The 285,664-nt window shown below is 41.9% G+C and overlaps 14 protein-coding genes, 1 long non-coding RNA gene and 6 other non-coding genes across 38 annotated transcripts; 7 read left to right on the top strand and 14 right to left on the bottom strand.

Moving 5' to 3' along the window:
* Positions 1 to 16,056: 16,056 nt before the first annotated feature.
* On the bottom strand, positions 16,057 to 22,619 carry tmem275a (transmembrane protein 275a). Its single transcript, XM_049599359.1, has 2 exons — positions 22,118 to 22,619; positions 16,057 to 20,027 (listed from the first exon to the last, which is right to left on the bottom strand). Exon 2 carries the CDS (start codon positions 19,909 to 19,911, stop codon positions 19,291 to 19,293), a length of 621 nt encoding a protein of 206 aa, XP_049455316.1. The 5' UTR covers positions 19,912 to 20,027; positions 22,118 to 22,619; the 3' UTR covers positions 16,057 to 19,290.
* Positions 22,620 to 24,137: 1,518 nt separating this feature from the next.
* kncn (kinocilin) lies at positions 24,138 to 32,545 on the bottom strand. The gene is made up of 5 exons (XM_049597488.1): positions 32,308 to 32,545; positions 30,025 to 30,093; positions 29,196 to 29,267; positions 28,166 to 28,259; positions 24,138 to 24,823 (listed from the first exon to the last, which is right to left on the bottom strand). The coding sequence occupies exons 1-5, from the start codon at positions 32,453 to 32,455 to the stop codon at positions 24,751 to 24,753; spliced, it is 456 nt and encodes a 151-aa protein (XP_049453445.1). The 5' UTR covers positions 32,456 to 32,545; the 3' UTR covers positions 24,138 to 24,750.
* Positions 32,546 to 34,631: 2,086 nt separating this feature from the next.
* trnag-ucc (transfer RNA glycine (anticodon UCC)) lies at positions 34,632 to 34,703 on the bottom strand. Its single transcript has one exon. It is a non-coding gene; the product is annotated as a tRNA-Gly (tRNA).
* A 735-nt stretch (positions 34,704 to 35,438) lies between these two features.
* On the bottom strand, positions 35,439 to 35,512 carry trnai-aau (transfer RNA isoleucine (anticodon AAU)). The gene has a single exon. It is a non-coding gene; the product is annotated as a tRNA-Ile (tRNA).
* A 237-nt stretch (positions 35,513 to 35,749) lies between these two features.
* Positions 35,750 to 35,821, top strand: trnaw-cca (transfer RNA tryptophan (anticodon CCA)). Its single transcript has one exon. It is a non-coding gene; the product is annotated as a tRNA-Trp (tRNA).
* Positions 35,822 to 36,795: 974 nt separating this feature from the next.
* Positions 36,796 to 36,867, bottom strand: trnap-agg (transfer RNA proline (anticodon AGG)). The gene has a single exon. It is a non-coding gene; the product is annotated as a tRNA-Pro (tRNA).
* Positions 36,868 to 40,067: 3,200 nt separating this feature from the next.
* On the top strand, positions 40,068 to 58,753 carry gigyf2 (GRB10 interacting GYF protein 2). 5 transcript variants are annotated; one of them, XM_049597479.1, is made up of 29 exons: positions 40,068 to 40,203; positions 42,271 to 42,322; positions 42,514 to 42,673; positions 42,826 to 42,921; positions 43,185 to 43,293; positions 44,857 to 44,962; positions 45,062 to 45,102; positions 45,201 to 45,233; positions 45,426 to 45,593; positions 46,127 to 46,338; positions 46,507 to 46,654; positions 47,577 to 47,828; positions 47,927 to 48,096; positions 48,367 to 48,523; positions 48,633 to 48,799; positions 50,332 to 50,423; positions 50,977 to 51,105; positions 51,225 to 51,355; positions 51,473 to 51,573; positions 51,885 to 52,025; positions 52,123 to 52,281; positions 52,369 to 52,620; positions 53,086 to 53,208; positions 53,368 to 53,619; positions 54,226 to 54,431; positions 54,572 to 54,723; positions 54,830 to 55,035; positions 57,688 to 57,829; positions 57,937 to 58,753. In XM_049597479.1, the coding sequence occupies exons 2-29, from the start codon at positions 42,285 to 42,287 to the stop codon at positions 58,002 to 58,004; spliced, it is 4,011 nt and encodes a 1,336-aa protein (XP_049453436.1). In that variant the 5' UTR covers positions 40,068 to 40,203; positions 42,271 to 42,284; the 3' UTR covers positions 58,005 to 58,753. The 5 variants fall into 5 exon arrangements, with proteins under 5 accessions (XP_049453436.1, XP_049453434.1, XP_049453435.1 ...); XM_049597477.1 differs by having other exon boundaries at positions 57,685 to 57,829; XM_049597478.1 differs by having other exon boundaries at positions 45,198 to 45,233; positions 45,426 to 45,518; positions 57,685 to 57,829.
* A 1,104-nt stretch (positions 58,754 to 59,857) lies between these two features.
* On the top strand, positions 59,858 to 71,564 carry snorc (secondary ossification center associated regulator of chondrocyte maturation). Of its 2 annotated transcripts, none has more exons than XM_049597487.1 (4): positions 59,858 to 62,240; positions 62,420 to 63,124; positions 70,309 to 70,470; positions 70,561 to 71,564. In XM_049597487.1, the coding sequence occupies exons 2-4, from the start codon at positions 62,797 to 62,799 to the stop codon at positions 70,668 to 70,670; spliced, it is 600 nt and encodes a 199-aa protein (XP_049453444.1). In that variant the 5' UTR covers positions 59,858 to 62,240; positions 62,420 to 62,796; the 3' UTR covers positions 70,671 to 71,564. The 2 variants fall into 2 exon arrangements, with proteins under 2 accessions (XP_049453444.1, XP_049453443.1); XM_049597486.1 differs by lacking the exon at positions 59,858 to 62,240 and having other exon boundaries at positions 62,329 to 62,529; positions 62,703 to 63,124.
* Positions 71,565 to 74,724: 3,160 nt separating this feature from the next.
* LOC125901670 (G-protein coupled receptor 55) lies at positions 74,725 to 79,447 on the top strand. Of its 3 annotated transcripts, none has more exons than XM_049597480.1 (3): positions 74,725 to 74,895; positions 75,875 to 76,619; positions 78,499 to 79,447. In XM_049597480.1, exons 2-3 carry the CDS (start codon positions 75,891 to 75,893, stop codon positions 78,697 to 78,699), a joined length of 930 nt encoding a protein of 309 aa, XP_049453437.1. In that variant the 5' UTR covers positions 74,725 to 74,895; positions 75,875 to 75,890; the 3' UTR covers positions 78,700 to 79,447. The 3 variants fall into 3 exon arrangements, with proteins under 3 accessions (XP_049453437.1, XP_049453440.1, XP_049453439.1); XM_049597483.1 differs by having other exon boundaries at positions 74,794 to 74,895; positions 75,872 to 76,619; XM_049597482.1 differs by having other exon boundaries at positions 74,857 to 74,895; positions 75,878 to 76,619.
* A 1,454-nt stretch (positions 79,448 to 80,901) lies between these two features.
* itm2cb (integral membrane protein 2Cb) lies at positions 80,902 to 85,995 on the bottom strand. Its single transcript, XM_049597484.1, has 6 exons — positions 85,764 to 85,995; positions 83,449 to 83,586; positions 83,142 to 83,333; positions 82,929 to 83,039; positions 82,603 to 82,753; positions 80,902 to 82,090 (listed from the first exon to the last, which is right to left on the bottom strand). Exons 1-6 carry the CDS (start codon positions 85,848 to 85,850, stop codon positions 81,999 to 82,001), a joined length of 771 nt encoding a protein of 256 aa, XP_049453441.1. The 5' UTR covers positions 85,851 to 85,995; the 3' UTR covers positions 80,902 to 81,998.
* A 179-nt stretch (positions 85,996 to 86,174) lies between these two features.
* On the top strand, positions 86,175 to 89,719 carry hes6 (hes family bHLH transcription factor 6). Its single transcript, XM_049597485.1, has 4 exons — positions 86,175 to 88,032; positions 88,128 to 88,214; positions 88,342 to 88,423; positions 88,749 to 89,719. Exons 1-4 carry the CDS (start codon positions 87,958 to 87,960, stop codon positions 89,180 to 89,182), a joined length of 678 nt encoding a protein of 225 aa, XP_049453442.1. The 5' UTR covers positions 86,175 to 87,957; the 3' UTR covers positions 89,183 to 89,719.
* A 2,688-nt stretch (positions 89,720 to 92,407) lies between these two features.
* per2 (period circadian clock 2) lies at positions 92,408 to 130,738 on the bottom strand. Of its 4 annotated transcripts, none has more exons than XM_049597682.1 (24): positions 130,583 to 130,738; positions 119,592 to 120,137; positions 112,626 to 112,718; positions 111,672 to 111,826; positions 111,021 to 111,142; positions 110,689 to 110,890; positions 108,889 to 108,940; positions 108,219 to 108,361; positions 107,520 to 107,598; positions 107,306 to 107,412; positions 107,052 to 107,205; positions 106,820 to 106,934; positions 106,447 to 106,596; positions 106,082 to 106,172; positions 105,773 to 105,953; positions 105,359 to 105,483; positions 103,896 to 104,102; positions 102,064 to 102,327; positions 100,993 to 101,876; positions 100,502 to 100,618; positions 98,449 to 98,674; positions 97,890 to 98,097; positions 95,950 to 96,100; positions 92,408 to 95,746 (listed from the first exon to the last, which is right to left on the bottom strand). In XM_049597682.1, the coding sequence occupies exons 2-24, from the start codon at positions 120,017 to 120,019 to the stop codon at positions 95,609 to 95,611; spliced, it is 4,392 nt and encodes a 1,463-aa protein (XP_049453639.1). In that variant the 5' UTR covers positions 120,020 to 120,137; positions 130,583 to 130,738; the 3' UTR covers positions 92,408 to 95,608. The 4 variants fall into 4 exon arrangements, with proteins under 4 accessions (XP_049453639.1, XP_049453642.1, XP_049453641.1 ...); XM_049597685.1 differs by having other exon boundaries at positions 97,971 to 98,097; XM_049597684.1 differs by having other exon boundaries at positions 105,773 to 105,950.
* A 13,581-nt stretch (positions 130,739 to 144,319) lies between these two features.
* LOC125901859 (solute carrier family 12 member 9-like) lies at positions 144,320 to 155,199 on the bottom strand. The gene is made up of 14 exons (XM_049597820.1): positions 154,963 to 155,199; positions 153,581 to 153,715; positions 153,244 to 153,381; positions 153,067 to 153,164; positions 152,560 to 152,761; positions 152,215 to 152,322; positions 150,676 to 150,787; positions 150,335 to 150,492; positions 149,709 to 149,791; positions 147,356 to 147,480; positions 147,051 to 147,243; positions 146,788 to 146,962; positions 145,712 to 145,858; positions 144,320 to 145,613 (listed from the first exon to the last, which is right to left on the bottom strand). The coding sequence occupies exons 1-14, from the start codon at positions 155,168 to 155,170 to the stop codon at positions 144,673 to 144,675; spliced, it is 2,823 nt and encodes a 940-aa protein (XP_049453777.1). The 5' UTR covers positions 155,171 to 155,199; the 3' UTR covers positions 144,320 to 144,672.
* A 47-nt stretch (positions 155,200 to 155,246) lies between these two features.
* Positions 155,247 to 223,872, top strand: LOC125901858 (chloride channel protein 2-like). 4 transcript variants are annotated; one of them, XM_049597815.1, is made up of 28 exons: positions 155,247 to 155,385; positions 157,099 to 157,314; positions 158,085 to 158,200; positions 158,324 to 158,412; positions 183,898 to 184,066; positions 194,812 to 194,943; positions 197,618 to 197,746; positions 198,120 to 198,253; positions 198,617 to 198,697; positions 201,366 to 201,389; positions 201,883 to 201,961; positions 204,012 to 204,137; positions 204,437 to 204,521; positions 204,978 to 205,079; positions 207,534 to 207,636; positions 210,262 to 210,417; positions 210,501 to 210,570; positions 210,661 to 210,771; positions 211,278 to 211,491; positions 211,711 to 211,844; positions 213,274 to 213,518; positions 213,889 to 214,000; positions 214,112 to 214,158; positions 216,292 to 216,360; positions 217,044 to 217,082; positions 217,174 to 217,278; positions 217,552 to 217,638; positions 218,955 to 223,872. In XM_049597815.1, the coding sequence occupies exons 3-28, from the start codon at positions 158,173 to 158,175 to the stop codon at positions 219,471 to 219,473; spliced, it is 3,189 nt and encodes a 1,062-aa protein (XP_049453772.1). In that variant the 5' UTR covers positions 155,247 to 155,385; positions 157,099 to 157,314; positions 158,085 to 158,172; the 3' UTR covers positions 219,474 to 223,872. The 4 variants fall into 4 exon arrangements, with proteins under 4 accessions (XP_049453772.1, XP_049453774.1, XP_049453773.1 ...); XM_049597817.1 differs by lacking the exons at positions 155,247 to 155,385; positions 157,099 to 157,314; positions 158,085 to 158,200; positions 158,324 to 158,412 and adding an exon at positions 159,742 to 160,729; XM_049597816.1 differs by lacking the exons at positions 155,247 to 155,385; positions 157,099 to 157,314; positions 158,085 to 158,200; positions 158,324 to 158,412 and adding an exon at positions 165,087 to 165,442.
* On the bottom strand, positions 180,554 to 183,464 carry LOC125901860 (zona pellucida sperm-binding protein 4-like). Its single transcript, XM_049597821.1, has 8 exons — positions 183,153 to 183,464; positions 182,856 to 183,043; positions 182,543 to 182,640; positions 182,301 to 182,458; positions 182,033 to 182,225; positions 181,312 to 181,459; positions 181,147 to 181,222; positions 180,554 to 180,717 (listed from the first exon to the last, which is right to left on the bottom strand). The coding sequence occupies exons 1-8, from the start codon at positions 183,436 to 183,438 to the stop codon at positions 180,599 to 180,601; spliced, it is 1,266 nt and encodes a 421-aa protein (XP_049453778.1). The 5' UTR covers positions 183,439 to 183,464; the 3' UTR covers positions 180,554 to 180,598.
* An 89-nt stretch (positions 223,873 to 223,961) lies between the features above and the next one.
* On the bottom strand, positions 223,962 to 231,906 carry fam131aa (family with sequence similarity 131 member Aa). The gene is made up of 5 exons (XM_049597822.1): positions 231,635 to 231,906; positions 228,024 to 228,135; positions 227,764 to 227,940; positions 225,256 to 225,387; positions 223,962 to 225,095 (listed from the first exon to the last, which is right to left on the bottom strand). Exons 2-5 carry the CDS (start codon positions 228,112 to 228,114, stop codon positions 224,545 to 224,547), a joined length of 951 nt encoding a protein of 316 aa, XP_049453779.1. The 5' UTR covers positions 228,115 to 228,135; positions 231,635 to 231,906; the 3' UTR covers positions 223,962 to 224,544.
* Positions 231,907 to 233,131: 1,225 nt separating this feature from the next.
* LOC125902399 (uncharacterized) lies at positions 233,132 to 233,806 on the top strand. Its single transcript, XR_007451092.1, has 3 exons — positions 233,132 to 233,163; positions 233,444 to 233,604; positions 233,701 to 233,806. It is a non-coding gene; the product is annotated as an uncharacterized LOC125902399 (long non-coding RNA).
* A 1,619-nt stretch (positions 233,807 to 235,425) lies between these two features.
* On the bottom strand, positions 235,426 to 260,198 carry eif4g1a (eukaryotic translation initiation factor 4 gamma, 1a). Of its 5 annotated transcripts, none has more exons than XM_049597677.1 (32): positions 259,753 to 260,198; positions 257,723 to 257,849; positions 257,548 to 257,631; positions 257,251 to 257,283; positions 256,031 to 256,210; positions 254,115 to 254,214; positions 253,138 to 253,248; positions 250,651 to 250,802; positions 250,305 to 250,397; positions 249,165 to 249,240; positions 248,066 to 248,995; positions 247,888 to 247,976; positions 247,511 to 247,691; positions 246,979 to 247,112; positions 246,681 to 246,800; positions 246,160 to 246,549; positions 245,359 to 245,505; positions 245,012 to 245,248; positions 244,720 to 244,824; positions 244,222 to 244,503; positions 242,453 to 242,570; positions 242,260 to 242,362; positions 241,676 to 242,028; positions 241,423 to 241,544; positions 241,056 to 241,228; positions 240,839 to 240,964; positions 240,339 to 240,420; positions 240,106 to 240,204; positions 239,251 to 239,394; positions 239,030 to 239,111; positions 238,706 to 238,846; positions 235,426 to 236,882 (listed from the first exon to the last, which is right to left on the bottom strand). In XM_049597677.1, exons 2-32 carry the CDS (start codon positions 257,795 to 257,797, stop codon positions 236,701 to 236,703), a joined length of 5,244 nt encoding a protein of 1,747 aa, XP_049453634.1. In that variant the 5' UTR covers positions 257,798 to 257,849; positions 259,753 to 260,198; the 3' UTR covers positions 235,426 to 236,700. The 5 variants fall into 5 exon arrangements, with proteins under 5 accessions (XP_049453634.1, XP_049453635.1, XP_049453637.1 ...); XM_049597678.1 differs by having other exon boundaries at positions 257,723 to 257,845; XM_049597680.1 differs by lacking the exon at positions 253,138 to 253,248.
* On the bottom strand, positions 244,932 to 244,978 carry LOC125902946 (small nucleolar RNA SNORD66). Its single transcript, XR_007451221.1, has one exon. It is a non-coding gene; the product is annotated as a small nucleolar RNA SNORD66 (small nucleolar RNA).
* On the bottom strand, positions 246,021 to 246,093 carry LOC125902945 (small nucleolar RNA SNORD66). Its single transcript, XR_007451220.1, has one exon. It is a non-coding gene; the product is annotated as a small nucleolar RNA SNORD66 (small nucleolar RNA).
* A 3,120-nt stretch (positions 260,199 to 263,318) lies between the features above and the next one.
* tfa (transferrin-a) lies at positions 263,319 to 273,862 on the bottom strand. Its single transcript, XM_049597854.1, has 17 exons — positions 273,725 to 273,862; positions 273,475 to 273,623; positions 272,223 to 272,325; positions 271,912 to 272,103; positions 270,784 to 270,913; positions 270,524 to 270,579; positions 268,782 to 268,945; positions 268,429 to 268,582; positions 268,165 to 268,325; positions 267,974 to 268,070; positions 267,856 to 267,876; positions 267,042 to 267,206; positions 266,433 to 266,583; positions 265,401 to 265,468; positions 265,124 to 265,308; positions 264,655 to 264,847; positions 263,319 to 263,685 (listed from the first exon to the last, which is right to left on the bottom strand). The coding sequence occupies exons 1-17, from the start codon at positions 273,762 to 273,764 to the stop codon at positions 263,639 to 263,641; spliced, it is 2,076 nt and encodes a 691-aa protein (XP_049453811.1). The 5' UTR covers positions 273,765 to 273,862; the 3' UTR covers positions 263,319 to 263,638.
* Between the last annotated feature and the right edge of the window lie 11,802 nt (positions 273,863 to 285,664).

Here is a 285,664-nt window from a genome sequence, read left to right as displayed (position 1 = left end):
AGTAGCATGTAGCTACATGCAGCAGAGTAGATAGCAGTGATTACTTTTACATATCCTAAGTTTACCTCATTGTTTAACACTTTGGCCACATTAAACTTTAACATCATGACAGAAAATAAGGAAAAGTATAATAGGTCCCCTTTAAAGGACCACTTAATGACAATACATCCATTAGTTGTCCAGAAATTTCACCTAAAAACCACAAATATCAACTTCACGGTGGCTCGACAGGAAAAGTCAGAAGATCACCTGAGTCAGTGTTCTTCAACCTCATGCTTGAAAGATCACAAGTCACTAGTGGGGGTATAAAAATACAGAAACATTCATTATTGTTTAGTTATATATATATATATATATATACTGGCTATTGGTTTTCAATTTTTTCCCACGATTAAGAACAACAAGAAAGCAAACATATTCATATGGTAGATACATAAACTGGGTTATTTTCCAACATGCATTAGGAAAATATCAGGGCAATGTCCTAGACAGGTCAGCTGTCAATCACACAGGCTTTTAGATAACAGAAGAAGATCATAAGATTAAATGACCCACTTACTGCAGCAGCAAAACTAAAGGGACATTTGATTCCTAAGTTGTCAGTATTACTTTACAGTCATGTGACACCGGTGTTTGAAAGGAAATCTTAGACAGAGCACATACTTAACATACATGCCATAATGACTGGTGATAATACACACACACACACACACACACACACACACACACACACACACAGAGCAGGCTCAGTGGGGATTTACAGCTACAGTGGGGATTATATTTTATTACACATGCCATCCCTGGCTGTAATCCACTTTAACAGGGCCTTGTTTGCTGACACCTCATGGAAGAACGTACAGCTGAAAGAGAGAGCTATTCACTCAAAGTCACGGCTAAAATTAGCATCGTTAACTCCGAAAACTTTGACCCTCGTGTCAGTTATGACGACACGTCAATTGCAGGAGATGTGGATTTTAAAGCTGACTCGCCACATGTCCATCATCATGCCTCAAAGCGGGAGTTTAACAGTTAAACGAAGTTGACAAAAGCTGCTGACATCCTGCTTGCATCTGATGTGCTTTGCAGAATGATTTAATCACTTATTAACTGATAACTTTGCATGATTTAAAGGAAATGTGGAACATTTTCAGATCAGAGAAAATACTGTCCACAAACTCAAGATATTCTAATGATTTCAAAATACCTATTTATGGCAGCAGAGCGGTAATCTATCTTCATAAAAAATTCCAGGAGATTAAAGTTGGAGACAGAAACCAACTCTGCACAGCACTCTCTGCCTCATACATCTGAGTGGTTGCGTAACTGGGTTTGAAGTCAACATTTACCATGTGGAGCTGACATGCGGATTGTGTGTTTGGAACAACTATTGTTGACATTTCTTTCCTGTTTCCATCAAGTAAACGTGAGTATCGGTCCAGTGTCATACTTTGGTGATGGGACAATTTGTTCTTCTGTCAACAGGGAACTCCAACAACACTGATAATCCTCCACAAAAAGATTTTTTGGAAGGAGACAGCGGCCACGTGATCATTGTCAGCCACTTAAATCACAGCTCTGGGTATTTACTTTTATAAACCTGCCAACAGAAGAACTAAACAAGAACAAGAGAACAAGTACCTGGAAAAAGACTGTTATTAAAAAAGACATGAGAGAACACATTGCCTCATCTGTTTGCTTTAAACGGGACGACGACTGGCTGATGGGTCAGGGTCTGTTGGTGGATGTAGGAGCACAAACCCTAGTTTGGGTTTGTGTGGGTTTTGCAATGTGACCATGTGTTGGATGCAGAGGAACAATCAAACCGGGATAAGAGAGGGGGCTGAGGGGACAATACCCAGGCTGTCCCCTGCAGGCCCCATGCCACATAAAGACCTGATTATCCCCCCCCTCCTCCTGTTGGCTGGCCTTGCCGAGTGGACAGACAGTGGACTCAGTATTTCCTTTCCTCTGTTGAGCAGTGGGGACTCTCCTCCAGTCTCTGCCCGGGCAGAGCAATTTAAGGGGAGCTGTTGTTTTGGAGAGCCACTGTGGGAAAGTCATTAAAGTGTAAAGCATCTCTCTTTTATTTAATTCTAAAAGACTCCTGGAAGAGACATCCACCAAGGCGGAGGATGGTAATGAGTGCTGACACAGACCGGCCACCCCCACAGTGCCGTGTGTGCCGATGGCCGCTGCCATGGCAAACCGATTCTCTGCTATGAAACCTGCCTGTGGGACGCACAGTGAGAAGGGCTTCCTCTCTTCCACAGGTGGCCAGTGTCTACCAGCAAACTACTAAATCAGAGCTTTTCTTCCAACCGGAAAAGGACTTTCTGTCACTTTGGTGGCCTTTGGTTGTGTTTTGCGGGGTGGGCATTCTGTCATGTGCTCCCAAGATCAGTCTGTCATTATTTATTTAAAGGGGACTTAGTGAATACCTGATACGCAACCACAGAAACAGAGTAAGAGTAGAACAGACATTTCCATTCCAATCAATGTAGCAGGATGGCCAGAGCAGCGGCCATTTTTATGTTAACCATTGCCAGGTGTTTTTATGTTAACCGTTGCAGCAGGCTAACTTCTGTATGACCATTCATGTAAACACACCCACTTTCTGCAAGAACACAGTGATGTAAGATTTTGCAGCAATGACCATACAACCAGTGAAGTGGTACTAAAATATCACCGTAAGTGCTGTTTCCGTGTTTCCTTTGTTGCCATTAATGGCATGTTTGTTGAAACACTGTAACTGCTTCCGAAGAGTGAGTGAGAGCTGGTGCACGGCAGACATACGAGACGGAGAGCATATTTTCACATCTAACTCTGTGAATGAGGGGTTTACTTTGACCAAACCAGAGATGGTGATCGGTGAAACAGTGGAATAAGTAACTCATGTCTCACAAGTATAACAAAGACAGTTTTGGTGAGGTTATTGGAGACTGCCTGTTGTTCTGACCAAAGTCTCGAAGCCGTATTACTCCAAAAAAAAATGTCCTTCATTCTGGGGCCGCCTCTCTGCCTTTCCTAGGCCTATGCAGAAAGCCTAAGGCGGAGACAGCACACCTCCCTGCCCTTCCATGCGCCTACATGGAAAGCCGAAGGTAGAGCAGCAGCAAATAACAGAGCACCATCAGTGACAAACAGATATGACACTGATAAGTCAGACCCAACATGAAAAGGAGGAGCTGGGGTGGAGGTGGGTTGCAATGCAGCTTGCAGAGGAAGCAGCAACAGTAGGCAGGCCAGAGCAGTTTAAGTAGGGCGCCCTAAATGAGATTCACCAATTGGTTACATAGAAAGGAATTATGTGATCTATCAACTGACTCCCTTTCATCAATCCAGCTGCTCCATCAGTTGATTGGGCTGTTTGAGATCAGCTGATGTAGCTGGGATGTGAACTGAGCTTGACATCTTGTCCTGCCTGAACTGTCGCTATGCTGTGATTAGGAAAGTTAATGGTTTGACTTAGAACACCCATGTTTAGTGGCTCAAAAACTGCAAGCAAAAAGCAGGGATGGTTCGGTGGCTAAAGTGCCACCAGGAAACTGAAACTAACTGCAGGAAGTGTGTATTTTTAAAGCAAGGAACTTAAAAGCAATGAGCATTTGTTTTTGGGATCACAGGCTGTTGGCGAAATGGGTTTTCTGTCTAGTGGGACATTTTTCAGACTAATGGTGCTTCTGAAATTTGGGATGTCAGGACAATAGCATGGCACTGTTTAATTTTCTTTCTGTCAAGTTTGAATAAAACTGTGCTTTCCGATGAGTTATGATTCTGATACCCGATGTGCCTGCCAAACTCCTCCCCTCTGTAATATTTTGCTCTGGACTTTGCCTCAGGTACGTTAAAAACATTTAACTTCTGCGGTGGATTTCGGAGAGACTGTATGACAGTGTGCAAGCTTAGCGAACATGATGCTAACTCGCTAACGTCTTTTTAAATAAATATTTCACAGAAAATGCCACGTGTCTGGCAGGTCCTGTCTTTGTTCCAAGCACATATTCCAAACAACTGAATGGTGAAAAACAGACAAAATTAGCCTCTTCCCTATGGCTACAGGTAGTTTCTATCAGGTTTCTATCCATTCGTAAAGAAATGCACTTCCTTGCATTGGACACTAGAGGCATCATCTGTATATTTACAGATCTACGGACACCAGTCACATAGTTAAGTGGAAACGAGGTGTTAAGATAACGTTAGCATTAGTTTAGTGACAGAGAGAAACTTGGATTGGTGTACAGTTACATTTCTCTGTTTCATACGGAAGAAGAATAGGCCTCAAACTTGTGTCATGCTCTATGAACCCACTGATATGTGTTGTCACTGTAACAACTACCAAAACAATCACCCTTTTCATTTGTGCTACTCAAATGACCTCGGCAAACAGTTCAATGTCCTCTCTATCCGTTCTGTTTCACTGTACGCAACACATGGCTCATAGGGCTGCTGAGACGAGGCCTTTAATGTAATCTAGGGTCATTTCTCAGCCGTCTCCTCTTACCATACCTTGATCATATCATTATTATTCCATGTAATATATATTTAAGTGGTGAACTGAACAGAGCTCAGGTACAAAACTACCTATCATCCTTTCTCCAGTGAGATGACCCACATTGCAGGCTATTATCATAGCATTACAAAACCCACAAAAGGAGACGTAGCAGCACGCGGGGACACAATAAGTAGCTATCTGCACTGTGTTGTAATGACAGAAGATTGCTCGTACTGCAAAAACACATCACGGGAGCTCCCTTTGGTTTGACTGCTGCATATAAAACAATCCAGAGGTGCTTCACTCGCCAGTTCATATATGATAAGGAGGTAAGAAGTCACAGTGGTGCGGTGAGGCACACAAAGAGCTGACAGCTGAGTCTAATGTTGAATTTCCGAGTATGACTACCTCCCCTAAATGTAGAGCACACAAACCGGTCTGAAGCAGTCTGTTGTGGACAAGCGTTATTCATCCATTGCCCCCGTGTTTCTTTGAAAAATGGGGGCCTCTGCTGGAATCTGCTGGTACCACATGTTGTTTACGAGCGCTTTCGCACTCTCGGACATCCCAGTACAATATTTATTTGTCTTATTTTGTTCTGTCACCTTAGCATGCAGCTGTCTCTTCAAACATTATCCATAAAAACACAGCACTGTAAACAATCCTGACCCCACACCATGGATGTACCATTAACAAATCCTTGGAACTCAGTAATGTTATATTTATTTGTCCAGTGGTCACATTTAAATATTGGCACACCACCGCTGGTCTATTTTCAGTCCGACTATCGATTTGCTTGGATAAACAGTGAGCTGCATGCAGAGGGATAACATGCCAAGACCTTAGCCATGGAGTCAACATTGAAGGGGGGACCAAAATCTGTCGAGGCAGGGGAGGAATCAAAATTTGAAAACTCATTTCCTTTTATATTATATGATCATAAGCAAGTGCAGCTTTATAGTATACTACATGAATATCTGATAAATGAAAGCTACCACTGTTTACAGAAATTACACGTGAAGTGCAGCATAAATGATTGACACTTACCTCACAGTTCACATGGGCTATGGGACAAAGGCTTAAAATACAAAGTAAGGCACACCAAGAATTATAATGAGGTGCTGATCACTGGCAATAGACTTGATTGTAGAAAATAAGTGTCACACACTCTGGCTCCATATGCATTTCTTTTATTTTGATGACATTGTTTGTTGATCTTGAAGACAGCCTACGTGACAAAGATAACATAATAAAGACATTAACGTTAGTTGAATACGCTCATGAGCACCATTCAGTGGTCGCCGGGTGAATATGTGGCTAATTGACTGCAGGCAACCTAATTATGATAGCTAACATTAGTGATGGTGGATTGATTAGCACTCGGAAATCGACCCGTTTTCACAAAAAATGATTATGCAATTAAAGATACTCATTTATTCATTCAATCTCCGTAACCAGTTGTCCTACTGGGGGTCGCAGGGAGGGTGGAGCCTTTCCCAGCTGACACTGGGTAAGAGGCAGGGTACACCCTGGACAATTTAGAGTCGCCAATTAACCTGCATGTCTTTGGACTGTGGGAGGAAGCTGGAGTACCTGGAGAAAACCCACGCTGACACAGGGAGAACATGCAAACTCTGCACAGAAATGCTCCCCCACTTGGGGTTTGAAACCGCCGCCCTGGTTTCAAACCAGGAACCCTCTTGCTGTGAGGCAACAATGCTAACCACTGCTCACCATGCCGCCATTAAAGATACCATTTAGCAAGACACCGAAGTGAAGTGCTATTATTGGTATGGTGTCACAATAATAAGTTACCCATCAACAGCTGATAGAAACATTAACGGAGCCAAACTGCGTGCAGAGCTAGCGAGGGGAATGTGCTCAGAATGTACAAGCTGTTTGGTGGCTAATGGGCAGAGTTCATTCTAGTTTGCTAGTGTTCTGACTGGAATTTAGCACAACATTGTGAGAAGATATATAAATTATCATTTTCATAACACTTTACAAAAACTGCCATAGTTGACAGTGATATAGCCAAAGTAACACTAATATTACACACTACACTTTTTATGACATTTAAAAATAATGAAGAAGAGAGACAGTAAAGTGTTTGACTTTTCTTGTACCACAGCAGACGAGCAACAGCTTCTGTTGTTACGGCAACACAGCTTGGACAAACTCATAATGCAGTCCCTTTAGGATGTTGCAATGGCAACAATTAAGGTCAAGCTGTTTCAGTGTCTGTGTGAGATTGTTGGGGCTGTAAAACAGCCTGGTAAATGGACTGCATTTGTATATTTTCTAGTCTTCCAACCACTCAAAGGGCTTTTATACAACGCCACATTTACCCATTCATGTAGAGACTACTGTACATGGTGCCACCTGCTACTCAGTAACCACTCACACGCTCTCGCAGACCGATGAAACAGCCATCAGGAGCAATTTGGGGTTCAGTGTCTTGTCCAAGGATGCTTCGACATGCGGACTGGAGCAGCCGGGGATCAAGCCGCCAATCTTCTGATTGGTGGACGACCCGCTCTACCTTTGAGCCAGAGCTGCCCGGTGTTGGATGTTAGCCACTGCTGTGAAGAACTGCCCATTGGTCCGACAGCCCATTGGTTCGACATCCCATTGTTAAACCCATTGTTCCGAAGTCTGTTCCGAAATCATCATGATGCCCTGTGGTTAAGGTCTGGTTAGGTTTAGGCACAAAAACCACTTGGTTAGGGTCCGGAAAAGATCATGGTGTGGGTTAAAATGAAAAACAAAGTGGCAAACACATAAGCCGTGAGCCTGCTCCGCCTCAAGCCTTTCCCAGCTGACCCAGAGCTGGTCGCGGCGCACCATACGCCCGCCGGGAGCCGTTCAGCACTGCGGACCGTCGGACTAATGGGATGTCGGACCAATGACATGGACCCCTACTGTGTTAGCTTGTGCTACCTGAGCAGAGAGAGCAGGAGGAGAGCAGCTCACTGGGACGGTCCTTCAGTGCTGCGTTTAACAGCAGCAACAGCTGATTGTTGGTGGTCAGCTGTCAGCCACCCTCCACAAATAGATTCTAATTCTGCCGTAACCACTGAATGTTCATAATTACAGGCTCTGAATCCATGAGTGCATCACAGCTTTTGAATTTTTTTCTTTCAGGCCACGCTATCCCAAAAACATCCTATGAAATCCTGGAAGGACTGATAATACTAGAACTGGTGGTGATAATAATGGCTAATGATGCTAATGCTAATGATTATTTCAGGTGGCTGTGCATGCATAGTTGCCTGTCTTAGCATAGCAATTTATATATATATATGTATATGAATATATTATAATTGATCCTTTGTAGCATTCACAGAACAGGTTAAACAGGTCAAAGACAACCAATCACGGTAAAGACAAACAGGCCTGACTGTCCACACAGTGTGCACGCTAGCTGAGCATTACTGCTGCAACTGAAAGCTGATTAGCTTTGCAGGATGTAAGAAAGCGTGATTGATTTGGGCGCCCCTGCATTAATGCTACTCACATCAAGCTACGTCCTGGTGGTCACACTGTTTACATGCAACGTTTTTCTTGTGCTTTTATATTTTCCCGGAACTGCACTGGGATCCTCTCTGTGCACTACTGTGTATGTTTCCTTCTCACAGGGCCCACATATAGACGTGTGAAAGGCGAGGTTATGCAACAGCCCGGCCACTTGAACAAACTGCCATTTACTGAGGGTGAATGGAGGGAGTTAAGAATGGTGAGGGACCCATTGTCAGCGGTCATTGGTATGCGGGGCACTGCAGCATTACTATTAGGACCCTCGTTGGTTTCAATCAAAATCTGCAGTATCTTTACCCCCTGATCTGTGGGGAGCCTTCTTCTCCATGTCGCCCTCAAACTGTTTCCGTCATAGAGACCAACTGGAAGAGCCCAGAAGTCACGAGGCCGCCCATGCATGGCACATGGAGGACCAAACACCCTAATCAACACTAAAGAATTTTGTCAAATCGTGTGTTCAAAGGTACTCAGAGACCAATCTTGAGTAAACACTTGCAGGGTTGCAGACGGAGCCTTAAGTATGTACTCACCAGTGCAATGAAGCAATTAAGGTGGACACTTAGCCTGCAACAGCAAAATCATTAAATAAGGTCAGTGCTTTTATTCTGAGAAAACAATCAGCAACCTTTTTGTCGACTTGATGAAACAGAGTTTGCGTAAGACTTTAACACCTATTGTCATCTGAACCGACAGTGCGTGCAGATAACTGATGGTCGCGCTCATTTTGGTCTAAACACAAGGATTCACCCCAGTTCAGTACACCTCCTCGCCTCCTCCCTCCCAGTCTGTCTTTGGAAGCGGAGTGAACTGGGTTAGGGTTATATAACCAGTGTCTGCTCCCATAGATCCTCAGCAGCTCGTCTTCCCCTAATCTTTTCAGCTTGATTACACCCTCCATCCCCCTCCTCTGCCGACTCATTCAACTGAGAGTGTTCTCACACACAAGCACATGCACACATGAACAGTGCGTCGGGATCCGCCACACTCCGGTTTAGAGCGGATGGGATTCGTGTGATTGCAGGTGTGTGTGTGTGTGTGTGTGTGTGTGTGTGTGTGTGTGTGTGCGTTGCAGCAGCAGTGTTTTGTGCATCATCTTGTCATGATAAACAAAAGGACAGGAGGTTAGCTGTGTATGTTTACCTCTAATCTCCGGACCTTTCCAGTTATTTATCTTAGCTTCCCTAACATCGGTGTCAGTCATCACTGCAGCTTGATATCTGTGTGAACAACAGTGATGTTACAATCTGCTCAAAGATATCAACAAAGAGAGACTGTACACTGATAGTATTTGACATACCAGCCGCCTGTCTGGTTTTTCTAACACTGTGCTGCTGAGAAAAACCTGCTGATACTGGAGATGTTCCTACAATTCATCAATATGGAAGCGCCGCGCAAATAGAGTGTGATGACAGAGACAAACAATGGTAGTGTCAACATTTACTACTTGTTTACAGCACGTCTGCGCCCCCTTAAATGTTTTTCTCTGATAGAAATCAAACAGTGTGCTGATTCTATGGTAAAGCAAACAGTTTGCAGTCACAGAGTACGTCTGATAGCTGCTGTGATAAAAGAGAAATCCAGGTCAGAGGCTTAGACAATGTGTCTGTTGCAATTTCATTACCCATAATTTGGCATGAAACAGTTGCGTGAACAGAACAAGCTATCAGAGAGCTAGAATTTTATTCTAAGCAATAAGGAAGTTTATTGTGCTGTGTACTCTTGCACCACATGGTCACTGCTAAAAGGGATGGACAGGCCATGGTAAAGTGCTGTTTTGACAGTTTCCTCAGTGTATGGACAGTGCTGTCAGTGGTACATCGTCCTATAGGCAACATTTAAAAAATCTAGCATAAAATTGTTCGAATATTGGTGATGGTCGGTGTGCAGTAGGGTCACCATCTCTAGTCCTGGGAGTGCAGTTCACCTTATGCCTCATTTCTACAGCTCTGTGCTTATATGGCTCCCAGGAACAAGACAAAAATCCTATGTGACCCAAAAAAACATTTTCCCCAAAGGCTGCCATTGTAAAAGATGTCTGTAAACTGCTGACATGACGCCTCAAACTGCAAACAAGTTCATTTATGACTCCTTCTACTGTCAGTGTTCGATCCATAGCGGTTATCTTCATCTTCTAACTGCTTCATCCTCTTGGGGGTTGCGGGGGGGCTGGAGCCTATCCCAGCTGACATCAGGCGAGGGGCAGGATTCACCCTGGACAGGTCACAGGACTATTGCAGGGCTGACACATAGAGACAGACAACCATTCATGCTCACATTCACACCTATGGACAATTTAGAGTCACCAATTAACCTAGTCCCCAACCTGCATGTCTTTGGACTGGGATTGAACTGGCAACCCTCTTGCTGTGAGGCGAGAGTGCTAACCACCACACCACCGTGCCACCCCCTCCATAGTGGTTATTTATTTGTAAAACTTTCCTCAAGCCGAGAAAAGCAGTTTAAAAATCTGCCACATCGTCACAACTGAAAGATTATGAAACGAGCAGGAACTCGCAGGCGGGGCCAGCAGGAGAAACACTACTGTGCATATTCTGTGGGCTGCATAACGTGAAGGTAAACCCAGAAGCAAGGCCAGCAGTTCCATTGGAATAAATAGGCACCATCTTGATATCTGGTATACATATAATAAATCTATGGAACCTACGAAAAGATTTATAGACAGACCGTATGTGCCACATGTTAGCTAGCTAAACATGTCATCAAACTTTACTTCGAAAAAATGCATGTCGCTGTCCGATGAAAAACGCGTATATACCCTTTTGACGATTTTGACTTTCTACAGTGCATGGAGTGTCCATAATATTCCCTAGTAACCTTTAGCGTGGGTATCCAAATGACCAATGGAAAGATATTTTATTACATCATCTTTTCAACATGTATCTCTATTGGGTGTCAGAAGTGTCCATCAAAGCGTGTAGAAAGTCAAAATCGTCAAAAGCGGAGATACGTGTTTTTCATTGGACAGCGATGATAAGTAGAGCTGTATTTATTTCATCCAACTGTTAAACTAATTTGTTTCTTGCTAACATTAGTAGCATGCTAGCTGTATAAGAAATAGAGTGCATGGATTATCCGGCTTTTAACAAAATATTTCACAGAACTTCCAATTCCAATGTTCAGTTCCAAACCATGGGCCCTAGCTGCATGTCCTTCCCACTCTCCTTCCTCTTTCATGCTAAATTTGTCCTATCAAAGGCAAAAATATCCAAAAATATCTTTAGAAAAAACACTTGATGAACATTTCTCCCATTTCTGCAGTGAGGTGTCCATCAATCTGTAAAGAGATGCATTTCCTTGCGTTGAACACTAGAGGCGTACTCCATTAACTATATGGGCACGAAACAAAATGGTGTGGTAACAAGGTGTTAATGCGTTCATCAGTGACTCAGTACCACAGTCAGAACATGCTGGAGCACTGATGGGACTAAATTTGCACATATTGCATTATTTTATTGTTTGTTAATTATTATCATTGTTTGTCTGTGTCAGTGTTTGTGAGCTCGCCTTGGGTGCTGAGTGTGCTAGGTCCAGCACTGGGTACGTTTTGTGGAAATCTCAGCTTTTTCCACCTAAACTGCTCATAAAATGGATTTTAAAAGAGGTCCAAAGACACAATGGAGACATGGGGGTTCAAAGGGCAAAGGGGCGACTTTGATTTGGGCCCTTTTTTTTTGTCACAAGTAAGCTTAACTGCAGCAATACAGCATGACCCTGCTCTCTGACCTTTGCTCACAGAGAGCACAAACATGTGAATACTCTCCTCAGGCTGCAGCTCACCTACAGACCTGTGCACCTCGGGAGAGGCAATAAATCTTGCAACCTCCACCTGGCTAAACATTTAATATGTTTTATGAGCCTCTTTGGTGAAGGCCAACAGGCAGGAGATGCAGGAAGTGGGCATGTTTCACGCTCTTAACGCAACATAAAGCTGGAAGCAGTTGAAAGGTGGGGAGGGAGGGGGTCTGAGTGGAGTAGTGGTTCAGTAGTTTTCATGTGTAAATGTTCTGGTGCAGCTCTAATCACAGAAAATCACATTATATGCTGCAGATGTATGACAGGCTGTGTTTTGGCTCTAACTGCGACCAGGGACAGAGTCTTACCTCGTCATTACTGTATGTAAAAATGCATCAGGCATCATTAGGAGCAGAGCGGAGAAATGGGTCAGGCACAGTCTTGTTTTATATGTATTATAAAACCAAAGTAAACTGTGCTTCTATATCATCCAAACGTTAATGTCTCTAAATCTCTATAGTCTTTAATCGTCTGTACTGTCAGTGGATGTAAAGGTCACACTAGTCACACTGTAAAACTTTTATCAAACACTCAACTGTGAAATTGAAATTTCGGAGCCTCTCTGACAGAAGAAGACCCTGAGTCCATTTTGTGATTCTGTGGGCTGCCTCAGAAACTAGGCCACCCCAGATCTGTGCCGTCATCATCTTCATGAGCACAAGGGGAGCTTTATCAGCATCATGGACACTCAAAACTCTCATTACATGGGTGTCATTAATGCTGTCAGCTGAGACTGCCAAAAACAGGCAACTCTTATGTTATCACACAGCAATAAGAGACACTCTATATGTAGACTATCGACACTTCAGGCTGGTTAACGTTGCAAACTTCAATGCTGCACAATGCTTTGTGAAAACATCAATCGCTATCTATCTATCATTTTGCAGACCAGTAATCAATGCGCAGTTTACAGTGTCACCAAATTCACTTAAATATAATTTATGACACATTTGTTCTCTTGACAGCCTCGACAGTTGGCCCCAGAGGTTTATTATGATCTACTGACATCTACTGTCTTGATGTAAAATGACACTTTATATAATGTCACTGACACCCATACATGTGGCTCTGCCACCCTCCAGTGTTCAAACCTTTAAACGCACACACACACTTGTAGAGGGGCCAGATGGAGCTCATATCAAGTTCTTTACTCAAGGGCATCTTGATGTGATGTGATAAGGGACAGAGAACATTTCTTGTTTGCCTCTTCTCCTCACTGGTACCAGAAAAAGAGACCGTATGTCATCTGTACCGGGCTCTCTTCACCAGTGAGGGACAGAATTGATTTTAAAATTCTTTCATTTGTTTTTAGAGCACAGCACGGACAGGCACTTGGTTATATTTATGAACTGCTCATATCGTATTCCATCTCCTGAACCCTCACATCTGGGGACCAATCACTACTCTCCATTACCTGCACCCAGTCAGGAACAAAAAGTAATCAAGCATTTTTAGTTGTTGGCCTCAAACTATGGAATAATCTCCCACTAACAATTAAACCTTCTTTCCACTGATGCATTTTAGACCCACATCTTTTCATTAACCTCTTAATTATTATCATGACTACAGGCCTTATATTATCTTGCCTGTATTCTGGTTTTGCTTAGTCTATTATTTATGACTGTTTTTTTATTTATCATGCCTCTGTTTGATTCAGTCTCTTTGTAAAGCACTTTCGCCAACTTGTTTTTAAATATGCTCTGATTTGACTTCTTCAGAACAAATTTTTAACCAGCCAGGGGCACCGAATAGCTCACCTGGTAGAGTTCCTGTTTGCACTGTCCCTCTGCTGCTGTGGGACGAATAGAGGATTATCTTATCTTATGGACAAAGGCTGAGTCCTTGCCATAGCAGCTGCAGGTTTGATTCCATCCTGCAATGCATATCGTCCACTCTCTCTCCCTGTTTAACTCTTAACACTGTCCTCTCAAATAAAGGCTACAAAGGCCCAAAAAAGAGGCAAAAACAACAAATTGATCAGTTGACTGACAAGAAATTTATCTGCAGTGTTTTTGTTTGTTTGTTTGAATATGATTTTTTAGGGCTTAATTGTCTTTATTACAGAGCAGCTGGAGAGTGACAGGAAAGGGAGGAGAAAGAGAGGGCACGACACACAGCAAGAAGCTGCAAGTTGGATTGGAACCTGTGCTGCTGCAAAGGACTCGACCTACATGGGATCTACACTCTGCCAGGTGGACTAGAGGTCACACCTAAAGATTTTGTTATTATTAAAGGGGAACACCGCCTAAATTAAGAATTCCAATATGATATTCCCATGGTCTAGGAAAGTTTAATCAATATTTGTTAACATGAGCTGCTCTCTGTCAGAGCCAGACCCCCAGGGGTTAGCTCAAACTTGTGATGTCATAAGGTGTAAAGTCTGGAGCTGCTCCATAGACAATGAATGGGAGACCGCTTTTGTGGACTCACATGATGTTTGTTTTCTTTTTTTATACTCGAATTAGCTGTGTTTTATTTTAGTCTTCTCAGTTATGAAACAGAAAATGTCCCCATATACTCAGAACATTCCCCTGGGTGCTCTCAGTGTCATCTAGAATATCTTTCCCAGTTCAGTGTCTGTGAAGCAGCTCCACACTTTATACTTGACGACATCACACATTTGAGTTTTTGCACATTAGTTGTTGGATTTGTGAGAGAGCTGGTCGTGTTTACTTATGTTTCAGACTGTCTTGAAGGACAGGAATAATGTGTGAAAATTTTTAAAATGGGCAGAGTTCCCCTTTAAAAGATTTTAGGGAGCATTTTATACCTTGATTTGACAGTGATAGTATAGAGAGACAACATGTTGGAAAGAGAGGAGGGGAGTGGCATGCAGGAAACAGTCCAGCCAGCTGGGACTCACTGCTCAGGGCTCATCAGCAGTATTTATAGTAAACAGTTAACCAAAAGAATTAGTCGAGCAACAAAGCAAGAAGTTCAAGGTTTTTACATGAGAAGATTTGCAGATTTTTTTTTCATATGGCTGTAAATTGATTATCTTTGCAGGGTGTCTGCAGGTCCTTAAAAAGTGATAAATTATAAATATCAGACCTTAAACATCAATAAATAGTCTTACAAACATTTCATCTCATTTTAATTTAACCATCTTTTAATTTCTTTTTGTCAAAATGCATCAAGCTCTTCTATGTGAAAGTCCAAATTTCTGATGTTATCTTTAAACCTACCACTGAACCTCATACTGTCTTTTTATTTTATATGTGCACTTACCTGTTGGCAAAATGTGGCTTATCCTCACTCATTTTAATAACCATATTCCTACTGGTGCATGGAATCACATATATACACCTGCCTTTATACTTACCTGCAATGACTGAATAAGAAAAAAGATGATATGTCTAAAAATCTGTCTTAAATTAGATTTGAAATGATCTTAAAACATCTTAAAGACATTAAATTTAAGTGTCTGATACATGTAGACACCCAGGATTGTTGTTTTACCGAGTTAAATGAGCCTATTGTTCAAGAGAATAATCAACAGAGTACTCAATAATAAAAAATAATCCTTAGTTGCATGTCCAGATGTGACACTGAGGTGCTTGAGGTGAACAGGAGGCTGGTTTGGCATGGACAGATAAACTGAGGCATAAAGTCACCAGCTGTTTTGCACCTTCTTTCTGACACATCTGGGGAATCATTTCTGCTTTATGTCTTGTTGTTTTGCTACAAACTGCTGTTAAAGAATCTTTATAGACTCTCGTGGAATAAACATCAGGGCTCCCACCCTTTCTTCAACATCAAATTCAAGGGCTTCTCAAGGAGTATCCAGCCCTAGTTTCCTCAAATTCAAGGACCCAACACACTGTTACAGCAGTGAGAATTTCTATGATGAGAAATGGCAGTAAAAAGAGAGATTCTTGAATGTGTGATGGCAGACAACATCAAAAAATATATAAATTCAAGCACTTTCAAGGTCTTGATTTTCTCCTAAAATTCAGAAACTTTTTGAGGATTTTTTGGACCTGTGGGAACCCTGAAATTATGCTTGTAAAGATAATAAAACAGGTGTTATCCTGCAAGATTACACTGAATGTATCAGAAATTTAAACATATAGCAAATCCAGTTGTACATTTTTATTCACTTCACTTCATGATGTCACAAAACGCAGCATCATGCCACACATACATACTGAGCGACCTCACGTTCTACTGAAAGAGCCTTTTTATTTATATCTTCTGAAGGATTCACATTTGGATGGTTACTTCTTTTTTTAAATGAACAAATTATGATCTTCACAAAAATACTCTATCCTTTACATTTTCCAGACTTCTGCAGAGGTGCTACACAAATTAAAACACACAGATAACACCACGAGTTCACAACAGGGTGTTTGCATTTCCATGACTCAGTTCTCTTAACATGCAAAAAAATAAGCTCAGCACGAGAGGGAGTGAGCTTTGACAGAGAAACTGGTCCTTCTGAGGAGCTGTGTCACAAATAATGAAGGTTAACACCGTATAAAGGAACACTCTGGTCACTGCACTGTGTGTCTGTATGTAGGTGTTCACTCTCCTGCTTCTCCAGATCGTTTCTGCCGAGATGGAATACTGAAGCCGTTTGCATGCATTTATTATACCCACAGAAATAAAAACAGACACTAGTTGAGGCTTTCCTAACAATATGGAATAGAAATCCAGAGCCGAACAAAGGCTTTCTGAGGAAAAATGCTATTGTGCCCTTTTGTTATAGCCCTCATTAGTTTGATCCTGATATCTCAGTCTAAGGCAACTTTCCTTTCAAAGGAAATCAGGGTTTAATGTCTCTTTTGACCAGTCGAGTTCATAGCTGACAAGACGACATCACAGTGATGGGGAACAGATACTTTTTTTATGCAATCTGAAAATCTTAACTCTGTCAGACTTCTTGGCTTGCCGATATTGTATATACAAGGTCCAGAGAAGGTTAAAGGTTCAGTGTGTAGCATTTAGTGGCATCTAGCTGTGAGGTTGCACATTGCAACCAAATGAAACTTCTCCCCTGTGCGTAGCATGTAGAACATTCATCATCAACTGACGGCGCACTGGCCACATACGGCCTGCCAAAGCTTCCCAACTGGCCTTACTATTTTGAGGCAACCCCAAAAACAATTGAGATAGCAGCGTTCAGAGTAAGTTGTTAATAACCTAACTTACAGACTTACAGAAACATTCAAATAGTCAACCTCTCTCTCTGTAAACTCACATGCACACACTGCGATGCTCAGTCCAAGTCAACTTTGTGGAGTGGATGAATTCAAAGGTCTAGATCTGTCCAAATATCTTCATGCAAGAATGGGGACAAACTCATATCTCTTTTCTTATCTGGTTTTTTGAGTAATACCTGGTGGGGGACTATGGTGGTCGACACTAAAACACAAATGGCCCTATCTGGAGCCAGTGTTTGATTTGTCCATTCCAGACTACTGTGAGGTCCAGACACACCAAAACGACATCACAGAACTAGTAGCGACGAAGGCCCGCCGTTGCATTGACTCAAGTGTCTCTGCCACCAAATGACAAGTAAACACACCACAATGACTACAGAGACGGCGAACTAGCATGTATGTTCTGTGTCTGTGAGAGGAAATGACTATATTTATCATGCGCCAGCAAACAATAACTCAAACAATTACAAACTGTTTCTGTTAAAGAGCTCAATGACTAAAAAAATAATCTTACCTCATATAACAAGTTTGTTTGGATCTCACTCCCTTTGGACTTTAGCTGTGTATTTGCTTTCCTTACTTGTGTCTTTTCTTGTGCGCTGAGCTGAACTGCCAATTGAGCCTGGTCTCACTCTGAAGTCATCGAAATCCAATTTGTGTACCGATATAGTGCGTTTATTTTGAAAGAGACTGTATGTAAACGTTAAATTTCCTGTGAAAACAGAAGTGTTTTTTGAAAGAAGACAATGCATGTACCAGGCAGAACTTGACACGGTGTACCAGATCAACAACCAACACACCCAGGGTACCTTGCACGTTCTATGTGGACATGGAAAGTCCATGACCAAACGTCAGTATGTAACGACTGAGAATGTTTTGGCCAATCACAGTGATTTTACTCACCGCCGGGCTCCACCATCTCATATTCAACATGCTGAGTCAACTGAACAAAAGCTGAAAAGGGCCGACAAGTGCCAACAGTGCAGGACACACAGAACTACGGTGACAGATGCTCACAGATAGCTCAGCATTGACCTACAGCTAACTGTCGGCTTGGTGTGTCACAAACTCCTTGGGAGAGGACCTGCTCTGTAAAGATTTGAATGGCTCATTCTAAGGTAACAAAACCACAAGGATTCTTAGGTTCAGGTGATTATAAACTAATGAAAACATAGCTATGAATATTACATTCAATTTCTGCCAATATATCCCCCTAAATCCGACACACTGGACCTTTAACTTCTGCTGAATATGAAGTGAAAGTCTGTCATATCAGACATTGAGAACAAGAATTCCATACTGTGAAATTCACGTTCACGTTTGTAAAACATTCCTGCGTGGAGTTTCCACTGTTAATTCAAATTCCTGACAACAAAAATCGTCATTATGACACACTGTTATGCCTTACAGTGAGGTAAGTCCCTGCTCCACCTGGATCATGACCTAAACTGCATTACACTGTATATAAATTACTGAAAATATCAACATGACCGTGACCTTAAAACTGTGATTTGAGTTGCGACTACTGTCAATGAAAATGAAATCAGAAAACAACGTGGTGAGAAACATAATATTCACAGCACTGATGCTGGTGTGACCCAACATCGTACACATGTTCGGCTCTATATGCACCGTTGTTCATTAGAAATGTATTGGCTGTAGACAAGTAGTGTGTGACCACTTACTTGTGAAAAGAACTGTAAATACAGAGAATTTAATCTCAGGTGATAGGATATTGCTTTGGGACCCCTTTGACCTATAATATCTGACGCCCCCAAAACAAGTTCAGCACTGAGAATGGCAGACAAAATGCCAAATGTCTCTATGAACGTACCTGCACGGTTCACCGTTGACCTTTCACATCTCATCTTTAAGTTTTCAGAACAAATCAACAATCATATTTTTTCATTCCAGCCCTCTGAAATCACTGCCGACAGCTGAGGTTAGCAGTGTAAGAGAAATGTTTATGGTTTCGCACACTTTGATTTTTACACTAAAACTGTTCATAATGCCCCACGTTAAAAACATAGACCTGTAGGAAAAAACAGCACAAGAGAGGTAGGAATTTGAATTCCAAAACCTTTGATCCACAAACACTTGGATGTTTCATTAACTTTGCATGCTAATTACCAGTTGGCTGCACAGCAAGAAAATCAAAAGCATACTGTTCACAACCAGAAGTATGGCACTACGTTAAATAGAGGACACAATCACACTCAGCAAGCCCTCGACCCAGAAGGATATTTACACTGGCAGCGCTCCGGCCTTGGAAGAGTTTTTGCTCTGCTAGGTGACCACTTCCTCACGTGGTAGGTTGAGCCTCACCTCCCCTCCTGCTGCTGTGGAGGCTGAATAGACTGCGGTGGCGGAAACAGAAGAAGGGCCGTTGGTCTCCATGGTGAAGAGCTTGCAGGACCCTGGCAGGGCCGCGTCGGGAGCCTCCTTTTCTGGGCTGGACGCCCGGGACGATCCCGGGGAGGATGTGGGGCTGAGCTGCACAGCTGTGGTATCCTGCAGTGTGTGCTCACTGGTCTCTATTTCAAACGCTGCCCCACCAGCCAGCCCGCCATGTCCCATCAGCCCGGCGCCCCTGCCGCCCACCTTAGACCTCCGCGAGCTGTGGGGAGGGGGGAGGCGGCTGCACACGCAACAGGCCCCGAAAAAGGAGAAGGCCACCAGCAGTAGGATAGGTCCAATGATGATCGGGGGATTGGCAGAAGGCACCAGTGTGGTGAAGGCGAACGCTCCCACCAGGGTGATGTTGAGTCCAGCCAGCATGATGCATAGGCCGCAGGCACAGCAGAGTGCCGGAGAGGGCAGGCCATGAGGGCGAGACTTCCTCCTCGTCTTATTCTGGGGCTCCTTCTTGGGTACAGGGGTGCCGGTGTTTCTATCAGTGATGACCATGTCTTCGCCTCCAGGCTCTGTCTCTTCTACTGTGTTATCAAATCTCCCCGTGTCTCAGCCCGAACTCGTCCCCATGGCGAGGTTTAAATAAAGTCACAGCCAGGAAACATCTTTGTCTGTAAATGACAATACATGACAGCTGTGAGAGTTTTTAGATACACACAGTGAAAGAAACTCTGACTCTGATAAGTGCACTGATTACCCTGCTCTTGTTCTGTGCAGTGTCACTGGACAGGCATCTAATGATCACTGTGGACACAGTGAAGTATCCTCAAACAATGAGCTCTGGACATGCATCACTGCCCTGCTACTCCTGTAAATTACACCTATCATGATAAATACCTGATAACCTAAAAGTAGAACACACTAGGCAGCATGTAGGTGAGTTGGCTCTCACAGTATACTTGTATAGACTATACTGGTGACCAAGGGCGTAGGTTTTGTTTCAGCACTGGGGGGGCACATATGAAACAGGCAGCCCAGTCTCACTTCCAACTCCTCAAATACCATCGCAGTTTCTGACACTGTGGGCAACTACTGTATAAAAAGAGCGAGAAAGTCGGCATCAGTCAACCCAGTCTCCCTCTGAAGTCGTCAAAATCAAGCGCTTGGGCAGTGACTTGCAGCGTCAGAGACTGACGAGAAAAGCCGTCCTTTCATGTCGTCACGTTACGCAGCCAATCGCTGTTGGGGGAGCGGTGTTCACGTCCCGTAAGATTCTAAAGCCAAACCCTGTTCTTTTTTCCTGAACCTAACCACGTGCTTTTGTTGCCTAAACCCAACCACGTGCGTTAGTTGTTGGAGGAAAAAAAAACATAGTCGCAATGTTTTACCGTCGTAGTGCGTTTATTTTGAAAGAGATTGTATGTAAACGTTAAATTTCCTGTGAAAACGGAAGTGTATTTTGAAAGAAGACAATGCATGTAACAGGCAGACGTTGACACGGCCTCCCAGAATGTCAACAGCCAACGCAACCAGGGTACGTGGAAGGTCCATGACCGAACGTCCATATGTGACGAGGTCGGAGTCAGAATGTGTTGGGATGGGTGCGAAGGGAGGTGGATGGGTCAAACAAACTCTGGACTTTTACCCAGGAGCCCACTGTTTGTTTCCAGTATGAAACCAGAAGTCAGTCATGTAGCATGCTACACTAATGACATATGTCACATGACGTTTCATTATGTTGGTAACAACCTTATGCATTTTGAGCCAAACCATGTGCTTCTATTGCCTAAACCAAGGAAAACAAACCTAAAAAATGTGTGTTATACTAACGTTGTAAGTGTATTTTGAAAAAGACTGTATGCATATAACAAGCGTACATAGACATGTTGATCCTAAACGTCCAAAACTGACACAGGAGGGAGCCTAGCGCCTCATATTTTGATGCGTAGGGCCACTGACCAAGCGTCGGCATTTGATGAGTTGGGATGAGAATGTGTTTTGAGGGGAGTTTTGATCGTCAAACCCTTAATTTTCTGCATTCTGGTTAATTTTCATTCACTGATTTGTGTCCTTTCTGAGTTCATTTATGGTGGAAATATCTGTCATTTGGTCAAAAGCCCTCTGCTGCTTTCATGTTTAACTGTGGAGGACAAATGAACATGTTAAAATATTAATCCCCCCAAGTCTACGCCTATGTTGGTGACACTGGAAGCAGACTAGTGAGAACACTGTACATTGAAATCTTACAAAAATGAGTACACTATATTTTACAAAACAGTTGAGAGGTATTGGTGGGATCATTAATGGGAGATTTGATCCACATTGTGGCATTAATCACAGTATTAATAAAACCCTGTGACTCCTGCGCCACCGTTTTTAAGAAGTCACAAGTGCTGCTTAATAATTCAACATGTGTGCCATGTATTTGATCATGTTGTATGAAGCACAATGTGTGCAACAGCACTGCAGCTGCTTCATTTGTGCCCGCTAGGCCACTGTGTGAATGGCATTCAGTATTTAGTTGCAATCAAATCAGCCCTTTCATTCCAGTGTGCATCCAGTCAAGAGCTCACAGTGCAAATGAAGAGATGTGGGATATTATGTTTTATAAATATGTCTAACAGAAAATCTGTGACCCTGAATAGCCTGTATTACGAACACGTTTGATTATGAACCAGGCTGAGAACATTCAAATGCATGCTCACTGCACTGATGTGTTGCATTCCTGTGAGAAAACAACCCGTTAAAAAAATGATCTTACCCTTTATGTGGATACACAGAAGGTCCTTCCATTGTTGATTCAGTAAATTTTCACCGAGGCTCCAGTCTAATTACCGGCTGTAATTACCGAGAGGTTAAAAGGACGCATAAACACCAAACGGGGGGTTTTCATCCTCCTTTCGTAGCTTCACAGTCCTGAGGGCACAAGTCATGACAGCCATTCAATCAGTGGCCACGGGGACATCAAAAGCAAAGCGATCCGACCTGCTGAGGAAAAAATGATCCGAGCGGTAGAGACGGAAGATCACTTAGGTGAGATGGCATTTCTTCTGAGTTGACACACAGACGCAACACCGCGCGCGGCTCCTGATGTGGACCGAGACGGACGTAGCACCTGACAGGTCATCCTGCAACGGAAATAGAGGGAAACGGCGCGAGGCATCTGTTCGGTGGTCGCTGTGAAGTCGTCATATCATTTCATAATCACACGTGTGTGTGATGTGCCGCGCGGAGCATCTTCTCTCCTCTGTGATGGACCTCTGGATGCGACTCTCCTGCCTCCTCCTTCTCCTCACTGATCCATCCTTTACCAACCTGGGGTGTGTGTGTGTCTGTGTGTGTGTGTGTGTGTGTGTGTGAGGGGATGATGAAGGTGAAGACTGTTGCACCTTGCCTGCATCTCACCAGCTCACCTTTATTTACTTGTTGCTGATTTTTAAAGAGGAACTTGATAATATACACATACATATTTTTAATTTCACCATTTCCTTTGAAATGTAATTAACAATCAAGTGTCCTCATTATAGTGTTTTAAGTCACACCCTTAAATAACGTCATTTACCTTTTCATACAAGGTTCACGGGTTGAAAAAAAGGGTAATAAATCAATTATGAATCATTAATTAGAAAAATCTGTGGGTTGCCAGGTGTTGAAAAATCTCTTTGACTGTCGAGTCATTAATAAATAAATAAGCCAAAAGGTGTACAGTTATAAAGTATGAAAGACAAAAAAGACTCATGAAGCAATCAATCAATAAATACAGGGATAAATAAATTACTATGGAAATAAATGAATAGATAAATAAATTCAGTATTAAATAAATAAATACGGAAATAAATAAAAAAAATAATAAATTAATGCATTAAATAAATGCATACATGAATAAATACATGGAAATAAATAAATGCAATAAATAAATACAGTATTTAATAAATAGATAAATACAGAAATAAATGCAAACATAAATAAAAAATAAATAATAGTGAAATGTATTTTTTATACTTGTGTCATTTTTCATCCTCCATATGTCCATAAGTCATTAATAAATGGTCAAAAGTAAATGCTAATAAATAATTAATAAAGGATTCTGGAGGTCAGAGGTCACAGTGAACATTGGAGGGTTTATTCTCATGATTTAAAAAGCTAAAAGATATGGATCTCATTACTGGAGGAGGATAAAAAGACCTACCTGGCAACCCAAAAGCTGCTCTAATTAAGGGCTGGTAAATGTTAATAAAGCATCAGTACATGATGAAACAAGCTCTAACTTATAAATCCTTCAGAGAGGTTGCTGTATTAGAAACTGGTACCAATAATACCTTAAAACCTGCAAGTAAAAAACAAAAACTCAAGGTACTCTTACGTATTGTTTGTATATTTAAAATGTCAATTTATTTGTTAAGCAGAGAAGGGATGTCCTGCACAACTTCACCTGCTTTCAAGGTGCGCTGAGAAGGGAAAAGTCTAAAGAGGTCAAACTCTCTGTGGATTATCTTGAATAATCGGGTCATGATTTCTAGAAAGAGACAGCCGAGTCCAGTAATAATATTTGAGAGAGGGCAGACATCTCTACAGCTGATATCTCCAACACTCTGCACCTCACACCAAAACAATCCAGACTGATACACAGCACTACAGTTAAGAGGAAAATATGACTTTTTGATTTTGGGGTGAACTGTCCCTTTAATTCATCCTGGGTAATGTGCAATTAAGCATTTGTTATGTGTCCCTCCGTTGTTAATCTTCACACAGACACAGAGGGACTGTGATTTGAGGCCTGACAATCAAACTGCTGGTTGTCATCAAGGCACTGCAGACTCCTCGGGCTCCCGTTGTCGACATTATTCAGCCTCACAGCACGCCACGGTTTTTGTCAGAGCACGGCGTTCTTCCCCACGCCACTTCCCATGCAGCAGCCATTCTGCCTGTGCTGTCCTGAATATCAATGTATTATGTTTCACTGCGGGGGTGCAGTTCACTGTGTGCATGCAATGGATGTAGCTGTTTGTGTGTGTGTCTCTGCCTGTACACATGTATTCCAATTTGTTTCGCTCATGACAACTGCGAGCAGGGGAACCTGAGCTGAATCTTGTACGAGTCCCATCATCACCTAACGACTATAATCATTTCTTAATTGGCGGCTGAGAACATCGTGAGATGATGAGATGAGCTGCACACAAGTGGGACTACTGGGCTTAATTTGCTTCACTCATTGGCAGGAAGTATGGAAATACCTCTCTGACAATCATCATCTTTGGAGAGGTTTATTAGACCACAGAAGCACAATATCATGAGGTGATCTCAACAAACAGGACGAGGAGAAAGAAACCTAATGAAGAAGATTTAGCAGGGAAGTTGAGCAACATTTGTCAGTGGTCAGGTCGTGTGATGACATCATGGCAGGTCTTGATCAGAAGGTAGTTGCTTAAGTTTCCGTAGAGATAAGACGTCTGGCATGTCTGATGTCCTGAAACACACCAGAGCATGACTCACGTAAACAAGGGATGTTGTATTGTGTCTGTCTGTGTGATGAAGCTGAACTAAAACATTAGATTAGAGGCATTGCTTCCTTCGTCATCATCGGTCTTCCCGCAGTTTATGACAGTCATCCAAAACTGAAGGGGAGACACTACAGGTGAGATTTTGGGCTAATTTGCTTCCATGTGGTCTTTCAGTCGTCCAAAATACACATTTAGGTGTTTGTTTTAGTTCAGATTACTGTATCGGAAATTTATGCAAAAAACCAGGCTGCTTTCAACAAAAAATGGTCACACAGGTCAACTGTGCGAGCAGCTCATTACGACATAGACTTACTTTTATTGTAAGGCAGCGCCCTCTACTGGCCATAGTAATTATTTTGGGAGCAGGAGAGGAAGGGAGGTAACAGTTTTAACAGTATAAAAGGCGACAAAGTCCGTGTAATGTGGTATAAAGATGGGAGAAGTGGTGGATCATGGCATAAACAAGTGTTTGTGGCCCACAGTCAACACGGACTTCTTTTAATTAAAACATAGTGTATGCTAGTATGTGTAGCATATAACACAACATACATTATGTTACCTAAGTAATTTAAGTATTTATTTCATGCCAAACTATGATGGTTTTCTAAACCTAACCACCTATTTTTTGCCTAACTCAACCCACTAAGATGTAATAGCGACTGTTTCACAACGTTAAGGAAGTGTTTAAAATTGCGACCATTTAAACATTAGCATGTGTCGTTTTGGGTACGATCATATATGTCGTTTTGGAAGTCTGTGTAAACTGAGCTATTCTAGCATTTAGGTATGAGTGTGCAGAGTGACAACTTCAAAGTGCAGATTTGATTGGATAATGCCTCATTCGCATATTTAAACATACATTTTCAGAAAACTTGACATATAAATAATTAACGTCTTAATGTAAATAATCATCTGGAGAAATTTCATGGTGATATTTATTAGTAAAAATGTTCAAGCTGTTCTACTGTCGTATCTTATTTTTTGTGTCAAGATGTATGGAATTTTACAGTACACATCTTTAAAGGCCATTTTCACAAACTGAGTTTTTCCTCGTACTCTGTGCCAGAAATCTCCACTTCAGCTGAACTATCAAACGCCAAACTTTCCAGTTTAATTCCTCTGATCTTTGTACAGAAAGGTTTATTCTTATTTCACCCATAGCTGCATTTATAGAACATTTTATTCCCAAAACATGGCGATTTTCTTTTCTTTTTTTATGGCTGTTGTCAGTATTTTCAGATTTATGGAGTGATTAAAGGAGATATCCAAAATTGTTGAGTCCAATATGTCAACAAAATGAAGCATGAATTTTGTACCTGGCTCTATCCAATGTTCATATTTCAGTTCTGTAGTTCTGTAGTGCATATTTAACTATATAGTGTCTCATTTAAAATTTCATTCATTCATTATCTGTAACCACTTATCCTTTTAAGGGTCATGAGGGGGTTGGGGCCTATCCCAGCTGACGTTAAGTGAGAGGCGGGGTACAACCTGGACAGGTCGCCAGACTATCACAGGGCTGACACATAGAGACAGACAACCATCGCACTTAGAGGCAATTTAGAGTCACTAATTAACCTGACCTGCATTGGACTGTGGGAGAAACCCCACACTGACATGGGGAGAACACGCAAATTCCAAGCAGAAAGGCGCCGGCTGGCGAGTTCCAACCCTGAACCCTCTTGCTGTGAGGCGACAGTCTTAACCACCCGTATGAAATATAGAAAACTCCAAATACAAAGATGTACTGTAAGTAATTAACGGGGGATCAAATGATATTGATTAGTTTAAAGTTTCACCCTGTTCACCTAGTGTCTCCCCTTAAAATGAGTTTTAACATGACTGTACTACATAATATGTGTAATGATATGAGCATAACGTATTAAAATGAACCTCAGTGGATGAATCGTTTACTCTTTAAAGAGTGAGGGTGAATCTCAGTGGATTTTTTCCAGTATTGCCAGTTAACATGCTACCTTATAGCTACATGGACCTTAACTGTCTAGATTTAATCATATCAAGCATTGAAAAATGATTAATGTTCATATATTTCACTCATGGGTTTGAAAAAATGCTTGTTTTTGAAGGAAAAAATATATATCCAAAAATCAAAATTGACTGTTTGACAGTGAAAGGGGGTTATAACTTGTAATATTCACCTTTTGAAAGTCTCATTTTCTCCTCTAAGTTGGTTCTACAGGCTACAAAAAAGCACATGATTTTATGCAAGTTGGCTTTTCTACTGGCATTTATCTATGATAAATTAACGCATTAGATACAAAAATAATTAGATGAGAGATTTCTGCGTATAGCATGACTTAATCAACACCATGCCTTTTATATTTAGTGATTAGTCATTTGGTCCATGAATCAGTGTCAAAATAATTTAAATGTTTAGCACATCATCACATCTCTTTTTAACGATGGCATTAAAAAGTGTTAACTGATCATACCACAAAAAGACCAATATGGAATAAGATTAATTAGTCGTCAAATCACGTAGATCGAATCCATATCGACTCGTGCCTCATAGTGACGGCCTCAAACCCAAAATTGACTCTCTGAGATGAAAGCTGACGCACATCTGAACAGTGAAGGAGGTCAAATCATTGCACTGCTTTGAAGTCTGCCATCTGGCAGGGCGTCGTAATCCAATAACAGTGAAGTAAAAGCATGATTGCATTCCTACTGAACATTATCCTAGAAAATCTCTGTTATGTAGTACGGAAGTTAAAGTGACTTTATGGATTAGAAAATGTGTCACTAAGAGTTTTTGAAGTTTCAGTTAATTAATTTTTGGGTATCTACATGAGACTTTGTGATGCATCCAAAAACACTACCGCAGCAATTGTTGACAGATAACATAGTTTGATTAAAAAAAAAAAACAGTGTGAGAATAGAACAACAATAATCAAGGGCAAATCAATGATGTTGAAAGACGAACTACTTGATTAAAGTGAGGCAAAGATCTCTGACATGGTTTAAAGAAAACAATGTTGACTCTGCAATAAACAGAAAACAAACAGCAGTTTTCTGCCAGACAATTGACAAGGTCGCTAGAAGTTCTTATCAAGCGTTAAACATGGCGAACAAACGAACAATGATGGCCCGATCACTGATCTCTTTTTGGATCGCAGCTCAAATATTTGTGAATTCTGCATCAATCGAAAACTGATGTTGGGACTGATGTTGGATGTTCCTTACCTCTCTTGAACTCTAACGTCACATCACTTTCTTGTAAATCACTAATCCACATTAAGTGCACATGAACATAATTCACAGGATATAATAATGGCCATGTACAGTACCCCTCATCTGGATTGGTCTCAGCCATCGGTCCACCATCCACAAAGGTTCCCATTCGACTCTTACAACGCTCCAAGTTCAGTTGACTCTGAGTCCCTGCCGAGAGCACAGGAGAGCAGATCACAGTGTTTGATAATATTAATACATGTGCTTTCTATGAAAAGAAGAAAGAGTGAAGTTCTACATGGAGTTTTAGAAACAAAACAAAAACAGTAGATTTAAAGGATTTCAGAAGTATAACACTGTCACATCTGTGACCTCGGGGAAAAACAGTGCCAAACATAAAGGTTTTAAGCCTCAATTTAAAAGAACAAAGGGTTGGGCGGACCTCAAGTGTTCAGAAAGTGTGTTCCAGATTTCGGTGGCAGATAACCGAAAGCTGCATGTTTGGCTCTGACCCTGGGGGCGGTGAGCAGGCCTGTCCCAGATGATAAAAGCTCTGAATGGCTCACAAGAGAGCAGCATATCAGACGTGTATTTTGGCCCCAAACGATTCAGTGCTTTGTAGGTTAATGTTAATATAATCAAACATGCAGGTCTTCTTTGTTTATCTATTTTCATATTTATATAGTTGGCTGCTCTGCACTAAAACTGTGTCTTATAATAGAGTTTGTCCTTGATTTTTTTGATAAACTAGCACTTAGAGTGTTATGTCAATGCCATTTTGGCCTGTTTCTCTCAGCACAGTGGCTCTCTTTCATCTTTCCCTAATCTCATAATGTTCTCCATCTAGGTCAAGAAAAAGTGGTTATGAAAGAAGAAAGCATTTCGTCTTTATTATTCAGCTGCGCCCTGAGATATTACAGATACCAGTGATGCTCTGCAATAAAGAACCTAGACACAGCACCTCTCTCGCTGTTGTTAACGATTAGCTCTCCAGGTGTCAGATTTGCTATCAGCAAACGGCAGACATGATCTTGACAGATCACTATCAAGTAGCAAACTGAACAGCATATCCTTGAATGTTATATGATACCTGTGTATGGTTGGCTGCCCTTCTGTTAAAGCATTGTTGCTCACATTCTCACTCACCTTCTCTTCTCAGTGTCTCGACAGGTTGATCAGGAGCAGGATTGGCAGGTGTGGGGTGCACTCTGAAGTTTCCTGAGAAGTTAAGATATTTTCAGAGCCATAATTATGTTTTACTTGAAATAGTCTTCAAGTATTTAAATCAAATGTCCAAATTAGGGCTGCACAATGTATAGTATTGTAAGTATCCTCATGCAATGGTTTGTATGGTAGCCTATGAATCAGTGTCCCACGAATGACACCATGTACTGTTACAGTGGCAGTTCAGAGAAGGACCCAAATGCAGATCGACAGACAGTTTGAGTCTTTAACAAAAGGCAAGCTTTAATGAAGCTGGTCGAAAACATCCATTAAAGACAGGCAACTCAAAATCCAAATGAAAGCAGAACAAAAAAAACCCAAACTGAAAACCAACCCAGAAAAACACGATGAACAGGGATGAATGTAGGATGAACGCAGACGAACTGACAAAGGGAAAAACACAGGTATATATATATACACAGAAAACTATTCACAAGGACGAGACACAGCTGGAGTAGGAAGACATGGGCAAAAGGAGTGAAACAGGGATTGGCTAACAACACAGGACTAATACAAAACAGGTGTGAAGGGAAGACTCTGGGAACAGGGAAGGACTAAGGAGACAGGTGTGACAGAAAACAAGCAAGAAAACACACAAAGACAGGAAGTAAAACCAGACACGACACACAAGGAAAGAATCTACAGAATAAAACAGGAAGCAGATTAAACATGAATGAATAACATGAAACAAGGAACACAAACAGAAAACTCAAACAACTCAAACAACAACAGAAAATATCAAACAACTTACCAAAGGATGGAAGAATGTGGTTGATGTTGAGCCAGGCTTTTATAAAGGGGTAGATAGATATGAGCAGGCCTGGGAAGCGGATAGCATAATTAATTTGATGAGTGATATAGAATTACTGCTTTTAATGTCCTGATTGCTATTGGTTGAATTACTAAGAAATGAGAACACATTACTGAAACAAAACCAGGAGAGGAGGAAAATACTGTGTATGCAGGCAATAAGATAAATCTCATTATAGAGGGATATATCTGCTAATCAATCTGCTTATCTCATTCGCCATAGACTGCATGTGAGCCACACCGGAAGTTAGAAAAACTCTCTTCTCTTTTTCTATAGATGTTCCCATACTTGCAGATATCACGATCAACAATAAGGCTGTTTGATGAAACAGCCTTCAGATTATTTTTAGTGTACTGTGTGATGTTTCTTCCTGTTCAACACAAAGTATAAAGTAATATCTGAACCGGAGGGCTTGTGTGCCTCTCAGTGGCACTCTGCTCCAATTCAACACAGTTATTGATTTCCTTTATAAGCCACAAGAGTTGGCATTAAACCTTGGCAGGTCCTGCGGGTGCCTGTGATGCATGCATGTGCTTAAAATGTCACGAAACTGCAGAAGGAGTGAAAAGAATCTGCCGAGAACACTCCGTTCATACTCATTAGTCAGCCTATGTGTCGGAAGAGGCATCGAGGCACATAAGCCCCAAAACACATAATTAGATGCTACTTAGCTGCACAAGTGCTGCCCGAGTGAGTGTCTCCCTCAAGCTGCTGTGTACAGTTTTGATTTGCCAAATTTTGATACGTGTTAGGAACACAAATTAATTGTTGAAAGCTGATCAAATCATCAGTGAGAATACATTGCCCATTAACAATGCATGCTGATGTTGTCGTCCTCAGATCAAAAGCCCTGCCCTTTGCTCTTTAGCTTTCTCACTCTTCTTATCTTGGCGGTGCAACTGCTCAGGCTGTCAGCTGGTTCCAGTTACACTGTTGTATCAAATGATCACATGGTGTGTTTTTCAAGAGTGGATGGAAAATGTCACAGGCCACAGATCTGTGGCTTTAATTTGGGATTTTTATTCTTTTTTTAAACAACAAATACTCCTCAGTCTACCTGTCAGATATAAGCGCTTCTTCCTCAAACCAGACAACCCTCTGAGGATTTTTTTTTTTTTTAATAAAATGTTTTCTTCCTTATTGTTTGGGGTCTCACACATCCCACACCTATATATGTTAAAAATACGAATATTGTTGTTATATATATACAATCGTTTATTAATTTTCTTCTGACCTTATTAAACCCAATACGTAGAAAAGTACCTAGTATTTTCCTTTTAACTTAAGCCAGTGTATTTGGTGAAGGTGACAAAATATGGAGATGACTATAAAGCATTGTTACACAGAATAGGGAAACATTTAATATGTTATTAGCTATGCATGAAAAATTATGTATTCCTTTTGTTTTCCAATAATTCAGACATAAAGACATGAAGAGTTAATATTAAAAAAAACAGATAAAAGCCATTTTAAGCCTCTGAAACCTGGAGTAACGTCACTTTTCTCTGCTTTCAGACTCAAGTATTTAAATGGAATAAACCCCCACAAAAAAATGACTTGTTAAAATAATTAAAAACGAAGTTATCTGCTTATGCAAATTAATCTTTCATAGGTGTCACTCTGACATAACTTAAAGTTGTCCTATGCAGGCATTATCGGTTACTGTTTGTTAACAGTATCACCAGAGAAAGTGAAAGCCAACCCATGATTCAATCTCCTTCAGTGTACTGTGTGCACGAATTTCCTAGCTTCCTCTTGGACACCTACTGCTTACGGTCTTGCACGTGATCAGTACCTTTTTAGAAAGTTCACCTGCATGCTGTGCCCAGGAACGTACCGAACCCAGTGAAATAAGGAGAAAATTTAGAAAATATAGAGTCTCCGTAGCCAAACACCTCTAGTGGGTCATAAGTAATGATTGATCTATGCATTGCTTTTAAGGCAAATCCTGCACAATGTGACATGCTTTCTACTAGTTAAAAAGTAAGAAAAGTAACAAAGTATAAAGGTGATAAAAGAATGTTAATTAAGTTTTTAAGATGTTTACACTAACAAATCTTCCATCAGTATTCAGTCACACTTCAGGAAGAGATTAATGTATGAGTTTAAAGGTTCAAAGCAAAAAGCAATCAAGACAACCAATGACTTGTAACAGCAGCTAAATACCTTCCCACAACTGCGTCAGTAGTTCCTAAAAAGTTCCACACACACACACACACTCACCGAGGCCTCCCGCTCCCAGAAAGATCCCTCCTACAGCATCAGCGTCACACTCCCTCGACACCCCAATGATGATGCAGCCCGCCACAATGCTGAGCAAGGCTGAGCCCACCCGAAGCCCATGGTACTCCCCAACGCTGACGGGGTTCATTCAGCAGGTGGAGGCCCCCCACCTGCCCCTCACACACACACTCACACTCACGCACACAGCGAGCAGTCTTGACACTGCACTCTGCTTGGGGCCCTCACTGCCACTGGCCACTTCACTGTCATCTGCACAAGCCTCTGCCCTCCTTTTCTTTCACTCTCTCTGACACAGAAACACTTTCTCCGGCAGTTCCCTATCCTCCATAGCTCAAGACGTCTCATGCATCTTTAAAGATGGAGCTCTGGTTTCCATTGACACCGAAAATTAGAAAGCTTAGAGCACTGACTCTTATGACAGCGATACGTGTGCTACAAATCTGATCACAGCCCTCTTCCTACCAGCGCTGGCATCTAGTGTCACGAGCGCAGTGAGTGGCTGGAGTGTAATTTCGGAAATATGAACACCAAAACGACAAACAGCTGTGCTGCTGTCTTGAACACGTGCAGTGTATCAAGGACTTAAAAGTAAGGGCAAAGCAGCAGAGAGAGAGAGAGACACAGAGAGATGGCACGATGGAGGGGAGAAAGAAAGAAAGGGCAACAGTTAGAGAGACGGAGTTAGAGTATGTGCTACTTGTGTGATTTGTCTGCGAGCTTGAAGGGAATGTGTAATGAAAGGTTCAGAGAGTCCTCTACGGTGGGGGCCCGAGGCCATCCGCAAAGGCCTGCAGTTGCCATAGGAATAGCATATCCATGGCAACAGAGGGAAAAAGAGGGTAAGCAGGATTAACACCGGTGACTAGGATAACAAATGAACTTAGTGGGGAGAGGAGAAACTGTGACACATTTACTCTGCAGCAAGTAAACTCCCTCCATCTTTATCTACAGCCACATGTCTCCATCTATTATCAATCAGTGCTGCTGATGTGGCGTGTCTGTGTGTGCGTGAGAGACATACACCGCCTTTGTGACCCTTTAAGCAACACATTGTCACAGGATATTTTTATGTGACAGCACTTGGAGACATGACAAAGAAGAGACAAGTGTTTTTTTACCTTCTCAAAGATTATTAGACTAAGTTTTATATGCCCAAGGAGGTAAAACTATCCAGTGCTTCAAAAGAAAATAGCAAAGATGAGAGAAATGTTTGACGCATAAACAAATTTTAAATGTTTTGTTAATTATTTCATGACCCGGCTAGATCTATCTTATCTTTCTGAAGAAGTCACGGTGTTGTCAGCTGATGGAATAAAGTCTGAACTGCATATCCAATGGTCCCCCCTTTTTTAATTAAGTTATTACACTTGCTATGTTCAACTCCCTTTAGGTATAAGCCATATGAGACGGGAGATGTTATCATCTTGAAGCTAAATTGGTGTTAGGAGAATTTCAGGGCGACTAAAAAGAAGTCTGTTGCCCTGGAACACAATGATATGACATGGGCATTAAATCCATCCATCTCTAGTGTTCACATAATGAACACTCTAAATCACCACACCTTGAGCTGTAACTGTGGGACGCTGAGCACACTCATTACATGTGAAGCAATAACCACAAATGTTAGTGAATAACATGTCGGAGGTTGCTAGCACTGTGCCCTTTCAGGAAGAGTAAGGTTTGCCCAAAGAAATAAACATGTGGATTTACAAAAAATAAAGATAAAAGACAATAATCAACTTAAATAAATGTACATAAAATTAACAAACCTAATAAAATTGCTGTGTAATTTTGTTGCAATCTCTCTGCAAAACTTTGATTATGAAGGATCGAACTTGGCTCCCAAATTTAACTATTCTCGCAGAAATAATTGTATTTTTTCTTTTCAAATTAAGACTCTGCCGTGCTATAACAATCATGTAACTGAAAAAACATTAGCAGAGATGATTTATATTTTTTTAAACAATTGTCGTTGATTGCCAACCTCACATTTATTAATATTAAAGGCATTTTCAATTAGCTTTGTGTTGCATTAAAATCTATGCACATGGGAAAGATCAGCTGTATGCAACCTAAAATTGTGCTGACCTATAAGAAGAATGATACATAGATGTATAGATATTTAATAGATATGTAAATAGATAGCATGGGCTAAATAAATGTGTGTATATATATATATATATATATCTATATCTCAATACAGCAACACATTATTTTCCTCCTCCACAGGTATGTACTAGTTCTTGTGGCCTTATTTGTAAATGGAAGTGAGCTTCTAAGGGCATTCAAATAGGAAAAACGTATGCGTTGGCCGGGAATCGAACCCGGGTCAACTGCTTGGAAGGCAGCTATGCTAACCACTATACCACCAACGCCTTGTTTCGTCTTCTCGGAACACCCCTAATTCTGTCGAACTCAGACGGCTTGCTGTAGAACAGTTTGTATGTGATGCAGTGTTAGGCGCATTTATATGCAAAAAGACCATATTTTTATTTAAAAACGGAATTTCATGTCGCCGTGCACCACGTTTCCGTCTTCCCGCTGCAAGACCAGCATGCGGAGGACAGCCTAGATACATATTCCGGTGGCTGGTTATCATAAAGTTTGGAGAAAACTGTGTGTGAGTTTTTTTGACAAATGCACTAAACGCAGTATTTTGTGTCAGCTACAGGAAATGCCATACCAAATATCAGACAGTAAAAGCCCAAAATATTACAGGTAATTCCGGGTGTAGTCCACTCGGTGGCGGTGTATACTGTAACTGTACCACGGTTGGAGACTGGTGAAACGGCCGACATTGTGTTTGCCCGTGGTGGTAGCAGGGTATCTGCTACAGACGCCGAGGTATCTGAAGTACATGTGAAATGAAGTAGTTGATGCTCGGGTGAATAAATGTTCTATATTTATTTATGTCGTTAGACTTTTCACTCACCCTGTTTGTTGTTATGCACCAGTATACCAAAGCAAAAACTATATATATGAAACTTACAGGGGAATGACCTGGATTCTGAAAACTATTTTAACAATTGATTTGTATAGCGTGATGGATCATATTCCGTTAAGTGGGAAAGAAAATAATACAATATATGATTCCATTTCACAAAACGTAGTGGCCCGTACGGGGATCGAACCCGCGACCTTGGCGTTATTAGCACCACGCTCTAACCAACTGAGCTAACCGGCCATTGACAATCGCACACTCCTCATATTGCAATATTACGGTAAACATAATAGAGTTCATGAACGGTATGTATGAACGGCGACAACAGACTACTAATACTGACCCCCACTTTTCACGGTTTATATGTAAATCCATTATACGACAGCACATTTTCGTGTTATGACAATTCTCTCAACAGTCTCTATGAATATTAGTTTTATTGATATGTTTATCTTATGTACGTACAACTTCAAGACAACAGACCTCGTGGCGCAACGGTAGCGCGTCTGACTCCAGATCAGAAGGTTGCGTGTTCAAATCACGTCGGGGTCATAACTTTTGATATTTTAACATTCATTTTCTCGTACAAATAGTCTTTACTGCCTCTAAAGTACCCTCTGTCATCTCACTGAACAGTGAAGACTCAGTCTATTTCCTAGATGTTCTTTAACCCTCACCTCTCCCACATATTTAACACACAGGACCCTGGGGACCCCAAGAAATGCAAAATGTTAACCTATTTCTTCTCTGAAATTCCCTGAACTTTCGGGTAGTTCCAGTAAAATTAGAGTTACAGTTGACTGTAAATATCATCTAATCTTATGAGCAGCCCAACCCCAACACATCAGTATTTTAAAAAGTGCTAATTAAAAAAAGAATCAGAAAACAATGATAGAAACTATCTGACAAAGTCATGAAAAAGGAATTACAGAACAAAGCACCTATGAGAAATGAAAAAGTATACCTCTGGGGTCTGTTGTAGTCTGGTGATATTAAAACACTTTCTATTTTTATTACAATATGTTCCCATTAGCTGTCATGCTTTTTATTAAGAAGCCATTTTCTTAAATTAACATCATTTCCTTTTTAACACTGACAGTGTTTGTTAAACTATCTTAAATGTTAATCTTTTGGACTGTCTGTTGCTTTTACTTCACAAAGTTTTACTGCGTTGCATCTATTGTATTTTTATTTCTATATGTCAAGCACAAAAGTGGAGGTGGCAACAAGGCTATTCACTGCTCACTGTAGAGAAATGTTGAGTATGTGACAAATTAAAAACCTTGAGACCTTAAATTAGACCAGCACTCCCCAAAAAATAAACCCGAGGGCAGTAATATTATTCACAAGTGTCATGGGAAAAGTAAGCGTGAAATTCTTCACTTGGCTCTTTAGACACTAACCTGAAGGACAGTGCCAGTTCATATCTCAACACTGTGGGACTGACTGAGGTTAAACGACATAGAGAGCTAAAGATGAAGGACAAATGTACAATTAACAAGATTGACACCACTGTTGAAAAAGCAGGGCTCGTCCGGGATTTGAACCCGGGACCTCTCGCACCCTAAGCGAGAATCATACCCCTAGACCAACGAGCCGACATGCAAAACGACTGTAAAGTACGCTTGACAAAACTCCCAAATGTACGAGTCACTTATTTCCTAGTAGATTTTTATTTATTTACAGCCCTCGTATTTCAAAGTAGCCTCGGACACAGAAGTCAAACCAATGTCACCATGCAGCCACATCAGTTTCGCAACAAGGTGGACTGACTGAACATTATTACCTCACATTACTAACGTTACAACAGTGACAACCATTAACATTGTATTTTAATTCGCACCACTAGAAAACAACCACAGCCATTTTGTTTTTCATACAGTCCGTGCCTGGTGCCTCCTCCTTCTTTCAGACTGGTTTAAAAAATTCCAATTAGTGAAATACCATTAACTTATGTTTTAATAAATGACTGTAACGTTATATCTTTGTTATATAGGTTTTTTTTACACAGTCTATGGTTTTTACTATCAACGTTAAAGTCACCACAAGCTAATGTAAAGTAACTTTGAACTTGCAGTCGTTTCAGTCGCAAAACTTCCCTGTTATAATTTGTTTTGCGTGTTTAATTAACGTTTGTTTGAAATGTATATTGTGTTTGTTGTACATTTAAAGATAAGAGTCTAATTAATGTTTCCCCTCAATTAACAGTCCCCAAGAAGTTCACTTTCACACCGGACACTGTTAGCTAACGTTAATTGTTAGCATGTTAGCTAGCTAACGCTAGCAACATTTTGACTCGTAACGGAGATTGTAAACATGACGTAATGTATTTATTATTAGCTAACTGATTGCACAGTGGTTGTAGCTGTTAGCAAACTCACTTACCTGTGTCCAAAACATTAGTTTATTCCGTCGGGTCGAGTTGTGATGAAGCCATGGCCAGTTGATGTGCAGAGCGGACCGGCGCGCCCATTAGCTGGTTAACGTCAATTTAACCGGTTTGAGCCTCAACTAGCTCCGTAGTCACACTGGTATTGGTATGGTGGTGTGGCCATAGTTTTGGCTGCATCTTTGCCGGATCAACCTGTTAAAGGGCCTCAGAGCAGAAATTTGCCTTTGGGCTTCTCACCCCCAGCTCTGTCTAACAATGTATTTGCATTGTGGCTGCAGTCACACCATCTACACTTCTCTGTGCAGTAGGCTACACCACCACCTCCATGTTCCCATTGAGGGGAGCACACAACAGACTGCATTGTAGCTTCACTATTTGACTAGTAAACTAGCAGCCTATTCCTGTGAGAATAATTCTGATGAGAAATAGCAGTGTGCACATCTCCAAAAATATTAGACGATGTTAAAAAAAAAGCAGCACAGTTCTGGAGAATATCAGAAAACAGATAGAACACTGGCCATAGTGAACTTTAATTATTTAATCATAAGCTCAAATGCGTCTGTGACAATATGTTTCTGCCCATATTAAATGAGTGAAGCTCACTATGGGTGCCTGTATTCTATCTGTTTTTGGTAATAAAACTACCATGCTCCACGTTAACTGTGTATGACTGAGGTTATGGGAATTTCAGCACATTTTTTAAGGAATATGGATGATGTGAGCACAATATAAATGATAAAAGTGTGTGATTTTGTCATGAAATTAGCTCATAATGCAGGACCCACCTTCGCTGATATTGTGCTGTGTGGTGCAAAGTCAAATTTGCAAGTTTTTGAAGCAAAGAATGTACCCAACATAAAGCCAAATATAGCCAACCAAAGAAAAGAGTTTCACTTGAAAAATAATAATAATATAGACAGTGGGGACACTCTCTCTGACTTTATTATCATTTATCATTATTAAATTCTATTTGTTTTTTTTATTGGTAGGTAGGATTAGTTTTAATGTGCTTTCTTCCCCTTTTTATTATGATTTTTATCTCTTACCCCATTCTTTTACCTGTCAAACCGGTATAGACACAGAGACACAGACACATACACACACACACACACACACACACATACACGACAGCCAACACAAACTTGTCCCCTTATTCGCTGACAGTGCTTAATTTACTGGCCTGTTTTGTATTGTCTTGCAATAAAAATAAAAACAAATCATCTTTAACTGTTTATTGTGCATTTCTCGTCTCTTTTTTGGCAAATGAATTACACTCCTAATACATTTCTACAGTAGGGAGTAAGAGAGAGAGTCTGCAAGCGTACAAAAAGAGCAATTACACTTAATGGATGGTGAATAAGCAACCAGATGGATTTGGGTAGGGGGACAAAACAAGAATGGAAACAAACAGAAATTATTTATGAAGAGCTGGAGTAATTACCTGACATTATCACGTGTGTATTATTTACATATCTATATTTTATTTTTAAATATTAGCCTACCTTGTTGTCAATATGGGTTCATTGTAAAACCCTTATTTTCCTATCCCTGCATCAGGGACAGTGTTTGGATAAAAGCAATGGAACTGTAAATAATACTATCGTCTGCTGAAATTAGAAAAAAAGGATAGCACAAGACATCATACTGCCTATTTTCTATTTTTTCTCCCTTGTATGTGTTTTTTAAAATACTAACTTTAGTGTATTATTGACCTTTGAGTGAATCAGTAAATAAAGCAGCCCAGTCTGAGCATTTTCCAGTTCACCTGTATAAATACAGGTCTGTCATAAAGTCCTTTCTGGGAAAAATCTATCCATTTGAACTCAAACCAAGATTTTTTCCTTACATTAACCAAGAAATATATTTCTGGCAGACAGCCCTGAAGGCAAATTTCTCCCAAAGGTGGTTTTTGGTGAAACAGTAAGTCATCATTTATTATGGGGGGCAGAAAATGAAGAGCTAAAAGAAATGCTTGGATACAGAAATAGCAATAAAAGGTATCTACTGACTAGAAAAAAATAATGATAAAATTATTTTTTTAAAACTAGAATTGCAAAATGGTGATTTAACTTTGTCAGACACCTGTAGTGACTAATTTATTGCAGTAATATATAGCCTAGTTATTATTATATAAACTTTAAAAGCACATTCAAGGGGGTGTGAATGAGACACATACATTACATTACATTACATTACATTGTGTACATTGGCTTCTTGGGGGTGGGTGAGTTTGGCACATAAGGCCTGTCCCTTCTTGAATACTTTTGATGTTTAGAAACAAATACATGCTCCTTTTAAACGTATTTTTGTGAGACATCGTTGATATGACTGAATAACATAAGAGTTGAAATTACAGTGGTAATAATAACTTCGTTGTTTTTGAATACGCACCAGTCAGCAAATCTGTCCACGGCATACGGGTTTTATCAGCTGTCATGTGACCCACACTCAGCCATCTTGTGGAAAACGAAGAGAGAGAGAGAGAGCCCAGAGAGAGCCACACAACTCGCATACAAACCTTGTGCTGTCAGATCAAGCAGAGGTAAGACAGCCAAAGTTTAATACACTAGCAGAGAAAAATCGTACATTTAAGTAAAGTGCCATGTCAGAGAGTCATATTCTGACGAGCTGGGGGTGCTAGGAACTGTTGTTAAACCACCATGTTTACTTGGCCTTGCAGCACCGGGCCCCAGTGACTCTGTGTCCGTGTCCGGGCCGTGTGAAGTGCGGGACGGTTTGACAAGGAAATGTTGTTGTGGATCCAGGATGCTCGAAGGCCGCGTGTAGCTAGCTAGCATGCTAGCCACAAGTCTTGAGGATAGGGATTAACTCGTGTGTCAGATCAGTGTTATATTTGCCATATAACGTTAGAGTATATAACAAGACGTCTTCTTGTCTGGTTAAACAAAGTGGTGTCAAAATATAAGTGTATGTTCACGTATGACATGCATACATGAGCTACGTAGGGTTAAAACGATGCTAGCTAGCTAGTTGGCCAACTGCAGGTAGCTAACGCGCTAGCATAACCACAGTTGGCTAACGTTTGCGAAAATACCCTGGTGTGGCACCAGCATGTAACGTTAGCAAGTTGCATTTTAACTACAACTCCGTCGCCACCTTTCAACATTACTATAACTCAACCGTGAACTTTTAACCATTAGAAAATGTGTCGGCGAATGTCAGTTACTTGTTTCATGTGTTCAGCTCAACTGTCCATGTTAGTTGTTTATTCGACAGGTTAGCTTGCTACGTTAGCTAGCGTAATGTTGGAAACGTTAACCGAGGATGATTTCCACTTTAACCTTCCCGAGTGACCATCACGGATCTAGCCAACTTTTAATATTCAATAGTAACGTACGTAACGTTAGCTTCAGTGCCATCAACAGTAAGCGGGGTGGGTCGGTATGACTAACGTTGGGTTGCTCCAGGCTTTGCGGTTTGATTAGCGTTGACGTTATATAGTAGACTAAGCTAACAATCCTGACAACTAACGATATGGGAGAACGTAGTAGTGTTTCCGCTGACTCAAGCCGTCTCCCTCTTATCATTATCAAAGTCTGACACAATCAAACCGATAAAAGTTGTTGTTGTGAGCAGATTGGGCAGTTGGCGAGCTTTGGCTCTTTGATGATTTCACCCAAGTCATAACGTTATGTAAACCCAGCCAGTCGTCCGGGTTGTACTTTATGTTAACACTGACAAATGTGCGAGGCGAGCAGCAGAGTTGCCACTAACGTTGCGATCTCCCGTTGAGTTGGTGTATTTATTGCTTTAACCACAAACTTACACGTGGCTTATCCTGGCGTCCATATGGTCAGTTGTACTGAGTGTCTACTGTCCCTGTTGGTGCCTGATATTTGAGGAAGCCTGGCTGTGTAATAAATCTTAGCTATCAGGCCTGAGTGTACGGGAAAGTCTTGGCAGTGGGCACACATGCGTAAACACATCTAATAATCTTGTTGGAGAAATATGGTTAGTAGTACATGTAGTTTATTTAGTCTAGTAAAGGCAACCCCCGTTGTCAATTACAGGTGTCTCACATACCCACTTGGACTTTGAGACCTCCTAAAATAGCTTTAGCAGATTGAAATTGTACACTGCTTAACTGCTAGTGGGATGGGCTGCACATCCCGAGGAGTTGTAAGACAGTAAAGCAGGGAATTTTTCCAAAATCTGCTGAGCAGAATGTTGCAATGGTGAATGAGTTGTGAAATAAAACATTTGCTTTAACTGGTTTAGTAAAACAACATAGGTTTGATAATATTTGTGTAGATTTGATGCTGATTGAACTGTATTTGGGATGTTAAAAAAAGATATCGATTTTAGTTATCCTGATTTAAGGAATAGTAATTGGTGACCAGTGTGCTCAATCTCATGAAAACATACATGTAATTTTCCCACCAATGGGTACAATTAATACAGCCAGTTGTTGCTAGTAGGCTATATAAACAAAACAAAAATCACAGACTGCTAAACTATCACTAAATATTTGCTAAACAAAGCAGGCTATGCAAGTAAATATAATTTGCTTTTCATCAGTACTACTGCTATACCATAATTGTATATACTGAGTGGTATTAATCCTTTTCCTCCCTTTTCATATTTGTAGAACTTCCAGGAAGAATGGCCGAAACCCAGACACTTAACTTTGGACCAGAATGGTAAATGAACTGGCATGCAGTCATGATAAGTGAAAGAGAAATTATTTGTAGGTTGTGAAACTGGTTTTCTGTTAAGGCCCAATGTAGCTTTTCCATAGATGTTCAGACATGTCAAGTGCCACCTCATCTTAAGTGTTGTCTCCCCTTCCTCTGTCCCCTCTGCTTCTACTACCCTATCTGTCTCTCTGCAGGCTCCGTGCCTTGTCTGGCGGTGGTGGCAGCGGCGGCAGTGGTGGAGGTGGCTGTGCAGTTGCCTCTCCACCCCTCTCACCTGCTTTGCCAAAGTATAAACTTGCAGACTATCGCTACGGGAGAGAAGAAATGTTAGCACTTTATGTAAAGGATAACAAGGTTTGTAGGCTGGTAACATCTGCATCTTAGCAGACCTAGCAGTTGATACAGGCTTGCAGTTGACATGATTTGCATATGAATTATGTCCCTGCCTTTCAAACCCTTGTGCACCTTAACAGTGAAACCTGTGACTGTTTATTTATCCCCTCCAGATCCCTATAGACCTACACGACAAGGAGTTCCTGCCCATATTGCAAGAGGAGCCCTTGCCGCCTCTGGCACTTGTGTCTTTTACAGAGGAGGAACAGGTAGGAGGACTTTTATCAGGTCTCTGTATTGGTGAGAAATGGTAATATCAGAAACGGTTTCTGACTTATCGCCCAGGCTAAAATAAATATCACATTGGCCTCAGGCCAGTTGGCTTCTTAATGTAATTTCTTGGATTATACAGACCCTATGGATTATACAGTACTCTTGGCAGTTCGGCTTCCAAATACAGAGCAGGTGCAAAGAAGAGAGCAGAGAGCTTACTTTTTGTCCCCTTGCTCCCCTCCCCCATTTGTGTTTGCAGAGAAATTTTTCCATGTCTGTAAACAGTGCAGCTGTACTTCGGCTGACAGGGCGAGGAGGCGGTCCGATAGCAGGGGCACCAAGAGGCCGAAGTACCTCAAGGGGTAGAGGTAAGAATTTAATTAAGATCATCCACGGATGTGTCATATTTTCTTTCTCATTTCAAAGATAAATTGCTGCAGGTGGAGATTTTGTTGTGGAAGCACTATGTTGGATTTCTGTTATCAAATGAGCCTTTATTTTAGCTATTGAGCTATTTTGTCTGTGCCGTTTCTGAAGTCACAACAACTCCAGATAGTTAAGATGGCTTTGAGGAATCCCACCAACTGAGACAAGGGGTGTAATATTAGCGCTCTGTAGGTGTTGTGCTTACTCAGCATACTCTCCTGCAGCTGCTTGAACTACTGATGTGTCTCAGACATGGAAAACCCTGTTTGAAATCAGGCTGCTAGTAACACACACACACACACTCAGGCACCCATATACACCCTTCCAATCAGTTAAAGCTGCATATCCCTGTATTTTACAGTGCAGTTTAAACTGCACAAGCTACTGTTGCTTAGCCTGAAGTGTTAAGAGAAGTTCTGTGTTTAGTAACACTGTTGTCAGCTGGTGCGTTTGTTGTGTTACCACTACATAAATTAATCTCTTGTTTTGGTACAATGGCATCTCTCCTGTTCCTCACTGTGGAGTTTGCAACAGTTTGGAGATGCAGTTCTGGGAAGGCAGAAGGACAATAGCCACTCAAAACTTAGAAGTGATAAATGGAATATACCACTGATTGCCAAAACTGTCGGCTGTAACTTACTGACCAACTCTTAAGAGCTGAAACATGATCTTGCAAAGTCATTGGCCACACCTTTACCAATCTGCTTTTATTCTGAGCATATAACCCATTTACACTCATATTTCCTCCCTGCTTAATGTCCTGTCCTCTGTACTGTAGACTGCTCAGTGTTTGATTCACACAACCGAAGTTCACATTGCCAGCTTTAGGTCCTGACAATGGGTAGAGTTCAAATTTAATCAGTAGCAGCTCTTCATACCTAGGCTTCTGTGTACATTAGATGAGCTGTGTTAGATCGTTCATAGAACTTTCTCTGAATTGAAGGTCGGTTGAGAGGTCATGCCATACAGGCGGGTTTATTATAAGCAGTATGTTACCATAGGTACATAAATTAGATGTTGACAGTAGTGTACAGTAATGTAGTTTGTCTGACAGATACTGAGAGAAATTGGAGGAAGATGCAACAGTATACTACAGCCTAACTCCCATATCATGGTTAGAGGATGTCCATGAATCATGGATTGGACAGATGAATTAAAAAGCACAACAGCTGGTTTATTGCACATCCTCTAATGGAAAAGCAGAGTACAGCATCATGATTCAGCAGATTTTGTGCAGTAGATGATGGTAGTTCAGTCGTGTGTATGTGAGTGTGTGGGTGACTATTGGCTGCAGAAGGTGGGTATAGGCTTTCTGATCATCTGTTATGGAATATCGCAAATGTTTCACGCAGCCCTCCGCTGATGTTATAACCACATTTGGTCCTTTTGATCATGATGTTAAATATCCTACCTGAAAGCAAGTTAATGCCAAGCCAGTGCACACAGTCAAGAGCGACTTGACCTCTTCAGGTCATTAGGTCACATCAACCTGTGATTGTTTTCAGGCCGGGGAAGAGGAGATGGAGGGTTTTACCAAAGAAGTTTTGACGATGTGGAAGGTTTTGGTCGTGGAGGGAGGGAGATGCATCGCTCCCAAAGCTGGGAAGAAAGGTATTACAATGCCAATTTAATTTGCCAACATTTTATTGAATTTTGAACTTTATTTATTTTTGCAGTGACTTAACATAATGTATTTTTTTTTCTCACCAGGGGAGAACGGAGGTTTGAAAAGCCAGGTCGAAAAGACCCAGGTTGGTGTTAAAATTTGTTGCTCAAATAATCAATACCTGATGTACTCATTGGCAAATGCACTGGCTTATCTACTTGTTGCTCTCTGTCACCCCAGCAGAAGTTGTTCCAGGACATTTTCAGATGAATCACAGTAAGTGTGCCTTTGTAGTTTAATAAATGACCACTCAAGACCTCCCCCGCAAACTACATCCCTTTAAGGGCTTTTTCTTGATTGCATTTGTATTTTAACCGATTAAGAAAGTTTGATAATCTGTCTTTAAACTTTCACTATAATGATGATGGCTTCACCTTTAACCATGTGCCTACCCACCTCTCTCTGCAGTCCGAGGCAACTATGAGGATGGTGTAACAGGTCTACCGAGGAAGCATGACTTCACACGTTCAGAGAGTGAGAACTGGCGTTCTGCTCAGAACGGTGAGGATGATGAGGGGGGCTGGCGCCTCGCGGGGTCTCGACGGGACAGTGACCGGTGGTGCCCCCCGAGCCCAGGTGGGCACAGCACTGACCATATCGCTAATACGTCTGTTTGTGGTTAATGTATTTGTGGTGTGCTGCCATGTTAGTTGTACGACTTCAAAATAAGATACATGTGTGTGTTGCAGCTTGAAAAATGTTATGTGGTCTGTTAGTTTCATTGCCGGCCAGAGGAAATATAGTAATGACATTAACAACCTGCTTTACGGACGAGATATTCTCCAGCCCCAGTTTGTCAGTATGTATAGTGGCTGTCTTTGTCAGCTTTGCTATCAGAATGATACATCATATAACAGGAACCCATTAAGGGCACATCATAATGTTTTATGTCAGAGGGACAATTCAGAGGTTCACTGGTGTCTCCTTTATTAACTTCCCCATACTTCTGAACTTCTCATCTTAATGCACATGCTCATAAATCATACTCTTATCATGTGTTATTTTATGTGGATGCACTTCAATAGCGCTACTAGTGGCCAAATCTTTTGCTGAAGCCAAGGTAGATCATGAGATTAAAGTTTGTTGTAAATGTGAACTGTTTTCCCCAGATGGGCCTCGGTCAGCAGGGTGGCGGGAACACCCAGATCAGCGCCGTCGTTTCCCATTTGATGCGAGAGAAGATGAGCGTGGTTACCGGAGGCCACGGTCAGGCAGCGGCAGCCTGGAGGACGAGAGGGACAGCCTACCAGAGTGGTGTTTGGAGGATGCAGACGAGGAGGCGGGCACCTTTGACTCATCGGGAGCCTTTCTCTCACTCAAGGTAAGAGGAGAGTTATGAATAAATCAGTGAATGACAGAGACTTTTAAATGATGTATTGATATGCTGCACTATATTTTATGGAGCAGGTCATTCTTTTGCCGCAAGGACTGAAATGGGATGAGAATAGTATCAGAGTTACTGTAAATGTGTTCTTTATTGTGTATTCAGAAAGCCTCCAAGGAGCCAATCTTGGAGGAGGCAGAGCTTGAATTCAAACCCTTGGAAGAGTGTGAAGAGGGCCTGGAGGAGGAGGACAGTCCGCCTAGGGAGACCAAAGATTTGGAAACAGAGGCCATCAGGCAGGCTGAACGAAAAGGTCAGATAGCTAAAGTGCTTATTTTTTTAAAATGCATTTTTAATGTTGTAGGATGAGCAAAGACATGAAGTCAAATGAACTTTTGTCTTAAAAATATTTCTACCTTGCTACGTCGTTTTAAGTCACCTACAGAAAAGAACGAATGAAATTGTCTCGGTATCTGAGTGTACTGACGCTGGGTTTTGAACTTGGGGGCCCTTTTGACCAATTTTGCAATATTCAAGCTTTGACTTGCAACATGAGAAAATTTCCTTTCACATTACTTTTGACATATTTAACTAATGAAAAGAAACTCTACACTTGCATGCATGAGCACGCAAGAAAACGTTGGGACCGACAGTTTTATCTAAAAAAAAAAAAAAATTCCAGTCATCTGTGACATGGAACAAGCAGTACTCAGAATTTGATTCTGTGAAACGGGCCCTTAGGTCTTGCAGCTGACTGGTGTTCTCTTTGCGGATTATGCCATTATGTTGCTTTGACACCACAGTTTGGCCCAAATTTTCTTTTAGAAACTGTACAGTAGTGGTGCAGTCTCAGTCATTAGTGGAAAAAGATTTAAAAGCCACACAGCATTCAGATATATTTTGAGGCCAAATCTTTTTGAAAGAGAAATGTTTTTGTTGTTAAGGACACAAAAAGGCGCGATCGATTGCTTTGGAGACGGTGGCTGCTTTATCCAGCAACCACTGTAATAAAATAGGAATTTACTGACGGCAATTACAAAGCAATCAAAGCTACTTGATGTGAGCATGAGCAAAGAAAAGGAAAATTGTTGATGTGGAAGGTGTTTTCATGTTTAGTTTATCTTCAATTACTGCAGCAGAAACCATAATGAAAACTGTCCTTTTTTCAGTGGATGATCATAGTTATATTGGTTATGATTCCATCTCATGTCTCTACTGTTATTATGATTTTTTAGAGTTGTCGAGAGCATCAGAGGAGGCTTTACCTGTGGCTCCACCTGTTGCTCCCCCAGTCTCAGAGCCCCAGCTTCCTGCCCAGTCTCTGTCGCTGAGCCAGCCCAACAGAACAGAAGAGTGTGAGAGGCCCGCTGAACGGCAGCCACCCATGGAGCTCCCACCAGAGCCCTGCAAAGTCCCCCTGCACGTCCCCATGTCTAACAGCATGCTCGAGTCCCTACCCATCAACCACATTTCCACCACCCTCGCAGGTTAGATTTGGGTCTTCAGTTTGACTGTACATAGGACTTTTTTACCAGTTGGTTCCACATCCTAATATCTGTTTTTTCCCTCGTGCTGTTTTATACAGAAGTATCTGCTCCATCGCCTAGCATCCAGCTACCCCAAAAACCCATGGAGGTTCCTGTGGCGATGAACAATCCTTTGCCCTTCTCTTCAAATTTAATGGCACCTATTGGCAGGCCCACTGCTGTGCCACACGACACAGATGAAGACGAGGGACTGAAACACTTTGAGCAGGTAAGTTAGTTAACTGTCATGAGATGAGTGGGCTATCCTAACAATCGTAAAATATCTTATATTGATGTTAAGGATCTCTTAAAATCTTGTACTTACTGACACGAAAGCTTAAACGAGTCATAAACTTCCACAACAGCCGGTTCGTTGACTCATCGGCTACGAGGGAACAGCCCTGTTATTTTAGGTTGTATTGATTTTAAACAGGGTTATGAGTAATGTAATATCCTCCTGAGATTCTCTCTCTGTGTCCTGGCTCCCATTCGTCCCCAGGAGGCAGAAAAGATGGTAGCATACCTACAGGATGGTGTGGTGGATGACGACAGACTTACAGCAAAGACTTCAGAGAAGCCCAAACCTGCAGGCCTGCCACTCACCCACGAGGCTGCTCTCAAGTGGTTCTACAAAGACCCCCAAGGAGAGATACAGGGTGAGACTGGGAGAAATTTTAATCTGGTCAAACTACTGTTCATTTAGCTTAAAAGTTGTTCTAGTATCTCTCCCTGAACCTCATCTGCTCCCTTCTTGTGCCCTCTCAGGTCCATTCAGTAACCAGGAGATGGCTGAGTGGTTCCAGGCTGGTTACTTCACAATGTCTCTCTTAGTTAAAAGAGGGTGTGATGAAGTATTTCAAGCGCTTGGAGAGATTATGAAGATATGGGGGAGAGTACCGTTCACTCCAGGACCTGCACCACCTCCTCTGCAGGTATGTGTTTGCTCAGTGTGGCCTGTTTCATTCCTTATGTCTACAGGTTTGCTTTGTGATCAGCTCTAGTTGCCAGTACAAGCCATGACCTGCAGGTGGTGGTGTATTCCACTCTTTTTTACCAGAAAGATGTGTCAGAGGAGTCCTTCATATACTTGACTGTTTTAAGACCCTTGTTCTTCCAGCTGACGTGATGGATGTTGTGAAGGTTTTTCATGTACTTATTGAGATATTGCAAAAAAAAATGTAAATGCATTTAAGAAGCGATCTTGGTGGATTGAAATCCACATTCTGGCTAGATGTTGAAAAGGTCTCAAAGACAAATTCATAAACTTTACTCCTCTGTCAGCAGTCTGGGGAAATAGCCACTTCCTGCTTGATTTTCTTAATACATCCATGGCTGCCCTTTTACAATAATGGCAGCTAAAGTTACACTGAAATTAAATAAAGTTAGCCCTTGTTCTCTGTATCTTTAAAGCAACAAGGAAAATCAGCTCCAGCCTTTTCTAAACCAGTTACGTGTAAATGTGGATATGTTTTGGTGTCTGATCTCCAAGTGAAAATGAAATTTAAACTGGTTGATCTATGTTGAGTACAAATGAGTAGACAATTGAATAAGTATTCACAACTCTTAAAGGTGATATTTAGTTGAAGCACCTTTAGTGACAGTTGCAGCTTTGGTTGAATCAGGAAAGGTCTCTGGCTACATCCAAACTAAAACCTTTTCATTTTTAAATGGCGTTTTAAAATGAAAACAGTCCCTGTACACATGAACACAATTTTTTTAAAAAAAATTCATCTCCATCTATACTAACATGCCTGAAAAGGCATATCACAAGACCATTAACATTCACTGGGCATGCCAGTGCTGATATAAACAGGAAGCAGATTGTCTTCTCTGTGGTGGTTTACTTGTTACAGAGAAGTACTTAGAAGGAAGGACAGCAATAATGAAACAAAAGAACAAGGATTTCTTTGCTTGGACCAACAACAAGGCAGAACTATGTCACAACTAAAAGGCGGTCAAGGCAGCAGAAAACATTAATTGGGAGTCGTTGCAAAGCAAATATGCCATCACATTAGAGCTGAACAGGGGGCATTATCCATCACTAGAGGAAGCCATGGTAATGGGAAAGGAGTGTTCACACGAGGCTGATAAAATCACAAAATATATGTAGACCTAACTGTTATGTTTTGGCTTGGCACATCATGACTGATAAGACCCTGACAGGAAGCAAACGTAGATATCTACGCCATGTTTCTGCCTGTCCAGACTAAGACACAACTCAGGGGTTTTCAATCTAAAACGGGGTCAGCAGTCTTCTCAAAGTCCCTGGAAAATGAAGAGTAGTAGTGTGGCTGGATGCTAGGTGTAAATGTAGCAGCTTTTGGACAACAGGATGCTGCCTCAAGCTCAGTCAAACTGCTCAAAGACCTTGACTAAACAGCAGTTTTTATAGCTTGTTTTTTTGCTACCTTTTGTTGTCTGAATGCTATGATTTATTCTGACGGTGTCTTCTTATGTAATGCAGGGGGACGATCAAGAGAGGCTGAAGAGGCAGCAAGAGCTCACTGCTCTCAACCTGTACCAGTTACAGCAGCTCCAATATCAATATCTCCTCAGGTACACAAAGCTCACATCTGGCACACAAATCTTCAAATACACACATTTGGGGCGGCAGTGGCTCAGTCCATAGGGACTTGGGTTGGGAACCGGAGGGTCGCCTGTTCAAGTCCCTGTCCGGACCAAAAATATGGAGCGTGGACTGGTAGCTGGAGAGGTGCCAGTTCACCTCCTGGGCACTGCCGAGGTGCCCCTGAGCAAGGCACCGAACCCCCCAACCACTCAGAGTGCCTGTCATGGGCAGCCCACTCTGACATCTCTCCACTTAGTGCATGTATAGGTCCAGTTTGTGCATGTGTGTGTTCGGACCTGTGTGTAATTGACAACAGAGTGAAAAATTGAATTTCCCCTCGGGGATTAATAAAGTATATAAAATTAAAATTAAATTAAAAATTTATAAACCGCTCACTTCCTGGACTTAATACAGGAGTAGGTCACAGAGTTAATGACAGAGTTTAAAAAAATGTACATAAATATAAAGATAGTGATTCAGATGTTAACTTTTTATTGCTCCTGTCTCATTCTTGCCGTCCATTTGTCTTCCACCATTCAGGCAGCAGTATGCTCAGGCCCTGGCCCAGCAGAAAGCTGCAGCTCTCAGCTCAGCTCCTCTTCAACAGCAGCAGCAACACCAACAGCAGATCAACCTGCTTCTACAGCAATACCAGGCTCTCAAGCTAAGGTACACTGTCACACAGTCACATCCCTCACCCAGCCCTCTAAATACATCTGCACATGTGCTATAGTCGACTCGAAGAGAGGATTGCATTTATTGATATGTGTATTTTCTAATTCTTTTAGAGCATCTGAGAGCCTCCTACCTCCCGTTACCCGGTCCCTGTCTGTACCAGACTCTGGTTCTGTGTGGGAAATGCAGAACCCGTCCTCTCAGGCTTCTTGCACGCCAAACGTTCAACAAGCTGCTCAAAACAGTGAGTTTCTATCTTCAGTAATCTGCAGTGTTGGCTTATTTTTGAATCACAAGCGAGAAAAAGAAAAGGTCTGTTTCATGTCATAGCAGGTCTAATACATTATGTCTCACTCAACAGCGTGGGATGGTAGCAGCGTGTGGGATTTGCCTATAGACTCCATGGCACAGGCTCCAACCATCGAGCAGATGCAACAGTTAGAGAAGACAAAGTCTGCAAAGGTAAAAGTATTTCTGCTCACTTTTCCATCAGTGGGAAATGGTTCTGAAAAAGTCTCATCCAATGTCAGGACCTCTAATACTCTTGAATACAGCAGCATCTTATGTCTGAGTGTTTTCAAAAGCTGAAAATGTCGTTAGTAAGATGAAATTGATTGCATTTAAAATATTCAAATCTTAAAATGAAGGCTGATGAATCAGTGATTTTTAACATGTGGGATTTGTCAGATATGATATAATCTCACATCTCTGCATGAGATCCAGATGGTGATGATAACACAAAGAGGAACTATCATGGTTTTCTCATGCAACAGTTGGAGTTGGAGAGGCGTGAGGCAGAAATGAGAGCCAAAAGGGAGGAAGAGGAGAGGAAACGACTGGAGGAGGCCCTGAGGGCTCGACAGGAGGAGGAACGCAAACGTTTGGAAGAAGAGGAGCTGGCACGACAAAAACAGGTCGAGCATTTGGACAATGTCAATCTGAAGCACTTAAACAATGCGAGCCACTTTTCTCTGATTGCATCGAGACTGACTCAGTGTTGTAAATCTTTAGGAGGAGGCATTAAGACGACAGCGAGAGCAAGAGGAGGCACAGCGCAGACAAAAAGAGGAAGAGGAGAGACTGGCACAAGAGGAAGCTCTGCGCAGATTAGAGGAGAGGCGGAGGGAAGAGGAGGAGAGAAAGAAACGGGAAGAGTTCCTTCGCAAACAGGTAACCAAATGAAAACATGTCACATATTTCTGCCTTCTATGATTTGTGAAATGTCTCCCTAAATTGTGATGATTTCTACCTCACTAGGAAGAGGAGCGCAGAAAGCAGGAGGAACTCGAAGTATTGAGGAGGCGTGAGGAGGAGAAGCGAGCGGAGGAAGAAGCTGCAGCTGCTGCAGCAGCAGCTGCGCTGGCCCAACAGCAACTGGAGGAGCAGAAGAGGAGAGAGCAGGAGGCCCAAAGACAGCAGGAGCTGCAGAGACAGAGGCAGCAGCAACAAGAGGCTCTCAGGAGACTTCAGCAACAGCAGCAACAGCAGCAGCAGCTCGCACAGATGAAGGTGTGTCAGCTTGTCTTTGTTAAAAGCTGCGGCCTCTGAATATGTAGCACTTCCCCCCCATAGCTTCCTGTCACTTCAAAAATACATTCATGTTCCACGCATTGTTCTGAATTAACTTCATACAGAAACCATATGAAAAATCCATTGATGCCATAAAAAAGAGTGGTCAAACATAGCCGTCCTTCAATAGCTACAGGTGGGGCTATACCTGACGTGCACTGAGTCTCTATAAGACACATTCATTCAGACACATAAAACAAAAAAGCTTTAATAAAACAAAATTATATTAAACTTGGTTAAAATACCAAAATATGTGCTCAAACTATTTGACATTGAAGCAAAGTTGAACCTTTTTTTTTTTTTTAACCGCTACGTCACAGGGTAAGGGCACAGAGGAGCAGTCAGCAAAAATAGACGGTACAAAATATATTTAAAGTTGCTAAAACACTGTGTCCTGTTCTGCAGCTTCCATCCTCCTCAAAGTGGGGCCAGCAGTCGGTCAACGCTATAAACCAGCCTCAGAGCGCCCTGTCACTGGCGGAGATCCAGAAACTGGAAGAGGAGAGAGAACGACAGACGCGGGAGGAGGTAAAAACAGCAAGCAGCCTGGTTGTGTTCGTTGGCTCCATCGCCAGCAATGTTTTAGTGCTTCTCTTGAGTTATCCTTTTTGACTGATTATTGTCGTTGAGCCAAATGTCATTTTTATGCACTCTGATTCCTGTCCTTCTCCCTCCTCGCCCCCGCAGCAGCGACGTCAGCAGCAGGAGCTCCTAAAGCTGCAGCAGCAGCAGGCCTTGCAATTAGCTCAGCAGCCCCAGGCTAAGCTGTCTGGTTGGGGCAGTGTGGCCAAACAGCCAGCTGCTACCAAATCTTTGCTGGAGATTCAAAGGGAAGAAGCGCAGCAGATGAAGCAGCGGAAGGAGCAGCATCAGCAGCAGCAACAGCAGCAGCAAACACACCCTATTGTCACCCAACAGATCCGCACTCAAAACAGAACTGTACGTGCCCTACGTGATACCGTGTCTTATCAGCTAGAGGAGGATAAAATCTACGTAGAGCTGCAGGGCTGGGTGTGGATATGACAATATTCTGGCATACAATATTTAAATGCAATGTTCACAATATCTCTTTAATGCAGTTTCAATTTTGACATGAAGGCTCAGTTACTTTGGGTAGTTTATACGTCTTAGGAACAGCTGCTTGAATATGACAGAAAGTTCTGGCTCAGTTTTCATGGCTCTAAACAGTGACAAGGACCGACTTGTGCGGACACTGACAGTGCGAGACTGTCTGCAAAAACTAGGTCGACAGAAGTTCACTGACAGCCAGACATTAACCAACTGCCAACTGCCAGCTTGTGGTGTCGGGGCCCTAAAATGTCAACAAGGCCATTTTGTTTTTCACATAACCTTTAATTCTAATAACATCAGGTTACCTTTTGCAAAAGTGTTGTACCGTTTGTTGGCTAAAAAAAGCAACTTGTTGACATTGATGGCCATTTTCTGACATTTTACTGACCAGACAACAGAGAAATGTAATGAACTGTGGCTTGCAGCCCTAGAAACAAGTGCTATGCCAGTAACAGTATTTCTGTCTCTACACAGACGCCATCTCTGAGTAACTCAGTGTGGGGATCTGTGAACACCAGCACCTGCACCAACTGGGGCTCAGACTCCAGCAGTATCTGGGGTGACACCCACAACTCCAACATGGGCTTCTGGGATGAGGCTGTGAAGGAAGCTGTCCAGCAGCCTCCTCCAACCAAGAAAGGCAACACGCAGAAGAACAACAAAGGCAACGCCAACCTCAGGTATTTATTAAGAGTACTAAAATGGCTTAGTCATGACCTCCTGATGAAAAGCATGACTTACCATATGACGGATATGAGTAATGCACAGATCTTAATGACTTCTTTTTGTCTTCCTGCTGCATTTCTCTTCACATGTAAAGTAATTCTGTGAGTGGGCGGGCCAATAAGAAAGTAGAAGAGGAGGAGAAGCTGCTGAAGTTGTTTCAAGGGGTCAATAAGAGCCAGCAGGACACCTTCATGCAATGGTGTGAGCAAACCCTGCACACCCTCAACACGGCCAACAATCTGGATGGTAAGACTTCAAAAATATTCTTTGCAAAGGCCTTCCACCCACAACTATTGATCAACCATTTCTGGAAGCCAAACTCACAAATGTTCTCCATCTGTCTCCCTGCCAGTTCCAACGTTTGCATCCTTCCTGAAAGAAGTGGACTCTCCGTACGAGGTGCACGACTATGTCAGAGCCTATCTGGGGGACACTCCCGAGGCTAAGGATTTTGCCAAGCAGTTCCTGGAACGTCGTGCCAAACAGAACGCTAACCAACAAAAACCGGCTCCGCAGAACCAACAGCAAGTCCTCAAGCAGCAGCAGCAGCAGCAGCAGGTGAGCGATACTGAAATAGTTCAGCACGTTGAAGAAATAGCAGATGAGGTACCGTATGTTTTGGTCCCATTTTTGCCTTGTAAAGCCATGTGAGTCAAAAAGAGAGACATGAGTCCCTATTGCTCCCTAAAATTAGTTTTTGCTCTGAGGCATTTTTTGCCAGGCATGTTCTGACCAATCAGAGCAAGTCATCTGACAGTACATGCCGTCATACTCCACAGTCACAACTGTTATTTACATTTCTGGTGTGACTCTCTTTCTCGCGTCACCCCTTTGGATCGGCCCCAAAAGATGTCACTGCACTGCTGATTCCTTGTTTCCTAATGGGGATAGAGACCAAACGTGATTCTCCTGCAAAGCTGGTCTGGTTTGTTAAAGCTTTGCATCAGATAGTTATATATTTGATGACAGATTTTTCAGGTCTGTCGCTCATGTAATATTGTTGGTTGTGTTAGGCCATGGTGGGTCGTGTATCGCATTACTGAGCAGAGCCGTTTACTCATCGGAACACAGAACAGTGTCCAGATAGTAAGGCCTGGACACTGTCCAGAGTTTCTCTTTCACACATGTAACACACAGCTTGAGATTGTCTGCGTCAGAGGTGTTCTCATCTACTGGAAAAACTCTGTTTGATGTCGGCGAGGGGCAGCACCTGGGTATAGAGCGCAGGAAGCAGGACTTGACATGAATTACACTATGGTCGCATAGCTAGTTCGTAATTTGGTCATAAACTGCCGTTTCTTTTATTTGGCTGATGATTTCAGGTTCGGCCGCAGTCTCATCTTCTCTTCAATTACACATCGTCATTGCTGTTTTCGTGTAAATGACGCGTCCTCTTCTTCTTGTTTGTTTTTCTTCCAGTTTCATGCAAGCCTCATGATAGAAACATCATCAACACACCTACTCGCTCACTGTGAATTCTCTGGATAGTTACCTGCTCTATTCACACATGAGCTAAATCAGACATTACAAGGACTTTGTACTGGGGAACGAGCAGGATAAAGTTTAATGTCCGATCCAACTTATTTGGACATTTGCGTTCTCACATACAGCTCCCCCGCGTAATGACTAGATCATTTCAGGTTTGCAGTGCCTATCTGAAAGCAGCTCAGGGCGGCTTTATGGCAACATTAGATTTTTATATGATTTTTGCATCATCATGGATATTCTTTACTTTCCAGGTTTTGCGATGTAGCAATAAATTAAACTTACACATACTGTTATGGAGGATTGTAATGTGTACACTGCAACTTTTGAAGGCAGCATTGTTTTAAATATTTCCACTGTCTTCTTGAGGGAGCTTCTTTGCTTCTGTTCAACCATCAACACTTTCTCTTTTGTTTGGCACAGGAGCTACTTTGACTCATTGAACTTACGTAATCACCACGCTGAGAACATTCTCTCCTGCTGGAAAAGTTGCTTTGTCTAAATACCGTTCATTGGCAAAAGAATTAAGCGGTAAAGACACATCTGCCACTAATATTGGTGACAAAAGTCATGTTTCCATTCAAATTGTCAGGCCAGTTTTAAGTAAACTTTTGAAATGTTGCAAAAGAGAAATGAGAATTAGGTGCACAGTCACACATGAGCTAATGCAAGCTAGTTACTATCACCTGCTGAATGTGGGCGGTGCCTGATGTGACAGATTCAGAAAGCTAGCTCACTAGCTAATGTTTGCTAGCTTGCTAATAAATACAGCAAAATATGATATTGTTACATTTTCCATTTTCTTAAGTTCCATGCCTGTCAGGTAGCGCCTCACAGGGCAGTTTGTGTTTTTCATGGCCAATACCATACAAGGTTAAGCATGGCAACAATCTATGACTCCTCCACGCATAGTTCTTTGCTATTGGTTGAGGCTACGACTTCACCTGTCAAAGTTCACTAAAGTTTAATTTCATGCGGTACAAAGTTCTGTATTTGCTTCGTCACTGGAAGTGAATGTTTTATTTGTTTCTCTGCCCACACTGAATAGAAGTGAATGGAAGATGAATATTTGCCAATGTTACATCCCTCATTTGTGACTGCACCCGTTATTATTATTTCATGTGAGCAAGTATTGGCCATGTTTCCTGCTGTCTGCAGACAAAGAAAAATTAAGTCAATGATTCTAAAGCACTGGAAGATGCTGAAAGCAGAAACGGCTTATTAGTCATGTGGGTTGAATGTTCGCTATGTCAGACCTTTTTTGGCAGAGGTGTTTCCATTTCCCATTTCGTGCGGCCACCCTTTTCGACAAAGGCAGAACCACCTCCAGTGAGTGTAAAAGGTTTTTATGATAGCGCATAAAAATACATTAAAGGAAACAGAGCTAAAATCTGGTGGTTAATACCTAAAACACACTACAATACATGTTTTTTTGTGGCAGCCTGTCTCAGTCTGACACATTGAAGTCATACAAAACTCTGACTCTGACAAAACGTTGGATAATCATGAACCTAGCTCATACTTTGTACAGTTTTGAAAAAGAAAACTGTGAAACATTAATAGTTTTGGTTTCCCCCTCATCCACATCTCATCATGATCGTCAAAATGTAATGGGATCAAATCAAGTCAAGTAGTAACATTTTGACTTTGCTGGCATCTCAGACCAACAGCTTTTTCTCCAGCAGTTGATTCAGTCTTTTAAATCCACATTTCTCTACTGCCCAGGATTCTGTATGGGGTGGAACAGGATCTTCGCCACTCTACCAGTCCAACCATACGAGCGGCCAGCAGCAGCGCTTTGAGACCGTCACCTCAGGGAAGAAGAAAAAGAAGCAAAAGATGGTCCGTGCAGACCCCAGCCTTCTAGGTGAGAGCAAACAGCCATCTGTGACTAAATCTAAAATATCTGCAGTGATGTGTCACCACTTTAAATATCCCATCTGCTAATTGGATCTTTCTTTTTTTACTTCTCAGGTTTTTCTGTGAATGCGTCATCTGAGAGATTGAACATGGGAGAGATTGAGACTTTGGAGGACTTTTAAGGGACTGCAGCCAAGCAAACCCCACTGACTGTATCCGATTTGAACAGCAGCTGATTTACCCGACCCCCCTGCCACAGCCCCTCCGACTGCTTCCACAACTTTCACTTTTATTTTCAGTTTCCCATTTATCAGACATACTCTGGTAATCCCTCATGAGCTCCAAATTGTGAACAAACAGCGATCTCTGAGGCAGGGTGTGTTTTCCTGTTGCTTATGGACCCATAATCTGCTGAAAACTTTGCGAGGAATGGACTGGACCAAACTGGCCAGTGAAACATCCGACCAGCCAAGAGAGCTATCGCCATACGAACTCAAGTTTGGAGAAAGTCTGCAGAGATGTCGATGCTGCTCGGTCCCGATCGTGTCCTATTGTAGAAATTTGCAGTGACAACAAATTTCAAATTTGGCCTCCATTGTATGGGTTTCTTTTAAGTGTGGATATATGGGTGGGGTGGTGGGGGTATAATGGGAAAGGTTAGAGAGATTATATCCATTGTTTTTGTTTTATTTATTGAAAGTTTTCCCCTTACACTTTACCCCCTCCCCCCCTTCTCTATTCCCTCCCTGTTTTCTGCTGGGTGTTCATGGATAATGACGGCAAAGTAGAGCCCAAGGATTCGTGCCCACTTATGTCCTGTTTTAAGGACATGTTCAAAAGTTCCAAGTAGTTATCTATTTCTTGTAAAATACTAGGCTGTTTAAAGAATAAACTTTCAATTCTGCATCTGTATTATAATATATGAAAATGATCTTCTGGAGTCATACTTTTTTTATTGCGGTATGGAATAATAAAACAGTCTGATGTGTGGGCTGTTCACACCTGTGTCTGAACTATTCAGAAAAACCACAAATGTGCAGAATTTATTTGATTCACACACATTCATCTGCTCACACGACGATAAAAGCATTTCACACAGATCCTGATTAAAAAGTTCCTCTTGGCATCGATTAAACCCCTAAAAACTTATCTCTGTTCATCAAAATTAGATATTTAGGCGCTTATTTTCCTTTTATAAAATCTCTTAAAATGGATTAGATGTAACTACACATTTGCGTCATTTAATGTATGTGGATCTATACGTAATTGTCCCACCCCCCCAGCCGCGCGCCTGGAGCTCAAACGTACCGGTTCACTTTGACTCTGCTCATCTAATGTACATAAACAGATTATGCATATTTATGCAGACTCTGTAGGTGACAGGGCAACATTTTCGTATCAAAGTGTTCTGGTTTCAGTCTGAGTACTATCAGCCAATCACAGGGGCGTAATGCATCACCTATGTCTGACGACGATTAGGCTTTACATTAGGGTTGTTTGTTTGTTTGTTTGTTTTTTTAAATGTATCTGTGTTCATTATGTAGATGTTAGTAAAGATTAGCCGAAAGGACCGGTGCACAGATGAGGAGGTGTTGCCGCAGGTCTCTGCTGGCTACACCAGATCAGCCCGAAATGTTGGCCCTCGCCCCCAGAGGCTTATTATCATCAGACCAATAGGCTTCAGAGATAGCTGCCCATCAAACACCTAAACTTCTGCTTGTAGACATTGATGGACATCACTTTAGCCTTGACTACGTCACCACACAGCTCATTATGTGATGCTAATGTTTGATAAACCTTGTTCCTGGTAGCCGGCTCTGACAAGTTGAAGTGAAAGTGAAACTTGGTCAGCAAGATACCGACACCTGCTTCTTGGTTGATGGTCCAGAGGGACGAGGGAGGGATGCTCTGCTGTTTGCTCTGTTGTTACTGGTTGATGTCATCAGTTGCCTCATGATGATATGACTTGCGGACTGATATCCAGTGAATTAATCAACTTCAGTGCTCCATATTGCCTTGAAGTACATGATGACAAAACAACCACAGCATAACGCACGGCAGAGTGTCCCTCCTATGTTCCTCCATTCTACTATCAGCCCCACTTCTCCTCTGGCCTTTGTTTCGTAAGATGAAGGGACTGGTTTTTTAGGTTTGTGACGCAACCCTTAATCCATGTTCTTAGGAACATCCGCCAAGGCAGAAATACTCAGCCTTGGCGGTGACTGCTTATTTCGCTCATACATTGTCTTGTAGCATATAAGCTCAAGAATTTGTCACAATGTTAAATAATGAGTAATCATCCCGGTGATTTGCTAAATATATTCTGATGACTGTTGCTCCCATCTTGAGATTTATAGTTTGTGTACAGCAGCTGCAATCCATTTTTCCCCACAGGGAATTGGACGGTTGGTCAGATTAGAAACTGACACTGAAAACTTTTCAGGAACTAAAATTGCTCCTGTCACCACTCAGTTGTAGTGCATATGACATTGAATTAGTCATGGTATTCAAATCCACAAAGAGGAAATGAAAGCCACCAATGCCCTCATGAAAAGCAACGGCATATTTCTAAGCACGCACACTAATCGTCACCGTAGTGAAGTAAAAGGCCTTCACTGCTATTACTCACTGGGTCAAGGCTTCAAACCATGAACTCACGCATTGTACTGTACTGCTTGTACTTCATCTGAATACATCATTTTATACTTCTGTATATGCAGATGTACTTTTTACTCCACCACTTTTATTTTATTGCTATAGTTAATACTTCCTTCACAAACAAAAATCTGACATACAAAACTCCATCTTCATCTCAACCTGCTACATCAGATAGGACTTGAACAGATTTGACATAAGGCTCAGTTTACTAATAATGACGTGACACGCAGCCTGTAAATGATTAAGAATAGTGACGTCATCTTCCTACACAGGTAGCTGCCTACATCCATGAAAAACGACATCAGAAAGATGGCGACAAGTGTGGATGAGTTACAAGTTATGAGTGTCCGACAGTCTGTCTTTGACTCTGACCTAATTTGCTCAATGTTACAAACGTTAACTGCTCTCAGCAACTGCTGTGGCAGCATTATGTCGACGGGTCGTCACTTGCTACAGAGCAAAATGCATGACTCTTGTCCAAACAAGAAATCAGCCAACATTTTCAGGCCAGTTACATCATGGGAAATGTAGGACCAGACCTTGTTGGAGCATGACCCACACTGGGGACTAAAAGTCAGGATATCTCTGCACCCACAAGTTCAACTTAAACCATTTTTATTCTTGTCTGCCTGCTGTGAGTCCCCAAACTTTTTGCAAGTGCAGTATCAAATTTCAGGATTACCCCTTCAAAATTCTGTTTACGTATTGATGCATTAGTGACAATAATCCTGTAATATAATACAGTATAACATGTCACTGTATCATGAGGTATATGAAGACATGGTGGAGTAATGCTGCCCAGAGTAGAAAAGTAATCCAGGGGTCTCTATGCCTGATTACAGTGGACAGTCCAGCTGCATACATGTTAGTGCATGTGTATTACTCTTGAGTGTGTCCAACTGGGTATCTAAATGTCGGTTACCATTTAAAATCTACGTCCTGGCCTGTGGTGCGGGATGGTGTTGTCAGGGAAGCATAGCCCCCACCCTCCAGTCTCACCAGGTTAACACTACCCCCTTTTACATTGCCTGTTTAAGGCGGGAATATCTCACCATTATACCGCCTTGTCGTACTGTGTATAAGGTATGATCAGGGAGATCATAACAGCGCCGAAACGATGTCTGTATAAACGGGACACTCTGCAGGACAGGCTCACTGGCGGTCATTTGATGTGTCAGGCATGTTACCCACTGTGGGAGATTCAAAAAGTAGCTGTTAGCAGTTAGCAGCTACTCAAAGAAGAAGAACAGCAGCTGTAAATGTCCACAAATTGGGAAAGAATGAGGTCCAGGAGCTCATTACCTCCGAGCAGAGGACCAGATAAGCCGCCATGTAACAGGGACAGTAAATGATTGTTATTGCCACATTAGTGCCATTGTAGTTGTTCAAAAAGCACTGCTGACGTGTATGTTATATTTCACACCAGAGGCCAACGCTGATGGTTTATATGTACGCCTGTCACACCTCTTTTGATTCCGCTAAGCCGTGATGCAGTGTGTAATCACAAACTGGAGCGAAACGATGCTGCCGTCATTTGGTTCTGTGTAAAAATGCAAAGGAGGTAAAAAGAAGGGACTTCGTAGCAAATCTATAGCACAATCTCTGCGTAAAAAGGGCTAATGTAAGCTCTGTCAGCACTGTTGCCGTTGTGAACACCATTTATGGAGTTTGCACCATTAGCTGCTGACTGTGGGCTCAGCCACCTCCATGTTGAGTGCCGTGTGCAGACAATCCCGATCTTCTGACAAATGAAGCTCAGCGTAAGTTCAATCAAGAAGACTTTCTTCGTGCTCCCTCCCACTCCCACTGCTTCCTCGAATCAGCTGACTATGGGTGTTCACCCTTCTAGTTATCCAGTCAATCTTCGCCTTGATCTCTATCAGCCAATCAGGATGCTACTGCAAAACTTTAAATCTGTTCTCTGCTCTGCTGCTGTCAGCTGTCATTTTAGGCAGAATTGTCACACCCTGCTCCACCCCGTTCACCTCCAGTTATCGTATCCACAGTCCAGGACGAGTTCAACAAAGGCTCATTCCTCTACTCACCCAGGTCATCAGCATTTATCCATCTTCCTCTCATCTCATCTTAGCATACAGCCCCTGTCAGACTAAAAGTGTGATTATTTTTTACACTGAGATATCGATACTTTCATTGTTCCAGTTTGAATCCTTCCTACACCACTTCCATTTTTAGATTCTGAAAATTAATTTCTTTCCTTTCAGCTTCAAGAATAACGGTGTGAAACGTCCAGAGACCTTCATGATGTGACCTGGCCAAGGTCAGCGGCTACCGCGTGTTTACCCCTCACACCCAGCTATGTGGCCGGAGGAGTTTGGAGTGGGTGGGCCCTGCGATGATGTGCTCACAAAGTCCACACTGTCCAGACAGTCCTGTGCACACCTAGTCCCACCCCTTCCCTCACCCCTCAGCTGCCTACCTCTCCCGCTCCTGTGCTCCCCTGTACTCTTCTCCTGCTCCTCTCCCAGGGTCTGCTACTCGTTTGAAGTTCGAGGAGTTCTGGAGACGCTTTCTCTCGCTCTGTCTGACATCTCATCGCTCTCGGCCACCATGGTTCACAGCAGCAACTTCTGCAGGTTCCTCCTCCTGATCTTCCTGGGCCTCTTGGTTGCCTTTGTACACACAGGTAAACCTTCGTTTGAGTGGGATTGATATGTTTATGAAGAGTATGCAACCTCTAAGAAATATTGCAAGAAACAGAAGATAAAACATGTAATACCTGAGTCTAATTTATAGAGATAATCTGGCTTTCATTCTTGAGATGAAAAGTGTGATGTGAGGAAAATCGTTCAAGAAATTCCAAATTAATAGATACTGGCCTCTTGTTATAGAAAAAAAACTGGCTCATTTTAAATTATTGCTTCTCTTTTTTTTGCACCCTAGAGCTGTTTCCTTAAACAAGAGCAACACTTTAGAAAAGGTATATTATATTCCCTTCTTATAGCTGTTTGTTTATCTGCTGTCAGTGATTCATGGGCTGATGTTTGGTCCTCTGTAGGTATCAAATCAAAGATGTGTGTGTACGTGTCATTTTTACCCTCTTTTTTCCACACACACTCACAGGCTGGGATGTGTGAGTCTGCAGCCTGGTGTAAATGATGCAGTTGTTGAGCGTCTGAGAGCTGTGAAAGCTGCTCTTTGACAAACAGGATGACTCAGTGGCTTTCATGATGCCCGATGTTCGAATGAAACTGAATACCTGCTGCCCTCTGACTCCTCCAGCTATAAAGTTGAAGTGATTCCTTTTAGTAGTATTGGTTTGAGGTAGTGAAAGGTCCGCAGCTGTGGAGCTTATTTAGAGGTGGTAGTCAGACGCAGGTACAGATTCAATGTTGTCATCTGTGGATGTTTTTTTTTTTAGTGATGCAGGGTGCGAACCACTCAACTGGTTCTCACCGTGAGTGCTATTTTAGATTGTACAGATCAGCACACTCACTTATCTTTCTTTCACTTTTACTTTCTGAATTTCTTTGTTCCTCTTTGCCACGTCTCTAAAAACAACCTGAAAACAAGCTCTGAACACAGCAGAGCAGCTCTCAGGCCCAGAGGTCGCAGCAGAGGTCAAGAGGGCAGCGGGACGATAGGGGTGTAGCAAGTCGGCGATGTCCGCCTTGTCCTGTGCGAAACAAACCAAACATAGCTGTCAACTTTTACATACAGAGCACAAAACCTACTGTTAGAAAAAACGGCTCTGTGCCAACACAATGTCAGGGTTTATTTAACATCGAAGTGCCTACGCTTTTTTAAAAAATACCTTGCGGCTTCTTCCTGCTTTGCACAATTTTAAGGTGGAAACTTATTTTCAATGCCTCACAACACTCGGCAAACACAGCCGAGGGAAATGTTATGAAAGACGACTGTGTTCTGCTTCACACTGCTTCTCCATTTTGCAGCCGCCTCTTATCTATCTGTGGTTGGCACATACAGTCTGTGATGTTTTCAAGTAATGCCACCAATCTTGACCACATCGCCAAACCAACCCGGTGGCTGAAACATCGTGACATGCTGCCCTGATAACTGACTCAGCATGGGAAACAAACCGAGATGCGTCAAATAACAAGCTCAAGAAACAAAGCGTGATAATTACTCACACACTCTCCGTGATCTTCCTTAAAAGTGCTGATCTGATAAAGTGTGAGAGCCTTGTACAGAGAGAACTAGTTTTGAAACCCAATTCCAATGTTCAGAATAAAATCCGAAACACGCTGGTCATCTGTCAGATATTTTACTATGGAAAATGTGACCACCACCTGGTGAAAGTTAAGAGGGTGAAGCAAGGACACACGACATCATCTATGTCATGTTTCGGCTGCGTCGTTTGCGGTATCGATGCTCGGCCAGGTTGCTTTTCACACACACCCGTCTGCGCGTTTTGTCATCTCTCCAGCTGGTGTGAAATCCTGACTGAGGAGGCCTGAGGTACCAACAAATGGCCTGCTGTGTTTCCAGTGTCTGAAATCAACCCTCCTTACAGTCTGCACGACTTTTATGAGTCTGAAGGAGGGTTCTTGATTGACAGGTGGAGTCATGTTAGTGCAGTGATTCCCATCCAGAGGTATTCGCACATTAGGGTGTAGTTACCAGGTGATTCATGGAAAGCTAAACTAATTAAAACTTACCTCAACTAAAAAAAATGTAAAGTCCACTCCAGACACGTTTTACAGTGTGTAAAAATACTCTGCTATGATTAATATTTTGCTCATCATGGTTTTCCAACATAAGAAGTAGACAAACAAAAAACTCTAAAATGGGTTAGAGGCAGATCTTTCCCCCACTGAGGAATTCTGGATCTGGTCTCCTCCTTGCCTACCACTGCTGCGTGCGCAAGGTTTCGCTCTCAATTTCTGCTTTCCCCAGCGCTCCGCTTGTGGAGATAGGTCTGGTGAGGCGAGACAAGCGCTAAGTTGACCAGCGAAAAAGCAGTGTGCACCAAGATGGTTGGTGATAGCATGAGGGGAAACATCGCAGAGATTTGTTTGAGCCTCAGTCAGACCCAGACCCAGACCCAGACTCAAACGAGTTGCGCACCAAAGTCAGTGACTAGCAAACGTATCAGAATAATAAGTGTACTTAGCACCTTTCATATATTTAGGTTGTTTGTTAGCTTGTTAGCTTTTAGATGTCAGTGGCTGACACAGCGTTTGTGTTTGTCGATCATACGATAGTATCTGCTATGATGGGGTTTTTGGTTGATATAGGAAGGATGCTCCAGGGTTGGTTTATATCCAAAAACTGCACACTCTGCCATGTTTGCTATCAAAACTTTAAATTATGCTAACACAAGCCCTCACCCCATTTGGACAAGTCAACTCTGCGCTAGAGGTTTCAGGTTTCTTTGCCGTCAAAGTCTGTTACCCTGTCAGAATGTGTTATCGCTGTATTCAACAGCGATTGGCTTTCGTGTTGGTGTACCTAATCTGGCTTGCCCACAGTGCATTTGGATCTCAGATTTTAGGGAAAAACACAGACATTACCTTAGTGACAAACTTTGCGCCAAACTCCCAGGAAGTGCAATGGGCTTTGGAGCCAATTTTATATAGTAGCCAAACTGTGTAACTGCAGGTTCCTCTGTCATGTGATGCTCAATAACAGGCCCAAAAATACTTTTTCTTCTAGACTTTTTTTTTTTTTTAAAGAGTATTTTTGTAGGCTTTTTGCCTTTAATGGACAGGACAGTAAGTGAGATGGGGAGACAGAGGGAGAGTGGGGACTGACACGCAGTAAAGAGCCGCAAGCCGGAACCGAGCCCACGGCCACTGCAGCGAGGCAGAGCCTCTGTACATGGGGCGCTGGCACTATCCACTACGCTACCGATGTCCCTCTCTTATAGACTTACATTGAAAAAGAGGCATCTGCAAATCGGTGGATACATTTTTTAAGCATCACAGCCCCCAAGAAATGATTGATTTCACTGTCTAAATGTGATCTATTTGGTCTGAAACATTTGAAAAGTCTAGAAGAGCTGCATGATTAAATCTTTTTATCCACATTCAAATTAGCAAAGGGCTAAATTGAAGTTTTCTGCTAAACTGGCGAAGCCCTCATACGCTTGCTCTCTGGGTCCAATGATACAGAAGATATTGGTATTTTTATACCCAGGAAGTCAAACTTGTTTGGCTTCATACACCACTAAGCAACTTTCATAGAAATGAACAGGGCCCTGACTCCAATGCTGTATCCAGTTCTCTTTATATGTCCAGGCTTTGCAGATACAAGTCAGTACAGTCAAGGTCGGACATTTTTGGGGACATAAATATAAGAACATCTTTGAGAGAGAGGATCTTAAAATTGTGATTTAAATAAATACCCACATATTTGTTAAGACAGAAATTAAACAGCCACATAGGATAACAAATTTGATGTAACACTAGTCTTGCACAAATGCACAAAAAGTGAGCAGCCATACCGAGACTGTTTCAAGACATTAGCATTATGTGTTGCAGTTGAGAGTGTATGAAAACATTATTTTAGCTAACAAGAAGAGAAGTTTGAAATCGTTAGCTAAAAATAATGGAAGCATATAGATAGTTAGCTAAAAGAAAAACAGTTGAAACAGTTAGCTAAAATTAACAAACAAGTAAGTAAACAGAAGTAATTGGTAAACAGTTAAAGGTCCAGTGTCAGGGATTTAGGGGCAACTATAGGCGGAAATGGTAGCCTTTATAATATTCATAACTATGTATTCATTAGTTTATAGTCACCCGAAATTAAGAATTGTTGAGTTTTCGTTACCTTTGAGCAAGTCGTTTACATCTACATACGGAGCAGGTCCTCTCCCACAGGGTCTGCCATGTTTCTACAGTAGCCCAGAACGGACAAATCAAATACTGGCTCTAAATAGGACCATCTGCGTTTTCGTGTTTTTCGCGTCAGCCACTGTAGTTCGTCCTACATGCTTGGCAAACAGGAGAAGTTTAAGTTCTGCAACCTCACTGCTAGATGCCATGAAATCTTACAAACTAGATCTTAAAGTTTAAAGGATCACACAGCATTATTGGCTTTGCTGAAGGAGTACTTGAGCTCATCTCACAGGGCTGTGGGGTACATCAGACAATAAAAGTTGCCATTGACTGAGTCACTAGCTGTCAGCTGAGAATAATCGTTTATTTTTTTTCTCAAGGCTTCAGTCGTGTTAATTCCATTAAACAGAAATGACATGCCGACTCCACGTGGAAACAAACACCAACAGAAAACATCATGTTATTATTTTTTGCCTTCTTATTAAATCAAGCTGTCCAGAAGGCACAGCCTTTTACACACACGGACTATTTAATAAACAAGTTTGTTTGACATCTAGTGCCCAGCCGGTGCCTGGTTTGGGCCTGGCCGGTTGTTACTGGTTGCAGCCCGCCGCCCTGCGTGACCGCACAAGCTGCCTTTTGTGCCCTCGGCTGAAGGCCTCATTGATGGCTGAGCTGGCCAGAGGCCCGGCCCTCCAAACCTCCAGCCAGCTACAGGACAGGAAGCTGCACACGACTCAGAGTCAACACAGCAGCATCAAAATACTCACATCAGAGGTGCATATCAGAGTTTAGAAGACAACGCAGCTAACATGCTGATATTAAAGACATGAGATTATATCATACGTGCTAGTTTCTGTGTAATGGTGTAATGTTTCCACTCTATCAGAGAGAGTAGTTAAAGGCTTCTTTGATAATGACAGCAGAAAGACAGCAGAGGAAAGATGTAGAGCAGGGTGAAGGAGTTTACCGAGGGCGTCAGAGGCTACAAAGTAAATATGTAGCGTTAAATAAACTGAGTGTAAATATGTTTGGATTATGGTTTTCTTGGTATGTGTAGAGTTGAGGATAGGAGTGAATCAGTAAGTGGGTGGGCTTGTGTGTGAAGTGTCTTTTTCTGAAGAGATGATCGAAATTTTCCCCCTGTATGTCTGAATTTCAAAAGAAAAGCTGTACAGCTGTTCAGTTACCATCAAGATGTCGGCAACCACAATCATCATTTTGGTGGTTTATTTTCATCTGAGACTCTGCATGTCGTGCAAGGAAACAGAAATGTGGCCTAAAAAGAGAGCTTGTTTCTCTGGCTGTGGTAGAGGTGTGAAAAGTCTCAGGTTAACTTCATGCTCAGTTTGGAGGAATGTCAGAGGACAATTTGTGGTGGAAAGAGAACAGACGATTGATTGGCAGAGAGAGTCGTACACAACCTGAGCTTCATGCGCAGTCAGCAGACCACTGCCTCTCCCGACAAGATGTTTGTGCTAAAGCATAAAATATCCCCCGCTCTACGGAAATAATAAACCAAACATTGGTTGGAGGAGTTTTTTTAGACAATAGACAAACTTGGTTGGACCTTTGAAACATGTCAAGAGGCTACCTGTAGCTCAAACGGACGAAATGTTCATCCTCTACAAAGACATCCTTATGCCCAGGCCTGAGCCGTTAACCCAGTGAGACAGAGAGAGGCTGTTGGGGTCATTACAGACGGGGCCATGTGTGCAGCTCTGCGTCCTGAGGCCTCCACATCCAGAGAAAAGTCAAACAGAGCCATTAGCAAAGCTGTGCACCTCGTCAGTGAAATTATTACCTTAAAGGGACAGTTCACCCCAAAATCAAAAATACATATTTTTCTTCTTACCTGTACTGCTACTTATCGATCGAGGTTGTTTTGCTGTGTGTGTTGGAGATGTCTAACTTCTCTCCAATATAATGGAACTAGATGGCACTCAGCTTGTGGTGCTCAAAGCACCAAAAAACATTTGAGAAACTTAGCAGCAATGTCTCTTTCTAGAAATCATGACCCAGATACTCAAGATAATCCACAGACCTTGTTGTGAGCAGTTTCATGTAGGAACTATTTTCTTTGTACCGAACTACACCCACCAACTGTATGATCCCACAGAAGGAAGCGGGCATCTACTCATGAACGAGAGGCTCGTGTTCATGCCAGTGCGAGATATAAAAATAAATGGTGTCCTCCTCAGCTAAGTTGTAACGTTAGCTAGCTTGATGGTGCTAGGTGAGCTAGCAGTAGATGCACTCTTCCTTTTGCACGGTGATTCGGTTGGTGGGTTTGGCTTGGTAAAAATTGTTCCTACATGAAACTGCTCACAACAAGGTCTGTGGATTATCTTGAGTAACCAGGTCATGATTTCTGGAAAGTGACATTGCTGTTGAGCTTTTCTGAAGTATTTTTTTAGACTAGCACCACAAGCAGAGTGCCATCTAGTTCCATTAAATATTCCATTAGATTCCTTTTTGTGAACAGTTTCATGAAGGAACTATTTTCTTTCTATGGAACTACACCCGCCAACTGTATCACTGCATAGAAGGAAGCAGGCATCTACTGCTAGCTCACCTGGCACCTAACGTTACAGCCCAGCCAAGGAGGACGGCATCAAGTTGAAATCTCTCACTGTCACAAGCATGAGCCTCTCGTCCATGAGTGGGTGCACACTTCCTTCTGTGCAGTGATGGGGGTGGGCGGGTGTTGTTCACAAGAAATAAAATAGTTCCTACGTGAAACTTAAAACAAAAAAGTCTGTGGATTATCTTGAGTAACCGGATCATGATTTCTGGAAAGAGACGTTGCTGTTGAGTTTTTCAGAGGTATTTTTTGGGGCACTTCAGGCACCACAAGCTGAGTGCCATTTAGTTCCATTACATGGGAGATAAGGCAGACATCTCTATGGCCAGTATCTCCAACACTTGGCAACTCACACCAAAACAATCTAGACTGATTAGTAGCACTCCAGGTAAGAGGAGAAATATGTATTTTGATTACTGGATGAACTGTCACCTTATGAAAACACACAGTGAGTCAATTTGTAATTGTTTTCTTTCTGGTCTGCAGAGACAGTCGCAGACTCAACAATCAGAGACAGCCAGGACACCATGTCTGGAGAGCCACCCAGTGACGTCACCACCAAAGACCCTTTCCAGGACATGACGGAGCAATCCTTCACTTTCGACTATGAGGAGACCACACACTCTCAGGCCCTGGACGAGGAGGAAGGTAAAACTGACTCTATATACATCACGACTGTGCCAAACTTATGTGTTTAAATGATTGAAATTCTGTATGTATGTGTATGTGTGTGTGCAGGGGTGCTGGGGCCAGGGGCCATCACAGCCATCGTTATAGCAGTCTTCCTGGGAGCATCTGTCCTCCTCGCCCTCATCGTCATCACACTCAGGAAGTTCACCGCCTCTTAGAGTGAACACATCTTGTGTGCATGTGTTTGAGTGTGTGTGTGTGTGTGTGTGTGTGTGTGTTTTTATGTCGATGTTCCTCTTTCACCTCCGTCTTTATCTTTCAACTCTTTCTTGCAAAGATGAGTTGTGTCTTTTGCTTCGCTGTAGATGCTGAAAATTGTGGCAGGTCCCTTGACTGACTATTTACAGATTTACACAGTCTGATTGTTGCTCAACATGTCCACGTGTTACTGAAGGTTTAATGTTAGAAACTGGCTGGCTCTTCCAGTGGAAATCATAGCATGTCATTCACTTTTTTTTCTTAATCTTGCATGCTTTAAGGGATTTTTTTTTAAGTTTGTGGGCTGTTTATTTCCTGATGTGAAGTATCCTGCATGTGTTTGCTTTATTTGTACATGAGGTGTGTTTGCTTTTGTCAGTCTGTGTCTTTTTCCATTCTATAACAAAGATATTTCAGATTTGTGTCTAAACATGAGTTGTTGTTTTTTTTTTATTAGTCTTTCACAATGATTTTAAAGTTTGCCAGATTCATGTCTAAAATATTCCCCTGGAGTCACGGTGCACAAGTTTGTATTGCACCATTTACAAACATTTGTAGAGTCAAAATAAGGAGAAAACATTTTAGAAAGGCTTCTTCGATGAATGTAAACAGGGAGTTGGGTTGTTTTTACCTGCAGAGCAAATACAAAGTTAGAGCGTGGATGAATTTGTGTTTGCACTCAAGTGAGTGTTTTTTGTCGTTGTTATATTTGCAGGGGGGTTGGAAATTATTTTAGTAACATTATTTTGTCTTTTTCTATACGCCTCAGAGTCGTCAGCCATCCAGCTGGATGTTGCCATGGTAATGTCACTGCCAGATTATCTTGTGAGATTTAAGATGAATAAATAAATACAATAAATCAGATGCCAAATGTCTGACTACTGTGTGGGTTTTTTAACATATGACCACTGAATCAACACAGTCAACAGAGCAAAACTTACAGATTTTTGTGAAATATAAATATAACCATTTCTTTTTTTGGTATTGTATGAAAAACAATTTGTAATGCCAGCCCTCGAGATACAAATAACCATGCATCATTACCAGTATGTAAAATGAAACAGCACAGGGAAAACACTGCCTAAATGATTTAGTTTGTAGAAAAAAAAATAAAAAAAATAAGTGTACACAATATTTTAAAATATTTTCACCACGCTTTACTTTGCCGTCAGACTTCCCTTTCAGACGGGGAACTGAAACCGTAATCTCAAAGCCACCAGACTCTATTGACAAAAGCAGTAATTTTACTTCGCAGAACACGGGACTTGCTGGTCTGCCTTGTGTGGTTAGCATCTATGGTAAATCGAAGAAAATATTTCAAATGTAATGTACGCTTTAAACTGATACCGACTTCTTTAGGTGGCACAGCAGTACATTGCTTAGCTTCCATGTTGGTAGATTCGATTTATCAGAGACACTGGCAAAGCAGCACAGTATATAAAATAAGCACAGCAGAAATGGCAGTAAGTCATGGCTGGTTACAGTTATGGCTGAAAATGACAACAGGAATAAACAAGTTTGCAGATTTAACACATCTTCCCTATTTAAATCAATTGGTGCACGTTCAATCTGAAAGCAGTGTGCACTGTTTTGCCACGGTATCCAGGTTGAACAACACGTTGCCTTAAAACAATGTGCAACGAGCTTTGAGGTGCATTGTCTCTCATTTGTTGGGTGTGTCAGAGGTGTTACCCAACCAGCAGCAACGTTTATGTAAACCAGGGCTGCGTTCAGCTCCGACAAAAAACATTTATTTAAACAGGAACCGTGGTGCGTTGGACACCCTGTTGTGCAAACACAGGCACACTGCCTTTTAATACAGCAGGGTTTAGCTTAGTTAAATTAAAAGGGACTTTATTTGTATCCAGGTTGAACAACGTGTTAACTCAAAACAACACGAAACAAAGTGCAACACGCTTTGAGGTACATTTTCTCTAGTTTGTTGTGTGTGTCAGAGGTGTTACTCAATCAGCAGTGACGCACCACCATTTCTGATAAACATTTTGCTATGTTTTGCTGGGTTTGAACACTGCCCGGTTGTCTACTCAGAAGTGATCGTTGTCATGGTGATTCCGTCCATAGTCATATCGTAACCACATCATTACTACTGTATATACTCATAGTTTACTATTGGTGTTCGTGTTCTGTTAAAATGTACTTAAATAAATTAATCAATGTAAAAATAAAATCTGCAGCATGTGTATCTCAAATGACGACATAAAATAAGCTCTATACCAGAGGACAATGTGATGTGCATTAATCTATAGAAGCCACCAGCCTCACTTCAGTCACAACAGTAGGTGGCAATGTGGCTGCCAGCTTCATTTGCATTTCCAGAAAAAAGGCAATGGTTTTCCCCAAAATGAGTCTTCACACACTGATGTGCCCTCAATCTTTCTGATTTACTCCACATCAAAAACATGTCTCTGCTGACTGATGAGAACTCAAGTTCAAACTGTCCTCCACAAGCTTCACCGATACAGTCTTACATTTCTTTTCTGAACAAAAGGGTCAGAGATGAACTTCTCGCACACTAAATACAGTTAAATCATCTCAGCACCTGAAACCAGGAAACCCTCAAACATAATCACAGTCTAAATCTGCTCTGCAGCTTCTCACCGACCTGAAACACTCGGCGCTTTGAATGCTCTGGCTTTCAGTCTCTCTTTGAGACAGGAAGACTGATTTCCACGCACACACTCAGACTAATACCACTACTAATACCAGTATAGAAATCACAGCGTTGGAGTAATCATGCATTATGAGTGATCACTGTTACATTTATAGTTTGATGAGGAGACAGAAACTATAAACAAACCAGTGTTTGGCCTGAAAAGTAAAACATCAGGATGTAAAGTCACTGCTCCTGGCCTTTTCTTCATACACACAGCGGCTGTTTGTCACCATGTCAACATCACAACACTAAGTTTAGTAAACACACAAATCCACGAGATGCAGTGAACAGTCACAACAATATGACCTCGTTTTTTTTAAGTGATGGAAACTCCAGACTGAGGAAATAAAATACCGCAGTTTTGACATGTGGTAGATAGACATGACAGACATGTATCAGCAAATACAGCTTCCTCGATTTATATCTCATCTTATCCTGTTTGAGTTTGTGTCCTTTTGATATTTGGCTCATGTCTTTTCAGATGATTTTTAATTGCACTATTCACAACTTAAATCCAGACAGAAATACCTCAACAACTATTGGATGGATTGAGATTATATATACAGACATTTGTGGTCGTCTAGGAAGATTCCTACTAACTTTGGTGATCGTCTGACTTTTCAACCAGCGTCAACATTTCAATTAATTGAATACTGACTCCCAGTCAGGCTCAGCTGTACTTTGCTTAGTGCTAATTAGCAAATGTTAGCATGCTAACACGCTAAACTAACATGGTGAACATTGTAAACAAGTTAGCATCGTCATTGTGAGCATGTTAGCGTGCTGATGGCGTCTTGTCTTGTTTCTCCAATTATTCTCGTTGACTGTGCAGATTTTATATGTTGTTTTTAATATTTTGTTTTGATATTATTATTAGAGCTGCAACCAATGATTATTTTAATTACCCGTTAGTTTGAGGATTATGTTTTGATTGATCAAGTAATCCTTTTTTTCAATGTAATGCCACAATTTCTCAGAACCCAAAATTATGTCTTTGAATTTTGCGTTTTGTCCAAGGAGCAGTTCAAGTCAAATAATACTCAGTTTATAATAATATAAAACAGAGAAAGGCAGGTGATCATCACCTTTTAGAATTAATCAATTCATTGTTTTAGCTCTAATTATTTTTGTATATTTATTTTGTGTGAAACACCGCTCACTATTCCTTACATTACAAATACAAATGAAATCTTCCCTTCTAGCAGTCGGCAGCGATCATGCATGCATGTGTAAATATGTAAAAAGTAAGTACACATGTATAAGAGTAGGTATAAAAGTGGTGAGTAGATTAGACCTGCTGGACGAGTTCACCTTTGCTTTTATTTTAAAACGGCTATAATGCACATCTGAAATCACACATACGATGTGTGCCATGACTCAGGAAGTGGTGATGAAACAACAAAGGTAGAGAAAGCAGAAGTGCGTCTGGCACAGCACAGACTGTCAGACAGACAGACACACAAACACACGCACACTGAACGTTCGACTGAGATACTGCTGGAATCTGTGAGGTAAGAGTGCAACTAGATTTTCCGCTGTGCAAGATACCTAAGAAAGCACAGGGTTCAACTTTTAAAGTGTTGCAGTTAAATGTTTGTGATGGACCAAATGTTTGTTTATCACCTGTTGTTTGAGTTTCTCAATTGCAAGTCAGACTTTCACAGTTAATACTCTAAAATTAGACGTTAAAAGTACAGAATAAGTGTAAAGGAACTGCAGAAATATTTTTGTATTTTAAGTGAAACAGGAACGACATTGATCTAATTAGAAAGGGCAGCAGTGTCGATCACTTGAATGAGCCAACAGCATGGTATAGACATGTCTACCAACGATTGCCTACGTGACTTTTAACGTGCAGTTGGTCTGGTGGGAGATTTTTTAAAAATTTTCTTTAAGATAAATAGCTGCAGAAATATGTTTTCAGTTTCTCTCGGTAGTGTCATTTTTGACTCAAAGTGGTAATAGTTTGAGGTTTTCTCTGCCACGCACTGACATTTTCCTCTAATGACGACTGCATACCAACTCCAGCTTCTTCTGGAGGCTCTTTGTATTTAACTGTAATTAAATCACTAAACTCCCACATCATTTCAGTACTCTTTATTAGTGTTTGATTATAGACAGGTGAACTGAAAAGGTCAAACACCAGAGTCAAGATCATGCTTCTTTCATATCTAAATTAACTGTCAAAATAATTTACCAATTTACTTGAACCTGTACCAGACAACCTCTAATTGTAACACTGAATATAAGGCATGTGATTGAAAGTAATGTATGTTCTCTTGGTGCTGTTGGCCTTTACATCACAAAGCAGTTACAAAAACAAGTTCACAGAAATTGAACCCACACAACTGAGGGCTTTCACATGGTACAGTTGTGTATGTTGCATATGTGTCTGTGTGGGAACAAAGAGTAATGACAGGAAAGAGTGATTTGCCTTGAATTCACTTTAGCACAGCTGTTGAAATTAATTCACTCTTTCCCCCGCAGCAGCAGCAGCAGCGAGACCATGACAAGCAACTGCTCCTTTCAAGAGGTGGACCACCTGATGAAATATTTGGAGCTGACAATCTACATACCTATCTTCCCCTTTGGTCTGATTCTTAATGTCGTGGCGCTCTTAGTGTTCTGCCTCTTTCTGCGGAAATGGACGGAGTCAACAATCTACATGACCAGTTTGGCCCTGATGGACCTGCTCCTCCTCTTCCCACTTCCCTTCAAAATGCACGCCACCAATCACCGCTGGCCTGCCAACCTCCAGCCTCTCTGTTCGGTCTTGGAAGGCCTGTATTTTATTGGGATATACGGCAGCATCTACACCATCATGTGTATAGCTGTGGACCGATGGGTGGCAATCTGTCACCCGTTCAGAGCCAAGCAACTGCGTTCACCCAAAGTGGCTCTGGGGACTTGCGTTGGGGTGTGGCTGCTGGTGCTGACAGCGATCTCTCCAACCATCCATCGCTTTAGGGAGGACAAGCGGGAGGAGTTCCACTGCTTCCATGAGTTTTCACAGAACGGCTGGAGCCCTCTGGTGATCATCTGCCTGCAGGTGTTTGGGTTCCTGCTGCCGGCGATGGTGCTGATCTACTGTTCGGTCCAGACCATCTGGGCACTTCAGCAGTCTGGCCAGCGCAGCCCCCAGAGCCGGGCCTGTGTGAAGATCATCTACAGCAGTCTGAGTGCCTTCCTGCTGCCTTTCACCCCCAGCCACCTGGGCATCCTCCTGCAGTTCCTGGTGAGAGAAACTGCAAGTTCATTTTGAGTAAACTGAACTTTAAAGTGAAAAGAGTGAAACAGGTTTAAGTAGATAACATATAAAGATGAAAACAGTCTCACCTGCTGTTATGGAGCTCTCAATCACAAATCTTCATCAGCAGGTGGGGTTTAGGCCAGTTAAATCATAGATGTTTAAATTTCATTTTATGGGATCACTTTAAAGCCCTTGTTACCCATATACAGATATTTTTGAAAACACATATTTTCCCCCTCCGTTGAGAAAATAATTCTGTCCACACAACCTTTGTTTTACAAAAGATCTCCCTCCACACTAGGACGCACAAATGACCCCAAACCCTTGCAAGCATTAGCTGACTTCAGCTACTTTTTTTTTTTTTTTTTAAATACCTGCTCTTCAATACAAGGATGAAGGAGCTCACTCAACATACAAATGATGCTCTGGGTATGCGAAAGTTTTCCTTTCATTCCTCATCAACAACAATCCCACTCTGGGAATTGTCACACCATCTACTCGTATGACCGGATTCAAAACCCTCGTTTCTGGCAGACTTTAAGACAGCTGCTCATCGCATCATTCTCACAGCCACATATACACACACATTCATATCTTTATTTCTATATTACAACCATTCTTTTGCTCGTGTTCTAATTCTGCTAAAGCAGGGAGAGCTCCGGGTCGCTGCATCTTTGCGTGCCGCCATCTTGCATTGGTTAAAAGCACTATGGGTAAGTTGTCATTCGACCAAGCAGTGCTAACAAACCATTAGCAAACTGGCAGTCTGCCATTTTAGCATATGCTCATTGCACAAAGCAACAATGTGCATGCGCAAACTGAGGACGCGACATTAGCGTTTCCCAAACACTCCATTTTACATGTACACATGAATACACAGTAACTAGAGCTTTAAAAAATCTGCACCTTGAAAGATGTTTCAAAAAATCTCCATTTTAATGATCTACAATTCTGCGTGTGGACGAGAGGCCAAAACATAGAGATTATATCCTTTTACAGAATTATTTGTACACATGTAAACAGGGCCTGAGGACTCAGCAAGTAAAGGATTTCATCCCAAAATGTAATATATACATAAAAAAGTATAATGTCTACAATGCATATGCCTAATTAATTTTCTAATTAACAAACAATATACATGGAGTCAGAAGTTCCTCCGTTTTTATACCAAACCACACAGACATTAGCTACAAGCATACAGAGCAGCACTGTAACCAGGTTTTCAGAAATACTGACATCCTTTTGTGGTTTTTTTTTTTTTTTTTTTTTGGCCTGGTTTTGGTTAGAGAAATGACAAACCAGTAGCTCAAAGTTTACTACATGATCTTCGTCAGAGAATCTTCTCAGGTGACTCAAGGTCTTATTTTTCCACATTTAAATGCTAAAGAAATACGTGCACTGAAGCAAAGAAAGGAGCCAATTTAACCAGTGCTGAAGCACATTGTGCCCTGTTCTTTGTGCTTTTTATTTTAGTATTAAATACAGCATCTGTGACCATTCTAGAAAAGTGACTGTAAAAAGATCCTGGAGCTGAGACGTTAAAAAAAAAAAGTCAAACTCGTCACTGCTGCTGATCTGGCAGGTGGTTTTAGTAAGTGCAGCAAATATACAGAGATCAGTTTCAAAAAGCCTGATAAGAACATGCAAAACCGCAGCAGAGTTCACACTGCTGGGTGAGCTCTGCTGTTTGTTTTAATACATCATGTTTGTTTGATGTATTTTAATATGATTTTGTACGGCTGCTACCTTGGCAGGGTCTCTGTTGTGAAATAGATTTTTTATCTTTATCTTTATCATACATGCAGGCAGGATGGTTGACTAATGTTTCTCTGTCCTCCATGTGTGACTCTTCACATAACTCCAGGTACGCCAAGGAATAATTCAGGACTGCAGCAACATGACCAGGATCAGCTTGTTCATACAGATCGCCATGTGCCTGTCCAACATCACCTGCTGTCTGGACGCTCTGTGCTACTACTTCATCGCTCATGAGGTGAGGAGCACCAAACACACCTTCAGGATGTCGGTCCAAAGAAGAGCCACCTTCAGCACTTCAGAGGTCTGAACACAAAGACAGTTCTAATATGTACTTGTCCTCAGAGGACGGCTGGTGGTGAATACGAGATCTGGCTTCTTGAGTTTTAGCAGGGCAGTGAAACTGAAGAGCACGTAGCTGACAGTGTGCCATGCACTAAGAGAGACAGGTCAAAGTGCAATCTCAATTAACCACAGTGCTTGAGAGTGAGGCGAAAATGTAGTGTGGGGAGAGGATCTGATGAGCTGTGATACATGATTTGGTCCAGTGACAGGAAGTCTGTTGACGCCTCTGTAACCTCAGACAGCTCCGAAAATGTAGGCTGCAGAAAGAAAATCCGCCAACAAGCCACAATGTGACTTCTTTCTATCATGATTTATGGATGAGCTTGTGATTTGGCTCGAGGCACTTTGAGGTCATCCAGTCCTACACGATGAGAAACTGGTGTGGGCTACCGTGCATTTCAAAGTAGTCAAAGCCGGCAGCAGCAGCTCATTGCAGAGCTTTGTAGCCTACTGTGTATTACGCTCAATAAGTCAAGTCAAAGCTGCTCTGAATGTTCTGAAGACCAATCATTTAAGATCAGCGCTGATGCTCTTCAAACCAATTTCATTTAATAGAAAGTGAGTAAATTGCGAAACTAACTGTGATACCAATTAGAGGCGTTATCTATGTAGCTTCTCTCATATTTAAAGTGCAGATTTACATAAAAAAAGTCAACTTCAAACAATTCAATCTGAAGCAAGTAAATAAATTAAACCAACATATTCATTCAAATGTTAATTTAATTTAAATATCACTTACCTTGTATGTGAATAAATCAAGACTCCAAGCAGTTGAGATCTGAAAAACACATGAATGCGATTGATTATTATTAATTGATAATTATTTATAATTACCAGCTTAGTGACAACAGATTTTAATCAACTTAAAGTGATACTGAAAACATTTTATTATTGTCTTAATTTTTGAAGTTTTCTTAGGTTGTTTCTTCAGCAAGTTGTGACTTGTTTTTTATAAAGAAAAATTATTTACTTGTAATTCAAGTAACTTTATCTATCAGTGATTGATAGAGATTGAAATATGGCATTGTATATATTTCAAATTGATCTCCGACCTTATTGATGCAAACTCAGATAAGGGTTGTCACACTTCAGTTGCCGTGATACAAATGAGGAAGCAAATAAGTGTAAAGGTCCGTTGAACATTTCAACTGACTGACTAACTTCCTTAAAATCACCACAGTGTATATACATATATATATATATGACAAATGTTAATGTAATCAATGTAATGATTTTTACAATGTAGCTTTAAAACGTGCAATAATGTTGTTAAGATTGTTAGAGGCCAGTTGTTAATGGCAGTCGGCCTGACTGTTGATGAAACTGTTTTGATATTAGTATGTCTACAGGAGGACATTTGCTTTATATGAAGGTGCACATGCAGTACATGAAGCCGCTCTCTGACTTATTTTGCTCATGCTGAAGGTGTCTCCATTAGGGGGGTTACTGTGTATTAATGCTGTTTTAATTTTGTAAAATAATCTCTTCTAAAACCAGAAACAAATGTGAAACTGTCACGTTTTGGTTTATTTGCATTACTTGTGTCTTGATACTTTCATTTTGCACACGCCTCCTCTTTCAGTGTTACATTTATTTGTGTTCAGTTTTGTTTCTGTTTTAATTTCTGTTTCTGTTGTTTTTTGTAAAGTAAAAACTTTTTTTTCATGAAGTCCTTTTGTTTAATGAAGATTCTTAATCTTTAAAATTAGTATTCATCAAAGCATTTTTATACCATATGCTTTGCTTCTATGGCCAAAAATTACAGGAATTATTACTTTCCTCAACTTTTCTTATTAATTTACCACCACATCAATTTTGAAACCAAACTTCATCTTCCATTTCAAAGTGAAGCAAAGCTAACCACAAGATACGCATCTTGTGATGTCACATTCATCACAGATGCTGTAGTTTTATGTTCTTTAGAAAACTAAGATTGCAACTAGCACATGAAAATATGTGAAGCACATCCCACAGATAAACTGATCAGGACTTTGTGATTGTCTCAGTTACATCCTGTTGCACTGGCTGTGAGAGTCTTTATAAAGACCAGCTTCCTTTTTACTGTGTCTACACACTGGAATACTGTTAGCTCAGTCTCCAGTTACTCTACCCCTTAATTTGCAGGTTCATGATTGTTAATGATGGACATTCAGAAGACAAAAAAAGTTTGATAATTTATTTTTAAAGCAGCAAGATATTACAAGAAAAATTGACTGTACAACGAAATGAAATATGAGCACATACCACGGGTCTCTCTCAACAGAGACTTATTTGCTCCAGGTTGTACATTAGAAGGACACCCCAAATCTTGTTTTAAATTGGGACAAATTAACATTGTAGAGATTATAATGCCAAGAAAGAAAGGACTGGGTGCTGGCGAGAGCTAAAGACAACAGGCAAAATCCAAATGAAGAGGAGGAAGAGCAAGACAAAATGAGTTTTAGCCTTTGATATCATCTACAGTAAGTGATCTAAACCAAAAAGCATTCTCTCTAAAGTATTTCATATACTTGACACTAAGCACAGCATACTGCAGACTTTGGTTCCTTCATGTCCTTCTAAAACACTGCTACTAATTACAGTCTAAAGCCATTATATCCAAGGAGTAGGAAAGTGTGATACCAAAGGAAATTAACAGACAAACCATAATGAAATCAAAATGGTTTCAGATAAAAATCTATGCATGTAACAATATGAAATCCAGAGGAAAATCAATTTACAGTATATATTGCTTAGGAACAATCAAAATTATATACACCATTCATTAATGATACAAACCAGCAAAGAAACGTCTAAACTACATGAGGTATGTTTTGCCATTTTCTGACATTCAAAACAAAAGAGCCAATAAACGAATATTGACACAAGTGCACCATGCAAGCAGCTTCCAAGTATCCGTACCATCACCCCCGGTGCACTGTGTCATTAAATAACAATAACGACAAGTCATAAATAAAATAAAATCAAGTCTTCTGATGTAAATGTCACAAACTGACACACAGTAACATCTTATGCACAGCTCGACAAGCTACAGATATATCCATACACATTTAAAACATCCAGATATACAGACTGAATAAAAAAGACATTAACATCGTACATTGACAATAAAAGAGCATTTCCAACTTGAGAAAAATAACAAACATTGAAACTGAAAGTGTTGGACAACACTTGCTCTTAAAGTGCAGTTAAAAGCCTAAAGAATTCAAGAGGTATGGTTTGAAATTGGCTTCAGTGTTGGATGGCTGTGGATTCCGCCCCAGTTTAGACCCTGTCACAGATGACAGTCTCGACCACAAAAGTGTTCTCGAAGTGACGAATGCTGTGGCATCTTTTTGTCTCACGCCTGTCGATACCTGGAAGAGAAAAAGAACATGCGTTTAGTAAATCTGTTCAGTACTTAAAGCTGAGTGATTCTGCAGGTGTTCATTTTGAATGAGCAATGGGGGATTCCTGCACATCACATCCATATATGTACTCAGGGGAAGTTTGTTGCATCATTAGCTCTCACGCCAATCAAAGTCAGCAACGACAGAGATATCACCGGAGCGCATCACTGCCTCCTCCGTAGTGTGTGGATGCGTCCACTACCAGTGACTCACTAAGCAGGAAGCTCCCAGGCTGCGCCCACATACAAACACTGACATGATGATCAGGCTGCCAGGCTGTTAGGAGGATTTTACACTGCAGACACAATGTCTGAAATGTTCACTAGGAAGCCCCTATTTGGTTCGGGTTGAATTTGTTTTCTCAACATCACACAAGGGTTGGTGTGACAAAGGGTGATAACTAAGCGGAAGTCACCCATCGCTCATTATTTAGCATCTCGTATTGCATGATTAGATTGGAAAAGGATGTGTGGACTCACGTCTGCGCTGGCTGCGGCGTCTGAGGCGGTAGGTTTCTTTGCCGTAGCAGAGCCTGTGGATGAACGGGCCCAGCTGCCTCATGTTCCTCACCCTCCCTGTCACCATCATCTCCTCCTGGACGATGTAAGTCTGAGGAAGGTACGTCCCTCTCTGTGACAAGAAAACACACAAATGAATCACTCAGCTGTCTGTGGGAGGAATGCTTCAGTACGGAAGACGGTAACACGCTGTCCTTCACTCTCTCAGACAGCCATTCATCCCTCTAACAATGCTTTTACAACAGCTTCACCAGTGACATCAGCAGCGAATGTAGGGAGTGTCTCACCTTGACATTGATGAGCAGTTCCCACAGGCTCCGTGGGGGCATCACCAAGGTTGTGTTCAGCTCAGTGATGTAGCATTTGTCCAAAGCAATGTCGTGATAAGCTGTGAGGCCCTGGAATCATAAAGAAACATTAGTACTCAACCTATGATGAAACACTTTAACAATACAATGTAATAAGAACAAACCAGTGAGCACATGGATGCATTAACCTACCCTCTGAAAGTCGTGGATGATATCGGCAGGGTCGCTGCCTCCAAAGTGCGGCACAGGTACGCTGATCTGCTCGTAGTTGTCCTCAAGGTAGATGCCGACGTTCTCCTCGAGTTCATGCCGTCCCCTCAGAGGAGCATATATGGAGTCCTCGTAGAAAATTTTGCAGTGGAACAAGCTGTCTTCTGGGATCTGCTAATGGGGCGCAACAGAACTGAGTTAGCATGTGACAGTTACTTCAGGTCGTCTCTTTTTTAAGCATTCTGGGTTCAGGTTGTAATGTAAAAAAAGGGAGGCAGAGTGAACTGACCTGAGGTATAAAGTAGTAGCGATAAACGTAGACAGAGGCCAGCACCAGTCCTGACATGAAAACCACCAGGCCAAAGGTGAGGCAGCACAGGCCGGTTGGAAAGGGCTTCTTGGGCCTGACAGGAAGAACCAGCTGCTCCTGTGAAGAGAAAAGCAGTTTGGTCAGAGGACAAGTCAACAGGGAAAAGCCAGATAGTTAGATGAGAGATTTTGGTATTTTGTAGAACCCAACGTTTTCTAATATCACAAAATATGTGCAAAATGATGCAAAGAACAGGAAGTGCTGTCCTTTAGATGCAATGGTGCAGCCTTTCTTAGGTTGATGAAGCCCCTTATAATATTTTTTTAACATAAGGAGAAGATATGGTTGAATTATTGTGAGCACAGCTTAGCAGTTAACTTGAAATTAATCATATCCAGTTCAATGATGGCGTATCAATGGACACTCTCACTTTGCCACGCTTTCCTGTACAAGTCCAATCGTAACAGAGTTAATTTTGACGGCTTGCAAAGTCGTCAGTCAGGCGAGGAGATCTGGTAGACGTAGGACGGACTGGAATGAGGCATGCCAGATGCCCGCCCACAGTCTCTCAGTCAATCTGCTGCTGCCTCTCCCTACTACAGTTGCTATGGAGAGCGGAAGCAGGGAGAACAGATTGTGCCAGGCTCTGACGAAGATGCTGGCACGTGGCCGTCTGGGTCTATTCTTGGAGGCCTACTTCCACGCTCCATATTTGTTAGTTCCCTCGCACCCTCGGTGGGAGTCGAAGCTAGAAGAATTGCGTGGAGGAGTCCCTCAGCAGAGGCGGACATATTAATAGATCTACACACATTGGCTCTGACGCCTAGCCGACTGTTGCAGCCAACCAGAATCCACACAGCCCTTTAGATCATGACTTGTTCTTACAGAAGCAATGCGTTTGCGTCATCAAGTGGTACTCATTGTGTACAGTCTGATGGGGGAAAAAGATGAGGCTTAGGCAGACTTATATCCACGAGTGCAAGATTTCTAAATATGTTTAACTCCTGGGAGGTAGTCCAGAAAGGAGGCTAAGAAAAACTGGACTTATTGTGACAAGCCTAATACAGGCTTAAGCCATTATACAATCCCAACTCAGAGATAACATGATCAGGCTAATTTAAGACTTCAAGAAATCACAATGAAGAAATCAAGCTATCATCACGTGCACAATTAATTACTTTATCTATCTATCTATCTATCTATGTTTAAAATGTTGTAACACAGCCGGTTGAGCCCTGTGTTTGAGATTTGAAGCCTAAAACCTGAGGACTTCGGATATGCCATGTTGCAAATACATTTCAGGGAATTATATGCCCATCATGACACAGTGAGATGCTCACTTCCTGTCTGCACTGCCTTCGATTTAACTCAAATCAACTGAGTCGCCCCTTCAGATCCTACTCATAGGATACAGGAGAGGCTACAACTACAAACAAACTAAAGTATTTGTCAATATTTTTTGCTAATTTTCACCCCTGATTTTTTTTTTTTATAATGTCAAATTTGAGAAATAAATGGCTCAGCTGCCATTAGATTATTCCCACTGTTTAAATACAGCACACATTAATCCTGGATTCTCAATTAATTACATATCAATTCACTCTCAGGCGCTACCTGCAGGACCCACGTGGTAAAACACCTCGTGACATCACTGACTGGTGCAGTGACCGCAGCTAACAGCCCTGCTGTTTTCTCATATCGACAAAACGGGTGGGAAACTGGGGCTATTTGCACCCCAACGCCTATACTTAAAAATGGAAGCTTTTACTTTTATAAATGCACACTTATATACACTTACATTACATATACATATGAACCATTTAGAGTCATCCATATAATGCTGAAGGCACAATTACAGGTCAGTCATCTGCAGTGTGTCCTCGCGGTGGCCAAACACGGTGACGTAATGTCAACATCCCCAGGCTGGGACGGCCTGCAGTGATGGGTCATTTCCCTTTCTACTATAACATTATAGCTTTATAATGTCCTACAATAACTGTACCAGCAAAACAAGTTGTAGTTGCATTAAAAATAATAATTGCAATAATTATTTTAAGCATATCATGGCTTTTGTTTATATATCTGACTGCCTAATCAAATAGATAACGGATTATCAGTATTAAAATAATCCCATGAAGTGACATGATGATGCATGGACAGACAAATCAAACATTAACAATAAAAATAAACAGATTAATCTACTTTGCTAAAATAACCAATTCAAAAGGAGCACTGATGCTAAGACAAATGCCACATCATGAAACAATAGACAACAACAAAGTGTGCAAACTCACGTGAGCCTGAGGTATAATGATCTTGTCTCCATCGATCTCTTTGTCGGGCTTCTGCGCCGAAACTGGCTGGAAGGTGATCTTCACCATGTTTGTTTGTTCGGTGTTTGTTTGCTTTGTCTCGTTAGCTGATGTTAGTGAGCTGGTTTCATGCACCGAGCCGGGAAGATTATATAGCGGCGGAGCAGTCTCGCCCCCGGGACTCAGTGACCTCAGAAGAGCGTCTTCTCTGACGAACAAGCACTGTGTGGGTCTGAAGGAAAAGCCGCCTCGCCGCTGTCAAAATAAGAGTCCAGGTCCGGCTGCGACGTTTAAAATTAACTCATAATACACTGTTTGTGGGCTTTTGAGTAAACAGATAAACGCACTTAAATGTCCAAATCTCTTAGGGATAAAAAGACAGATTATTTATCCCCCTTTTGTTAACGTTAAACTACATTATGCCATGATTTTGAAGGCGAGTGCCCGATATGGTAGTGCTTTCCGTGTTTTATTTAAAGCTGCATCTCCTCTCCTCAACCATGTTCAGAATACTATCATCCGGAAATGTAGGGATGCTTCAAACTCTCAGCCAGCTACTATACTGCGATAAAGCCGGCTTTAGGTCACTACTACTGATATTAATTATGATCATAATGACGATCATGAAATAAAAGCAGTCACACCTTGCACGTGGGCATCAGCAAGGCATGTATCCACAAAGCACTGTACAGCACAGTACACTGTGTACTGTACAAAGTGTGCTACAGTACAAAGTGCATCTTGGTTTGAGTATTTAATGTATAGTTTGATATGTTTCATAATGTAATGCAATGTTATATGGGCATTTAATGTAGTATAAACCTGTAACAGGACCATAAAGCAAATTTTTTTATTATTAAAATAGCTCACTGCATGTGTTACAAAGTGGGCTCTAGTGCTTAACATGATGTTTACATACTATACACCAAGTCAAATTTCATAAACAAGACTTTAAATGCCATGGTCAAATGATCAGACATAATTATTCTTTTTTCCCAAATAATAATAAATGACTAAAATCTTTCAGCCACCTTCTTAACACCCAGCAGCCAGATAGTCAGCAGTGTGCTGAAACATTAAAGCTGTAACATTGCGTCAAACCAAACTACATGTAGCAGTGCATATCAACAGTCAAAATGCAAATTACACAACACATGCAAATTTTGCAGACATACATAGCACATAGCTCATGTCACCTTTGGGAACAGCCATAGTAGTGTGCCCACATGAGTCACTACAGACAAAATCCACACACAGCGCTCAAATTTGACAATATAGGAAATTGAGATGCCGATACAATCATAAAACACACTTGTCACAAAGTATACTAAAACAGGCAACATGTCCTGAAACCTCTCAAATACAGGGATGATCTCTTCTCCTGCCCACACTGTTTCAGGCTGCTTCTTTTTGAGAGGGCTACGGGCACTTTACACTCTCTGCACCTGAGAGTAATGTACTTGACAAATGGCTCATATAGTCCAATTCACATTAGGTTTTTTACAGAGGGAGTGGAGCACTAGCCTGGTCCTTATAGGTGGATTGATGGCTCACAATCAAGCATGAAATAAGCCCAGTCGACTAATGATGCAATGTGAGAATTAGCTGATATATGGCTTATAGTGGATGATTAAAAGAGGATGATTAAAGGGTAAATATTGGAGGGTGATGTTTTTGCAAGATGAGCTTGATTTACTAATTAAATCACTAACTAGATTTTGTTTTGAGTTGTTGTTATGAATTTATATCCAAGATAAATGCTTTAATATTAACTTAGTTGTATCTTGTCTGTTTGAGATGTTGCTACAGAAGTTGCAGATGACTTTTGAACCTCAGTTATCTTAGGTGATTTAAACTGTATGAGGATTCAGACTGAATTTGGGGACAAAAGCTAACATGACCACTGGTGATTGGCGGGTACGAGCGTTGCGCGTCCTGGATGTGTCTTGCTCTCGTAGCCAGTTCATCCATTCACATGTAAATGAACCGTCATATATACCTAGTCCATGCCCCCTCGGAGCAGCACTAAGGAGCCCAGCCTCTCTGTGAGCTTTGTCGGCCGCTGGGATCACCCGGCCATCTGTCCCATTGACGAGCTGTAACGGCTCTTTGGATTTTACACGCCAACCTCCAGTCCACTGGCTTTCTGGCAGCGCCTGGGTTAAACTTTACCAACATGGCCCCCATCCGTAACAACACAAACGGCACGGACAGAGGTGATAACTGCAGTGGAATTCAGTCTGACAGAAAGGTGAGGGCCTGTGTGAGCACTTTAAACCAACATGTCTGCTTTAACTTGGCTGGTAACTGTCAAGAGTAACTCCATTGTCCTTACTGTTGTGGCAGATGAGGAAACCTCTGGTCGAGAAGAAACGAAGGGCTCGCATCAATGAAAGTTTACAAGAACTCAGAGTTCTCATGGCGGATGCAGACGTAAGATATTATATATTTACACACCCCTGCTTTGTAGAGTGTTGTTTCTCTAAATAATGTGGTGTTGTGTTTCAGCTAGCTTGTGCTGCCAGCGCTTGTTGCTTACGTTTTTTGTCACCCGCTGCAGTTACAATCAAAGATGGAGAATGCTGAAGTGCTGGAGATGACAGTGAAACGGGTGGAGAGCATCCTACAAAACCGGGCTCAAGGTAAATATTGTACATTTAGTTAAAAGTACGCCATACTTTACTAAATATTTAATATTAAGTCATTTTTAGCTGAAAGTATTAACTCTAAATTAGCACATTACTTACATGTCAGCCTTCCGCCGAGTAATATAGTTCTTTAAAACTAACCTGTGAATTAATTTGTAACGGTCAGCGCATTAATATTCTAATTAACAGTGCTGCGGCCACAGGTGCGCGTGTGCAGATTCAACCGTGGCTCAGCCAATCAGAGCGCAGAGTCCATCTGTCCGTTGGTAGCTAAGTTTGCTAACTTTTAAGCTAACTGTTTTATATCATCTCTCCGCAGAAGTGGACGCCGTGAACCGGGAGGCCTGTGAGCGGTTCGCCGCGGGCTACATCCAGTGTATGCACGACGTGCACACGTTTGTGTCCAGCTGCCCCGGGATCGACCCAACGGTGGCTGCGGAGCTGCTGAACCACCTCCTGGAGAGCATGCCCCTGAACGACGAGGACCGGCTTCGGGTGATGCTCCCGGACACGGAGGCAGAGGAGTGCCCCGGCAGCAACAGCACTTGGCCCGTGTCTGAGAGCATGTACACGGCCCTGGTGTCCCCGGCCCCGTCCTCCACCACCTCCACCTCCACCGATGACCTCTGCTCTGACCTGGATGAGACGGACTCAGAGCAAAGTCATGTCTCCTCCTCAGAGGAGGCTGACAGCCAGGATGTGTTGAGCTTGCCTTCCTTGACTTACTCCAAGTCAATGTGGAGGCCTTGGTAGATTAAATAAAAGAATAGCATGTTTTAAACCACAGTAGATGATTTAATGCTTTGTGTTAGGCTGCTTGTGGGGTAGGCCTCAGTACAGGGCAACAACACTGCTGAAATAACTTGTTGGAAGGCATCTGAGAAGCTCTTTGTGTAATTATTGGGGAACTAAAATGTATTTAATAAATAAAGTATGTAATTAAATCTGTGTTGCAGAGGACATAGACTCATAGGGTCTTCATTTGGATGTGTATTGGCCTGCCTTCAGTGAAGGGGTAAATGCATATGTAAATATTTACTTGTTGAATATGACTGAGCTGTATAGACCATAGCTGTCCCTAGAGATGCATTGTTAGTCGTATGTAAATTATTTTGTATTTAGGAAGTCTTTAACTTTGTATTTATAAGTGTCCATGACTTTTAGTAGGCTACCTCATCTGATTTGCCTAAGTTTTAACTTTTCAATAAATACCTTTTGACTTTTAAATTCTGATTGTGCAGCTTCTTCTTTCTTCAGAGAACGCCACATTTCACACACCAGGATCCCACCATCCACCCACCGGCGGCTGTTTTCAAGATATTAGTTAGTACTCTGCAATTGTGGGCCATTTGTGTGCACTCTCTTTCTCTCCAAGATCCCTTAGCACATCGTAGGCATTCGTGAGGTGTGAAATGAGTAATCCACTCACTCCTTATATAGGCCTAGTTGAGGAGTTGGCAAATGGGTTTTATAACTCCGCTTGACTCCAGCTTTTTTATAATGCTACAGTTTTAAAATAGCACGGGAACAAATAACCTGCTCAGTCATGGAAATGGATTCTTAACAAACAAGGTCACGACTTCATCAGTTTCCCATTATACTGTATATGGGCTTTCATGCAGCGCAATAAAAATGTAGTGTTATGACTTATAACTGTAAACTCATGTCCCCTTCTGATTCACAGACACTTTGAAATCTTGTGTCTGCAGCCTGAGACACGACCTCTGTGGTCCCGGTGGGAGCCACAGACACTTTTCTGCCTCTGCACCATCAGCTACTACAACTACAAATGAATAAGAAAAGACAAGCAATCCTGAACTCACTCTTAATCCTTCTCTAGTCAGATGGCTCCACTGCTGTTCCTGTGATGTCCAAGTGTCATTTCTAACACTCTCTTCCCCATTCTGAGGGAGGGATCTTTGTTGAAATGACAAGGGGAAAGATTAATACAGTGAGCATGGGATTATAGTAGAGCATTATTCCTATTTAGCATTTGATATATCCAGTGGTGGAAATTAACTAAGTACTCAAGTGCTATTGTCTATGTCTATTTTATGCTTCAGAGGGACATAGTGTACTACATCAATTTGATCAGCTACTTTGCAGATTGTTCAAACAAAACATGATTAATTACTATACTTGTATATTAAACTGCAACAATAGAGCTGGTGTTAGCTCTACCTCGACCAGCTACCTGTTCTCTACTTAAGTATTTCCATTTTATGCTACTTTATACTTGTACTTCACATTTCAGAGGGGAATATCACACATTTTACTCCACTACATTTATCTGATGGCTTTAATTTATGGTTACTTTGAAGAGACTTTCAGATACAAATGCTGCTTACACTTAACAACATTATCAACAATACTAATTACGCCCCAAAGTTATGGAACACACTACCCACAGATATCAGGGAAGCTCGCTTGCTAAATATTTTTTAAAGATAGCTAAACACGTATCTGTTCACTTTAGCCTTTAACTAGCTCTGGCTTTCCTGACACAGGTCTGACACTCTTTCTTTTCATGCTTCACGCTGCTGCAACCCTTAAAATCTTAACTTGATTTTATGATTTTTAGTTTTACAACCCTATGATTTTATGAATCAGTTAATCCATGTTTTCATTTTTTTTAAATAACTAAATTAAAAAATTAACAGTTTTTTAATATTACACAAGGCAATTCAGTATAAAAGGACATTTAAAACGGTTTAATTTAATTTACTTTCTTATTGAAAAAATAAAATAAATGAAACTGTTTTAAATGTCCTTTAATATTGAATTGCCTTGTTTGTTGTATGTCCATTTTCATGTGAAGCACTCAGTACTTATACTGCCCTTCTTGTAAAGCACTGTGTGCTGCATTTCTTGAATGAAAGGTGCTACATAAATAAAGTTTATTAATATTATTATTATTATAAAAAATAATAATCCAAAAACACAATATCTGACTATAAGCTTTTGAAAGGGGACATTTTGCAGCATGAGCAGTTTGGGGAAAGTTACCTAATAAATGTAATAAGTTACAGATTATTTTAAGAAATCTATTTTAATGAATGAAATATAACTTGTTATATTTGATTACTATTTTTTTAGGAACTTTATTTATTGATTTTTTACACACAAACTGACCACAGTGTTGATTACTTTTTACTTACTCCTCTAATAAATGTTTTAAACTAGGCAATAAAGCTGAAAAATGCCAGGGGAAGGCACTTCTGCAGGGCAGAAAAATGCAGAGCAAAATAATTAATGTTATATTCTGCATAAACGTTTTACTGAAAAGGATATACTCTGATGGAAGCCCTCAGTAGCTGTGATTTTATTTATTTTGTAATTCAAATACGTGTAACTAGTTACAAGAAGGAAAGAAATTCCAGGATGACGAACCTGATTCAGTCCGCTCAGATCTGTGTGGCGATCAAACCGGATTTGCGGATCTCCAGAGGTGTAAATGACCGCTGCAGGAGGGCGGTTTGTAAATTTTGTCCAGGTGTCAACAGTAGAGGGGAGGAGGAGGAGGAGGAGGGAGGGGAGGAAGGGTTGCTTTGATCCGGCCTGCTGAGCCGTGGACTGCAGGATCTGAGTGTCTGCAGAGGAAGACACCAGAGCAGCTATTGTTTCAGTGGTCGGGCTCAGACAGACATTTGCATCGGGAAGGTGAATGTCACGACTTCAGGGTGGAGAAGGACAACTTGCTTGCATGTCTTTAAACACTAGATCCATTATTTGTAATTCAAAAATGTGTTTGTAGCAGCTATTAAAGGTTTATTTTCCATTCACGTGATGTCGATCTGCTGCAAACAGGAAAACAGTCTCCAAGGTTGTCTACAGTCATTAATTGGTCATCGGCCTATTAACCGCAAACCAAAGTCCGTTCAGTATTTGTCCAATTTAACCTAACACACGCGCTACAACGCCAATAACAGCCTGAATGCATGAAGAAACAAACATTTCACAACACACTCAACAACACTGTGAATTCGGCAATATTTTATTTAGAGAAACGTTAACAAACATAACAGAGTGTTCGCAATTAAAAATGAGAAAAATAAAATGTGCATTGCTGTCAGTGTCTGTTCAAATTAACAGAAAGACAAATGACAAAATTCAGTTTCGTCCCAAATGACCGCACGTGAGCTTCAAAGTGAAGGAGAGCCCTCCACACAGTCACTTGACATCTGTCTGAGCTGCTTTATATCCGTGCAATAACCCTAAACTTCGACTTCTGAGGTGAGCACACAAAACGGTAATGAGCTTCAGACACTTCCACAGGATGCCCAGGAGGCTCCTCTCCATATTTATGAGGGGCAACATCAGACCAGTTCAAGTGTCATGTGGCACACTTTGAAAACTGGGGAAAACATCAATATTCTCCTCACTTTATATTCATCACCCACCATAAACAACTAGTATTTTACAGTCTGCAGTGATGTGTGTCCTAAATTGATTTCACATTTTTAAAACAGTATTTACAGTAAATATTATGAATCTTGGTCCTGCTTGTTTTTTTAAAGTTTGATTTTCCATAAATAACTTAAAAACAAATCTCTTTATACAGAAACAATTACTGTATGTAAAAATATATTTATATAGGCTTATATATATATTTATGCTCAGAGTCAGGGACTGATACAGACATTCACACAAGCATCAAAGTGCATTAAATATAGTTTCTTGAAGTGAGAGGCAAGTTTCACAGCTGATACTGAAACAAATGCTGAGTGGAAATATGCATAAAGAACAAAATCAGGTAACATGTGACACAGATGGCTAGAAAAAAAATGCACATTTCAAATGATAACTTCTCAGAAATTATGTAACATGATGGGTCGGTGAGTAAATACAGCTTTACAGTATGTGTTTCACCTGATTGTCTTTTTCTCAGTGCAAATGTTTTCACCACCTCCATCGTGCCTGTGGGTCAGTAACACATGTACTTTCCATTTAATAGTACTTAAACTTCCATTTCGCTACTTCTACTTAAAGGGAATCTACACCCATTTTCAAAATTCATGTCTGATTCTGATGGTCTAAGACAGTCCAAAAAATATCAGCAAACATGAACAAATCTAAAAACTAGAGTGCTTAAACTCAAATTTGTGATGTTAAAGTCCGGAGCCGCTCCATATGTGGGTACATTTTCTGTTTCAGAGCTGAGAACATGACAGTAGATTAAAATTAATTTGGGAATAAACAAAAAAGCAAGCATTCTGTGGGTCGACAAAATCAGGCTCTCATTCATTAGCCCACGACTGGGCTGCAACAAAACCCTTCATTAAGCCGACTTTGCTTTTTTACACAACACCAAACAACACAGGCACGATGCCGCCACTGTGTGTTTCTTTAGATGGCATGCCAGTGTTGCATAAGCAAAGCAGGCATGCGACGTGTAAGACACCAGCGTTGGCTTCTAGTGTGTCATATAACATATGCGTCAGGCAGCATTTATAAACAATAACAATCATTTACTAACACTGTTTTTTAGGGGTTGATCTCCTCCTCAGATTATAGGGTAAGGAGCTCCCAGGCTGCACTGTCTTCCCAAATTGCGGATATTTTTGGATGCTGATTTTTCTTCGAGTTAGCTGCTAACTGTGGCTAGCCACTTTTTAAATCTCCCAGCGGTGGGGCGCACACAAACACGTTGTCAGAATGTCAACAAGTAATCTGTCCCTCCATTCCATCATTGTGCCTTTTAAACAGGATGGCGGGGCAGAGGGAGAGTGCGACATTCCCGCCTTCAACAGCCAGTAACCCTTTTTACACAGAGATCGCGCTATAGGGCTGCTACAAAGTCCCTTCTTTATGCCTCCTTTGCATTTTTACACAGAAACACATGACGGCGGCATTGTACAGCTGCAGTGTGTGATAACAGACTGTATGCTGACATCGCAGAATCAAAAGAGGTGTGACGGGTGTGACATGTTACACCACAGCGTCAGCCTCTAGTGTGACATAAAACATGGGCGACGGCAGCGCTTTATAGACAAAAATAACAATGGCTTTACATGTCAATAACAATCATTAACCGTCCCTGTTGTATGGTGGCCGATCTAGTCCTCTGCTCAGAGGGTAAGAAATGCCAAAATCTCACTGTTTTCCCAATTTGCGGACATTTACCTCAGCTGTTCTGCTTCTCTGAGTTAGCCGCTAACTGCTAACCGCTGCTTTTTAAATCTCCCAGTGGTGGGTTGCATGCATAACACATCGTTGAAACGTCACACCCGTCTTGCTGACTGTCCTGTTTATACAGACACAGTTTCAAATGATCGTACCTAATATACTGTGCTGCAGGGCAGCATAACGGTGCAACACTTCTGCCCTGAACAGGCAGTGTAAAAGGGAGTGCTGTTTATGGAGCAGATCCAGACTTTATGCTTGATCACATAACAAGTTTGAGACCTATTTGGCTTTGAGAGAGAGCAGCTCATGTTCATAAAAATTGATTGAACTTTCTTGGCCATGAAAATAATATATTAGATTCTTAATTTTGGTGGTCTTTCTCTTAAAGTCAGGAATTAGAGTATGTTTTCCAGGGAGGATGAAGGTGGTAAAAAAGTCTCAGCCGTTGCCGGTGAGTCCGTGCCTGCTCACTGTTGCTCACTTTTATTTCCTCACAGTGACTAAACGCAACATCAGCCAAGTAATCTCGACACAAAGAGCAGACGTACAGTTCAGAGTCTCGCTCGTGTTTTTCCTCTTCTACCAGTGCAGCTCAGAAAGTGCACTTGTGCGTTCGTTTGGTGCCTGATGGCATGATAGACAGGAGTGACTGACTGAACACCACCTGTTCTCACCACATGCTGACGTAGCATGGTGTTGCAACGGAGGAAATTATGTCACAAAATGCTGAATTCATTTTTGTACCGCCGCAGTTAGAACACCACAGAGCCACTTCCTGCCGTTGCTGGCGTATGTTTGACCTCTACTGTGCTGCCTAAAGTATGAGCACATGCTGTGTTTCACTCACTGGGCTCGCCATCTCCTCATCAGTGCATTCACTGCACTGTGTTAAAATGCTACACAGAAACGAATGGATGAACATACGTAGTCAAAGGGTCCGCCACTCGTATATTCACATTCTGCAAACGTCTGTTTGAGTCAGTTTCTCTCTGTTATCTACAGAGACAGACGGAGACAGCACTGAAGAGTATTGAGTGAAGAGCAAAGGGTCCGTTAGGAGAGGACAACAGTGTCTGAGGGTTCCTCTCTGGGTCTCTGCTGGCAGCCGACCTCCCCCGTCTCTGTATGAGCGATGTCAAGGTTTGCTGCTGCTACCGCTGCCTCTGAGGCACCGGCACAGCAGGAGCACGCCTGGACAACACAGACAAAATGAAAAGGTGAGACAAAAGACCACATGGTCAAATTTTTTGCACCAGCTTGATATAACTTAAAGTGATGCTTCTATTAAACTGGTAAAAAAGAAACATTAAGCCTAGTTTCTCACATTAAATGGAAGGTAAAAACTTCATATTCTGAAATGAAATAATCTGAACTGTTTTTAAAAGTCATTCTACCTTGACGTCTATCGCCTTGGGCAGAACTCCCTTCTTAATCCAGGGATGGACCTCCACCAGCTCCTTCTTCTGCTCCTCCGAAAAGCGCGGCTGGTTCCTCTGCAGCAGCCTCAGCTTCTCACGGTCTTCTCTGAGGACTCTCTGGATGTCACTGCAGTTACAGCAAACACACAAACAGCCACATTCAATACTCTACCCCATAGTCGTGTCTGATAAGCTTCTATCAGGGTTGGGTTTGGATGTTATATTCTTACTGTTGGAGAATCATAAAACAGTGAGAACACAACAACTGGATTTTTGTAATTATTATCTTGAGCTACTAAAGTGTTTGTGACACTCAAACATTTCATAACCAACAAAGTTCACAGTCTAATTCACTGTCAGGCACCTCCTACCTACTGACTCTGTGTTAAAGTAAGGGTGCCACCTCGTGGTCAAAAACGGTCCCTGCATAAATCGTGTGTAGAGTTCCTGACTCTGTTTTTCTACTCATGAGCTGTCCCCAACAAATGAGGCAGCTGACATGAAACACATTCTGAACAAAAGTCACTCACACAGGTCAGAAACAGTGTGTATGAACTGGTGTAATGACTTCATGCGCTTTTCTTTTCACTGCTGACTCTCTTTACAACCATCTGAAAGCAGCAAGTATCTGTTCCATCTGCAGTCTCTAACTGGAGTGATGCTGTGCGTTGTCGAGCCACAATTACACAACAGATCTGCCGGTTACATTTTGTGCAATCAGCATCAGACTGCTGTAAAATAACCACAGATCACTCCGTGCTTATGTGCCTTTTGAGTAATTATTATACACGATTTTTCTGCACATCAGCAAGTGTGTTGGAGACCGACACACTGAAGACTGTTCACACAGCTCAGAAAAAATGTCAGTCACTTCAAACTTCTTGTTTGACTGGCAGAAATGTTGCCCAAAGCTCCATATTTTTAATTATAGTAAAGGTAGATGTGTGGCTGTGATGAGCAACAGGATGTGATAGAGATTGTTTGGATTCAAAACGTCCCAGACAACACTACAGGACTCTAAACTGTCAAGTCTGTCATGACGTAGAGAGATCTGTGAATGAAGGAGGTGACAGTAATGAATGTGATCAGCAATGATGGGACGGCTGTGGCTCAGAGGTAGAAGGTGTCATCTTCTCAGAAGATTGGTGGTTCGATCCTAGCTTCTCAGTCCACATGTCAAAGTATCCTTGGGCAAGATACGGGGACGTGAGTGTGTGTGAATGGTTACTGAGTAGCAGGTGGCACCATGTATGGTAGCCTCAGCCACCGGTGTGTGAATATGTGTGTGAATGTGACATGTGGTGTTGCAGCACTTTGAGTTCAGACGACTCAAAAAGTTCCTTATAAGTGCAGACCATTTACCATGACAGCCCCAGCCTCTAATGCACCCACCTATAGTAATGCGTTCTCTCTGATCCCACCCCATGTCTAAGTGTGCCATAGTACACCAAGAGAGCCTGGCCACAAAATTACCTGAAGTGCGTTCGGCACAATCCAGATTGCAATCTGGTTCACGATAAAAGCCTGTAGTATCCTCTTGTGTGCACAAGAGGATACTGCATTACCACGTTATTACCATAGCACCTGAAAGTGGGGAGACAAAAAGTCTAGTCTTCCATATTCCACTGCAAGTGTTGTGAACAATACTGTTTATGAAGATATAACTGTGCCAAAACATCGTCCACAGGTGAGCTATCATGACACCTTTCTGAGGTTTTCGGCCTCTTGGCTGCACATGCATCCTCCACTATCTCTACACAGGAAACTATTAATTAGGAACAGAGGGGAGTTCGTCTGGACGCATGCTTACCCTTATCCTTCCATAACAAACAGAGGGTTGACACACTATCAAACAGTAGTTGTGACAGGGTCACTGTCCTACTCCTCACTAGCTACGGCCCTGTCCTCCTACTCACCGCAAGGGCAGCTGATAGGTCATCATGACCTTGTCATCTGTGTCGGCAGTGAGCAGCCACAGCGGGTCCTGTCGTACGTACTTGATGAGGTGTTCGCTCTGCTCCATCTCCATGGGCCTTCCCTCACTGCCGCTCAGGTGACCTTTGACCTTCTGGCTGTTCTGGGATGAGTCCACGCTGCCAAAGTATTTACTACTGTTGTTGCTTCCTGAGGACAACCAGAGAGCACAGTGTTATACTTTCAAATATTTTTTTTACTACAAATAGACAGTAACATCAAAAATCATGTGCCAGTAGTTGCTGGTAAACTTTTTCACACATTGCTACAGCTCACGGAAACGCTAATACACTGAAGACACTGTATGTAACAAATGGGCTGTGTATTAATAAACCTGTGACTATAAACATTAGCTAAACCAACAGAGAGACTTCTGTTCACTTTGGTGTTTTCTATTTTCCATTCCAGTTAAATTAAAATTTTCCTGCTCATTTATCACTGAGAATATGTGAAATTGACCTCATCTCATCATATCCATAAGACTGTAACCTAAGTCCAGACCTGTTCCACTGCCAGAGGTCCCACTGGCTGACGTCCTGCTCTTAGATGTCCCGCTGTTGGACGTCCCACTGTTAGATGTCCCGCTGGCTGACGTTCCACAGCCATTGGACCCTGAAACCATGGACCCAGACGTGGCTGAGCCGGAGTCCTCATGGAGAATAATGTCGAGCATGTCGCTGGACGAAGAGTTGGCGTCACTGTTGTTCCCGTCGCCTCGTGAACTTGCCTTCAAAAACAAAAATATTAACGCTTACTATAACAGAGGAGCTTGACTTCAGAGCTCTGGTCAGCTGACTGTAGCATCTCCTGCATCTTTATAACACACACAGGTGCAGTATCATTGGCTGTGTTGCATCCCGCTTCTGCGTTTTTAGACTCAACTGGGAGTATATCTCTGCAGCGAGCATGGAAAATTGTCCATCTCACCAATCATTTCGTTCACAAATACATGTGATAACCAGAGCTAAACAAAAAAGCTGTGCATAGTTAGAAACACGACAGTGATTCTGATCCTCCTGCAGCTGATTTAAAGTAGGGCAAATCATTAAAGGTCCAGTGTGTGGGACTGAGGGGGATACACTGGCAGTAATGGAATATAATATACTAAGCATGTTTTATTTACTGTATCACAGAGACCGTTAATAAACCAACATAGATGGCTCATTTTAGATTCATTTCCTCTATCTGTGTCACGTAGGTTTTGCCACTGCCCCGCCCCTTTGGGAGACTTGCTGCAGCCCTGAGTCCATTCATTCAAATGGGAAAAGTGAACGTGAGCACAGATTATGATCGTTTCCTTCATCCTATAGTCACTGAAGTAAATACAGGACACATTTTTCACAAGCCCCAACCCTTCTTAACGTTCGGAAACTGAAATAGCATTTTTTCAGAGAGACAAATCCTGTCTCTGTTTTAGCGACATACACTTGTTGAGCAGATAAAAACGAGCAACAAAATAAGGAGCAAACATGTGGGGGAGAGATGATCATGCCCACCTCAAAATAAGCATCATTGCGTTTTCATTACCTGAACAGTTAATGAATGAACAGTTTAAATCCACATAGGGAATGTTCCTTGTCTACGCAGATCGTCATGTTGGACAATCCAAACACTGGCTCTTCATAGGGCTATTCTCGTTTTTGTGTCTGCCACCATAGTTAGTAGCCACTCTGTGACCAGAGTTGGAAAAACACAGATTTTTTTTATGTGAAACTGCTTTATTCAGTGTTTTTACTGGTTTGAATGAACAGGTCTGTTTGTTTTGGAGAGGAGGTGATCTCTGCGGATAATTCAGCCACTGTTAAAAACCTCCTGAACATGAGGATCTTAGTTATCAGAGACAAAAGGTGCGCAGACATTAGCATCCATCTGCAATGTGCAGAACAGTGTCGGAGAAACACTGATTTTTATTGTGAAACTGCTTTAGTCACTGGTTTAAATCAACAGGTCCGTTTGTTTCAGAGATGAAGAGACCTCTGTGGATAATTCAAAACCTCCTGAACAAAGAACACTGAAGCAATTATAACTGGGAGAAGTTTCAGCTGGTTGCAATCTGCAATCCTCACCACTAGATGCCACCAATCCCCCTGTATCTTACACACTGAACCTTTAAATAAGAGCATGTACATTAAATGTAGGAGTTTGAAAAAACATTGTGTTGCTGGTCACATCTCAGTGTAATACAATACAGAGGAAAATATCATTTCCACTGTTTTCTTTTGATGCTAAAACTGGTTTCCACTGCTGATGTTAACTGTATGTTTCAAGCCTTGGTTTGGTTCTTGCATGCAAAATCAAAGAGTGTACATACTGCACATACACACGGTACAACTGTGTGCAATAATACGGTTTTACTTAAAATGTTTTTAAGTTACGTACGTTTCTTTTTAAAGTTCTCAGTCTCATGCTTATGTTAAAATCAATGTCATCAATACTTTACTGGATAGACAAAAACATTGAAAGATTTAAAAAATGCTTACAGTTATAATTGACATATGGAATCAAGGAGGAATGGGATTGGAGTAGGGTGGAGATTTGCTGATGGTTTGCCTACCTCTTTGCTGCAAGCCCTCAGCCTAGAGCCCACTTTATCCCAAGAAAAACGCTCACAGACACAGGGCGAGCCCTCGCAATACAAGGGTCCAGGTGGACCAAGCAGACTGAGAGATGGCTAAAGGGTGTAAGGGATAATAACATCATGTATTAACACCCTGGGCCACATTTCATCGGAGGAGTCTAGACTGACTTGACACATGGCATAGCAATACAATGGCAAAAGAAGGTGCACTTTAGTACTATGAATAATGTGGAGGATCACTGTGATGATGGCATTAAGGCTGAGAGACATAATAATGACTGTCTCTGGGGAACATGCCACAGCCTACTAACGGGAGTTCAAACAACCCACAGTGATACATGTCAGCGAGGCATCGACATTTTAAAAATGTTAAGTGCATCAGTCACGGGCATTGGGAGACTTGTGGAGGTAAAAGAAAGAAAAAGAAAAGGGAAGAGGAAAGCAAAGAGGCTGGTTTCCTTGTTCACCTGCTTCAGCTCTCTCTCCTTGGCCTGGCCGCCACACGCTCCTTTCTCCCTTTCAGCCGTATTATTCCCTTGTCCTCCAGAGGTGCTGTCCTGCCGGTCCACGGACAGCTCCAGCTCCAGCAGGTTGAGAGGCGAGCTGCAGCGAGACTGGAACAGGGGCGGGGACTCGTGCCCTCCAGCTCCTCCAGACTGCGGCGTAGATGAGCGAGACTGGCCCTCCGCCACGGGGGCCTTTGGGTTTTCCGAGGATGAGGGGAAGTAGAGCGACGGGGTCAGGTAGCCTGCTTGAAGAGCAAAGTGGTTCTGGGAGTTGAACTGGTTCTGAACACTGAAGGAAGGCTGTGCTGCGAAGGGGGCCTGGCCTGGAAAAGCAGCCTGACCAAAAGGCTGCATTTGGGCGGGGAAGCCACCAGTCATAGTGTGGTACACTGGCTGTGTCGGTGCCAGTCCGGGGGCCACTGGAGAGTAGGGCATGGGCAGCATTACAGCCAAAACAGGGGTGTAGGGAGCAGGGTGGATGGGTGGGGGACAGGGAGGGGCCTGGGTGCCCTGATTGTCCCCAAAGCCCTGTAGAGTGGTGCCTGTGTGGGTAGCTATGGAACTGGCTCCAGGGTAAACCTGGAGGGGGTAGCCTGGCACCACGGAGGGGTAGGCCATGGGAAAAGTTGACTGTGAAGTTTCAGAGCGAGACCAAGAGGTCGGGTTAAGTCCGTGGTTTAGGAGAGGAGGCCGCAGATGTTGCCGTCTGTGATGGGACGCTGTGCTGTCTGAGGACTCCATCTGCTTCGCTCGCTTTGACTTGGTCTTCCTGTTCCGTGTGCCCCGCCGCGTGGTGGGCTCTGCACTTGGTCCAGCCTGCTTGGAGGCTCGAGCAGCAGGTACGGCTAGTGATCGATAGAAGAGATGATGAAAAAGAATAATTTGTTGACTAATTTGTAAGTATGACAGAAGTGATTATTATTATGGAAAACTATACAATTTGCTAGTAAGAAACAAATGTAAGCTGTAATAAACTGGCATTATCTTTTATAGGCTTTTAATATGTTGTGTCAGTGTGGTGGCTGGAGGTACCATCACTGGCGACCTGTCCTCTCTGACGCTCCAGGTACTGAGAACAGTTTTCTTTGAGTGCGTTGAGTCCTCGATGCTTCCTGAAGTGATACAGAAAGGTCTGCTCCTCCTTCTGTGTATGGGCCGCCAAAACCTGCTTGGTCAACCCCAGTTTCCTATAGGACTCCCTCTCCTGACTGGGAGGGGAAACAACAGAAAGAGGAACCCCAGGGTTCTGGATGGACTCTACCGTCTCTCCTGATCCTTGGACATCCTCTATGATTTCTGTATGCCAAAGGGTGACAGTGGAAAAGGACTTTAACATATTCTACAGCAATGAAAGGTGGCGTTTTATGTGGTACAGCTGTTTAGCATTGGCAGTGACGATGACAAAAGCAATATATTGATCGAGCACTGTAGTAGCTTGAATTGGGACATTAGCACCTAAAAAATAAAAAATGAAAAAAGGTGGAACTGTCTTTCAGGGCTAGAGCCTTTTCAAGGAATACTTCACCCCAAAAATGACCATTTGAATGTCTTTTACTAACCCCATGTTATGCTGAATTCATGAACAAAAAAATGTTTTTCTCACATGCTGCAAAAAAAAAAAAGGAAACAAAAATGGAGAAAATTCTTGATAAATTAAAGTTATAGGGATGCACAATTCACAAAAGAAAACCTATATCAATACATCCAATTATCATACAACTCTCAGTCGTATGAGCAGTACTTCCGGAACAGACAGCTCTTTCAGACAGGGAACTTAACTAAAAATGAAACTTATCTATGCTCTCTACAAAGCCAAACATCACCTCGCTGAACACGGGAGCAGCTGGTCTATCACTGCCTCGATCTGGGCAGCGGTAGACCAGCTGCTCCTGTGTTCACCAGAGTAAAATTAGTTTCGTAAATGTTTGTAAAATTACTCTTTCATGATGAATTCAATGTAAAACAGAGTAATGTCTATACAAATGGTCATTTGAGGTTTGAAGCATTCCTTTAAGGACCACAGATATGACTCACTTACATACTTTCATGGTGTATGTAGATCATTTTGAGTCTGGCTCACTCGTTATTATTACAATTATTACTACAGTGCCTACTGGTTGTATTAGTAGTGTTTTATATTTGTACCAATTTGTACAGATTTGTTGGGTTATCCGTGTCCAAAATATTAGAAAGTGCAATGAGGTTCAACATTATGGATCAATTAATATTATGGAGCAATTACAAATATATATTCTAAGGTGGTGAATTAGCGTTTACATTTGCTGTATAATAAGAAAAGTTGGCTTTTTTGTGCGTTTGAGATAAAAGCTGCCAAGCATCCATCAATAGCACGCATACACACACACACACACACACACACACACACACACACACACACACACACAGAAAGACAGAGGAAGAAGCGCGCACACATATAGAGATAAAGTTGCGATGACACAGTGCTATGAAAAACCATTTCCCCCTTTCCTGATTTCCTTTGTGTTTGCCTATTTGTCACTGAATAATATCCGTCCTTCAAAAAGTAGCTGATGCTTGAAAATCTACAACTGCGTCTGAACATAATTAGCAGCAATGACTGCACTAACTGTAAATCATTTTTAAAGTTTGATGCCAGCAAAGTTTGATGCACGAAAGCATCAAACGTTGACAAGCAAAGTTCCCATTTGCTTGTCAACGTGGTGATAACGGATGACTTTGTTCCTTAAATAAATGAAATGATAAGCTAACACTACGTTAATTGTCCGACTGTACATTTTATCTGAAGATCGGATTTGTTTCTGTGATAAATATGCAACAACAGCGGAAATCAGGTTGAGAGCAAATACTCTTTCATGGCACTGTACCTGACTCTGGTTGAGGTTTCTTGTCCCCAACATGCACTATGGTGCTACTGTAGCTACACTGGCTGGTTATGGACACCACACTTTCTGGTTTGTTAGGTACAGGTAGGGGCAGTGAGGTGCCCACTACCGCTGTGGCTGCGTCAGTGGACTTTTTGTCTTGATGTTCCAAAGCTGAGTGACCAGACTGATCCTTCAACAAGGCTGGTTCTGCCAAAGAGAACAGAGAACAAGAGATACTGACAAGGAGCTGGCATTGAAGAGTCTGAGAGAGAAGTTTCAAGGAAAAGCCAGAGCTTTGTATAATGACGTGACAATAAGTGTCTGCTTTCCTGTCTTGGTAGGAACTAGGGCTGTGACGTACTGATTTTTTTCTCACCGTGTTGAAAAAGCAAGTTTTTACTGTGTTGGTAATAAGCACGTAGAAACAATAAAGGCACAAATACTGAAGCCCAGACATAACTAATAATAATCAAAGATTATCTTACACCCGGCGCAAAGCTGCAGCGCAACTGTCATTTCTAGTTTCAGACCAACGCAGTTGTCATTTTTATTGCCAGCGCCCACATAGTCAAAGTAGCAAACGTACTCGCGCTCATCTATGTGCCCATGAGTGTGTGATCAGGGGCATTGCTGGTGTATTGCCAGCTGCAGGCACACCTAGTTTTTCAAGGGAACAGGACACAACGCTTTGATTGGTTCACTTCATGTTACGTCCAAATCTTACCTCTGATTATTTAAGGGACTAAATACAACCCCTTGGCCTCTTTCACCTTACTCTGCGCCCAAATTATGAGATGTTTAACTACCAAAAGTGGAGTTGGACACACTCTAAATGCACTTTAGACCATTAGTTCCCAAATGGTGGGTTGTGGGTCCATTCTGAATGGACGGCCAGCAACTTACGAACATAACAACTTAGTAAAAAACACACTTTATATTGAAGTGCTGTGATTTTCTGGCACAAACCTTCTAACGTGAAGTGCTGCTTCCTGCTGTAGAGCGAGTGACTAACGGACAGGTACTTCACAGAGACAGCAAACTAGCTCGACAACTAGGCCAAGGTCGAGTATGACGTCGAATATATTGAACTGTGTGGGCCTTGAAACTAATGACGAAGGAGAAATATGAACCAGTTGGGGACCACGCACTACATATCGTTTAAATACGGCTCTAAATGGAAGTTATGAGCGACAGAAATGTTTTGGGGGTTTTTTTCTGAAGAAGCCCTTGGGTATGGAAGAAAGTCAATGAAGATAATCAAACAATGATTATTGTTTGTTATTATTCACACAACATATGCACCCCTGTAACTTACACCAGCCAAAAAAACAAACCAAAAAAAAAAACACTTCCCGTGATGATGGTAATGAGCTCAGCCCCGCGGTAGGTATCACATGGCCTCAGTACTGCAGTCATGTGGTTATCGTCACAGCCCTAGTAGGAACTGAGGAGGTGAAACATACCTTCAGACACCTGCATGCTGTTGGGTCCTCTCTGTTTGTCCTCATCTGAGTTAGAGGACGTGGTGTTGGAGGAAGACTGGCACTTCCTCTTCATGGTGATGGGAACATTACAACTCTCCAAGTACCTACAGATGACATAACAACACACCGTCAATTATTATCAACTAGCAGGCAACATCACAAAACGAGTGGTAAAAATTAGGTTTGCCTGAACCACCATAACAAAAATTTTGATTGAGTTCTGTGCCAAAACACTGACTGGAAATGTCCTCTCTCCTGGAAGGTGAATTTTGAGTCAAATATTTTCTGTGGGTGATCCGATGGAAACCTTGTTCTTGCATTTCAGTTAGACTGGCTCATGATTGTACAACGCTGGGTATAAACTGCATCAAAATCACATCTTCATCTCTGTACCTGACAACACTGTCCAAACAGCTGATCTGCTGGTAGGAGTAGACAGTCTGATCATTGAAGGCCGTCTCCTCCTGGTAAGAGGACCTAGTGTCCTCCATAGTGGCCGCAGTCTCGCTCCAGTTGAGGGGAGCTGCTGAGTCTTTGGGCCGCACCACTGCTGAGCTCTTCTTTGCAGATTCTACTGGAGAAAGGTCAGGAGTTAGGGGCCGGTATGGGGTCAGTATCATAACAAACAGTATTCGTGTCCCTCAGACACACGTTCTCAACTATTCACACACAAATATGGAGGTATATATCAGCGGGACTTACTGCCACTGCTTTTCCTGATGTCTGGTTTAGGTGTCTGCTGCTCCTGGCTCTTCTGAAGATGGATTCCTTTACAGATTTCCTGAAAGGTTCGCTGTGACACAGAGACACAAGACCCAAGAGTCATCTGATCTGAAATGTTTTCAGTAGAGCTGGCGATGTCATCAGTAACGAAAATAATTTAGAGTTGCAGCCCTGTCGTTCATATTTAAAAATGAATGTAAGCCAGCTGAATTTGGTCCAGTCTACTCTAAATTACTGAAAGGTTTTTGTAAAATGAATAAAATGTCACAAAATAGTGAAGCAGGAGCACATGCTGCTGGAACACACACACTGCACTGAGCTGTGAGTATTTGGGTTTTACTCACCGGTCTGGCTTTGCTGCTCACTTCCTGCTCCTCTTGTCTGATCTTGCTCCCGCTGCAGTAGTTAAGGCTCTCGCTGGAGGAGCTCATGCCGACAAGCTGGTCGTTTCTGCTCAGACTGCTGTAGCCACTGGACACACCGTTATGGACCGGCTGATTACAGATAGAGAGAGGGAATAAGGATAAAAAAAATAAAAAATAAAAAAGTTTTACAATTTACAGTGTGTTTTCTTTTCTTTTCTTTGAATTCCTCAGCTGTATATATCAGCATTTGCATCTCTTCTTTGATTTATTTAATCGCTACTAGCTTCTATGATTCTACCCCCCTCTTCTATAATTAATACTATGTGTCCTTCATTTCTATACGTCCTCTCACCTGTAGCAGGAGACGATGGATCTGCTCAGTAATCTCCTGAATGTCAGGCTCCATGGTCTTCATCTCACGGACAGTGGAGACCGGGGCCACGAAAACATCTTCATTGACAGGGCCCCTGGCAAACACAAAAAAAAACCGTATCCGCAGATCAAGATAAGTTAAAAAGCTTCTGGTTTATGAACGTGTGTGAAATTTTTCCAAGTGTGGCTTAGCGACATTCAGTGATACTCACATGCGCACTTTGTGTCTTCCGATGACAAAAGAGACCTTGCGGCTCCAGGGGTTGACGAAACTGGACCAGCTGGTGTCAAGAATGATGTATTCTCCATTTCGCGCACAGAACCGGATGGACGAGTGGTCGAAGGGTTGTCCTGCGAACTGAAGAACTGCAGAGAAAGCCAAAACAATACAGTCAGATTATGATGAGGACAGAGTTCCTGTGCAGACATGGGAAATTCTGACATTTATTTAATTCTGTGGACTCACTCTTTCTGTGAATGGCCAACATAATCGGTCGGTCATTGGGGTGCAGGTGGAGGAGGACTTGGGTGCCGATCAGATCCTGGGGGAGGTACCCGAGGAGAGGAACCGCCCTGAAACACACAAAACACATCCGCACCAATTCTATTATACTCTGGTCATTTTTATTTGTGCGCAAAAACTCAAGATTTTTGAGTAAAAACACCCAGCAGTGACTTACCTCTCATCCACATCCTGAAACACACAACTCGGAGTGTGTGTGGTGGTGAAGATGCGCTTGTCTGTTGGAATTCTGGGAGCTTTAAGAAAAAGAAATGACCTTAATTATTAATGCTATCTAAAAAAGAGTTGGGTCTAGTTTAGAGAGCTTTCAAAGTCATGAGCTGTCAGCAGGCGTAAAACATCAACAGTTTTTAATGCTAATTTTGCCACTGGAGGAAAACCTGCTTTTATTTACCTGTACAGAGGATCTAAGGATGTTGTAATGTAATTTGTGATTTTGGGATATTTAAACAAAACGGACTTGAATACATATTGTCTACTTCAGAATAACTAAAGGCCTCATTCACCACATGTTCTTAAGAAGAAAGATTCTGACATGCTGAACCAGTGTTTTCTTATTTGGGATTTATTCTTTGGTAACAACAGAATAAAGGCACACTCATGAGCACGCTTTCGCACATTTGAGTTCTTGGTTAATTGGTTATTACATTTAAATAAAAAGACTTAGACAGAAGATAGTATTTATCTTTTTTTTTTAAATGTATGCAAGTGCTCTTGTCGGTGTTATTCTGTCTTATATCTGTGTACGTTACATTGCTATATCTTTGTGTGTCATTTTTCTTAATTTGTACAGCACTTTGGTCAACTGAGGTTGTTTTTAAATATGCTATGTATATAAACTTGATTTTGATCTCACCATCATAACCAGAGTGAACTCTCTCAGCCAGCAGGAGGCAGCAGAACTGGTCCTCAGCATGCACCGTGTCCTGGACCTTCATCAGGTAGGGTGTCATGCGGAAGGGATAGTACTGCAGATCGCCCTCACACTCCTTACCGCCACTAGAAATTAGAAGGAAGAAAAGTTAAATAAAAATAAGGATTGTCTGTTTGATTGAGGTTCAAATTTTCAAAAATAATCCACAGGTTTGTGGGTTGTAGATTTCAGGTTATTGAACACAAGGGGTCAGTGTTTAGCTACGTCTCCGTCATATCTGAGCGTTAATGTGGGAGAGTAGGTTTAAGACCTCAGCCATGATGACATTTTTACATCCGGCGACTGCTGAGATCAGAATGAGAATTAGACATAAGGTTTGTCTATGAGGAATGGTTTGAAGTTGATGGAAAGTCCTTACAAGTTCAGTAAGGTGGTTGTGTGTGTGTGTGTGTGTGTGTGTGTGTGTGTTTGTGTCAGTCTGCCTATATGTATGACACCAGCCTGGAAAAAGCATCTGATTACAGTTCACAAGCATGTGATGTCACAAACTAATTGAAAAACATCTAGAGTGGAATGAAAGTATGAATAAACACTACAAACAGGTACGAGCAGCAGATGGCCCGACGCCGTGTTTGAACCGCTGCACACCCACCTGATACGACAGAAGAAGGACTTTTCCTGCATGCAGTCAGGCGGTGATGACTCTGAAACGGGAAAAGGAAATATTTAAATTCAGAAGCAACACGATCCAGCAAAATGCTAACCAGGGTCTCGGCTCCAGCAGGTGATCAGGCTTTGATTAATTCCATCAAAAAACATCACTGGGGAGCGCAGCACTACACTTAAATGAAATGAATTTAAACAGAGTTGAGGCTGAATTTAGTGCGCCAGCCAAAATACTTGGCATATGGGGGATGAATCACAAAAGATAAAGTTCAGGTCTGGGTCTGATGTGAATAAAGGGCTTCAGGTCACAGACCAATAAGTCTGTCTAGGTATTATCAGTTACACGGGACAGGATCTAATGAGCTCTCTGAGAGGCTGAGAAAATGAAATGAAAGCTTTTTATCATCTGAATTCAGACTATACCTTTGGCAGATCTACTTTTTGTTCTTCTGAGAACTAGCTGCACTAAAAATCATTCCCATTAAGTGCTGCGTTTTGCTTTGCTTTTTATTCTTGAGCACCTCTAACAGCTCAGTCTGTTCCAGCCAACTTGGTTGAAAAGGAACAAACATCAGTCATCAACTTGAATTTGAAGAGGTTTATGACTGCTGGAGAGAGACATGCTGTCGAGTTTTTTTGTGTGTCCCTTTAACGCACCGCAGAGCCTCACTAACTTGCTATCCAGGGATGCCACTCACATTCAATTATTTCTCCAAGACATTTCCTTCTGAATGCAAAGTCATCTGAAAAGTCTGAATGATCTTCCTGAACTACTACGATATATCTTGAGTATTACTGACAGCCGTGTAGCTGTTACATAAGTACCTGCTTGGGGTTTCACAGAATGGTCACTAGTTGACTATTAAAACACCAAATTGAAACTGTGCGTCATCTCACTATAAAGCAAGGAAGCTGTGTGTGTGAGTGTGTTAGTGTGTCGAATATCTTATGAAGCGTTTGAATTACTTCACATTAGCGGGTGTATTGCTGGGGACCAAAGGTTTTTCAGTATGGAATGTGATGCGATTTGGGCATGCAACAGGTTCAATATTAATAAACTCTGTATAAACAAGTGCTCTGTGCAGAGACAGGGGTGGGGCCACAGGGCTCTGTGGAGTTGAGCATGTTTTTATCTATGTAAGCGGGGTCCCTCTTTGCTCGCTACGGTAACATTAAATTCAACATCGGGTGAAGACAGAGAGACGGAAGATGTTATATTTTAGAGAACTCAAACGATTCAAGCATTCGATCAGCTTTTGTTTACGGACCCAAGCAAGTGCAGGGGTTTGCAGAGCAAGCACAGGTGGATAGCCTACAGGATAAGCATCACTCTGCCACAGCAGCTCCAAGTGTGTACATTTGCCGTACTAACTTATAACATTAATAATGTAACCGCCGGCAAAATACCTTCCCTAACTAGGCCCATGCTCTACTTTGTGACCACCGTGACTAATACCCCGATTTGGAAATAAAAACATCTGCTTAGTGTATTTCACTGTGTTTTTTTAATGCGAGTAGCTATGACAGATGTGATTTGGGGGGCCCAGACCAGCACGGGCAAGAGAGCAGTGCTCATTATGGCAGTCAAATGGTATCTCCAGTTCAGAGAAGCCTGCGGGGGGTTTAGTTCAGTCAGATTGCAGCTCATTTGTAAACAGCCTCTCAGATTTTCCCCGGGTCAAACCACAGACTGACTGGACTATTGGGCGAAATAAAAAACATATATCTCCTGCGTTTAACCGAATAGTGGACTACTAAAATGCAGTGGTTGTGAACGTCCTTGTACCTGCTCCGGTGCACATGCTCCAGGAAGGCAGGCGGTACGGCGTAGTGAAGCTGTAGAACACGCTAACATCCTGCGGCGTCAGGAACTCCACAAACTTGCTGTTCTTGAACACTTCTCTTTTGCAGTTGAGGATGGAGGCAGCCTGATCAGAAATGTAGACTATCCTTCCTGTGATGAGAGACACTGCTACTGCAAAGATGTCCTGTTGAGGAGACAGAAACAACAACGTTTGTACCTAACTGCTGAAACACAACTCAGTTAAAGTGTTTTTGTTTACACCAGTAAGAAGATTTAAATATTTCTATGAGTTTAAAGATAAAGCAATGGCTCACGTTGTTTTTGAGGGTGTATTCAGAAGTGATGCTGTCTATCTCCTCTATTGTATAAGAGGACACATCCAGGCCTGAAGGTTGACTGTCGTTGATCATCAGCAGCTGGTAGTACTCCTCATTGGCTGCAACACACAGGGATTTTAGTAAAGTCTGGTCACAACACAGTGCACACTACAGAAACTGATGTTTTTCTGTAAACAACAAGGATGAATGTGGGTAAGAAGTCCAACAAAAAGATGATGTATTCGTACTGAAGTCACAGACATTTTTTAATGATGAGAACGTCTCAGTAGTACGATGAAATGCGTCACATCATGTAACAACCAAACAAAAGATTGCACTGTTGAACCTCTAGCCGCCCATTTCCATCTGAAAACATTTAGGCAGTTTAAAATTTAGCCTTTAATGACCATTAACCACAGATCTGCCTACACAGTGCTCCCTCCTGTGCAATGTTATGTCTATATTTCTTTTATGGGTCTCATTTAGCTACTCTGCTTGCTGAATTCCACAGAAAATACATCACTGCGGTACAAATAACCACACTCGTGATAAATGTGAAGGGAGTTTTGAATCTGCAGAGAGCTCAAACAAAAAGCACTGAACAAAAACCACAGAGAAGACAGACAGAGAGAAGTGAATGCACTTTACCTTCCACTTGTTTGACACAGCGCAGCGCGTACTTCAGGGTGTTCAGTGTGGAGGGCTTGTTATTGTGCCTCTTCTCGGCAGGCAGGTGCAGCTTCAGCTCTTTCAGCGTTTTTAACACCTCCTTCTGGGTCTTGGCTTTGGCAGACTCCTGACTACTGCAAGTTGCACAATCACACGCACATGCACAGTGGCAAGTCAGATATTGCAGCAACAAAAATAACCCTAACCCTTGAAAACAGATTTCAAAATAGCTAATTATAAATAACTTGTGATATAAACCATATTTCAGGCCTTCTGTTAGCAGTATTGGTGCTAAACTATCCTGTTTTCAAATGGTATTAACATGCGTCTTGGCTGATCACAAGTGGATAATACAGGTGTGAGGGCACCACATGCATCCTCAATGTGTCTTGAGATTCGATTCTTCAGACCAGATTCAGAGGAGCTGAGCTGCATATGGCAACATACTTTCAGCAGTGTGTATGTAAATGTGTCCTGGGCCACACTGAAAAACATACATGGGGCAGCTCTCGTCCTGGTGAACGGTCAGTTCAATGTCTGCCTGGTTTGCACGAGCTAACCCAGCAGCAACAGCAGCTGTAACAGTCCAAACAAATTCATGCTGACGCCCAAACGGCTCGACTAACGTTAAACCTGCAAATAACTTTCTGAGGCCGGCTACACACCAGTGGGGCGACAAGGTGCTGGGTATGAATTCTGCACTGAGCGCTGCCAGTTGGGCGTTTCTTCTGAGCGCTGAGAGTTGAAAAATGTTCATCTTTGGGGAAAATGCCAGGCTCGTCACAATCTAATGCTTAGTGTGAGCAGACAGACTTGTGAATGCGTCACCCATGTTAATACCAGGTGTAAGCAGGTTCTCATAAGAATGAGATCATTGTCCTGTGAAATGAAAAGGAGTGTCCTCAGTGTTAGAGCTCTGGTCAGTGCACTAACCTGCAGCCGCTGGTTGAAGGGTTGTCCTGCTCTGAGCTCAGCAGACTGAAGGCATTTGAGCTGCTGGGAGGAGACGGGCTGTGAGAGTTGGAGCTGTGGAGAAAAGAAGGAAAACAAACAAATTAGAGCCAAAAAAAATCTTAAATCATCTCAAAGAGAGACACAGAGATAAAATGACTCTGATTCAGTCAGACTGATTTTAACTCCTCCCTCACTCAACTCAAGTTTAACAAAAACATATTTCAGTAATTAGGGCTGCCACGATTAGTTGACTAATCGACTATTAAAATAATCGGTGACTATTTTAGTAGTTGACTAATCGGTTTGAGTTATTTTTCATAGAAAAGTACTATAAAAGTACCCCAAAATACTCTTACTGCAGCTTCTTATGTTCAGATTTTGGCAGCTTTACACACTCTCCCGTGACAGTGAACTAAAACCCTTTGGTGTGAGTACGAAACAAGACATTAGATGACGTAATTTTGGGGTTTGGGCGAGACAGACCGACATTTTTCAACATTTTAACACATTTTTTGATGAAATGATTAGTCGACTAATCGAAGAAATAATCGACAGATTAGTCGACAATGAAAATAATCGTTAGTGGCAGCCCTATCAGTAATCAATCAGTAGACTGATCGAGTACAAAATTAAATGTTGGCATCATTTTTGGATAACTCTGAAGCACAAATGTCACATGTTTCATCCAGGCATTTCCTTCCCACCAAGCTGAGACACCACCTAAGGTGCTAAAGTTACCTAATAATAAAAGAAAAATGGGTACTCAATCTCAATATGTGGTTTTGTAAAAGTGAGCCCAAAAAAGACTGAGCCAATTTCTGCCTCTGTAGAAGTGAATGGGGAACAATGCAGACAAAGCTTCAGCTCTCATTTAGCAGCCGGGTTACAAAAGGAGGCACACTCCAAGTAGGAGGTCAGTCTCACCTTAGAGGCCTTTAATGTGTCTGCAGCTCAAAGGGCACACGGCAGGGAAGTGCCACTGTAGCACAATTTAGGGGCCTGAATACAACTAGGAGCAGGGGCACAGCTAGAAATTCTGTGCTCACTTAGAAAAGCTCTCTTTGTGCCCTGAAATAAAATCGCTGCTTGTCTCAGGCCACTTGTCTGACTCTTTGCTTCCTGAATCATGTGGGCCTTCAGTGTCACCGACAGGGAGTAATAAAAATATTAATTCCAACACGCAGAACAATGCAAAGTGAGTCTTGTTTTGGTTAAAGATCAAAGTTTCTGCTGCTTATTCTGAAGAAAACATTACATTCAATCAAGAATTTGTGGTGGACACAATAAAGACTCATGTACATGACATGAAGAGAGACAGAGTGTTTGTGTTTGTGTGTGTGTGTGTGTGTGCATTAACCTACAAGCTTACCTGTGCACTAATACACTAAAATCTTGAAAGCCCTCTGGGACACTGACTCACCACAACTCAGGTTACTATACATAACCTGCTTACCTGACTAAGAATAGAGAACACCTTTACAAATAGCCTCCCTGAGCAAAAGCAGGTCTTTAATGCTATCAAATATAGCCCTCAGTGCACAAGAATGCAACAGCTGGTTTTAGACTGGACAGACTGAGCATGTATTAGAGTGGGTCTTAGAAACAGTTTATCACAGTAGGCTAATTCACAGCGTGTTAGTAAGTCTGTGTGCCACCCTCTGCAGACATGTGTTACAACACAGGGTGCTCAGAGAGGCAGGGGAGGCTCTGTTTGTGCCAAAGGTGAAAACAAGGACAGGGCGTTTTTGTGAGAACACATTTATCATTATTATAGTCAAAACCAGAGCTTTTTCCAAATTCATACTGCAAAGGCTGAGCAGATTTTCTGTCCATCCTGGAAGAGGGATCCCTCCTCAGTTGCTCTTCCTGAGGTTTCTACCATTTTTTTTCCCCATTAAAGGTTTTTTAGGGAGTTTTTCCTTATCTGCTGTCAGGGTCCAAGGACAGAGCGTGTTGTATGCTGTAAAGCCCCCTGAGTCAAATTGTGATTTGTGATTTTGGGCTTTGTAAATAAAATGGAATTGAAAAGTGACAGAAATTATGTATGTATACAAAAGAAAATAAGTCTGATCATCAAAATGATACATTTAGTTTTTCCATGAAAATAAATCTCTCTATGCCGTGAAGTGGCTTCGATGTAACTCTATACCTTTGCCTTGTTTAGTATGCACGGATCTATGAATACACAGATTAGACCCACCACACAGATGCTCGCCTGCAGCTCGAGCCTCTCTGCTCAACCTCGATTCTGTTCATCAAACACACAAACCTCTGACTGTAAACTGTGATAAATAACATGAGCGTTCATCTTGACTAGGTTATCAAAATGCTCATAATGTGTTGCTAATCGTAGCTTAATCTTGTTTCTGATCGTCAGCTCTGACAAAGTGAAGTGAAAGTTAAACTTAGTTGACAAGATTGGTTCTCAGATTTGTGATGTAACAAAACACGGAAGTCTGAGTCGCTGAGGCATATGGACATGTGAACGAGGTTACAAACTTGATATTCACCGAAGGGGGTCTTTAAGACTTAACCAATATCATCTTTTCTGATTAAACATTGAGTGAACATCGTGAAGGACTGCAACATTGCACTTCAATTATAATAGCAATGTATTAATTTACACTCTGTCTGTAAGCGCTTTTTTTCTGATACGCACCATGCTGTAAACTCTGGCCAATCAGGCAGAGTCCTCGCTGTTTGGGAGGGTCCAACAATGAGGGTTGCCCAATGGCCTGGAGCCAGTAAAAAGTTATGCTGGGCCAATAAATAGCATCACCGCTTGTCCAACTGGGCCAGTGCTTGAAAAGCAAGCAACGATACTACTGCTCCACTCTCCGAGACTTCGCTCTGCCTATGTCTTGAGAAGCAAGAGAATGAAAGTGTCTTGGAGAAAAACATACAACGGGTTGAGAAATTAACTTGTATTATAAAAGTAGCGTAGCTCCTTTGGGGAATAGCTCAGTGCGTAGCGAGTGTGTGAGGAAGTGTGAGAGGTAGAGAGTTAAGCTGTTCAGTGGTGGTAAATGTACAGTTTAGGTTTTTCTTTGGGGGCAGCTGTGGCTTAGTCCACATGTCAGAGTATCCTTGGGCAAGATACTGAACCCCAAATTGCTCCCGATGGCTGTTTCATCAGTGTGTGTCTGTGCTTGATTGGTTACCGAGTAGCAGGTGGCAATATTAAACAACGTTATCACACATTTTCCTCGAGAAATATGTGTGCGTGTGTGTGTGTGTGTGTGTGTGTGTGTGTGTGTGTGTGTGTGTGTGTAGTTGACTGTATTACCTGACAAGCTTAACTAAAACTATTAACAGCTGTTTGAGATACTGACTCACCTGAGCTACAACTCAGGTTACTACGAATAAGCGGCTTACCTGCCTCAGAATAGAGAACGGCTCTCCAAATAGCTTCTCTGAGCACCAGCAGGTATCTAATTCTGTCAAATTTAGCCTTCAGTGCACAAGAATGCAACAGCTGGTTTTAGACTGGACAGTCTTAACTTGTATTAGTGTTCAGTAGGCTAATTGGCAGCGCCGTTGTTAGTCTGTGAGTCGTGGAAACATGCTCCAAAAAAGAGAGCTCCCAAAGAGGCAGAGGAGCTCCTGAGTTGCTTCTCTGCTCGAGTTGAAGTTCAGGGCAAGGTGGCTTTGTTTAACTAGAGACTGTCCACTGACACGCTGTGGGAAAATTTGACTTCTTACATCATCAGGTGTATGTGTGGATATTGCATCACATGTAAGAGACATGAGTAGGGTTGCAACAGGTGAGATTTTCATGTTGCAATAACTGTCTCAGAAAACATTGCAGTTTCATGGTATTAAAGAATTTATTTTATTATCAGTCACAATGGACATGATGCTTCTCCATTTCTCATTTGACTATAAAATACACCTTCACACTGAGCTTGGCAAGCAGGTGTAATGTACTCAATTTGGTTAACTACACGTTCTGTATTGGAAGTCGTTGCCACAGAGTGCAGCTTAGGTTTGTGTGTATGTGCCCCCTGTATTAGCCTCCAAGCTTATCAGTGCACCAATACACTAAAATGAGCAGGTCTCAAGAGACACCGACTCACCTTTCAGACATATGTTGCTAAAAATAACCAGCTTAAATGATTCAGTATAGACACAATATTCACTAACAGCCTCTTTAAGTACAATCAGGGATCTATTTCGACCAGATACACTGAGTTATTATCGGTTTATAAAGGCACACCTGTACAGTGTTGTGTTCAGATTTTGCTGACTCTGTGTAGCTCTCTCAAGCTGTATGTGACCACTCTGAGGTCCAGGCTGTGACTTAGCCACTCCAGAAAAAAACAGTTTGATGTTATTCTTCTCATGTGACTGTCATGGCAATCAAACACTTGTCAAAAATGCAGGACTGTTTCTTTAAGAGCTACATTAGCCTGTGTTGTTTTAACACTCTCACACAAGCGCACAGCTGAGGGCTACAGATGGGTGAAGCAGGATCTTTGTGACGAGAGGAAATGGTACTTTTAGCAGATGCTATCTATGGCTTGGGTCCACCGAAGCCGCCAATGTCAACAAAACTCCACATGGTGGCCTAATAAAAAGAAATTAAACAGAATCAAATATACTCAGTATCTTAGTGTGAATTCGTAGCGATATAGAGCAAAATCTGGTGTTGAGGGAGTGGTTTACATAAAAAAAATTGGCACAAAAGGTTAGAAGTTCAATTCAAGGGTGAGTCAAGGAGGAAAGTAGAGAAAAAAAGGAAGGACAAGACCATGACCGTCTGACATCGCTGTACGATACAGGCAGGAAGAGGGAGTGGTGAAAAAAAAAAGGACTCAAAATGTTTGGTAGGCGAGACACAACTGAAAATGAGCGAAGGAGAACATGAAAACACGAACCCTGCTCGTCCCGCCCAGTCACAAACAGAGACAAACATTGCGTTGCCATAGCAATAACAAGGAGTTGGAGAGCATGACACAACCCATCTGGCACTGAGAGAAAGCCTGCCTCTCTGATGACATCAATCCAGTCTTCCGACTGGGTGCAAAAGTCAATGTATTTTTTCCACTGGTCAGCACCCGCTCTGTTCACCCGTGGGCAGACTGCATTGTGTCTGAGGACATTTTTGGCCACACTGGTCACATTCAGGCAGAATTTTCTATCATTATGATCCAATTAAATGCCCACCTCTGTAACTGTGCTCATATGCTGCATCTACAGACTGACACGTTCCACTTCAGCACTGTTTACTTCTTCTTTGTCACCTCTGGGTTTAAATGTCACTCATATGATGTGCTCAGCTTTCACTGATATAAAACCTATCATTCAAATCAGTCTCCTTCTTTCGTAGTTTTGCAGGAACCTCTCACGGTCAGAGGAAAAGATGAAGCAGGTTAACTTATGTTTCAAACAAGCTTCCTGGATGGCCGTCACCGAAGCCTTGGCTCACTCATCTCCTGACATTAGTCAAGGCTGACAAACACATCCAATGCTGGTAGTCGCATTCATTATGTCCAGACTGTGGTGGCAGAAGCCAAAGCGGACATGATTTTTCATCTTTTATTTATGCTTCAAGGACGTCAGTCTGTATGTCAAAGTTAATGGGCAAAAGGAAGAGGAGTGGAGTCCAGTGTGAATTATTAGCTGTGACACATATAATTTGTCTTTCTTGTTTGGCTTCTATCTTTCTGCTGACCTACTGGTGGTGGATACCTGGCTTAAAATGTGATTATGACAATACTCTAATTTGATAGTGGTCTTGTAAACAGCAGAGTCTGTTTAGATGTTCTAAATCAGGTCATTTTCTGAATGAAGCATTTTACGATTAAGATGTGGGATATGCCAATTTTATTTGGGGTTTTAGGAGCATTCTTTGGACATTCATACAGCACATTTGGACTATGCATCTCAATTGGTAGTATCAGCAGGTTTGGATATGCACAAATCTTGAAACACCAATCCTATTTTGATGCAAAGAAATAAACTGGCACAAGCAGCTCCAGCTGTTTCACTTTTCCATATTTTGACATGATCAACGACATGCTAGGGCACGTTAAATGGAGTATGCATGGCTACTTGTAAACAGGAGTATTAGTGGAATATTCATTTTCATAGTAGTAGGAATACTGCCATTTTTATAACAAGGGCAAAACCCAGAGTATTTTGTGCATGTAAACATAGTCAGTATAAACTAAGCTAACGGTAAATACATCGCAGCACAATCAATGCATATATCCCTGAGTATTTAACGCTTCATACTGCTTGTATACTTAAGTGTCCCTGCACTGGCTACCTATCAAATACAGGATTGATTTTAAGCCATACATGGGCTGGCACCCCAGTAAATTGCTGAACTTCTCTGCCCCTACTCCAACTCCCGACCTCTTAGATCCTCAGAAGAATGTCTTTTATCTGTCGAGGCTGGTGGGTAAGGGGGGTCGTGCCTTTGAAGCAGCTGCTCCAAAGCTCTGGAATAGCCTTCAACTCTCAATTAAATGCTCCCCCTCCATTCACACTTTTAAGACAAACATTATCAAAGATATACAATATTTTAGTATTCTATAATCTTCTCGCTTATGTAATTGTTCTTACTGGTGTCATTCTGTTTTATATTTGTGTACATGTTATACTGCTGTATGTTTGTGTGTCGCTCTGTTAATTTGTACAGCACTTCAGTCAGCTGCAGGTGTTTTTATATGTGCTATATAAATAAACTTTGATTTGTCTGACTGAATCAGCAAACGTCATTTTACATGCAGCTGTTTAACCACAACAACGGCAATACTCAGCTCACAAGACAGCTTTCCTAAGTGAGCCTTTACTGTTAGTAACCTAAGAGTAAAAGTCTTACAGTACACATGTAGGTGCTATCCCGCCAACAGTGGGTCCCGACTCTAGTCTCATTCTCCTTTTCTGCAAAATCACAGTACACATCAAGGCTTCATTATTCCCACAGCCACCACTGACCTCTTGTTGCTCTCAGAAGATTCCAGCAGTGCAGAGTCCTTACTGGTGCCATTGGAGCTGCCCATTGACTCATGGCCGTTGCTCTCGTTGCCATGACTCTCGTTGCCATGGCTTTCATTGCCATGTGATTCAGTTCCACTCCCGCTGGACCCGCTGCTCTTCATCTCCACGTCCTCCTCAGGGAGCGATCGGGAGCGGGCATTCTTGCGATGCTTATGCGGCGAGGTGGGAGGGTCCTGACCACTGCTGTCGCTGCCCTCTGAGGGGAGGCCTAAGTCAGGCCCACCTTGGCTGTAGCCACCCATCCGGTGCAGCTGTGCCATGGAGCTGCACCCTGAGGCCCCCCTTGGCATGGAGCTGCACGAGGCTCCATCCTGGTCCTCCAGCACCGAGAAGCGATACGGCTTGGAGTCTGAATCTTCCGACATCAGGAGGAGTGCTGTCCTGGGCTTGAACCAGGTTAGTTGTAATTGGATGATCAAAGAACGCTATCAACCCATTTTAACAAGGTTGTCGCTGGAGAGAATGAGAGAGGACGAGCTTGATCTGTGGAGAGAAGAAGATTACACATGTTAGAAATAAATGAATGCTCTTCCATATCAAGTTACGCATATTAAAATATTTAGAAAACAAATAACTGAATAGACACATAGTGGAATCTTATGACTGCAACAGATAATTACCTGAGTTAATCAGCGCCCAAGTGAAAAAATTACCTTTGCCAAGTAAGTTTCAACAAGTCTCTGAAAGAGCATTTTAATACCACACTGACATGAACTAAAATCAGTGGTCGCCTATAGAACAGGAATCCAATATAAAAGTAATTTGCTTTTGGAAATAAGCATTATGCAAAGTATTATGTCCAAAGAATGGCATTAGTCAAAACATGCAAAAACACTTGCATGGTTCTTCAACACAAGGACTCACTCATGTATTTTCATATGCCCACACAAGCATGCAAACAGTTCAAAAGTTTTTACGAGACATGAATCAATGTTTCACCAGTCCTTCAGAAAGGTGTCTTTTGTCTGGTGTGGTATCAGAGCACACAGCAGGGTTTGACCCCTGACCTCTGCAGAGCCCTGCAGGTGCTTCTCTGATGTACAGTAAAAACGCTCCCTTGTACAGACAGCGTGGCCTTCAAGTACAGTGAGTCTGCACCATCTGAGCCCTCCAACCTTTTCAAAAGGACCATCCACCCTGGGACACATAAAACAGTAGACAGCATTGATCTGAATGCCATCAGAGGTTCCTGGCCGACAGTGTGGAATTTAGCTCTGCATTCTGTGGCTTCAAGTAGACGTGTAAAACAGCAAGCACAGTTTTAAATACTGCTGTGTGCAAAACCAGCATCATCACAGATAATGACGCTATATAAATACCAGATTTCTTACAGAATGACAGAGAGGGATGCGTAACAGTCTGTTGAAATTACCCAGTGTTGAGTAGATCTTTCCGAGGAAATTTCCTATGGTTGCAGGAAGAGACATGTGGTACATATTTGGGAGCATAAATAGTGACGTATTTGGAACTGACGCAAGGAAAACAGGGAACCACAATCAGAAGAGGAGACTCAGATCTACAGAAAAGAATTTATGGCAGTGGCAGTACTTTACATCACAGGGAATGCAGTTCAAAAACCCCACAATCAACAAATTAGTAAATTTTGGTTTACAACAAACTAACAATGGAGGCAATCGAGAGACTGACTGATTTGTGAGAGAATTTGTTAAGTAAAATCTATCTGGCAAGAACAATATTGAGAGTTACATTTTCTGAAATGCAAGATCAGATTGCTGAGTAAAGTATGTGCTGCTTCATGATGCCCATAATGATATATAATTATGTTAATTATACCATAGAGATGTAATGTAACCAAGGCTTGTATGACTGTTTCTATGGGAGGTACTTTTGTACTTCTCCCAACATAGTGATACAAACATCAGTCTGAGCTGTTAATTAAGGTCAAACTTGGGATTTAAAGCACAGGTAAAAAAAAAAAAGACCATCCTATCATTCACATAATCCTGTTTCTGGGCAACGTGTGAATTCCACACGAGAGCGACAAAGTGTCCATGTATAGCCCACACCCTGGGTGTTCTCCAGGGATAACCTAAGCGTTGGCATGCTGTCCTCCCTGCACTGCAATGGATCATTTCTATTTCCTACCCTGAGTAAAGGCACACAGCTCTATGACCTCCTTAATTCAATTCACCTGAGCTCTATGGGGAGAAGTATATATGTTTATCTAGTCTAACTGAGTTAGTCTTTGGCATCACATGCACCTTTTACATATGCTTTTCTCAGTGTGATGCTGAATGTTGTGCAGATCCGCTAATGCTTTGTTGAAAGCTGTGAGTTTGACTGTGAAATTATACAAACTGTACTTGCAAGCACTGAGCAAGTGGAGACAAATGTGATATTTCACTGTTTGGTTTGAAATGTGTTAGGGGCATTTAACGCAGGGCCGGCCTTAGACTTTCAGGAGGCCCTGAGCAGGATTTTGGTTCATGGGGTCCTCTCATTGGAACGTGTTACCACTTTGCATGGTAATTTGTTGGCAAAAAATCTTGTCATTTTTTGTTTTGTTTTGGAAGTTCAATCTTTGTTTCATTATTATCTCGTCTTTATTTTAATAAAAGCTTTTCCAAGGGGCCTCTCGAGACCATGGTGCCCTAAGCAATAGCTTATGTTGCCTAATGCGGATGGCTCTGAATAAACAAGATATATATTTTTTAAAAATTGAGGACCTCAGAAGCAAACATAACTCAAATTGGTAATTCAAGAAATATTACATAAGGTATAGATAGTTGAAGTCTCTTCTCTAAATTAGCACCTTATGCAGAGGGGAGGCTGAGGAGACAGCACCAGGCCAACACTGCCTTCCTGACTTTGTATTAAAAGGCTGATCACTAAATTGGAAACTTTCAGTACATGTATGAAACCCCAGCTGCAGCTGATGAACTGTATCATCTGGAAGACAGAGTAGCCCATGAAATATGCAGCACAATGTTGATGGTTTTGTCAAAACTTTATGTCAAAATGAGCAGTAAAATATTTCCATTAATATTTAGCCAAACCCTTGGCCCTGTCAGACAGTGGAGAGACATGAGTTCACAGTCTGCTTATCACTGACCTACCACGATGTAGGTACAATGCGTGAACTGGGTCAATAGACAAAACAAATGAACGCAACAATAAAGAAAAAGCAAATGAACAAGCAGGGTGCTATAGTTTGGTAAGACAAAGCAGAGCAACGAGTTCAGCAATGACTTCTGTGCAAAGTGCAACACTTAAGTTCAGCGCTGGGGTTAAGCTATTTTCTGCAGAATAAGATTAAAATAGCCCCTTCATAGAAAGCCTTCTGTTATTACTAACATACTATTCATACTGAACATTCTGCACAAACCGCTGACGGAGACATTTTTGTTGCATTGAGAAGTGATTTGACAGGGGCTGCTACTCAAAGTCTGGTCTGAAGTTAAAGAGTTGACTGCCAGTATGACCAATATTGACAAAGTCCATGAGTTCACACCAGTCACAAACTACAGCAACTGCCAGACATCAACCTCATTGGCTCGTTATCACGCCAAATCTGTTGGCTCAACACCAGCAGACAGAGAGAGAAGGTGAGAGTCACTCGAGCTGTGAGGACAGCAGATTTACAGGATAAAGACTATCTAAACATGGTCTTTAAAGGAGAGCATTGGGTGAGCATGTCCACTCTGATGAGATGAGATACTAGGACAGACGGTGACTATATTCAAGCTCAGTTAGCAATTTAGACAGGGCAGGTATAGACAGAGATACACTTTCTCCTCTATGCTTGATGTAAAAATACAAACGGAGTAGAACAGAGAGAGAGATGACCACTTTTTGTGCCTCTATCCCGACAGGAAATGCAGTGATGTCTTGGTAAAAAAAAGACAACTGCTTCTCGTGGCACTACCCCGCTGGAAAAACAGCTTCGGGTCGCTGAAAAATAACCACATTTCAGGGATAATAAACTTCTGGAAATCAGCCACAAGTAGCCAAAAAAAAAAAAAAAAGAAACCCAAACACCCATGTTTGAGGGCTAAAAAGCCTCAAGCAACACAATGACCGTACCTAAAAAACACCAACATTTGGGGGCTAGAGAGCCACTGGGAAAAACAGCCAGAGGTCGCTAAAAAAACACCCACATTTGGGGGCTTAAAAGCCGCAGAAAACAGAGCGATGGTCTCTAAATACACCCACTTTTGGGGACTAAAAAGCCACTAAAAAAATCAGCCACAGGTCACTAAAAAATATCCATGTTTTGAGGCTAAAAAGCTCCTGGAAAACAGCTATTATCACTTAAAAACACCCCCATTTGGGGTCTTAAAAGCTGCAGAAAACACAGCAATTGTCTCTAAAAACTCCCACATTTGGGGACTAAAAGGCCACTGGATAAACAGTCATGGGTGCCTAAAAACACCCATGTTTGGGGGCTTAAAAGCCGCAGGAAACACAACGACGGTCCCTAAAAAGCACCCACATTTGGGAACAAAAAAAAGCAACAGGAAACACAGCAATAACTCGCTAAAAACAATCGCTTTGTTGTTTGTTGGTCTCGAATGGTAGTCTGCAGCTTGGCAGGCATCCTAAATAACTCACCATCCACCATCCCCTCCTTCCCCCAGCTGACAAAATCATCTTAGATACTACATCACATTAGAAACATTGATATGATACGTAAGCATGCAAATGCAACATATTTGTGAATTGCACTTCTATGTTTACAGAAACAGAACTTAATCAAAATAGAGCAGTCACTTAAATGTGAACTTACTTAAAGGGATAGTGCACCCAAAGATGAAAATTCAGCCATTATCTACTCACCCATATGCCGACGGAGGCCCTGGTGAAGTTTTAGAGTCCTCACATCCCTTGCAGAGATTGGCGGGGGGAGCGGCTAGCACACCTAATGGCAGACGTCGCCCCAGACTAACGTCCAAGAACACAAAATTGAATCCACAAAGTACCTCCATGCTGCTCATCCATAGTGATCCAAGTGTCCTGAAGCCCCGACATAAAAAGTTGTTTCGAAAAACGTCATATGAACTCTGTTTTTAGCCTCACTGTAGCCTGTAGCTCTGACTGCTTCTCTGTGCTCTGTGTTCACGTGTGTGCGCTTGCGCAAGACCAGCGAAAGCATGAGCTTTGCTCACCCATGTTTACATCACGTGACACGTGCACCGCAGGGGAAACAACAGTAACCACAGAGCTAAAAGATAATTTGCACTACGGTCTTTTAGCAAAGGACAGCCCAACATGTCTGAAGACTTTGAAATTGAGGAGGAACAGCATTTCTTTGCTGAGCCGTATTTGTTTGAGCCCGAGTATACGGACTGAACTCAGGCTACTGGATGAAGCAGCCGCCGCAGCTCATGAGCCTAACCCTCAGCCAGCCGCAGAATACCGGAGTCGAGCACTGGAAACCTGGTGGTGTAGCTGTTTCAAATGCAAAGCAATGCCAACGGATGAGGAAAGTCTTTGCTGCTCAGACTGGGAATTGGCGATGCCTGCACTTGAGAATCTGGACATCAGTACTGACGAGACTGCTGCTCTTCAGAGACCGTGCATCACCAATCACCCTGAGCGCGCACATGTGAGTGCGGAGCACAGAGAAGCAGTCAGAGCTACAGGCTACAGTGAGACTAAAAACAGAGTTCATATGATGTTTTTCGAAACAAATTTTTATGTCGGGGCTGCAGCACACTTGGATCACTACGGATGAGCAGTATGGAGGTACTCTGTGGATTCAATTTTGTGTTCTTGGATGTTAGTCTGGAGCGCCGTCTGCCATTAGGTATGCTAGCCGCTCCCCCTGCCGATCTCCGCAAGGGATGTGAGGACTTTAAAACTTCACCAGGGCCTCCGTCGGCATATGGGTGAGTAGATAATGGCTGAATTTTCATTTTTGGGTGCACTAACCCTTTAAAAAATAATAAGAATGTCACTAACATAGTATTTAACACTGAGCATATACTTTCTGTAAAGTAAGTTGTTTACTACAGCTGAAAAGAGCCTATAAATATCAAATCTACATCTGCAGTAAGAGTTACCTGAGGCTACTTCAATATCTGTGATCTCTTATTTACTGTCATAACTGAATCTCTTTAATCCAGTTGAGCTGCTGCAGCAAAAGAAGTGGAGGAGAGTAACATGGATTTCCTATGTGCCCACCAAACCTAATTTTAAACTGTGTTATCCTGCAGGGAGCTTGATGCCATTGGAAGCGCTTACATCCTACACTGAGGTGGGTACAACGTGTAACAGGTGGCTAACAAGGTGAGATGAGAAACATAACACAATTACAGATTATATATCACTCCTCTTGGGCTGCTTCAGTCATTTTAATGCAATCAAAAAATCGTTGTGGGCCATCAAAGGAAGGAACAAATCTTGACCTGTTGGGAACATGTTGCTCATTTGGCCTTTGTGGATCTTAGGGGACTTAAAGGGAGGTAATTTAAAATAAATTACCTTTTAATTGTGAAAATGATGGAACACTTCATTCAGACATGCCTTAAAATCATTAAAATAGAGTTTGTAATCAGGGTTGGAAATTAAAGTTTGCTATGTTTGGTCAATTTGTTGGGTCTAGCCACTGTTGTGATGGTGAACACACTTCTCTTAAACTGACAGCAAAAGAGCCTGTGAGAGATTTCCTTATTATCTTCCTCTTTCTCATTATTTTCAAACTTGTTGCTATGCTCAGTCATCATAAAATATTCCTTCACTTTTGTCTGTTGTGAAAAATAAGCACGTCACAGCGCTCTGATCATATTATCTAACGCTGCATCTCAAACCATCTTATACAACAGCCGCAGAGTCATAACCGTGTATCATGTTGCATGCGTTCTCTTCCTTAATTAAAGTGTGCCATCATCATCTTGTACAATGGACTCAATTTGCATGATGATTTACATACGTTTGGGATTGAGTGGGTCAGATAGGGTCAAACACTGCATACTTAGAGTTATTATAGCAGACGTTATGTTACCCCATAACAACTGCAACACAAATTTAAAAGCTATGATTTTGCCTGGGTGTAATATTTCAATACAAAAAAAAGTTAGCACCAACAGCCTTATCAGATTTTCAGTCTTGATTACTTAATCCAAGGTTCCTACACATTTTTATGGACAAAATTTCAAAAATTTTTCATAACTTTTCAAGGACCCACAATAAAATCTTTCATGACCATTCACAACACATAACACCAACAAGGTTGTATACTCTAATCCAAATGTTAATTATATTAATGTATAGGGGAACAGAAAGGGTTAAGGAAGTCCTGTAATTAAGACTTAGTTTCCCCCCTTTTTCTTCTCCCCCCCCTTTATTTACATTACGCACATTTAATGTACCTACGTTTTGTCTCATTTCCATGTTCATGTTCATGTTTTCTTGCATCTGTGAACTTATTATTTAAAAACTCTTCTATGTACAACAAAATGAGCGCTGCTACTGCAACATGACATATGTAATTTCATCTTTGGTTCAATAAAAATACCTGGAATACACATTTTAATTTGATTATCATAGGCGGTCCACGGACATGGAGCACTAGAGCTCCCAGACTGGGGGAGTGACAAGCGACAGTTCAGTTGGCCAATTGGTATTTTGTAACTACCACGCTCTACTTTCAGAACACTTTAAACCAAATCAAAGTGAGCACTGTCACCCCAAGTGACAACTGAACACCCTCAGCTGTCCATGTCAGATCCAGTCCCTTGCTCAAGAGCACCTCAGCAGTACCCAGAAGGCGAACTGGCACCTCTCCAGCTTCCAGTCCACATTTTATATTTGGTCCCGACAGGGACTTGAACCAGAGACCTTCTGGTTCCCAACCTAAGTCACTATAAACTGATCTGCTGCCACCCGTTCAACCCAAAAAGTCAACTCTCAAAGTTTTTGGTCTTAAAAACAGAGTACATTTTAAAAATCTGCACAGAAACATCACTTAAAATGCAACCCTACCCCCTTTCTGAAAAACCCAACAGGTACACTTCTTAAAAAGAAAAACAATTAGCCTGGTCTTTGAAAGGTTTGCAAACAGGTTTCCTGACCATCAACATGCAGTCTGGTGTTTTATCAGTCTATTGCCGTGCTCTTTGATTTTCCCTACTTTAATGTGAAGGTTCACAGTAATCTTGATTATTGTGTGTAGGCAAACACAGTGGTTAATATCCAACCCTTAGGGCAACAAATGCTGTGAGTTTTTTCACATGCAGACATGACTGAAGTTGCTCTACAGAGATGTTTTCTCTTTCATTGACCTACATTTACTTTCGGGGATACCTTTAACAGTCATAATAGATCCGATGCACACTACACACTGTGCTGCACCTTCCAAGACCACCCAGGACTTTATCCACTTTCCTCGAGGCTAAAAACAGAGTGGAGGCTTTAATGTTTAGATCGAGGAGGAACTTTCCCATTACAGAGGCAAGATTAAGATTACCATTCAGTTCCTAAACCACCAGGGTTCAGTCAGTGAACTTCACATAGAGCCACTAATTGAGAGGAAAATACATAATCAGTGTCCACACAAACTTTTCCAATTTGAGAAACCACATTTAAAAATAAAAATATTTGTTTAAGAGTGCTAGACTGTCCTGAAACATGATCTGCTTTGACAGCATCCTTCCAACCCTTGAATAAAGTTTGAAAAAAGGCATATGCAAACACCTCCTCTCCTGTTGCAATAATGGGCGTGGACGTTTATACCCTATGCGTGCAACGTTCGGCTGCCAGCAAAGATTAGCCAAACTCAAGGACTTCACCCACACCAGCCATACATGCGTCAGTCCTCTCTCCTCCCTTTACAGGCACAAAGGCAAAGCTGGATTGTTGCCACTTCATACTTGTAGCTGATAATCTGAATGGTGCCAGACTACCTAAAGATTCAGAATCATTCGCATCACCAACACCTGATTTTGGGATTGCTTCTTTATTGACTTGGCTTTATGTTTCTTTATCTGTAACCATGCACACTGACTTTGAATTCATCTTAATGGTGACACCTGCACTGATGATGACTTTATGATGATGATTTTATACCTAATATTTATGATTTTTGTCTCGTCATTTTGTTAACTTTTATTGTATATTACTGAACTGTGTGACTTTATGATCTATGGATACATTGGTGCTTGTTTTCAAACTGTGTCTTCTAAGGTGTCCTTGAGTACTCTGAAAAGCACCTATGAATATCATTCATTATTTTTGTTATTATCACCTCTCCACTTCAAATAAATGTAAAAAGTCCCCAATTCAATCTTTCATTTTAAGAAAAAGCATACAAGTATTTAAAGTAAAATGCAATCAGGCATCTTAAAAAAATTAAATTATCAATGCACTGACCAGTAAAGAGTATTTTAATAATATTTGATTTAAACTCCAGCAGTGCTAAACACTGCCACTGTCAGGTAAAAACTTGTATCCCCAGTTTTGAGGGGACTGCCATGCTTTCAGGTTGAAACTGTTCTCTAACCTCCATGTTTAAAACTCTTTAAATAATGGCAAAAAATGCATTGTGTCACAGGGCTCAAAACAGGCAGATTTTTACATGTTTCCTGAAAGCTGACATTTTTGGGGACTCATGATATAAGACCCTATGGATACACTGCTTCATGTTTTCTAACTCTGTCTTGTAAGGTGTCCTTGAGTGCTCTGCAAGGCACCTATATATAAAATGCATTATTTGTAATATTATTATCAGTGCACCATCTCTGTCCTGACTGGGAACTGCCTCAAATACATGTAAAACGTCCACCATTCAGTCTTTCACCTTGAGCAAAAGCAACCAAGTATTAAAAGTAAAATGCAAGCAGGTATCAGAAATAAACCAGTAAAGAGTATTTTAATAACAGTGCTAAATACTGCCACTGTCAAGTAAGAACTTGTATCCCCAGTTTTGAGGGGAATGCCATGGTTTCAGGGTGAAACTCCATGTTTAAAGCTCTTTACATAATGGCAACAATGCATTGTGTCATGGGGCTAAAAATGGGCAGATTTTCCCATTTCTGAAAGTTGATATTTTTGGAGACACATGACATTAAGCTGACAATAACAGGAGGAATGTAATCTCCAATCATCTCATGAAAATGCCTGTAGGGTTGTAACTATAATACACCAGCATCAAACACACCTATTAAAAGTAGACTTTCACAAAAAGTAAAATTGTGCTATAGTAAGTTGACTTTAAGCGCTCCCCACCTCTGCCACAGACAGCTTAAACATACTGTCAGAGCAAATCATGAATGAATGTTTGCACGAGGTTATGTCGTCTTTATGTAAGACTTTTACCTCATAGCCAGCTGACCACGCACTCAGCATCACAGCATGATGACACAGTCCCTTCGGGGAAAACCATCGCTCACATCTCGCAAATTCTCTAATCGGTGCTGCATATGGGCTGCTGCCATGTGCTGCTGCTGCAGTGGACTCTTTATGTAAGGCGCTGTGTCGGAGTTCACCCTGAGACAGTGACACCAGAAAGCACGTCTACAATGCACCATATGTGACTCTGACAAGCCCTCCACTTTCATTTCTGACAGCTCTGTTCCATAACTCCAACGTGATATCAACACGGTGAAACCGCGTGATAGGCTACATTCACTGTCCTTATGTAAATGTAAAGTCATTTTATGGCAAGTCACATTCATGTCACAGCTCTGACAGCTAACTCCCCCAGCCGCTGGACTGACCTCCCTGCTGTCATGTGAGCAGGGCTGGTGGCCTGCTGTAGTCTACTGACCGGGATTGAGTCTCACTGACACAGTTATGCAACTTCCACTTTTCATGCTCTTATACAGTACTTTACACATTCAGACCCCAGCTCATTAACGGTGATGTTATCGACATCTGTCGCATTATAAAAACACCCTTATCACACAGCAATACCGATAATAAACATTAATGTTATAGCTCGCACACATAGTGAGTAAAACTCCACCAACCTCTCAAATGAAATCCTCTACCGATCCCGCTATTTCCGGTAAGTAGAGATGTGTTTTAGAGCTCTTTATGGTCCCGACGGGAGCAAACGTGCTGGTACCGACGGTCCGTAGCTGCTCTGACACACTGCTCTCCCTCGTTTGGGTTTACTGATACACCGGGACTCTGCCCTGAATCTCCAGCGAAGGCAGTGACCTCATTTCGAGCCCCTCCCTGAGCTCCACCCACTGCTCTTCGCCTATTGGTCCACTGAGCCGTCTATCACTACCTCACAACGCTGTGAGCCAATAGGTGCCGCCCGCCCCCGTGAGGGCGTTAACGCTAACCGCCGCTCCGCGCTGCTATTGGTCCCTCGCGCTGCCAGTCTTTTTACATAAGGTTGTCGCTGCTTTCACGTGGAAACCCACGGCTACCTCCGGCGTGTGAGAGGCGCGAGCAAATCACTACGACGAAGCTGCCGGTGAATGAAGCAGTGCCGATGGTTGGCTCACAGCGGCTCAGCACGGCCGACTGTTATCTAAACGGTTATACAAGTGTGTGTGTGGCCAATGTGGGTGAACTGCGCGGTGTCATCATTCGCGTGAGCATGAAACTTCCTTGACTGTGCAGAAAAATGTGGTACCACAGGATATTTCTGATCGTGCATGTTACCTAACTTTTATCCACTCTTACATAAAAATAACTGCAGTGTTACAATCATGTTTTGGGGGCGTTGTTTTTGCACTGACATGCATATATAACCTATTCTATAATCCATATACGTAACAAAAATACTTTTATTGTCATTTATTCTTATTTGGTTTTGCTACTACTGCTCATACCACGTAAGATATGTTGCAGTTATGTTCACCCACATGCCGTAACACAGTAGATGAATTGGCAAAAATAAGTATTTAAATGAAGATATTTAGATTCAAAGCTCTGATTTTCATCTACTTTTGTCTTGTTGCTGTTGTTTAATATGAGATATGTTAATGTTAAAAAATGCATAAAATGTTTGTTTATTTTATTTTGAAAGGGACAGTGCATATTAATAAACGTGAATGGATGAATGATTTTATTTTTGAACCAAAATAATTAATTACTAAGTTTCACAAAATGAAAAAAAAAAAAAAAAAATAGATAATAATAATAATAATAATAATAGATTTGGAAAGTTATTAAAGGAAAAAACTATATTTGTAATTCTCATTATTATATATTTAAAATTATGTTACAGAATTAGAATTTTTATGCTTTTTTCCCCTGGTCGTTTCCTTGTTTATATTTTATTATTATTATTTTTTATTATTTTTATTTTATATATATATATATGTATATATTACTAATTTTCTTGTTTTTAATTTTAAAAATATAGATAAATATATATATATATAAATTTATTTTTATTTTTTGGGTCATTGCCTTCTTCCCATGTATTCAATAGAAACCAAGTCAATTTGCTCAGGTTTCAAAGGGATCTGATTCCTTTGATTTGTTGTGTCTATTTCTTTATTGATACATATTTCTCTTTATATATGACTCTTATAGTGTTGATATGTATATTTACTGCCTGCATAACCTGCTACTGTATCTAAATACTTTTTTGCCAGTTTGCGACGAATTAAGTTCATCCATCTATCTTACTGGACAAAAGCCATGAAGAAAGTTCTGAACTCGTGATTTTTATGGGTGGAGTCAATTAAGTCTAACGTACTACATAAATATAAAACAGCTTTTGACATTTAAAAATAAAAAATAAACAAACAAGACAAAGATAACAGTGTCTGAAAAGGAGTGGGTAGACATTAATCTTACATGTCCCTACACCTTTCTTACATTTTTCTTTCGACACATACATTATTTCAACAAAGTCCCAGTTTTATTTACAACTAACATACAACTATCCCCAGTCTTTTTACAACCTAATTAAATAAATAAATAATGAACCCAGTTTATTTACAGTCCAAGTACCACCCAGTGTTACAAAATACATATGCACTTCCCTAACACAACCTTTCCTCATCTATTTATCTGCCAAATGGTGAATGTGTATGTAGGAAAAAGACACCAAAATAACGTACAAAAACACAGAAGCACAGATAAAAGCTGATCGATGGCATGTCCATAAAGGGGCACATAAGCACAGAGCAAGCATATAAGCAAAAACAAGACATAAGTGCAACACAAAATAAAGTATATCTAAACATTATTAAACATATTAATTGGTCGATGCTAAGACTGCACATACATATATATTATGTTCATACTGAACAAATTTATTATCTCAACTGAGTGTTTGGGATTGTTTTGAAGTCTGTTTTTTTCCTGAGTCAGTTAACCGTCCCCCTAGTGGCTAAATTTGGACCCAGCTGCTGTTTACTCTATTATAATTGGTGAGATTATGACTTTGGCAACAGATGCCAACACTCATTACTCCAATTACAGACTAACAATGCGTGCTGGAACTGATGAGTGTGACCCTCAGTCAAGTATCATACTTGTATTGTGACAGTATTTCTTCCTATCCTCGCTGCCAGTTGTTTACATCCTGACACACCATTGTGAAATTAACGTATTTCTCACAGTGCACTGACCTGCGTTCACACATTTAGAGATGCTGCTGTGACACTGTCTTACCATCTGTGCTACAGAGACGCCTTGCATCAGCCCAATGTCAAGACGGGGCAGTGATTAATGGAAAAGGTGGAAGACATTATCACTTCATAATCATCACAAGATGCAAATGTTGGGTTTTATTCGCACTGATCTGTAAATGTGACAGTGTGCCATGTTGTTATAATGTCTTAACTTGTCTTCTGTAGGCCCACTGGTAATATATTATCCTATATAGGTTATATATTTTACATTTTAGTAGCTGTAGTGTAGTATATTTATAGTGTATTCTAGTATATTCTTTAAATTGTGTATCCTATAAATATTCCATACATATATATCTTATACCTACAGAGTATACCAAGGTTTTTTTTTTTTCTTGTATTCTGTGTTAACCCTTTGAAACCCGGAGCAACATCACTTTTCTTGTACTGCTTTCACATGTGGACAAAAGCCACAAACAAAGTACTGAACATGTATGATTTGTATGGGCAGAGTCAATTCCGTCTAACAAACTGTATAAATACTGAACAGCTTTTGACATTTTATCATTAAAAGATCCTTAACAACAAAAACAAAACAAACAAGCCAATAAAAATGGTTGTTGTCTTGATTCCTTCATCAGTATCTGAGCCCACAGATGGAACAGAGTCTGTAGCGCGATCTATATTTGCACAGAAAAACAAGTTTCCACATAAGGAACAGACCAGCACCAGATGGCAGGAAGAGCTGGCCGGTCTTGACTGGTATCAGTTGCCTTGTGATCTGCGTCAGGCCGAGCCAATGCAAAGATAAAAGGTGAGAAGTGTGTGGGCATGTGCAACTCCAGTTACATGCAGCAGGATGCACATGCTGGATGTTCATGTACCTCAGTCACAACCTCTTCCGCCATACAATCGTGAGGTGAGGTGGATGGATGGATGTATAACAGTAACAGTAAAGCCTGAATTAAAATTGGTCCCCCAGCATTTAAAAAAACCCCATCAACTTAACATGAAATGGAAAAGTAAGTGTTGCGAGTGCCTACAGCTAATCCACCCTTACGCAGGCAGTGACGCAGACATCCAAACCACGGAACTAGGATTAATAATACCCATGATGAAATCCACATGATGAGGCGTGATGATGAAAGTGCTTCCCTCGTGTGTTGCCTGAAAGTAAAAGTGTGAGAGTGACGCAAATCAGCTACCATGGCCTCTGAAAACCAGGGCATCCCCGCTATGAGGGGGTGGACTGAGACAGCTCCCATATATGTGCATCAGTATCACTACTAATATCGCTCAAAACATGCTGCAGGCAACAAACATGAGGCGCGTAGGATCATCTTGCAAGTTGGTTGTAGAGAATACTGATGAGATGGTGTGGTTAAATGAATACACACAATACTAATTTAAAGGTGTAAAGTTCTGGGAAACATTGTTACACACTGGTTGGGAGAGAGTTACTGCCTCAATGAAGGAGTTCAAGTATCTTGGGGTCTTGTTCATAAGTGAGGGTAAAATGGAGCATGAGATGGTTAGGCAGTTTGGTGCGGCGTCTTCAGTGATGCAGGTGCTGCGCTGGACCGTTGTGGTAAAGAGGGAGCTGAGCCAGTAGGCAAAGCTTTTGATTTACTGATCCATCTATGTCCCAATCCTCACCTTTAATCATGAGCTCTGGGTAGTGACTGAAAGAATGAGACTGCAGATACAAGCAGTCGAAATGAGTGTCCTGCATGGGGTGGCTGGGCTCAGCCTTAGAGACAGGGTGAAGAGCACCCTGTCTCTAAGGCTGAGCAACAGGGTGAAGAGCACAGACATCAGGAGGGAGCTCGGAGTAGAGCTGCTGCTCCTTTGCGTTGAAACGGGTCTGTCGAGGGGGTTGAGGTAGAAGCCTCCCATTAGAGGTGTTCTGGGTACATCCCACTGGTTGAAGGCCCTGGTATAAACCCAGAACACACGACAGGGATTACATATCTCATCAGGCCTGGGAACGCCTCAGGGTCCCCCAGGAGGAGCTGGAAAGCATCACTGGATAGAGGGACGTCTGGGGTGCTTTGCTCAGCCTGCTGTCCCTGCAACCCGTCCCCGGAAAAACAGATGAAAATGGATGGATGGGATGGATGAGGCCAGCACGGTTGGTGTCTTGCTTAGAGAGACTCAAGATCAAGATAATGCTGTGTAGCTGAGCGTGTGGAGGGCACTGACCCTGGGAGTCATGTGGTAATCCCAACAGTTGAGCAATTTGTGTGTAGAGATTAAAGTGGCAGTTCTGATCTTTTGAAGTGTGGTTGTATGAGGTACACATCCATAGTCAGTGTATTACATAAAGTCGATGGCGGTTAGCACGCCCTCACTTTGGAGAAGCAGACAGGAATACCAACACAGAAGCTATCAAGCAGCAAAACTTTATTTATTTATTTCAGCCACCTGAAAAAGGCACACCTAAGAAAAGTTAGAATCAGTTTAAACGTACACTATATTTAGAATATTTTCACCGTTTTAGTGATTTCTGATTGGGAACTGAAGCCATAATTCTCATAAACAGTAACTTAACAGTGCTAAATGCAGGAGTTGCTGGTCTTCTGCTGCCTCAGTCAGTTATTTTGTGTCATTGTGTGACTTTGGTATTTACAGGGGTTAGTTCGCATGTATAAAAGTCACACAATAACATAAACAAACAAACTCATCAAGGCAGTGGTAGACCAGCACCTTCCATGTTCAGCGAGCTTAAATTACTGTTTTTGTTAACGGAGTCTGGTGGCTTTGACAAGAGCACAGATGAGGAACTGAAGTCGAAAGGGCTGCCTGCGTCAAAATCTCTCAAAGTCTCAATATAGCACACACTTAAACTGTTATTGATTTGTTTTTTAGGTGGCAAAAATACAATTTGCTGCTGCCGTGTCCACAGCAGTACACTGCTTAGCTTCTGTGGGGGTGCTCCTGCCTGCTCCTCCAAAATGGGGGTGAACCAACCAACATCTAAAGTCTGTAATGCACTAACTATGGATAAGTACCTCATACAACCCCACTTCAAATGAGATATATCCCTTTAAACCAATGCAATTTGGCATATCATTGTGAAATAAAGCAGAGATTAACTAGAAAGCACTCAGAATAGGTGAACATACACCTTCGGCACCACTTCGGCCCATTAACTAACCTTCCTGTGAAACCTCCCATTGAAATCTGCCATTTCTAAGATTTCCTGTTAACTAACTGACAAAAGGGACAAAAACAGTTTCATTCAGTTACATTTTAATCATTTAAAACTTCCTCTTTTATCCAAAAGTTAGAGGACTATGAGTGTTCTTCTGAAATGTGATAACCAAGGTCTCAGTGAACCATGACGCATAAAGAGGACATGAGCAAAAGCATGTTTCTTCTTCAAGGCATAATACCACAAAACTGGAATCCCATTTCACAATGATAAAAATCATGGTTTAGCCATTGAGATTTTGTCAGAACTGACACAGTGGTAAAAATCTGTGTTATCAATAGTCCACATGATGTGATATGCGGAGGCTGTGCGTGCTGTAGGAGGAAGAAGCGTGCACTCCCACAGGATAAAGAAGTCTGCAGTCTTCCTCCCACCCTCACATGAAGTGGTGCTATTTCCACAGTAACAGCCGTTTGAACTACGTCACTAGTGGAGATGACAGGACTGCTGCCAGATGATGTGGGATACTTTCACATCAGGCTACAGATATAAGAAGCAGGATGGGATGGACTGCTGCCAGCTCCCACTCTTTCTATTTTACATTTCAGTGGTTCTCATACCTGAGGAAAAACATAGATGACAGTTTATCAGAAACTGTATGGACCGCTTGATGTAATGATGCAGAAATACAGTGGTACAAGATTCAAGGTGATCTTGGTGCTATACCAAAATCTAAAGACTGTAAAGCCTCATCTACATCAAGGCTAAATGGGTGAAGGGAGCTGAACATTGACATTGCAACTGAAAAATGGCTCAGCAACAATGGTTAGAAATCACAAGAGATTTATACTATGGGAAAAATGACCTATCATCTTAGAGTGAGAGAAAATGTTTTTGTTAGAACATGAAAGAAAATGATGATTTATGACCAAGTGGAAAATGCTTTGCAGTGTTGCATTCAAGACCACCTAAACTGAGACCATGCAATGACCAAGACCAGAGTGTGAGGAGACTGAGACAAGACAAAGACTTTGAGGGGTGGAGACTGAGTCATAGCCAACACCAGGACAGGGCGAGACTGAGTCAAGACCAGTGCGAGTCCCACACTGCATGACATACTGTGACTCAGAGGTAGAGCGGGTCGTCCACTAGTATCCTTGAGCAAGATACTTAATCCCAAATTGCTCCCGATGGCTGTTCCATTGGTGTGTTACAAAACAGTGATATTCCTGCAGCTGTGGTCTTGACCAGTCTTGAAATAAAATCTAGAGCCCTCTTTGTCGGAGACCAAGACAAGACTGAGTAAAAACACGGTTGATTTCAAGACAAGACCTTCGCAAAATGGTCTTGAGACCAAGACCAATCTCGAGTACTACAACATTAGCTCATGGACTAACTGATGTTTAGACTTCCTGGATACGTATGGACACTTGTTACCATGACTGCTGATTCAGTTTGTCACTTCTTTTTGTTTCTTTTTGTTTATTTTCTCTATCTTCTTCTGACTGTAGAAAAGTAATAAGTTAATACACATAACACTGTATGCACCAACTCACTAAAGTTTAAACAAACAAAAAAAACTATTGCTCTCTCTATGACAAATTTACAGGAAACTTCCCAGACAAGGACCTGGAAACACTAGACAGATTAGGAATTGTTAGGTCTGAGCGTCATGGAGAAACCTGGATAATCTGTTTAAAGAGAGTTCAAGCTTATGTGGCTACGTTGCCTGCGTAATTATCTGAGTGTAAGACAGCGTGTGGGTGGACAGCACATAAACATGCATTACACTATTTCCTGCCAAGAAAGTTACAGTAATGTGACAGATTTTTTAAAAGCACCTTTCAATTTCTAAAGCACTGTCAGTAGATTAGTGGCAGATGATTTCTCTCGCAAATTTAGTCTGAGCTACAAGAAATACCATAATGGCATGACAGTTTGACGCAAACACACCAAAAAATGTTGCTCCCCTAGCATCCAGCAGAAAAATACTATGATCATTATTAGAGTGCTGGAAGGACGTTATCCAGCACCACTCGATTTGCTTTCACCCATTAATTATATGGAGCATTAAATACGCCTACGGTACATCACTCGTGGCTGCAAGAGCAGAATAGAAAGCTTTTGAGTGGAATAAACTCAGCAAATTAAGCCAACAGGGAGATGAGCAGAGTGATAGAAACAGATTTTGAAAACAGATTTCAGACCAGAAAATGTCAAAAGATCTTGGCACCCCAGAGACAATACGCCAGCAGCTCTCAGTAAGTTTGATTCACACACAACCATTCAGCTCTCCACTTAGTTTCCATAAGGGTCCATGTTTTTATGATGGGTCTCCATACCAGTAACAGTACCAGGTATTTCTATCTAATTTTTTTTTTTTATTCTTTTATTCTAAAAGACACAGATCATTAGTGGTTTTGCCCTCATATCTGCAATTTTGCCTTACTTTATCAGTGTTTCTGTAGTTCTGTTAGATCAGTCAGGACATTAAATTGTGCCGTTTTATATAAACGTGTCAAAAGAATTCTGATGTTTAAGCAGCATGCAAAAACTTTTTTATTTTAGCTATTTTTTAAAGGCAGATGCCATAAGTTAGATAAGTGGTTTCCAAATGGTCATTCTGAATGGATAGTAAGTGACTCGCCAACGTGTCAAGTTTGTTAAAAGCACACTTTCTTTTTAAGTACCGTGAATTTTCGGCACATCGCTTATATTTTGAAATGCTGTTTCCTGTTGTAGAGTGAGTGAGTGAGTGAGTGAGTAACAGACAGCTTCTTGAGAGAGCAAACTAACTCAATGACATGGCCAAAAGCAAGTATGACGCTGTATGTACTAACCTGTGTAGACCTTGAACTAATGACCATGGAGAAATCTGGACACCATGGCCGGACCAGTTGGGAACCACTGTGTTAGATAAACAAAACGAGAAAAGTATTTGTCCACCTCCTACTGTCACGACAAATGTGACCTAAGAGATAAGGCAGAGCCACAAGCCAGGATGAAAAATTCTCTATTTTTGAGATGCCATATTGGCTGTTTAATAAAGTCCACCAGAGCAGCGAAATGCCAACACAGTTGCCTTCAATTGAGAAATTTCATTGACACATTGACTATTTTATTGAAAACAAAACAAGTGCATAGGCGCCCACTCTTTGTCAAGTGGCCACTGATGCCTCCTCACAAAAAATAACTGTTTCCATTGTTTGTACTACTCAACACAAATGCCAGCAGAGTAAAGGTCCACACACAGCTCTTTATCAGCAACCCTCCATCCCACATCCCATCAGCCGGAAGTGATTCAGATCCCTCACCTTGTGGGCATGGAGGAATCACCCTCAAACTAACACCTGTGACTGTGGAGAAAACATGGGATGGAGTTTTTGTGACTGCAACAAAATGTTGCTTTGTACTGTGTTGGCCTGCTGTATGGTGTATTAAGTCCTTTATATATTTTAGCAAGCATGTTACTTGCATGTCTATGGTATCCCTTTATAGCACTTGGAGCCCAGATTGCCTCTGTCTGTAACACACTCCTTCCCACGTGCAGATTGTCAGTGACATGTAGGCGGGTGTCAGTATTCCTATATGAAATCTCGTGGAATTCTACTGCACACATGACGTACGCCGCAGATGGTGTGGTCTCTTCGTCAGAAGGTACACTGTAGCTGTTGCCCACCGCCACCAAATCTGACTGCCAACGATAAAATGCTTTATCCAGGTTATTTTATGCCAAACTAAACCAGTTGACAGCTGATACATCAGACTGTAGAAAGTGGACTGTGGAAGTATAAAGCCTGGCAGTACTGCTTGACAATGTTTTTGTCAGACAAGGAGCCAGAATATCAAAATTGAGACACCTGTTGAGCAAATATTCTCCCAAACACATCCAATTTACGCCTTAATGTCTTAAAATTAGAACAGTATTTTTTAGCATCAGCAATATAACAAACATTAGGGGGTGTTAAATTAACTACCAAGACACTGCTGTTTAATGGGAAAGAATTCACTGGCTCAATCTACTGGTAATTAGAAAAGCTTTTTGTCAAAGGGATACAACATGCCGATTTTTAACCAGCTCTGTACTTTAACAATGTGGGTAGTATGTGTAAATGAATATTGATAAAATTCCCTCCATCTTACCAGCGCTCAGATCTCCCTGCTCATCTCCCAGCTCAAATTTTTGCTAGCTCTAGGCCTGCTGTACAAACTACAGTTTGCACTTTCACATTTTTGTGTGTCCGCCAGAAGCGGATCAAGAGAGAGAAACACTCCACTCTCTTTGTCTCTCAAACTCAGACCGAACAGTAAAACTAGGCAGAGATGATCAAATATAAACCAAGATTCTGTTACTGCATTGCCTATTTCTCTCCTAATTTTTTTCACAAACATACAGTATATTAGTGCACGGTGGTGCAGTGGTTAGCATTGTTGCCTCACAGCAAGAGAGTTCCTGGTTCAAACCCAGGGTGGGGGAGCCCTTCTTTGTGGAGTCTGCATGTTCTCCCCATGTCAGCGTGGGTTTTCTCCGAGTACTCCGGCCTCTTCCCACAGTCCAAAGACATGCAGGTCAACAGGTGACTCTAAATTGCCGTAGGCGTGAGTGGTTGTCTGTCTCTATGTGTCAGCCCTGTGATTGACTGTTGACCTGTTGAGGGTGTACCCCGCCTCTTGCCCAATGTCAGCTGGGAAAGGCTCCAGCCCCCCCCGACCCCCAACAGGATAAGCTGTTGTGGAAAATGAATGAATATTTTTTGTCCTGTTTGGCTGTAATACGAGAATTTGTGGACAGGAAGTGGGCGCCATATTGTTTTCTGTAATGTGTAAACAGAGGCTGAAAATACTGAGATCAAACAGTAAAACTAAGCAGTGCTGATAAAATCTGAGTTTCCTATTTCACACCTGAAATGTTGTCAGAGACATATTTTAGCTTATTGTTTAACTTAAGTACAAAATTGTCTGTACCACCTGACAGTCATGTTGTTTCCTGTGTCAAAACGGACCACCTCGCATTAAGTCACCTACTAGTAAAAGCGTTTATTGGTCTGGCATGCCTAACTGCATTCTGGTAGTTGTAGGTTTTCTCCCTCTCGAGCAAAAACCAATGTGACAGCCCTTTTTCCTCCATTTTGTAGAAAGCAGGTGCATCTTGCTACTGACGACAGCCCAGTTTTATAAAGAGACCATCTTTCCAACAGGGGAATACATCTCCATACTTTGCTATGATGTCATGATGGTTGCCAGTTGCTTTGGTCAAATGCCCCATGTCAGTAAAATCCTACATCTTCACATTACAATGCATTTTTCTCAGGTGATACAGAAAGCTAAGCACAGAAATCTGGTAGCTTAATTAAGCAAGTTTTGAATGATCCAAAGGTCAGCAGATCAGAGTAGTGTCTTATTATTCCTCTAAGTCAGAGTTATGTTGTGATACTAGGTTTTGGTCACGTTAGTTCCACAGGGACAGGGATTCCACTCCTCTTATTTCCTGTATGACCCAATTCCCGGGGCAGATAATGTCCTTACCATTTTTATGGCTTGAATCCTCCTATTGATCGGCGGAAGTTTTTTGATAATGCTTTTTCCGCGTTTACAGTCTGAGAGGATCCCACTCCCTACGTGGTCGTCGGAAATTACTCAGCAGACTACAAGCACCACTTCACACCTCGAACTGCACTCTCATATAGCTTCACTTCCAATTATGATGATGATACATGCATACCATTTCAATACATTTCTGAATGAAATGGCTGAGGTGAATTAGTCATTCATTTCGTGAAACGAAAGCAAGGGTGGTTTTAATGAAGTGCTTTTGATCCATTAGTCCCAAACAGTTCATTGATAAAAGACATGAATAGACAGTGTTTTCTAAAGGGGCCAGCAGCACCGCCAACAAAAATGGTACTTTATATTAAACAAAAACACTTGCTGCCTTTTTTTAAGTGGCTCAAACCCCTGCATTTAACAAGTACCCGATCTCTCTCACACAAAACACAAGTGCCAGCCTAACAGAGGGCCACTGTGATTCACTTCATTCTCTCCAAGACAATCACTGGTCGGAAGTGATTCAGTCCCTCCACCTTTCCACTTGTTGGCTTAGGCGAAGAGAAGGGTAACCCTCAATCTGACACCAAGAACTGCTCTGACAGTTTGGATGCATCCACAGGTGCATTATTGATTCTTTGTGAATCCAAAATAAAGAAAAAAGGCTCAGTCCCTAAAAGAAAAAGATTCAGTCTCTTAAATGCCCATGTTTCCTGCTCCAAAATGAATGTGGTATCCCTTTATAGTTCTCGAAACCAAATCTGCCTCCATCTGTCAACACACTCCCTCCCACACGCAGGTTGTCATTGGTGTGTAGGCGGATGTCAATACTTCTATGTGCAAACTCATGGAATTTTCTGTAACCAAACGTGACATATGCCGTAGATGGCGTCGGCTCTCCATCAGCAGGTACAGTCTCGCCATCGCCCACCACACACTTCCTGTGCCAAATGATGCGCTGCATCATTCAGGTAGTTGATGAAATAAAACTAACAGTCTAATAATACTACAGCCAGATGAGAGGTTGATTCATTTGTCAACCTGGATTATGTGGATATAACATAAGTACATGTATGTATACGTGACAAGGTCTTATCCTATACAAAACAGGGATGTAATGTAAAATACTCCATTCATGATAATGTTTGGAGTGTCCATTTGCACACCACATACTGACCTACTCCAAATGTCCACTCCAATCCCAAAGTGTCGGACCCTTAAAAATTTGAATGTCATGTTTGCTCAGTGAAAATGTCAGGGGTGCTTCAGCTCTAAGTTCTTTGAGGAATGGGAAAGCACACTATTCCTAAAAAATATGAAGTAATAATAAGACTATTAAATTTTATATATGAAACAAGACAAGGCACTTTATGGATCTCGGTTCTATCTGAAGTCGGGCTGGGAAATGTATCAATATTATATTGACATTATGATGAGGCTAGATGTCGTATTAGATTTTGGATGTCATAATAGTGTTTCCTTTTCCTGGTTTTAAAGCAGCATTACAGTAAAGTGATGTGATTTTCTGAACTTATCAGACTGTTCTGTTATTTGCCTTTTTCCACTTAATCCTTATATCCACATTACTGATGATTTCTCAAAAATCTCACTGTGTAAATATTTTGGGAAAGCACTGATAGTCAACCCTACCAATTTGTTATAATATCGAGGTATTTCGTAAGAAACATGGTGATATTTGATTCACTTCATATCACCTAGTCCTAACCTGCAGGTTTCTTCCTCTTTTGTGTCCATGTGATGTATGCACCAAATTTTATTCTAATCAAGCCACTGATAAGCAGAGATATTTTGATTATAGACAATGGGACATGTTCTGCTCCTTTGGGGAGGAGCCTCACATACATAAAAGAAACTGTTTTTAAATAATTTCTTTCCATTTAAGATGCACAACCACACCTGTGTAATAATTACCTTCCCATCTTGCAAACAGGTACATTCTAAGATTGAAATATTAGCATATAGCATGAGAGCCAGTCAGCAACAGGTAAACCAGTGCTGCTCTATGCTGAGTCAGGGATGGTGAAGCTGCGAAAAAACCTGTCAGTTCAGCCTCCATATGCTTCAAGTACAACTCATATTCATGAATTGTTATTTTCAATGTTACTGCAATACATCAAAAGCCCAGTAAAGGCAAACTTGGTACAGCGCATCAGCACGGCCATGATATGGGCATATATCGCCCTCTGCAGGAATTAAACAGCCAAGACTCAGGTGCATCTTAGTGGTGCTCGACATAGACCATTGGATTGGATTGGATTAGGTTAATTGGATTAATTGATCTTTGTAAGGACACGTAGCTAATTGAGTTATTTACTAGCAGCTCAGTTCTAAATAAAATCACAAGACAGAAATCTGAGGTAATATAACAATTAATTTAATGCATTTTTCCATTAACAAGTACAAAAAGTCAAAGCTTATGATGTTCAAGAGCATGTGGTTACAATATTCTAACAAATGCATGGGCCTAATGTACTTTTGATTTTCACGCCTTTCACTCCAGAAATGTGCTGACATACATTATTATGCCTACAACACTCATAATGTTCAGTATATAACAAGTAAACTTGAGGTCATTAAATCCAACTTCCCTGAGTGTTTTAAGAATATAAGGGAAACACGAATTGTGGGTGAAATGTGGTTTGACTCAAGCATAAAACTAGTTTGCTTGTTCGTGTCAGGTCTGATGTTGTAGTTGACAGCTTCAATATGAGGTGAATAAACTGGTGGCAACAGGCACAGTCCGACCGACAAACAATACCAGATCAAGATTGTTGATGGAGTTAAGTTGAACATTTCACAGGTCAGTAGTGACCACAGGAGTGACCCCATGAATGAGCAGTGTTGGGCCCAGGTCTCGACTCAACACGTCCACCTGGTGCAGGTAAGCACGGTAACGGTTTGTGTCTGCTGGTGGCCGGGGCAAATACAGGAAACGCACAGCAGGCTGCGGGGCACCGTGTCTGCGAATCAGATTGTTGACAGCACAGATGTACTCATCTGTCAGCTGAGCAGCATTATTGGGAAATGCTTGGATGCCAATGTCCTTCTCAGCTTCCTCTTCCTCTGCTTTCTCCCTCTTCTCCTCATTCTGTGCAGACTCCAGATTCCTGCTCTCTCTTCCTCCTTGTCTCTGCCAGTGCAGCGCCACTACCTGGTCCCATGCCACCATCTCCACCTGAGCTGAAATCCTGAGCTCCTTTAGCATCATCCGCAGCTTCTTCTCCTCCCCTTCCTTCAGACTGTGACCAGCCTCCACACACAGGAAGAGGCGGAGGCTTGCGTGGCTCCAGGCACGCGTCTCTTGAAGCACGCTGGCCAACTGCAGCAGAAACAGTGAGCAGATGTCGATGTAACCGCGGCTGTCTGGTCGAAGCAGATTCAAAGGCCACACGTCAACAAACGGCCCCCTTGTGTTTCGGTAGCCTGCAATCTTTCTTCCTGTCCCCAAGGCCTCCTCCCGGTTAAACTGGTTGAAGTAACGAGCCAGTGTCACATTCTTCCCCATTTTTACAGCATCAGCAATCACTGACACATATTCCTCTTCCAGAAGATCTTTGACTTCCTCAGCATCCCGCACATTAGGGAAGAAGGGAGACCGTTGCTCTCGGGGGTCTATGGATGGAGTCACTGCATCCATGCCAAAGCCTGTAGACAGGAGTATTTTACCTTGGAGGTGGTCTTCAGGAGTGCAGTCATCATAGAAACCCAAGACAAGGGTGTTTGGCCTCATTCCACCTAGATGCAAACAGATGCATCAAATATGTGTTTTGGACAAGAGCAATCAATGATGGACAACCAACATCATCATATAGCAGCAATGTAAACAGTCCTACCGAAGCCTGTGATGAAGAGCAGGTTCTGAACACCGTGTCGGACAGAGTCTGCCAGGGTAAGGTTGACAAATGCCTTGATGTTTAGATGGTCCACTAGAGACAGCCATGAGTCGTAACGGCTCTGCAGAGGATCAGAGGGCAACCCATCTGTAGAATCACATCCAAAAATATTAATAATTAATATATAATTATAGTCTTTGACGACAAAGGCTAGAGCAAATAACGTTTAAACAGTCATCTTTAAAGAGGTCCAGTGTGTAGGATTTGGGGGGATATACTGGCAAAAATGGCACATATTAAGTATGTTTTCTTTAGTGTATTAGCAGCTGAAAATAAGAATTGTGTTTTCTACAGCAGCCCTACACAGACAAAGCAAACACTGGCTCTAAATAGGACTATTTCTGTTTTCACATTGGTCACCATAGTTAGCAGCCCTTCCGCAACGAACAGAAACACACCGATTTCTTAATGTGAAACTGCTTTATTCAGTGTTTTACCAGTTTTAAGCTACTGATCTGTTTGTTTTGAAGAGGAAGAGACATCTGCGGATAATTCAGCTCCTGCTAAAAACCTCCTAAACAATGAAAATGCGAGGAATTCTAACTAGGAGACCATTTCAACGGGTTGCAATCTGAAATCCTCACTGCTAGCTTCCACTGAATCCAGGGACGGTTAGCAATATTACTCGAGCCCTGGGGCTAAATTTTCAAAGACCATAGTATTGACAAGCTACGACATTATCGGTCCTTTCATCGGTACCTTTTAGCAATTTGGTTTAATGCAGTATTATCATCCTGCAGCCTCCCACCTGCTCTCTGCGGTCTCTGACGGGCTGACCTCCTTCAGATATACACATACAACACAAAGTCAAGTCTGTGAGCAGCAAAGAGCCCGTGGTGGAAACAAAGTAAAGATAACGCAAAAATTACTTGAGTTGACGGCAACCACGCTCGTTACTAACTTTCAAACTAGACCTTTAAAGCCTTCAGTAGTGTTGATGAATAAAAATTTGGGGAACCAATATGTCCAATGAAAAGTGTACATGTGCACTGGTCTCCTCCCTACACAGTTCTTACCCAGTAAACCCAGCTTTACATGTCCCAGCACATAGAGGCCACTCTTTTTCAGGTCATTAATGAAAGTCATGAGACCTGTGCAGCTGCGAGGGTTTGCCACCATCAGCAGCAGCTGGGGCCTCCAGAACTTCACATGGTCCTTACGCATATCCAGCATCAACAGGTACTTGCGCACCTGTGTGAACAAAGATGTGATGTAATTTTTCATGCTAACTTGCATCATATCATTGCTTCAGTGAAAGACATGGCTTGTTTTGTGATACCTGGTGGAAGATGAGAGCCTGGCTGATGTAGCCCCAGTTGCTCATGGGACCGAGGTAGTGGATGAGCATCAACAGCAGCAGCATAAAGGCTATGCTGGCAAATGCATAAATAGCACTGATCAGGAACATCATGACCAGGCAGCCGAGAATACCCAGAGTGCAGGTATGCCATGTGAAAAATCGGAATGAGGGTCTAAATTTAAAAACAGAGACAATGACAGAATGTGAAATGAAAACAACCTTTTCAAGCAGGAGTGTGCAAATAAGATCCAAAACAGAAAGCCAGCCAATATCCTGCACTTTACCTGAAGTTTGGTGCAGATGCCCATTCGAGAGCCAAACAGGCCAAGTTCACAGCCGCATAGACCAACAAGAAGAAGATGGTTACAATACCAGCGATGGTGTTCAATTTACCAGCAAACAGCACCACCTAGTGGAAGGAATAAAAAACATTAACTTGGCTTGTGCTGCATGGATCTCACTAAGGTTGTGTGTACAAGTTTTAAACACTGATTATAAAGATATGTAATTATTGTTGCATTAAAAACACTTAGTTAGTGGTACTGAGAACAATGTATACAAAAAATATAACTCCCTATATCTAGACTACTTGAGCTGCTTTTGACTTCTGGATGTAGCTTGACCCCAATATGAACTACCTTGATAAATAGCCTAAATTGCAGTAATACTATAAATGCCCATGACTTTGTAAGAATAATGTAATGAACCTTCCTATCTAGCTAATATAGTGATGCTAAGTACCATGGTAGTGAAATGAGGTGTTCACTTACAAGTGTAACGCCGCATTACCCTGCTCTGTCTTCCTGGCAAAACCTGTATGCTTTTCATTTGACAAATGAACAAAATTGAGCATAAAATATATTGCACAGCGGAGTGGTAGGCGATGGACCGGTAGATCCAAATGTAAGTAATCCAGATGGTCAGCTGCCAATTTATCTGCCTCTTTCTGCTCTTCCCTTACTTTTACCTTGCCCTCAGAGAGGAGCACTGCATTTTTCCACCAACACATTTACAAAAGGTGGCTTTACACAGTATGATGACAATGGTGATGTATTTTCAGCAATTGTGAATTATACTTTTAGGGCAAGAATGTTCAAACTTAATCCATTTCATCTTTCCTGTTACTGAAATAGACCCCTCCTGATACTTTTACACATTAAAGGCAGATAGAAAAACAGACGCCATAATTTAAGACAAAAAATTAGGGTGTAAATGGCTGTATGTTTTTTATCTTCTGCTGTTAAACATCAATTTAACGTTAAACCACTTCCATTCACTGTTCTTCTTCAGTTCTTAAAAAGGGGTAAAGGCCAGCAGTCAATGCGTGATGGCAAAAAAAAAATAAAAAATATATATATATATATCCACTTGGATGGTGACTAAAAAGTCATTTCACAAGGTGAAGTTGTGAACTAGGGCACAAATCTTAGAAGTGAAAGAGCGATATGAACGGGAAGGGGTTGAGGGCAAGAGAATTAACTCTGATCTTTAGTGGAGCTCAAGCTTTATGCACAGAGGAAAACTGTCACAACCCCTGGCATACAGTGTACTAGCCCACCGATTCTCAACCTGTGGCCCACTGGTGCCATTTAGTGGGCTCTGGAGGAACTGCCAACTGGTTGAAAACTAAATGTTGTTGGTAATTCTAAGAGTTACTAAATGTGTTTAATGTAGCTGACGCTGACAAGAGCTTTGTTTACATGTTGCCATGACAACACCAGAAGTCATACATGAGATCCTTTCATGATCGTTAAACAGTTTTCTTATGCCGTTCTAAAAGATTTTGTTTACTGTCATTTCCAGATACTTTATGAGTTAGAGTTATTATTATCTGTCTACTTGTCTTTGTTAAATTAATGATGATAAACATGTTTTTCTTTGTATGCTTTTCTTTTGTTTTTCTATACCTTTTCTTTGTAAATCACATGATCATGATCCAGAAGTGAACCCTTTTGTTTTTACAGTGTTCCCTGATACTTCTACGAACAATAAATGTAAATATGGACATCGGTATGATCCGTGAACACTTTCAAATTAAAATCCATGATTAAAATGACCAGTTACGTTGAATCTCACCACACTGCACACCGATCACAACACATCATCAGGGAGAGACAAACATGTTTTGCCACTGTTAGCTTACCAACATTACCTCAGGTGCATTGATGCAAAATGGATTGGTTTCTGGAAACCCAAAAAGTGATGTGAGAGACAACCCTGTGCCAGTAAAAGCTCCAAAGGATGTGTTGAGGAAATATGACACATTGCATTTAGATTCATGATGGCAGGCAGTGATACTGAGCTGAAAGCACAGTGCGATGATTGTGGTGAAAGTCCATAAATTTGGAGGTGCTAAAACCACCAAAGCTCCACAGACACCTAAACAAAGCTGGTGGGATGTGTTGGGAAGGCAAAATATTTTTTCTAAGGAAAAGGGACGGGCTTCTGGCACAACAGAAAGTCATCACAGTATTAACAGCTGACAGTGGCATTGCACATATTCACAGCCTGGTTTATTTTTTCTCTTTTTTTTGGTTATGTTATGTTTTTATTTGGAAAGGTGGTCTTTGGAAATTTGTTAACAATCAGTAGCGGGCCTTGTGTTACCAAGGTTTGAGAACCCCTGTCTTAGCCTACCTGTACAAGCAACCAGGAGATGAGCACCGAGGCCCAGGGGTTCCCACTTTGAGAGGTTTTCCTCGCCGGGCCCAGGACACCACCTGTAGAGATATAAAACATTAACAAAAGCAAAAGTCACTGTTATTGCTCATGGTCTTACATCAGATAAACAACTGAGTCATCCTGCACTTGTCCTTAAGCCTAACACACAATGAGAGGATTATTTTTTTTTTCTTCTGAGAAAGTCAACACTGCCAGCCATCTGTTGTCAAACGATGCCTTCCAAATTAACATGCCTCCACTTGGAAAACGAGACATGATGAAATTAATAACAAGTGTCAATTTCTCACATCTGAGATGGGAGGCCTCTTTCAACAGATGGCTGATTATTAAAATGTTGACTCAGCTTTATAGAAGACCAGCTGGAGTTGGATACACTTTCATATATTCTAGATCAACCATTTAGCCTCATCATAACCTCAACGTGGAAGATTAGTAATGAAATCCTTCTCACTACAGAAATGGTCAGAGGCCACGTCAGCTAAAACCCCACTCTTTGGTTTGTAATTCTTAATGCTGGGGAAAACAGAGAAAACAAATTGCAAGCACTGGGCAGCAGCACACATTTGGTTCAAGAATCTTACCAAACAGGTTGTCTTTGGACAGAGCATACAGGATCCTGGAGGCTCCTATCAGGTTACTCATGGCAGCAGACACGGTGGAGGAGTAAATCCCAACTGTCACCAGAGGCGGCCATACGTTGATGTCTCCCAGGAAACTGTAGTCTTTTTGGAGGAGGTGACTGAGAATAATGGATAAAACTCCAAATATGAAATGAATCAAACAAAAGCTAAAGTGCTTCAATACAAAAACTTCTACTTGAAAATCACCCGTTTAATATTTAAGTGAACACAGCATCATGGGTCATTTTTGGGTATCATATACATTTCAGGGTTCTTGTGCTAGTACTGCATGTCTGACTAACCGGTCGCAGGTCCACGCAGCCAGCAGACTAAGTACATTGTATGTGATGAAAGTTGTAAGAACAGCTGCAAGTGTTCCTCTTGGGATGGCATAGCTCGGGTTTTTCAAGTCCCCTGGAAAACACATGACAAAGACTTCAACAAAAACAAATCTATTAAACCTCTTAGGCCCTGTTTACACCTGGTATTAAACATGCATCTTGAGTGATCGAGCAGACAGCCTTAAGTATAGGTGTGAACACACTCAATTTGTCCCCAATGCGTCTTGAGATCCGTTCGCTCAGACCAGAAGTGGCCTGGGCCGCATATGACCAAAGTCTTTCAGCAGTGTGTATGCTAATGTGTCCTGGGCCGCACTGAATGACTGCCTACTCAGCTGATGTCCTCTGCATAGGCGGAAGTATGTACTTACTTGCACGCCAACGGAGTCATTTTTAAGTGTGAAACAAGACAAAGAAGCCACAACAAAAGAGAAGAAGAAGCCTGCAGCAAGGCAAAGAGCTGTGCAAACTACTACAACTTCATGGGAGGTGCATTTCTTTTTCGTCTTTAAACAGGGAACTCAAAAACTACAGTGCTAAAATTCAAATTTGTGCTGTCATGAAGTATGATCTATAGCTGCTCCACACACAAGAGCACCTGGGGGAAAAGTTCTGAGTAAAAGGGTACATTTTCAGTTTCAGAGCTGAGAACACTACAGTCAAACAAAGCTCACATGGGTATAAAAAAGAAAAACATTTTGTGGGTCCACAAAATCTGCCTCTTATTCTTTGTCTATGGAGCAGCTCTAGACTTCATACTTGATGACATCACAAGTTTGAAACTAACTTCTCTGGTTTTTGGCTTTGAGAGAGTGGCTTCACATGGTACAGTGGCTCATGTTCACAAACACTAATTAAACTTCCCTTGGCCGTGGAATTCTGGAATTCTTGGAATTCTTAATTCCCCATTCATTTCCAGAAGACTGTGCACCGGAAGTGCACTGCTGCCTCCCACCAGTTAAAAACACCCCCAAATTTGGTCTATGCAAATGTCAGCAATGTACATACTTAAGTAAGATCTGATCACAAGTTGTCACTTGAGACACATGTGGAGACGCATTCTTATGCCAGGTGTGAAGAGACAGACAGACAGACAGACAAAGAGCTGTCCACTTGTGATAGGCTCACCCAAGACATACCTAACACCAGACATAAACAAGGCCTTACTGAAGTTCTGTCAAAGTCTGGCCTCATTTACCGTCTTAAATCAGGGGCTGGATCCACCTAAGTTGGTTTCAAGACCTGCCTTAATTGGTTGTTCAAAGGCTCCTCTCCAAATGTTGCTAAGAAATGTAGCTTTCTTTAAGTCACTTGTGACTGGTAAATAAATTATCAACAGCCTAGATATGCTGTTGATTTAAGGACAGTAGAAAATTGGAAGATACATTTACTATGTACCTGAAACACTATTAGCACCATCACAGGCTTTGTGTTTTGAAAGTTTAAAAAGCCTAAAATGTATTAGGCTCTTAGTTAGAAATTATTTAATCACCATGTTACCTGACATGTTGGAGCCTGCCATGATTCCGGTGCAGCCATTAAACATAACGGCGAACACTGTGGCAAAACTCATCATGGCACCAGTTGTGTAGTCTACTGTGTAGTTGGCTATAAGGAGTGACAGAAGGCCTCAAATCAGGGATCATTAATACAATTAACATTGATTTTTAGCATGCTAGTATATTTTTCGTATCTTCTGCTTAAATATCATATCAATTGACAAATCAGAGCTAATACTATAAAGGCTGTCTTTTTCCCCATTGCATTACATTTTTAAAATAGGTTAAAGATTATTAAAGCATGAAATGTCCAGCCATCACATCTTACAACATGTCCAACACTTACGCAATAGATTGCCCTCCAAGGTGTGGAGCTGGAAGCCGGTATAATTGGCGGTGTCCAGACTGGTTCTGTTTGGACCAGAACTATCAGGGAGAATCACCATAATGGGCCCCACAATGAAAAAATTGATGAAGATGGTAGTCAGAACCGACGCGACTATGATGATGATAATAAAGGTGGCTTTGGCATAGATGTGGGCTCCCACCTGTAATGACAGGACAGTTAAATTTAGAAACTACTGGCTTATGTTATACATCTATACAGATATATACCCTAGCACTAGTGTCATGTTCATTTTTTACTTGACTGCCAGTGGTGCCCGAAGAAAACACCAGCTATTGAGTTCACTAGTAGGGATATAAACACAAGAGTCCCTTTATTCTAAATAGTTGTGAATTTAGCAAAACAGATCTCAAATAATAAATCTCAAAACTCCCGCTATGTATAAAAGCCAAAGATGAGCTGCTTGACAATAAAAAATTAGGTAAAATGAAAACAATGAAGTCTCACCAAGCAGACAATTAAACACAGGGAGAGCAGGACAGTGCCATACAGCAGAGACCACCAATATCCTGAGGGCAACACCTGATAGAGTCCTACAGCACCCTCTGAAAGGACAGTAAACAGGGTTATTATCATAGTCACATGTCTACTCTAGATGTCCCACAATGTCTCAGTGTGCTTTACCTTCTGGGATGCCAAAGGTAGACATTATGGCCTCCACCAGACCCAAAACATAGAGAGCACTGCCGCACACATTGGCAAAGAAAAACATGATCCCAATGCTGCCACCAAACTCTGGACCCAGGGCTCGGCTGATCATGTCTGGGGATCCAAGTTAAGGGATTGCTGACTCCAGATTTAAAAATGTTAACTAAGAGAGGGGACCTGTGCTACTAGTTGGAAAAAAGCAAATCATGGGGAGGAATTAAGAGCGGAGTCAATTTTTTCTCAATCCATTAGTCAGGCTTAATCACAGACACATACCCAAGTGAGGCTTTTAAGCTACGGCAGGAAAGGATACAGTAGGCACCTCCAGCATCCAAAGCCCCATTGGTGGAGATGGCACAGACAGAAAGCACAGTCATTGTGATGATTAAGTAGGCCACTAGGAACATGACAATGGCCTGGTAGAGCCCTGCTTGACCCACAACAAATCCTGCAAGAGGTGGAAGGAAATCTGACTTGTAATGTAGCCTCAGGACTGTATGTTTGCAAAATAACTTACGGGATATATATATATTTTCTCATCACTTCCAAAGCAATGATTAACTGATTAATCCATCGAAAGAATACAAATCACCAAAATTTTTGATAATGAATTACCTGTTTTGGAATTTTTCCAAGCAAAAATGTCAAACATTTGTGGTTTCCAGTTTCTTAGATGTGAAAATGTGTTGCTTTTCTTTGTCATTTATGATAGTAAATGAAGAGTCTTTGGATTTTGGCTTGCTAGTTGGACAAGAGAGACGAACTGAACTTTGGGTTTCCTGGAAAATGTGATGAGCATTTTTTGACAATGTGGACTAAATGATTAGTTGATTATGAAGTGTGAAGGAGATGGACCCAAACCTGTCAACAATTTCTTCCTCACGAAACAAGAAAGCTGTCAAAACTATAAATGTATGCAATATCTTCAAAATTCTTATGTGAACCTCCTGCAACATCCACACAGCTTTTTTATAAACATTAATTTGTGTTACATTTGTTTTACTTTCGTCGTCCTTTTCTGTTTGCTTGTTTTTTTTGTTTTCCCAATGCTCCATTTGTGCGTGTATTATTCTGATGAAATATGTTCCAGCTCTCATTGTATCTTAGCTGAACATGAAGTTTATCGATACTGAAAAAAAGAAGAAAAATTGATCGATTAGAGGTGAAAATAATCACCAGATCAGTCTATAATGAAACTAATGGACACAACAGATGGTGTAAGGTATCGCTTTCTTGAATTATTTCACTAATTTGAATTTGCTGCTATTTTTCATTTTATACTCACTGTTAATTTAATATCTGTGAATTCTGCGCATTTTGCTAAAACAAACAAGCTCTGGGAAACTGAAGATAGGCATTTCATTGACCCACCCAGAATTGAATTGATTATCAATAAAAGATGGACACATTAATATACTGGTAAATGGAAATGTTAGCTACAGCCTTCAAAAACATGTCAAAGAATAATGACTTTAACTGATTAGGATTTATATTTTATCAAGACTCAAATTAGTAATTCAGAGGCTAACTTCAAAATGGATTATTTCACCTACTTGTTAGCATCGACCTAACCGCCAACCTGGTTCAACCTGAACCGTAAGAGCCGTATTTTTTCCACAAGGTTTATTTATTTGTGTTTTACTTCAGCCTAATGAAATGTTTGTTAAGTGTTAGCTCTCTTCTAACTTTACTCACCAATGCGCAGAAACACAACGACGCTAAACATAGACAGTAAAGTCGGTATGACCACGCCAAACACCACCCCGAGCTTCCGGGCGGTCTTGTCCTTCCTCCGTCGACCGTCTCTGCCCGCCTTCGCCCCGCCGTGCTTGGACCAATCTTTCGGCTCCGGACTGGCGCTGGTGGTAAGTCGGTAATGAAGAAGAGGAGCCTTTTCTGCCATGGCGGCTAAGCTATTGGTAATTAACGGTAAAAGCACCTCGCTGGCGTCAACTGTAAAGCAACGTTTCAACCGCAGTGCTCAGATAACCTCAACGTCTTTTCTGTAGCTATGGTGACATTTGCTAACGGTCGAATCAGGGGTTAGCTAACACCAGTGGAGTAGCCGCCATTAGCCTCCGCACCTCCCTTACACGGCGCCCGGCTCACACTCTGCAGGTAATGACGATTGGTTAATGAAAAAGTGACGTCACCGCCCGTGATGGTCTCATCCAATCAGTTGCTCTTCTTCTCAATTAATCCTTGTTTATATCCGTTAGCATTAGCAAGTAGCTAATTAGCGTTAGCCTAGCTATAAAAATCTACCTTACCTGTGACCTACCTACCTAAATAAATAAATAAACAAATACATGAATAAACAAATGAGTAATCAAATAAATGGCAGTATGAAATCAGAGTTTATTACATATTGTGTTGCAAAGTTTTTGTATAATAAACAGCATGTATCAGTATTTACTGTAGCAAAAATGTCCTCTTAAATGCAAAATCAGGGTATTTATTTACACAAAGAAATTCACAAGTAAATCTAACATAGATTTCCTGAATTAGAAAAAAGCAATGCATAGAAACGTGCACACAACTACAGGAAATATTTAAAAATAAAATGTAAACAGAAAAGATCTAAAAGTGCATTGAGAATAGACTAGATTTGCTTTCTAAATTCATACCAACATGTATGTGTGTGTTTTTTTTAAATTCAGCTAATGTGCAAGGACAGTCTAGCAGTATTTGCATAAATACCAGAATGAAAATCAAACTGTTTTGGCTCTGGATATGGGCAGTGAGTTTCCAGCCACTTTGCAAGACCTTTGTACTGCTGACAAAGGAGCAAAAGAAATCTGGCATTAAAACATTGTTTTTGTAGGCTTGTATTAGTCCTGTGGGCCTACAACCAAATTTAAGCATCCCTAGTTTAATGTAGAATGATACAAACAACTGCGTTCATGTCATACATTCATTTGTCACTGAATTTTATCACTGCAAACATATTGCTGTCTTTTATTTGTCTTGTCTAGCTGTAGTTCCTCTCTATGACCAGCAGAGAAGGGTGTATTACTTCATTTTACTCTTAAGAGTCACACTATACAAAAGCAAACATTTCACAAGTTTGAAATTTACATATATTGAAAACGAAATGTAATGGAATGTGTTAGTGGATATAAGCAAAGGCAAGCTAAACCACTCAAACCAACAGTAAGCAAGTGAGAAAACCATTGTGGTAGATGCTTGTGGACTCATACATGTGCCAACATACTGATTTGTTTCCCCAGGATGCTACAAAAAGCTTGGTACAGGGTAGCTGAACTGGTGTGAGGAGAGTTGCCGAGCCTTAACACTCACTCTGCAAGGGAGGAGTTTGGTGACAGAAACCAGACAAATAGGTGGACAACAGAGAGACAGACTGATGGGAAACTACAAATCTGGCCAGAAAACAATGATTGCTTTCATAGACTTGCATTGGTTCTATGGGCCTACAACCAAATTTAAAGCTTCCCTAGTTTTATGTGGTATGATACCAAACACCTCACTCCCATCATACATTATTTTGTCCCTTAATATTATCATTGCAAACATATTGCTGCCTTTAACTTCTATCCTTCCCGGCTGTAGTTCCTCTTAATGACCAGCAGAGAAGCATGTCTTACTTCATTTTACTCTTATGGTGTCACTACTAAAGAAAACATTCCCCAAATTTGAAATTTGATAAAGGCAACAAGGTGAGGAGAATATCCAGATCACATTGGCTGTTTTTCTCTGATGGATTTTCATTCTTCTTTTATTGTCCCACTGGAGCTCATCCCCCAGTTTGTAAAGAACACTGCATCCACCTAAGTTGCTCTTGTGTCACTGGGAAATGCATCTGTCTTGCAGGTTAACCATGAACCGCTCCAGTTTGCCTGAGAGCAGTTGGTTGTAACTCGACAGGACTGTGCGCAGACTCTGGGTGCCTCGAGGAACACAGGACATTGCTGGACTCACCACTGGCCCCTGCTGGTCCAAACAGAAAACACAACAATAAAGATAGTTGTTGGAATCAATCAGAAATACCGTGAGTAAAACAAACAGGAGGCTGGAAGTTATCCAAAGGTCAGTGACATAACATCAAACAAAGATTTTAAAATGGCACTGTTTACTGATAGTAACACTTACAAAACTGAAATCCCCAAATAACCCTTCCAAATTTTAAGATACTATGTAAAACACAGTTCACAGGACATCCATCTTGCACTGTGTCTCAGTAGGAAAGTATGCACTGCTATCTTCTTCCTGTCCCGAGGAAGGAAGGCTTGGGGTCACACAGCATTACATCATCACACCCCAAAGCCACAGATTTACGAGAAACCAGGATATTTCCACACCAGAGGAAACTGATAATGCCTCTGAATCAGATGTGAACCAGTGAGAGAGAAGCCCATCAACACATTTTCACTCACTTTGTGTGAATGTTCATCGGCACCCTGATGAATTTTACTTGGCTCCATGTGTGACTGACGAGGACAGACTGAGCCCGGGTAGCTTTGATTTGGGGATTTATAGGTCACAAGGCATCCAGATGATAAAATCAGAAGTGGAAGTTTGTGACAAGCCTGGGCTCGATCAAAAGCTTTTCAATGATGTGCATTTGGGAGCCTCTTGACTGTGAATATAGTTATTTAAATGATTATATGTACCCAAGACATCCAGAAACTTTGCAACTAAATTCGTAGCAATCTTAATGTCAACATGTACACTTCTTTTCACCAGCAAATCACCAAAAATCACTGCTTGGTTGCATGCATTCTGTCACTGTGAATGTGTCTTACACTCAGCTGAAGGTTTGTGAGAATAAGCAGGTAATTGTTGATGTTGTTCTCCAGTCTCTGCAGTAGCAAAGTGGCACATCCTGCCTGGCCTGGGGCCCTCACAACCTTCACACCTTCGATAAGAAGCCTCAAGGATGCAACTATGTCACCTCTCTTCTCCTGGTGCTATGGTAACACACACACATACAGAAAAAGATTTTAAAGACAGGCTAAAACACCTAAACCAATAGAAAACCACTGTGATAGAGGATTGTGGACCATACATGTGCCAACATACTGATTTGTTTCCCCAGGATGCTACATGAAGCTCGGTACAGGGGAGCTGGACTGGTGTGGGGAGGGTCGCGGAGCCGTTACAGTCACTCTGCAAGGAAGGAGACAGGTGACAGGAGCCAGACAAATAGGTGGACTACAAAGAGACACATTGATGCGAGACTACAGGTAACAGACAGGCAGGAAGATTAGATACATCACCTCAGCAGGTGGAAGAGAGACAGACAAATGGTGGGGAAATTTATCTGTAAAAGTCATATCCTCACCAGTGCTCTCTCCACCTCTGCCACAATATTCATAGCCCTCCTGGCGCTTTTATTACACACAAATTCTATGGGTTTGGTCTCAGCATCCCACACCTCAGAGGCTACCATACAGAGCAGCAGGAGTCCTGGACAAACACATGAACACACATTGAATCCCAGGCGTCAGTGCATTAGTGCATTAAAATTCTCACAAGTCAAACTTTTTGGACTCACTACTCACTGCTTAAAGCCATGCCCTGCTCGGCTGCTCCCAAAGAATCCACATTTGTTCCATTAAGACATGTGCCAGGTGGAAATCGCCCTGTGTCCACTGTGGAGGAGCTGTGTGTCCTTTTTGTCTTCTCACCACTTGTTTTCCCACCTTCTCATTCAGTGGTGGGAAGTGCGAGTGTTATCTAGCCCGAGAGCAGGATGCACTCCAACTTCCCTGCCGTGCAGTTTAACAAAATGTTACAGACTGAAAATGGCATTTCATTGATATTACAAGACTATTTTGCTTCTCGTTCAGCCAGAGTTGGCTTTCAGAGCGTTGAGGGGACAGCACGCTTGCTGACTAAAAGGTTAATGATTTATTATTGTGAAAGACTCCATTTACACAGCTGACATCAAATCTGGGCTCTACTGCTGGAGGCTATTTACTTTTTGTCAAGGTTTGCTCCAGCCAATAGTGGTAGCAGCTTGGGTCCATATAATTGACAAAATTGGTGTCAGAGGGAGCTACACAGCCCGCTCACAGCATGTGGGTGTGTGTAAACTACATGTGGGTGTGTAGTCTGTTTGTGGTGACTTAACTTCACGCAAGGGACTTGGAAAATAGTGTTTTAAGAGATTTCAGATATACCCACAATCCCACAGAGGGTTGAGGCAGACTGTTTTCACATTTAGGTTCACTAAGGCTTTTAAAGTTGTGCCAGGATTTTCATTTTCTAACTTTATTTTTGTAAAAACACATTTTGACTCAGCTGCTTCATGTATTCTTACAAGCATGTGGTCTCTGCAGAGAGGACAAGGTGAAATCACTGCCAACGTGATTACACCTCCAAGGATTGTTTAATAGCCTCACTGGCTGTATTTATCACATAGGAGGAGAAGTCAACGAGCGGTCTTCACCCGGATACATGCAATCGTCCATCGGGTTGTTATGCCTGGGGGGCGCAGCTGGAAGACGCGGTAACGCTCCAATTCAATTGCCACGCACGGGGGGTTGAGGAATAGCTGTCAATTGCATGGATAAGAGAAAAGATGGGGGAATGCACCATCCATCCTCATTTCGGAGCACACGTGCTTAACCCCATCACCTCAGCCTGGACATTGACTGAGCCCCTGCCCTCTTCTATTTGCGCCCAAGCCGTTTATGCGTGCCATGATTAAGACGCATGACGTCTAATATTAAACCCCAAGAGTGTGTGCATGTGTGTGTTGCCACATAGGCTACAAGGAGAGAGAGAGAGAGGGGGAGATGCAGAGGAAGAGGGAGAGAGACAGAGAGAGCATGGACACAGAACACATGCCTTCTTTTTCTCCCCTCAAGCCTCTTGCTATCTCTGCAGACAATCCCGACCGCCGTTAATTAAGACAAATGTGCGCCGCGGCTCCGCGGATAATGACCGGAGCGCCTGGATTTCTGCACACAAGGAGAAAACTGCGGGCCATGGCATTGACGGTACCCGCATTGCATCACGGACACGACACCCGGTACCCCGCTGTCTCCCTCCCACCTCAACTGGAGCCGATGAGGAGACTGTAGCATCTTATCACAGAGTTTCTTTGCCTCACAGTCCCATGCAGCCGCGCACTCAGGCGGCCGGCTGTTTGTCGCTCCTCGTCTCCAAAGCCAACCAGCAGCTGCCTGCTCCGCTGTGCGCAAAACCGGTAATTACGCGCCGCGTTGACAACTTTGGCGCGGTGCTGTTTGGATTGCGCATCAGCAGCGGGCCGGTTTCTGGGATCTACCGGCGGAGTGAAGTGTGATTTCTCCGGGAGTCATCTGCTGCCCGATCACATCGTCGATTAAGCGTGCGCTGCAACCTGTAGCTGTGTGCCCTTTATTCCATTAATTGTTCCGCCTAGGCACAATGGAGGGACGCAGCTGACGGTTTTGAATCCGTAGCCCGAGGAGGAAAGAAAAAAAAGAGGAGGAAAGCAGACTCAGGGGAAACCGTAAGTGTGCTGCGTCCTGACAAGATGCATCTCCGTCTCTTATCTCTCTCCAAAGTGTCTAATCTTTTAGTGTCTCTTGAACTTTGTCCATCTCTGGCTCAAGGGCAAATGTTAATTGAAGGTCTGATTGTTTTGTGGAGTATTTACTGGTGACGTGGTGTCATTTTGTGGTTACTTCAGACAGTTTAAGTATTTTGTTTTAGCTAGGACAAACAGGAATGACTGACAATTGAGAAACTTGCCATGCAACACAAAAAGGGGCACAGGTGGTTGTACTGGCATAATGTTGTGCACCAAGGACTCAAGGTCTTTGTACTGTAATACAGATGTATTGCAGTAAAATGTCTGTGAGAAAATGCACACATAATGTCAGATTAAATTATTTTTACTGTTACTTTCAAACTTACATTACACGAAAAAAGATAATATAATGTAAGAAATAGTCTGAGATTATCCCTCTGACCTCCTTGAATTTAAAATATCTTTGCTTACAATGATGAATTAATGTAGAATTAAACTAAACCAAACCTTCACCCAATTCTTATCACAACACCATTTGTTTAAAACCATTTCCTGTGCTTTCTCATCATGTGGTATTGAGTTTTCTTCACTGTCACACAGGACAGGAGACACATTGTTTTTCCTCCCGTATTTTGGTACCAAACCTCCATGCAGAGGTGGGTGGTTTATATTTCTAAAGCATCCTGCAGAGATGGAGGGATGTGGGTCAGTGTGCTGGAGCTTGCGGCTGCAGGGCACCCAGTTCCTCCGCTGCCGGGGCCACAGCATGCCCCTGCCTGTCTGTGGCTGCCGGCTCCATGATAAAATGAAGTCAGAGACACTATTTACCCTCAGTTATGAAGGAGGGAGATGATGTGAGGACGAGTTGTAGGCGCAAGGTGTGTACGAACCTGAAGTGCATGAATAATGAGATTTGTGAATGATGTGTGTGTTCGGGTGAAATCCCTCCCAATACTCAGTGGTCCCAGAGGCTCTGGTTCATTCTGGTGCCTGTGGTCTGGCGCTTTGAACTGGTTGCCTTGCCAACAGCCAATCAGCTGCAGTCTTGTGCAGGACTGTTTTATCTGTCAGCCCGTCAGAGGCATTGACTCCCAGTGGAATTAAGTCTTTTAACCTGTAAGGGATCAGAGAGTTTGATATTCAAATGCATGCTGGTCTGTGACCAGTGAAATTGTTTAATGTATTGCCATCCATTTAAAGCTTGAATTCATCAGTAACCTGCTGCTTGGGTGGTACAATTTTATGCTAAGAGTGCACAAGGCGACTCTATCTGCTTCGGCCTGAGAAAGTTCTGAACTTCCTGAAAATGTGAACTTCCTGAATAATCCATCCAACTGAGGGCATATTGGCAAACATGATGGATGTCTGGCTCCTGATGAAGTAGCAGTGAACTCTTGAAACAGTGGTTATCCTTCAGGTGCGAGTCTCACTTGGCTCCACATCTGTCAGTGCAATAGATTCTGCTGCCTGTGAGTAGCACCTCCGAAAAGCCTTTGGTGAAAGCCCAGAGAGATGAGCTCACAGTATTGTAATACATGTGTCATCTGAGGAACAGAAGTGATCTGAGAGCGTAACAATCCTTCATGTGTGAGCTTTCAGTGTTGAATGCAATCTCTCCCGAGAAGTGCGTCTGCAAACACACACACACTAACACACGAGGCAGTTTATGGCGCATGAGCCTCTACAGTGACTGTTGTGGTGCCCATGAGCACAGCACTTCACTATGAAATGCTCCTTGTGGGGTCGTTTGGCAGACAATAGTTGAAGCATGTGGTTCTCTTGTGTGAAATACACTTGAATATGAGGCAATGCATTAATCCCAGCATAAAGTGTCTCAGTAAGGTGTGGGGCCACGATGAGAACAGCTTCAATGCTCCATTGCACTGATATGGGCCTTTGAACACCATTCTCCCACATGGTGGTTCTTCATTTGGTGTTTCAAGGATGATGGTGTCTGTTGAGATCTGGTGTCTGTGAAGACAGGTGCATGTTATTCACATAATGTTCATACTAATTTATTCACCCTTTGTGCCCTATGGATGGTGCTGCTGGTGGCAGTGATGGGAGGACCGAGTCTTTTCACAGTATCGGCTCCTACGAGCTGATTCGTATAAATGTATCGAGAGTTCTGGTACTTTTTGCAAAATATCATGTCACTTTCTTCATGACAGTCTGTCACAGTATATCCACATTAATGCATTACCAGTCATCATGTATAAGTTTACATCATTCATTCATTCATTCATTCATTTACCTTAACCGCTTATGTTGTTAGTGGTTGGAGCCTATCCCAGCTTACATCAGGTGTGAGGCGGGGTACACCCTGGACAGATCACCAGACTTTCACAGGGCTAACACATACACATTCACACGTACGGCCAATTTAGGGTCACCAATTAACCTGCATGTCTTTGGACTGTGGGAGGAAGCCGGAGTACCCAGAGAACACCTACACTGACAAGGAGAAAACATGCAAACTCTGCACAGTTTACATTAATAAAGATAAAATATTCATTTTAATGCATTGATTTAACCTCCCACTTGTGTGTAGGTTGGCTATGTCAGCTTAATTTGATGTTACAGAAATGTCACCGACCGACGATCCGTCATTCTTTGAAGGGCAAGTAGCAGACATCCCCACAGCCTTGTGCTGCCTTTGTCAGAAAATCATCAATCATGGCTCACTTAATTTGTCTCCTTTGCTCTTCATTATTAACATGTTGTTTAATCACACTGTGCGATAAAAGACAACAAATCCATTTTGTTGCCACATTACAGCTAAAAGCTCATGAACGCACCAAAGTCAGAAGGAGGACCATGCGAGAAGCACCTGAATGCACCATTGTCCTTGGCTGATGGAGGTCTGGACTCGAGTCTGATTCAATCACTTTTTATTCACTCATTGCAGCAGGCAGCATGAGCAGTACCATATGATAACAGCAAGTGTGCAAATGGGAAAGGGCACTCAGACTTTCGATAGAGTTGTTCAAAAAGATATTTTCATTCATTTTTGCTCATCATTAATCGCTGGAAAGCTCACTTCAGATTTTCCACTTAAACTTGTCACTCATCTGTACACTGTGTGTACACTCACATTCACACCTACAGCCAATTTAGATTCACCAATTAACCTGCATGTCTTTGTACTGTGGGAGGAAGCTGGAGTACCCAGAGAAAACCCACAGTGACAAAGGGAGAACATGGAAACTCCACACAGAGGAGCTCCCCCACCCCAGGTTCAACCCAGGTACCCTCTTGCTGTGAGGCGACAGCTAACCACTACACCACCCACTGTCCAAATAAAACAAATGTAATTCAGGAAAAACAATTTAAAGGAATATTTTTTGCCTATTCTCATAACAGGGAGCAGCACATCTGCACAGCAGTCTAACGTACCTGTTAATGATGCACCTGATTGAAGCGGCTCTCATATTCCAGATGGCGAAGGCAGGGCCGACACACAGAGTCAGTAGTCACGGGATTAAAACGTTAAAACTCTTAAATCTCAAATACCAAATCACCTTTTTTTGAGGGTCATCCGCTGCTGTGGGTACCCAACTGGATGCGGAATATACTGTGAATGTCAGCAGGGATATCTCAAGTTGCAGGAGGTGTGTAATTAAATACATCAAGTTGCATCATGGGAAATACAGGCTTAGATCCGGTTTTTGGATATTTACCCTTACTGGGAACTAGAAGTCAGAACATCTTGTCTTCAGCTGCATAGACTTTGACCATTCTTGATTAAATCTGACTTTTGTGAGAGCCTTATCTTAATGAACGTAAGTGCCCCTTTAAGAACACCTCACTGAAAAGAGACCAAAAATAGTAGGATGAGATTTACACAGATTATCTGAAATCAAACTGCAGGGAGTGATTGTGCAAAACACTGGAGCCACCTCACTTAAAATTACTCATCCTGAGAGGCTACATGACAATGAAGTACAGGAATGAGGTAAAAGGGCACGGCTGCTATGAAGTCACTAATGGGTGCTCAGCCACCATTCTTATTCACTTACTAAAGGGACAGCCTATTAAAGGGCTGTTGTAAAGATGTCTTTATGACATTGACAGAGCCATATATCCGCCCAACACGAGCCTCACCCTTGTGAATTACTCATCACACTTGATCAATCCAGTGATGACTCAAATCGGGAGCAAAGGACAGCTGAGAAATACCACGCAGGAATAAAAAAAAACCCCATACCATACACTCCATCATTTGTCATTTATCCCAACAGGGTTTTATTACACCTGCACCTGCACACGCCTCCACACAAAAGCACAAAAACATCATCAAATCCAGTAACTCCGGAGAGACAGTAGCACAGTGGAGTGGAGGAGGGAGGCGGTGTTTTGCAGTCAAACCGCACCAGCGCTGCTGCGAGGCGACAGCCGGCTACACTCTCATCTGGCTCACACACACACACACACACACACACACACATACGCACACACGCACATCACAGCGGCAACGGCGGAGCTTTGCATCATGCGGGAGGGCTCATGATAAGAAACCTGTTACACGCTGCACATGTGATGGCACGCAGCCGCGCCGCCGGGTCCTCCTCCGCAGATTAATTAGACTTGGAACTCCTCAGAGTGTCTCGGATCGGGTGTCTTAATGAGGATATTGCGACAATGGCCAAGGACAAGACAGAAAACCGGACGCTTCAGTATCAGCAAACTTTGGTGAGTTTCGCATGAGGTCATAGATGATGCTTTCAGTCGTGACGGGCATGGAGGGGCGTCATGGATGCCGGCGTGGCCCGGAGGATGGAGACACAGCTGCCGGTTGCTCAACTGTGTCCTGTATGAGGACGAAAGGAGAGTATGTGCAGCTTTTTATAGGATAATATATCGTATTAGGCTATTATATATATAAAAAATCCGAATCAAATAGTCTCTGTGGGCTGGTTTTATTCTCTTGACGTCTGCTTTCTCTGTAGTTGCTGCTCTCCATTCATGCACCTTGATCCACAGGTGTTGCATCACTCTCAGCCTCTGCCTGGCCTGCCTTAATAATTAATTCTTACCAATTTAGCTTTCACTAAACCATGTCAGATTAATTTGTTCAGCTCGAGAAAATGCATGTGTGGCTATCTCTGATCACTTTATGTGTGGCCTAATGGGTCATGATTAAGATGTTAATATCCTTGAAACATAAGATTAGAGCCTCACCCTGCTTACTGAGCTCTACCGTATTTTCGCTCACGTCCCGTGTCTTCCTTATCTCCCCTCTTTCTTCTGCAGATCTCGTCATCCCCTCATGCCCCCACGTGTCATTTTCCCCCTCAGCTCTTCCTGTTTGCAAGAGCGGCCCCTTTTTACTCATGAACCAAAAGTGGAGTGTTTCTGAATATTAATTGCCTCATGCACCAGTTTTCCCCACTCATGTCAGTGCAGGACTGACAGTGATGCCCTGGAGCACTCCACGCAGGGATATCTATATTCAGATAAAGGGCCAGACAGATAGGCTGGCAGTCAGTCACCAGTGGATTAAAGTGTCCTTCCACCCTGATTTGTGAGTCTGTGACTGCAGCTATCTCTCATCTTCTTTCCCTCTCTTCTTTCTTGTGTCTCACATGTGCGCAATCTCTCGGTCAGCCCGTCTTCGTGCAGCTGTGCTGGGCCCAAGTGGTACAGAGGTGTTTCTTCTTTGTTGGTGTGAAGATCGATACCATGCTGTGTGTCTCCGTGCAAAGATCAATAGTAATGTAAAATGGCAGTCGGAGTCTCTGAGGATTGGAGCGTGCTGTCTGCCCCCTCCCTCTCCTCTGACCATAGCACTCAGATCAATGGCTTTACCATTCACTCACTGCATACCAGTCCATTACACCAAAAATAGATGCATGTGTGTCTCTCTGATTGTGCAGTTTGTGTCCCGATACTTTCCAACTACAAAGTGGTAGCACTATTCATCATACACCTCCCCTCTGGTAAAACAAAGCATCTGTGTTTTCCCTCTTAGAAAACGGAATGATACGCAGAGATAGATATTAGCCACAAATTTAAATCAGATAAGCGACGGTTTATTGCTTGCGTCGCTGCGTTATAAAATTGCATTCAAGTGTTGACAAAAGGATCTTCTGTGTTTTATTGTTTGCCATCAGCAAGATTCAGTGGATTTTTCAGTCGTGTGGTTGCATGAGTTTTTGGCAGCACAGGAGCACTGATGCTGTATAGCAGAGCTGAGTGGATGACATGAAGCAGATAGAGAGTATAGAGATCTGTCTGATAACTTCTCCGCGAGGAAGCAGCATAGAAATGTCATCTCATTCACAGCCACTGCACTAAAAATACCATTTCCCTCCAGTATTGATACGTGTCTGGCTTATAATCTTTGATTGGAATCAGGAGCTGATTGACTGAAGCGTTCACCAAGGCAATGGAACAAAAATAGCCCCTTTAATTTATGACTCCTGTTGAAGCTGGAGTTTTAAAATCAATGAGCATTGCTGTGACAATCCATTGAGATAACATGTGGCGGGTATCATAACTTCTCACATAAATGAGCTGAACAGCTGAATAATGGATATAATTACAGTGCAAATGGCCATGATTACATTTCCCTTTGTGCAAAAAACAATTATTTGATATGTAAATGATAGCCATTCATATATCGTGCACAGCGGCAGCCACTGCACCAAACAGATTTCTTGGAAGTTTCTTAGAAAGCATCCCCACTAACCTCTCCGAACTCATTATCTGGAGGGAATAGTAAAACAGAGAATAAACAGGCTATTTATAGCCATTAAGATATTCGTGAAAAAAGGCGGTGTGAACAGGGCTCTTTATTTTAAGCAGCAAGCGGTCCTGTGCGGAGATGCACCAGAGATCCTTTGTGCAGCGGCTGACAGTTGGAAAGCAACCAGGGTCTGGTGCATGGGTCACTGGCTTCTACAACTGCTGTCAGGTGCACTGCATGCTGGGACAGCCAGCAGTGGCTGTCTGCCTCCCCAATGCCTCGTGGGATGGAGGAATGGAGCAGGTAAATGTGGAGAAGACGCTGGCAGAGACTGAAAAGAAAAGAGACAGACTGTGTTGTGGTAACTTGGTGTCGAAGTGTTGCAGCCCTCCATCTGAATTCTTCTCTTTTTGCTTTTTTAAGAGGTGTAGGAGGTCTAGATGTGTCATTGGGTTCGCACGTATGCATGTGTTTTCTCTTTTCAGAAGCGTGGGCAAGCGTGCTCCATAGGTCCTGCATGTGCATTTAGTTTGTGGGGGTGTGCGTGTGTATGTGGGTGGGTATGCTGTGTTTACCTGACCACACATACGTGCTTAAATGAGTGTGCGGTAAGTCTCTGTCGGAGCGCATGTTAGAGGTGGCATGTTCATGTTCTTCCAGCAGCGGGAGACCTGAGGATTTGGCCGCTGCGAGGATCAAAGTCATGATCCACCTGGAGAGGAAAAGCCGATACACCGCACCTTATACACCCCCCCCACCACACTCCCCGCCACAGGGCACTGCAGCACCGCGGAAATGATGCACAGCACACAAGCTGCCGGCCTTTCTGAATGTATGCATGTGTGTGTTTATTTCTGAGCAACCTGCTCCCCTGACTATGAAGATTTACCGCTGAGCAAATCCAGTTCTCACCTTTTTGTATTTGTTTCCATATGTCTGCGGTTGATGAATATTTTAAGCTACTGCAACAAAAAATTATGTAAAAATACGCTTGTAGTGGTGCAAGAGAAGAGCACACTTCTGTCTCACAAAGACAAAGCATTGGCAGGTGGTTTGCCCAGATTGATCAATTATGAATTCTCCAGCAACAAAAAAATAAGATGGAAACATTTCCACACAGAGTAAGACTCCTCATACTTATATATTTGCATACTGTTAGTTTGCAGTGTGCAGCATGCAGACACAGATTGTCCTCTGAACAGCAGTGAGCAAGCACTCTGTCCACAAAAAACTGGACTGTGAGATCTGTTGCCTCTCTCTTCTCCTTTGTATTGTTTGGTGTAAAGAGTCACAGACCAGTTGGTTTGGTAAATACCAGCATGCTGTTTGCAGTTTACTTCAGCCGCTTTAAAGGATTTCTGTGTTTTTGTACAATTAAACAGTGTCTCTGTACATCTCATCACCATGTGGTGCAGCTGTGAGGAGAAGCTTCATGAAGAAACGCAGATATTTTGAATAGAATTTGACTGTCATACACGTCTCTGTTGTATCTCAGCATCTCTCTCTCTCTCTCGCCGTTATACACACAAACACACACACACACATAAAAGCGCTGTCTCTTCAGGGGGGTCTAGTTCCTCATAGTCAGCACTCTGTACATTCTCCCACACAGGAGCTGGCTTGGGTCCATTTCAGCTCCTGTCACTTCCGAATAGTGCTGTTACCTGCACGCCACTGAACGGGCCACTGCAGAGACTGCAGACAGAAAGAATCCATCTCAATTCATTTGACTGTTAAAATAGACCCTGCTCATTGTACTGTGCAGAGTGTACTCACAAACCGAAGAGCTAGCTGCCAAGATACAAGATATTTTAGACGCTGTTTAAAAACCACTCAGAGAACATAGGGCCCAATAATCTGTAATAATAAACATTTGTTAATAACCCAAAATGAAAATGTAGCATTGTGAAATAAACTGCGGTGGAACGAGTATTGAAATCCTTTACTTAAAGGGACAGTTCACCCCTTAATTAAGCCCAGTTCAGACCAAAGATTTGCAACAAGATAGGTTGAAACATGCAACTACTTGTAATGTGCCATTCTGCAACATTCTTAAAACCTCCTGGTTCACACCAATGCAACTCGATGAGACAGTGTATCATCTCTGTGCAACAACTCTCTATATTTCTGTTCTGATTTGCAGCTTTTCAGGCTTATTTTGTGGCTGAATATAATTTGTAGCTTCTTAAATATGTATGAGGATAGTGATAGTGAGATACTGGCTACAGTTGCATTTGTAGTAGTGATGAAACGGTGAAAAACAAACAAAACAAGCATCAGCTGGACTGTATTCATAATAAATACGCCAGAATAATATGCATAACCAGCGCCAGTTGATCAGTCAGTGGCAATGTGTGTTGAAGGGGCATAAGAACAAACAGCAAGCAGCAGCAGCAGCCCACCATCCGGCACATGGTGAGGATGGAAATGGAGGGCTCATTGAGGAGGTAGCACATGCAGCAGCAAGCGAACATGCTGTCTGTGGTCACTTTGACTAGACCACTAGACTTCACTACAAGCCGATTGGCTGTAGAAACAGGTGATGTGCTTTCCATTCCCAAACAAGCCACCTGCGATTTGACTAGCTGAGTTGCAGGTGACACCATCAGCCAGCCTGAGTCGAGCTCAGATCAGCTAGTTTACACCGCTGCAACTTTTCTCTGCAGCGTTCAAAGATGGGGTCATCTCATGGCGAATCTTTGGTCTGGACTAGCCCTTACCTGTAATCAGTGTAGATTGTTTTGGCGTGTGTTGCAGAGTGTTGAAGATATTGGACGCACAGATGTCTGTCGTCTCATGCAGCCTGGTCTCAGTTACAGGGCATCGAATAAGCCATTTAGCAGTGTCCCCAGTGTCACTATAATGACACTGTGGACACCCTGTAGCATCTGTGTGAGAGGACTATCCACAAACTCCAATGTAAACCCATCCGCATCATTATTAGCAACAAAGGTAGCTTAAAGGGCATTGAAGTCCACCTAGGCCAGGTGGTAGGGGATGTGGATGGGTTCAACAAGCACAGGACTTTGACATAGGAGACTAGTGTTCAAGACACACTGCTGCCTCTCCAACTGTGATTGTGCTATTAAAGCCAGGTGTTTTTTTAGCGACGTCCACAGTCTTTTCCCAGCCATAACCAAATAGTTTTGTTGCCTAAACTGCCAACCCTGTCTGCTTTAAAATGCTAAAGGCTGCCTGTCTAATCCCTGCTGTCATATTTTGATGCTTGGGCAGAAGCCCCCGCGTTACTGTAATGACGGCGGGGTTTTTGCTGAAGTGTCAAAATATGACAAGTTTGGATGAGATCACGTTGTGTGTGGAATATAATGGAATTAGATGGCACTAAGCTTGTGGTGCTCAAAGTGCCAAAAAAAAAAAAAATACATTTGAAAATTCCAGCACCATTTGGTGTATTTGTCCTTTCTTGGCATTACCAGCAACGACTGCGGCTGGATCCAACCAAATGAAATCAAACATCTTCTCGTATATGACAGTTCAAATATTAGGAAACTGCAGAGTGCTGAGATGTTAATTTGACTCTCCCTTTAATTTTCTGGAAAAACTATTAAGTAAATAAGTTCAAATTTTACATGGTCACAGTCAGGCTCATATTGAACAGGATTACATCGAAAATTTCAGCAAACCTCTGAAGGAAACATTTAATCATTTAATTTGTGAGACTTCAACAATGAGGACATTTTCAGTATGTTACAGTGCTGAATTTCTCTGTACAGTACTGTGAAGTTACTTTAAATTGTATATAACCTAACAGAGTGCTCCAAGGATGACGTTTTTCTGTCAGCCTCGCCAAAAAGCCAGTGCAATTTTAATATTAGATTTTGGATTATTGCTGAAAATAAACTACTAAAATAATGACACATTTTGTTCAGCATGATAATCTTCAAAAATAAACACCACTTTTATCATTTTTGGGGCCTAAATTCAATCACCGGAAGTAAAAATCTACCGTTGGGCTAAAAACAAACTGCACCACAGTCGCACGTCTTAACATCACCACCACAACGAGGCTCTGAAGCCACGCTTGGTGTGATGATGTTACGTCGTCTCATTTAGCTACCTTTTTTTTATGATACATAAAAGCTTCAAAATTCACAATGTATTTTATGTTGTAGAGCAACCCCTCAAAGTCTCTTAAGCTTGTGTTAACCACAGACCTTATTTCAGGCATCTAAGCAAAGCCAGTCAAAATACCCACTGACTTTGACATGAGGGAACCAGGAGTGCTAAAATGCCAGCTCATTTTCAGGTTTTAGGACTCAGTTCTGGGCTGGGGCACTCTATGGAAATGTTTTATTATCATATCAGCACTGCCACTGACTAGATATGATGTGTAATAAATTACTGCTCTATTGCGAGTCTTTCTTCATCTTTTTCGGCCGGTCCAAGGACCTGTACGTGACAGCAGGAAGAGATGCACTTCAAATTCAAAGCAGTGGCTGGCTTCACTAGGTTTTACACAGTGCTTTTTTGTCTTGTCTTGCTGTGTCCTCTTATTGTGGCTCAACGTACATTATCGGTTATAAATTTGTTTTTGATTGTGTGAGAAAATGGACGTGTGACATGAGAGTGTGTGAAAACTGTGAGCCTCGGTATGTGAGAGTTGGCTGCCCTGCACGCCATATTTTCCGTACCAAGTTATGTGCATGTACTGTAGAGCTGAGAATTACATGCACACCTCATATTTTAGGAGCACAGCCAGGCATATGCACCTGGTATTTAGAGCCCTGAGTAGACAAACTTTGAGTGTTTTTATTTCTCTGCTGATAAAGCCCATTTTAAACCTGTTGCAAATGTAATTTCTGTGGATGAGTGTCATGATGTACGCAAAACAACCAGATCCCCCCTCAAGTGTTTTTCTGGCAAGATGTCACTCTCTCAGCTTGATCCTTCAGTCTCCCTGACATCACCCCCAACCCTCCCCCATCCTTTGTGCTGCTTTCTACTAATATGATCAGAGTGTGTGTTGGTGTATTTTCACTTGTCTGGGTGCACAGGGTCTGCTCAACAGCATCAAGGTTTTTCATGTTTACTTTGCTGTCTGTGTGTGTGTGTGAGCTCTGACTCATAGGTAACTATTCTAAAAGCAGCCTCCGCTACCTATATTAATGTAAATGTAGACTGCGGGATGAGTCAAATTTGTCACTTCCTCCTTTAATTCAATTTTCAATCTCATCCCTGGAGGCTCCGTTGCTCGGATTAGCTCAGAGTGCTTTAGTCCTCCCGTTATTTCCCCGGTCTCATCAATACACACTCAGCATGCGTTAAAGTAATCACACCGCCACAACAGTATGTGGGAGTTTAAGGGTCTGAGACATCCATCTTTTTCGCCGCAGCGACGGGTCCCTTCACTCTCTCACAGGCTACCATAAAAGAAGAGATTAAAATCGTCTAATGAATATTTATTAATAATAAAAAGCAGAAAGGGTGATAGTTTTAGATGTTCAAGCCTCCATCATTAGAGTGTCAAATATTTGTCCTTGCTGTCTCCTCACAATGAATAAATTATACTGCCTTGGGAATAGCTGAATAATGAAGAACTTTTTAATCTCATCTGTTGTGCTAGACTCACAGGTGGATTACAGAATGGACCTAACGGGCCCAGGCCCAGGAGCCCATGTGCTCAGAGGGCTCGTAAACCAGAACCTCAGCCTGAAGTTGCACTTTGCATTTCTTGTTGCATGGTCAAAGGGCTTTATCATTCATGTCAATGACAGAGCCCGAAGAGAACTTCTCTTATTTGTGGTTAAGAGAGGTGTATTTTGTTAATGTGCTTTTTGCTTTAATTGAATGTACACATGCTGCAAATCCTGTGTTGTTAAGATACAGTTGAATTTATTTCTATTCATTGTGCTGTTGTCTTTAAGTGTGCCTGTACTGTAAGTCCTGTACGCTGCAGGTGAATGAATGTCAGTTAAAGGGTACCTATTTTGCTCATTTTCAGGTTCACACTTGTAATTTGTTTACATGCTTCAGTGGTCTACACACTTTAATTTCCTCATACTGTTTGTGTTTGAACACCTATATTCACCCTCTGTCTGAGACGCTCAGTTTTAGCGCCTTTCTCCTGAAGCTCCTGACCTGAGAAAACTGTCTGGCTCTGCAACTATGCTAGGGATGGTATTGATAAGCTCCGACGTTATCCGGCCTTTTATCTGTACTATGAACATTTTGATCTAATTCATTATCATCCTGCAGCCTCTCACCTGCGCTCTGTGCCGGGGCTGACCAAAGTGAAGATAACCTGAAAAGTATTCAAAGGCAACTACGCTCGTTACTGGAAGTGCAGTTAAACCTTAGCGAGTAAAAAGCCAGTACTTCATCAATACATGTGTCCAGCAAGCATAAACGTGTTAACATGCAGATTTCAATATGCTTTGTCCGCAGTCTCTCATCCACCGGACAGCATGCGAGTTTGGCTAATGGCGAATTGTTACGAATAAGCTAACAAACAGCTGTCTGTATGTAGACTAACCGTTTAGCTAAGTTTGCCACTCATGTTAAAACTGGGCAAATACTTTTAAACAAAGCTGCTGGCTGACACAAGCAGCCTGAATCACATCAGCAGAGAGGGAGCAGGAGGACAGGAGGAATGACTCATAGTTACTGATAAAACCTGAACTTCACTCAGTATTGTGATGTCAGAAATGTTATTTATATAGTGACGTTGCTGTTGTAGAAATGACTTGCTGCTCTGTAAACAGCATTTAGTTCCATTTAAAATATTCAGTAACCCTGTTCTGAAATTATTCTTTTTCAAATGAATATATTTTTCTAAAAAGCAATTATTTAGAAATGAAAAAGAATCGATAAGGAGTATTGTTAAGAGTAGTAGTAATGTACCCCGGCTTTTAACAGATCTGGGGAAAACTGCATTCTCCGACGATGCACCTTGGACATTAAACAATCTTCAAATAGATCTAAAGGGCATCATAAGGAATGTGGTAATGTGCTAGAGGCTACTATATTTGAATAGTTGTTTTATTTATTTATTTTCAATCTCAATGGGACATCCTGGTGAAATAAAGGTTAATAAAAGTCTTCATGATAACCATCACTAGTCACTATAGCGAGGGAATGACTGTAACTGAGTATAGCATCACTTTCTCCCAGGAAAAGTCTCAAATAAAAGCTTCTTAACACAACCAGGCGTCATGGGTGCAGATCCCGGGGGGGGGACATGCCCCCCCCCCAAATTCTGAAAAATTCAAATTGCCCCCCCCCATTTCTAAATAGCTTAAATGATTGACATTGAACAAATGTATACAGTAGTCCTATATACTGGGAGAAAGGGAAGATGATGAGGAGAAATGGGAATCCATGAGAGGCGAGAGATGAGAATGTGAGTGGACATAACTTGCCTGAGACCCTGAAACTAGAAGTAGCATTAACTAACAGCGAAGCAGTGAAAAGGAGGGTGATGGCTGGTTCCATGTACTACTGGCTGTTTAAGAGAAATAAACAGTAAAGGTAAGCATATGATTCTCTTTGTAGTGCTTTTTGAATGACTTGGTGATGGTGATGAGCCTCTATGAAATCGTGAAATATGCTGGCAATCTCAAGCGCTCTGTGGGCATGATTTGCACGCATGCAATTAAAAAAAAATCACAACTGATTGTGTGTCCCCCAAACTTGTCATCAGATCTGCACCCATGCCAGGTGTGTTCCAGCAGGAATACGATCCAAAATCAGGGAGAAATCAACAACACTTTCCCTGATGTTAGCATGTAGCTATATGTAGCAGTGTAGGCTGTATCATGTAGACACTTGCAGTGCTGTGCCTGGAGCAGATGACCGTATAAAGAACCTGTCATGATCTGACGTCAGCTTATAGCCAAAATTTAAAAAAAAAAAACAACAACAACTTGGAAACAGAGTATTCACAACAGCCTGAAGCCTGAACCCCTGCTCAGGGGCCCATTGTCTCATAACACGCCTATGGCTAGGCTTGCACATGGTCTGACTGAGAGAGCTGGCAGAGAGAGTGAAGTAGCAGTAAAGTGGGGGGTCTGACGCAGTGGACAGTTGGTGGCCATGTGGTGCTTTACTGGAAAGTATTTATCCGGTAGATGGACCTGTGGGTGTAGTAAGTAGAGCTGCAGAGTGACATGTAATTGCTTTAGAATAGCTGGTAATAGTGAAGGTGCTTCCCTTGTCAGTACCTAGAAGTGGTGGGCAGTGTAGCCTGTCTGATACTGGATGTCTGAGGCAGATACTGATATTTTCCATATAAACATAAAACATATTTTTTTCAATTCATAGCAAGATCCCTACTGAGCAGGGCAGTTGAAATATCAGGTCGTCAGTGCTTTCTAATCGACAAAGTATCTAATAGTGACACCTTTTTTAAACTAAGTCAGACCTAGTTCTGCATTTCTGTGCTGCAGATTCATGTTACCTATCAACCAACACACACACAGATATGTCCAATAGTCTGATTTTTGATTTCTGATTTTGTTTTAATTGAGCGTAAATGCTTTTAACTATATGTCTGCTACGCTGTGCTGCTGCCAGAGGAGCCGCTGAATGAGTTCCCTCTGAGCGGTAACTCGCTAAAAGAGTCTGGGAAGTCCGGGGCTGTTGCTATGGGTAACAGTAAGATGTCAATCTGTCATCAAGCTGAAATATTGCGAGTATCACAATATGGGTTTTTCATGTCATATTAAAATCATACCGGTATTATTGTGAATGAAATGATATGGCACACCCCTAATACACACATTGAAATCATGTCACCATGTTTTACATCAACAGCCACAAATAAAATTAGCAGCATTATGCACTTTTTGTTTGCATGAACATTAAAATAATGACATAGGAATTGGAAACCATATCAAATGTGAATTAACATCAAAGATGGCACCATGTGGCTATGTGCTTGGCAGACTGTTTGTTGATGCTGGACCGTATTTACTGTGAGTTTTTGAAAAAGCAGTAATCAAACACAGTTGTAATGAAAATTAGAATTTGAACGGTAACACGAATCATTGGGAATTTACTGTAGTTTATTGTGAAACTGGTAAAACTGACCTTTTCACCTCTAATCCGCACACAGTCACTCTTATTTTAATATCTCTAAACATGTACATGTAATGTGGGGAAGACATTTAAAGGCTTTTTTAGTCACTATTGACTGACTTTACAATATCAGTGCATATTTTTACTTTATCACAGTAGAGACGGCCGCCTCATATTCCCAGAATATCTGGACTGAACAAAAGCTGCTGTAAAACAGTCTGAGGCTGCAGTTTCTCACCAGATGCAAAGTCAGTAATTTTTTTTTCTGCAAGCTGTTTGGGTCTTAAGAGTTATTTTTACCTCTTTGTATTTGTTTCTGTGTTTCTATTTTCAACTATGAAAATCATTGTTGAAATGAGACATTAAGGACGAGAATTGTGACGTGAGCCATGTCAGAATATGGATTTTCTGCATTTTCAGTCTATGATTGTTTAATGGGATTAGTTAGATGACGGTTAGTTGGATTATCCTTCAGTTTTTTTTTGTAGTGAACATAATTTCCTCCCTTGTGAAACTGTTTTGCACCGAACTGGAACTTTACTCTGTCGGCATAACGGTCGATGACAAACAAGTCAATAGCAACCAGTGGGAGGCAGGAGTTTAACTGGTGAAGAGGGTTTTGATGTGGGAGGTAAACTGACTAATGTGGATGCAGAAGTTGGTCACGTGGGAGGTGAACTGGTTACAGATAACAGCTCATTTAACCCACAGGGTCCCACCTGCTGCTCTCCCAGGGGGCCGTGCTCCAGATGGCCAGTGATTGCTTTCACACAGGCCAAAGACAGAATCACTAACAGGCCCCATTTATTCTCCCAGTGGGTGTTTGTCTGGTGCTGGTGGTGGGTTTGTATGTGTCTATACTGTGGGTGTGGGTGCGTGAATTTTTTTTTTTTTTTTTTGCCAACACACAAAATACAGTAGGAAAGTTGTAATTCAGTGTCGCCTTGAGTAGATTTTATTTCCTCATGTAGTGATGATAAAAATATAGACCAACCAGGAAATCCAGCAAGTGTCAGTCACTCTTCCTCCATGCTTTCATTTATTGATCCAGATCTTTAGAAGCTGACAGATATGGGTCGTTTAATTTATGAAATACTAACAGACACATTGATTCTCTTTTGATGAGGAAGAAGTGGAACTGCCCTCAAAACATTCTCCATTTTGGGGGATACTTTTTTCCAACTGCAACAGTTTTGTATCAAATATTTAAAGGGACACTTCACCCCAAAATCAAAAACACATATTTTCCCTCTTACCTGTAGTGGCATTTATCAGAAGCATACCTCTACTGCTAGCTCACCTAGCACCACTGAGCTAGCTCAGCTGAGGAGGACACCAGTTATGTTTATATCTCGTGCTGTCACAAGCTCTCATTCATACATGTTTCCTTCTGCAAGGTGATGCAGTTGCCAGGTGGTAAAGAGAAAGTAGTTCCTACATGAAACTGCTTACAGGAAAGACTGTGGATTATCTTGACACATTGCTGTTGAGTTTTTCAAATGTATTTCAATCAGGAGAGACTTGCTGTGAGGGAAAAGAATATCAATTTACATGTGCGCATAAGTATGAGAAATGTAAAAAGTCTTTTGGTGATTAGACCCCATCATGATGTCATCTATTCCAGGAGGGTGGTGCAGACCTATAGATTAGGGATCCACCCCCATTGGGTCTTGACGCTGGTGGTAGTGGTGAAGAGATGAGATGAAGAGGAAGTTGAGGGTCTGGATGTGAAGAGCAATAGGCGTTTGATGAGCTCGTCCTGGGCTCTGGACAAGGTGACTGGAGGAGGGCGTGACGATTCCGTCTGTAGTGACAGCTGACAGGAGCAGATTTAACATTTGGCAGTTACGCTGAGCTTCATTTATTTGGCACTTTGAGCACCACAAGCCAAGTGCCATCTAGTTCCACTATATTGGAGAGAAGGCAGACATTTTTACGGCCGATATCTCCAACATTTTGCACTACACAAATATGGGTTTTTGATTTTGTGGTGAACTGCCCCTTTACACAGTACCCACAATAATTACCAGTTTGGTTCTGGCTTGTGACCTTTGTTGCATGCTCTCATCCCCCTTGTTTTCCTTATCGCATCTCAGCTTTCTTTCCACTAGAGGTAAAAAGCCAAAAATAATCTTAATACATGATAATCACTAGAAATTACAAAATGCCGTTGACGCACATTTGAATGCCTTTCTGAGTTTTAGAAATTATGCTGACCACTGTGGTGTGAAGGTTGTGTTGCCTTTGCATTAATAGCCCCACAAAGCTGAATACAAAATACTTATTTTTCTTTTTTTCACTGCAGCTTTAAGACCCAACAGAATCCACTTCAATAAATAGCTCTAAAGAAATGCAGACAGACGGTTTGAGAGCAAACAATGTCAATATCATTTGCCAGTTATTTTATACCCCTATCATTTTTATGTTACAATAAAAGCAGAGTTTTGCCTGAATAATATTGATTTTCAGTCAGTGACCCATTTGCTTAATCCACCCAATATTTAAAATGCCAAACATGCATGCAAACCCTGCATCCACCAGTTTGCTTTAATTGACAGTGGCAAAACTTGTTTACATTTCACTCGGCTAACATGTTTATGCATGTCCACACAGCAGCAGTTGTTAGCATTCGTCAGCTGGCACCTATTGCCTGATTCCTCTGGGATTCTCTGGCTTACACCCAAGGCCGTGCTGCTGTCTGAATATGATGTATAGCTACGTTTTGCTTAAATGCTTCCCAGCAGGTTGGAAGTTAACGTGGATGGAGATGAGCATCCCTGACAGCATGGGCCTTCCCTCTGCTCGCCAGTCACACTGAACATATACGGCTGCTCTGCTTTCCCTCTGCACCTCCTGTGCATGCGAGCAGAAAGAGCGAGTCTGGAGGAGTCGTGATGCCCATCTCAATGAGAGGAGGGGGTGGACGGGTTGGAGTGGGACAAAAAGGGAGGTGGTGTGCAAAGCAGTGGAGGAGAGATGTTGCAAGTTGTAGCATACAGAGAAACAGAGGGACTGTTATCAAAAAATAAAGAGTGAGGAGGGAGAGAATGGGAAGGAGACAAGCAGTGAGCCTGAAGGAGTCGTGATGCTCATCTTAATGTGGCTGTGGCGAGCTAAAAAGCAGCCCAGTCGCCAGGAGAAATTGTTGACATCATTTCTAAAGTGACGTAGTCCTGATTACATGTAAAAGCTGACTATCAGGTGGAGGGGATGTTGAATAGCTTCAGATCTAGGCAAGATGGCTGCCAAGCTGCAGACCAGTGTCCAAGACCAACAGCAATGGTTTTATTTTATCAAGACATGGCAGCATTTCCAGCTGTGATTGTGGCACCAACCTGGGTATTAAGCTGTAGCATGATCTTTTCTAAAGAACCAAGTGTTTTGTGCCTAAACAGACAACCACGGCATTGTTGAAATGCAAGGTCTGATCTGCAAGGTTTGCAGAGATGTACAATGCCAAAAATTAAGTGAACACAGCATAGTGCAGCTTGCCATGTTACATATCTGTGACTGAGGCATTACAGGTGGAAAGAAATTCTTTGTAACACTGCTCAGCATGTCACAGGATTTGAGCTGCAGGTACTCTGCCCACAATTTGCCACTCAGTTTATCCCCAAATTTTAGTTTGGCTTAAGAGTCACAGCTCAGCAACTGCTGCAGCTTTCCATAGCCCATTGTGTGGCAGCTTGCTGCAGGCTGTACTTTGCTGGGTGCATTTTCAGTGTATTCTGGTAACTGCCTTCAATCTTTCTAAAACTCAAGATTTACTCATACCACGGGACTGCAAAACTGGTGTTTCTAGTTTAACATGTCTTTTGGATTGGTTCTCTCAGCCTCAACCACAATTAATCTTCATCTTATAACTAGTCTATTCTTGCCATATGTTAGAGTTAGACTTGTAGCATAATCTCACTTGTAATGCAATCTTGTGATTTCTCAGCACAAATCAGGACGAGGGGTTGCATTACATGCTTCGACTACACTGCCTCTGCACAAAAATCTACCTCAGCAGAAAAATGTATGTGAGTGACCTTGACAGAGCAAGTCAAACAAGACAGTTGAGCATGAGCTTTACACAAGCTTTTATTAAAAAGTCATGGCCAGATCTGGCTGCCAGTGGACTGTCATCTCTTCAATTTGGTGTTGGGAGAAGATGGTTTCTGCTCAGTCATGATCACCTCTCCGCTTGAGACTAGAGCTCTCCGACTGGAAGAGACTTTCCTCGCTGCAGCAACAGCTCTTCCTGCAAAAGAAAGGGTTCATCTGTCACTTTTGATTGGCAAATTCATAATGACAGAAGTGTATCAGTTGTGATGCGTCATCTGTCTGTAAAGATGCCAAGCAGTCTCTAGTTCAAGATCCTCCAAGTGAGGATTTGCCTTCCATTTCACTGGAAGCGTAATGATGCACTGATAGAACTTTGTCTTGACAAATTTAGGGTATCTACAGATAGCTGATCAGTACTAATTGATTTCTCCACCTCAAATTTAAACTCAGTGTGGTAATGTAAGCCCACGGACTGTGAGGCCATCAACTTATTTGGCAGCCTGCTGTGGCTTAATAGGGCTCATCAGGAATGCTGCAATTCTTGACACTGTTAACTTTAGATTGTCAGGCATTTTACACACTGGTAAACCATTTGTTGCAGTCATTTTACAGTTGAGCTACTCACGCTGCCGGTGGCATGGCTGGTCACAAGAGTTTGTGCTGCTGGGATAACACACTGCTGTAGCACAATGGATGAACACCTGAAAACAGTAAGCAGATTGCATATTGTGTCAGCTACAGTTGGATTTAAGTTGTACCATCCAATGATGTTATTGCGCCTAATCTGTACCGTGTCCTTCTGGGTAGAAAAGGTGTTTGGATCCACGAATGTGAACATTTTAACAATAAAGCGTTTGTAGTGTGTTGGGTATTGAAGCCCAGAGGAGCCATCCACAGGCACCACTGTGGTTACATAACGGTCATCATCGTAGGGACACCTGAAACCAACAAGAGCTCAAGTTAACAGAATTCTTCAGCCTTTTAGATAGTTTACCTCTGCAATGAAATGCATATTCTTGTTTATCAAGCGACATTTGATGCGAGTTGCAGTGTTGGAGATATTGGCCATAGAGTATAATGGAACTAGATGGCGCTTGGCTTGTGGTGCTCAAAGCACTAAAACATTAAACTCAACAGCAGTGTCTCTTTCCAGAAATCATGACCCTGTTAGTCAAGATAGTCCAGACCTTGTTGGGAGCATGCTGCCTTCTGTGTGACGATATGGTTAGTGGGTGTAGTTTGGTAGAAAATAGTTCTCATGAAACTGCTCACAACAGGGTCTGCAGATTATCTTGAGTAACCAGGGTCATGATTTCTGGACGATTAGTTTTTAAATTTGGCGATTTAATCACAAGTTGAGTGCCATCTAGTTTCATCATATTCTAGAGAAACCAGACATCTACTGCTGATATTGCCAACACTCAGCAACTCACACTGAAACAATCTACAATGATAACACTATGGTAAGAGGAAAGATGCATTTTGACTTTAAAATCCTTTTTAGAATGTACCCATAAGCCAGAAGGTCCCACTGTGGCAGGCTGTCAGGATTGGGTGTAGATGTGGCCCAGCAGTGCTCCAGGTTAAGGACAAGGTTTGGGTCAGACCTCTCCAGGATGTTCACCTCAATATAGACTGGTTCCCTCAGCACTTTAGTGACTGGGTAGTCGGCCGCAGTGTAGAACGAGCTATACCCTGCCTCTTCTGTAATCAAAAGAGTTTTAGTGGATGTAGAATTCAGCACCAGCTGGCACTCTTAAGAGTCTTGTGGTCACTCACCCTCAACACATCCCTTTGAGTGACACTGCCCGTTGCCCAGTTTAAGCTCCACTCTGAGGGGTCCTGCAGCAGCGACCGGCACAGGTGGAGGAACAGCATTCACCTCCATGACGAGAGCTTCCACAGCTGTGCCAGAATACCTACACTGAAACAATAACCTGTTGGGAGAGAGCAGATGGCGTTACATCTCAGGAACCCTCAGCAGGCCACCAAAACCAATAATGAGATTGATTTTAACTCACTCAAAATGGCTGTCCCTGGTGATTGATCCTCTGGGTCCAATTCCCACTTCATACGAGGAAGACATGTGGTTCTCATACACCACGTAGCCATTTTCCTCCTGCAGGAGGAGTGGAATCAAAAGAAAATGTTCAGTTGTTTTGAGGAAACACATGACACTGTTTGAATCTTTAAATGTGAGAAGTTTCCAGTTTCACAGGTTTACATCATCACAAACTGAATCTTTGATATTTGAGTGCATTAAAAATTTAGGTGAAGACTTTACCACATTTAACTTCTCAAATATTAACTGAAGTAAAAAACTGGACCAGTCACCTTGAGTGTAGTGCCACATGCAGTCACAGGGAACTGAAAGACTGCAAAAGCAGAGGTGACGCCCGCAGGAGTACAGGAGGGGTTGTTTGTTTCCATCAGGCTGACTGACTCCACATCAATGTGGGGCAACGTGGCATCTTTAGCCACCACCACCACAAACTGGCCATCCCTGGTGCACTGCACAGTCACTGGGTGAGCAGAGAATACATGGATTAATTCTCAGTTGCAGCAGTTGTGTTACTCACCATGAAGCATTTGTTTGAGAGGCACTAGAAACTGCCCTGAGAGCACAGGTACCTGCTTTCCCATAGTAGCACTGCCACCCATCAAAGCAGCAGTTAATGTTTTCACACTGCTCAGTGGTGATATCTGCAGTCCCACACTGGATCTTGTTGCTCTGCTCCACCTGGCATTTATCAAAGGGAGCTGCAGGTGGAGGGACATGCGGCTGTTGCTGAGGCTGCTGAAAAGAAGGAGAAGGTTGGTGTTTCTGCAGAGGCAGCGTCCAGTGATGCTGGGCAGTAACACCACAAGCCAAAACAACAACCACCAACACACCAAACAGACACTTGAAAAGCTCCATTATGGTATAAGCAACTGCACACTGGCTAGAATTGCAATAACAGTTCCTATGGCTCAGACGCAGGCTTTATACACGATTGATTATGCGTCGTTTGCTGAGAACTCCACCTCTTATCGTTAGGAGTCAATTGTGTGGCAGCCCTGTGGAGTTAATCAGCTGGTAGCTGACAGGTGGAGCTTATTGTCTGCTCATCTGTCTGAAAAGAGGTCATTACACGACTGTTGAGTCAAAGTGGAGTGGATTTTTTTCTTCTAAAAAAGACTGGAGGAAAGCTGTGAGCTGCAGGCGGCGAATCTCCCGACACCTGGCCCTGTTTACTCTCAGTTTGAACCTCCGTGTGTTTACACAAGCTGACTATCTTTACTGTGACCCAACACTGTATTATGACATTTCTTTCACTGCCTCCCACGCACACCACCTGTATAAAAGCTGTCTTTTTCTGTCTTTTCATGCTCACAGATGTATGGGCGGTACACCCAGGAGCTGGGTGTGTATGCCAAGGAGGAAGCAGCCCGCCTACGGGATGGAGGAGTGCGGGATGGTGGAGCACTGCGGAGGAACACCAGTGTTCGCAGTCGTGCTGCAGATCTGCTGGAGTATGAGAAGGACCCCTGTGCAAAGTGCCACTGTAAGTGTTGACCATTCAACAGGCCCTAAATCTTCTTCAGCGTACTTGCAGGGACGAAGTGTGCAGGTAGTTTAATGCTCATGATGTGAAGGTCAGACCAAAGCAGTGCTCATAAACAAAGATGATCAGGTGTGTGTGTGTGAGTGTGAGAGAGACTGTGGCACTCCAGCATGTGTGAAAGTTGTGTGAAAACACTGACTTCTTAAAGTACAGCAGCACGTAAGTACAAGTACACCTGACACGGGGGAGCAGGAGAGGATCTGAACACGATTAAATGTGACTGATCTGAGCAATGACCTCCAGCCAACAAGAGCTGTCTCAATGTCAGACAAAGACAGCCCCCTCTGCTGGCTGCCAGTGGCCCACCGTGCACACATCTGTGTGTGTGCGTGTGTGGAGAGATGTTAGCTTCCCTATGTGTGTGTGTATTTTTGTTTGCGTGAGCAGAACTCTGATCTGAACTGTCAGATTATTTTATGTCTAGTCTCCCCAGATGACTGCAGATAAGGGAGTGGCAGTAGAAGAGAGCTCCACTTCAGACTGACGTACTCCACCATAAAGGAGTGATAGATCCTGACTCTGTGTGTCTGGGTGTGTGGTTGTGTGTGTGTGTGTGTGTGTGTGTGTGCATCCTCCAGTGTGTTTATTTTTATTTGTACTCTGTTTAACCTTCATTTATGCAGGTTTGTAAAATCAAGGGGATTTTTTTCTTTGTAAGTCAGCAGAGCAGCAAAGCATTTCCTTGAGGGTCAGTTCACCCAAATTGAAACATTAGAAGTACTTTCTGCTGTAGAAGTGGTCCCAATAAAAACTATTCACACTGACATCTGGGGATAATCCACAGTAACAAGGACACTGTTCTTGAAAGACACATTTTTTGAATGCTGTAAACCCCACAAATGAAATTCTCCTCATCTGCATTTTATTGATGTGGTGGATGAGACTTGATTTAATAAAACCCAAATCATCTGCCTGGCAAGATAGTACTAGAGGAGAGTGAGAAATGTAGTAGGTGTGAGTGTAAATTTGGTTAGAGCCGATGTGTGTATTTAATTAACCTGTTAAACGATGAATAGAAAACTGTTTGCCAGCTATTATTTGAAAATTGTCTGTTTGACAGTTTGTCATTTCTTCGCAAAAATGCCCAAAATTTATTGGCTCCAGTTTCTTGAGTGTGGTAGTTTCCTGTTTTTCTAAGTTTTCTGTGATAGTGAACTAAATATTTGTCATTTTTAGACTCTTGCCTGAGGATCACTTTTAAATTATTCTTCAGTATTAAAGTAATCTACTGATAGTTGTCTGTAAACCCGTTGGTATATTACAAACTGGAACTGCTAATTGGTAATTCTGCATACTTTTAATGGACAGTTTGCCAAAATTTAAGTAGGAATAGGTTTAAGTTTTACCCCTCAATGAATCTATGGTGACATGTCTTGTTCCCTAAATCACTGGTTCCCAATTGGTCCAGCCACGAGGTCCAGATTTCTCCTTAGTCATTTGTTCAAGATCCACACTGTTCAGTACATTCAGCGTCATTCTTGTGTTTGGCCATGCAGTCGAGCTAGTTCCCTGTCTCTGTCAAGTATCTGTCCATTATTCACTCACTCTACAGCAAGAAACGACACTTCAAAACAAAAACAATGTGCTGGAAATTCACTGTACTTAAAAATAAAGTGTGTTTTTTTACAAACTTGACACATTTGTGACCCACCAGTTGGGAACCACTGCCCCAAATTATAGGAAATGTAGTTAAAACTGTCTCGGTTTTGTCTTGAGGATGGTGACAGTGTAAGACTTTAAAAACCTCTGTTACCGATCAAATGATTGATCAGTTAATTGTGAATGAAAGTAATCTGTAGTTGCACTCCCAGATTTGGTTGAATTTAAACTTTGATACAAACCTCAACACAAAGTGTGTGCATGTGCATATGCTGCACTGTACATATGCACTGATCAGCCAAAACATTAAAACCACTGGTGGGTGGAGTGATTAACTTTGATCATCTTGTTACACTGCAGTGTTTGATGGGAAACATTGGGTCCTGGCATTCATGTGGGCGCCACTTGATGCACTCCACCCACCCAAACACCGCTGCAAACCAAGTACACCTCCTCATGGCACCAGCACACCTCACTTGCAGTGTGCCACGCAGCTCTGTAAAAACTGCTCAGGTACACTCGAGGAATGTGACTAAGAGCTCAAGGTGTTGACCTGCCCTATAAATTCCCCAGATCCCAATCTGATCGAGCATCTGTGGGATGTGCTATTACCCCATCTCACAACAGACTGCCAACATTTTGGTGCCAGACACCAAAGGACACCCCCAGAGGTCCTGCGTCCATGCTTCAACATGTCAGAGCCAAGTCTGAGCCAAGGAGGCCCCACTGAGGAAGGGGGTACCTTTGGGGTACTGGCATGTCCCACAAATGCTTGATCAGACTCAGGGTCTGGGGAATTGAGAGGCCAGGTTGATGCCTTTAGCTTTTTGTCACGTCCCTCAGGCCATTCCTGAGCAGTTTTTGCAGTGTGGCATGGTGCATTGTCCTGCTGGGGGAGCTACTGCTGTCAGGGAGTGTCGTTGCCATGAGAGGGTTACGTGGTCTGTAATGGTGTTTGGGTGGGTGGAGTGCATCGTGGCATCCACACAAGTGCCAGGACCAAAAGTTTCCCAGCAGAACATTACGTTGTAACAAGATGATCAATGTTATTCATTTCACCCACCAGTGGTTTTATCGTTTTGGCTAATTGGTGTATATGACCATACATTACATGCACTATTTATGCCTATATTAGATGGATGGATAGACGGACGGACGGATGGATAGTTAGATACAGTACAGTATATATAGCTCAGCAGGAGTGAGAAAAAGGAGAAAATAGAGAACGGCAGTTTGTTTTCACACGTGTTTGCACAAGTGAGCCAGCGTGGCTGTTTTCCAGCCTCCGTTTCTGCCTCTTTGCCCTTGTGACCAGTGATCTGATTAAAGCTTGATACATTGCACCATAGGTGAAAGCTACACTACATCAGCCTAGCCTTGCTCACTTGCTGTAATGGAAGCCATTTAAAACAATCACTCTCAGATCAGGAGCCAGCCACAGTGATTTGTGTGCTTGCTGTCTGTGTGCCGCGTGCTCGTAGATCAAGCTGTGTTTGTATTTTTAGACTTGTCTTTAGATAGACGCTCAGGCTGGACGGGTTCTGCTGTTGTCTCGTTAAGTAATGTGTGAGGAGAGAACCTTCAGATTTGGGAGAAGAGGGAGTTTTAGTGTTTTCCGCTCATGTATCTGTGTGGGAACATCATCTCTGTGGGTGATGGACTTACGAGTGTGTGCCTCAGTTGAGATCAGTAACTGGAGCCGCAGCTTTTGAACAAGGCAGCCTACACATGCAGCCAAGGGCTCTGCTACCGGTCGTGATGGAGAGCTAAAAGCATGTACTGCCTCACTGCCTTAACTTTGACTTAGAGTGAATCTTTCTGTGGTGTTCTAGCTGATGTAACACAGATCTACTCCACAGATCAGCATCATAGTATGTATTATGTCACATGTTAAGCATTCAGTGGCTTTGCACCTTGTGTACATACTCATTATAGGTGAAAACTCTCCTGTAGTTCTTAGTATTATTTCTGAACACAGTTGGCATCAGGTGATGCAATGCAGGACTAGCAGAGGTGGAGAAAATGTCTGGCGATGGGTGTGATTTTTATAACGGGATCAGGAGAAGACATCTGTGATCGCCGCTGAGCCTGCGGATGTGAGCGTGAGCCAAGATGCACACGGAAGTATGTGCAGGTGCCAGACTAGATGTGTTGGAGAGAGACAGGAATAAAGAAGGAGAAGCTATGGGAATATAAATTTCCCCCGCTTCGTGCACATGGGAATGTCCAGTGAACTGTGAAATAAAAATTATAGATCTAGTGAAGAACATGTCAGTGTAATCTGCTCAGATAGATTCATCTTTAAAAGCCCTGATATGTTTCTTTTTATAACTTGGTGTGTGTGTGTGTGTGCACAGCGTGATGGGTTTCTATGTGTACTCGCATGTGTACATTCTCTGTTGGCAACTTACCATCTGGCAGGTGGCCCGGCTGCCGGGCATCTCGCCCCGTCGTGCACACGCAGTTGCGCCCCACCTCCCCCGTGAGACTCAGCATCCCCCTGGTGACCTGAATCCTGCACCAGAAATACTGTTGCAATGTCTGGCTTTTATTCAGTAACAGTATTTAGTATATCGTTTATTGTCCCTGTACAGTAGCAATATCATTTGAGCAACAAGAAAACTTTGTGAACATGATCATGAAGAGGGACCTTTTTCTTAAACATATTGTACAAGCAGCATAGTCACACATTTGACAACCGTAGAAAAAGAAAAGTACAAATATGAGAGTTTAAACAAGCAAAGGATCGGGTCATATGTCGTGTGTTTATTCGATTTTAGAAATAGTTTGGAGCCATTTTTCAGTTTTTAAACTTTTGTTGAGTAAACTTTCCATAGAAAAGAGTCTAAAAGTGGAACTTAATCCAGCCATAAAGGACAAATCTCTCAATAATCAATACATTTGTTATTGCTGACAGAACTGACAATGTGTTAATCCGTCTCCAAATTCCCAGCCTTGCCTGTTGCCTGTAACCTGTTGGTTCATACTCACGATGTAAACCTCTTTAACTGGTTGTATTTCATATTTGAAAAGGCACAGTAATTTCATACAACAGCTCGGCACTATAGTTTTTCAGCAACCGTTACTCAAACACAAATAAATACTGCATTTGTTAGGGGACTATTTTCAGCAGCGGATCAATGCACGTTTGTTGTACAAGTAAATATTTGTGGCAGATGTTTGTGGCATTCACTCAAAATGTACTTAAGTGCCCAGGTTCATTTGATCAGAGGGACGTGTCACAAGAGTTTCAACGATTAGTCGATTGATCAATTAGATGAGTGGCAGAAAGTGAATCAGCAGATTAACTCATTTTTCAAGCAGGAATCTCAACATTTGACTGTTGCAGCTTCTCTACAGAGGGACTGTGCAACCTTTCCATGTGGTACATTATATAAAATTTAATGTTATGTGCAATTGATGGGACAAAACGTTAGCTCTGGAAAAGTGTGATTTTTAGCAACCCAGTCTCCAGAATAACTGTTGGCCCTGTATGTTTCTGCATATCACGGATATGTTACATTTGAATGTTTCATATGTAGAGGATATGTTGAAACTTTATGTAACCATTTGGTTAAGGTTAGGAAATAGGGTGTGCCTTGTTGACATATTGATGTCATACTGTTATCCACGGCAAGAACAAGCATCGCTGAAATCACAATTATTACAGACTCCGCAGTGGTTCCAAAAGAGGAGCAGCTTCAGTACTGTGGCGTCCTGAATGTTTTATGAACAGCCCTGGGCTTCTCAGACTCTTTTAGTGACTTACCGCTCAGAGGCAACTCATTCAGCGGCTCCTCTGACAGCAGCACAGCGTCCCTCCCTCTCCTCTCTCGCTGTGCGCACACAGGAGTCCGTGTCAAGTCATTTTGTCATAAACCTTTGGTAATGTAAACCTACCTGATGCTTGTGGCTCGACAAAAAACTACATATATGTGAATGTGTGATAGTTGTGGTATCATAACTATGGGGTCAGATCAGTCTCATAATGAATGAACTCACACAGGGTTTTTCACGAATGCACTTGCTCTGGTTCACAGTTGTATTTTGGACTTACTAATGCACACGCTCTGGTTCACAAATATAATGTTTATGCAAACTTGTAATATAAATTCAGAAATGCACACAATCGGTTTCTCAAATGCACACGCTCTGGTTCACAAATCTAATTTTTATGCAAACTTGTAATATAAATTCAGAAATGCAAATGCTCTGCTTCACAAATATTATTTTGAGGCACACTTGGAATATAAATTCACAGATCATGTGAATCGCTGAATGTGCATTTACAAACTGCTTCTCATTTGTGAACCTCTCTACATTTGTGAGAGAAATCTGTGTGGTGAATTTTGAGACTACCCTGACGTTGCAGGTCAAATCTGTCAACCAAATTTATGATTCTGATTGACAGATTCATCAGTTAATCAGGTGTGTTCGCTTTCAGCCAATCGAAAGGCTCCTTACATTTTCTCCACACTTTTAAACCAATCGCAGAGCTACTGAGCTTCTGTTTGCAGTGTTCAATCAAGACGCGCTAGACTGAAACGGTGGAAGAGACATGGATCAATCTCAACCTGTAAGTAACACATTTATCTTATTATCCCCTCGTTGTAAATCATGCGACGTTATTGAATTATAATGAGTTGAAGCATTCTGCTTAGCCAAGTAACATGTTTGAATGAACATAAACTATGAATACACCCTATGTAAGGAGCCATACGATTGGCTGAAAGCAAACACACCCGATTAACTGATGAATCTGTCAATCAGAATCATAAATTAGATTGACAGATTTATCAGCCAATGGTGACGTTCGTTGACCTGCGACATCAGGGGAGTCTCAAAATTCACCACACAGATTTCTCTCACAAATGTAGAGAGGTTCACAAATGAGAAGCAGTTTGTAAATGCACATTCAGCGATTCACATGATCTGTGAATTTATATTACAATTGTGCCTCAAAATAATATTTGTGAAGCAGAGCATGTGCATTTCCGAATTTATATTACAAGTTCGCATAAAATTTTTATTTGTGAACCAGAGCGTGTGCATTTGCGAAACAGATCGTGTGCATTAGTGAGTCCGAAATACAACTGCGAACCAGAGCATGTGCATTCGTGAGAAACCCTGCGTGAGTTCATTCATTATGAGACTGATCTGACCCCATACATAACAGCCTGTCACAGGTTACAGTGTGATGATTAGAGGAGAAATGGCAGAGCATAAAGGTCCAGGTGGAAAAAACCCAACTCAGTCATTTAGGATTTTACTAAAAGAAGGAAATCACCTGTTGATTTTTATATATATATATATATATATATATATATACATGGGTGCAGATCCCAGGGGGGACATGTCCCCCCCAAATTCTGAAAAACACAAATTGTCCCCCCCAGTTCTAAATAGCTTAAATGATTGACATTGAACAAATGTATACAGTAGTCCTATATACTGGGAGAAAGGGAAGATGATGAGGAGAAGTGGGAATCCGTGAGAGGCGAGAGATGAGAACGTGAGTGGACATAACATGCCTGAGACCCTGAAACTAGAAGTAGCATTAACTAAAGCAGGGTGGTGGCTGGTTCCATGTACTACTGGCTGTTTAAGAGAAATAAACAGTAAAGGTAAGCATATGATTCTCTTTGTAGTGCTTTTTGAATGACTTGGTGATGCTGATGAGCCTCTGTGAAATCGTGAAATATGCTGGCAATCTCAAGCGCTCTGTGGGCATGATTTGCACACGTGCAATTAAAAAAAATCACAACTGATTGTGTCCCCCCCAAACTTGTCATCAGATCTACACCCATGTGTGTATATATATATATATATATATATATATAGATCCCAGGGGACATTATTTGTATGTGGGAGCTGTGTAAGTGTGTACTTTGTAGTAGATTTTATTATGTTGAACTATTAATATTGTAAACAGAATATGAATCTCACTCTGAGTTACTGTTGTTGTTCACAAACTAAAGAAATTAGATCATTTTTGTTTAGTTTTTACTGAATATTTGAAGGCAAACTGTAAAACTATATCACTTATTTTGCTGCAATTTTATTTTTTAAAATTGAGAAATGTGTTATTTTTTATAAATTCTTTTAATTTTTAATTCTATTTTCTAATTATTTTTGTGATATTGTCAAGAATATCCTTATCACAAAAATACCCTGAAATATTGTGATATTATTTTAGGGCCATATCGCCCATCCCTATTCTAGCTTAAAAGACCCAGTTGATCTCTACAAACACAGCGGTGAATGTCTTGATGTGTCGTTAAACATTGCCGAACAGTGGTCTGCTACTTTCTGTTTCTTGGCCTGGCCTAGGCGTTACGCTATCCACCATTCCATCTGACTGATGACAAACACAGCTCATATACATGTCATCAGAACTGCATCACTTTAGAAATGCTAATGTATGTATGAAACATACAAATGTATCCGAGGTTTGAGAAACGTTCAGTATCAACATTTTATTCTGGCAACAGACCTGTTTATAGACCAAAGATTAATAGGGAAAATAGTCGGCAGATAACTGAAGATGAGAGTAATTGTTACTTGCAGCTCTGCGTGTCACACAGTGCAACAGTGTGGGCCACTGATGTGTTTTTAATAGTTCTGGAGCAGCAATATAATGGAGGGATAAGCTCTACTGTGCTTTGGCTACACAGACAATACTCGTAGTGTTAGTAAGATCGACTCATTGCAGTTTTTTGTGCTTTTATGGACAGTATCACTGACTGATCGCTGTCTTCCTGTCTGTCTGTCTCTCTCTCTGTTTATTTTTCTCCTTCCCATCACACTGTTTTACTGTCATCATCACATCTGTTGTTCTCTTTGTTTCTCCTAAAATCCTGTCTTTGTGCCGATCTTCACTATATTACTTCCAAGCGGGACAGTAAAAAACAATTTTTATGAGATATGGATCTGGTAAATGTGTTAGTGGCACATTTTGCGCCTCTCTTGGGACAGCCACATGTATAAATGCTCTGGATGTTGAAGTGAATTCCAGGCTTTGGCTGTGTCCGCAGACAAGAGAGAAAGAAATGAGTCCAGTGATGCTTCTTTTAGCTGACCCAGCTCAGAGCTATAGATTAGAATGTAATGGCAGAATTTATAACCGTGACCCAGCTTTGTTTTGTCTCTGTAATCTTGAATTTTGAGGTGGATGAATATGAAGCGATGCTCTCGCTCTCAGCGTATTCGCCACATAATAACCTCCTTTAGTTTGTTATCGTTCTGTCACTGCTCACTCCCGCAAGGAGCGTAGATGGTATCTCTCTGTCCACACTGCTCATTGTTTTCATAATTCACCATTCTTCTTTTTTTTTTTTATGTGAAACTGGATCTTTTATTCACACAGCATGAGAATAATTGTTTGGTTTTCTCGTTTATTAATTTGTCAGAGGTTCAATCAGTGACAAACCCTTGTTCACACTTTTATTTCCACCATGTCTGACCCAAGTGAAGGTCTTTTCTTGGGTATCTTCTCCCAAAAAACTGTCAGGACACTTCCACTAATTCATAATGATGTTACCAGAGTAGAAAAAGCATTAATTTGCTGCATCGTGTCTAAAGATCTCTTAATAATTCAGGACCAAAATACATTCCTGGCTACATTTTACCACATAAAACCTCTAATCTGGTAGCTAGTCTGCTAACTGAGAAGAAACAGCAGGATGGAGTAAATAACTTTCTTAGGCAGCACTTTTCCATTCTTCATTGGCTTCAACAACAACACTTCTAGTTCCTGACAAGAAGGGTAAACAGGGGAAGTCATACTGCGTGTTGTATCAATGGGATACAACACCTGCGCAGTAACATCTGGTCTGCACCGCCCATAAGTACCAGTAACTGGCGTGCTAGCAGTAAAACATTGAGATGACTGATTTGTTTCACTGAGGCGTCGGCAGTTGATCTGTAATTAAAGAAGATAAACAAATGTTTCTATATAAAAATGTTTTACAATATATCAGCTGCTATCTATTCAAGCGTAGCCAGAAGCCTCTGTCAGGCTGAGCACACCCAAAGAGCACCTGAGCAGACACCACCCCTTTATTTCCAGCTCCATCTGCTGCAACCCTCCGACACTGCAGCTCCAGTTACATTGTGCATGTGCAATGCCACAATCAAAAGCTAGAAGGACTTAGACTGAGGTAAATGTGAGGAAAACCACAGAGAGAGATGCAGCAGATTATATTTACTGTTTAAAAAGGATAGATCGTGGGGTTATATGGTGAACTTGTGCGTAGTCCTTTTACAGTCGATGTCACTCGGCATGCACCCAGTTTGGAGAAGCAGGCAGGAGTCTGACATGGAAGCCAAGCAATGCACTGCTGTGGATGGGGTCAGCAACAAAAGGTTTTTTAGCTACCTGAAAAAAGTTCCTTCTAAACATTTCAATATCAGTTTAAGTGTATGCTATATTGAGAGTATTTTCAGTGCTTCAGCGAAAGCCGTTAATGGCCTCAGTTCCCCATCTGTGCTCTCGTCGAAGCCACCAGACTCCATTGACAAAAACAGTAATTTTAGCTCGCTGAACACAGGAGCTGCTGGTCTTTGACCGCTTTGATAAGTCAGTGAGTTGGTGTTTTTGTGTGACTTTGGTGAATCCAAACTAAACGCCAAAGTCACACAGTAAGACAAACAAAAAATAACTGATCGAGGCAGCGGAACGTCGGCAGCTCCTGTGTGGGTGTGCTGACTGACATCTACTGTATGTCTAATGTCTCTTTTTGGATAATCTGGTTAATTAAATACCAGATGGTTGTACATTAATGCAAAAATACTTCAAATTCAACACTCCCAAGAATCAGCGCTGCTCGTAACATACTTGTATAATCCTTCCTTGCATTCATATCTGAAACTTTTTTGTATTTTATCTTTTGAATTTCACAAAATTTCATCCTTCGATTCATCTCCCTCTCCGTCACGACATATTTGCTTCTTTCTTTGACACAGTTGGTTCTTTTCAGTCTCACACTAACAAATATCTTTCTTCAGTCCCTTTTCACACCTTTGAGATTCATTTCAGAGATTTTACTTTGTGTCTCCTCTGTCCCCATCTGTCCCCGTGCCCTCAGTGTGTGCATCTCGCTGCCAGAAGTTCCTGATCTCGCGGGTGGGGGAGGACTGGATCTTCCTCATTCTGTTGGGGCTGCTCATGGCGCTGGTCAGCTGGGTCATGGACTACGCCATCGCCTTCTGCCAAGAAGGTAGGAAAGAGACAGAGAGCCAGAAAGAGAGAGGGCAGAGCTACAAAGACAGATGGATGGGCAGTGAATAAATGGCTGTTCTCAAAAAGGCAGCAAAGTATTAATCCGCGAGGAGCCGTGCTTTGCTCCAAACAGCTAAGAGGCCTTGTCAGGTGTGAAGTAGGTGGTAAAATATTAATACAAATTGACTGTCAATCTGTCGCAGAGCTATATTGATCTTGAGATAGCTAACAAAGTGGCTTTCATTAATATTTAAAGGATCAACAAAAAGGGTTTTTACTCACACACAGCATCACATGCATCATCTTAACACTGACACTTGAATTGATTCACTGGGTGCTGAGATCAAACTAATTTAACTGTGATGAAAAGTTAGAGTGTGAAACGGAAAATCCTCTGAAATGATTAATGATAATAAAACAGTGCATTCCTAAACAGATAAGCAGTAGAAGATTTAGCCCCTCTTTCTCACATCAATGAAATATCTGTAAGTAATAAACCACAACTACAAGACTGATTGTGCACCCATGAATATATGAGATAGATTATTTGTTTCTGTCTGTCTTTCTGTATCGATCCCCGAAGATAAATTACAACGCCATAGCAGCCATACACAGATGACATTAACACAAACAGAGCTTCCAGTATAGTTAAACATCAAGTTGGAACATTACAGTGCGCTTTCCCAAACTATTCAAGTGATATGTTCTGGATGTGTGAAGAGCCGACTTGTAAAGTCTGATAGCACTCAGCAGGAATCATCTCCTGTATCGCTCCTTCACACACTGGTGTTGAATACGTCTGTTGCTAAAAGTGCTCTTTAATAAATGCTTTGAATGCGATTTACACACTGTTGCATCAGAATTAAAGAGGCACTTTGCTGATTTTAAACCAGCTTTGTATCAAAACAATGTGGGTAGTATATGTAAATGAACTCCATCTAACTAGTCCCTAGATACCCCTCCTCGCCCCATAGGCAGTGCTGATCAGATATAAACCACGATATCTGATACTCAGATGCCTATTTGTGGAATGTTTTCAGAAACAGCATTTAACAGTAAGAGATTGAGATTGTTTCTTGCCAGCCGGCTGCCATTGTGTTTACATTACGTCACCCGCAAGCCGCGGAGTTTATCGTTGTTGCAAAAGCGTCCTTTTTCTCTGTTTTCTCAGCTCACGTAGCACCAATTTAAAAAGTATTTGCATCTTTCTACTGCACAGACAGCCGAGTTTTATTAAAAGGCCAGCTTCTCAGCCGTGAAGTGCTTCTGTAACTATTCACCTGAATAGTTTATGGTGTTGTATATGGTACCATTGTAATCCTTGACCATTAAAACACAGAGGCAGTGAAAACACTATATGGTTATGCTGATGCTGGCTCACAGAACATCTGAGCACAGGATCCAGGGAGCCATTCAGCTGTCAGTTGGATTACTTTTTTCTTTAAAAAGGAATATTAAAAGAAAATGTTACAGCTTTCCATAGTGGGAAAAAGAGAGTCACAGGCCTGAAGGGTGGAGTTTTATAATGTTGGGGGGAGTGGTCTAGTCAGGAGTGACAGTCTGGGTGCGCTCCGAATTGCATACTTTTTCTTCTTCTTTTAGTACGTTCTGCAGCTGCCGTTAAAAAGTATGTACTGTTTCATGCACAGTCAGGACATACTACTGCCTCATAACATTACGCCCTGAACATGACCTTCTTGCTTTTATATCCGTTACCTTGGAGATAAAACAAATGCCACTTGATGAGTTCGTCCAAGAGGAGGATCAACCCAGAGAGCTCTGCTGCTGTTACTTTGCAGTGTACGTAGTTTAACTTCAAAGATATAAATGCACAGATATGATATTTGCAACAGTGAAATTACATCTGCAGTCATTTTTATAGTAATGTCCTTTTGTTGCTTGTGATATTTATGCTTATGTTGTTCTCTTAAACAATTAATATTGCTGTAAATACTACTCCACAGGTCATCAGTAACTTAATTGCGCTGTCATCCATCAGCTGTCAATCAGCTGTGATCTCGTTGCGCCTCAGTCAGTGTGACATATCTCCCGCTGCGCAGAGGATTGTGGGTCAGATTGCATACTACAAAATTGGACCAGATGTAGTAGAACATCCTAGTATTTTTGGCATACTGCATTTGACATGCTATGTATTGGGACATAGTCAGTCTTTTTCTGGCTTAGTATGGTAGTATTGGAACACACAGTCGGCTATGGCGGAAAGCAAAATGTCATGACCACCACGAGGCATTTTTGCAATGGCTCCATTTCTGAAAATCAATTTTCGTTGATGATACTTTTGAATACAGGACTTTGACTTATAATGGGGTAATTTTGTCTTGTTGTATTAGTACTTTTAATACATTTGACTAAAGGTTGAGGTGAGTAGTTTTTCCTCTGCTACCCTGACCAAACAGCAGAAACACTTCTGCTTTTGTGTTCGATAAAATTGATATCAATTTTGATAGTAAGAAAGCTGAAAATGAACGAGGAAAGGGAGCCCACCAAGCTGCTGTAGGTGAGGTAAGATTCATGAATAAGGCAGAGACGGGAGGTCAAAGGGCAGTGAAGGTCAGAGGAATCAGGTTAATATATTCACAACAGATGAATCTGATAAGATGAGGGAAGTGTTTTCTACTGCATTATACTGAGATGAAGTTACGTGTGTGCAGCACAGAAGTGGATGTTGGGTGGACTGGACAGTAACATGCTTCTGCAGTACATCGCCTGGGTCACCTACCCTGTAGTGCTCATCACTTTCTCAGCAGGATTCACTCAGATACTGGCGCCTCAGGCTGTAGGTAAGACACACACACACTCACACACTCACACACACACACACATTTAAGCAATTTATGCATAAACATGTGTATTCATATCTCTAATTCCTAGTCACATGTCTTTGTTTGAATAATGCAACTGGCTCTGTGAGGCATCATCAGGCCTCCAAAGACAAGTGTGTCTCTGTGGTCACGTCTGCAGGAAATCCATACTGTAAACCTCTGATGAGATGTGCATACAGAAAACTATATGAATATCAAGAAGCTGTCCCCCTCACCCACCTCCCTCGCTCTTCATTTTCCTCCCCTCATTCCTCTTTCTGTAATTGCTTTCTTTCAACCCGTCTTTTCTCCCCACTCCATCATCCCACCTGACATCTCCTCCATCTCCCAGGTTCAGGTATTCCAGAGATGAAGACGATACTGAGGGGGGTGGTCCTAAAGGAGTACCTGACATTTAAGACGTTTGTGGCCAAAGTCATTGGTCTGACCTGTGCTCTGGGCAGTGGGATGCCTCTGGGGAAGGAGGTAGAGGGTTTCTTTTTCCTTCATCTCTTCTCATCACAGTCTTCTCGCCTGAACAAATTACACATGACAGATTGCTTGACAGTTTTTGAAGTTTCCTGTCGGGCAGGATATAATAATCTTGCTTCTTCTGGTCTCATTAAAGTCACGGCTGCGAAAATAAGAAAAGTGATTTACTGCTAATAACACTCGCATTTCCCATTTGGGGCTTTATAAAGTTGTTTAAATCTGAATCTGAGCAGGTTTTAATCGTGCAAAGGTTTTGAATAATGTCCCTGGACCTGAGTACAGCATGCTCTGCTAAAATGTGCCCTCAGTCATATCTTGTCTACTAACATCCTAATCTCTCTCCATCCTCCCTCTCAGGGACCCTTCGTTCATGTTGCCAGTCTGTGCGCCGCTCTCCTGAGCAAAGTTATGGCTCCTCTTTTCGGTGGGATTTACATGGTGAGGACAGTAAGCGCATTAAAGACAGGAAGGCAGACTTCCAGGCATGCTGATGCACAAATGAGTCATTGAACCTTGAAAGAATTTCACAGATTGTGTCTCTAAGTGGAGGATTCACCATCAACTAAATGTGCTGTCTTAGAGATTAAAGTGGAAATAGACAAGGTTTTATTTCTTTAATTTACCCTTATGAAGGACATGTTGATTGCACAATGTCAAAGCTATAAAATAATGACTGTCTGATTACATTGGTTCCCTATAAGCCTCGCTTTCACTGTGCAATTCTTTCTTCCGCTGGGTACGATCTTGCGGGAAAATTAAGGCTCTATTTACTGAGCAAAAAATGAAATGCGTCAGCCATTGCACAACCAAAACAGGAATAGGATAGAGCTTTTGTTTTTCCCTGATAGCTATTCGTAGCGAGTGGATGTAACTTCAACTGGTTACGTGACCTGTCCTTGAGCTACATGACTCGCCTAGCATACCTACATATCAGTCCATGATCATCCCCCTTTGCTACGTTTTCTGTTTCAACTTTAAATTTACGTGCTGTTATATTTACAGCAGTTGGTGGTGCCTACTAAACTCAGATATGTAGAAATATTAACCACTTTGTCAGGACGAACCTGTCCTGTTGATAATTAAAATGCAAAATATCTTCCAAATTAATCACTGAATCACACCACCACCACCAACAAAGTCACAGAGCCAAAATCACAGTCAGTGCTTTCCAAACTTTTAACCTTTTTTGTGCAGCTACTCCCCCATAATCCACCTCATGTACTTGACTTAATCTGAGTGACGGAGCAACTTAAAGTTGCTCCTGTCTTTTTCCAAATGATTAAAAGTGAATTGCACTCAGGGGAGGTTTTTTCATAGGCATTTTGGGTCAATTTGACAAATTTCCATCCATAATCAAAGAGGGATCATAGCAGTTACACAGTACTTTATCACCAGGATGCATAAGTGCATCTTTTTCTTTTTATAACCTTTATTTATCTAGGGAAGTTTCATTATGACCAAAGCTATCTTTGTCACGTCGCCCTACTTACACACACACTCACACCAGGAAGCTGCCCACTACAAGCATGGAGTAACTGAGAGTTGAAGGTGCTGTAAACACTTAAAACATTAATATAGCAGCTGAGAACTATCTTCTTTATAAAGATATAGTGGAGTAATATAGTGAGCAAAGAGTCACGCTGTGTGTTGGAATCTGAGTTTCTCTGTTCTTTGTACTGGTTAGCCGCATGTCAAGTCAAGCACCAAATCAAAACAATATGAAAAGGACACTTTTCATATTGAGCAGGTCTAGATCATACTTACAGAGACCCAACAGTTCCCCCATGAGCAAACACTTGGTGGCAGCAGGGAGGAAAAACTACCTTTTAAGATGCAGAATCCTCAAACAAAACCAGGCTCTAGGTGAGCGACTATCTGCCTTGACTGGTTGGGTTTCACGTGCATGTGAATCCCTTTCTTCATGTTCCACTGGTTAGCTAAGTGTCACCCCTCTGCACTACACTAATAATGGCGTCCCAACCCATGGTGGTGGAATGGCATCGTTGTAGAAGCGTGACGTCCACCCTCTGATCCCCCCCCCCCCCAGGTTAACACCATTAGCTCTATCAGCAGTGTTTACATTGTTAGCACCGTTAGCTGCTAGCCGCCAGCTCAGCCATGTGCAGACAATCCCGTCTCAGACTCTGAATCATAAATATGCTCTGAGTGTCGCATACAGCTGCTTTAAGGGCCACCTTTCGGGGCTCTAACAGGGGATCATCACATCCCAAGCTCACTTCTTGCTTAAATCACATTTATTACTGATGATGTAAGTAGCTGAAAACATTTTTGCAGTCAAAATGAAAGGTGGAAATATCTTATCGTGACATCTCTTTTATGTTGAACAACCCACAGTGATTTTTTAATGGATTCAAAGTATTGCAAGATGGATTCTTCCTTTAATCCTTCTGCTTATGAAAAAGCCGAGGCCTAAATAGTCCCTGAGAAGAAATGAGGATGGGCAACATTTACCCACATGGGAGGATTTTCTTGATCTTTGTGTTTTTTTCCTTTGGTCTTCAAAGGTGTGAAGCTGCAAGAAACACACACACATACACCTACACACACACACACACACACACACACACACACACACACACACACACACACAGAGTCCCAGTTATTCTTTAAAAAGTCTTTGATGTTTCCTTGACTTTCTGCCATTCCCCAGGACACACTCTCACCTCCACTCATGCGAGACCGCACCCTGGGCTTCTGTGTAATTCTGCAGTGGACAGTGTGCTATGCTTCTCCTCCATGTGCCAGCAGCACCAGCATCACTCACCATCAGTACGGAGGAAGATAGACTGCAGTGATGAGGAGGAAGAAAAACTCATGTCAGCACAGTTAGAAAGACTGAAATAGTCCAGGGGTCGACTGTGCAGCCATTAAACATAATCAGTCGGGGAAAATGTTAATTCAGTTCACTGCTGAATCAAGACTGTGTTTGCTGAGGCTCATTCGCCGCTTGTTTGATTTTGTGTGGTTTGGATAATAAGTTGGATGTCTTCCAGGAGCAGAAATAAAAAGGTAACCTCTAACACTCGCACAGATCGCACTCACGCATATTTCTGTCTGTTTTTCCTTTTCACTTTCACTGCTAAAGGAAGAGCCCTTTGAGGGGAGCAAGGTATGAAATGCACGAGCCAGATAGTTTCTTTATTGGCAATTCCATCAACATTAATAATCCATGCTGTCCATTTCAGAAGCAGAGATAGACTGATGCTTTTCCATTTGTCTGCGCTGTTTTGAATCTGTTCAGTGAACCGTCGCAGCGAGGCATCGATCTGTGCCGTCCTTGCTTCTATACAAACATCTCATTCCCATGATTCCAACACACAATCCTAGGTTTTCAATTATGGCCTCTCATATCCCACCTCTTGTGTATGCAATCTCCTCGGATGTGAAAAGATACAGCAGCGGCTTTACAGTAAAACTGTTGTGTTTATGAACAGTTGGTGACTTTGGTTTTCATGAGTAATGCATTTGTTGTGTTTGTGTGGCATTTGCACGTACATGTACACCTGTTGTTTGAATGTGTGTGTATTTGCTTGAATGCACGGCTCTGTGTGTGTGTGTGTGTGTGTGTCCACTTGTGTGTATATCTGGCTCTTGTCGTACAGAACGAGCTGAGGAACACAGAGATGCTGTCGGCCGCCTGTGCAGTGGGTGTGGGCTGTTGCTTCGCTGCCCCTATTGGAGGTAAGACAACAAGGCTCCAGCCTCTGATTGAATGCTATCTAATTATGGTAGACAATTACAGGATCTAATTAGATGAGGAGAATATGTACCCCGCTGGCAGCAGAGTGGTGGCCAATCTTGATCAGTCCATCCGTCTAACTCTTTGATTCAGAGCAATGTACTGTATCTCAACAACTGCTGTCGACGTCAGAGTTCACTTGTAAGGTCAAAATGTGCCATCTGATCTAAACCTGTGTCTCAATTTGGATACTTGTGTTTGTACATGTTCATATAGTACACTGTGTCTACACTGTGTATGTACTTGAGTAGTGCGTGAATTTCGACAGGGTTGTGTTGTCTCAAATTGAATGACTTTTGTACACTTACCGGAAATGACGATCATAACATTTGACCTCCTCTTCTTGTTCATGTTCTCCTTGTTCCGCTTGTTCTTGCTCAGTTTTTTTTTTTAATGTTTTTGTTTCTCTTGTTCTTGCTTTTGTTCTTGTTCCCCTTGTTTGTTCTTCTTGTTCATCTTATTCTTTTACCTCATGTTCTTCTTGTTCTTGTACCTCTTGTTCTTGTCATTGTTCTTCTCAGTTTTTTCGTCTTATTCTTGTACCTCTTGTTCTTCTTCTTGCTCCTCTTGTTCTTGTTATTCCTCTTAATGGTAAACAGAGTGATGCAGGAATGAGTAGTTTTATGAGTCAGCAATTTAGCACTCCAGGTTCCCTCATCTCAAAGTCAATGAGTTTATTGTCAGATGCCTCAAATAAAGTCTGTGGTTAACACAAGTTTAAGAGACTTCCACATCTTGTTCTACATCATAAAATACACACATATATAATACCCCATTCTTGAATTTTGAAGCTTTTACACATCATTAAAAGGCGGTTGCTTAGTGGCTAAGTGAGACTACAGAGGTTGTCAGGGACAGTAAACCTCATGCCAAACAAAAAGCTCAGTGGTCATGATGTTGAAGTCATAAGACCGTGGTTTAGTTCGTTCATAGCCTAAAGTTGGCTTTTTAATCATGGCGATTGCTGTTACACTTTAAAAATCATAAAAGCAGTATTCATTTGTGAAGATGATTTTGGTGAACAAAACATGTAAGTATCATAAAATTTTGTTTTACACAGAGCATATTTTCTGCAACAATCCAAAAAAAAATCCCATTAGCTTTTTGTAGAGGAATTCAGGGCAATGTTAACTCCCTGCTTGGCCTACAAAAAAAAAAAAACAGACAGAGCTTTACCGCCAACAGTTGACCACGATTGTCGCCTGCCAAAATATTTGCTGGCTTGTTTGCTTGTTTAATGGGCGCCAGTTTGGTGGTTCCCTCCCCTTCATGTGCATAGTCAAGATGGCGACCATTAAGAGGAAGATGAAAGAGTACACCGTCCTGGTTCTCATAGTGCATAGCATTATACCTTACTTGTCAGTGTGAAAGCACTTACGCACTCAAAATAGGAAGTTGAAGTATATAAAAATACGAATTGAGACACAATTTTAGATCCATGTCAAGAAATGTAGCTAACAAACCAATTTGCACTGACTACCTGAGTTCTTCAGATGGTGATTCTTAATTGATAAAAAACACGTGTTGCCATTTTCAGCAGATATTTGTCTAGAGGGAACAATTTGATCACATAAAGACACTGATGATGCAGCATAGTACACTTGGAAGTGACACGTTGCATTAACTAGACTTCTTTCCTGCCAGATTGTATCTCATGATCTTCATCTGCATATATATATTTATGTATATCGCCTTTATGTAACAAGTTAAAAGTCTCACTGAGATTATTCTTGTTCAAGAATAACCTGGTCAACAGGGCAACATAAACATTGTTACAACAATAAATACAAAGAGACAAATACAACTGTCTGTCACACACTACAAATAACTGAACACAATGTTTATGTAATATGCAGTAAAAAAAAAAAGAAAGATGTAGTTGCCAACTTATAACGGAAATGTAGATGTTCAAATTTCCATAATGGCTGTTTCAACTATTTCTTCAATAAAGTCTCTGAGTGTATTTTAAGTGTGTTTGTTTGTGTGTTGCAGGGGTGCTGTTTAGTATTGAGGTCACTTCCACGTTTTTTGCGGTGAGGAACTACTGGAGGGGCTTCTTCGCCGCCACCTTCAGTGCCTTCATATTCAGAGTGTTGGCAGTGTGGAATCAGGAGGAAGGTACAGGACAAATAATTTATCAAAGTCCTTATCCCATGTTTTTATTTACAGTTTTCTGTGTTTGTGTATCTCGGTGTGTCTTTTTCAGTTGTCTGGATTGATGATGAATAAGATCTGGAGGGAGTTAGGGAATATTATTTGAGTTTTATCTTGCTTTATATTATTAATCATTTAATGGGGCAGGGTCAGTATTATATATTAAATGATGTGTGATTGTGTCCAGTCAGTTTGTATCTGTAACAGACAGCCATATTGCTGTGCAGTCCACACAGGGTGACAACACTCCTCTATTCCCTCAGAGACCATCACTGCTCTCTTTAAGACCCGTTTCCGTCTTGACTTCCCGTTTGACCTTCAGGAGCTTCCAGCGTTTGCCATCCTCGGGTGAGTGTGTTTCCCTGGACTGACGCCATATTAAGCCCTGATCCCAGAGCAGTTTGGCGCCTAAGAGATCTAAGAGTCTCTCTCTGTAGTCTCGCCCTGGTCACATTCACATTCCTGCTGTGAGTCTGAAGGTTGATTTGTATCCGATGAACGGGGCATGAAATTAACTTTTTACTCTGATGATTACAAATAGAAGCTGTATCCACATTGTCACGTGCCAGATTTGATTTGTTTGATGGCGAAATGTTTTAATAGAGAGAAATAAAAAATGAACATCAGTTGGCTTCCTGTCAAAGAGCCCTGGTAAACTGACCTAACCAGGGGCAGTAAAATTGTATTTCAGTGGCAGTGTGATTGCTTTTCAGTGTAGCTGGATTTGTTTTGTCCTGGGGTGCTCTTCTCTTTCACCGTCAACAGACTAAACAGGTGTGTCTCTGTCTGTCTGTCTGTCTGTAGGATTGCCTGTGGTTTTGGTGGTGCTCTGTTTGTCTACCTGAACCGCCTAATTGTGGAGTGCATGAGGAAACAGAAGACTATTAACAAGTTCTTGCTGAGGAAGTGAGTATCTAACTCATGATGCCACACCCAACATTTACTCCTTTGTGGATCAAACTGAATGAAAAATTCATCCCATCGATATTTTGGGAAATGCACTCATTCACTGTCTTGCTGTGAGCTAGGTGAGAGGATCGATACCACTGTCATGTCTGCATGGTTGAGTGTGAAGCCACTTCCAGAAGAGTGTTTGCTTAGCTTTGCATGAAGACTGGAAACAGGAGGAAACTGCTTGTCTGGCTCAACTTGCAAAAATACACTTTTGGGTTTTGTACAAATAAACCAAACAAGATATAGAAAGTTAATAGGTGTGGCACTAGTAGGTGGATTTTGCCACCTCTAGACAGAGCATGGCTACCCGTTTCCTGTCTTTGTGTTTAAGCTAAGATAACTGGCTAGTTTCTATAGCTTCATATCAAGTGTACAAATATCAGAGGAGTATCAGTCTTATCATGTATCTCTCAGCAGGACAGCTAATAAGCAGTTTTCCCAAAATATTGTTTTATTCCTTTAAAGGAGCTCCCTACGACATTCAGAGCATATCTTTGATTCAGAGTCTGGGATTGTCTGCGCATGGCTCTCAACATGAAGTTGGCTGTGCTGGTAGCTAGCAGCTAACAATGCTAATAGCATAAACAGTGCAAACAGTGACTACCATGCTAATAGAGCTAAGCTAATGCTTCTGGGACAAAGCTGTCCCAATGTAAGCGATACCCACCTGGGTTTGCACCGGGTTTGTTATAAAAAATCTTGGAAAAGTTACAGAATTAGAAAAACTGTTTTCCAGGCCTGGAAATAGTTTAGAGTTAGCAGAATGTTTTGGGAAAGTTCTGAGTATACATTTTTTACATTATGTGAAATATGTTCTTGTATTAATAAATTAAATTCTAGTGTAAGGCTACGTGACTGTTTAAACCAGTGGTTCCCAATTGGTTTAGCCACGAGGTCCAGATTTCTCCTCAGTCATTAGTTCAAAGTCTACACAGTTTAATATATCCAGCACTGTACTTGCTTTGACTGTGTTGTTGAGCTCGTTTGCTGTAGCTATCAAGTAGCTGTTTGTTAGTGACTCACTCTACAGTAGGAAACAGCACATCAGAATAAAAGCTCTGTGCCAGAAATTCACTGTACTTCAAAATAAAGTGTGTTTTTTACAGACTTGACATGTTTGCAAGTCTCTTGTGGTCCATTCAGTGTGGACCTGTGACCCACTTTTGAACTGTGACCCACCATTTGGGAACTGCTGGTTTAAAATATGTTCATAAAAGTCCTGCCAACATGTCAAATGTTATGCCAAATATGTTCTTGTAATAAAAATTTAAACTCCATTGGCATGCAGCTAGTTGGCAGCAGAATGTCTAACATGCAAGTATTGTTAGAGAGCACTGGAAGTTTGCTTCTCGGCAAATGCCTGGGAAGTACGTGTTAATGATGTATGGCTTTAAAACGACAAATATAACACATGGCTCAAAAGAGATACAGATCCCCGCCACGCTGGAAGGATGCCTTGCACCAAAACATATGAGATTGGAAACATTGGGAAGCAGCTCTGGTCAGCCATGGTGCTCATCAGACTACATACGTAAGCACATATTTCAGGCCTGCTGTAGCTAGGCCAGATAACGTAACCCTTCTACCAGTATGGCAAGCATGTGTATAGCTGCGGGGCAACCTCAACTGCTGCTCCACCAATCCATTGCTGCATTGGCTGGTGTGATGTGGGCACTGAGGATGGTCATCTCACATTATTTGTAAAGCTCTTGTGCAGAGCTCTGTTTTCAAACAGCGGAATAGTGGCTAGATTTAGCTATGGGGAAACATTTGGAGTTGTCGCCCAGGCAGGCTATTTTAAACTACTTTAATAAAGTCATGTAAAGGGGGTAAGATATTGTGGGAAAGTTTTTAAAATGCATTGGTAAAAATGTGTTGGAATCCTGGAGTGCAGTCCAGAGCGGCAGTATTTTGCTAGCCAATGGGAGAGACTTACATGCGCTAACATGCATGTCAGACTGTTTACCACAACATCGAAGAAAGAGGCTCGGATTTCAACACACACAGAGGTAGCGTGACTTCACTCTCTGCTCAGGACGCCATTACTCCACTATATTTTGTCATAGCAAAAGCTGTTTGCTGTGACATCAATGTTCTGAATGTCGCATGGAGACCCTTTAAAATTCCAATAAATATAAAAGCCACATTTTAAGTAGTTAAATTTTGAATAAACAAAACTGAAGGATCAAAATCCCGCTCATGTGCCCTTAAACTAGTGCTTCAAATTGGCTGTGGAGTCTTATGCCACATTCTGAATGTAATATTGGGGAATGTAGGTAAAGTCCTTGTATGAATTGGGTCAGTTTCACACATCACAGGGAGCTATTTATAGTTCCCCATCCTCCCCACCCAGAAATCAAGTATAAGCACATAGTGTGACAAGTGCACCCATTAATGACCCCGTAGTCCTTCTCTTCCTGTCAGGCGCCTGTTGTATCCCGCACTTGTCACCCTGCTGGTCTCCACTCTCACGTTCCCTCCAGGCTTCGGGCAGTTCATGGCCGGACAGGTGAGAAAATATTTTCACGCTCTTATGACAGCATGAAAGCTTCGACTGTTGTTGGATGATTGATGGTGATTTTTAATGAAGTGAGAGTTGGTGTCAGGTTGAGGGTCATCTGGCTCCTCTTGTATGATAGCATAAGCTGTTTAATCGCTACCATGTTTCCTGATATGACTATAAAGACAAAGCAAAATTAAAAATAACATTTTTTGAACAAATGCAACCAACAGAAATCAGATGCTTATTGTCTTATTGTCTTATTGTCTATATTCAGGCTTCTCTGCTCAGTTGACGATTGCTTGTAGTTGCTAAATACAAAACTCGCTGATGCAACACTGCAGTGTTTGTGCAGAAATAAAACAAAGGAATAAGCATCTGATTCAGATTAAATGGATATTGCAGACACATTGTACTGCCACCGGAAACGTTTGACAAGTAACACAACAAAGTGAAATGTAGTTTGAGCTTTTTTTAGAGATGCAGAGCACACAGTTTTTGCGCTTGTGTTGCCTGTGCACCTGTCGCATAGCACAATGATCCTGCAAAACAAGCCATTTAGATGCATTGTGAGACTTTAGAGACTGTCAAAACATGTTAAAAACATCTGCTAGTGAGGTGAGTGAATAACTTTTATTTTCCCTGTGCAGCTTTCAAACATTTATTGAAGAAAAAAAATCTGACGTAAAAAGACAAATTGCTGCACTGGCATCAGCAGGTATCTGCATGCAGAATTTGTAGGTGATGGGACAAGATTTTGGTATGTGAAGCGTTCTGGTTTCCATTTGTAGTCTGTTTGTAGTCTGAGCAGTATTGACCGGTCATGTTTGAGTGGCAGGTAAACCTTCCATGTGGAGAGTAAACTGAGACAGAACATATCGGCTGAAATGCAATATTGGAACCCATCTGACCACCTGAAGATGATTTAGCTCCTTTCTATTTTTTATGTCTTCACCCCGTCGACAGCCGTTGCCAGAGGCATTATGTTTTCAGGTTGTCTGTCCATAGGTACCTATGTCCCATTGTTGTGAACGTGATATCTTAGAAGTGCTCTGAGGGAATTTCTTTAGATTTGGCACAAAAATCCACTTGGACTCAGTCAGTGTGACCTCACTAAACATGTTTTGGCCATAACTCAAGGATTCATATGGTAACTGTGACAAAATTTCACACAAATGTCTAATAGAATAAAATGATAAAGTGATAGGGCTGCCCCTGACTAAGAATTTTCCTAGTCAACCAATAGTCGTCATTTAGGGCCACTAGTCGACTAGTCACTCGCATGTTTACAATATTAATTTGATTATTAAATTATATATTTTGGGCGGGGCAACACAATGGTTTGAGTTGAAGGTGTGAGAAAGAATAGTATCAGTAACATTGTTAACACTGTGCTACATTACAGAGAAATACAAACCGTACTAATGAACCTTCATTAATATAGGCCTATATTTTATCTACAAGTGCACGTCACACACTGAGCGAGCTGCCTGTTAATGACGCTGTGGGCTAATGGGCATGTAGCTACTTCCATGTTTCAGATGATACGTCATGTTTGTAGTCGACCAATGAAGATGAGTTTACATATCACCTTGGGTTCGTCCTTCACCTTCTCAAAATGATCCCACACTTTGGATTTCCTGCCCGACATGTTATTAACTAGCCTGTGGAATAACAGCAGGTACCAGCCCTGGAAATTAACCTGACTCCTGTCTGACTGCTGAGCGTGGACACTTCCTGTCTCTGTCCTTTCAAATTAAATTCCCACATGGTCCAGTCATATAGGTTTTGATTTGTTTTGAAAAGGCACAGCTCCTAATAGAGTTTTACTTTTTTTTTTTTTTACTGTGACTGAACGACCAATGAAATCTTGACGACTGTTTGGTCGACTATAAGAGGGCAGCCCTGTGAAGGGATGGTATTTTATATTCAAAAGGTCAAAGGTCAGCTTCACTGTGACGTCATAATATTGTGCATAGAACACTTCTGGACTTTATTCAATGTCATATCTCAGGAACAGAAGAGGAGACATTTGTTCAAATAGTGAATTTGTGACATTAATCTTGGGTAGAGATTAGCCAAAATGACCATTGCTCAGAGGAGGAAGTCTTGGCCCAGATGCCCCCTTTACCTACCTTCACTGGAGCCACCTAAATATTTGTATTTGCCCCTAGAGGCTAATTGTCCTCAGAGCGATAGCTGATTAGTTTAAAAATGTAAAGCAGGTGAAATTATCTCACCTTTACGTTCATTTTTTTGTTTGTTTGTTTGTTTGTTTGTTTTTTCATTTAAAAGTCAGTAACACCCAAAGTGGCCATTTAAAATTGAGTTTGCAGTGCACAGATTACAAAAAAGATTAAAGTCCCTTGAATGTACTTTATTTCACCAGGATAATCGACTCAGTATCATTAATGCTATCATTAAGGGACTCCTGGGATTTATAAAAAAACAACAGTAAAAACAAAACATAGCAGCAGTATCAAATGCAGCATTTTAAGCTGCAGGAATTTCCAGTAGATGTAGATCCCAGCGCAGCCTTCACTGCTGACCTTTGCGGCCTCCTGCACCGGTCTGTCATGTACGCTGAATTAAGAAACAGACATTCAGATGACCTCTCTCGTGTTGACCCCTCAGCTGACGCAGCAAGAGTCTCTGGTCGCACTATTCGACAACCGCACATGGTGCCGCCAGGGCGTGGCGGAGGAATTTGACTACATCAGCCACAACCACGCCTGGAAGCACCCACAGGTCAACGTCTTCATCACACTCATCCTCTTCATCATCATGAAGGTAGGCCTTTGACATGTGTCTAGAGAACATTGTAGGATTTGACTTTTGATGATTCGTTACACGTGCTTGTCTCTTTGTTTCAGTTCTGGATGTCCGCTGTGGCCACCACCATGCCTGTCCCATGCGGAGCCTTCATGCCAGTTTTTCTTATCGGTGAATACAATCTACTGCATTTTTTAATGTCTCTACTGCAGTGGTAAGAAGCTCTCTAACTAATTTCCTCCATCTTTGTGTGATGGACAGGTGCAGCATTTGGCAGACTTGTCGGAGAGATCATGGCAGCCATGTTTCCTGATGGGATACATGCAGTCGGCAACGTGTATCCCATAGTCCCCGGCGGTTATGCTGTCGTTGGTGAGTTCTCTTTTTCTGTAATTCACCATTTTGTATCTGATTTGCCTTGATAACTAATTTTCAGGCCACTTTTCACTTTTCCTCTCTCCTGTGTGATTGGAGTCGTCCCCGCCGCACAGCTTCAGACTTCATACCAGCTTATAGAATGTGACTGATGAAAACTGATTCCACTTAAATTGGACTACATTTTGGGCCGAAGTAAAATAGAAAATCGTTCCATACAAAATTACCACGGTCATGACTCACTGGTTAGCGTGACAGGAGGGCGCTAAATGTTATGAATTAGAATGACATCCCGCAGAAAATCTGGTTTGGATTTGCTGTCTTGCACGAAAATCTTCCCTGATTAATCACACACAGACAGTGTGCACATTCAACATCACATTATACAGTCTAATGTTTAATTCCTGTTAAAAAAAATATGTTTGATCTCCTCTAATAACTGCATTAATGGTTTTAAAGAGGCTAGACAGAAAAGGATTTTTCTTAAATTCCCTCCTACACAGGTGCTGCAGCGTTGTCTGGAGCAGTCACCCACACTGTATCCACAGCAGTCATAGTGTTTGAGCTGACTGGTCAGATCTCCCACATCCTGCCTGTGATGATCGCTGTGATCCTGGCCAACGCCGTGGCCCAGGCGCTCCAACCATCACTGTACGACTCCATCATCCGCATCAAGAAACTCCCTTATCTGCCTGAACTGGGCATGGGACATCACGAGTGAGTCTGCAGCGTTCACATTAGCCACCTGTTTGTTTTCAGTGAATGCTCAGGACGGAGCGGCCCCTTGTATTTATATTTTTTATTCTTTTTTTCTACTGGTTCTGTGCCCTCATTTGTTTTGTATCTCCTGTCTCGCTTTTCATTTCCTTCCCTTTCTTGTTTCTGTGTCTCTTTGCTCCCCCTTCTCATCACTTCCTCCCCTCTTCCATGTTTCAGGAAGTATAATATCCGTGTGGAGGACATCATGGTCAGGGATGTGCGCTTTATCACTCTTAACTCTTGCTATCGGGACCTGCAGGAGATGCTGCTGACTGGTCATCTCAAAACACTGGCCCTGGTTGAGTCCAGCGGTGAGTGCATGGCAAAAAAAACCCCCATCTTTGTAAGTGTCAGGGTTCAACGTCATAGTAGTGCAGCAGTCCTGTCAAATTTCTCAGGCTGCTGGTGTTTTGATTCAAGTGTTGATATAATACCAGGGTTTCAGTATGGAAACCTTATTTTAAGGAATATAAACGTGTTTTTCTATAAATATTAAAAAAAACAGCACAAAACAGAATTAACCACGCTGCCTGTGTGATCTTAACGTAACATCTATTGCATGTCTGTCCATCCTGGAAGAGCGATCCCTCCTCAGTTGCTCCTCCTGAGGAATCTACTATTTTTTTTTACAGTTTTTAAGGGGGAGTTTTTCCTTATCCGCTGTGAGGGTCCAAGGACAGAGGGATGTCGTATGCTGTAAAGCCCTCTGAGGCTTTATAGATAAAATTGAATTGAATTGAACACAAGAAGTTTAACTCTAGAAGATAATGAATATTTGGTATTTGAGAGGTTTTGATTACCTGATAGAGACAATTGTCAACTCGTTAAACTCTGTTTTCATCTTCAGTCTGGCACTGCTCTAACTGATTCTGTTGGAAAGGGAGATTCAATTTTCCAAAACCGATCAACGCACCAGGGCATCTGCCTGAACCTAGTGTGATTTTAAGTCAACCCCTATCTGCCCCACAATGCACCGAACCCTGATTCCTGTCCCTGTGGACAGGTGGTGGGTGGTGGACCCACAGGGCAGCTGTGCTCAGCCTTACAGATAGGGTAAGGTGCTCAGACATCCAGAGGAAGCTCGAAGCTTACGTGTCGAAAGGGGTCAGTCGAGGTGGTTCAGACATCTGATCAGGATGCCTCCTGGGCGCCTCCTGTTACAGGTGTTTCGGGCCTTGGGGTCCCCCAGGAAGAGCTGGAAAGCATTGCTAGGGAGAGGGACGTCTGAGGTGCTTTGCTTGGCCTGCTGCCCCTGTGACCCAGCCCCGGATAAGCCTGTGAAAATAGATGGATGGATGGATCTAGCCACATCTCTATTTTGCCTATAGTGCTCACCATTGTTGTAATTACTCCTCAGTGGTTCTGGCGCACAATTTGACAACGTTTGAAAAACAGCTTAATAACGGCGTTAGTCCAGCCTTCGGTGCTGATTGGATCATTTTGTATTTTAACTGAAAAACCATTGTTTCATGTTACGACGCCAGTCAACTCAGTGGAGTGGGCAGATTCAAAGGTCTGGACGCAGCAGATACCACATCCAGCAAGCAGTCAGGTTAGATACTCAGTCCTGTTCAGGACAAAGAACTTAACTGCTTCTCAGTTGAAATGATGTCACCAATTTTGATAGGATTATTTAAAGATTATTATAATGAAAGTTATTATCTGCCACTTTTATCTCATTCCCCTGCTTAACAAATTTTCTGTCACCTCTGTCCGTCCTTTTCTACCCCCCTCCTTCAGACTCCATGATCCTGCTGGGCTCCATAGAGCGCCTGCAGCTCCAGTCGCTGCTCGCGCTTCAGCTGGGCCACCAGCGGAGGCTGGAGTACCTCCGCCAGCTGGCCCAAGACAACGGCACCCACAATCACCTGCCCAGCCTGACCACCGACAGCACGCCCAGCTCCCCCTCCTCCCACACCAACACCAACGCCTCGTCCAACACCAGCGCTCGCCAAGTGGTCCGCTTCCTGGTGAGCACCCAACAGGTGTGAGGCGTCCGGGGGCGCCAGGGCTGGGCTGGGGCCAAGTCTGGGTTGGGTTGTAGTGGTAGACTAAAAGTGGATCAGCCACAGCATGTGTGAAGCATGTAGCAGTAGGTAAAGGCACAGATGGAGTTTTTGGACAACTGTTGTGGTAAGTGTTTACTGTTAACTGTGAATGTGCTTTAATCCTACATTAACATTAACACATGTCTTCTGTGTCTCTGTCGTCTGTGCCCTTACCTGTGCTGTCCTGTTTGTTTATGTGCATGTGCTCGTATTTGTTTTTTTCTGTGGCCTTGTTTGTATTTGTGTATGTGTGTTTGTGCATGCATGCTCGTGTCTGGCTTCCTCTGTTAATATATTTTCCATGTAGATCTCCACAGAGGAGTCTTCCTCCTTCAGCCCAGTGGTTTCCAATGTTCAACTTCCTCTGAAATCTGCCTTGAAAACTGTGTCCGCCATCAGCGACACAGAGACGCCAAATAGTATGTACTTTACATCGCTGCCAACCTGGAATACTGAGAACAAACACATTGAAATAATAATATTTCAAATCCAGATGGAATAAAAACCGATTTTTGTGTGTTCTCCCCGAGGCTCTCAGACCCTCTCCTGTGCTGACCAAGACAAAGAGCTGCTGGAGGTGAGCAAGACAGAGGGATACCATGTACGTGTGGGTGCAAGTGTACCGTATGAATGTGACATTGTATACGTGGGTGTGTGTGCTCTCTCTGAGTCCACGCGTATGCCGTCCTCCACCTCCTCCTCTGCCTCCTGCTGACGGGCAGAATCCACCCACAGGCAGCAGGGTTTTCCTGTGTGATCTCATGCTGTCAAGTTTTGTTTTAAAACTTTTGTGAGTCACTACACAACACATTCACTGCCAGTCAAACGTTTTTGAACATCCTACGTGTTAGCATTTTTGGTTATATTTTAAAACACAAAGGACTGGACAGCGCTCCAGTTTGACTTTTTAATGTTGCCACAGGGATGTTTCTTACCTGAAACATCCGTTATATCTTAAGCAAGCAGTGCAGCGCCCGTTCAAAACATGCCTGTGCTAGAGTGTATGCATCATTTGCTAACAGCCGTTTGGGACAAGGCTATTTCCTGGAACAAACAACCTTCATTCCAAAAGTTACATTGCTGATTCTTGAAATGTTTGCTACAGCGTAACATCTTCAGTCTCTCTTTTATTATCTGTTCTTGAATGTACTATAGGGAGTGACAGAGAGGAAGCTATACCCAACTGGCAAAATTGAAGCCAACATCAAAGTACCAAAAACTGCAGTTCCTTGAATGACCACTTGAGGCTGGCTCCAGAAGCGAGTCAATCACCGCAGACACCCATGTTAAAATGCCCACCTTTACAGCAGAAATGTTCACAGCCTGGCACAAAAAACGTTTTACGTCTCGTTAGCTAATTTCTTCGTTAATAACATCAACTCACCCATTTTAATCTGTCCAGATACGGTCATTTCCAGCTCCAAAAATCCAAGATGGCAACAGCAGTACACCTGCCAAGTGTGAAGCTGATCAGATGAACAGTTGTCAGGAAAATCAAAGGGCCGACAGACAGACAGAGACTCTCTCACTTTAGTTAGATGCATAATGGTGTTTTGCAATGTCGTAAAGACACTGTCGACGCACTGGTGGGTTATTCATTATTCAAACACACAGAACTTTATTCCAATTTTGTTGGAGATCCCAAAGTTTACAAAGTACCAGTCTGTCAGGATCAGTTTTGGGGAAATGTGTACAAACATATTTCCATCTGATGAAAAAATTGAGTCATGGGTTTAAATATTTCACTCCGTGTAAATGTCATGCAGCTCATAGTTACCAAACTTTTTCTGTAATGCCCCCTCTGTGAGCAATGAAATCCCCTCGTTCACAAATTTCCACTGACCAGTAACAATATAAAGTCACTCACCAATGCTGACAAAATGGGGCAAGTTGAAATGTTTTAAAATAAATTTATCAAGAACATGAGCCAGGCATTTCTTTCTTTCTTTTTTGGTTGTATTAATGAACAACACTAAGGGTCTACAGCCATGCAAGCAGCTCTGTAAGGTTCAGCGGTCCTTTGAGCTAAATGTTCATCATGCTGTTTAGCTGCTACAATGTTCACTTGTTCACCACCTTAGTTTAGCGTGTTAGCATGCTAACATTCACTAATTAGCATCAAACACAAAGTACAGCTGAGACTGATGGGGTTGTTTTCAGGGTATTTGGTCACGAACCAAACTTTTTGACAAATCAGGAGTTTTGACACAAGAAGAAAAGTCAAAGGATCATCAAAGTTATTACATTTCATCCTGAGGGAAACGTGGATGAACAAAATAATTGTGGAGACATTTCACTGGAAACCAAAAAGCTGATTTAATAATCTGTAACAGTGTCAGCCAGGGTGGAATTATTTCGTTTTTGTCGACCTTTAAGCTCCTTAAGGGGACATTTGAGGGAGAAGAAAGTGCTGAATAAAAATGTTAAAATGTGAGGTGTTCAAATACCTTTACTCCAGCAGTGTCTCTACCATCCAGTGTTGTATTAACATTGGGTTCCATGTACAGATTTTGTGCCCTCACCTCACCTTCATCCGTGGTGTAGTAATTATACCCTTTCAGCAACATTGTGCTCACATCTCAGGGACTTCTCCTGGTAGAAGTCAGACTGGGATCCAGTGTTGCAGAGACACCATGTAAGGGTGTCAAACTGTTCACTGATGCTGTGTTAATGTTGTGCTGTGTTGATGCCTTCTCTCCCCGACTGGAAGAGCCCGGCTGGGCCGGCTCCTCCTGAAAAAAGAAAGCCCAAGCCCAAACGAGTGAGGATCTCCATGGCGGTAAGATTGTCTGCCGCCTAGAGACTGTTGCTTAGTAACCGTTGCCTTGCAACACACACGTAGTGAGTGCTGGACCAAAATATTTATGGTGCACCAGTCAAAGCATTGGAGTGGCTTTGCAGAGAGAGCGAGAGAAAGTGTGTGTGTGAGAGAGAGACGGGGCAATTTCTTTGTTAAGTGGTAACGGTTTCATCATCTTTTCAACATCAGTGTTAAACCAAATGTTACATCAGCTTTCTCTCTGTTAGTGCTCGTTCTGTGTGTGGTGGTGTCATCATGTCTTTTGGAGAATTTGTTTTGTGTTTAATTTGAAGGTGCTTGACTCTTACAGTTGGTGGTGTTATTGGTGTTGTCAGTATAGTTTGATGGGTGCTGGGTTCACAGTTTGACCTGTTAACCAAACTGTGCTCTCACCTTTACCTCTGAAACTCTCCATGTAAGTCATTGGATTACAGCTCTGTATTTCACACACTACACTGACACCAACAAACAGATCACCCCCTCATATTGCTCCCTGTGTAATGTGTGTGTGCTGGTACGCTCTACAGTGTACGCAATGGTGTGAATCGTACTATATACATACTATGTATATAAGACTGTGTGTGTGTGTGTGTGTGTGTGTGTGTGTGTGTGTGTGTGTATGAACAGGGACAATGCCTGTCTTACTCTGTTTTGTCTTTTAGGACTCAACTGAAGTGGACGATTGCATGAGCCCATCAGATGTGAGACCCACACAAACAGAAAAATAAACAAATTTAGTTTTACAACTCAGAGTTTAGAAGTTTTAGTGTCTTGTCCTGCTTCTTGTTGCAGATAGCAGAGTGGGAGGAGCAACAGCTCGATGAGCCGGTGGATTTCAAGAACTGCAAGATTGATCCCGCTCCTTTCCAGCTGGTGGAGCAAACATCTCTGCATAAGGTATCAACAGAAAGTACTACATGACATTGACCTTTCTGTCAGAGTAGCTTACTCTCTTAGTTATACAATATAAATATTTAACAATAAATGCCTAGACAACTTTTATTTTTATCATGATTTTTAATTTCTGACCATATATTTAGCAGTCACCTGATTTAGACATGTTACAAACTAGACAAATGTGATGCTTTCAAATGCAAAAATGCAAATCAAATGCAAACACCTCCCTCTGAGTCCGTATCCAGGCCATGACCCATCTCTCCTCCTTCGCAGACTCACACCATCTTCTCTCTGCTGGGTCTGGATCACGCCTATGTGACCAGCATGGGACGTCTGGTTGGAGTGGTCTCTCTCAAAGAGGTGTGCACGCATTTCCTTCAATTGTTAAAGCTCCTGACAGAAACTTTCCTCTGTATGTCATCATTAAATCATCATTTTTCCACTTGAGAAACATAGCCAAGGTGTGACCATTTCTAAACTGATTCATGCCTTTATTTCAAACTGACTCAACTACTGTCACACACTTTTTATTTGCCTCCCAAAAAACCCCACTGAGAGACTTCAGCTCATTCAGAACTCTGCAGCTAGCTCGCTAAATATTTTTAAAAGAAAGCTAAAAACGTATCTGTTCACATTAGCCTTTAACTAGCTCTGACTTTCCTGATACAGGTCTGAAGCTTTTATGCTTTTACTTTCTATTTATGCTTCACGCAGCTAAAGCTCTTTTAAAATCTTACTTGATTTTATGATTTATAGTTTGTTCTGCCTTTTATTGTATGAAATGTGCTATATAAATACAGTTTGTAATTATTATTATTATTATTGAAGTGTGGTTGTGTGAGGTACCTATCCATAGTCAGTGTACCTACAGTAGATGTCCGCATGCCCCCAGTTCGGAGAAGCAGACAGAAGTACCAACATGGAGGCTAAGTAATGCACTGCTGATGTGGACAAGGGCAGCAGTAAAACATATTTTAGCCTCCTAAAAAAAGCCCAACCTGAAAAAAATATATACACGTTAAGTATAAGTTATATTTGGGATATTTTTACAGCTTTACCTTGCTGCAGTCCGTTTAGAAGGGGAACTGAAGCTATAAGCTATGCTCTCCTCAAAGCCAGACTCCATTGAGAAAAACAGTAATTTAACATCACTGAACACAGGAGCTGCGGGTCTAACGTTGTCTAAAACAGTTAGTTAGTTTGTGTTATTGTGTGACTTTGGTGTTTAAAAGGGGTTAGTTCAGATTCACTTAAGTCACACAATAACGAAATGAAACGAACTTATCGAGGCAGCAGTGGACCAGCAGCTTCCATGTTCAGCGAGCTAAAATTACTGTTTTTGTCAATGGAGTCTGGTGACTTAGACAAGTGCGTAGATGAGGAGTGAAGCCCTCCCTGTCAGAGAGGGCTAGCTGCATCAAGATAAAGTGGTGAAAATATTTTTAATATAGTGTACACTTAAACTGATTTTTTTGCCACTTGACATCTGCTGTATGTTATACACGCACTATGGATAAGTACCTCATACAACCCTACTTCAAAAGATCTGAGCTTTGTTTTTAATGCTCACCATCTATCATCCTTTTCTGCTATCTTTCCCTTTTTGTTTTTTTGTTGTTGTTTTCTTAACTGTTTTCGTTCTTTTCCCCCGGCTGCCTGGGGCTCTGTGTCTCCAGCTGCGTAAGGCCATCGAGGGCTCAGTGACAGTGACTGGAGTAAAAGTGCGCCCTCCGTTGGCCAGTTTCCGTGACAGTGGGAACACTGCGACTGTGTCCGAGGTAACAGAACTACACAAGCTGTGCATCCGCCACAGGGGGCTCTCGTTGCCACGGGAACCCAACCACCCTCCTAATGTGGAGGGACAGCCAGATCTCCCGTACAAAGAGATCCCCGTCAACTTCTCGGACCAAACGAATTTGCAGTTTGAAACCGGCCCCGGTGACACCTCGAGTCAGTCATCGGAGTTGGTGCTCCAGGAGAGCCCCTCGTTCACCGAGGACCAATCAGAGTTTACTTTTGACTGCAGCCCCTCCCACACTGAGGAATCAGAGCTGGCCTGTGACTATGACCCCCTCACCTACACTCCTGAGCCGGACGTCACAGAGCAAGAGCTGGGGAGTCCAGCTCTGAACAAGGACCAATCAGAACCTGTGGGAGAGGGTGGCCCCGCCCACACTGAGGATCGATCAGAATGATCAGAGGGGATCCATGCTGTCGCCTCATGAATGTTGACGTTTCTTACATGTGTAGAGGTCACTCTCACCTCCAAGTCCAGCCTAGATACCTGTGTTTCTAACGTTGTTGTGGCGTGAGTGGACGAGTGAAGGAGAGCATGTGTGAATTCTTTTTTTTTTTTCCCAAACTGTGCAGATGTTTGTTTCAAAGGATGGCGCTGGCTTTATTCTATATTTTTTTACTGTCAACAAATCCAGTGCGTTTGTTTCATTCTCTCTGACCTCCCTCTCCTGTTTGTGGCTTTTTGATTCCAATTGAAGATGCAAATCTTTAAAGAGGAGTGCCTCAGATTTGACACATCAAAGTCTGTTTACAGGTGTTGGAGAGCAACATTGCACATCTGATAAAAATTATACGAAGTGATGCCACTTGAATCAGCATTGGTTTGAAGATTAAAACAAAAATCTGTTGGTGTGAGCTCAGATAGAAGACCTGTCAGACCTCTTAAGATCCTCAACTCTGCTTGAGGCTAACAGCTTGAGGCTACTAGCTTAGAGCAGCATTCACACCGAATCAGGCGTTGCAGCAAAAACGCCATGCCGTTCATTAGAGTGTGGGTAGTGCGGTGGTGGGGGCCACAGGGTATGCCGAAGAAAATCACAGCAGCCTGCTGCAAAAAGTTAAAACAGACTCACCTTTTTAAGAAATGCAGCGTGACATCACACTGCAGTAGCCAATCATGTAATCGGCAATCAGACTGGAAGATGCTGCAGCCCATGGGAACACTTATACAGTCTCTTTCTATCATTGCTGGTAACTTTTAAGGTGGAACGTAAACTTGTAATGTTGCTCAATGCATGAGTTGATGACGTGAAGCAATCACAGTGAATTTCACTGTTACAACTTTAACCATTACTGAAGTTTTCATGTGACATACACTTTAAGTAATGAGCGGATCTTCAAGCGTTTATATATATGAATTTCGACAGGGACGACATGTATTCCAATCCTCACTCAGAGTTTTAAAAAAAAAAGCATTGCGGAGCCATATTCATGTGGGCTCCGGCACACTAAACCCCTGAACTTGCCTGAGAAGGACTAAATGCACAAACCTGCTGTTTTTAAATATCCCATAGAGAGAGACTCTCACTGCGGCCTGTTCTATTTTGTTCTGAAAATGTCGGCGTGCAACTGCGTTCTATGGATGATAAACGAGGTGCAGACTTCCATCTGTGTCACCGGTGAAGAGGAAATACAGTGAATGCTGGACGGAGCAGTGAGTGACAACAACCCCGCCCACATTTAAGGGTACTGTTTGCAGTGGAAACGCTAAACAGACCTAGGGTCTAGGTACCATGTCTGAAGGGTTAATTTTGGTTCCAAACATACCGTACCGAAAGTGTTTAGTGGACCCAAATACAAAGACTAGTTTGGATTTGTTGACAATAAGAAAAATATAAAACATTACCAGCTGTATCTTTTGAAGTGTGTGTGTGTGTGTGTGTGTGTGTGTGTGTGTGTGTGTGTGTGTGTGTGCGTGCGTGCGCGAGAGAGATTTTTTGACACTTTCCTTGCCATGCTCAGATTTGGTTCAGACTCCTAAACATAATTTGAGTCTTTGTGCCAAAATAACATCCTGTCAACATGACTTCAGTTACATTTAGGGCTGAGTATCATTTGAAAGTATTACAGTACCAGTACCCAAACCAGATCCCTGAAAGTGATACTAATACAAGAAGAGTCCTTCTTTTGATCCCCATAATGTAAACTGTGTGGCGTGTATTATGGCCATAATTTGGAACGTTTTGGTGGCATCTCGGCATGCTGGACTGCAAACTCTGCCGCACTAGACTTCACCGAAACGCTGACTGTATGTGTTGTAGCTGCTGCTGCTGCAGGAGTGTGAGCTCCATGCAGCGACAGTTGGTGAAAGCTCCCCAAGATGCACACAGACGGTAACAGGGCTAACTGCTAGCGTCACACAGCTGACGTTACCTGAGGGAGTTCCAAGTGGTCCCCAGAAAAATGGGGAACAGTTTATTATTGTTATTTAATTTACCAGAGAAGGGAGCACAGTGTGAGCAAGAGTCATATGACGATTGACGATTCTGATCAGAGGTGTCACTTCCTCCATGTTTATCTCCTCAACTGCAGTTGACAACTACAGAATTCTGGTCTGAATCATTTCTAGCAACCAAAATCTTTTCAGGTTTAGGTCCCTGAAGTCAAATCTTATCACATGGGGGATCAACTCTGACCTAATATCAATCAATTTAGGGGTCCTTGTCATGAAAAAGGTTGGGAGCTACTGACTCAGGCCCTGATCACACAGAAAGCATTTTAGCAGCTGGAGGCGCATTTTTGTAATTGATTTTAATGAGAATAAAGCTTTTTGCTCATGGTCACAACAACAAGTTTACAGTTGGTAAACAATGGTGGTAGCAGTTATACAGCCCGACAATAGACAGCAGGTTGTCAGACTGACCCCTAGTCATCCTAAAATATGCCTGGAAATGGCCATCTTGAGGAGAAGCTCCTGGACCAACTGGTGGTACTCCCCGTCAACCCCCCTCTATTTTAGGGTCTCGTGTACCCACACAGATACAGCAGGTTCCCTCTCCCTGAACATTTTAGGAACTAGATACTAATTACTGTGTGAAAAAATGGTAAATTGATTACATGGGAAGGTTAGTGTAAGGACGTGTTGGTGTGGTTGCCTGGCAACAATAAAAAAGTGCAGCAAGCTTTTTTTTTTACCTGCAAAATATATCTGTGTGATTGGGGCCTTAACGGTTATTAATGTGTTTATCGAGCCCTTTGGGTGTCAGTGTAAGTTTGTTGGGACCGTTTGATGGCTCCCTGTCACTGTGTTACCCCGTGCTAACTGGGCAGACGTTGAACTGACTGTTTGCCAAAGGAGAGCATGTCCGGAGATGGCAGCAACAGAAAGTTTGCTGATCGGTTGTGGGGTTGGGACAGAGTAGGATCAGACACCCGGCACAAAAGGATTTAATGCAGGTATCGTTTGATGGGAGACGCGTCAGTACTACTTGGTACTGGGTTATTTCGGCTGATAACTTGAAGGTACTGAGAACTGATACTCAGTCCTAGTTCCATTACAAGGAGTGAAAAAAGTCACATGCAAATAATGTAGAGGGAACAATATAAGGAGCAAATAATGGAGAAGAAAGCACAGAAGAACAAAGAATATTATTCCAATGAGCACATGATGGTATGATTTCAGACTACTACCTATTTATTAGCACTGGACTTATACTAGAGGTCCAGAATTCATGGCTAATAATTTTAAGATATAGAGGTGTTGGTTATGTGTTGGCTTATATGCAATAAATTTACAGTAATAATGCTGTCGAAGGTGGTTTAATAGCAACAGTGACATCATTAGTTTGACTCCAGTGTTCACAACACATATCTTATTTTTATTTCTTTATTTTACTAGCAGCTGTTGGTGTCATATCAGCCCCCAAAGTCCCCAGATCGACTGGGATCTACTGTTCAAAGGCAGCTTCAGTTCCAAAGGTCCACCAAGCTTAGTACAGGGCTCCGAATACTGGTGAAGCACATTGTAATTACCATGAGTATAATTTCCTGCACATGTAGCCTCGTTTGGCTTCAGAGGAGCTGATTCAGTGAGGGCAACTGTCAGTCCTGTCACTTGAGCTGCCTCTACATCCTCTGCTACGTGAATTTAATTGCGTGTTTAACGTGTTTCTAGCATGATTAAAGGAACAACACTTGAGCTCCGAGCGAAAGATACCGGCTGTTGTACAGAGCACACAAACACACCCACACTTATATGCACACGTGTATGCGGCCTGTAGATATTAACACCGTGATATGTTCCACGTATCTTTACAACAGAGTACATTTAATCCAGCCTGGCCTCCAATGCAATGTCAAGAAATGTAACTAAGCACAGTGATAACCCACAAACTGTTGTAGAGCAGAAGTGCGTGTGAGTCCTCGTTACGACCCTCAAATTGATGTATTTTTAGCTTCATGCAATTTTTGAGCCATGTTTCAATTTTATGACGTCATCGCAGCACCAACTCATGTTTTGTCTGCGTAAACATTTGTGCAAGGATTTATTAACGTCTTAACCTTTCGTTTGCATATAGAATGTGAAATAGTGCTCGCCATATAAGATAACGCATAAGGAGTTAAATGTAGAGAGTGTATAAGCTAATTTGCAGCGTATCTAGTTAAGCAATAAGTCTGTAGTATCTCCCTTTATATGGCACTGGCCTGTATATGCTTTGTACATATGAACATACACGGATGAGATCTATGTACACGCTATTGTACATAGGAGAATTATGCATTTGAAATCCAACAGCCATCGTTATTTTTCAGAGGACATGAAATTGTTTTTGTACATGAGTGAATGATTAAATTAAAAAACACCTTTCAAAGAGAAGTTGTGTGTCGTCTTCGCATGTTTGTGTTTGTGAGGGGAAAAAAAGACAACACACACGTCTTTCAAAAAAAGGTCATATTTATATATATGCAGGACATTCAGACATTCAGTATCAAACATAGCCCGACCCACGTGACACTGCATGACCCAGAGGAAACGACACTACAAAATATCCATAGAAAACCAATGCAACACATGACTCTTCACAAAAATGTACAAAACTCAGTTTGAACAACAGCTTTACATTCTGGTTGAACTCTCCAATCAATATATATATATATATATATATATATATATATATACTGTTTACAGCAGCGATAAACGGAGCGAGATCAGTACATGGAAGGCCTGGAGGATGACAGACAGAAGGCAGCGAGTGGAGGAGACATGATCCGAGGAAGAGGAGGAGGTGGAGAGAAGTTAAAGGGACAGTTCACCCCTAAATCAGAAACATATTTTTCCCTCTAACCTGTAGTGCTGTTAATCAGTCTAGAAAGTCAACAGTCTGGTTTGATAAACAGCTCCACAGGTGAGAGGAACAACATGTATTTTTGATCTTGGGGTGAACTGTCCCTTTAACGGTGAAAGCAGAATAGATTATGTCATATCCAGAATCAACACGGACTCAAAGAGACATAAAGATGGACAACACATCACATCAAATACTCTTTCTTCTCCTCTACCTCATCCCTCTCCTCCTCTTCATCGAAGGACGCCACTCCAGAGGAGGCCCGGTCGGAGAAGAAGCTCCTCCGGCTGGAATGCCACATTCGAAACTCATGAAACACGCTGCCTTCCTCCTCCTCGTCCTCCTCGTCCTCCTCTCCAGGGGACTCAGAGTGAGAGGTGGAGTAGCAGGAGTCGAACCTGCTGCTCCTGGCCCGAGGCCTCCACTCAGGCTTGTGGTGGATGCAGACCTCACTGCTCTGCTCCTGCAAAAGAGCTGGCTGCTCCTCCTGGCCATCCAGCCTCTCCTCCTCTTCCTCCTCTTCCTCTTCCTCCTCCTCCAGGAAGGGACTCATGCAGTCGCTGGGTAAAGTAGGTGAATTGGTCTGGGATGAATGTGGGTCATTGTGAGACGCAGGCCTGCCACAGAACAGGCTGCCGCTGCTGGAGCCAAGGGGGCTGTTGGAGGGCGGAGCCTCGCCAGCTTCAACTTCAGGCTGGCACTGCGCTCCGCTGGTAGGATTGGATGTGGCTTCGTCTGAGGGAGGAGCAAAAAGTCAGAACACCTGGAGATGGATGGATAATTGAGGGAGGGGATGGGGACGGGGATGAAGATGAAGATGAGGTTTTGTCAGTGAGGACGCAGAAATGAACATGATGGGTGATGAAATGGACAAAATGGTGGCGATTGTGGATACCTGCGCTCTGGCTGGAGATGGTTTGTTCGTTGGTGTGGGAGTCCTCATCGTTGGAGTCTTCCTCCTCATCGTCATCTATGGAAGCCCAGGCTCGCAGCTTAGCCTCAGCTATGGCAAATTGCTCAGCCACACCTAGCGGGGACACAAATTAATGCAGTGATTTTCACAATTTCTTTTTTATTTGTGGTTTGTGACCCTTAAAAGGAAAAATGTGTGTGTCCACCTGTGATCAGTTAAACCAAATGCTGATTTTTCCCTTTTGTTTTTAGGGGTGTTCTAATACCATTTTTTCCCTTCCAAACCGACTCTAATACCTGAACTTGTGTATCAGCCAATACCATGTACCAATCCAATGCTATTGTGATAAAATAAATAAATAAATAACAGCTGTATATTATTGACCCATTTCCTAATCAAGAGACTACATAAAAAATACAGGAGCCATTTTAAGTAAGTTTCTAGACCATAGTGTTATGGAGATCTTCTTAAAAATAGTAAATACAGAGTTTTAATCTTCTATATGACATTACCAACTTTAATAAATTACCTGGTATCGGTTTGGTGAACTTATATTCACACAATGTGGCTCTCACAGTCTATATGGGCATAGATTCGGGGGAGGACGCAGGGGATACGCAACCTTCAATATTTAGAATGTGCATTTTTTTATTAAAATGACTTTAATTAATTTATTTATTAGAGGATTTTTACATTCACACCATAAACTGATGAAAATGCACATATTGGTGCACAAAAAATTTCCAGAATGAAGGAATTTAAGTGTTTCGATGGAGGACCCTGAAGCTCCCTGTTTTCATATGTGTCCCCACCATTATTGTAACAAAATCTCCCTTGGATGTCTTTAAAATATCAGAAAATTGTAACAATAAACGCCAATCAGTTTCCCAGAACCCAAGGTCACATCTTCAGATAGCTCATTTTGTCTGACCAACAGTCCAAAGTGCAAAAATATTCAGTTTGCAATGATAGAGAGCGAAGACAGCCCCAAAATATTCACATCTGGTATCAGGAAATGTTTTGCATTGTTGCTTGAAAGGTGATTCAGCTCATTAATCGATTGTTTCGGCTCTTGTCAGAAGCTTTTTTGAAATGAACAGAGCAGGAATAAAGTGTCCTCATTTCAGAGCATGGATCAAAGTGTGAGGAAAAAAGACTTAATGATGTACATGATGTACAATCACTACGTACCCCACCCCCCTCCTCTCAACATTCTCTCTCTTGATCAAACCACGTCGATGTCACCGGCGGCAGAGAGGATGAGTCACAGCCAAACAACAGGAGCTGTTGTACCATTGGTGGGCAGTGAAGTGTTGTGGGAGAGTGTCTAATAGGCCACCATCTGCTGCCAAGACAAGCCGTCACCCAAGAGACAGCGCGGTGGGCGGAGCGGACCGCTGACATACAGGAGTTTTAGGGGATTAGGTGCATGACAGAAGGTGGAAGCCTGCCAGGAGATGATGCTGGAGCTAAACCCGGGATAAGTAAGAGGATGCACGTGCACACTCAAACAGACACCAGCTAGTTAGGCAGCAAAAGCTGGATACAAAACTTCTCCTTGGCTAAAGGTCACAGAAATCAACACCCGCAGCTGTAGGCCTGGGATAATACGAAAATGTCATGTCACGATTATCCTGTTTCAAATAACTGTAATTTACGATATTATCCTGATAATCATCAACATGTGCTTAAATCTCTCTAAAACTATGGAAACAAATAAGAGAGACAAGTATTTAAATTTCAAAAGCCACTGAATTTATAGCATTGAAATATTTTACTCTGAAAGCCATGTATCTGAATTTATTTGTTCCTATTTGAATTTTTAAATTAAAAAAACAACAATTCACATATTCAGATTAAAAAAATAAATAAAAATAAAAGTTTTACAATTAAAATAAATAGATTCAAGTTGCTCAAATTGAATCGGTCAAATTTAGTTTTAAAAATTCAACATGAAAAACGTTAAAAATATAACACTATTAAAATTTGATGGGTCAACATGTTCAGGCTTGATTGCTTAATCCCTCTTCTGGGTATCTTGTAAGTTGCTATTTAATTTGTGTTTTCTTTAAAATTATTTTTCTGGCTTTTTTAAAATGTATTTATGAAGTATTCACTGCCTATAAAAATTCAAGTACTTAAGTCGTTAATTTTCTTCCATATAAAACATACTAGAATTACTTTTTGTTTTGTTGAGAAACAAATATTTTTCTTGCATCACAGGACACATGTTTTTTACTTTTTTGTGGGGGAAAAAAATCTTAAAAAGTCAGGTTTTCCAACTATATGAAATTGCATTGTATCTTTCAATATGACACATGCCAATGCCTGATTAAGATCTCTTGCAGCCTGTTTTCGCAGAGTCTCTTTTGGTGCTGCTGGACATGATATTCACAACTACCCCAACAATGGAAATTCACCAGGAGCAACTTCATGTTTTTTTCTTTCATCACAGTCAAGATTAAATCGTATATATCGTCCCATCCCTACCTGCAGCAAACCGGGCCTCCTTCTCTCCCTCGGTCAGACGGCAGTAGGAGCTGAAGTGTGCAGTTGGAGGTGGGTCTGCAGGTTTGGGCCAACCTTTCCACTCAATGAGGTGAGCGACCCGGCCCTGAGCCAGGGAGGTGGGCTTTGTCACATGGTCCCTCACTGCCTGAGAGATACCTGCACACAGAGCAGCAGAGGTCAGAGTCTGAAGCTCTAACTCATTTAATCATCAAGTAAAAACACAAAAAGAAGGTTATTACCATTTAAGGAGGATCTGGCCAGTGCTGCAAACTCCTGGATGCCGACACTTTTCCTCGAGTCTGCCGGAGATTTTCCTGACTTCGGAATCATTTCACTCTCCTCAAATTTCACCTGCAAGACACATCCGATTTCAATGAAACTCCTTGTTTTTCACCACATGCACGAAAGCAGCAAATAAGCTCCGTTTAGTCCAGATCTGTTCGTCACATCCAGCACTAGTCAGCTATTTCCACAAAGCAGTAAATGTTTACTTTGCCAATATTTACACTGTGAAAAACATTCTAATAGCATCTCAATGAAAAGCTCAAAATCAAATATGAATCACAGGATAAACACGCAAGCTGTGGCCTCCATGCCAAAATAAATGCTTCATCCCAAACAGAGATCCATACTGCTTTTTAATAAACAGACTTTTTCCTACCTCTTCATCTCTTTGTCTCTCCCTCCTTTCTCTACTCCTGGACCTCAGCCTCATCGTGGACATGCAGAGATGGTGTCACAGCGCAGCAAACCAACACAACTAAAAGTCACAGCTTGGGTTTACTGGTTTAAACCACGGGGCAGACAAGCAAACAACTATGCCCTACATTTACTGCACAGATGCTAAAGCCAGGGTAAGCCGGTGAAACCGGTTAGAATGGTTGGGATTGAGGGAGGTGAGGCAGCTGAGGGCAGTGGTGACCATGCGTCGGGGGCAAACATATGGCATGTGACTAACTCCAGTAAGCAGCTCCAGCCAGGCCTGCTCACCCCAAAGCTGCTGATCCCTATTAACAGTGATATTGCTACCCAACTTTATTACACGTCTAAAACAAACACACATATGGCTGCACCCAGTGGATCTGGTGTGTCACCTAAATCTGCGTGGAGTATGTCTTGTTTTTAGGGCAGGTGAGTCTTAAACAAGCAGTAAACATGTTGCCCAAACACAACTCTGAGCACGTGCATGACTTGACAGATACCCTTAAGCAGATCGGCTCCAAAAGCAGCTAAGAAAGAAGAGGCTGTGGTTAGAGGCTTACGTGAAAGTCAGAAATGACAGGACAGGCAGGTAGGGAGCTGGCAGGCAGTGATATGAAAGGTGCAAACAGCTCTTACAACTCCTCAACGCTCCTCAGAGGCAAACTTCTGCTGCAAACACACACCTGTGAGCACCGCGGACGTCACTCATGCTCAGCGCTGATAAACACACCACATGTTCAGCATGTGGAGCTCTGTGCGGCTCCCCTCCTGAGACCCAGACACACAGATTTCAGCAGCGCTCAAAATCACGTTGACAAAAGGAGACTTAAAGGAAATCTGCTTTTACTTTGAATTGTTGTGGGTTATAATGAGGTCATATGCCACTCACTCACACACTCTATAGTGGTTCCTTCTGCAACATTTTTTACATCATGTCCTGTAAAAGCGGACTAATATCGCTTGTCACAGGTTACATGTTTTTATTTGGATAATTTAAGCGACCAGACAAGGTTGGGGGAATAATTTTGGGGGGTTTCTTGCCTTTATGAAGGAGCAGCTGGAGAGAGAAGAGAGGGTATGACGTGCAGCAAAGGGTCACAGGTCAAACTTGACCCTGCTCACTCAGCCTATATGTGAAGGATGCTCCACCAGGTGAGCTGGAGGTCATCCCAACAAGCAAACATTCAAGAGAAGTGGGAAAATTATATAAAGATATGCAGCATGACAATATTTTTCCTCTCTGCTATTCGATTAATCATCCTGTGACCACTCAGATTTATCTGGTGACCACGTGCAGGGGTCCCGACCCTTAGGTTGGTAACCAGGGCTGTGAACAGTATGTAGGTCACATCCTCTCATCTGGTTTAAACTTCTCTGTTCATCTGTTGATGCAGTAATCTGTTATAGTGCTGGAAAATTGATAAGTCGACAGATGAAAATTTAATCAACCGTGATTTTGATAACTGGTTTAAGTCATTAAAAGAGTTGTCAGCTGTTAAATTAATAGCCTAATAATTGATTTATCAGTTTGAATGACTTGTGTAAAGAAATAAAGTCAAAATTATCTGATTTCAGCTTCTTATATGTTAATATTTTCTTTTTTTCCTGTAATGAGACATTCGAGGACGTCATCTTGAGGCTGATCCACATTTTATTACATTTTAAAGACTAAACAACGAATTAATTAAGTCAACTTTATTTATATAGCACATTTCATACGACAAGCATAAACTCAGTGTGCTTTAAGATACATCATACATGACAAAAATAAAATATCATGTAACATAATAAAGTGTTACACATATAAAAACGGGCAGGACATGATAAAAACAAAATAAGAAGGTATTATTATCATAAAAAGGAAGATAATAATAATAATAATACTAATTTCTAAGATTTGATTTCAGGTACAGTGAATCGACCTTTATTAGATGATCTATGGATCTCTCTGCTGTGAACTCATAATGGTGGTAGTTTACATAAGAAGGAGCTAAACCATTAAAGCATTTAAAAACAGTTAGAAGTACTTTAAAATCATGTTTGTTTTACTGGGAGCCAGTAAAGAGAAGATAAAATAGGAATGATGTGGTCAGACCTTTTAGTTGTTGTTAAAACGCTGGCTGCTGCATTAATTGAGGAGGTAATGGACAGATTAATTGACAGTTAAACCTAATTGCAGCCCTTGTCATTGATTCACAGCTTCTCAAAGGTCTGATTTTTGTCATCTGTCGCTGTAAACTGAACATCTTTGTGGTTTTGACTGTTGATTGAACAAAAAAAAGGACATTTGCAGCCTGTATAGACTAAATAATTTATAGAGGAATCACTGACAGATGAATCAATAATGAAAATAATCACTAGTTGGATGATCTCAGATTGTTCCCTTTGATATTTGCCTCTTCTTTCTTTTTTTGAACCCGTGCACCTGCACATGATTTGGCCCCTCTGGAGCAGCTAATTGTGTAATGTTGCTTTTAAAAACTCCCTCTTCAACATGCTGATCGCCAGCTGACAAATGCTGCTAATTGGCCTTCACCCACCCTGATAACACGTGGAGCTGTTTGTGATCAAGTTGCCTAAAGTCCCGTTTTTTTCACGAGGTGTTTGGATTATTGAGTCGACTCCCCGCAGAGGCAGACTGCAGTGTGCCTTTTTGACACGAACACGACTGAACACGTCCAACAGGATGATGGTGTGACATCCACACAGCCTGTGATGTGACTTACAGGACCAACAAGTGGGATCGAGTTCAGCCAGTCTGAGCCAAACACCTTGTAGGCCTATCTGGCATGAATGAATGGAGGGAGCTGCAGTGCTGATGTGATGGCTTGTTATTTTTCTCTCTCTCTCTCTCTCTCTCTGTGGAAATTCAAGCAACAGAAGCGACACGCTGACGGCTGAATAACATCACCCCGCCATTGATGGGTGCAGGCCTGTAGCCTGCAATTACGGGGAAAATAACGCACGAGAGGCGCGGATGCAGCAGCAGCGGGTATCCTGGCAACCTCTGAAGTCTCCATCTGCATACCAATAGCTCCATACCTGCATCGGATAAACATGCCAAGAGCTGCCTGCCCTTTCTATGCACCTTCACGGCTCTAACGATGCTCGTGCGCTTGTAATGATCCCCGTCTCTCTCGGTACCTACCTGTAAGTCGGACCGCGGCGGCTCATGATAATGCGCTTAATTGTCTCCAATCCGATCAACAGATGATAGCGCGCGGTGTGTGCCCCTGCAGCAGCTCTGCAGTGGATCATTAATGCCACTCAGTCGGCGGAAACATCTTCCTAACTCCAGCATCAGGTCTCCAGCACAGACGCACCATTTGTTGCTCGGTATATGGGTTACATAGGCTGTCCAAATGTCTCCCGATGGCAAGCGTCATCAACGCAAGGCGGTGTCACATCCCATCTCCCCCCCCTTCCTCCCTCTCCTCCTCCTCCTCCTCCCGGTGCAGCCAAGATCAGGATACAGTAACCTGCAGCTTTGGCCCCGGAAACCACTGCAGCTCATTTTGTCTTTGATTTAAAATGTACTTTACTGCACACACCCGCAGTCATGTGTGGAAATGTACTGCAGTGTGATATCAGGGAAAAGCTGGAAGATCCAAACATAATTTTGTAATAATAAAAAAATACTGCAGTCAAGCTAATCTGACCGTATTTGTCTGATATAACCCGCAACATGGGACTTATTAAAAATAAATAAAACCAAAGACATGCATTCAGGTGAAGAAAATAACTTTGATTATTTTGTTCCAATGCATTGTTCTGCTGGGAAACCATTCATGTGGATACCACCTGACATGTTCCACCCACTCAAACAAGTACCCCCCCCTCTCATGGCAACAGTACTCCCCAATGGCAGTGGCCCCCCAGCAGGATAACGCACCACGCCACACTGCAAACATGGCTCAGGAATGGCCCAAGGAATGTGACAAAGACCTCAAAGTGTCAACCTGGCCTCCAAATTCCCCAGATCCCACTCTGAATGAGCATCTGTGGCATGTGCCATTAACCCACCTCACAACCCACTGGACTAAATGGATCTGCCGCCAACGCACTGGTGCCAGACACTGCAGGATACTCCCAAAGATCCTGTGTCCATGCCTCGACAGGTCAGAGCCAAGTCCGATCCAAGGAGGCCCCACCTTGGATTAGGGGTACATCTGGGGTACTGGAACGTCACAAGAATCCTTGAGCAGATTGGGACCTGAGAAATTTTGATCGAAGGTTTGATAACCAGTTCTTTTTTCACCCCTATATTCACCTTTGGGGGTGACTCGATGAAACAACCAAGATCCAGGAATACATCAGGAAGATGGCCCCCAAAGATGAGCTGCTGAGTGAATACCTCAGGCAGCAGAAGAGGAGGATGAACCATCATGGAAGGACAAGCCCCTGCACGGCATGTACCACCAACAGATTAAAGAAGTGGCCGTCATCAAGACATCCTAGCAGTGTCTGGAAGAGGCTGGACTGAAAGAGAGCACAGAAGCACTTATCATGGCAGCACAGGAACAGGCACTTAGCACAAGATCAATAGGAGCAGGGGTCTACCACACCACAGCAGACAGGACCCCAGGTGCAGGCTGTGCAAAGACGCTCCTGAGACAGCAGGGTGTAAGACTCGAGGCTGTGACCCCCAAACTGGGAGAGTGGCTCCAGCAGATGCAGGTACATCTGAGGTCTCTGTCCAGAAGAGTGCAGTCCTGGGAGCAGCTAAGATACTGCGCAGATACCTCAAACTCCCTGGCCTCTGGTAGAGGACCTGAGCTTGTTATTATTGCCCCAAAGAAATAAGAAAATGCAAAGTAAAAAACTATGGGGTCTGTTAAAGAAAAACAAATTAATATAATTACAGAAAATTGGAATGTAATGGCAGAAATGCAGCATGTTTTCTTAAGTGTATAATAACCTGAAAGCAAATGGTATTATTTTTCTTTCTGGTCTGCAGAGACAGTCGCAGACTCAACAATCAGAGACAACCAGGACACCGTGTACGGAGAGCCACCCAATGATGTCACCACCCAAGCCATTTCTAGGACATGACAGAGCAGTCCTTCACTTTCGGCGATGAGGACACCACACACTCTCAGGCCCTGGACGAGGAGGAAGGTAAAACTGACTCTATATACACCATGACTGTGCCAAACTTATGTATTTAAATGATTAATATTCTGTGTGTGTGTGTGTGTGTGTGTGTGTGTGCAGGGGTGCTGGGGTCATCACAGCCACTGTTACAGCTGTCTTCCTGGGAGCGTCTGTCCTCCTCGCCCTCGTCATCATCACACTCAGGAAGTTCACCACCTCTTGGACAGATAATTAGCTCCACAGGTAAGAGGAAAAATATGTATTTTTGTTTTTGGGGTGAACTGTCTCTTTATTAATGCTGAAATGATGAGCGGATTAATCGAACCAGTATTTCAATATTTAAGTAATTTATCAAGCCTGAATGTTGGAGACCTCTCTAGTTCCATATGCTCATTTTCTGAAGTGAGTATCTTTTGGAAGTCACCATTTTGGATTCCGGGACCTTGTGATGAACATTTTCCCTGACTATATGTACTGGTATATACATGTGCGCTGTATATTGTGGCTGCTTGAAGGTGACTGAGTACATTCAGTCACAACAGGAAAGAACTGGGTCAGTGGGGTTTCTGCAGCCCATTTATCCCCAAGGTGACCTAGTGGGTCAATCCAGACACGATACACAGAGGCACCAATTTAACTTTGTCCTCTCCCATGCTCAAATTATAAATCTCCACTTCCCTGCATGTAACTAATTGGAATTATTTTAATGTAAAGGTAACATGACACCTGGGAGTGAGTCGAGTCGACGGCCCGCTGTGACTGATGAATGATGATGAATGAATTAAACTGATGTCAGACACGTTGAATTTCTATGACCTTGACTGTTTAGTGTAGAGTGAATGGACTGCACTTGTATAGCACTATGAGTCACATTCACCCATTCACACACTGGTGGCCGAGGCTACCATACAAGGTGCCACCTGCTACTCAGTTTTAACACACTCACACACCAATGGAGCAGCCATCGAGAGCAATTTGGGGTTCAGGATCTTGCTCAAGGATACCTCGACATGCGGACTGCTGATCTTCCGATTAGTGGACGACCCGCTCTACCTGAGAGCCACAGTTGTCATGGTGACACCACGGCTGATACCCAGTCCCCTTAAAAGGTATATGTGGTAGTATGCAGGTTACCGTTTATCAGCATGTTTGCCAGTGCAACTGACAGTAAAAGCCAACCCCAGATTTACTCTCGTTTGGTCTTTCACCTCACTATACTTGAGTGTTGTGTCTCTTGGATGCCTGCTGCTTATGGTCCGGCACCTGGGGTCTCATTTATAAAGATTGCGTATGCACAAATTGGGGCCTGACAGAGGCGTACACCAGCTCCTCTGGAAAAGTTGCAGCTTTGGAGACATTTTTGAGACAGGAAATTGGCGACACAGATGGTAAGGTGGAATCCTGATTTCAGAAATTGTTGAATATGTTTTGGCGCACACCATTTTCGGCTTTTGCTCGTAAGTGCATTTTTTAATATCAATCCTAGGCACTGTTTTAGAAAGACCCCTGGTCACTACCTTTTCAAAAAAGTTCCAACCTCACTTGAGCGTTGTGAGGATATGCGCCCATAAATGTCCCAGACAATAAGAGGAGAATAAGAATACGCGAGCATAGTGCAGAGGCTCCGCAGAGAAACACACTTCTTGTGGGTCATAAGTGATGACTGAGGAATTTCTTTCAAGTCTATACATCGTTATTTTAGGAAAATCTTGCTCAGTATATCTTTAACAAGGTCAGTTTGGAGCGTCGATATGACCACACACAAACACAAACACAAACACACACACACACACACAACCATAAAATCACTGGAGCAGCCGACACGTTTCACACAAACTCTACTCGGCAACTTAATAAGTCCTTTATTTGCAATGTTCCGTTACCTCATCTTTCCAGTTTCCGATGCAAAAGAAGCAATAATTTCTTAAATAAAGAAAGCAAAAAAAAATATTTACAAAATTCCAATACAACTAATAATCAATGGATTATCTAAAGCACCTCTCTGCATCTGGACAACTGCTGTTTCTGTTGGAAAAGGATACACTGCAATTAACATCAGCAATTTATCATTTCTGAAAAATAAAACTGAAAAAAAGAAGTTTTTTTTTTAATTATCGTTATTATATATTTACAGAACGCTCCTGAAATAAGTTTCCACTTAAAGTAGAAAAGGCTTTCGGATCATTTCTGTGTGTGTGTGTGTGTGGTTTTTTTTTTTTTTTTTAAACTTTATATATTTTCCATCAAGTCAATTTTCTGTAGATTTCAAGTTTTAACGGTGATTGGGTCATTAAGTGTCCTCTACGACAGCTCAGGTTTAAGTATAGAAGAGGTAAGGATGCAGAGTCAGTCAGTGTGGTTCACTACTGGGGATGGGAGAGGATGGCTTAGAGGAAGCATTAAGACCATCCCCTAGTAGTCAAGGTCAAAGGTCAACACTAGTCCTCCGTGTTTCGGCCCTCTATAAGTTCATGATGGGAAACAGGAAGAGAAAATAGACAACCTTTGTTTTAAAAACTCCATCCATCAAATTAAGATTAGTCCATGTACATCTGTCTATTGACGTCCACTGTATCATTAATAGAAACACACTTCAGTCATGCTGCACACTCCAGTAAGGGACAAAGACATAAGAGCTGAGTTTGGGTTGAACACACATTATGGCATGATGATACCCACGAATCAGGGAACCCACTTCACCACACGCCCTGCTGTTCGTTCTTGCAGATCTGATGGGATGTTAGGCATCATAATAATCTAGAACAGTAAAAAAGCAGCCTGTTGGTTTGTATTGTGAGAAAAAGAGTTTCGTAGTGATGTGGGATACTTCACACCTCGTCAACAAGCAATCCTGCTGAATCAGTTTTCAAGTTTATTTGATGAGGACACTTGCTGTGACAAGCAGGTGGGGAAATAATGAGGAAGCGAGAGAGGGAGGGGAGAGAGAAATGATTGTTTTCTGAGTCCATCCCTCAAAGAAAAGAAGAAAATAATAAAGATTTATCCTCATTGAGGATTGATTTGAGTCTGCCTCTCTGGCAATATTGTCCATGACTCTCTGCAGCCGCCTGCAGAGCCCCCGTCTTGCCAAAGGGGGGCGGCAGCTTTCAGTCCAGTCTTTTATTCCTTGTCAGACTCCTCCTCGGCCTCGCGGAGCCAGGTGAAGAAGGCGGTGACTGATTTTAAGGCCACCCCTTTGCCTGTTTGCTCCGCAGGGTCTTTGCTGGATTCCCATTTGTAGAAGGCCTCCTCTTTAATAACGTCCTCGTCGTACAAGGCGTCGAAGAACATGCGCAGCAGATCTGTAGAGTCAAGATACAGAAGTTAATACTGATCTGGTGATGAAAAAAAATAAAGGTTTTCTACAGAGGAGGAGAAAAGAAAGGAGCTCTACAATACAGCCCTGCATTAATATATGCGCTCACACTGTTTAGTTAATGTTAATTAATAAAACATAATTTTTGAGGTTGTCGTTTGTACGGTTTTTAAACATCTGATGACACACAGATGTACCCGCCTGTTAAAGCTACAGACCCTGGAATGATGTGTTCACTTAATGACTACCTTACTGATGTCAAAAGCTGGATGTCAAAAAATTTCCTTCAGCTAAACTCAGACAAAACAGAGATTGCTGTCATCGGGCCCCAGCACATTACACAACTAATTCTGCCTTTGGCTGGTCCCGTGGGATAATATCAAACCTGCTGCAAGACATCCTGGAGTCTGACTTGTCAGTAATTTAAGTTGTGAGCAGCACGTCACAAAGCTTTTGCAATCATGTTTCATCATCTTAGAAATATTTCAAAAATATGATCCATTTTTAACTTTTAAAGACACAGACAATTTTACACGCCTTCATCTCTTCACATCTGGATCACTGCAGCAGCCTCTTTTCTTGCCTGAATCAAAAATCTATTAATCGACTCCAGACTGTTCAGAATTCAGCTGCCATGAGACGTGATGACATCACTCCAGTTTTAGCCTCTTTACGCCAGGATGTACTTTTGAGGTCTGGAACAGTCTGCCCCAGGAAATCAGGTCGGCTGAGTCAGTGATCTCTTTTAAGTCCTTTCTTAAAACCTACTTTTATTGGAGAGCCTTTCCTGATTTTTCTTGAGTTTCAAGTTCATTTAAACTGTCTTTTATTTCTTCAGGGGTTTTTTTGCACTTGTGTTTTTATTATTCTTTTAAAAGTTGTTGTTTTTATGTCGACTGTTTTAATTACCGATATGTAAAGTGCTATGTAACCGTTTTGAAAAGCACTTTAGAAATAAAATTACCATCATTATCAAAAATTGTTAAGTAATTTCGGCTAATACACGTGTCCTGTGTCTGACATAAGATTATCATAAAATTCCCTTTCATTAATACCAATTAGCACCACGTGTCAGCATTCAGGGAGACCTCAGGACAATCTGTTGAAGATCACGTCCACATGAAGCTGCTTAAATTTAAAAACATGTTTTTCCTCTTTCTGATGTCACTTTCCCACTAACCAATCAGAACTGAATACACGCATCAGCATAAACACTGGTAGTTTAGTTTACAGTGGGGAGTATGTCAGATTTCAGGCACAAATAAATTACCACTATAATCACCACTGTTTAGTGTCATCTGTGACAGGTGTAGTGTTACGTTTAGTACGTAAAGTTTGTAACATTAACGTTTAACATTTAATGTATATCTCCCTCCAACCTCTCTGGGCAATGGGTATCATTATTTCACGCCCCCAGTTATAACGTCTAACCATGACTAGCTTGAAATCGACAAAACCAGCCTGAAAATGAAGAAAAATGGACACAGCTGCCTGAGTCTATGGAGTACAGCCGTAGAGTTATCGGACCCTGCGTGAGAGCTGGCTGATGCTATGCTATGACTGTCTGCCATTCATGTCATTAATTAAATTAACATTTCTGACACCATCTCAAACTGCGGTCTCAATAATTGCCATATTTGTATTTTAATCAACATCAGTAACAGTCAAAACCTGAAAGGTTGGAGCTCCGACAGCTTTTGTATTTAATACCAGGCTACTGTTGGGTAAGGCATTTGTTATTTTATCCACCTCTGTCCGTTTAACCCTGACACGTTACTGCTGGCACTCCACAGGTAAATAAATACTCACTTGCTGGCTGCTCCATGTGCACCATCAGAGCCTGGAGGGCGTAGAGGGCCTGCAGCTCTTTCTGCTCATCAGACAGGTATTTCTGCAGCAAACTGGCCCTCTGACTGATCTGCCGTGCATCCACCCTGTACGGGTTGTCACCTGAAACAAGGAGAGACAAACACTTGTTCAGACAAACCATGACATAATATCATTTATGTGTGCCACGAACATTTTTTACTTCCCAGAGCTCAAAAATGAATTATATCCTATGATCATCTTTGTGATAATTTTAGCCATAAAGTGACAGCCCTCATTTCTACATGCTGCATTAGTCATACTTACATATGATGGCAGACTGACACACTGATGTCATCAATGCTCGTACAAACTGGTTGGAAGCAGCTTGCTGCTCGTCCAAGTTAGCCTGAAAAAGACAGAAAGGGGAAATAACAGCTGAACAGGGGAATCATAAATTACTCATGTTTCTTTAATATTAAATAACAAAATCCTTGCATGGATTATTATACACAATATGAGCTACATCGCCGGGACGTTTAACTCACCTCAACCCAGTCGATGATGCGCTGGTTGTTGGCCTTGTCCTGGAGGAGTCTGTCCAGCTGTTTGCTGAGCTCCTCTCCAGTGAGGACCTTTTTCTTGCTGACCTCCTTTGACTCCATCTCCTCCCCTAAAGTGAACTCCACTTTCTAAATTACATAACAAAGAAAATTGATACTCATGTAAGTGATGAACTCATTAAGGTGTCTGCTTTAAATTCTTTGTTTTTTTATTGGTCAACAACAATCTCCCCACCCTTTGGCAGCCACAGTTTCCTAAAGGCTCGGACATACTTCCTGCATTGAACGTCCTCGAACAGCTGCGGTCATGCGGACATGCACAGGGTTCTATTCATAGTACAACTGACGGTCCCTATCAGCCCCCCGGCATGAAACAGGAGGGCTGGGAGGTGAGCTTACCGTCCTCCTACTGCCAACGTTTGGTAAAGGTGAAACTAAGAAGTGGCTGCTGGGCCCAGAGTGAATCTCTGCCCAATATCCAACATAAAGCCAACTTCACTGCAGTGCAGCAGCTGCAGCTGGCTTGACCGCAGTGTTTTGGACTGGACAGGAGCGTGGAACAAAAGATTCGGGCAAGCGCAGTCGGTGCACTTGCTATACATACGGTTCGCTTAATAATTTGCAGCAATTAAATATCTTCATTTATGTATCACATATACTCAAAACAAAGAGCTTATAATCCTTCTTTCTGTTATTTCCACGTGCCTTCAGCAAAACTAGACAGTAAAATAAAATAACAGTTCTATACAGCCTGATTCACTCTCAGGTCTCCAACACAGTCTGACTGGTTGTTCTAATTGTTCATGTTTAACTTGTCTTGCACTTCTGTAGCCTACAGACCTTATCAGTGACAAACTTGTTGACGTCTTCATTCTCGGGCAAGAAATCAGACCAGTTCAGCCCGCCCTCTGTCCACATGGCCCCGACCTTCTTAGCGGTCTGATGGGGAAGAAAAAACAACAATAAATGAGTCTAAACTCTCAAACTATACAAAGCATTAAAGTTTTGTTAATGTACAACAGGATGTAATGTAATGTGGATGTTTTTTTGAATTTATATATGGTAGGACCTACCATTTCTTTGCAGAGCAACTTGAGGATTTGTACGAGCAGCACACCAGCCTGCCCAAGAGGCACGAGAGGCTTAGAGATCTCCCTGTGGACACAATTACACTGAATTATGCTTTTGACCTCAGCAAGCAGTTGTTTTGTTCCCACTGTTAATAATATAATTCACTGTAGGTGACATTTAAGTATCAAAGTGTGACAGGAAAAGAGAAGAAAGGGGAATGAGACGAGAGACAGACACTTCTGTAACATTTGTGAGATGCTGACAAAGGTGTAAATTCTCACTGCAACACCCTAAAAATGTTTCTTTACATCTCACTACAAATACACAAGAATTAAAACAGATCAATCTTGTTTAATTTATTAAAATTGAGAAAAGAGAATCAGATGTTATTTATGGACAGAGCTACGGGTTAAAGGCATCAGTTTCTGACAGATCTCAATCCAAAGGATCTAAGCTTGCTTAGACTTAATTATTTGTGCTGACTGTCAGCAGTGTAGCTCACCTGAAGAGCTGTCCCATAGGGATGCCTCCCTCATGGAGCACGGGGGTAATGAGTTCAGCCAGGTAGAGCCAGATGTGAGGTATATCTATGGCCGTGTCATCCGCAGCCTCCAGGGTCTCTTCTAGCCTACGGTCCCAAAAAGCACACAGCACTTAGTCTCACTTAAAACAAAATTCATGCAACAGGATGTGCGATGGTTTTCCTGTTAAATACTCACCCTTTGTAGTACTGCTGTGGGGGCAATATCCCTGCCTTTATAAGTTGGTGCAGCAACAGGCCCATGTGCTCTCTAGCGATGGTGCTGCGCTCAAGCGTCGACTCCACGCCGTTCCGCACAAACACGTAGAGCAGCGAGGCACTGTTGAGTTCTGTCACACACTGCATTGCCTCCTGCAGCAGCCAAGGAAGAAGACATACAATGTTGGCCATCAGAGTGGTTTCATATTCCAAGCATTTGCTGGTTTAAGGATAACTTTGGTATATTTCAACCCTATTTTCCCCTGTTCTTGTCGGAGTGACTAAGGGGAAGAACAATTTTTGAAACTGGTCCAGTATTGAGTAAAATTCATGTGTCATGTTTTTACCTTCAAGTCATTAATGTGGAGGTATTCTTCGATGATGGCGCTCGACTTCTTCTCCAGCTCCTCTTCACTCAAGGCAGGTTTTGAAAGAGAAGGAGGAGGAGTGGGGGCGCTCTCACGCTTAACTGCAGAGGAAAAAAGACAGTCCAAGTTAAACATCATTCTAATCTCTGTGTGATCATAGTGTTTCCTCCAGGACTTCTTTCTGCTGTTATATCTATTTCAAATCTTCACTTTTGCTCGGTGGGTTTTTCACCTGGGAGATCTTTGCTTGGGGCTCTGTCCCGGCTTCCTCTGTCTCGGCTTCCTCGGTCCCTGCTTCCTCGGTCTCTGCTTCCTCTATCCCGACTTCCTCGGTCCCTGCTTCCTCTGTCCCTATCATCCGTCATGCTGGCCACACGACGCACAGGTTCAGTTGCGGCCCGGAGGTCTCCGGTCCTTCCGCCACGCTCCTGCGACTCCCTGCTGAAGCTTCTCTTGGAGATTTGGTTCCGAGTGCTCCTATCATCACGACCTTCCCGTCCCTCGCTGCGATCGAATCGGTCGAACCGATCCCTGTCGCGATCACCCCTGTCTCTGTCACCACCGCGCTCACGGCTCGAGCTTGACCTAAAGGTTGTAAGGGAGAAAAAAGGTCCACATTTATCACAATGTTGTGCCGTCAAATCTGGTCTCAAATCGCTCACTATCAGGATGAACACTTACAAACAGAAATGTCTAAATATCTCTTACAGTGCCTTTTACTGTTGTAAACAGTGAGGGGAGAAAGAAGAAAATACGAGCACAGCAAAAAGACAACACATTTCACTGGATAAGAAAATATCTGTAGCTGCTAAATACCTCTGAGGAGCTCTGCGATCAGAGTCAGGTGCTGACAACAACGAACCAGACTGTTGCAGGGCTGAGAAGCGGTTGAGCGTGCTGGTAGCTGGACGACCAGAATCTAAACGAGGAAAACAACAGATTAAGACTCCAACCACTTAACAGGTTAAAACCATACTGTCTTTTTTTTTTTTTTAAGAAAGTGTCTTACCCGGCTCTCCGCTTGCTGGTTTTGCTCCAGTTCCTCCACTGCTGCCTTTGCCCCAACTACCCCACATGCCTTTTCCTCCTGGAGCCAACAGCTGGTTGTTGAAGTCCAGAGAACCAGGCTGAAGGGAAACACAAAAGTTTCATTAACAAACAAGCTACATACACATTCACAGAAGTTCCAACTCATCAGGTTTAACCTCAGACTGTAACCCTCTGAAACCTAATGGAGTGCCAGCGATTTCTGCTGTCAATATCATCATTAAGATGCTGTGGCGCACTCACCAACCATGTCAAGCTAGCTTGTCAGGAGGGGGGCTAAATAACATTCCCAAGTTAGACTAAATATTTGCGAGGGAAGAACTGGCATGACCATTTTCAAAGGGGTGCCTTGATCTTTGACCTCAAGTTATCTGAGTAAAAATGGGTTCTATGGGTAAAAACATGTTCCCCCTTTACATACATGTAGGGCTGCCCCTTAACAGTCGACCAAACGTTGGTCGACCAGAGAGGTCATTAGTCAGCAAGACTTCATTGGTCCCTTAGTCACAGGGGAAAAAAAACAAACATGAAACTATTAGGAGCTGCACCTTGTCAAAATAAATAAAAATCAAAACCTATATGGGGCGTCGGTGGCTTGGTGGAAGAGCAGGCACCCCATGTACAAGGCTGTTGCTGCACCGGCCCGGGTTCGAATCCAGCCTGTGGCCCTTTGCTGCATGTCACTCCCTCTCTCTCTCTCCCCCTTTCACACTTGTCTGTCCTATCAATTAAAGGCTTAAAAATGCCCAAAAAATATCTTTTAAAAAAAAAAACAAACAAACAAAAAAAAAAACCTATATGACTGGACCACTGGAATTCAATTTGAAAGGACAGACACAGGAAGTGGCCATGCTCAGCAGTCAGACAGGAGTCACGTGACAAACCAATCACAGACACCAGATATCTTTTTGTTCTTCTGTAAATGTTCAGTCTGATAAATACTGAAAAGTTGATCATGTTAGTGCAGGGCTACCCAGAGCTTTACATCTGTCCCACAGACAATAGGCCTACACACTTATAAACAGCACCTGAAGAAGATCAGCTCTGCACTCAGGATTTAGGTAAATAGGCTCTACCATGCTTGACAAGGTTGCTTAGCAACCTCAGACACAACCTACTGCCACATTCTTGAAAGCTGGCACATAAAGGGACAGTGTTTTCCAGGCGGTTAAAGACACAGCATGTGTATGGCCCCTAATTTCCAGGGCTGGTACCTGCGGTTATTCCACAGGCTAGTTAATAACATGTCGGGCAGGAAACCCAAAGTGTGGGATCATTTTGAGAAGGTGAAGGACGAACCCAAGGTGATATGTAAACTCATCTTCATTGGTCGACTACAAACATGACGTATCATCTGAAACATGGAAGTAGCTACATGCCCATTAGCCCACAGCGTCATTAACAGGCGGCTCGCTCAGTGTGTGACATGCACTTGTAGATAAAATATAGGCCTATATTAATGAAGGTTCATTAGTACGGTTTGTATTTCTCTGTAATGTAGCACAGTGTTAACAATGTTACTGATACTATTCTTTCTCACACCTTCAACTCAAACCATTGTGTTGACCCGCCCAAAATATATCATTTAATATCGTAAACATGCAGGTGACTAGTCGACTAGCGGCCCTAAATGACGACTATTGGTCTACTAGGAGAATTCTTAGTTGAGGGCAGTCCTAGATTTTAGACAATGAATGCAGTGAAAACCTCAGTGTATGACTTGGACATTACCTTTGTGATCTTGCTAAGGCGGGTGGTGTCGATGGGTCTGTTCTTGGAGATGGGTACTGTGTTCCATCCCTCATCCTGAGGCTGGCTAGTCCGACCACCTCCTGGTGTGTGAGGGCCTCGGCCCCCCATGTTCCCTCCCATCCTGCCTCCACCTCCTTCTTTCTTGGACAGAAGCTGCTGCTGGACTTTGATCTGTTCCCTGTGCTCCTCCATCTCTGCCTCCTTGTGGATCTGGTCAATTGTTTTAGGACCCTGGTCTCCTCTACGAGGCACCCAGTTACTCTGTAGAGACAGAAGATGGTTAAAAGACAGCCTGTTTCAACACCTCTCATTTAATGTCTATATTCATGCTTCCTGTGAGATTCATAATCCCTGTGGATTACTTCACACACAGATTTAAATAATCCTGCTCAGTCAGGTACACTTCATGACATTAGTCATCACCAGAAATGCCTGTGTTGTATTGCAATATCCTTTTATGGATTAATTAATATTTACCCTTCTAAGGTCCAAGACGTCTTGTAGCATGAAGCGGATTCTGGATGAGGTTTTTCTCTCTTTGATGATCTTGTCCATCTGGTTGAAATACTGGTCCATACGAGGCTAACAGGGCACAGAGAAAAGGCAGCTTTTATGAGTCATGGCTACGAAATGTCGTCCTCAGTGTAAATGAAAAAGTGAGACTGATTTATATGTAGAGAAAAGTCTTCACAGTTCCTCAATCCCATCTCGGATAACAAGTGGCCCAGACAGGTGGAGACGGGTGTTCGTGTGTTCATGCTTCACTAACCTTGGCTTTCTCAAAGTCCAGGTCTTTGCCTATTGTGGAGAGCAGCCTGCAGAGACACTCCAGAGACTCCTCATCATGATTCTTCAGTAGTTTCACTACGCAGTCGTGCATGATGGCCTCTGTCAGCATCTTCAGCTTAAAGAGCTCGCCAATGAACTTGATGTTACCCAATGAACGGCGACGGGCTTGGTCTCTGGACTCTTCCAGCTCCACCCTCAAACGCTCACGCTCCTCTCCCTGAGGGCAGATACAAGTGGGAGTTGTTCTTAGTAGTGGAATAATAAGAAGAGTTTAGACTAAATAAACAACCTGTGGTGGTTGTGACACTACAAGACCACATTTCTTACCTCTTTGGCAGCCTCCATTTCTTTTTGCTTTTTCTCAAAGATTGCATCATCGTCCTGGTCCTTCTCAAACTCTTTCTGGCAGCGGTTGAGCAGCAGTTTGCGGAAGTTCACAAAAAGTCCTGGTTTATCTGAGGTGGGGACTTTCAACTGAAGAAGGAAAACATTAATGAATAAACATTTTTCATCCTATTGTTAATTAAATGATTTAAAGGTATACTATGCAGGAATAGTCTGTCTGTAAACAGTATCGGCAGCAAAAGTGAAAGCCAACCCCTGATTCATTACCGTTCCCTATAAATACGTTTTTCTGGCCACATGTCATTGGTTTCCGTAGCTTCCTCTTAGATGCCTGCTGCTTAAGACTGTGACATAATTTCCACATTGAATGTCTGCGGACAGCTGCGGTCACACAGACGCACATGCGGTTTAATTCATTGTAGAATTCAGGGTCCACATCAGCCCCCTGCGGTGCACGAAACGCCCAAACACAGCAAAATAGTAAGAAAACGGGCAGAGGCCAGGGTCTCTGCAGATATGAATTGAGTCACACACTTCTAGTGGGTCATATGTGATGATTGAGAGGGACTGCTTTTGTGTGAGTCTATAAATTATACTGTATTGTAATGTTTTCAGGAAAATCCTACATAGTATACCTTTAAAAACTTGACATATCAGTTTCACCATGAATATTCAGCGGCCCAGGCATGTGGCACAAAACAGAAGCCATCATTGGAGAAAATTATAAGATCCACAAAAAAATAAAAAAAATTTAAAAAAAATAATAATAATCACACAGCTTACCCCCATAAGGCAGCGGCACATGTTGGCGTAGGCCACAGAGAAGTTGGGCTCTGAGATGGCCTTCTCAAAGATGAGGTCAATGGCTCCCTTCAGCCTCTCCTCTGTGTCTATCGTCAGCTCTGTCACTTGTTTCATCAGTTCCTGAAACTTCTGAGGGGTCAGCTTGTTGAGGATACTGCGCAGACGCTTGAACAGCTCCTGAGTCTTGGCTTGTTCGGGATCCTCCTCGTCGACTTCCTCTGCGCCGCGGCTTCGAGCGCTCTTCTTCGCTGTGGGCTTCCAGGCCTTCTCAGCCTTGTTGAGCTGCACGTCGTCGCTGAGGGACATGCTGCTGATGATTTTCCTGGGCTCTTTCCTCTGACCTTGCTGGGAGCGACGTGGCCCAGGTGGCTAAAAGGAGGAGAAGATATGTGGATTCAGAGAAGTTAGCAAAGAAACCTTATTCAACAAAACAAATACACATAATTATGATCACTGCCATGATCAAAAGGGACAAGAATTTTCTTTCTTAAGAAACTCACTGGGCCTCGTGGTCCTCCCACCGATCTGCTCCCAAGGTTCCCCAAATACGAGGGAGTAAAATCAGGACCAACATTCATCATGCGAGCTGGGTCAGCGGGCCGTAGTGGAGTCTTGTTTGCCTGGAGAGAGAAAATGACTTTAGTGTTATGCAAAAATACAAAACACTGACCAGATAAGATGGACATCATGTTTCCTCATTCTCTGTCACTAAAACTTCCCCAGCGCTTCTAATTTAACATCCACTTATTTATCACAATGTCACACATAGATGACATTAGTATGAATAACATCCCCTACCTTGTCCAGGACCACATCACTGATGGTAGGCAGGCCCTCGGGTTTGTGCATACTGGCACTGATAAACTGGAAGCCCAGGAGGAACTCTCTGTCGTACCGCTTCTTCTCTTCTGGGTCTATTGGCTTCCATTGTTCTGAGAGATGAACAAGAAATGTTGCATGACACGGTGATGCATTAACGCGGTGCAACTTGTGTCTTCATATTCTTTCATGTGCCTCTTGCTTTTTAACTTTAGGTTGCCTGTGCGCATAAACAACATTGGTACAAGTGCAAAAGAGGTTGAAGGCTGAGAGCATTTCATCATTCAACATAACGGCATGGTATATAAACCTCAGTGAAAAGAGCAAAAACAAGGTCTCAAAGACGGTTACACTGCAGGAAAGGTGACTGACAAGTTACAGAAATAAGTCTGCAATGTATTTGACAGTGCTGTATGGAGGAAGACCAAACCTAAAATTGCAGATGCCTCACATCCATTACACTCAATCTATCCATCTTCTATCTTTCTGGAGAGTCTCAGTCGCAGCATACCTTCTTTGTACTGGTATTTCTTCTCAGTTGGCTCAGGTGTGGCTTTAGGCTCTGCATTCTGCTTGTCCTCTTTCTCCTCCCAAGTCTCATCAGCGACCTCAGCGGGAGGTTCAGGTGGAGCAACAGGGACAGGGTCAGCCTGAGTGGACGAGGGTTCAGGAGCAGGCTTGGCTTCTTGCTCCTGCGGCAAAAAAAAAAAAAAAAAAAAAAAAAAAACGGGAAGAGTTGAAGACGTATTATGATAACCCAGTTACTCTTCAGAGAATGCAGTGTTATAAAACTAAATATCCCCAAAAATATTATTGAAACAGCTGAAACTGCTGAGACCCCATGACCTTGTGTTAATCTTTCATGTTGTCATCTGGACTGATACACACCTCTGTGAAGGCATCCAGAAGGTCTCCAATGGCCTCCTTCTTTTTGAGCTCCTTTATGTTCTTCTTCTTCTTTGGCACAGACGTTGCAGCTTCAACAAAAGGACACAGTGTTGACATTATAATCTAGTAAGACACATATGACAATCACAAATGTGAGCCAGAATCACCTCCACCCTACCTTGCATAGTAGATTCCTCTGTAGGAGGGCTGACAGGGGCAGGAGGGGCATCCTCACTTTTTTCCTTCCTCTCTTCCTCTTTCTTCTCCTCCTCCTGCTCTTCCTCCACCTGCTCCTCCTCCTCTTGGGCTGGCATTACCGTTTTAGCCACAGGTGTGGATTCCTGAGATTGAGAAGCATCCGGCTTGTCAAGGGGTGTAGTGTCTGAAAATGCCACATCCTCAGACAGTTCCTCAGTGTCCTGAGGGAGGCCATTGGAGAGAAGAGGCTCTGCTGCTTCAGCCGGTGTGGGTTCAGGTTCAGGGGCAGGGCTCGGTGTTGTGTTCTGTGTCTGTGGAGCAGCTGGTTCCTGTGCAGAGGGTGGAGGCGGAGAAACTTCAGTTTCTTTCTTTGTAGCCGTTTCTTCTTTTGCCTCAATAACAGGGGTAACTGTTGCATCAACCTCCACTGCAGGTTCCGACTTAGCGCTGGCCACCTGCTCCTCTGTTTCCAATTTCTTCACTTCCTCTGTTCTCTTTTCCTCCTTCTCTGGTCCCTTCTCAGCTGGAGCTGGGGCAGTCTGTGGTTCTTCCATTTTCACAGGCGCCTCTTGTGCTGCTAATGATGCTGAAGGGACGACAGGAGCGTCTACTGTGTCACTAACTTTAGTATCAACTTTATCTACTGCCTCAGCAGGAGGAGGAGTAGGTGCTGCTGCTGCTGCTGCTGCTGCTGCTGCTGCTGCAGGGAGGGAAGAGGGAGACTGCTGGTCCTTTATCAATGGGGACGGCACCTCGGCAGCAGCTGTAGGGGCTACACATTGTGCGGCTAACTCAGCAGGTGGTGTCATCTGGTTGTCCATTTCCTGTTTGGCCTCCACCACAGGCTCTGTATTTACTGTCGCAGGAGGAGGTGGGGTTTCAGCGCAAACGGGAGGCTCCATGTTTTCATCTGGGCAGTGAAACACATGAAATAATCACAAAGAGGAAAATCTGAAACACTGCCACCTTCTGGGGATCAGGGCTGCACAATATATCAAAAATTTATCTTCATCACAATATCAACATTCGCGATAAAGCTATCACAAAAGACGGCTTGCACTGTGACAGGAAGTACTCACCTCTTCTTGTCACTGTAGTGGCAGGCTGTGTAACTTCACCGTTGGTCTGTGCAGGACTTGAATCTGCTGAGGAGGCCTGCAATCACAAAACAGTATTAAGTATTATTTAAGGTCCCATATACACAGATCACAACCATTTTTTAATTACATCCATGCCTTTAATGTTATCCATCACAACATCTCTGCAATGCAATGAAATAACTTTAAATTGAGACTACATCAAAGACATGTTGATTTTACTCTGTGATCATTTTGAAGGCCGTAGTGTGTCCTGCTGTTGAAGCGTTTTGCATTTCGTTTAAGCCCAAGTATTTCTTATGTTTGCTGAACCCAGCTGGCAACTCATGTACTTGCAAGTTGAGGCAGACTAGCCTAAAAATATAACACAGCTCAAAGCATCAGTGAATATTTGTATGCCTTTGCTTCAGCTTTGTATTGTTTGTTCTGTGAAACGTGCTACACTTGTGCTGTGCTGATAATAAGACGTTAGCACAGAGATGTGAAAACATGTAATTACCTCTATGAAAAGTAAATAAGTTGGGAGCTGGTGTGCAAAGAATTTCTGAGCTGTGCTTTGTTTTCTCCGACAATGTGTCCTTTGTTCATACAAACACACCAAATGTCCTTTCTTCTCTTCATATTTAGAGTACAGTCGTGATGTGCTCAAAGTGTACATTTTTTAAATCATTATGTTGTTATTTGTAATTAAAACGAAAGACATAAATAATACATTTTTGTTTTATATTTGGGAAAATTACTACGTTGTCAGATAAGCCAATTACCAGTTCAGACAAAATAAAAGTCAGAATTACAGATCTTATTTCATTTTTTCTCCAACAATTTGAGTTTCACAGTTAGAGTCGCCTGTGCTTTAATTTATTTAACACACATATGGTACCTCAAGTCAGTAAAGAATAGCTGACAACAATTTGGATTTCTAAAATGGGAAAAAGTAAACCTTTATCCCAGATTAACACAAACATGAGTCATTATATAATAAAGTGAATAAACTTAAAACTTAAACTAAAATTATTAGTACTCAGGACTTACAATCGATACAACAATTTTATCTTTAACTACGTACACAGCCATGCTTGCTTCAGATCAGAGTTTAAATGAGTCATTAAAAATGCTTCGTACCTGTGGGGGAGTTGGCGTGGTGGTGGACCTTCCACCTGACATGATCTCCTCTGTGATATCACGCCCGCCCTGGTTAGGGTCTCGTATCCTTATCTATAAGAAGACCATGCAAGTAATACGTATTAGTTAAGTTTCCACAAAACATGTATCCAACATTAAAATAGAGACAGTATGTAAAGGATGCTGCCACTACTGATCTATAGCTGCCACCCATCATGATAAATACTGTTGTTATTTTCAGGTAAAAGGGAAAGTTCTACAGTGAACACACAATACACTTTCTGTCCATTCATTTTTTTTTGACCTCAGACAAGAGGTGCGCTGCCCTTTTGTTGTGACACACTACCGGTTTGCGTTCTCTCTTTGGTGGCCCTTGTGACTGTGCCGGCGGTTGCTGAGGAGCTGGGGCTTGTGGCTGTTGCTGGGCAGGGTTGATCATGACCGGCGCTGGCTGGACAGACGGAGAGTACTGCGGCTGAGCTGGATAGTATGCTCCTGCTGTAACAGTAAAATTAGGCAAACAATTAATGAAAAGTTAACAGCACTCAGGTGAAAGACGCAGCTTCCCATTCGAATAAGCGTCGATCCAGGATTCACAAGATTTTTTTTCTTTGTATTTACGACCAAAAACATCTTTATTTGCCATGTTTTTCATAAAGAACACGCAAAGTGGTTTGTGGGAAGGTTCTGTTCATATTTCTACAATAACACAAATTAAAACTCACATACTGCAATAACAGAGTGGAGATTCCTGTAGGAGCAGAGAAATATAAATCCACACCAAGAGCCTTAATGAGGTGTGTGGATTACGATGAACGAAATATAAACTTAAAGCTAATCGTCATTCTGGTTTATGCGTTCTTCCTCTAGTGATGCTGAATTTAACTGAACGAATGAAACCGTTACAGGAAGCTTGTGTGATTGTTTAAGTTATTCATTCTTAAAAACACTAGCATGAAATTGGTTACAATACAGTCTTTTGAAGTGACAACCTTCACATCCAAACTGTGAAGGTCGGACAGAAGCAGCATGTTAAAGGGAACCCCCCCCCCCCCCCCAAAAGCTGAAGGATATTGTTTAAGCAACTGACGACAGCACAGGTTTGGATGATTTGCATGTGAAAGGAAGTCTTTTAAATAACCTTTACAGCCTAGAAATAACCTTTATATAAAATGCAACTATACTGTTCACTGCTGTCCACAACCTGATATGGTATACACTGCACTGACACAGTATGAATGAATAAAAAGTGTACTTTCTGGTAGTATAATCATCATTCAGAAAAACCTTCACTACTGCATTAAAGAGGAGATAAAACACTGAACACGATGACTCTGGTTAGTTTGATTTTTACTGAAGGAAAGACAGAAAATAAGAACAATATATCTTTCAGCAAGCTAGTTGGTGATGTCACAAGGATGCTTCATGGTTCATCTTAGTTGTTGAAGCAGGCCTGGTAAACTTGGTACTGTAAAACATGTTTTGTCCTTTGATGATGAAGAACTGAGGTTTGGGATTGCTTGTATGGATGTGCAAAAGCAGGAGATGAGTCATTACAACGCTAAATAGAGGAATACTTTTAGTTAATGATCTAAGGCAAAGCTATCATCATCAACTAGGCTAATGTTATAAGCCGATTCTGTCGCAGGAGGGAGCTCTTCATTTCCAAAATTCTACCATAGAGCCAGCAAGATGTTGGTGGTGTCTCCATGGCAAGGAAAAAAGTCCATTACGAACACTGAGAAGAGGGCTGCCACCAGCAGCTATCTAACCCGACCCCCACAAGGAGAAGGAACAACTTCAAGTGGTGTTCAAGTGGCGCTAAACCCAACCAAAGTCATACCGCTTGTTTATTTTACCACTGCTTGGTGATGCAGAAAATGACGACTGTGGACTCAGTTTTTTAGTTGGGAATGATGTTGATCATGATATAAGGTGGCTTGTGGATGTAAAAGCTGGGTTAGGCTTACATTAGCTAAGTTAGCTGAGACATGATAGTGATAACGTGAAGTTAGAAGCACCTCACTTTGTTGTTTTGGTCTGACAACTTGACTCCTTTATTGGGGACACTGGTAGAGCATGTACTTCATGTGGAGAAGTGCAGCTGCAGTAACCTGACACTGAATAACATGCTAGTCAAGTACAAGCAGTCTTTCACGTTCGCCACTGTCATCTGGCTCAATGGAAGCAGGTCTTACCCATTTATATAGTCTGGCTCAACAGAAGCAGGTCTTACCCATTTATATAGTCTGGCTCAACAGACGCAGGTCTTACCCATTTATATAGTCTGGCTCAACAGAAGCAGGTCTTACCCATTTATATAGTCTTATTGGCTCAAAAGGAATTGCCAATTGTTTTTTACCTTTGTCAATGGTTCTCTGTATCTCATCCAAACTGTCAAACTCCAATTTATCAACACTTGACTAATCTTAGGTACAGTGCTGTACTCAGTGCTCCTAGCGAACCACCATTCTCATGATGTCACTGACTAGCTTGTTGAAAGATGGCTGTGCCCTTCTGGCAGAAAAGAGAAATACTAGTTACTAGAGAAATCTAAATGAATCCAATAGTTTGATTGCAGTGTCATATCTTGCTTAGGGTAGACATCAAAGGAACCACAGTCATATATTGTTCAGTTTTTCATCTCCACCTTGAAGATATTTACAGTGGAATTCATGTGTTTTGTATATTTGACCTTCACTTTGCATCCCAAGTAAACATGTGTTACCAAAATAGGGTAAGAAAAAAAAAACACTATCAGAGACAGGAAGTGCCACAGAGATTTTTGCCACTAAAGCCTGCTGACCAACACACAAGCACACACACTACTCACCAGGGTAGCGCTGGGAGGTGAGAGGAGCACCGTGGAGAGAGAGACGGCCGTTCTCTCGGCCGCCCCCTCTCCCCCCACCACCCCGCCTCTCCCTCGCAGCAAGAGAGGGCTCTGAACCAACGCAGCAAACGAGAGGAAGGGAGTGAGGGGCGGGAGAGGGAGGAAAGAAGGAGAGAGGGCAGGAAGAGACAGATGCAGAATGAGTTAATGAGAGGATCCAGAGGAAGCAGGGTGTTAAAAAGGTCCCATGAAATGAACAATGTCTTTAATGTGCCTTGTGTTCCTGGCTGCATATTATTCTTAGGTCAGTGTTTTTTTGTATATCTTTAACAATGCCTCATATTTTAAACAAACAAACAAACAAAAAAAAATACAACATTTGTACTCATTTTAGCAAATGAGTATTTGCAGCGGTGACACAAGTCAGAAGTGTGTTTGGGGTGGCATTTTCAAAAAAAATGTTTTCTCAAAAGTGCAGTGGCTGCTCCATTACTTAGATGTTTGCTTTCCATTTTTGTCTCTCTTCTAGATGTTTTTTAATTCTCATTAATATGCAAATTAGGTAACTCCTAACATTAAATCCCACCTCAACAGCATGTTAATATGGATATACATCCAGCAAAAGGAAAAAAAAAGCCATTTCATGGAACCTGTAAGGCAGTGTCAGGTGAGACTGCAGATAGAAAGAACACAGGCCAAAGCAGAATCAAGCCAGACCACATGCAACTGGCAGTTCACCACACACAGCAGTGTTTTGACCCAAAAAGACATGTAACACACCAACCAGCCAAGCAAAACCACAACACAGCCAGCGATGCCTCATGGGTAAAGAAGTGCTCAACTAATATGGATTAAAACTACATGCTTAAAATCTCTGTTAAATGTTCTGGTGTTTGAGATTTCACCTCTTTTAACTGATAATCCTCCGTGTTTATGGTTGTGCTTGGTTGTTGTTGGTCTTAGTCAAAAACCCTTACCATAAGCAGAGTATTCAGCAGGGCTAGTTCCCGGATAGAAGCCTGCTGTACCGCTTGTCACAGGATACTGCTGAGTAGGAGGCATGTATGGGGCCCGGTACTGCAGAGACAAAATCAAGAGTCAGAGACAACAACAATAGATGGAACAGTTAAGTAGGGAGAGCATCAGATAAATCTCTGCCATCTCCACAGTAACATACTGTACTGGCTCCAACAAGATGAGACCCTTTTTCTAAGAACTGTTTTTTGGAGATAAGAAACTCACACATTTGTGTGGCTCTTTGTTTTCAAATGTACCTACGCCTTCATTGTGTCTATCAGTCACATGCTCACACACTCTCCTGTTCAGCGCTTGGAAGCATAAAGACTGATTTTATCTGGCTGTTAGCATTTTTCAGCTTCCCATTATGACATTTTCTGACACTGGTAATTCTTGGCTGCTTGACAAATGATTCGGTCCCCGATCTGTCTTGTTGGAAGAGGCTTTCAACTAATTTTCATTTGCCAAAAATTTAATTTCTCCAAGACAGCAAAACCAGCTAAATGAGCCATCAGTAACTAGAGTAGGTTAAACTGGGCTGACTAAACAAATTTAGCTTAAGCTCACTCTGTCAGGTCAGGCACCCTCTTCTATTCAAAGAGAACATCTACAGTTGTTACAGCTCAGGCACATTTTTTTTTGGCGTCACTGGGCAAAAATCCCATAATAAACTCTGAGCATACTGTACTAAGGGAAAATGAGAGAAAATCAAACTTCTGAACCTTTTCTTGGCTCTGTTTTCAGGCTTTAGAAAATCTAGCTTTTGCCCCGAGACTTTGGCCAATCACAGATCATTTCACGGAGCGGGCATTCCCATAACTGCAGATATGCGCGCACGTCTCTTCGGTGTAAGACTGATTTAATGGCAGAGAATCCTACAGAGAAAGTTGCTACTCCAGCCAAAAAAACAAAGATGGACTTGACAAAAAGAGTCTAAGAGAGATTCTGACATAAAAAAATGAAAAGAAACAAATGTCAATTTAAACAAAGCTTTTAAGAGATAGAGCTAAAATGTTGATAAAAGGTAAAGCCTTCTGCTAACCAGAGCCAAAAGCTCATAGCTTTGGCTTCAAGTTCACTTTTAGGTAGCTAACTTTAGCTAGAGCCTCGAATGACAGTGTGTCCTCAAACTCACTCCCAGCTAGGGCTACAACTATTATTGCGTTACAATATATATCTATATATATAATATTATACGATGATTATTTTTGTTAATGAATAATCTGCCTATTATTTTCTTGATTAATATTTTTTTGGCAGTAAAATGTGAAAAGAAAAAAATATATATATATAAAATGCCCTGTGTAATTTCCCAGAGTCCAAGGTGACGTCTTCCAACCATCCAACAATCCCAAACTATTCACTTCATTATCATCTATAACAAAGAAAAGCATTAAATCTTCATATTTAGGAAGCATCTCCAATTATTTGGCTCTTTTGCTTTAAAAAAGAAAGAAAGATGAAAACGAGTATTTGATGATCAAAATAGTTGGCAATTCATTTTCTGTCGCACAGCTCTACAGGGAAATAAGAAACCAATTTATAGGAAACACTGGATAACTGTATTAAGTGTGTGCATGTCTGTCTGATGGGAGGGGCTTAGGACAGCGAGGGGAAAGCTGCAGGAAGAGGGTGTATTTTCAAATTAAATTGTTTTCCCCTTTACCTTTCCAGATTTCTGCCTACCTCAGCTTGAACATGTAAATGTCTTTGACCTTGACCTCCACTTTTTCAAATGCTATTTCTTCAGAAAAATGCTGTCTTATATTTGTACCACTACAGTAATATAATTTGCATGTACGCAGTCTGATGTGGGAGGGCTGTGGGGTAGACCAGTTATATGTCTGTCACTGCACCAAACAGAATGTGAACCAACCTGTCCTGGGGGGATGAAGTAGCCCTGAGGGGAGCTAGCAAAAGACAGCTGCTGCTGGGAGATCATCATCATCTGGGAGCTGGGTGGGTAGACATGGGCAGGTCCAACAGGTCGCGGGCCACTACTTGTCTGTACCCTTGGAGCACTGGTGGCCATGGCTGGTCGGTTCTGATAGTAACTCTGGAGAACAGGTGAGGGAGAACAAAGGAAGAGGGATGAAGAATGCAGAACTGCACAAGCAAACCTGTTGCTGTGTGTGCATTGAGTATCTTAACCATGGTGGTCCTAACCCATGTGTTCTGCATGTGTGTGTCCAGTCACACACACACACACACACCCCTAATCTCAGCTGGAAGCACTCACAGCAACTGCCAATGTCTACAACAAGTTCAGCTCTTGGGTTACACTGAGTCCAAAGTGTACTGAATGTCATATCTCCCTGCTACACTGAGGTTAGCCCAAGTTAAGAGGGGGGGAGAGGGACGAAGAGAAAAACTGTTACCTGTAATGCTCTGTATCCACCCTTCAGCCGCGCAACATATGAGCAGAGAGCAAGAGAGGGAGTGAGATTAAGGTGAAAATGAGGACAAGAGACAATGTGGAAGGTTGAGATAACAAGGTGTAAGAAGGAAGAGTATGAGAGGCAGCAGCAAAATATCTCTCAGCCATGAACAGTAAGCTCAAACAACCATAGCTGTACACATGCATCTCTGTAGAGGTCTGCATAGAAGTAAGCACCCCTCATGTCCTGCGGGTCCCAGTTTTGAGTGGTAAAAGAATCACTTTAGGGGCTGCAGGCGCATGCGGGCGTTGAAACAGTGTTAGAATACTACAGGTACTAAAATCCATTCACTTTAATATCAACCTGCTAAGCTGTTATTCTGTCATTATGACGGCAGGTTTGGGACGATGTCTTGCAAATGCAAAGAAGTATGGGGGTAAAAATGTGGGTATGTGCAGGATGAATAAAGAATAAATAAGGCCTGGGTGGAATCTGCTATCAAAAAATTGCAATCCTGCAACAACTTAAAAAAAATGGCACAACTTCAGACACAGACATATGCATTTCCATCATGAGATATAGAACTCAATGTTACTGGACCTCAGGGAAAGTTAAACACTACAGCGTTCTCATCCAATACTCCAACACGTGGAACTGAAAGCATGCATTACACTAAGGAGACAGTGGGGATGTGCGGAAAAGTGAGGGGTGTTAGTACCTGTTGGTGTAAAGTACGGGGGCCTGCAGCAAACTGGGAGGACAGCAGAAGAGAGGAAAGAAGTCAAGATTGACATTCAAGGAGAAACATGGCAAATAGGCCATAACACACACACACACACACACACACACACACACACACAGATTTAGCCAAAGCCTTATTGCAGAAGCCGCCGTGTCAGAAGTCTTTGTGAAATAGTAGGAAAGGGAGGGTTTCCATATAGAGCAAAATATCACACACCCAGACACTGAATGCAAAAACCTAAGCAGAAAGAAAAAACCATGCTGTGAACAATACCTGTCTTGGCGTTGGTGCAGAGTTCATTTGTGGAGGTGGGGTGGCAAAAACAAGAGAAGGGGGCTGTCCAGGACCGTAGGCGGCCTTCAGAGGAGAGAAGGGGGGAAAAATACATGTTACCAAACTTAAGTTTACCAAAACAACTTCTACATTCTACAAGGTCAGTTGTTCTCACCTGTGTCAATCCAGGGGATGGGGCAGGGTTTGGGACAGAAGTGGGTCCCGTTATAGGCTGTGGTGGTTTGTTCATTTCACGTTCTTTTATGGTTCTGCATTAGGGTGGCCTTGTGTTGCCAGCCTTTCTGAGGAAGAGAGGAGCAAGATATTGAGAAAAAAAAGCTCAATTAAGCACTGACCAAGTGTTAAATAAAGGCAGTGAGGGGAAATGCTTCCAGTTCAAATTTGATCTCCATTAAGCATGATAATTGCAGCCATACGGGTTAGATATCGCTTAACACAGTACGAAGAAATGAACCTTAAGTGTGGCATCATCTAACCAAGCAGTGAGGGTGTGGTCTGTGGTTTCGCCTATGATAACGACACCACCTCCCACGATCCCTCACTTGCATGGCTCATGTGTGCAGTCTTATGAGCAATTAGTGTTGACATCCTCTGCAGATTCCTTTTACCTGAACACATGGCAATGGACTCATGTTTTAACCTTCATCTGAAATAGTCTGTTGATGAGTAGAAAAGGGGTCAAAGTGGCTATTAGATCATTTAAAAAGGGGGGTTGTAAAAAAAGAAACACATTCATAATGATCATGACTTAGCCAAACAGCAAAAAGCAAATAGCTAATGGAGATGAATTATGACAGTTTGGAGATATACTTCCAATTCATATGTGCCTGCTACCAAATTACTTGGATTGGTCTGGTTTAGAGTGAATTTAAGAAAATGGATACCTCAGGTCAAAGTTCATTTACTGTGTTAACAGTGGCTCCAATGCCCCCTGGTTGTGCTAGCTACATGTGCAAATAATCCACTCAAATAAGTCGGCATCCGTTTCCAATTTGACCGCAGTTATCAAGAGTCATCACTGGTGTATAGGTAGTGGGATAACTATGACATGGTGGAATTAATAAAATCTGATGAATACTACTCACTAGCAGACGTGTCATCCACCATCCACCTGCTGACACAGGAACTATCGTTAGCTGCTAGCTAATGCCATGCTTCTTTTACACAGGGCATCAATGTACAAAGCTACCATATGGTTCTGTCAGCAGAAGATGGCTAACAGTTTTATGGAGCGCGATTAAATGTGACATGCAGTCCAGCAAGGCCTTCATATTGTGTTTTGGCTAAGTTATAATATAAAATGACATTTTGCTGGCCCGCTAACGGGGCAGCATTCCCGGCCGGAGCAGGTTAAATCGTTAGCCGACAGCCGGCTAACATTACGTGTCCTACTATCATAGACATTTTGCTTAGTTACGCTACGTGGCTGAACGCTGAGTCCACATTCAACCTTAAAATACACAGAGCTCACTTTGATAGTTTCCCTGTGCTGATGGACAACATGTTGAGCAATCGAATCTAGAGAACAGCAAATAAGCCGGTCCTAGCAATAATGTTGCAACACTTGACACACCGATTAGGTTACAGTTAAGCTAATGTTGGTTAACGTTAGCGGTTTAGCCCAGCCCTGTCCTACGAGGTGTATTTAATTACAGGCCCAGCAAGGTCCGCCAGCAAATGAAACCACCAACCTGACAATAAACTTGAGCCGATATGGTGCTAACAAGACAACTGGCACCAGGGTTTCAGCCAAACCGTTACCATCGGGGCGTTAGCTCCCAAACTCAGTGAAAATCATGTTAAACCAATGACACTGTGAGCGTTGGTGCTAACTGACGAAGCGTTCGGTGATAACGGTAACGTAACCATATGAAGATTAGCCACATGAGCGAGGGACCCTGGCTGTCAGGTTAACGTTAGCTAAGCAGCACTAAAGAATGCCTCAAGGTTAAATACCTACCTTGTAAATAACATTAAAACACTCAGATTAATTTGGTTTTATCCGTTTTCGTATTCTGGGCGAGATTAGCACGCTAGCTATCCCAGTGTTAGGACTGACAGCCGGCGGGGCCTGTTCAGCCAGCTAACATTAGCTAGCTAGCCTGTGTGCCTTTGACAAAAATGAAGCCGAGCTCGGGTGTACTTCAAGCTAGCTTTACCGCCGTCAGTTGGTTTTATTCTTACCAGGAATCAATAGTGAATATGTTGTAAGATGGGAACTCGGGGATTCAGCCTCTGATCAGTCTTCTGTTAGTGAAAGTAGTGGTGTTGTAGTTCCCTTGTCCTTTACTCCAAAAGAAAAGTGATGCCCTTCTTGGCTATTGACTTAGCGAGCTAGCTAGCAGACCGGCAGATGGGGTGAGTGCTACTACTGTCACTTCGGTTTAAATCCCCGGGCGAGCAAAAGTGACAGTGCTCAAAATCTAATAATATAGTACTTCGGGAGTACTATTGACAATTCCGATGGCCCCGAAAAAAGCCTCTGGACCGGAGGTCCATGATCAAGGCGTCGATGGTGACGGATTGCCGGTTAGGTATGTACACAACTGTCGCATCAGGAGGCTCAGAGCGAGGCCATAATGCGATGTTTCTGGTCTATGGAGCCGGTGCGCCTCCAAGTCGCATGGGTAACTTCCGGGAAAATTAAATTTTGATGCCGTTTCCTTGGTCATGTGATACAGGAGCTCAGATCAATTCATCAGCCATTGCTTCACAATAAATTGGTATTAAAGCAGCAGAAGAATGTAAGCAAGAAGGCTGCCATAGAAAAGACTGGATTTTTATTTTATTTCATTTATTTTATTTTATTCCTATGTAGGCTATTATACTCAAGTACTTTGGTACAAGTTGAGTATTTCCATTTGGTGCTTTTTCATACATCCACTTGTAATCCCAGGGAATATTGACCTTTTTATTCCACTACATTTGCCTGACAGCTTTAGTTACTTTTCAGATATTTTTTCACTCCCTTCCTCTTCATTAAAAACCACTAATCTACAGATGTGTTGATTCTCTCCCTTTTAAGGTAAATAAACCCTCCTGGATCAGCTGCACACTTCATCACCACAAAGCAGGAAACAGGGCTGTTTTTCTGACACTATGAAAAGTTGATGTTTCAGAGGTGTGTGGTTCTCTGCATTGCTAAAGATTAAACTATCCAACAGTAGGCCATAACAGATGTTACTGAATTTATAGTTGACACCCTCTCTCAGAAATATTATATTTGGGTGCTACGATTACTGTGGCAAACATATGAATGCATTTTTCCTTATTAATCTAATTTTACTTCTTGCCAAATTTCACATTCACAAATGTAAACTCACAAATAAAACTTAAATTCTTTGTATTTATGAAGGAAATACAACAATTTTTTCATCCTCACACATCAAAGAAGCTATCAAAACAGTAAATGTATGCACTATTTTTATAATCTTTAAGTGAACCTTTCAGCACAAGTTGCTCACATCTTAATGTTTACTTTAATGTATGTTAGCTTTATTTTGCTTTTGTTATGTTTTTCTGCTTGGTACAGCTTTAATTTTGTCTTCTCAGTGTTTCACTTGTACATGTATGATACTGTTCTTGTTCTGTTTCTGCTTATATTGTATGGTAAAAGATTGAAATCTAAGACAAAATCAAATTAAAGAGTAAAATAAAGAAAATAACTGAAGAAGTAGGCCATATAAATGAGTTATAATGAGCACAGCTTAAAACACCTACAGCAGTAAAATGAACTGTGATGCAGCAGTAATATTATATATCCAAAAATATCATATATACTCATAAAGTACTGACAGGAAATGTTTTACTATACAGTGAATACTTTGACTTACGTATATTTTTTCCAAGCACAGGGCTCTTACTTGTAGTAGTGGAATATTTTCATAGTACTTTTACTTAAATAAAGGATCTGAATACTTTTTACACCACTATATTTAACGTACTATATAAGCTGAAACTAACACAATATACTCATGTCATGCATTTCACAAAGTCTGTGGTGGTACTGGCTTTACTATGACAGAATGTGACACAGTAGTCTAGTATTAAGTATTAATATTGTACTCCTTAGTGGTGAGGGATAAATAGAAATTTATGAAATAAAAGATAAAGTCCGCACACCAGAAGCTGCTCCTTGAAAATTTATTTAGATGTAACCTTTCGGGCTACTGCCCTTCATCAGACATAAAGCAAATGTGAATACACCTCCATATATACAACCCCTTAGGGTCACCTGACACAATCAGGTGATAAACTACAGGTGTGAGAAAATTAGTAATATTATCAATCAGAAAGAAAAAATCTTTCTGATTGATGAGAAACAATCTTTAAATACAGTACAATACAACAATGCCAAAATACCACTTTACAAAGATTCTTTTAGAAAATCTTTAAGAATTTGTGCAGGTATAACGCCTGCAGTGCAAATGTAAATATAAACATATCACACACACTTTAAATATTAATATACTTTAAATATCTTTTATTTCATACTTACCTTTTGGTCCAGCACCCAGCATTAAGTTTTTTGGGATGTGCATGCTACCTTTACTTGTTAATAAATGGAAATTTAAACATCTACATTCCATTAAATCTCAACAAACTCCATCTACAGAGGAAGCAAACTACTGAGTAGACTGAGGTGAGATTGTTTTTGTAACCCTCATCATTATCTCCTTAGTCTGTCCTTTATTATATTGTGAAGTAACTAATTAAATGCCCCATGTAAGTAAAATATTGTACTCTGCTTTATTCTAAGGACAGCTCATTTGTACCCATGATTAACAGATAGGGGGATATTGGCAGGAGAATTATCTTCATTTTCAACTAGTTATTTTCTTTATGACTTACTTCATATTTTTTCTGTAAAATGTAATAAAATGTAAATTTAAATTTCTCTGAGCCCAAGGTTACATATTTATATTATTTGTGGTTCCCAAAACAGTAACTAAGACACAGATGTTAAGTTAATTATGACATATGGCTATAAAAGCAGCAGCTCCCTGCACCTGAGAGGCTGAAACAATCAAATGTTTCTGATTTTTACTTGGAAAATGACAAAGTTTCAGCAAATTTGTTTGGGAATGTGCACAACTAAAATAGGGCATCAGCTGAAATGATAAAGGGGTGTTCTGCATTATTACCTACCTGCACAGTCTGCAGCATATGTGGCAAAGTCTTGTGTCACAATCTACATGATGCATATTACTAAATAGATTTTAGTTTAAACAAATTACCACATGCAGGAGGTCATTCAGGGCCCAAAGTTAATTTTTACCCTGGTGGTTCATAGCAGCTTCAGTCAACGAAAATGTGTTTGCCTATTGCCAAAGTTTTGACATAAATGGTCAGATGGGGTCTTTGTACTGAAAACTCACCCCTAGTGATATATACTTTCCTGTCTGTTAATGATTAGATGTCTGCCACAGGATTTTGTGCAGATTTTTGATTGGGTGGAGCTTTAAGGAAGCTTTTTGGAGCACCCCAAAAGCACATTGTCAAATAGACACACACTGTCATCCAAAAAGACAGTACCAGTTAATGTTTATTAAGTTAATTTACTTTTAGACTTGTAAATTTACGGCCAATAAGCCACTGCAAGCTGTTTATAGCATTGGATGCAAATTCGATAATATTGTCCTTATCATATACCCTTTCATTATAATACCACAATGTACTTTTAGTGATTTTTCAGATGAGTGTCTCAACATTACACTACTGCAGAAAATAACCATAGTGTCACCACAAAAGAGCATTAAAAAGGCTTTATTTGAGAAAAGTCAGGCACGTGTTAACAAAACATAGTTGATCCAATAACAAAGGTAACGTAACATTAGGTTTCAACAGCATGAAAATAGCTACATGGGGGCGTGATTGGTCACAGGGTGATTGATTTGTAAGTTGTGGTAGTGCAATGTATCTGCTTGTTGGTCGTACTTCTAAAAACAAGTCTACAAAAGGATCAGCAAGAAAATACACAATGCAATTTTGGGGTTGAGTGTGAGAAGTGTGGGTAAGGTGCTCGAATCATTGGGGGCTGAATGATGCACTGCGTGGTCCATGGTTGCCACTAGTTTTTTTGCTGGCAGGAATGGAAAGTGCAAGATTTCTCCAGATCTGTTGGAAACAGAAAAAGACAAACATATGAGCAAACAAAAAAAAAAAAAAGATTCGAGAATGCAGAGCGGGCATATTTTTAAGGCCTGGCAAGGCTACAATTAGACAATTTTAAAGGTCCATTATTATGTGCATTTTCAGGTTCATTTTTGGGTTTCTACTGGAACATGTTTGCATGCTTTAATGTTAAAAAAACACATTATTTTTCTCATACTGTCTGTCTGAAAATACCTGTATTCACCTTCCATCTGAAATGCTCAGTTTTAACGCCTATCACCCTAAGCCTACCTCCCCAAAAAAAGCCCAGTCCACTCTGATTGGTAGGCTAAGTGTTTCTGGGTCTTCCACATCTGTGCTCTTGGTGTCTCTGCACCATCATTGCAACTGGGAAATAACTGTAATGCAGGCCCTGAGGAAGGCCACATTATAGAAGGGACGCCTTTAAAACTGTTGACACAACACCCCAGACTGCAAACAAGGTCAATTATGAATCTTTCTATTCTGATTTTTTGAGCCATAGAGGTTTTACATTTGTAACTTTCCTTAAGCTGAGAAAAGTGAGTTAAAAATCTGTGATATCATCAAAATGTAAAGTCTATGAGCTGAGCAGGAACCCATGAGCAGGGCCAGAGGGACAAACACCACTGTGCATATTCAGTGGGCAGCACACCATGGTATTAGGTATTATTAAAATCTATCTGTTACGGTACTGTAGCAGTCATTTCTACTTTCTGTAGTATACTTGTGACATCACAACTTCAGGGAAGTCCTGACTCATTTAAAGGCAAAGGTTTTTTAATACGGACTGTGTGCATTTCTCTGTGGATTAAACTTTTTGACACTTTCACAGTATTTACATAACACCCACATCTGCTTTAGAAATCTGACTTTTTACAGCATGGGACCTTTAACATCAATCAGTTAAATTACAGCCCTATTAGTATCTCTTTGACCAAAAGCTGTACAAACCTGAAGCGGTTTCACTGCACTTTCTGAGTGAATTAACGGAAGTCATGTACTCTTGTCCCAAAAACCCTTCATAGTTTGTTCCAGCTGGAACCTCCTGGAGACACTGAGTGGAGTCCTTGAAGAGGAGGTTCTTTCCAGAATCTGACTGGAACATCTTGAATGAGGGATCGTTGCCACTGGTGCCAAACTTGACCTATAAATACAAATAAAATTAGATTTAAAACAACTTACTATATTTAATTCAAAGACAGATTTATTCATTTTATATGCGATCTAATTATATAATTTAACCATCCATAACATGGCCAGAAGTCAACAGAGGTAAAAGGTAAAAAAAAAATGCTGTTGAAAGTGAGGAGAATGCTTGTAAAATTAAAACCAAATGTGCAAAAAATTCCCCCAAAAATGCTACTGTGGAATTTTAACCTGTATCTTACTCCTCATGACCTAAGAAAAAATCATCACTAACCTGCTGCTCCAGGAGAATGCGGACAACCTCATTGCGGCTCTCTGGACGAGTCACCACAGCGTGGGCGGGCACAAGAGCCAAGTGACAATTGGCGTAATCAGAGACTGCCACTGGACCCTTTCCAGGACAGATCAGCTGGTAGTCGTCAGCGTTAACACCACTAGCCCATGTTGCTGGATTCTTGCCTTTGACAAGAAGAAGCAGAACAATGTTGTAGTTTTATACAAAACAACACAGTTATAGTTGAGATGAAGACAGGTCAGTGTCGGTCTCTTACCACCACTGTTTTCTTCAACAATTGTGTGTTTGATGAAGGCAACATCGCCGGCACCCTCAACGAGACACCTATAATGATATGCAGAAGATAACTTATGAAGATGAGGTTTCTACCCTGTGCAGGGTGCTCTGGAAGAGTAATTACTGCAGTAGTTTGTCTCTGTTGGAAATACATTTAATTGCTTTGTTGCCAAAAGTGAGATGACAACATTGGAGCTGGAGCTGTGTTTGCTTAGCTTAGCATAAGAAATGAAGCAGGAGGAAACACGTTCATTTTTTCCCCCAGTGTTCTGCCTAGTCCCACGCTTCTATGCTGAGATTGGATAGTACCATGACATCTTTGCTCTAACCCTAACTGCATCCAACCTTGATGCATGGATGTACTAGCCAATCACAGCACAGTAGGACGGGACTAGGCGAAACACTCTTGGGAAAGAAATTGCAAGGGGAAACAGCTAGCCCGGCTATTTGCAAATATTAGACTGTTAGAGCCCCTAAAGCTCACCAATTAATACAATGCATCATGTTTAATTCAATTCATACAAAAGTTTAAAAACAATAATTTTTGGTTTTAGTGGGTTTTAGGGGCAGTTACTTTTTCTTGGTGAGCAGCAGTGGGCTGCAAACGGCAGAGAAGATGCAAACAATTGCTGAGCTGATGGATAAACTGTCATTTGTCAAGCTAAGTTTACATTAACCTGAACTCCGCCTAAAACCACAATAGTCATTTTTACATGTCCGCCAATGCATTAATTAAACAAATGAGATACAACCTGTTAATAAGTGAGCTTCAGAGATGCTTAAACTTTGAAGAGGGCCATGCTAGCTGCTTACAAATTTTGCACTAATCTATGTCAGGTGCAATCTATGTAACGACCTCCTGGTTCAAGCTCCACACTTGGCACACAGACATGAGCGTGGTACCAATCTTATCTAAATCTCAGACAGAGATTTCCCAAAATGTCAAGCTATTCTTTGAACATACACACATGTAAAACTGTATGCAGCGAATGACTCCACGGTTGTGTCCTACCTAAAGGCTCCAGCGTAGCCGTAGTACTGCTCTTCAGCACTGGCTTTGCACTTGGACTCATCTCCCACGGCTTTGCCACTGCCGGCACACTGTTGACAGAATGGAGAGGTGGGGTCTGCTCCGGGGGCACAGCCACTAGTGAAGAACTGGGCTGAGGAGAGGAGGAGACAGTGTGTGTTGGTGTTACACAATCATGTCTTCTAAAAATTACATTTAGATATGAGAGACCAATAAGGGTAAAACATAAATATGTGCACATAGGCACTGAAAACATGCACAGACGTACTAATATCTTTCACAGCTCACCCCCCTCAGTATGGACATTGTCAATGGTCGGGGTGGATATTTGGTATACAAGGCATAGAATTTTGACACTTGACAGTCTTTACATAAACTTTACCAAAGCTTTGAGGTGCATTACATACTGCAGCCATTATGAGATGTTTTAGTTGCTACAGGTGGACTTGTAATTAAATAGGAGAACATTTTACAAATTTGCAGATCAATGTGTTCAATAAAACGTTACTTATACTGTTGATAGGAAACATAGTCTTCAACTTAGTAGTATACGAACAGGAGTGTTAGCAGAGGAAGGCCGCAGTCACTTACTGAAGTCACAGTTATTAGTCTGTGAGTGGATTATGCCCATGGGGACGTTCCAACCAGCAGTTCTGCCGATGCCCGTGTGGCAAGACCTCTTGCCCTGCAGGTTTTCCCAGGTCACGCCTGAATTCTTCTTCACCACAGCAACAGCATAGTAAGAGGAGGCCGCGGCTACATGAGTGGAAGTACAGAGGGAGACGAATCAGAAAACTATCCGTCAGATTATTAATCTAATTAAAAAGTTCATCTTAAAGCTGTTTGGTAGATATTTACTGCTCCGTAATGTCCTAATGATTTCCATTAGGTGTCCTGGAAAGAACTATGTGATTTGTTACTGGAAGAAATAGACAGTGTTTGCTTGGTACACTTCCAACTAATCAGTTCCTGTAAAGTGTGTGCATAATCTAGAGAGGCTTTTTCAAAGTGCACAGCAGGTCAGCTGAACATGCTGAAATATGCAGTTTGTCTACAGTGAAGCATAAAACTCAAAATAGATGGAGAATAAAGTTTCCAATAATAAATTAGTTATGAATGAATATTTAATTGGATTCAAATGGAGCTTCTCTGTCAAGAACATTTAAAATTTTCCCATAATTAGCACCAAGTTACATTTCTCTTTCCATGGAACTTCCCCAGGAATTACTGGGAAATTAAATATGTGTAAACAGTGTTAATGACAGGATGTTGTTTGGGATTTTTGCTATTGTAGTATAGCGACATAGATTAAATGTTTCATGTTTCAGTATCACTAAGTAAATATGGTATGTGTTTTTAGATATAGTAATATCAATATTTTAATATTTAATGTAGTCTGAAATACCTCCAGATGCACTGCACAGATCTGTGGAGAGAGACAGAGATTCACATATTAGTCATACAGAAAAGCAAGTATAAAACAGGATTGTGCGGGATGGCTTTTGTGTTTCTAAGCCTCATACCGGCATTGTACTGCTCCACCAAAGCAGGAACCAGACCGCACTTCCCAGCGGTGTACACCTGTCCTCCATCCACTGCCATTGCATCAGCCTCTTTACGCTACAGGACAATTAACATGAGAGATAATCAGAGACAAATGCCACAAGAATCAGCTTGTGACAGATTCACACATCTTCAAACAACACTGTTTTACCATAATCTTTTTCATGCACTCTTCAACTGTATGTGCATTCTGGCATTCAATGGCGGTGGTGTCGTCAGCGATACTGTTGATGCTCCACATGTCACACTTGTCCGTCTCAGCTTTGCCCACAGCACACCATTTAATGGCGGTGGATGTAGTGCCAGTGGGCTCTGGAAAATAAAAGCACAACCATAAGCCGGTGTCTGCTGTCTAATAAATGTGTGATGGTTTGTATATCTACGTGTCTGTTTTATCTGCTCATGTTTACAGTACCTTTCTTAAGGGAACGGACGATGCTCATGTATTCAGCACCCAAATACAGGAAGGAATCTGTGTTTGGGGGCAGCTGCACCAGCTTCACTGTTGAGTCTTTGAACATCAGGTTTTTGGAGTTTGGATAAGCAGCAGAGGAGAAGAGATCAAAGCCCTGAAAAGACAAAAAGTAAGATAATTCAGTATGAAAGCACTGAAATATACTGTAGGTCAACTGAAACACAGGTGACACTTATTATATCATGACTCACACTTATTATATCATGACTCACGGTCTTTCTCCCTGTTTTAACTTATGAGGCAGCCAGCTTTGATGCTTGCTTTTCGTGCAGTACGAATATTTCATATCCCACCTGTACTGAGTTGAGGCTTTTCCAGATTAATTCAGCCAGCTGTGGATCGTTGCGGGTGACAACAGCATGAGCTGGTACTTTGGCCAGGTGGCAGCTTGCGTAGTTGTCGATGGGCGCTCTGGTGTCATCCTTGCACAGCAGCTCGTAGTCGGCCTTATCGGCATCTGAAAGTGTGCCACAACAATGATTTCAACATTAGTCTTTTTCTCTTTCAATCTTCCAGTGCTAAATATGTATCGTACCCATCTTCTCCCAACCATAAGTAGTTTGCACTTTAGTAGTTAGGTTTTTGTAGTCTGTATGTTTTCTTTTTGCTTTTTGTGAGTGTGTTGCCTTATTGTTTTAAATTACATTAATAATGTCTTCAAACGAGTACTTCCTAATTAACAGTGCCTTAGCTTGTTACCATTGCTGTTACCATACCAACCATGAAACATTAATTATAAATAAATAAGTTTTTACCATTAAATGTGATCAGGTTTTGGACTTTGTTCACTTTTGTGTCGGCTGCAGACTGACTTGGCAAAGATGGCTGCCATCTTCTTTTTGCATGGATTAGTGTATTGTGGTCTTACTACCACTAGATGGCACAAAAAAGTGTCCATGAACGAGGACAGTGGGTTAAGTAGAATGAAGCATAAGATCAGGTAAACCCAGAATGTGATGTCCTCATATGAGGACACAGGGTCTCAGGAGGATATAACACCTTTCACATGCATAATATACTGTGGAGCCAGGTATTGTAGGACCCTATCAGTGAGCACTAAAATGTAAAATGATTTCTAAAATTAAAAGGAAGCCAGTGCAGACAGGTTAGAATAGGTTGAATATGTGACCATCTGTCGGATTGTTTGAAGAGCCTAGCCACAACATTCTGGATGGTTTGTCAACAGTGTATGGAGAATTTATTGAGGTAAAAAGAGAATTACAGTCGTCCAAAGGTGATGAGATATTATTCAAACTGACGCCGTCTGGTGTCATATCACAGTGCCATTAAAGGTACTTTTACCGTTGGTGTCTGACACTTAAATCACTGAAAAAACTGCAATAATTGACGACTTTGGCATCAGAACGGGCTGGATAGTTAACTTGAATTTAATGTGGACAAAATGGATTTTTTTTAAAAGATATTTTTATGGGCATTTTTTGCCTTTAATTGATAGGATAGTGAAGTGTGAAAGGGGAGAGAGAGAGGGAGAGACATGCAGCAAAGGGCCACAGGCTGGAGTCGAACCCGGGCCGCTGCGGCAACAGCCTTGTACATGGGATGCCTGCTCTACCACTAAGCCACCAACGCCCCCAGAATGGATTAATTAGCAATTTTAATTATAAAATGGGAGCTGGCTTCTTCTCAAAACTTATTTCCTCCTTGAAATTTCTGCTGTATGCTTCCAAAATCATGTAATAATCATGAACTACATAAAAACTTGCTGTCCATAGTATTCAGTGATTGCGATATAGATGTGACGATGCCTGGAAACAGTGCTTTTGCTTGTTTTGGCATTATTGAGCAATATGAAAATGTTGAATTTAATTTAAAAAAGCAAAACATAAATATATGTTTAGAATCTGATAGAATTTTACTATTAGAAAAGCTAGAAAGATTTTGGCTTTTAATTGAAATAATTAAGATTGCCTGCATATTATAGTCTCGTAATACAAATATAAATCAGCTGCTTGGCTGACATTACTGTGAGTCCATAATAAACACATATTAGAAGACATGATCGTGTGATACTGACCAGGTACAGTGAGATGCTTCACAAAAGCCACTTCTCCAACGCCGTCCTTCAGACACCTGTTAAGGAGATCAATCCACAGGTGCATCAACATTAGAGGTTTGTAGTATAGTGTATTTCATCGAATGAGATCAAAACATCACAGGCCTACAGACTGAGTTGTGATAGCTTGTCATATTTGGAAGATAAATGTGTAGAGGTTAATAGAGGACAGTGAGCATTATAGAAGAAGTGAGAAGAATCAGAGAAAGACTGATACTGACTGGTAGGCACCGCCGTAGTCATAGTAAGGCTCGTTGTGGGACCTGGAGCAGTCTCCCCTGCACAGCTGACACAGTTTGCTGCCCTTTGTTGCCCCTGGGGCACAGCTGGCCACGAAGAAGTCACTCACCGCTGCAAAACAAAAAGCAGGGCCGTAGCAAAGATTTAGAAAGCTCCTTCACCCACACATTAACACAGTCTGACCAGACTCCATAAAGAAAGTCTCAACATTATTCATACTTTATTTAGTTACCTGTTCTTTTCCAACATGAAGCTATTTCAAGTTATACCGGGTATAAAAAAAACTGAAATCCGCCTATAAAGCATCCTTTATGTTGAAGGAATAGTCTTAAATTTTGGGATTATTTGCCCAAGCACATCGCATGTTTCAGAATAAAAACGACTTCACCTTGTGTTAATCATGTTTACACACCGGCTCTGAAACTTTTGTCCGTCATTAAAGTTTTTGGAACAGGTGCAATTTTCTCAGTTTTTTCACATCTGTCAAAAGTCTTTAGAGACCAAGACGCAGTAAAGAAAATGTAACGCAATTTGTGTGACACATACATCTGCAACAAGAGAGGGAATCGAGGAAAAACTGGAGACGGGACCAGCAAGAAAAAGGCGTGGAAAAATATGGAAACAGCGTCCATCTTGAAATCTTCCATGACAAAGAGAAGGTAATGCAGTGGTGATGCTTACTGCAGAGTGCAATTTAAGAGCTGCACAGTAATTTCATAACTCAGGTAGCCACAGTAAAACTTCACATTGTAGTACAGAGGGTTATGCGCCAGACTGTTTTTTTTTGGGTTTTTTTGCTGGGTCGGGTGTGGAAGCTTCCTGTTTTTAGCTTTAAAGGTGCTGCTGGGTGACCTTTAGACAGAGCTACACTAGCTGTTTCCTGCCTTTATGCTAAGCTAAGCTAACTGACTGCTGGCTGTAGCTTCATATTTAACTACATGTTACAGGTGTATGAAATTAAATAAAGGAAAACACTGAGGAGAGTGTCTTTAAAGGTGGCTGCCAAAGTACAAATTTTGTTTTGATTGTCTAACTTTTGAGGCTAATGCACACACTCCACACTGTGATCAGAGGTGACACTTTTATCTGAGGACTGTGCTTTAACTCACCCTCCTCCACAGGTTTGTCCTCAACGCCTGACCATGGAAGCAAATTCATGGACACCAGAGTTCCTATGGGAATGTTCCAGCCTGCAGATTTCCCCAACCCAGTGTGGCAGGATTTCTTCCCCTGGAGCTCACTGAACTTGAATCCGGAGCCCTTCTTCACCACAGCAACAGCGTAGTAACAGGTCTCTGAAGCTGGGTGAATGCAGACAAATCATTAGCACAGTTAAAACATGTAGCTTGTACAAAATGCTATAAGAGATCATCTTTCTTGAGGTAATTTCATCAGTAAAGACAGCTGGTTGTAAACATACAGGGACCGTAGTCCTCTGCAATAATGGGGTGCAGGTTGTAGTTGTTCAGTCCAGCAGTGTAGATGTCCCCTCCGTCCAAAGTGATGGCATCAGCCTCACCAGCCTGTTACGAAAAAAGACACACACACACACAAATTGTTACCAACCAGCTAGGAACCCCTCTGTGCGGAGTTTGCATGTTCTCCCTGTGTCAGCGTGGGTTTTCTCCGGGTACTCCAGCTTCCTCCCACAGTCCAAAGACATGCAGGTTAACTGGTGACTCTAAATTGTCTGTAAGTGTGAATGTGAGTGTGAATGGTTGACTGTCTCTTTGTGTCAGCCCTGTGATAGTCTGGCGACCTGTCCAGGGTGTACCCTTTGCACCGGAGACAAGAAACAGAACCATGAAACTCTCGCTCTGTGGTGATTCCTCTCTGCCTGCCAACGGACAAACTGATGTCTTATACTTGCTGTTTTTATTTAACTTGAATCAAATTTTCAGTGGATATGTAATTCGTATAACTTTATCTATAATCCTGGAATTTTACTGTTGTTCTTGATGTTTGATGAAGGTGTTAAGTGTGCAATCGCCCCCTGCATGTGGGGGGCAAATGTAAGTATTTCAATCCACATTGTAGCTCTGACATTGCTTGTGAAAACATTTGCTGACTGTTAACAAGTAGAGCATCAACACGAGTTAAAAACTGAATCCAAATAGTTCAAGAGGTTTTTTAATGGTGACATCAAAACCAAAAAACTCTTAACCCTTAGCCTACTCGCAAGACTTACAATTGTTTTGGAGTTTTTTCACACTGTGGCAGTGGCTGTAAGCAACACGCACTCAAGTACTGAACCATTTTGAGTGACTGAACTTGAGTATTTCTATTTTATCCATAACATATTTCCAGAGGGAATATTACTACACTACTTTTTTCTGACAACTGCAGATTAAGATTTTGCACATTTAAACATGAATATGATGCACTGATGGAAGTACTGAAATATATGTAACAGACACTTTTTACACATTATTTTACCCATAATAATAGCATTAATTACAAGGAGAGTAATCTTGAATCTTGAAATGTTAATGTAACGCTCTGAAAGGGACCATCCTGTACTGCATACTTTTACTTTTTCATCTTAAAGTATATGTTACTGGTGATTTACAAGATAAAAATATTAAACTGTAGACAGAGCTTTGAAGAATATTTTTGGTGTGATTTCTTTATTGAGCACATCTCAATGTGCTCTATCATGTTTTTCTCCTCACCTTAATGGCCGTGATGCAGTCGATGGTGTTGTCCCTCTTGATACAGGTGAACGCAGGAGCTACGCCTGCCAGGGCCGTACATTTCTCAAACTCTTTGTCCGACTTGACGCACCATTTCACCTGGGTGGCAGGGACCGCGAGCACGGCGGCTGCAAACGCACATGGATAAATAACAATGCAGATAAACTGAGTAATTAGTAAATCTGTGATTTAAAGTCCATCTTTGTGCAAAGATATGAAATGTCCTTACCGAGGCATCCGAGCAGCGCCACGAGGAAGAGAGTCTGCATCTTGGACGGCGGGGTCTCCAGGTCAGCAGAGCAGAAAGTGCAGCAGGCAGCTCGGGCTTTTATAGCAAACCCCTGACTGGGCTGACAAAAAAAAGTTTGCTCGGGTGTCCTAATGTGTGCGTGCAATGGCGCGCGTGTACTTTAGTGTGTGTGTGTGTGTGTGTGTGTGTGTGTGTGTGTGTGTGTGCTGGGATGGCAGGAAAACGGAGAGATATCCAACATTTCCACATACTGGAAAGTCACAGACTCTCCTCTATTCAACCATTGTTTGAACTGACTGAAATCATCCAGGGGGCCAGAAAGGACAAACATTTACTCAGTCAATCCGTAAATACTCTTATAGACCTGTTTGTACTGAAGTCTGACTTATTTAGACCTAATTTAACTCTGATTTTCACACATTCTTAGGCCTGTTTGTGTGGTGTGTTCACGTGCTTTGTGTTTTATTCTGTAAATCCATAAGTTCTCTGAGGACAAACAAGGTGACTGATTGATTAATTGATTGAAGTGTTCATTAGTTCATTGATCCTACAGTACAAATAGCCTACACCAGTGTGTTGAAATGAATTTCTGCTGCGATTGAGACTTCGAAATACATGTGGTTTTCCTGTGCAGAACCAATCTGCTGCACTTAGCAGCATAAACCAGTGGTGGAAGAAATATTCAGATACTTTACTGAAGTAAAAGTAGCAACAATATGAAGAAAATAGTCCATTACAAGTAAAGGTCCTGCATTCAAGATTGTACATAAGTAAAAGTAAAGTATTTCATGCAATAATTACTTCAAGTGGGCTATCAAATGTTAAGTATTTCATGTATTACTGGAGTAGCACAGGAGACTAATATCTATCTATCTATCTATCTATCTATCTATCTATCTATCTATCTATCTATCGTCCCAATTAAATGCCCAGTCCCTTTTACTAGCCAACAACTAAAGGCCTGTCTCGATTAGAGGCCTGGTCTACTTGCTGAACAGTTTATTTTTATAGATGTTCTTTGGATGTATAAAACTGGATTGTTGACTACTTGAGCAAATGTTAGTTAGCTGTTAAAATCGCACAATATGGACATGCTACACACTGTTAGCTCAGTTAGATTCTCCACACTTCTCCACATCGTTCAGTTCATTTACTGAAACCACGAGCAACTGAAAAGACCGTAATTCATTCAGATTAACTGGCATGACGAAAACACCAAAGTGAATCCCCGTCTCCTGAAGCGGTAATAAAGTCACGTCCATTTCATAAAAAGTTATTCATATTCCTTTAGTCCATGAGGATCCATAAGCCCAATTCTATACAAGTAATATTCATACTGGTTCAAATAAACATCCATCCATCCATTTTTCATCCGCTTATCCGGGGCCGGGTCATGGGGGCAGCAGGCCAAGCAAAGCAGCCCAGACATCCCTCTCCCCAGCAACACTTTCCAGCTCCTCCTGGAGGACCCCAAGGCGTTCCCAGGCCAGATGAGATATGTAATCCCTCCAGCGTGTTCTGGGTCTGCCCCGGGGCCTCCTACCAGCGGGACGTGCCCGGAACACCTCCAGCGGGAGGCGCCCAGGAGGCATCCTGATCAGATGCCCGAGCCACTTCAACTGACCCCTTTCGACGCGAAGGAGCAGCGGCTCTACTCCGAGCCCCCTCCTTTTGTCCGAGCTGTCACCCTATCTCTAAGGCTGAGCCCAGCCACCCCACAGAGGAAACTCATTTCCACCACTGTAGCTGCGATCTCATTCTTTCAGTCACTACCCAGAGTTCATGACCATAGGTGAGGGTTGGGACGTAGATGGACCAGTAAATTGAAAGCTTTGCTTTCTGGCTCAGCTCCCTCTTCACCACGACGGACCTGTGCAGCGCCCGTATCACTGCAGAAGCTGCACCGACCCACCGATCCATCTCACGCTCCATTCTACCCTCGCTCGTGAACAAGACCCCAAGATACTTGAACTCCCTCGCTAAACAGTTTGATTGTATTACCCATCTTTGCTGAGCAACAGTTTTGAATAAATCAAAGGCCTGTCCCAAATATAGGTCTGTTGATTTCAGTGATTTAAACAAATAATAGCCCGGGCTATTAATTATTAAAGTTTTACAGTATCTAAGGTGGGACTGATACATTGTTTTGCAAGTCTAAAGTCTTTATACTCAAGTCTCAAGTCCAAACCTTGGAGTTTCAAGTCCTAAACAAGTCATAGTGTGCTATGAAGCTGTGACTGAGTCCAAGTCACGATGCACTCGTCAACAAATATAATGCCATTTTAACAACAGATTAATTATCTTTTAAATGTACGCAAATTAAGGAATATTTAATCAGGTCTGGATCAGGAGGGATGTCTCTGGAAACATGATGCAGTGCATTCACCCAACAAAAGGTGTCATGATGTTATCAGGGCACGTTGTCTCAAGCATTCCTCCCTGTGGCACCATTCAGCTCCCCTATAGAGTTACACAGCAACATGGGGATTGATCTCATTGGGTGTTTTATACAGAGAAAGGAAATATAAAAGAACTTTCCTTTAGTCACTTTTATTGTTCTCTTTTGAGGACACAAATCAACCTGCTGAAGGGGTGAGAACAGGCACTCTTCAATTTCGACTACTAAGGCTTGCCAGAAGGGCAGAGTAGGCCATGCTGCTTTTGTAAGATCCTCTGATAGTACACCAGAAAGTCCAAGAAAAGGGCACGGTTCAGTTGTTCAACCTGCGATCCTTGAATAAACTTAAAATATGGACAATCAGAATGTTGTTAGGTTTGAACTAAAATGTGTAATAAAGCTGTCAATAGCTTGCTTGCGTCTGTCACAGGTAGGGCTAACCCTGAGAAAACAAACTGAGAGCTTGACCTTAGACATATGAAGTGTACAATGTTAAATTAAATAAAGCCATGCCTCAAACAAATGAATGAAATGAAATGAATTCACGAATGCTTTTAAACATTTGCACTCATTTGTTAAAACATGTTTTTTGGAAGTTGCTGTGTATCCATCTGTAAATTCGATCCTCGTGTTTTGCATACTGCATCTCATTTTTGTTGGACACTGTAGTTTTTGTGCGCAAACAAAATTATCTTTGGTATCATTTTTTCCAGCTAGTGATTTGTAACGTAAAGTTAGTTCCTTGTGGTTCTATTCTGCAACTTGATTGGATGCTGTCAGGTTAAATTAAAAAATTAAAAAAAATCTATCTATCTATCTTTGTAAGTACTTCAGGCAGAGGAGGTTAATGACACAGTCACTTTAGTTACCATCAGGAGAAGAAGGCAAAAACTTTTGAAAAATTGCATTTAACCAAGTATTTTACTGAGAAAAGCTGCAGTGTGACCCACATACATGTTTACAGAGTCAATGTTGCCCAACACAAGAGCAAAGGTTGGTGTTGATTTGTAAATTGAACCAATAACACCTCCTCCTTTGTTCCCATCTGCCAAATATTGAAATATCACCCTATAACTTTCACAATAGATCTCGTGTTTCAAAGTGGACTTTTGGTGGTGCAACTTTGGAAAAGCCAAACTCTGAGCTTTCTCAGCTTTGTCCTCTGTTGTTCTTTGTCCTTTTTATACTGGCATTTATTCATGTGTTATTGTGTCAGCAACTTTTTTTCCTAGGACAGTATCCTGCGCATATGTTTCTTTTTTTTTATCCTGTAGGGAATGTCACATAAACACACCCGCTTTAGTCATAACTTCCAAATGAAACATTTATTGTCAGCTGGTTACTCTCAAATTGAGATTAAAGGGACAGTTCACCACAAAATTAAAATACATTTCCTCTTACCTGTAGTGCTATTTATCAGTCTAGATTGTTTAGGTCTGAGTTGCCGAGTGCTGAAGATATTGGCTGTACAGATGTCTGTCTTCTCTAAAATATACTGGAACCAGATAGCACTCGGCTTGTGGTGCTCAAAGTGCCAAAAATACATTAAAAAAAACTCAACAGCATTGTCTTTTTATAGAAATCATGACCTGGTTATTCAAGATAATCCACAGACCTTGTTGTGAGCAGCTTCATGTAGGAACTATTTTCTTTCTACCAAACTAAACCCACCAACTGTGTCACTGTGCAGAAGGAAGTGGGCATCTGCTAATAGACAAGAGGCTGATGCTTGTGACAGCGCGACATCAAAAAATGAATGGCGTCCTTTCTGACTGAGCTGCAACATTGGCAAGCTTGGTTGTGCTGGCTGAGCAGCAGATGCACGCTTCCTTCTGTGCAGTGACACAATTAAGTTGGTGGGCATGGTTTGGTAGAAAGAAAACACTCCCTACATGAAACTGCTCACAAACAAGGTCTGTGGATTGTCTTGACTAACTGAGTTGTGATTTCTGGAAAGAGACATTGCTGTTGTGTTTTTCAAATGTGTTTTTTTTTTTTTTGGTGTTTTGAACACCACAAGCCGAGTGCCATCTACCTCCGTTATATTAAAGAGGAGGCAGCAGCAGCTCATACCAAAACAATCTACATTGATAAATAGTACAAGTAAGAGGAAAGATATGTACTTTTGATTGGGTGAACTATCCCTTTAAATACAGCTCAGGTAAAAGTTACCTGTCAGCATTATAAAAATGGATTCAGTTAGTGGTTACATTTAGTCAAATAGGCTTATCAGGAAAACCAACATCATTAATATTCAGGTGATTTACTGTATAGGCATTGGTAAGTGTGCACTATACAATCTTGAATCTTGAAAAACATTTCAGAAGACGAGCTCTTAAATAGAGAAAACTGCAGCATAACCACACTAACAGCACTGTGCTCAGGTTTTTGTCAAGCTACAGGACAGATTGTAGAAAGCATACGTGGATGGATACTTGAGCTGTCAACTGTAATAACCAGTAACAAAAAGCTGTATAGTACTATGTTTTATATGTGTGTGCAGGTGTGACTGGAAACCGAAAAATATGTAATTTAAAAGTATCAAAGGAGCAAAATCCTGAACCACCCAAATCACAATGTTGTAAAAGGGGAAGTTGGCACATTACACAATGCTTTGTTTGGATAGTCGATTGTTGATCAAGTGCCCATAAAGTTGATGTTACACCAAACGCCCTATTTTGCTGAATCATACAGACTATCTAACCCTGCCATGACTAAATCTTTATTTTCCTGTCCACTGAGATAACCCAACACTGAGTATACATTAACATTTTTCCACAGTTTTAGAGACATAAGCCCCTTTTATACGGCCTCTTCAACACAGGAATTTCATGCTGTTACGCCGCCTCGACGTTCTGTATAAAAGTTACAATCATGGAATGGGGGGACAGAGTAGTCTCACCTCAGAGGTAGTAACAGCACCAAAACGATGTCTGTATAAACTGGACGTGATCATGGGCGGCACAGGTGTGATGTTTTGATGACATGTTATGTGTGCAACCCAACCTATGGAGATTTATAAGTAGCTGTTAGCAGTTAGCAGCTAACACAAAGACGAAGAAAGCGGGAACAAACAATGAGGTCCGAGAGCTCCTTATCCTCCAAGCAGAGGACAAGATCAGCCGCCATATAACAGGGACGGTAAATGATTGTTATTGACATGTTATGCCGTTGTTATTGTTTATAAAGCACTGCCAACGTATATGCTAGGCCTATATGTCACCCCAGAGACCGATACTGTCGTGTTACATGTCACGCCTATCACACCTCTTTTGATTCCATGAGCAAACAAGCGTTAAGTGAGACGTGGTCTCTGAGACCAAAACTGATGCTGGACGGGTACGTAGAGCGTCATTATTTGTTGTGTGGGGCCACCGACTAACTGTCAGTGGGTTACGAGTTGGGAGTGAGAACGTGGTAGTCATTAATACTCTGAAATGAATATCAGGCAAACAACTGAACTTTTGTTTGGTAGGCATTTTTAATTTTTCCTAGTAATTTGGGATCAGTAAAACTCAGTAAGTATAAAAAACTAAACATTGTCAATGATAATGAAGTCCTAATGTCTTCAGATATTTCCTAATTAACAGTGTCTTGGCTTGTTACTGTTGCTAAAATCTGTTGCCATATCAAACTGCAAACATTATTAATCATAAGTAAACAAGTTTCAATCATAATATTTCATCAGGTTTTGTCCACTTTTGTGTCGGGATCAGCTGCAGACTGACTTGGCAGAGATGGCTGCCATCTTGTTTTTACATGTATTAATATATTGTGCTCTTACGACCACTAGATGGCACAAAAAAAAATGTCCATGAAGGAGGACAACAGGTTAAGAAGAATGAAGTATAAGGACAAGTAAACCCAGAATGTGATGTCCTCACATGAGCTACACAGGGTCTCAGGAGGATATAGCATGGACTTTTGACAAAACAGTCGGGGCTGGTGCTCCAAAAGCCATCCCCTGCTCTGCCTCTGTGAGTCTGAATTTGAGTCTTTATCCCTCTACTAGTTTCCTGAACCCTCAGAGATTACTGTGCCTTTGTTAATGTGTGCTGACACTTCACTCAGCGATTCTAATGACACTTGATAACATGGTCAGCAAGTCGATGACAACACTTCCCTGTACTCATTGCACAAGATGACATTTACTGCATGCTTTATTTCTACAAAGGTCAGACATCATTATAAGTCTATGCACTTTCTGTTCATATGAGCAGGATTTCTGCTGGATATATTAATTAATTACTATTAATCAATGATTGGTAATATTTTTATACTAATTTTATCCAAGGTATTTGTAACCCAGCTGCCTGAAATGCCTCTGGGACTCTTGTGACTGGCTGCACGTCTGACAATGACTACAGTCCACAAGGCCATCCTGACTGAGCTAAATCAGAGCGGATAAGCTTATTATCAATGATTGTTCTCCTGAAACATGCAGAGCAGGGGTTAACAAGGCATTATAGGTTGGACAGACTCTTTCAGTCTGTGACACAGGGCTCTGTGTGAGCCTCAAGTACATGAAAAATGTTTTGCAATGTGAGGTCAGCAGTTTCAAAAATTGTTTCTCAAGTACTCTCCTATTTTAATCGCTCTTTCATCCAGCTGGTTTTTGAAGGGCGGGAAAAACTGCAAACAAATTTTTGTCGGGTCAGTCTGGTGATTCAAATCTTCAGTCCACAAACACGCTTCTCTAAACTACACACTCATGTCTTCAGCGTGTATTACAGGTACTTCAGTTAAATAATCTTGCACTGCCATAAAGTTGAGGGACAAACAAGAAAAAGATTTTAAAAAGACTGGTTGAAATTGGGCTGCACGGTGGGGCAGTGGTTAGCTCTGCCACCTCACAGCAAGAGGGCTCTGGGTTCAAACCCACCGGTCGGCTGAGGCCCTGCTGTGTTTGCATGATTGTCCTGTGTCAGCATAGGTTTCCTTCCACACTTCAAAAGACATGCAGGTTACATGACTCTAAACTGCCTGTGAGTGTGAGTGTGAATGGTTGTCTGTCTCCATGTGATCATCTGGCGGCCTGTCCAGAGTGAACCTCCCCTGTCACCCAGTGTCAGCTGGGATAGGCTCCACATTATGAATAATGAATTATGACCAAAACTGATGCAGCAATTCTATCTAGTCCAAAAACACTGGACCCCACATTTCCCATCCTGTCATAGTGTCTTTAATTAAATCCTAATCTCCTTCAATGCCCATTCCTTTTGAACTCCACACCTTCAGTTTGTATCTATTAAAAATAAAGCCTTAAGACCAGAATAAACTTTTGAAAGCTCCTCTAGAGCCACAGAAGACAGGACATAACTGTGTGACGCATTGTGACAAGCAAACTGAACTTTGTATGTAAAATCTGCGTTAAACTCAGCCCACACATGGCTCACTGATCACACATTAACTTACATTGACTTCTTTCTGAGAACTAGCTGCCAGACCCCTGGATGACTGGGGTCAATCATCCTTCTTATGCAACAGACAAGACCTCAAACGAGGCGGGTCATGAGGGCCGCCGTTCCGGTTACCTCTTCAACCTAAAAGAACTAATGCGTAATTTAGGTTTCTAGTGAAATAAATGCAGGGTATCACTGTTAGCTGGAAACACTGAACCTCCTCAACATCCAGCTTTTACAGAAGATTAGAGCAATCTTGCTTGTTTAGCTTGTTTGTATTTTTCCAGCTGGGTTTTGAAATGTTTTTATGACCCAAGAGCTCCAAAATCATTCATTCATTCATCTTCTAACCGCTTCATCCTCTTGAGGGTCGCGGGGGGGCTGGAGCCTATCCCAGCTGACATTGGGCGAGAGGCAGGGTACACCCTGGACAGGTCGCCAGACTATCGCAGGGCTGACACATAGAGACAGACAACCATTCACGCTCACATTCACACCTACGGACAATTTAGAGTTATCAATTAACCTAGTCCCCAATCTGCATGTCTTTGGACTGTGGGAGGAAGCCGGAGTGCCCGGAGAGAACCCACGCTGACACAGGGAGAACATGCAAACTCCGCACAGAAGGGCTCCCACGCCCAGGATCGAACCGGCAACCCTCTTGCTGTGAGGCGAGAGTGCTAACCACCACACCACTGTGCCGCCCCGCTCCAAAATCAGCAAAACATCAAAATAAGTTTCTCGTGCAAACTATTCAAAGTAATGTCGATAGTTTACTGATTCAAAGACAACACTTTGACCTGTGAGTTTGTGAATTCAGGATGCCATCGTGCAAAGATAACCTTGATATCTGTTGCTATGTGTTTGTGGGAGCTGCTTTTCTGCATTTCTGCTTTTTAAGTTAAGGTGAAAAGGGTTCAGTGCTTAACTCAGCGCTGCACTTTGCTGGCACATTTCCCTCACCCTCCTTTTGTCCATTACACACTCACACACACACACACACACACACCAAAAAAAAAAACCAAGGCGAAGGAATGCCCTTCACGCACTGTAGTATCCACACAGCAAGGAGAGTGACACAGAGTCAGTGTCCTCATCTGTTTGTACAGCTGCGAGTTCTTTTCTTTTACCTCTGACCGTTGCCCTGTACAGACGCTGTTAACACTATCAGTTGGGGCCTCACTCCAAGAGGAATTTATAAGAAATTTATTTTGTATGTTAACCAATAAAATGCTTTTGTTTTCAAAGGCTCGAGACTAAAAGTGATCTGCAGTATGTATCATAGTTATACGCTGTGGCAAAAGAGGTTTGGATTTGCTGTTTCTCAGTATAGATTTTAATTATTTATCCAGTTATTAGAGGTTCAAACCTGACAGGCTGAGACCCTGTTGTTTTTGCACTGTTCAGCATCGTTTTCCTTCTGAGATGTTTTTGCAAATTCCTGTGAAGTCATACACACATTAAATTTTCACCGCACCATTGGAAGTTGTATGCCAAGGCTGCTCAACAAATATGACCCCAATCAACCTGATGGGGGTGCCATGATAAAGGTCCAAAAACGTACTCCCATTTCCCTTGTCTCAAAGTCAAATTGGGTTTTTGGTTACATGCTTGAAATAAGGTCTGTGGTAAACACAAGTGTAAGAGACGTCCACGTTTTGTTCTACAGCATAAAACACCTCAGTAAATATCCTACTAGTAAACTGTGAAGCTTTTATGCGTCTTAAAAAAGTGGTTGCTAACAAGTGGCTAAATAAGACTACAGAGCGTCATCACGCCAAACATGGCTTTACAACCTCACCGTGGTGGCAACATTAAGTAGCATGTTCCCAGTCGCTTTTTGACAAGGGAACCAGGGTGACGTCAACTTCAATGTCAGCCTACAAGAAAACAATTTTAGCAAAGCCTATCAGGAAGGGAGAGAAAATGTTGCTAACAGTTTTAGCCTTCTGCTAACAAGATAGCTGCAGCTTCATGTTCACATTATGTAGCTAACATTAGATAGAGCCAAATCATCATGTGTCCCTCAACACTACAGACCACCTCACTGGGAGGAGAGCGGGCAGCAGCTCTGAAGACGCTTTGTTGTACAATATAAACCACGTCAGTAAATATCCCTCTTGTGCATTTTGAAGCTTTTATGTGTCTTAAAAAAGGCAGATGCTAAGAAGTGTTTCTCATTCTCTCAAACTTGTTTGCCACAGAGCTTTTTTTCTGCAATAATCAAAATTCCAGTGTTAAAACCCCATTGGCTTTTTGACAAGGGAACCAGGGGAACACACTAACTTCCTCAGCGGGGTGCAGAAAAACATCATCCCCGGAGCACTCCATTTGGGAGAGGTCACGCAACTTACATTGTTAGTCAGCTTGCCTTGAAATTGGACACACAAGTCCAGCTCAAACTGCTCTACAAAAAAAGAGCACAGTGAGCCTTTAAAGTCAGTCTGACTAGATTTTCTGCTGTTCAGAATTTTTTGACATGTCCTCCTTAACTGTAGCTTGTTGATATCCTGCTGCATTGTGAAGACATCGACTAAGAAACTTTAAAGGGGCATGGCTCAGCACATAAAAATACCTAACTCCACAACTCATCACAAAACATTCAGGATACAACCCCCTGACTACCTGAAACATAGCTGATAGTTTCCTTCAAATTGACCACTAGGGGGTGCTACAAATGCAAAAACATGGGCTTCATTTAACAGAAACTAGACTTTAAATCAGTAATTGTCCAATCATCACAAAACTCACAGGATATGTTTCATAATGTTAAACCACATGTGTCAAGTTATTTTGAAACTGGGAATGCCACCAGTTACAAACAAGTGCTTTGGCCTGGCATGAAATTTGGCCATAAATCAATGTTGGTTTTTGCAACCATAACTAAACTTGGTGAATAGTTTTAACTAAGCTGTTGAAACATGTCCCTAAAATGTTTTGCAACAGGCTCAGCAGATTTGGTCACAAATAAATGATTTTCTTAAAACCTGTAAGTTTTGTTTAATGCCGGTGGCAGAAACTGTCAAACTTTCTAGCGTCTTGCGGCTGTATTTTAGTTACTGACATTGCAATTAGTAGTTGCAATCCAGCTTATATTCATCATATCCAAATCAACATTTTAACAAATCCTTTCAATGGCCCACAAACCTCTGTAGTCAAACATGTATTTGAATGGCATGTGATTCAAGCTGACATTTTACAGCATGCAGTAGCTTCCTCTGATATAAGCGAACTGATGTGTCAGCATCATTCACCTCTGTTCTTCCAGGACTGGAGTGCTTTGTCCAAAAACAACTTTTAAATGGAGAAAGAATGAACAAAGAAAGGAACACAGCTACTCTCCAGGACCAACTGCAGCAAACATTTTTGTTCATACTCAGACTTTGTCACCCAAAAACATTTGTAAAGCTCATTTTAATATTCCTAAACCTTCATAATTTAAACTGGCTACTGGTCGTCTTCTTCACCTTATTTATTGAAGAAATTTTGCCATTTAAAGCACATTACTGCCACCAACTGTCTGTATTATATCTTATTTAAAAGCTCTAATTTAAACCATGAGCTCCAGACTGAGTTAATCCAGATCCTGTCTCAAATCGGTTTGTTGATGCCTTGGTTTGAACTCTGAGGTGATTGATTTTAAAACAAATCAGGCAAAGTGACGTGAAACCCGAGCTGGTAACTAAAAAGACAACATTATAAAGAAGTTGCTGAGTATGCCTTACTAAGATAATTGGATTATATAAAGTCAGCAAGGGTGCAGGGTCAGCTAGTTGCATACTGAAACAAATCTTTGGTTACCCTGGATCTTTTAGCACATGCAAAACAGAGCATTTGGGAAACTATGACGTCATTTCTCCATTTCCTACATGGCCATTGTTGCTTTGAACATGAGCCCAATACGACAACAGTCGGACTACCTGTTTGCTAATGTTTTGTTAGCAGTAGCACTGCTTGGTCTAATGACTATACTTAAAACTTAGTATTGCTGCACCACCTCACAGAGAAACAGAGGCCTCTAATGTTATTTGGTCAACCTCAGAGTCAATGGCTTCAAGTCAGCATCATCAGAACAAATTGAGGCAGCAGATGTGGGACAATTTTGAGACTGGGATAGTT

The sequence above is a fragment of the Epinephelus fuscoguttatus genome, linkage group LG15 (genome assembly GCF_011397635.1).
Source record: "Epinephelus fuscoguttatus linkage group LG15, E.fuscoguttatus.final_Chr_v1".
In the NCBI taxonomy this organism is placed as follows: Eukaryota; Metazoa; Chordata; class Actinopteri; order Perciformes; family Serranidae; genus Epinephelus; species Epinephelus fuscoguttatus.
Note: the sequence above shows the minus strand (reverse complement) of the source record. Positions and strands in the feature narration are given on the sequence as shown.

Excerpts from the sequence above, each read along its gene's own strand:
- itm2cb (XM_049597484.1), bottom strand. The coding sequence starts at position 85,850 with ATGGTGAAGATCACCTTCCAGCCAGTTTCGGCGCAGAAGCCCGACAAA. Across the intron at positions 83,587-85,763 it reads TCATTATACCTCAGGCTCAC|GAGCAGCTGGTTCTTCCTGT; the intron begins GTGAGTTTGCAC and ends TTCTCTTCACAG. Across the intron at positions 82,091-82,602 it reads ACGCCGCAGCCAGCGCAGAC|GTATCGACAGGCGTGAGACA; the intron begins GTGAGTCCACAC and ends TTTCTCTTCCAG.
- hes6 (XM_049597485.1), top strand. The coding sequence starts at position 87,958 with ATGGCCCCCATCCGTAACAACACAAACGGCACGGACAGAGGTGATAAC. Across the intron at positions 88,033-88,127 it reads GAATTCAGTCTGACAGAAAG|ATGAGGAAACCTCTGGTCGA; the intron begins GTGAGGGCCTGT and ends CTGTTGTGGCAG. Across the intron at positions 88,215-88,341 it reads TTCTCATGGCGGATGCAGAC|TTACAATCAAAGATGGAGAA; the intron begins GTAAGATATTAT and ends CACCCGCTGCAG.
- LOC125901670 (XM_049597480.1), top strand. The coding sequence starts at position 75,891 with ATGACAAGCAACTGCTCCTTTCAAGAGGTGGACCACCTGATGAAATAT. Across the intron at positions 76,620-78,498 it reads GCATCCTCCTGCAGTTCCTG|GTACGCCAAGGAATAATTCA; the intron begins GTGAGAGAAACT and ends ACATAACTCCAG.
- kncn (XM_049597488.1), bottom strand. The coding sequence starts at position 32,455 with ATGAACCCCGTCAGCGTTGGGGAGTACCATGGGCTTCGGGTGGGCTCA. Across the intron at positions 29,268-30,024 it reads CCACATTCTTCCATCCTTTG|GAAACTTCAGAGTGCACCCC; the intron begins GTAAGTTGTTTG and ends TTAACTTCTCAG. Across the intron at positions 24,824-28,165 it reads GAGACCAATCCAGATGAGGG|GACATCAGACATGCCAGACG; the intron begins GTACTGTACATG and ends GGTGTGTTTCAG.
- per2 (XM_049597682.1), bottom strand. The coding sequence starts at position 120,019 with ATGTCGGAAGATTCAGACTCCAAGCCGTATCGCTTCTCGGTGCTGGAG. Across the intron at positions 105,484-105,772 it reads TGTTTGGACAGTGTTGTCAG|GTACTTGGAGAGTTGTAATG; the intron begins GTACAGAGATGA and ends TGTCATCTGTAG. Across the intron at positions 104,103-105,358 it reads CAGCATGCAGGTGTCTGAAG|AACCAGCCTTGTTGAAGGAT; the intron begins GTATGTTTCACC and ends TCTCTTTGGCAG.
- LOC125901858 (XM_049597815.1), top strand. The coding sequence starts at position 158,173 with ATGTCACCTCTCTTCTCCTGGTGCTATG. Across the intron at positions 216,361-217,043 it reads GAGTGAGGATCTCCATGGCG|GACTCAACTGAAGTGGACGA; the intron begins GTAAGATTGTCT and ends TTTGTCTTTTAG. Across the intron at positions 217,639-218,954 it reads GAGTGGTCTCTCTCAAAGAG|CTGCGTAAGGCCATCGAGGG; the intron begins GTGTGCACGCAT and ends CTGTGTCTCCAG.
- LOC125901860 (XM_049597821.1), bottom strand. The coding sequence starts at position 183,438 with ATGGAGCTTTTCAAGTGTCTGTTTGGTGTGTTGGTGGTTGTTGTTTTG. Across the intron at positions 182,641-182,855 it reads CATGTGGCACTACACTCAAG|GAGGAAAATGGCTACGTGGT; the intron begins GTGACTGGTCCA and ends CTCCTCCTGCAG. Across the intron at positions 182,226-182,300 it reads CTCAAAGGGATGTGTTGAGG|AAGAGGCAGGGTATAGCTCG; the intron begins GTGAGTGACCAC and ends TTTTGATTACAG.
- tmem275a (XM_049599359.1), bottom strand. The coding sequence starts at position 19,911 with ATGGTCATCACTGATAGAAACACCGGCACCCCTGTACCCAAGAAGGAG.
- tfa (XM_049597854.1), bottom strand. The coding sequence starts at position 273,764 with ATGCAGACTCTCTTCCTCGTGGCGCTGCTCGGATGCCTCG. Across the intron at positions 270,580-270,783 it reads GACTACGGCGGTGCCTACCA|GTGTCTGAAGGACGGCGTTG; the intron begins GTCAGTATCAGT and ends TCTCCTTAACAG. Across the intron at positions 268,326-268,428 it reads CGTCCGTTCCCTTAAGAAAG|AGCCCACTGGCACTACATCC; the intron begins GTACTGTAAACA and ends TTTATTTTCCAG.
- gigyf2 (XM_049597475.1), top strand. The coding sequence starts at position 42,285 with ATGGCCGAAACCCAGACACTTAACTTTGGACCAGAATG. Across the intron at positions 42,922-43,184 it reads CTTTTACAGAGGAGGAACAG|AGAAATTTTTCCATGTCTGT; the intron begins GTAGGAGGACTT and ends TTGTGTTTGCAG. Across the intron at positions 51,574-51,884 it reads AGAAGACAAAGTCTGCAAAG|TTGGAGTTGGAGAGGCGTGA; the intron begins GTAAAAGTATTT and ends CTCATGCAACAG.
- LOC125901859 (XM_049597820.1), bottom strand. The coding sequence starts at position 155,170 with ATGGCAGAAAAGGCTCCTCTTCTTCATTACCGACTTACCACCAGCGCC. Across the intron at positions 153,716-154,962 it reads CGTTGTGTTTCTGCGCATTG|GATTTGTTGTGGGTCAAGCA; the intron begins GTGAGTAAAGTT and ends CACCTCTTGCAG. Across the intron at positions 146,963-147,050 it reads AGGCTCTCATCTTCCACCAG|GTGCGCAAGTACCTGTTGAT; the intron begins GTATCACAAAAC and ends TTGTTCACACAG.
- eif4g1a (XM_049597677.1), bottom strand. The coding sequence starts at position 257,797 with ATGAACAAACCACCACAGCCTATAACGGGACCCACTTCTGTCCCAAAC. Across the intron at positions 250,398-250,650 it reads CAAAGAGAGAACGCAAACCG|ATAAGGATACGAGACCCTAA; the intron begins GTAGTGTGTCAC and ends GTCTTCTTATAG. Across the intron at positions 238,847-239,029 it reads GTGTCAGTCTGCCATCATAT|GTGACAACCCGTACAGGGTG; the intron begins GTAAGTATGACT and ends TCCTTGTTTCAG.
- fam131aa (XM_049597822.1), bottom strand. The coding sequence starts at position 228,114 with ATGATTCCGAAGTCAGGAAAATCTCCGGCAGACTCGAGGAAAAGTGTC. Across the intron at positions 227,941-228,023 it reads GGCCAGATCCTCCTTAAATG|GTATCTCTCAGGCAGTGAGG; the intron begins GTAATAACCTTC and ends CTCTGTGTGCAG. Across the intron at positions 225,096-225,255 it reads CATCTCCAGCCAGAGCGCAG|ACGAAGCCACATCCAATCCT; the intron begins GTATCCACAATC and ends CTCCTCCCTCAG.
- snorc (XM_049597487.1), top strand. The coding sequence starts at position 62,797 with ATGTGGCCGGAGGAGTTTGGAGTGGGTGGGCCCTGCGATGATGTGCTC. Across the intron at positions 63,125-70,308 it reads GGTTGCCTTTGTACACACAG|AGACAGTCGCAGACTCAACA; the intron begins GTAAACCTTCGT and ends TCTGGTCTGCAG. Across the intron at positions 70,471-70,560 it reads GGCCCTGGACGAGGAGGAAG|GGGTGCTGGGGCCAGGGGCC; the intron begins GTAAAACTGACT and ends GTGTGTGTGCAG.